This window comes from Schistocerca serialis, chromosome 2, assembly GCF_023864345.2.
Source record: "Schistocerca serialis cubense isolate TAMUIC-IGC-003099 chromosome 2, iqSchSeri2.2, whole genome shotgun sequence".
In the NCBI taxonomy this organism is placed as follows: domain Eukaryota; kingdom Metazoa; phylum Arthropoda; class Insecta; order Orthoptera; family Acrididae; genus Schistocerca; species Schistocerca serialis.
The window spans coordinates 1,128,837,828-1,129,126,185 of NC_064639.1; the positions used below are offsets into that span (position 1 = coordinate 1,128,837,828).

A 288,358-nucleotide genomic window follows, 5' to 3' on the forward strand; every position below is an offset into this window, starting at 1 on the left:
TCCGGAACTCTCGGAATCAAAGTGATGGGAAACTTTTTTTTATGTATTTTCGGAGTTAATAAGTACACTCAGTCTGATAGCTAGACATACACTTAGATCTCAAACTGATGTTTTCGACACACAGTCAGCACATGTATAGCAAACTATTAAAAGTGGTTTCATCACTCACAGATCAGGAACAATTGTAAGCGTAAGACAACTGCTCACACAATACACTTTCTTCTGTTAAAATTTTCTTCTTTGTATTAGTCTCTGTGGAAAGTATTCTGTATGCCAACAGTATTCCTGTGGCAAAAGGAAAGGAATATTTAATACATGGCTGTAACATATAGACCTGTCTTCTCAGTAATTTGCAACATTATTTGTATTAACATTGTACACTAAAAATGCATTATTCCAAAACTTTTGTGAATCATTATCACAAAGACGTGATGCATCCGGATATGGCCCTACATGTGGTAGTAATCAAGATTTGGCTTTTAGACTGGATAAATCTCATATTTTTAACTTCGCTGGGATGAAGATGTCAATGAACTATCTTTACCAGTGATACAGATGCCTAAAAATATGCCTGCCGAAGTGGCCGTGTGGTTAAAGGTGCTGCAGTCTGGAACCGCAAGACTGCTATGGTCGCCGGTTCGAATCCTGCCTCGGGCATGGATGTTTGTGATGTCCTTAGGTTAGTTAGGTTTAACTAGTTCTGAGTTCTAGGGGACTAATGACCTCAGCAGTTGAGTCCCATAGTGATCAGAGCCATTTTTGAACCTAAAAATATATATGAGAGTTTTGTATTATACACCACTGCTAACAGAGAAGTTAAAAGGTCATTTAAAATTTTTGTGGTAACATCTTCCAAAAATTGTAGAGTCCACTTGTAGCTGCTACAAGTGTACTCTACAATTTTTAGAAGATATTACTACAAAATTTACCTGAAGATCGTTTAACTATCCATAGATTAAGCTGAGGTTGCCAATATAAATAAACTTATATGTAACAGAAAAGTGTTTGTGAAATGTGGGTGTTGTTTACTTGATTTAGACAAACGACATTAAAGAAAGTTATTGGCACAGAGTAATAATTACACAAAAAATGTGTATATAAATATATTTAAAGTAATTCCCATTGTGCCAGTAGCATACTGGATGAGGTATTATTTTTGCGAGAAAAGATTTAATACTGTTTAAGTACAGTCGTTAATTTGCTTAACGCATATGTATAACTGAGGGATGAAATTTAGGTAATGTACACGGATTTTATAGCTAGGAATATAGAATCATATTTCACTCGAAAATAGAGTTCCAAGTCAGCTATTCATCTGTCGTAGCAGCCAGGCATGTACAGGAGCTAGACATGTGATGCCGTTGCTGGTCCGAAACGTAAACGCAGCCAGGAGTTTCACTGGCGCGAGACACTCCCACGAGTTTTAGTAGCAATTGTGATACAAAAATTCGGAGAGTAGTATCTGAATTGAGAAACAAACAACGATAAAGTTAATGACAAATGCAAACTTCATAACGCACGTTCTTAACCAATTTTATGAGTTAAAGTGCTGAGAAGTGAAACAATATTTCAAACAGCGACATTTATTTGCTAGCGAAAATATGTTCAAACACATCAAATAGTATTTACAAGACAATAAACAGAACCTCTACAATAAGGTTTTTCTTACATAACTTATAATGTTATGAATAACTGAATTTTTTATTTTATTAGAGCTGACTTTTTCTCTTGGAATGTTATTCAATGAAAACTGATTCGTCATGCTATGTTCTTATTTATACAGCGTGTGAACATCAGCTCTCTTCTGTTACTATAAAAACTTAGTTAATTTTATCGCTTTCAGGTATCGCACCCAGCTTGTGGAAAAATGTCCAAGTTCTCATGGAACATTTGCATTTTGCAAGGAAAACAAAACACAGCACTAAAATAAAAGTTAAGAGGACTTAGAAGTAGAAAATTCAGTACAGCAAGAGTAGTGAGCGCAGCGAAAATAGGTTGGCTTCCGATATTGGCAGACGACAAGATCGTCAGACTTTTCTTGCCAAGAAACCTTGCCGTGGCATGACGTGACGGTTCGTTAACAGCCTACGTGAATGCCGCCATTGGAAATTCATTGTGGAATGTTTTGACGACACATGACAGCCGTATGAATTGGTCTTAACATGAGTGAGCACAGAGAAAAATAGGTAAACTTACCTAGCAAACGACGAGACTGTCAGAACCTTTTTCCAGAGAAACCTGACCGTGACGTGACGGTCCATTGACGACCTGTGTGAATACCGCCGTTTGAAATGTATTGTCGAATGTCTTGGCGTGAAGTGACATGATTTGACCGCCAATCTGAATTGTGCTACTTAAGTACAGTTGTTTATAGTTACACAGAGATGAAGGGATTTGCACACGATAGACTAGCGTGCATAATTTCTTCAAGTGAACCTTAGAGCTGATGACAATAAAAGCAAAGCCGCTGCCTGATTTCCAGCTAAAGGTGAAGATGTAAGTTTTGTTTTGCGCAATCATTCGAGGTTTCCGATTTGCAGCTGTTACTTTTTGTTTTTGTGTTGGTAATATCTTTGCGTATCTGTCATTGAACTCTTTGGCTTGCTATGTTTACAATTGGAAGTCTAAATCATAATATTATGATCCTGTTACGCAGATTAATATTTTCGAATGAATCCCTATATATAATTGGCTGAAAATGGGATCTGTCCCGCCGAAAAATGGAATCACTGACACTGGGATCTCACAGGTGAATCTACAATAATTGGCTGATTTAAGTAAAACTCGTATGTAAACTAAATTTGACACAGTTCTTTTCTTTCAGGCTCGTCCATCTAGATTTTAAGGGAGCACCTCCGAAAGTGACATATTTGGAACAGGTTAACAATTTTTCCTTTTCTCTAATGTTTCATTTTTGGTTTAAAAGGTACATGTTTCTAAATAGTCGAGTTCACATTTCAGTTGTTCCCGTTATTCCGTGAATGGGGCGCCACAGGTATTTTAATAGAATGGGAAGATACTTTCCCATATGTCCGAGACCTTATATCAATAGGTTCTAAAGGACCCTTGTCACAATCAGGAGCATACACCGTTGAAGAAGCAAGGCTTTTACTTCATCTTGCTGGAGATGCTGGGCTTGCCGTTGTACCACTGGTTCAGACATTCGGTCATCTTGAGGTATGAATTTTTCTGTAACTCGGTTTCGAACTGACTCCTTTATTAAGAGTTCTACCAGCACAATCTACTGTACTTGTCTTCAAATCCCTACAGACTGAATAATTTTTGTCTGCCTTGATCTCTGTAGATGAGGTCTTAGCTTGTGTTTATAGAGTGGTCTGACAGGCCGAGCGAGGAATTTTATTTTATAAAAAGCAGTCATGAGATCTGCCTTGCTAAAACAGCCACCTCTTTTAAGACAAACTGTCTGACGATTTAAGAATCACATGTAAATGTAGTTACTGTGAAGCTGCATGACAATGAGCATTTAAGTTGGATGTAATCACAAATATTTAAAAAATAAACCATTCGTCAGTATTCCCTTGTTTGTTGGGGGAGGTGTGAGAGTCTGAAATGTCTGTAGCATGCTGTTTGGTAAAGGACAAGCAACTTGTGAAAAACAATGGAACAGAGATGTTTCAGTGGTCTTGGCAGAAAAGATCTTGCAAAATCTCAAAGTGATATATTTTGTTTTTCACACTGAGGTATGAAATCATTTTGGTTTTTCACCAGTGCAACATCTGTTGTTGCCATCTCGTGAAAGGCTAGCTTTAAACTTGAGTTCCTTGGTGAAGATGAAGGAACTAGGTGCACATTGTTACAGAAACGGACTTTAGGAAAATCATTTGTACTCAATGCTACAAACTCATTACCATTGAGATCTGAGTGACAAATTCTTCTCATGCCACAGCACATCTATAAGAAATATATTTCAGAATTAGTGTGTCTCTACCTAAATATGAACCTACATCTCCACTGATGGGCAAACATGAACTATAATTTCCAGAACCTGCAAATAACTATCTATTTTCGTATGAAGTAATTTTATGCATGTATCCATCGCTACAGATATCTGTTGACTACGAAACTTAATTAAAGCCTTCGATAGCACCAGTAGACTTTGACCAACAATGTTGTCAAATGGCAGACATAAACAACTTATCAAAATGAAATGTGTGTAACATGTGCACAATAATAAGAATTACAGTTGTTATGATGGAATCGTATTCGTTGGCCTTGCCCATTCACAACCAAAATTTCACCTTTCAATGTAACCTAGTCTTTCGACTACACTACAGATCAGTCTGTCACAATAATTTACATTCCAGAAACTATATACATGTGATATATATTGTCAGTATTCTGCTGTCTCTTGGTTTGTGCACATGTAACATCACATATCTCATCATCATTAAATCACCAATCAAAGCAGACATCAGGTATCAGTAGATTCAATTGATCAATAACTGTTGCTGCTGCTGCTACTACTACTACTACTACTACTACTGGTACAGCATAAGAACATGTTGAAATATGCTGAATTAAACAATATTATTCAGAAATGCCTATTAAGGATATGATAAAGTGCAATGAAAATTTGGTAAGAGGAACAACACAAGCAGCATGTGTAGAAGAAATAGATACAGAAATTAATGCTGGGTAGACATCACATTGCATCAGTCAAGATGACATATGACGCAGTAACTAACATCAGGGATAAACTATCCAAGCTTATCAAGATATTTTAAAGTGTACCTACAGTTCAAGAGTTGAATCAGGAACAGAGGTAAGATAATAATGAAAACAATGACAGCTACTCTGTAAGTCATCCTGGACAAGATGTATCAAACCATTTGAGGGATGAAGAATGGAAATGTACTTGGAGATTACTGATTACCGATAGCTGTTTTTCAAAACAACTTTTAATTGCTATTGCCAATCAGAATTTTATATCCTCTCTACTTCAGCCGTTGTCAGTTATTTTATTGCACAAATAGCTAAACTCATTTTACTTTAGTTAATATTCATCTCATGTGTTTGCATGTCCCATGCCATCTCGGACAGAATTAGAATGTCGTCGAAGTTTTTATTTATTCTCCCTGAGCTATAATTCCCTTTTCCAAACTTCTCCTTTGTTTGCTTTACTGCTTTCTAATGTACAGACTGAATAACACAGGATATAGGCTAGAACCCTGTTTCACTGCCTTCACAACTGTAGCTTCCCTTTCATGTCCTTTAGCTCTTGTAACTACAATCTGGTTTCTGTACAAGTTTTAGATGACGTTTTGCTCCCTACATTATGTCCCTGCTACCTTCAAAATTTAAAAGAACTTATTCAAATCAACATTATCAAAAGCTTCCTCTAAATAAATAAATAAATGCTATAAATGTAGGTTTGCCTTCCTTAGCCCATCTTATAAGATATGTTGTAGGTTTAGCATTACCTTGCATGTTCCTATGTTTCTCTAGCTAGCACTCCCTTTCTTGGGGTTGGTGTTAAAATTATTATATCCTTCATACCAGGCGGAACAGTTTTCTCATGATTGGTTCTCCCAATATTATTAATAATTCTAAAAGAATGTCATCTAGTGGCTAAATAGACTTACAGTGTTGGTGGCTCATGCATTGTATGCTGATGTAAGCAATTCATTGATAGTGGTTGTAGCCAATCAGGTGAGTGTATACACAGCCAGTGAGAATCACTGAATTTGATGACTTCTTTCAGCAGAAAGTGCAAATTGATGGCATTTGTTTTTTTATGGACAGTGTTGGAAAAACTGCTAGTGATCTGGCTTGCAGATAGGCGCTACAAAAAGCCTGATACAAACAAAAAGATACGAACCATTTCCTCCATCAACTCTCCACAGTTGCTGTCCTGCTGTCCCTTTACCACATGATGCCCTGCTTGTCTCTGTTGATGCCACCTTCCTTTACACTAACATCCCTAATGCCCATGGACTTACTGCTATTGAACACTACCTTTCCAGACGCCTGACAGATTCCAAACCAACAACCTCCTTCCTAGTCGCCATGACCAACTGTGTCCTCACCCACAATTACTTCTCCTTTGAAGGCATTACCTACAAGCAAATTTGGGGTACGTCTATGGACACCCACATGGCACAATCTTATGCCAATCTATTCATGGGCCATCTAGAGGAATCCTTCCTGAACACCCAGAATCCTAAACTCCTCGCCTGGTTCATATTCATAGATGACATCTTTGCGATCTGGATTGAGGGTGAGGACATCCTGTCCACATTCCTTCACAATGTCAACAGCCTCTCCCCATTTGCTTCACCTGGTCCTACTCAACCCAACAAGCCACCTTTGTAGATGTTGACCTCCACCTCAAAGATGGCTACATCAATACCTCTGTCCATATCAAACCTACTAATCACCAGCAATACTTCCACTTCGACAGCTGCCACCTCTTCGATACTAAGAAGTCCTCATATCTGCAGTGACGAGCGGTCCCTCTTGAAATAATCCTAGAGTCTCATTGAGGCCTTCACAGACTGTAATTATCTTCCCAGCCTTGTATAAAAACAAATCTCCCATGCGTTATCTTTCCAGTCTCCCACAACCTCCCAAAGTCTCACCGTCCGGCCACAGAAGAGCATTCCCCTCGTAACTCTGTGCCACCCAGGACTTGGGTAACTGAATTACATTCTCTGCCAGGGCTTCAGCTATCTCTCATCGTGCCCTGAAATGAGACATATCCTGCCCACTATCCTTCCCACCCCACCCACAGTACTATTCTGCTGTCCACCCAACCTATACAATATACCCATCCATCCCTACACAACCCCTGCCCCCAACCCCTTACCTCATGAATCATATCCCTGTAATAGACCTAGATGCAAGACCTTTCCCATATATCCTCCCACCACCACCACCACCACCACCACCTAATCCTGTCCAGTCACAAACATCACCTATCCCATCAAAGGCAGGTCTGCTAAGCTAAGCTGCAACCACTGTGCTGCATTCAGCATGGGCATGACAACCAACAAGGTGTCTGTTCGCTTGAACGGCCACCGATGAACTGTGGCCAAGAAACAAGTGGACCACCCTGTTGCTGAGCACCCTGACCAACACGACATTCTTAATTTCAGTGACTGCTTCACAGCCTGTGCCATATGGCTCCTTCCCACCAACGCCAGATTTTCTGAATTGCGCAGGTGGGAGCTTTCCCTGCGTTGTATCCTACGTTCCTGTAACCCTCCTAGTCTCAACCTTTGTTTGACATCGTCATCGCCCATCCAACCCCTTACCTGTTCCCATTCTAGCACTGCACAGCCCTCATCCCATCATCACACCCAGTCTTTTTACTCCTCTCCATTTCCGCTACTCCCCTCTTACCTCCTGACTGCACATAGCTGCCAGCACTTGACTGTCCCCCACCCCTAACTTACTATCCCTGCCCCTCCTGCTCTGACCTCCTCCTTGCCCTCATCCAGCCGCCACTCCCATCATTCATTGGTGCTGCTACAGTGTGGCTTCAGTTGCAGTCGTGTGTGTGTGTGTATGTGTGTTGCGTGTGTGTGTGTGTGTGTGTGTGTGTGTGTGTGTGTGTGTGTGTGTGTGTGTGTGTGCGTGTTCGTTCGTTCTATTTTTGACAAAAGCCTTGCTGGCTGAAAACTTATTTGTGACAGTCTTTTTATTGTGCCTGTCTGCAACTGAGTATCTCTGCTATATGGTGAGTGGCAACTTTCCTTGTCATAATCTTGTAACATTCCATCCTGGATTTTCCGTTGTTTGATTCTAGTGATCTGGTTATTATGAATGTTAAGGTTACTTACTGATTTCTTTGGTGACTGGGAAAAATTACATGTGCTGACAGACTGACTTGTAGTGAAGCCTGAGGCCTAAGTTAGGCTGGAATGCAACAATTTTATTGTGAGGTGACGAAGCCAATGGTTAGTGGAAGAAAACTAGATGTGCTAAGAGACTGCTCTGAAGCACAAGTGAGGTCTATGTTATGTTAGAATATGAAAATTGTCTTGTGACTTGGCAAAGCAGGTGCATCTTAATATGAAAATATGATAGTCATAACAGATTGATTTGTAATGCAGCCTGACTTATATACTCATCATTGCAGTAACATACTTGTATGTCTTATTTCTGATTTTGCTGAAAATTCCAACAAAGTTCTAACCTAAAAGGGCAAAATACCAACTAACTTTACTTATGAATGACTGAAAATTATGGATAAGAACCTCACTGGCTACCTACATCTGACTCACGATTCATTGTGCGAACCGTAACTAGCAGCAGCATGCAACGAAAAAGCCACCAATACCATAAGTGCACTTTTACCTATCTACCTCATGAGACTTATTCTGACCATCATATTCTTCTCACAGTATTGCACCACCCATCTTATATTCATCCACTTCCATCTCTCTTTGTACATGTTCATACAGCTGCTTCATTTTTTTTTTTTTGTTTTTTTGTTTTGTTTTTTGCTATGGTTTCTGTGATTTTCCTTTATGCATCATCTGTGGTGTCTTGTAATAAGCTTCTGTTTCTCCTCCAATCATTAAACAATGGAAACTGCAGGCTGGAGTATCAACAGCATAGGATAAGATAGATTGCTACTTACCATAAGCATGATGCACCAAGTTGTAGACCAGCAGTAATTAAAAGACACTCAGGCCTACACCTTTTTAGACATCTTTTAATTGTGCCTGTCTGCAACTTAGCGTTTCATCTTTACGGTAAGTAGCAGTATATCTTTTCCTACATTGTTGATGTTCCTCAAATCATTACTTTTTTGCCATTTTGCACTTGTGTCCAACTATTTTGTTTAGTTGTGTATTACTTTTTGCCTGGTTCCTTTTTTGAATTTTTAGTTCCTCTCCTTACACTAATTAAATTAATATTTCAAGTGTTATTCAAGGAGTCTTACTGGATCTTATCTTATTATCTAGTTCTTCCTCTGTTTTATTCAGTATTTTATCTTTCGAAGCTATTCATTTGTCTGCAGTTGTATTTGATTCACATATTTCAGCCTGTCATTGCTTATTGCTCCTTCTGAATCTGTTAACTCTTGTTGTTTCATCTTTTTCAGAATGTATCACCTTAATTTTCTACCTTTCTGCAATTTCTTCAGCTTTATTCTGCATTTCGTTTCTGATCAATTATATAATCTATATGAAACTTTCTGGTCTCTCGAGGTCTCTTACCGTGTATACAGTCCTCTTTCAATATTCTTAGACCGTGTGTTGGCAATAATTGAATCCTATGTCTATGCTCAGCAAACCACTATGAAATGCATGGCAGACTGTACGTCATGTTGTGCTAGATTTTAGGTCGTTTTACCATTTTGTTTATGTATGGAGCATGGGAAGAAAGTTTAAATGCCTTGTGCATGCTATTGGAGTGGTACATAGACAATTGTAGTATATTTCTGGAATCATCATTTATAACCAGTGACTTGTTTTGAGTTCTACAAAGTGGCTTTCCTAATTTTCCTTCTGTTGAATTCCTGTCTCACATCCCAGTTAAATTTTTGCATCACCTTATTTACTTAATAATTTCTTATAGTTTATTATATTTTTTTTCAGTGTATTCCTCATCTGTAAATTATTTCTATGTATATTTGTACTCTTGTGATCAGCTGCAGATTTGTGTCTATGTTGGGTCTATTTCTGTGTTTACGTGTGCTCCTAAGAATAGCTGTGACTTTGTGTCTGTCTTGGCTGTTATGATCTGTCCAGTGTGCTGTTCATAGTAATTAACATGCAGTCTTATGTTCTTCTTTTTTATTAGACCTACTCCTATATTATTGCTATTTGATTTTGTTTTTGTTAGTATATTAAAGAACATGTACATCAGTATTATAGATTCCGTTAAACTTCATTAGAGTTAGAAATTAAAAACTGAAAGATTAGTCAGGCAACGAGGTTATATATAATCAAAACTGTTTCCTTGAGCTTTAGCAAGAGTTTTCATGTCTCTAAAACGGGAAGATGAGAAGGAATATTTCTTAATGGACCATCTCTGAGCCACCTACATTTTGTAGATGGCAGGTACTGTGTGGCTCTAGTGTAGACAATTGTCGAGAGGCAGGAAAGGTGCCAGGATGTAACAGTATCAAATACCTTTGGGAAGTAAATACAAATGCCAGCAACATGGGAGCCACTACCTACTGACTTCTGAAAGTCAAGGGCGAATAGAGCAAACTAAGTTTCACAGAGTTGCTGTTTCCATGATCCATGCTGTTTCCTATGGGGGCAATTTTTGGTCTCCAAAAAGTTCATAATAAAAGAGCAAAGAATGTGTTTCATTGTTATGCAATAGATTGCCATCAGCAATATTAGACTATGGTTGCATATGGCATATCTGTGCTACAGTCCTTGAAAATGGGAATGACCTATGCCTTTTTCTAAATGCTTTGAATACTATGTTGCTCTTCACTCTAAGTGAATCTGTGACTTGAAGTAGATCGAGTTCTTTCACATAAGAATATTCTTCTATGTTTTATGCACATACATGTGGGAGTGTCATGAAGTTCATTCATTTCCAGTCATTTAATTTTTATAGATTTTCAGCTACCGGTGCTGTACATAGTCTTCATTTATATAATTTCAACATTTCATTGGGACCAAAAGGAATAGCCACAGCACAATGTTCAGTGTAACAATTTGGGAAGACAGACTTCAGTATTTTGTCTTTCTGCTCTTCTCCTCCTCCTCCTCCTCCAAGTGCCACTGTGTTCAGTGAGCTATGTGATGGATGACTTTGATCCGTAGACTAACTTTACACAAGATCAGAACTTCCACACCATTTTTCTGAATAGATTCATTGATTCTTGGTTGCATTGCTCATCTTGACACTCATTTTGACTTCATTTAGCTTTTGTTCATTAACAGGCTTTGACTTTTCAATAAAGTATAATGAATCTTTCTTTGATTTTTGTAGTGACTCCATGATTGGCCTTTACATGTCACAACCCTGTCTGCACATACCTGCCTAGTATGTGATGTACAGTAGACATATATTTCTCCAGTTCATTGTCCATATTATGAGTCCCAAAGATGAATATCTTCTGTTGGCTGGTCATCTAATCAACAATATGTTTCTTGCTGTACTTCCTAAGCTACATATTGCGTCATAATTTCATGAAAGATGGAGTATGAGTCATTATGTTTTGTATGTCCTTGATAATACACTTCTGGCCATCAAAATTGCTACACCAAGAAGAAATGCAGATGATAAACGGGTATTCATTGGACAAATATATTATACTAGAACTGGCATGTGATTACATTTTCATGCAGTTTGGGTGCATAGATCCTGAGAAATCAGTACCCAGAACCACCATCTCTGGCCGTAATAACAGCCTTGATACACCTGGGCATTGAGTCAAACAGAGCTTGGATGGCGTATGCCCATGGAGCTTCAACACGATACCACGGTTCATCAAGAGTAGTGACTGGCGTATTGTGATGAGCCAGTTGCTCAGCCACCATTGACCAGATGTTTTCAATTGGTGAGAGATCTGGAGAATGTGCTGGACAGGGCAGCAATCAAACATTTTCTGTATCCAGAAAGGCCCGTTCTGGACCTGCAACATGCGGTTGTGCATTATCCTGCCGAAATGTAGGGTTTTGCAGGGATCGAATGAAGGGTAGAGCCATGGGTCATAACACATCTGAAATATAATGTCCACTGTTCAAAGTGCCGCCAATGCGAAAAAGAGGTGGCCAAGACGTGTAACCAATGGCACCCCATACCATCACACCAGGTGATATGCCAGTATGGGGATGACGAATACATGCTTCCAATGTGCGTTCACCGCGATGTTGCCAAACATGGATGCAACCATCATGATGCTGTAAACAAAACCTGGATCCATCCGAAAAAATGACGTTTTTCCACTTATGCTCCCAGGTTCGTCGTTGAGTACACCATCGCAGGCGCTCCTGTCTGTGATGCAGCGTCAAGGGTAACCGCAGCCGTGGTCTCCGAGCTGATAGTCCATGCTGCTGCAAACATCGTCGAACTGTTCGTGCAGATGGTTGTTGTCTTGTAAATGTCCCTATCTGTTGACTCAGGGATCGAGACATGGCTGCACGATCCATTACAGCCATGCAGATAAGATGCCTGTCATCTCGACTGCTAGTGATATGAGGCCTTTGGGATCCAGCACGGCATTCCGTATTACCCTCCTGAACCCACTGATTCCATATTCTGCCATCAGTCATTGGATCTCGACCAACGTGAGCAGCAATGTCATGATACGATAAACCGCAATTGCGATAGGCTGCAATCCGACCTTTATCAAAGTCAGAAACATGATGGTACGCATTTCTCCTCCTTACATGAGGCATCACAACAACATTTCACCAGGCAACGCCGGTCAACTGCTGTTTGTGTATGAGAAATCGGTTGGAAACTTTCCTCAAGTCAGCATGTTGTAGGTGTCGGCACTGGTGCCAACCTTGTGTGAATGCTCTGAAAAGCTAATCATTCGCGTATCACAGCGTCTTCTTCCTGTCGGTTAAATTTCGCATCTGTAGCACATCATCTTCGTGATGTAGTAATTTTAAGGGCCAGTAGTGTATAATATGTTACCTTCCATTTTAATTCTATATAATGAAGTCAAAAAAATAATTTTAATACTGTGTGAGACAATAGAGAACTGCCCATGTACCAACTGCCATAACAGTGAGAACAGAAATCAGGTCTGATAAGAGCCCCCATGGTATTGCAGTAATTCCTCTGTCTGTCATTATAATCGAGATTTTTGTGTTTCAGACTAAAAAGAATTAGTAGTTGATTACAAATCAGCATAAAGAATAGTATGTATCAAAAACAAAAGTATCAAATGTGTCAGTCGCAGAAATAGGAGAAAGAGCTATATGTACAGTGCTGTCAATTTATATTTTCTGGTTACCACATACCATCGTGCAGGTCTGCCCCCAAATTTATATGATGACTTATTGCCAATATCTAGTCTGTGCTGAAGAAAAGCATAATATTGTCACATTATAACCAGCATCAACTCCAAATCAAAAAGCACAGTAAATTAAAATATTAACATTCGAAGAACTTTTATTATGAATACCAACATACAACCAGAACAGATCTGAAGTAATGGATGGAGAGTGTTACTATTTATACAGACATTAACTACTCAAAAAGTACACGAACATTACAAACATAAGATATTTAGAGAACCTTCCATAAATGACACATACTAAATAACAAATAATTGCTGGTGGTGAAGTTTCAACTAATGACCCACAGCACCTAGCCAGTGATGCTAACTGCTACACCACATCGAATGCAGCATAGCTTGCAGCATTGCTCTTCTCGTGGAGAAACATTGACCTGCTATTTCAGGAGTTTTCACTGGATCTGTCTACAGCACACTTGATCTAGCTCTTGTCAATGGTCCTCTGTATGGCATCGATGGTGGATCTTTGCATTCCGTTCATGTTGTCATGTCCTCTTCACTATGACAAGCACTGAAAGTAGCCCTCACATGATCTTCGTGATCATTGAATGTATTTTGAGTTTCCTTGAATGGGAAGCCCCCATCATCGGTCTGCGCTTCAGGACTGAAGTTGGACTTCATACAGGGGATATGGACAATGGCTCTGCACTTTTGTTTTCTTCATGAATGTTTGTAATACTCAGTTTCATATGTGATGTTGGACAAGCAGTGAAGGATACGATGCAGCCCAAAGTAGTGCTTTAGTAACTTTTACAGTATTCCACTTTCTGCCCAGTTGTAAAATCCGTACCAAGTCTCGGGGGGGGGGGGGGGGGGGGGGACTCACTGGCCAGTGCTTGGCATTATTGTGCTCTTGGGCATACAGGATCATTTGTAAGTGAGCTATCTTGCTTCTTTGATACTGGTGATGAGGCATTTCACATATGTTGTTGTTGTGGTCTTCAATCCTGAGACTGGTTTGATGCAGCTCTCCATGCTAATCTATCCTGTGCAAGCTGCTTCATCTCCCAGTACCTACTGCAACCTACATCCTTCTGAATCTGCTTGGTGTATTCATCTCTTGGTCTTCCTCTACGATTTTTACCCTCCACACTGCCCTCCAATGCTAAATTTGTGATCCCTTGATGCCTCAGGACATGTCCTACCAACCGATCCCTTCTTCTAGTCAAGTTGTGCCACAAACTTCTCTTCTCCCCAATCCTATTCAATACCTCCTCATTAGTTACATGATCTACCCACCTGATCTTCAACATTCTTCTGTAGCACAACATTTCAAAAGCTTCTATTCTCTTCTTGTCCAAACTATTTATTGTCCATGTTTCACTTCAATACATGGCTACACTCCATACAAATACTTTTAGAAACGACTTCCTGACACTTAAATCTACACTCGATGTTAACAAATTTCTCTTCTTCAGAAACGCTTTACTTGCCATTGCCAGTCTACATTTTATATCCTCTCTACTTCAGCCATCATCAGTTATTTTACTCCCCAAATAGCAAAACTCCTTTACTACTTTAAGTGTCTCATTTCCGAATGTAATTCCCTCAGCATCACCCGACTTAATTCGACTACATTCCATTATCCTCGTTTTGCTTTTGTTGATGTTCGTCTTATACCCTCCTTTCAAGACAGTGTCCATTCCGTTCAACTGCTCTTCCAAGCCCTTTGCTGTCTCTGACAGAATTACAATGTCATCAGTGAACCTCAAAGTTTTTATTTCTTCTCCCTGGATTTTAATACCTACTCCAAATTTTTATTTTGTTTCCTTTACTGCTTGCTCAATATACAGATTGAATAACATCTGGGAGAGGCTACAACCCTGTCTCACTCCCTTCCCAACCACTGCTTCCCTTTCATGCCCCTCGACTCTTATAACTGCCATCTGGTTTCTGTATAAATTGTAAATAGCCTTTTGCTCCCTGTATTTTACCCCTGCCACCTTTAGAATTTGAAAGAGAGTATTCCGGTCAACATTGTCAAAAGCTTTCTCTAAGTCTACAAATGCTAGAAATGTAGGTTTGCCTTTCCTTAATCTTCCTTCTAAGATAAGTCGTAAGGTCAGTATTGCCTCACATGTTCCAAAATTTCTACGGAGTCCATTTCACATAGTCGTCCTGAAAATCATCCAGTTGAAATGGGAACAGTGTATCCATTGTCATTTTGGCCTCATGAGTATGGAGCAGAAAGAATAGTGTTAAGACTTTAGTGACTTGCTTCACTATGTTATATGCAGATCACAGGATAGGCAGTATCGTTACCCAATCTCTTTGTTCAACATCAACATCCATCAGGATCTTATCTGCCAATGTCTTATTAAAGTGTCCTGTGAGGCCATCTGTGGGTTGCAGGCAGTTGTCCTATGGGCGATGTCGCTACATGAAATTACCGCTGAGACTATTCATGACTGGAAAAGCTTTTTCACAATCATAGATCATCAGAATGGTTGCTCCTAGCTTTAAAATGATGTATTCTAAAGGAACCTTGCAATTTCCAAAGATTCAGCAGTTTTGGCTTGATTTTGTGTGGCAGGTGATGTTTTCAGTGCAGAATATTATCCATTTGTTCCCGTTAGTTGACTTCAGGTACTTTCTCAAGAGGTAAAGGACGGTGGAGTGGCACAGCTGTAGGCGGAATTGATACGAGATGCTCAGGAAGTAACTGTAGCACATGCTTTCTTCACTGGAGTTCCTTACAGTGGCTCACATAGTGGTTTAACTGATGGGTAGAGACCTGGGCTGTGGTACCTGCATCTGATTCCATCTAGATTTTTCATGAATCCCACATGATCATATGCTGGAGCTTCATGGTAGCTGGCCATAGATGAGCTGTCATGATGGGCTGCCATTTCTGCCCCACCGGGTCATAGTTCCTTTTATACAGTGTTGCGTTTATTAATTGTAATTTTCCTTTGGTCAGTTACTCATTCTTTAAGGCTCCTATACTTTTCACCAATACTGAATCTCCCACTGTTCAGCACCTCTGTCATTCAATGCACCAATGACTGAGATTTCATCCACACTACTGTGTTCCTTGAAACACAGTTGGTATCTTGTTTATGTATACCACTTGTAGCAGTTCCACGTGTTTTATTTTCTTCATTTGTTGTCCTCGGTGACGACGCACTGCATTGCTACACTGGCTGAAAAGTGGATTGTGGATTCCGACACTAACTACTGTAAATAAAGTAGCCAACAGATGCATATTTGCATTTCACTGCCTTTTATTTCACTTTTCACAACCCCCTAAAACTACATAGTTATATGGCCAGTGCACTATTGTTTAGCTTTCGATAAGCCTCATTATTAGTTTGCAGGCAAACCTCCACCTAACCACAAACTTCACACTTCTTGAAGAATAATCAGGTACATATGGAGCAGACACTGTCACTATTTTTACACATGGCCTATTGGTGTAACACTTATTTCACTGTTAAAATGATGCATTGTTATCATTCTAAGCAACACAGATTCCTTGTCTGAAACTCGGCCATGGACTGACTGGCTCGTGACCAAAAACCGGGCCCTTATATATCATCACAATAATAGGTACTGAAACTTCAGAAATTGCAACTCAACCTTAACTCATTAAATTAACTGAATACATCGAAAAATTTGTTCCTTTTAACAGTTTCTTCCACTACAAGGTTTAGGCCAAATTATTTGTTTAAATCATGAAATTAACAAATATAGTTATGTAAACATTACTTTTGACAAAGCTGTTAATTACTTTGGACTTAATTAAGCTCTGGCTTTGCTAACATGTTTTCGAATCGAGCTAAATAGATACTGTAAGATTACTAGTATTTTGTCTTCCATATGTTTACAGTTATTACAGAATTTATATTTGTTTATATGTCAACAATAGCATTTACGTTATGAAACAATTACTGATTTCACCCTATAACAAATGATAATAACTATTAATAGTCAAAATAAATTAGAATCTCAATTACGTACATAAAACTAAGCACAAAATTAGATCTGTTGTTATTTACTTTAAAACTGAAGGCCAACCTTTCTCTATTATGAAAATGCTGGTTATATTCATATATGATAATGATAAATAGTTAAAAGTAACAAAACGAATCTAAGAAGGCAGATGGCAAAACAAGAGGAGAATCAAAAATTATCCCAGCTTCCTTCGTCACACACTGTGACGTTGTACTTCTTAAGCCTCAGTGCCTACCTCACAGATTGAGGCACTCTTTCACTGTATTAGAGTAGTTCCATTTAGATGTGGAGAATACATTGGAAGTGTGTAAGCTATCATCCTTTCAGCACTTTCCTGAACTCGTACTAGGACTGTTCCTATGTGAAAACCATTACCACCAGTGTGAAGTTCTGTCTCAGCATTCTTGTCATACAATACTAGGGCTGGAGAAGCTGCTAGTGCCTCCTTAAGGACAAGGAAAGACCTTCATTGCACTTTGTTCCAGGAAACTTTGGCATCTCCAAGCAAATAGTTCTTGCAAGGTACATGTCTAGGTATAGAAGACTTTTATGAATTGCTAGTAGTATGAGCACATTTTGAGAAAACTTCTCATATCATGAATCTTCTGAGAAGTCAGAAATTTGTGACTCCTCTTACTTTCTCTGGATTAGGGTAGACCTTAAATGCTCCAAGATTTGTATTTCTTGGGTGGCAAAGAAGCACTTTTTCAGATTTAGTTGGATGCCTATAGCCTGAATATACTTCAACATAGTTGTCATGCAGCTTAGATGTTCTTGAAACTTCTTTTTGACAATATCATCCAGATAGCAAAGATATGTTGTCCATTTAAGGTGTCAAAGCAGGTTATCCATCATATGCTAGAAGGTGGCTGGAGTGTTACATAGTCCAAACGGCATACCTTTGAACTCATTAAGGCCATCAGGAGTTATGAAGGCAGTCTTTTCCCATCAGCCTTGATTTGCCAGTTGCCTGTCTGTATGGCAGTGGTTGAGAAATACTTTGCTCCTTTCATGCAGTCTTGGGTTATATGTGGCAGTGACTAGACGTGTTTTTTCATGTGTTTGTTTGATTGCAGTGAATGCAGTTGTTGTGGTAGTTGACATCTTGATGGCATAGAAGTCATCGAAAACTCATCTTCTTTCAGTTCAGTGGTTAGCAGACTCAACTCCCATTTAGGAGAATGGCAGATTCAAATCTCAGATCCCTAGATTTAGATTTTTTGTGATTTCTCTAAACCACTTGAGGCAAATGCTGGGATGGTTCCTTTGATAAGGCCACAGCCAGTTTCTTCCCTCATCCTTTCTGAATCCAAGCATGTACTCATCACCAACGGAACATTAAACTGTAATCTTCCTTCTTTCCCTGCAGTAGTGTACAACTTGTCTGGCAACATACAGGTGTGTTGTCCTCTGTCTCCAAATGTCTGTTCTTCTGTGGGGTATTATACTTGGTTGAAAAGTTGGTTATATTTGCTTTGGTCAGGCGTTGCATTGTCATTTGATGGTTGTGCCATAGTTCTTAGATGACCAAGTCCATTCTTTTTGGCGCATTCACTGGTAGTGGAGATTATTGCTATGGATTGATACGTCTCTTCCTCAACAATCTTTATTGCCTCCTGATGTAGGAGATCAGCTTTGTCCAAAAGTTCTGGTTGCTATAAAATGTTGTATCTCTTCTCGTTGTACGTGACGTATGAGAGAAGTGAGATTGTGGTGGTGGTCTGCAACTGCCATAGTGCCCGCATTTTGGAATCGGTCACACTGTTTTTGTCAAACTCTTTTCTGTTTCATTTCCCCAATGTGCTAGTACCATTTGATGAATTCCTCAGTTTTTGTGACATCCTGTACAAGAAGAGTGTGGTACATGTCTTCTGCAACCCCTTTCATCAAGTTGTATTGGCTTCTGTCATATTTGTATTCAAAGTGAGTTGTAGGACCAAAACATTCTGTATGTAAGACCGTGTCGTCTCCCCATGACATTGGGTGCTGTTCTTTCATTAAGTGGAATTGCTGCTGATTTTCACCAAATGTTTTCTTCAGTTCTACCTGCATTTGCCCAGTTCTTGTTGTTGTTGTTCTTGGACCATTACTGAGTTGCGCCTTCTGAGTAAAGATACACTTTTGCCCAACACATCGTATCATCCCACCTGTTGTATTTGGTAACCCAGTTAGATCCTTTCAGCCATTTTGTCAGGTCCTGACCAGTGTCTCCAGGAAACACTGATGAATGCCTGATGTGCAATTGACATGTTGCTGTTTTGGAATCCATTGGCTTCCTGAATATACGGTCCTTGTCAATGCTGTACTGCTTGTATTCTGGTTCTTGTCTGTGTAGGTGATGGCTTTTATGTTGCCTAATTGGAGCCATGGTTGTGTAGATGTTATAAAGTTTCCACATCTCGACCAAACAATGTCTGATCATAGCCAGCTAATAATAATCAATTCCAAATCCATGATCAGGGTCATCAGTGAAGTACAACATGTAACACTGAAAGCCCATTCATTACAAACAGCAACATACGGCCAGAAAAGAAGTGAATGCCTGTATGGGAAGTGCTTCTGTTTATATAAACATAGCATATTACAGGATGTACAAACAGGACACAATTAAGAAATTTTGAGAACAGTACACAAAAGTTAAATAGTATTAACAAGTTGGGAATGAAATGGCAACCCACAGCACACCAACCTGTGATGGAACCACTATGCCTCAGTGCAGGTGAAGCAACTCGTGGCAATATGTTGGCAGTCCTAGTAGACTTAAGTCGTAATGACTGTTGGTAGAAGCCCAATCAACAAGTACAATTTGATGCTGCCTTGGTCCAATTGCAAATCAGTGACTGAAGATGGGAGGGAAGGAAGTAACAAGATGTTCAAATATTTATAGATTTAGGAGGTGCCTAGTGGTTTTTTTATACGAGAGTTTCAGAAAAATTTAAAAAAAAAATCATTGTCAGGATTGATTAATAATGAAACCTTTAGCTGTTAATATGATGAATATATTGTATGTGTGAACATGTGGTCTGTGTGGTTGTATGTGTAAATGTTGATGTGTGTACTTTTTCTAGAGAAAGAGCAAGAGTTCAAAAACTAGTGTAAATACTATATTCTGTTCAGTGTTTCTATGTGCCACCCATCAATCAGCTATAGAAGAGTGGTTGCCTTTTCTTTTTTTAACTCTCAGATATACATATTATTACATATTATTCCATTCAGAAATTTCCATTGTTGCTGAACGTATTATTTGGGTGTGACAGAAATGAGATGCTCATATTTGCAAATGTTTTTTATTCCTACACACAGTTAGAAATTAGATTACGAGTAAAAGCTTACAATGAGTTAAGAGTTTAAAGTAGTCAGAAGCTGTATATAAAAAAAAAGGAGATTAAAAATTGTAGAAACAGGTTGATGCAGAGCCAAGGAAAATTAGAAGAGGATAGCCCAAAAGATATTTATGGGTGTCATATACTGTAGCTCAACATTTATTTGTAGGCAACATTGTATATGAGAGAAAGAAGAAGAAGTAAATAATAATAATAATAATAATAATAATAATAATAATAATAATAATAAGAAGAAGAAGAAGAAGAAGAAGAAGAAGAAGCAAGATGGTTTCATGCAGTTAGCTGAAGTGGCAAAGACTGCCACTCACAATTGGAAAGCCCATGGAAATGATAAAATAGCAAATTTCTGGTTAAAGAAGTTCACCTCAACACATTCACATCTAACTAAATTATTTAACAGTTACATTGCAGACCCATACACATTCCCTGATACACTTACACACAGAATAACATATCTGAAACCTAAAGATCAAGCAGACACAGCAAACCCAGCTAAATATCGCCCCATAACATGCCTACCAACAATATACAAAATATTAACTTCAGTCATTAAACAGAAATTAATGACACATACAACACAGAACAAAATTATAAATGAAGAACAAAAAGGCTGTTGCAAAGGAGCACGAGGATGTAAAGAGCAACTGATAATAGATGCAGAGGTGACATATCAAGCTAAAACTAAACAAAGGTCGCTACACTACGCATACATTGATTACCAAAAAGCTTTTGATAGTGTACCCCACTCATGGTTACTACAAATATTGGAAATATACAAAGTAGATTTTAAATTGATACAGTTCCTAAACATAGTAATGAAAAATTGGAAAACCACACTTAATATCCAAACAAATTCAAATAATATCACATCACAACCAATACAGATTAAGCGTGGAATATACCAAGGAGACTCATTAAGTCCTTTCTGGTTCTGCCTTGCTCTGAGCCCACTATCCAACATGCTAAATAATACAAATTATGGATACAATATTACTGGAACATACCCACACAAAATCACACATTTGCTATACATGGATGATCTAAAACTACTGGCAGCAACAAATCAACAACTCAACCAATTACTAAAGATAACAGAAGGATTCAGCAATGATATAAGTATGGCTTTTGGAACAGACAAATGTAAGAAAAATAGCATAGTCAAGGGAAAACACACTAAACAAGAAGATTACATATTGGATAACCACAGCGACTGCATAGAAGCGATGGAAAAAACGGATGCCTATAAATATCTAGGATACAGGCAAAAAATAGGAATAGATAATACAAATATCAAAGAAGAACTAAAAGAAAAATATAGACAAAGACTAACAAAAATACTGAAAACAGAATTGACAGCAAGAAACAAGACAAAAGCTATAAATACCTACGCCATACCAATATTGACCTACTCATTTGGAGTAGTGAAATGGAGTAACACAGACCTAGAAGCACTCAATACACTTACACGATCACAATGCCACAAATATAGAATACATCACATACATTCAGCAACAGAAAGATTCACATTAAGCAGAAAGGAAGGAGGAAGGGGATTTATCGACATAAAAAACCTACATTATGGACAGGTAGACAATTTAAGAAAATTCTTTCTAGAACGAGCAGAAACTAGCAAAATACACAAGGCAATCACTCATATAAATACATCGGCTACACCACTGCAATTTCATAACCACTTCTACAACCCTTTAGATCACATAACATCAACAGACATGAAGAAAGTAAATTGGAAAAAGAAAACACTACATGGCAAGCACCCGTATCATCTAACACAGCCACACATCGATCAAGACGCATCCAACACATGGCTAAGAAAAGGCAATATATACAGTGAGACAGAAGGATTCATGATTGCAATACAGGATCAAACAATAAACACCAGGTATTACAGCAAGCATATTATTAATGATCCCAATACCACAACGGATAAATGCAGACTTTGTAAACAACAAATAGAAACAGTAGATCACATCACAAGCGGATGTACAATACTAGCAAATACAGAATACCCCAGAAGACATGACAATGTCGCAAAAATAATAATCAACAGCTTGCCTTACAACATAAACTTTTAAAACAACACATTCCTACATACAAGTATACACCACAAAATGTACTGGAGAATGATGAATACAAATTATACTGGAACAGAACCATTATAACAGATAAAACGCCACATAACAAACCTGACATCATACTCACCAATAAAAAGAAGAAATTAACACAACTAATCGAAATATCTATACCCAATACAACAAATATACAAAAGAAAACAGGAGAAAAAATTGAAAAATACATCCAACTGGCTGAGGAAGTCAAAGACATGTGGCATCAGGATAAAGTTGACATCATACCAATTATACTATCAACTACAGGAGTCATACCACACAATATCCACCAGTACATCAATGCAATACAGCTACATCCAAACATATATATACAGCTACAGAAATCCGTAATTATTGATACATGTTCAATTACCCGAAAGTTCCTAAATGCAATATAACACATACCGTACAGTTAAAAGGAAGTGACGCTTGATCAAGGTCCGTGTCACTCCATTTTTAACCGGACTTAACGTCTGAGAAAGTGAAGGAAATAATAATAATAATAATAATAATAATAATAAGAAGAAGAAGAAGCAAGATGGTTTCATGCAGTTAGCTGAAGTGGCAAAGACTGCCAGTCTTGCTTGCAAGATGGAGGCTGAACTCACCATCTGTAGCATCATTGACGGGACCATTGTGAATCTTTGATAGTGGAGGTTCTGAATGAGAGGCTCAGATGATCCTGTGACTGTTTCAGAAAGGATAGATCAAATGCAGTTGGTGGTACATTTCTGTTTCTGTTAGAAGTTGTTTACCTTGTAGTTAAACTAAAATAGATAGTCCCTGTGAGTTTGCAGAGGGTGGATGTTATTCTTAATAATCAGAATAAATTAGTAATTGGTTCCTTTTACTGACCCTCAACTTAGATGAATCAGCTGCTGAACTCTTCAAAGAAAACTTTAGGTTTATCACAAATAGGCAACCCACTCATACAGTTACAGTTGGTGGTTTCTTCAATCTACCCATGATAAGTTGGCGAAAATATGTCTTCAAGGCCAATGGTGAGTATAAAACATCATCAGAAATTGTACCAAATGCTTTCTCTCAGAATTATTTTGAGCAATTAGTTCAGAAGCTGATTTGAAGTGTAAATGGTTGTGAAAACGTACTTGACCTCTTAGCAGCAAATAATCTTGACCGAATAAGGAGCATCGTGATGATTACAAGGATTAGTGACCACAAGGGCATTGTAGTGAGATAGACCACTGTGTCCAAATCCACCAAAAGTAAATGCAAAATATATTTATTTAAAGAAGCAGATAAAAATTTACTTGACACCTTCATAAGAGACAGTCTCCACTCTCTCTCAACTATCTAAGTATAGACCAGATGAGGCTTAATTTAGAGAAATAATATCTCAGGCAATTGGGAAATTTATACCAAATATATTAATAAAAGATGGTTCTGATCCCTCATGGTACACAAAACAGGTCATAACGATGTTACAGAAACAGCGAAGAATGCATGCCAAATTGAAAAGAACGCAAAGTCTGTTGAGATTGATGATGTTTTACTGATGCTCGAAACTTAACGCTGACTTCAAGGGGAGATGCTTTTAATGGCATTCAGAACAAAACTCTGTCTCAAAATCTAATGAAAAATCCAAAGAGATTCTGATTGTATGTAAAGTACACCAGTACCAAGTCACAGTCAATAGCTTCACTGTGTCATACCAGCTGTAACATTACCAATGACAGCACCAGTAAGCAGCATTTTTAACTCAGTTTTGTGGAATTCCTTCACCAGTAAGTATTCGAGAATTCACATCAAGAACAACTGCCAACATGAGCAACTTAGAAGTAGGCATCCTCGATGTAGCAGAACAGCTTAAAGCTCTTAATAAAGGCAAATCTTGCAGTCCAGATGGCATACCGATAAGGTTCCTTTCAGAGTATGCTGATACTATAATCCTGATCATATACAACCACAAGCTTGACGAAACATACGTACCATAAAACTGGAAAGTAGCACAACCCACACCAATACTCAAGAAAGGAAATAGGAGTGATTTGCTGACTAACAGACCTATATCATTAATGTCAATGTACAGTGGGATTTTGGAACATGTACTATGTTTGAACATTATTAATTACTGCAAAGGTCTATTGACACACAGTCAACACAGATTCAGAAAATGCTGTTCCTGTGAAACACAACTAGCTCTTTATTCACTTGCACTAATGAATGCTATTGACAGGGGATCTCAAATTGATTCCATAATTTTAGATTTCCGGAAGGATTTTGACACCATTCCTCACAAGAAACATCTAATCAGATTACATGCCTATGGAGTGTCACTTCAGTCGTGCAACTGGATTCGCAGATTCCTGTAAGAAAGGCCACAGTACGTAGTAATTGATGGAAAATCATCAGTTAAAAAAGAGGTGATGTCCGGTGCTTCCTAAGGAAGAGTTATAGGCCCTCTGCTGTTCCTAACTTACATCAGCAACTCAGGAGACAATCTGTGCAGCCCTTTTAGATTATTTACAGATGATACTGTCATTTGCCATTTAGTAAAGTCATCAGAAGATCAAAACCAATTGCAAAATGACTTAGACACAATATCTGTGTTGGGCATTGGCAGAACACTTGGAAGATATGGTTTATTAACTAAAGAGACTGCCTGCACTACACTTGTTCATCGTCTGCTAGAGTGTAGTTGTACGGTGTAGGATCCTTATGAGATAGGATTGATGGAGGATTGAAAAAGGTAAAAGAGCTCTCAAGGGCTCAGCATTCATTTGCTGCGTACGGGCTTGTTGACCCTGGGGTTCCTGGGCGGGGGACTGATAAACACCACTAGTCCCCTGTCACCGTAAGCTCTGGGCATGCTTCAGTGACCACCGTGTAGTGCGGTGGTGGAATTGTCTCAGGGAAGGGGGATCTTGGCTCGACTGCCCAGGTCACTAGGATGCAATAAACCTCTATAAAAAAAAGCCCTCGGTCTCCATGTGTGCTGTGCCCTGATGGGATGCATTGGTGTTGAGGTGGAACAGTCATAAGTGGCAATCTCTGAGGAACCTGCTGCATCTCAGTTGTATATGGCTTATGCAGGCATGTGGGGCTCTGTCTGAGTGAACCCTTATTTCCCTAGCTGGTCATGGGACTGAGATGGATCATATGAAATTTTCTTTTTCCCCTCCCAGTGGAAAGGGTGGGCCACTGCCAGTCAGTTGTAACAGAATGCATGCTTTTTCACAGATGTGTTTTTTATAGTTAAAAGAAAAGAGGGTAGTTTTCAGAAAGTTTCACCATTTTACACACAGAAAGTTTAGAGGGCATTGCTAACAACTTAAAATCTGTTAAGCACTTGCGCAGTGGGACTCTATTGGTTGAAACATGTAGCTCCCAACAAGTCAATAACTTTCAGAAAGCTCATTGCCTCAGGGAGTATACAATAGAAACTGAATTGCACAAACTGTGAATGTTCTACAGAAAAGGTGTTGTGACTTGCAGGGATCTAGTTGGCATTCTCCGAGAAGAACTAAAAGCCAAATGGTCTGGAGAAGGCACTGTCAATGTGCAAAATGTTATGAAATGAGCAGGTGGTGATCTTGTAAAATCAGACTCTCTTATCCTTACTTTTAACAGCCCCAGATTACCAGAGCATGTCAAGGCAGGTTTCCTACGCATAAGTGTACAACCTTATTTCCCAAATTCAGTGCGGTATTTTAAATGCCTGCAATTTGGGCACACTACTCTTGGCTGTGAAGGAGAAGCCACTTGTGGGAAATGTGTTTAAGCCACCAATTATGGAATTGGTTGCTCCTTTCTGCCAAAGTTTGTCAACTGCTCCGGGGAACATCCTGTGTGGAGCACAGGTTACAGAGTTTTCCTACAGGAACATAAGAGCCAGGAAATCAAAATGACAAAGCATATCACATGTGGTGAAGCCAAGAAGTTATACAACTCCATGCAGCTGCCCACCTTTGCTGCTTCCTTTTCTTCTGCTCTGTGAAACAGCCAGTCCTGGAATCTGATGCTGCTACACAACTGATGCTGCTACACAAACAGAGGTTGCTGTTGTCAACACTAGCACCTGCATTTAACAATGCACTTGTGCTGCTACAGTTCCTTTGAAGCCTGCGACCCCCCCCCCCCCCCCCCCCCCCCACACACACCAGAACTTCAGAACAGATTATGGTTACAGACATTATGGAACTTCCTGCCCCTCCACAAGTCAAATCTTGTGCACCACCCAGCACTGCTACAACCATTACCACTTCTGAGGATGCGAATCCAAAGCCTCCTACAACCAAAAAATCAAAGTTGAAGGCGAATAATCGCCCACTGAAGGAGACAGGAGATACACGGTCTGACAATGTTGACACTATCCTATCTGACATCTCTCTCAAATCTTCTTCAGAGGCAGTGGAAGTTGATGTTGGACTGGAGCAATCATCTCACCCCAATACTGAGTCCCCACCCATTGTGGACTCCCCTCCCTGGCAGAAAGTCAGGATGAAAGTACTACCCCCATGATAATTGGCTCCCATTATACAGTGGAACATAAATGGGTTCAGGACACATGAGGAGGAAGTGAAACTTCTAGCACAGCAACATCCCCTGTGCTTGTGTTTGCAGGAAACACATTTTAAAGCATCTGATGCCCCTGTACTAATATGCTATATCGCAAGGATGACCTAATAGGGAAAGGGCCAAGGGAGGGGTTGCTGTGTTTGTCAATAACACACACCACTCCTCTGTTCTCCCCCTGGCTACTGACTTGCAAGTGGTTGCAGTTGAAATTCATGCATGTCGGAGGATTATAGTGTGCTCTATGTATTTACCTCCACTGGATGCAGTAGACTCTGAGACTCTCTCAGATCTTATGGAACAACTCCTCCTGGGAGTCTGTGGGTTTGGGTTCTGGAGAGCCTCCTGACATCTCAAGAGCTGTGCTTCCTAAACACTGGTACACCCACTCATTCTGTGCTGCTACTGGGTCATTCTTGTCCGTCAACCTATCTGTCTGCTCTCCAGCACTCGCTGACTCTGTTCACTGGGAGGTCATTGATGATCTTCATTCCAATGACCACTGCCCAATCCACATTCCCCTACTTGATGGCAGATTGCTGGAGCAGAAGCCATCAAGATGGATGAGTGGCAGGACTAACTGGGTGCTGTTCAACCAATTGGCTGTGTTTGAACACCATGACAACATCGAGGAATGGGTGAACCACATCATACGTGTGATTCATCATGCCACTGGCCTATCCTTACCAGAGTCTTTTGGTCCTCTTAGGAGGCGACCTGTACCTTGGTGGAAAGAAGAGTGCCATTTAGCCATCTGGACCAGGCAACAGTTTAAATTCTGCCCAACAGCGGACAACCTCACAGCCTTTCAAGTCGCAAGGGCCAAAGCTTGACGCGCCATTAGGGAGAGTAAGAAGATGTCACGGCAAGTGTTCCTGGACTCCATCAACCATTCCACATGTTCTACAGAAGTATGGGAAGCCATCCAGAGGATTTCCGGTAAACACTGTCGTTTACTGCTTCCAGCAGTAAATGACTCCAAACAACGGCCAGAGACATTGCTCAGATGCTGGCTGAACATTTTGCAAATACCACAGCCGATGCAAGCCAGCATCTGGCATTTCATCATGACTGTGCTACTGTTGAGAGGGGCACTATTCTGAGGCCTACTACTCTCCTTTCTCCATGTGGGAGCTTGAATCTCTACTGTCTGAGGCTCATCATACAGCACCCGATCATGACCTAATCCGTTATTGCATGCTTCAACGATTGCCAGTAGCGTCAAAGGGAATCCTCCTCAAATGTTTTAATCCTATATGGCAGACAGGCAACTTTTCCAACTCGTGAGGGCAGATGGTTCTGACACCTCTCTTGAAACCAGGAAAGTACCGTACATCTCCCAGTAGTCATAGAAGTATCACATTAACAAGCTGTGTAGGAAAGACCCTGGAACGAATGGTTAACTGTTATCTGGTCTGGTTTTTAGAGACCAGACAACTCCTTAGCCACCCTCAGTGTGGATTCTGATGATTTTGGTCCACTGTCGACAACCTGACCCTGCTAGACGTGGCTATTCAGCAGTCGTTCCTAAGCACCCATAACTGTGCTGGTATCTTCTTTGATATCAGTAATGCATATGACATTACTTGGAGACACTGTATTCTTGCACAACTGCATCAATGGGGCTTTTGTGACCACCTCCCCATCTTCATACGGTCTTTCCTGTCTCAATGGTTTTTTCGGACCTGAGTTAGTGACTTATGGTCAGATTGTTTTGATCAGGAGAATGGCGTCCCTCAGGGCAATGTTTTAAGGATTACCCTCTTCGCCATAGCCATAAATAGTATCATGTCTACAGTATCATGTCCTGTACATTGCTCCTTATTTGTGGACGATTTTTCTGTTTTCTATTCCTCTTCCAGAGATGCAACAGCAAGCCATCAGTTGCAACTAAGAGTGTGAAATTTACAGGAGTGGGTTGCAAAGACAGGTTATCAGTTTTCTGTGGATAAGTGTGTGCGTGTTCATTTGAATCATTCTCGTCGTACTTTTAATTTGCCTATCTTGCATGTGGGGGACATCATTCTACATTTTAATGACTCAGTGTGGTTTCTGGGCCTCATTTTTGGCTCGAAATTGTTGTGGTTTGCTCACCTGAAAGTCCTGAAAGCCAGAACCCTGAAGCACTGAATCTCTTAAAGTGCCGTAGCCACAGTTCTTGGGGAGGAGAAGGATGCATCTCCTCAAGTTTTATAGGAGGATTTTGTGTGTTCACGACTGGAGTATAGGTACATGTTGTATGGATCAGTGAGGCCTTCTTATTTGGAGATCATTGACACTATCCACCATGAGGGGATTCCGCTGGCCATGGGTGCTTATAGGACCAGTCCCATACTCAGCTTCTGTAATGAGAATGGGGAACTGCCACTTACCATCCAGTGGCAGCTCCTCATGATGCATCTGGTATGTAAGATCCTTGCAGCTCCGACTTCACCCGCACATCATACTGTTGCTCGTCTACCTCTGGAATGCCTTTTCTCCAACCGTCCACTAGCCCCAATGCCGTTTGGGATCCATGTGCAGTGTGTGCTGGAGTCACTCAGTGTTGAGCATATACAACCTCAAATCCAGGATTTTAGCTGTCTGTTGCCCTGGTTACTGCAGAGGTCCAGCCTAATTTTAGATTTAGTGCTGTAGAAGAGAGACTGCATGCCTGCTTCTGTTTTTAATTCCACATTTTCAGACATTTTATTTGAGCACCTTATCTATGTAGCTGTCTTTGTGGCTGGGTCTACACTGGGGGACTCCATTGGTTACTTGGAAATACAGAAGCGTACGATTCCACCCGTCTTCTTTGACCCATGACGTCATAAATATGGCGGAAACGACCAAACACTACGACTCCAATACAGCGCCTATGATGTCATTATGTAAACATGACCACAAACACGAAAATACATTGAAAAACCAACACACACACGTTCCACAAAAAACCTAATGAAACTAATGGGACAAGCGTGGGAAATTCGGGTTTTTGGGTGGGGATAAAGTAAATATAAACAAATTTAGGCACACACCACCATACCAAACCACACAAAACGATGGAAAAAACCAACAACACAAAACTCCCCAAATTTTGCTAAACACAATATCGTCTGGAATAGGACACTTCCCTTGACCTATATAGCTCAACAGCAGCTCCCGATCCCACAAATTGGAGTTGAACACTTCCCTTGACGTATATAGCTCAACAGCAACTCCTGATACCGGAACACCCACAGCCACAACCAAAAATTTGAATCAAATACTTCCCTTGACCTATATAGGTCAACAGGAACTACCGATGTCAAATCATAAAACCCAAAACTGCAACCACGTCCACAATCATCACTACCTCAAAAAACACAACAAAACTGGAATCAAACACTTCACTTGACCTGTTATCCTTACGACATCTCCACATATAGCAGCCCTGGTCCAAGATGCCGGAACTTCAGTAAGCCTCATTTCTTCATGACACACTGAACACTTCACGACTTCATCCAAAAATCTGAATAGTTGAAGAAATTTTATTGGAGACAACGCAATGTCCCCCATCATCGCCGACAATCGAAAACTGTTGACCTTTTCAGTCATACTCGTACCTACCAAAGACATAAAAAAAGCAGTCTACCAAAATTCACACACGACGAACAGAAAAAAACTACAATAACATCGGCATAACAAAACCAAAATCGTTAACTCACTGAAAAATATTCCGCTGAAAGCACAGTCACTACCGATACCACACACGTGCAATGCTACCATGCAAATGAACCCCATACGCCACGAAACACGCTACACATAAACACACCACTAGAGAGAACCACCGACCGCAACAATACGCCACCTATAAACACACCACACATGCAAACTAAACCAAAAACGTCACCTAACATACAACACATAAACACACCACCAGAGAGTGTTGTGTCGGTATCTGGGCCGACACCGTGAAGTTGAGATGGCTGAAAAGGCAAGCTAGACTAACGCTGTAGCCGATAGGGCACGCAAGGCTAACGCAGACGGGCGTGAAGTCTGGAACATGAGAACTTATAAATGAATAAGAAGAAAAGTATGTAGATGCTTATTACTTATCTTTTAATTAGTCCTTGGAATACATCTCTCTTGAATACTCGTAAGCTATAGGCAGTGATACAAATGGCGCCTTGCTAGTTAGTAGCCATTAACTTAGCTGATGGCTATTCTGTCTCTCGGCTAATGAGAGCGAAAGGCTTCGTACATCTGGTCGGTAGCTAGGTTCTCGTACAACTGGGCGGTAGCTAGGTTCTCGTACAACTGGGCTCTCTCGTATCACGAGACCTGCCTTGGTGGTGGCGCTAGGTCTGCGATTACACAGTGGCGACACGCGGGTCCGACATGTACTACATGGACCGCGGCCGATTTAAGCTACCACCTAGCAAGTGTGGTGTCTGGCGGTGACACCACATTCCTCCCCCGCAAATCGGCGAACGGTCGTGAGATAAGGCTTCCGCCCGCCGTGGGGAGGACCACATGTTGACGTATGCGATGAGGTGGGGAGCCTAACAACAGGCGAGGCTGTGCCACCCGCACCCGGCCATTCGGTCCGAGGGGAGCTAGGAAACGCCTGCAAAACTAGTCCAGGGTGCACGTCAACATGCGGTGTATGCGCCCGTAAAGAGACAGGAGGGACCGAAGGGTCAACCTCCATAGCGTCGGGGTAGCCGACGCGCGATGACGTCATGTGGTCCGGAGCGGGCGGGAGTTCCATGGCGTAGGACAGCTGGTCACGGGAAGCGATCGGCGGCGCGTGACCCTGGGAGGCGCTTGGCGGCTGCAACGAAGCGTCGAATGCGGGCGGCGCCGGCGGGAGAACAAGCGGCGGCGGCGGCGGCTGCTGCTGCTGCGGCGGCGGCGGCGCGTCGCCATGGGGCAAAATGGAAGGCATCGTCGGTAACACCTGGGGATGAGGCGAGCCAGTAGATGGGCCCCCAGGGCGCTGACCGGACGGCACCGTCGCTGAAAGCAGACGGGGAGCGGCAGAACCCGAGCGACGACAGAGGCGCAGCTGATTGAGATGCCGACGCACCTCACCAGAGGCCCCCAAAACCAAATACATCGCGCGGCCGAGGCAGCGAAGAATGCGCCCTGCGAGCCAACGCCGTGAACCTCGATAGTTGCGATAAAATACAACGTCGCCTGGAGCAAAAGCAGGAGTCTGCCGCTGCACAGGAACCTGATGCGGCGGATGCAGCAAAGACATCAAGGTGCGATGAGGACGACCGTGGAGCAACTCAGCCGGCGAGCGACCATCTCGGGGCTGAGAGCGATACGAAGACAAAAAGAGCAACAATGCGTCCTCCCGAGAATGCGACTCTTTCAATTTCAACATCTGTGACTTGAAAGTCCGGACCAATCGTTCAGCGGCACCGTTGGACTGAGGCGAAAACGGCGCGGATGTCAGATGTTGAATACCATTGGCCTGGCAGAATGACTGAAATTCTGCGGACATGAATTGTGGGCCATTGTCGGAAACAATAGTCTGCGGAAGACCTTCAATGCAAAAGATAGCAGACAACGCTTGGATGGTGGCGGAGGACGTCGTGAAAGACATCCGGACAACAAAAGGAAAATTACTGAAGGCGTCGACCAGAACCAACCATCGAGCATTCCAGAATGGACCAGCAAAATCAATGTGCAAGCGTTGCCAAGGAGAAGTGGCTTTTGGCCACGCAAAGACTTTCCGCGGCGGTGCGGACTGTTGTTCGGCACACGCCGGGCACGAAGAACACATATTCGTAATCGCAGCATCGATTCCGAACCAAGTACAGTGCTGACGAGCAAGTTGTTTCGTTCGCACTATACCCCAATGTCCTTGGTGAAGAAGCCGTAAAACAGAGGACTGTAACGAACGTGGGACCACGACTCTGGACTGATCATTATCAGAACGCAACAACAAAACACCACGTCGAACAAAAAGCCTCTCCTTGTGAGCAAAAAATCGGCGAACCAACGGATCCTCGATCCGAGACTTTGACAAAGGCCATTGCGTAGCAACAAAACGTAAAACAGTAGCAAGGACAGGGTCAGCAGCTGTGGCTGTGGCGACACGACAAAAATCAATCGGAAACGATTCAACCACTTCATCGGTTTCCGAATCAATGAACATGCAAGCAAGTTTGGAAGAATCGAATGCTTTATCCTCAGCAACAGGCAAACGGGACAACGCATCGGCGTTTCCGTGCTTAGCAGTGGACCGATACAAGATATCGTAGCGGTACTGCGAGAGGAAAATAGACCAGCGAATGAATTTCTGCGCTGTACGTGGAGGTACAGGCTTGGTCGGATGAAAAAGCGATGTCAAAGGTTTGTGGTCTGTGATGATGGTAAAGTGACGACCATACAAGAAATCATGGAACTTAGTAACACCAAACACGAGAGCCAAAGCTTCTTTCTCTATCTGTGAATAATTTCTTTGCGCAGACGAGAGCAATTTGGACGCAAAGGCAATAGGGCGATCATGGGAGCCAACTTTGTGCGCAAGCACAGCACCGATCCCGAAATCCGATGCATCCCATCCTCGTCGCCAATGTTGTGTCGGTATCTGGGCCGACACCGTGAAGTTGAGATGGCTGAAAAGGCAAGCTAGACTAACGCTGTAGCCGATAGGGCACGCAAGGCTAACGCAGACAGGCGTGAAGTCTGGAACATGAGAACTTATAAATGAATAAGAAGAAAAGTATGTAGATGCTTATTACTTATCTTTTAATTAGTCCTTGGAATACATCTCTCTTGAATACTCGTAAGCTATAGGCAGTGATACAAATGGCGCCTTGCTAGTTAGTAGCCATTAACTTAGCTGATGGCTATTCTGTCTCTCGGCTAATGAGAGCGAAAGGCTTCGTACATCTGGTCGGTAGCTAGGTTCTCGTACAACTGGGCGGTAGCTAGGTTCTCGTACAACTGGGCGAGTGCTCTCTCGTATCACGAGACCTGCCTTGGTGGTGGCGCTAGGTCTGCGATTACACAGTGGCGACACGCGGGTCCGACATGTACTACATGGACCGCGGCCGATTTAAGCTACCACCTAGCAAGTGTGGTGTCTGGCGGTGACACCACAGAGAGCACCACTGATCACATCAAAACGACACCTACAAACACGCCACTCTCACAAACTAAATTCTGCGTTGTCGTGATGTCACAAACCACAACAGCCTTACGTCATGGGTCACAGCCGATAGGAGCGATCGGACGCTTCGGTCGACCTGGTTGCTCTGTTGTTTTCACTCAAGAATTTACTATCTTTGATGCAGAATTATATGCAATTATTATATGAGATTCTCTTCCAGTGCTAAATTTCTTGTCTGTTCAGATTCTCTGAGTGCTCTTTACTCTCGACAGTGTTTGTACCCACCTGATAAAGTCATCTAGAATATCCAGGATGCCCTCCTCCAATGACAACGACTGGGGAAGGTGATGTCTTTCTGCTAGGTACCAAGTCACATGGGAATTGCTGGGAACAAAAGGCCTGATTGAGCGGCCAAGAAGGCATGTGTCAAGATTCTCACGTATTTCAGTGTGCCATCCCCCTGCATGCTATCACCTCGCTGTTGAGCTGTTGCATCGGTGGGAAGATGGGTGGCTGGAAGTGACTGACACCAAGCTCCGTGTAGTAAAGCCCACAACTCAGCCGTGGTGTTGATGGGATGAGGTCCTCATTATTTACCTTCACATAGGCCACAGCCCCATGACATATGGATTCTCATTCCGGCAAGAGGACTCTCAAATGTGTGGTGCTTGTGGCGAGCAGATCACTGAGTGTCACATTTTATTGAACTGCATTTTATTTGTCGACCAGCAGACTGTGGCAGATTTGTCAGTGGATCTGCCCTGTAGTTAAAGCAATGTTCAAATGAATGTGGTTCAAGTTTTAAAGTTTCGTGAATTGTCCATCATTTTTCACAAGATATTAGGGAGATGTTTTTAAGGCGTCAACAGGGTGACTGGCTCACCCAAGTTTTTTGTAAGTGGTTAGCAACTCACAGTTCTCTGTGCTTTTCTTTTAGCTCTTCTGTGTTTATTTTTCTCTGTGTTTTAATTTCATGTATAGATACTTTTGCTCCTAATTGGTTTTAGTGCAAGTGCGATAGAGTGACTGTGATCATTTAGAGTGCATGAGTGTACAACAATTTTAGTCTACCTTCACATTTTTTTGTTTTGTGATAAGTGTAAGAGTGCTGATGACCTCATTGTTGAGTGCCCATAGGATCCAAGCGCGCGCGCGCGCGCACACACACACACACACACACACACACACACACACACACACACACACACACACACACAGTGTTCAAAGGAGGGCACCTCGTTTTATATGATCACATAATAGTGGAGAGAGTATCACAGATATGACAAGCGAATTGGGATGGCAGTTATCAAAAGAAAGGCATTTTTTGTTGTGGCAAGATCTTTTCCCAAAATTTCAATCACCATCTTTCTCCTCTGAATGTGAAAGTATTTTATTGTCACTAATCTACATGGTACCCCATGTAGATTAGTGACAATAAAATATGGTCATCATAATAAAATAAGAGAAATCTTAGCTCATACAGAAAGATTTAAATGTCCATATTTTCCACGCACTGTTAGAGTGTAACAGTAGAGAAGTAGTCTGAAGGTTGTTTGAAGAACTCATTGCCAGGAGCGTAAGAGTGACTTGCAAGGTAGTCATGTAGATGTAGGCTTGATTTCTGTCATATGCTGTCATGTGGCAGGAGGCAATTTTAAGAAGGTAGGTAGAAAATAAACTTCGTGTATGTTTGTTATGTCCTCAATTGTCAGTGGAGCACACCCTGGGTTTGATATATTCTGACTTGTCTGGTTTAGCCAGATATTTATCCATAATATGCTTCATTTGACAGTCTTGACATTGCTTAAACTTGCACAAACCTTGGCATACATTATATGGCATATATGTTGTTGGCAACTGTCTAGTCTTTTCCCCAAGTTCTTGTTTGCTCTTGTTTTCTTAGTTAGTAGGATAATCCAGGTCTTGCTAATTTTTGGAATTATCCCCATGCACATTATTGCTATACTTCATACACAAGCACTTGAATAGCATAAAGCTCAAGGGTTAGTGTTGCTAAATATAAGTATTATAAGTTCAGAGTGACAGCCCCCCCCCCCCCCCCTCCCCGAACTTCAATGCTCCATTCTAAAGTGCATCTGCCAATCTTAAAGTGAAGATAAATGTTATACATTCTTAAGAATGAAAATCTATGAAAATCATTTATGGATGTATGACATTCAGGCTCTTGAACAGAAGCTAAATGCTGCTTTCTTTATCATAAGAATAGTGTCCTGTCTGCCAATGGAACTTGAAAGCTTGTTTACTTTGCATTCTTTCACTCTGTTATATTTTAAGGTATAAATCTTGTCTTCAACCGAAAGTAATATTCTCTTCCCACACCATCCACTCAACAATTTCCACCTCCTCTATCTTGTTACCTCCTCTCTATTCTCGTCCCCTCATCTGCTTTGTGTGCCTCCCTCTGCCAATGCATCACCCATCTTTTCCCTTCCCTGCTCCTCTCCCTTTTGCTTTCTATTCCATCCTCCCCCCCCCCCCCCTCCCCCTCCACATATTCCTGCCTCACAGCCTCCTGACGCTGTGCCTCTTGGCAGTCTAGTCCCGGCAAGCTCTGCCAGATAGTGGTCTTCTCTCCCCTTACAAGTACCCTACTATCTCCTCCCCTTCCCCATCATCTCCACATTGCTGCTTTAATTCTGTATGACAATTGCATTTCAGTCCGAGCGGGCCTGAAATGATGGGCATGTGTGCGTGAGGTGTGCTTGTTTGTGTGAATGAAAGTGTGTGTGGTGAAGTATAAGGTATAAGTGTCTTCACTGTGCCAGTCTGCAACTCAATGTGTCAGTTTTATGGTGAATAGCAACCTATCTTTTCGTATAACGTTGATATTCCAACTTGGAGTGTCCGTAGTTTGGTAAACAAAAATTACTTATTTGATGTATTGATGACAAATTTCAGAACAAAGAAGCACATGTCAAATAACATGGTATATGTGACCATCATTAAAACCAAATTAAATCCATTAAAAAACATTCCCATTGGAGTTGGACTAAGGATAAAAGTCTTCAAATTAAAATGTACATGGAATTAAAAGGTAATGAAATAGCCTGTATGTGACTGACAGAGTAGTTGTAGTGCACAAAATAGCAAACATCGGTAGGTGGCATACCTGTGTGAAAACATATGTGCAGAGCAGCCATGTAAAGTACAAGGTGTACAACTTTGCTTCCACCGGCTGATAGGTAGCGACAATGGCAAGTAGCGGTCGAAAGAAACAGATCACAGACGTCAGGCAGTTAGCTTGGACCTCAGTCAACGTAACCTCATTCAAACATTAGTCAATTTGTGTCAGCATCGTAAAGTTGTTCTTGATTGAAAATGTCAGTTTACGAGCCTAATTTTTGTAACTTGCGAGAGGTGTTACGGTTTTGTTTCAGTATGAAGAAAACAGCGGCTGAGTCTCATTGAATGCTCTCAGGTATGTATGGTAAGGACACTATTAGTGAAAGAACATGTCATGAGTGGTTTCAACACTTCAAGAAGGTGATTTTCACATTGTAGACCGGCATAGTGGTGGAAGAGAGAATGTTTTCGAAGATGCAGAATTGGAGACATTGCTGAGTGAAGACTCACATCAAACTCAAGAAGAATTGGCACGATTAGTGGGAGTGACACAGCAAGCCATTTCAAAATGTCTCAAGGCTATGAGCATGATTCAGAAAGAAGGAACTTGTGTCCCATGTGAGCTGAAACCAAGAGACATTGAATGGTGTTTGTGTGCTGGTGAACAGTTGCTTCAGAGGCAAAAATGGAAGGGATTTCTGCATTGCATTGTGACCAGGGACGAAAAATGGGTTCATTACAATAGCCCTAAATGCCAAAAATCGTGGGGATATCCCGGCCATGCTTCCACGTTGACGGCCATACCGAATATTCACAACTCCCAAGATCATGCTCTGCATTTGGTGCGACCGGCTCAGCGTCGTGTACTATGAGGTGTTAAACCAAGTGAAACAATCACAGGTGCTCATTATCAAATACAATTAATGTGTTGGAGCAGAGCATTAAAAGAAAAACGGCTGCAATATAGTGAGAGGCACTATAAAGTGGTTTTGCAGCATGACAATGATTGAACCCACATTGCAAAATAAGTCAAAACATACTTGGAAACGTTAAAATGGGAAGTCCTACCCCATCTGCCATATTCTCCAGACATTGCTCCCTCTGACTATCACCTGTTTAGATCAGTGGTGATTGACCTGGCTGACCAATACTTCCAATCTCATGAAGAAGTCACAAATTGGATCGATTCGTGGATCACTCCAAAAGATGAACAATTTTTTCAACGCGGGATTCGTGCACTGCCCGAAACGTGGGAGAAAGTAGTGGCCAGCAATGGAAAATACTTTGAATGATACATGTGTAACCAATTTGTTTCATTAAAGCCTCAAATGTTGGGGAAAAAACAGCGGAAGCAAAGTTGTACACCTTGTATAAACTATAAATTAGAGAAGGAAAGTTGCTACTCACCATGTAGTGGAGACACTGAGTCGTAATAGGTACAACAAAAAGATTCACACAATTATAGATTTCGGCCATTAAGACCTTTGTCAGCTACACACACACACACACACACACACACACACACACACACACACACACACACACATGCAACTTACACACATGTCTGCAGTCCCAGACAACTGAAACCACACTGTGAGCAGCAGCACCAGTGCATGATGGGAGTGGCGACTGGGTAGGGGGTAATGAGGAGGCTGGGGTGGGAGGGGGAGGGATAGTATGGTGGGGATGCCCGCCCAGTTGGCCATGCGGTCCAACACACTGCTTTCCAGGCGGGAAGGAGCGCCAGTCCCCGGCTCGAATCCGCCCGGCGGATTTGCGGATTTGTGCCGAGGTCCGGTGAGCTGGCCAGTATGTGGATGGTTTTTAGGCGATTTTCCATCTGCTTCAGCGAATGCTTGCTGGTTCCCCTTATTCCACCTCAGCTACACTATGCCGGCGATTGCTGTGCAAACAAGTTCTCCACGTACGCGTACACCACCATTACTCTACCACGCAAACATAGGGGTTACACTCGTCTGGTGTGAGAAGTTCCCTGGGGGATCCACCAAGGGCCGAACCACACAATAACCCTGGGTTCCGTGTGGGGCGGCAGAGGGGTGAAGTGGACTGCGATAGTCATCGTGGGGTTGCGGACCACTGTGGCTGCGGCGGGGATGGAGCCTTTCCGTCGTTTCTAGGTCCCCAGTTAACATAACACAACAACATAACATGGCGGGGGTGGCGGACAGTGAAGTGCTACAGTTTAGACGGAGGTCCGGAGACAAGGTGTGGTGGGGGGGCAGTTAGTAGCAGAAAGGAGAGAAGTAAACAGATATTAAAAGATTAGGTGTGGCGGTGAAATGACGGCTATGTAGTGCTGGAATGGGAACAGGGAGGGGGCTGGATGGTTGAGGACAGTGACTAATGGAGGTTGAGGCCGGAAGGGTTACAGGAACATAGGATGTATTGCAGGGAAAGTTCCCACCTGCACAATTCAGAAAAGCTGATGTTGGTGGGAAGTATCCATATGGCTGAGGCTGTGGAGCAGTCATTGAGATGAGGGATATCATGTTTGGCAGTGTGTTCAGCAACAGGGTGGTCCACTTGTTTTTTGGAATGTAGAAGGTGCTTCCTAAAGTCCATAAACCCAACCACCCAGGATGACCCATTCTGGCCGGTTACTGTGTCCCCACTGAGAGAATCTCTGCTCTCATAGACCAACACCGTCAACCTATTAGCCGGAACCTATCCTCCTATATAAAAGATACCAACCATTTCCCCCACCGACTCTCCACAGTTCCTGTCCCTTTACCACATGGAGCCCTGCTCGTCACTATTGATGCCACCTCCCTGTATACTAACATTCCTAATGCCCATGGCCTAACTGCTATTGAACACTACCTTTCCAGACGCCCCATGGATTCCAAACCAACAGCCTCCTTCCTAGACGCCATGACCAACTATATCCTCACCCACAATTGCTTCTCCTTTGAAGGCATTACCTACAAACAAATCCGGGGTATGGCTACGGGCACCCACATGGCACCATCCTATGCCAACCTATTCATGGGCCATCTAGAGGAATCCTTCCTAAAAACCTAGAATCCTAAACCTCTCATCTGGTTCAGATTCATTGATGACATCTTTGCTATCTGGATTGAAGGTGAGGACACCCTATCCACATTCCTCCAGGACCTCAACGACTTCTTCCCCATTTGCTTCACCTGGTCCACTCAACCCAACAAGCCCCCTTCCTAGACATAGACCTCCACCTCAGAGATGGCTACATCAGTACCTCCGTCCATATCAAACCTGCTAACCACCAGCAATACCTCCATTTCGACAGCTGCCACCCATTCCATACTAAGAAGTCTCTTCCGAATAGCCTAGCCACCATGGTCATTGCATCTGCAGTGACGAGCAGTCCCTCTCAAAATATACCGAGGATCTCTCTGAAGCCTTCACTGACCATAATTATCCTCCCAACCTTGTACAAAAACAAGTCTCCTATGCGTTATCTTTCCAGTCTCCCACTACCCCACAAAGTCCCATAGTCCAGCCACAGAGGAGCATTCCCCTCGTAACTCAGTACCATCCAGGACTGGAGCAACTGAATTACATTCTCTGCCAGAGTTTTGATTACTTCTCATCATGTCCTGAAATGAGAAATGTCCTGCCCACTATTCTTCCCACTCCTCCCACAGTGGTATCCTACCGTCCACCTAACGTACACAATATACTTGTCCATCCATACACAACCCTTGCTCCCAGTCCCTTACCTCATGGCTCATACCCTTGTAATAGACCTAGATGCAAGACCTGTCCCATACATCTTCTTACCACCACCTACTCCAGTCCAGTCATTAACCTAACCTATCCCATCAAAGGCAGGGCTACCTGTGAAACCAGTCAAGTGATTTACAAGCTAAGCTGCAATCACTGTGCTGCATTCTGTGTAGGCATGGCAACCAACAAGCTGTCTGTCCACATGAACGGCCACAGACAAACTGTGGCCAAAAAACAAGTGGACCACCCTGTTGCTAAACACGCTGCCAAACATGATACCCCTCATCTCAATGACTGCTTCACAGCCTCTGCCATATGGACCCTTCCCATTAACACCAGCTTTTCTGAATTGTGCAGGTGGGAACTTTCCCTACAATACATCCTACATTCCCGTAACCCTCCTGGCCTCAACCTTAGTTAGTCACTGTCCTCACCCATCCAGCCTCCTCCCTGTTCCCATTCCAGCACCAGACAGCCATCATTTCACAACCACACCTAGTCTTTTAATTTCTGTTTCTTTCTCTCCTTTCCACTACTTACACCCCCCGCCCCTCCCCATCTCCCCTCCTGCCCTCTGTCTAAACTGGAACAATTCACAGTCTGCCACCCCCACCATACTATCCCTCCCCCTCCCCACCCCAGCCTCCTCCTTACACTCACATAGTCACCACTCTCATCATGCACTGGTGCTGTTGCTCGCAGTGTGGTTTCAGTTGTCTGAGACTGCAGACGTGTGTGCAAGTTGCGTTTGCGTGAGTGTGTGTGCATGTTTGTATGTGTGACTATTGCTAACAAAGACCCTAATGGCCAAAAGATATAATTGGGTGAATCTTTTTGTTGTGCCTATTGCGACACAGCATCTCTGATGCAAGATCTGGCAGATAGCCCGGCAGCGGAAAGCCCCCACCAGAAAGAACAGGCCACTTCACAGCAAGAACAGTCTAATGTATGAAGAACAAGATAAGGCAGAAGTAATGGCACAGTCATTAGAGTCACAATTCCGAACTCACATCATTGATGATGACAAGAGTGATAGGCAGGAAAGAATAGTCATTGGACGAGTGACTCAAATAAGAAATACGCACCCAAACATAGAATTCATGCCCGTTAATGAGCCGACAATAAGTGCACTTATCAAGCGACAAGGAAACTACAAGGCTCCTGGCCCTAACTGCATCCACACCCCACTCCTAAAGCACCTTCCAGCTCCCGCCATAACATTTCTGGCAAGCGTCTTCAATCCTTGCCTAAAACTCATCTACTTCCCCTCAGCGTGGAAAACTGCTAAGGTAATCACCCTCCCCAAACCTAATAAAAACCTGCTCCTACCAGAAAGTTACAGACCAATTTGCCTACTCACTGGAATGAGTAAAATCCTCAACTTGCTCATCCTCTCACCCCTCCAACAATTCCTTACCGAGAACAGCATCCTGATGCCTGAACAGTTTGGATTCTGCGCTGAGCACTCCACATCCAGCAATGCCTGCCCTTGGTATAGCACATTTGTCTGGCCATGGCAAAGAGAGAATCTGCAGGAGCAGTGTTCCTGGATATAGAGAAGGCATTCGACTGCATCTGGCACGATGGCGTAATAATACAAGCTGGATCAAATAGGGTGTTCAGAAGATCTCATAAAGATCATTGATTCATTTCTTGCGTAGTGTCAATTCTTCGTAAGAAGTGGATCAAGATCGAGCCAGATGCGACCGATTGCAGCTGGAGTTCCGCAAGGTTCAGTTTTAGGTCTCGTCCTGTACTCAATCTACATGAACAACATGCCTAAGCAGGTCAGTGGGGAGATCGCTCTCTACGCTGATCACACAGCAATCTACAGGAGTTGCCGCGACCTTGAATTCATACACCAAAAGCTACAAGGACACCTACATTCCATAACACAGTGGTGTAATCTATGGAAAATTAAAATCAACTAACTAATAGCCAAGCAGCATACTTTACAACCGGACTAAAACTCCCAGACTAGCAACTAACCATTGGTGGTTGGGATCTAGCCTGACGTAACTGTATTACTTATCTTGGACTGGAGATTGGTAGGCGCCTCACATGGTGACAACATATTATTAAAGCAGCAAAGAAAAGTTGCGCACTCCTCTCACAGCTATACACCCATCTGAAGGGTGAAGGACTCACTCTAAACTGCAAAATTCTTCTCTGGCGCCAACTCATGCTCCTGGTCATAGTATATGGCTCAGAAGTGTGGTCAATGGCGTCAGACACCACCCTCATTCGTCTGCAACAGTTGCAGAACAAGACATTCTGTGTCATCACAGGTGCTGACAAATACATCCGCAACACAGAAATGAGAGAATTTTTAGGACAACCCACCATCTATTCCCTCATGAAGGAAAAATTTGTCAAACTTTATGAAAAGACACTAAACATCACACCACCTCCCCATCCAAAACTTAGGCTGTGAACCCCCATAATTTCAGCATAAATGCCCAAAATTAACACTTACACACCACTATAGGGACATTTAGAAAACACAAACACTGACACACAACAAGCATCTACTCAAAAACATGCACACAATCCAAACCCCCACTTTCATGAACCCCCCAAGCGCATTTCTTTGAAGTCAGACCATTTTATCCTATAGGATACATTTCCTAGGAAAGGAAAAGGATTTTTATGTACTATTTTTTGCTTTGTTGGCTCTGGGTTTATTTCTCTGTAATGTGGTACATCTTTTTTAGAGATTTTCTTGTTGATGATGTGATCAAGTAAATTTTGATCACATCCATTGTTAATAGCAATAAATTTTATAACGGCAATTTCATTCTGTAGAGTAATCGGGGAAGGGGTGCCCCCTACTTTAAATGCCTCGTTTCGTAACCTAATTTCCACAGCATCACCCGATTTAATTAGACTACATTCCATTATCCTTGTTTTGATTTTGGTGATGTTCATCATATATACTCATTTCAGGACACTGTTCATTCCATTCAACTGCCCTTCCGAGTCCTTTACTGTCTGACAGAAATACAAAATTGTTGACAGACCGGAAAGCTTTTATTTCTTCTCCCTGAACTTTAATTCCTACTCCAAATTTTTCTTTGGTTCCCTTTGCTGCTTGCTTAGGGTACAGATTGAATAACGTCAGGGATAGGCTACAACTCTGTCCCAATGCCTTCTCAACCACAGCTTCCCTTTCATGCCCTTCAACTCTTATAATTGTCGTCTGGTTTCTGCATAAGTTTTAAATAGCCTTTAAGTACCTGTATTCTGCCCCAGCTACCTTCAGAATTTCAAAGAGAGTATTCCAATCAATGATGTCAAAAGCTTTCTCCAAGTCTGCAAATGCTATAAATTCGTGTTTGCCTTTCATTAACTATCTTCTAAGATAATTTATAGGATCAGTATTGCCTTAGGTGTACCTACATTTCTGTGGAATCCAAACTGATCTTCAGGTAGATCAGCTTTCACCAGTTTTTCCATTTTTCTGAAAATAGTTCCTGTCAGTATTTTGCAGCCATGACTTGTTAAACTGATAGTTTGGTAGTATACACACCTGTCAGCATCTGCTATCTTTGAAATTGGAATTGATACATTCTTCATGAAGTCCGAGGGTATTTTGCCTGTCTCATATAACTCGCACACTAGATGAAATAATTTTGTAGGGGTGGTTCTCCAAAGAATATCAGTAGTTCTGACAGGATGTCATGTACTTTAGAGGCCTTGTCTCGACTTGGGTCTTTCAGTGCTCTGTGAAATTCTTCTCACAGTATCATATCTCCCATCTCATGTTCATCTCTGTCCGCTTCCCACTTTCAAAATATTACCTTCGAGTTCATCTTCCTTGTGTAGGCTCTCCATATACTCTTTGCACCTTTCAGCTCTCCCTTCTTTGCTTATTACTAATTTTCCACCTGAGTTCTCGATATTCAAGCTGTGTCTCTTTTCTCCAGATGCATCTTTAACAGCTGTGACTGCTATCCAGAAATGCATGGCATGGAAAACCTGCAAAAATAAATAAATAAATAAATAAATAAAAATAAAAAGGAGGTTTGGGAGGGTGGCCCAAGTGACAGAAAAAAACGTTGTTGGGTATGCCATGTACAAGAGAACAAGGCAAGGGTAGCACCAAGAGTACAACTACCGAAAAGAGAGGCAGCACAATGTCCAGGCACCCAGAAAGATATGTGGGCTGGAAATACAAACAGGCTTCCTGCAAAAGTGGGAAATGACGAGGCAGTGTTGGCAGGACATTGAGAAAGCTTTGTTGACCAGTGGAAGGCAGAAGCTCGACCAACTGCAGCCACGCAAGGCACAAGAATGGCAATGGGCCAAAGAAGCATTGAAGGGTCACCATTGGCTGCTGGGAGGCATGAACTTGACCATCAATGGTCGCTGGAGACAAGAAGATACCAGCAGGACATTGACCCAGCAGTGAGTCGTGCAACAAGGTGCTGGGAGCTCAGACGGATGCTGACGAATCAGTGTGACACTGACGGGGGTGCCGACGGGCACTGCCTAGATGCTGGGAATGCTGGAAGTGCCTTGTTGCCTGTCCTAGCTCCCCTGCATTATAACAAGAGCACAGAACTGCAGGGTAGTTGAGGTGATGTGTGTGGTGTAGCTTCACCAGCTTTTGACCATAGGCAGACAAGCTGCCAGGAGCGACTACAAGGACACTGGCAGCCCCGGGGCAGCAGGCTGCAGCAGCCAATCGAAGCAAGGCTCAACCTGCAGTGGCCACAGGAAGACACGGGTTCTGAGATGGTGGGCTTCAGCAGTTGAGGGGAGCTTAGCTTGAACCATAGCAGCACTGGTGGGACAACTCGGTCTCCAGAAACTTTGGGATCAGTGGCCAAGTAGGACACGGTGCAATCTACAGTGAGAAAGTTGCAACACCTGAAAAGCGGGCAGGGGCAGCTGACGATAGCGACATACCACCCGTGGCAGCAGCCAGAGTGGCGGTGGGTGTCAAGTCTGAGGGGGGTAATGGTGGCAAGTGAGGTGAGACGAGGTATGTGGAATTGGAGTCAAAAGCCATCCCCAAAACCAATGGATTGCAGTGGTGTTGGAACATCTCATCAACAGCTGGTACACAAAAGACTGCATGAGGTGCTTGGATCCATAGACGGACTTGTTGTCAGCTTTTACGTCCTTGCATTGTGACAAAGACACAGGAAGCAAACAAAAGTTCCCAGGATGATATCTGCAAGAGTTTATTGCACAGTGGTTAACAATACATAATGTCTGGTATTACAGTAGACTGAACCTCGCTCTGTAGGACGTGGCAGGCACCTGGTGATTTGACCTCCGGGTGGAGGGTCTGAATCAGAGGCTCAGACGGTTTTGCGACTGTGTTGGCTGCAGATTCCTTGACTTGCGCCATAGGGTGGTGGGGTTTCGGGTTCCGCTGAATAGGTCAGGAGTTCACTACACTCAGCTGGCGGCTACACGGGTAGTGGAGGCTGTGTGGCGTGGACGGGGCGGTTTTTTAGGTTATAAGGCCTCGGGAGAGTACGGGGTGGGCTGCAATCTCAAAGGGTGCATGGCAAATACAGGACGTGCTTGAATCAAGGAACAGTCGGAATTGTAGTTGTAAATTGTTATAGTTGTGCTGGGAAAATCCCTGAGCTTCAAGTGCTAATAGAAAGCACAGAAGCTGAAATGATCATAGGTACAGAAAGCTGACTAAAGCCTGTAATAAGTTCTGCAGAAATTTTTACGAAGCCTCAGACGGTGTTCAGGAAAGATAGATTAGGCAGAATTGGTGGTGGAGTGTTTGTGTCTGTCAGTAGTGGTTTATCTTGTAGTGAAGTCGAAGTAGATACTCCATGCGAATTGGTATGGGTGGAGGTTATACTTAACAGCTGAACTAAGTTAATAATTGGCTCCTTCTACCGACCCCCAGACTCTGATGATATAGTTGCTGAACAGTTCAGAGAAAATTTGAGTCTCGTAACAAATAAATACCCCACTCATACGGTTATAGTTGGTGGGGACTTCAACCGTCCCTCGATATGTTGGCAAAAATACTTGTTCAAAACCAGTGGTAGGCAGAAAACATCTTCCGAGATTGTCCTAAATGCTTTCTCCGAAAATTATTTCGAACAGTTAGTCCACGAACCCACACGAATTGTAAATGGTTGCGAAAACACACGTGACCTCTTAGCCACAAACAATCCAGAGCTAATAGAGAGCATCATGACTGATACAGGGATTAGTAATCACAAGGTCATTGTAGCTAGGCTCAATACCGTTTCTTCCAAATCCACCAGAAACAAACGCAAAATAATTTTATTTAAAAAAGCGGATAAAGTGTCACTAGAAGCCTTCCTAAGAGACAATCTCCATTCCTTCCGAACTGACTATGCAAATGTAGATGAGATGTGGCTCAAATTCAAAGATATAGTAGCAACAGCAATTGAGAGATTCATACCTCATAAATTGGTAAGAGATGGAACTGATTCCCCATGGTACACAAAACAGGTCCGAACGCTGTTGCAGAGGCAACGGAAAAGCATGCGAAGTTCAGAAGAATGTGAAATCCCGAAGATTGGCTAAAATTTACAGGCGTGCGAAATTTGGCACGCACTTCAATGCTATATGCCTTTAATAGGTTCCACAACGAAACATTGTCTCGAAATTTGGTGGAAAATCCAAAGAAATTCTGGTCGTATGTAAAGTACACAAGCGGCAAGATGCGGTCAATACCTTTGCTGCACAGTGCCGATGGTACTGTTATCGACGACTGTTATGCTAAAGCGGAGTTATTGAACGCAGTTTTCCGAAATTCCTTCACCAGGGGAGATGAATGGAATATTCCAGAATTTGAAACACGAACAGCTGCTAGCATGAGTTTCTTAGAAGTAGATACCTTAGGGGTTGCGAAGCAACTCAAATCGCTTGATACGGGCAAGTCTTCAGGGTCAGATTGTATACCAATTAGGTTCCTTTCAGATTATGCTGATACAATAGCTCCCTACTTAGCAATCGTATACAACTGCTCACTCACCAATATATCTGTACCTACAGATTGGAAAATTGCGCAGGTCGCACCAGTGTTTAAGAAGGGTAGTAGGAGTAATCCATCGAATTACAGACCTATATCATTGACGTCGGTTTGCAGTAGGGTTTTGGAGCATATACTGTATTCAAACATTATGAATCACCTTGAAGGGAACGATCTATTGATACGTAATCAGCATGGTTTCAGAAAACATCGTTCTTGTGCAACACAGCTAGCTCTTTATTCGCACGAAGTAGTGGCCACTATCGACAGGGGATCTCAAGTTGATTCCGTATTTCTAGATTTCCGGAAAGCTTTTGACACCGTTCCTCACAAGCGACTTCTAATCATGCTGCGGACCTATGGGGTATTGTCTCAGTTGTGCGACTGGATTCGCGATTTTCTGTCAGGAAGGTCGCAGTTCGTAGTAATATACGGCAAATCACCGAGTAAAACTGAAGTGATATCAGGTGTTCCCCAGGGAAGCGTCCTGGGACCTCTGTTGTTCCTGATCTATATAAATGACCTGGGTGACAATCTGAGCAGCTCTTAGGTTGTTCGCAGATGATGCTGTAATTTACCGTCTAGTAAGGTCATCCGAAGACCAGTATCAGTTGCAAAGCAATTTAGAAAAGATTACTGTATGGTGTGGCAGGTGGCAGTTGACGCTAAATAACGAAAAGTGTGAGGTGATCCACATGAGTTCCAAAAGAAATCCGTTGGAATTCGATTACTCGATAAATAGTACAATTCTCAAGGCTGGCAATTCTACTAAGTACCTGGGTGTTAAAATTACAAACAACTTCAGTTGGAAAGACCACATAGATAATATTGTGGCAAAGGTGAGCCAAAGGTTGCGTTTCATTGGCAGGACACTTAGAAGATGCAACAAGTCCACTAAAGAGACAGCTTACACTACACTCGTTTGTCCTCTGTTAGAATATTGCTGCGCGGTGTGGGATCCTTACCAGGTGGGATTGACGGAGGACATCGAAAGGGTGCAAAAAAGGGCAGCTCGTTTTGTATTATCACGTAATAGGGGAGAGAGTGTGGCAGATATGATACGCGAGTTGGGATGGAAGTCATTAAAGCAAAGACGTTTTTTGTCGCGGCGAGATCTATTTACAAAATTTCAGTCACCAACTTTCTCTTCCGAATGCGAAAATATTTTGTTGAGCCCAACCTACATAGGTAGGAATGATCATCAAAATAAAATAAGAGAAATAAGAGCTCAAACAGAAAGGTTTAGGTGTTTGTATTTCCCGCGCGCTGTTCGGGAGTGGAATGGTAGAGAGATAGTATGATTTTGGTTCGATGAACCCTCTGCCAAACACTTAAATGTGAATTGAAGGGTAATCATGTAGATGTAGATGTACATGCAGACATTGTGATAAGATGGGTACGATTGACACCCAGCGAAGCTGGCAGCATCAATAGCTTGATGAGCCAGCAGCAGCATTGATTGGTGATGGTGGTGTGGCTTTGGGGAAAGGTGGCAGTGGTAGATGTCTGGCGATTGATGCTGGAACAAGAGAAGTGTGACTGGTGCCCAGCGAGAGTGGCAGCGTTTGTAGCTCGAAGAGTCGTCAGCGCTGCAGGCAGCTGTCAACAGGGGCAGTGACAGCTGCTGGCGAGGCAGCTCTGGATCCACAGCAACCACCTGGATGCAGTGAGGCCAATGGGCCAGAGTGTGGCATCGGCAGCAGCTGGTAGGAAGGCATTTGACCAGTAGGGCTGCCTGATATATGGCAGCTTGCACAGCGCCCTGTTGACAACTTCAGTCCTTAGCTTCGTGGAGTCTGCGCCACACTCGAGCCCTACCATCAGTGCTTACCAACTGAAATTGGGACTCATCTGAACAGGCCATGGTTTTCCATTCATCTAGGGTCCAACCAGTATGGTCAAGCGCCCAGGAGAGGCGCTGCAGGTAGTGTCGTGGCGTTAGCAAAGGCACTCGTGTCGGTCGTCTGCTACCATAGCCCATTAATGCCAAATGTTGCTACACTGTCCTGATGGATACATTCATTGTACATCCTAATGAAAAGTACATTTTCTACTCACGATATAGTGGAGATGCTGAGTTGCAGTCTGGCTCCAGCTGCCAGAACTGTGGTTGTATGTATGAGTTGTGTTTGCGAGAGTATATGTTGTCTGTTTTCGACAAAGTCCTTGTTAACTGAAAGCTAACTTTCCTACATTCTTTTTTTGTGCCTTTCTGCAATTCAGCACCTCCACTATGTGGTGAGTAGCAACTATCCTCTTCATTGTATTGTTACTTCCATCTAGGATTTTCCATTGCTTCATTATATATCCTACATTGATTTCTGTGGTTATTTCATGCACTGTTGCTTGTCTGTTAGCACTGAAAATTCTACGTAAACTCCTCCGCTCTTGGTCATTAAGTAAAGGCTGTCGGCCACTGCGTTGTCCATGATGAGAGGTGATGCCTGAAATTTGATATTCTCGGCACACTCTTAACACTGTGAATATCGGAATATTGAATTCCTTAATGATTTCCGAAATAGAATGTTCCGTGCTTCTAGCTCCAACTAACATTCTGTGTTGAAAGTCTGGTTATTTCCTTTGTGCAGCTGTAATCAAGTTGAAAACCTTTTCACATGAATCATCATAGCGCAAATGTCAGCTCCACCAATGCACTGCTGTTTTATATGTTGTGTACATGATACTGCCGCCATCTGTGTGTGTGCAAATCGCTATCCCATGACTTTTGTCGTCTCAGTGTATAATATATACTACCTCACAGAATATGTGGTCAATGATTTGGACTAATTCAAAAAGAGTGGCCACACTCACTTGGTGAGCCATAGACAGAAAAATGATTTGCACTTTGTCAACATTACTTTAAATGTAATATGGAGAGATATGGGCTTCATTCAGTTGGTTTAATTTTCACTGTTCCTAAAGCAGAACTGTAAAATTTCAGTTATGAACCGCAGATTTTCAAATATAACAACGTCATGCTAATGCCATGTGTAATGTTGCATCTGGCATTGACAATGGAATCAGTTTGAGAGGAAGAAAGTTTATAAGTTCCTTCTGGTAAGCTGTATCTAACTGAAGCAATTCATTGATTATTAAACCTAACATATAGTGGAGATATTTTTTGCTGTTTATCAGGCCAGTCAAAGTACTATAGCGTGCCCAAGTGTTCACCAAACCAGCTATGTGTGCATGCAGTCCTGTCGACTCTGTTGTTATCATGTTGGGAGACAGAAACATCTGTAGCATGCTCATCATAAAGGTGTGGAAGAAGGTGCAACATTTGGTCACTAAGAATACTGAAATAAACACCCTGGTTCATGAATGAGGGAGCCCAAATCAGGGTTCAAAACACTTTCCCAAAACATCCAGCCTGAAAATCGTTTTCCTCACACTGCAAGTGGAATGCTTCTTCGGGCTGTTGGTAAACTTAGTGCCTTGCATCATTTGAAAAGAGGTAAAATAGTTACCTGTTGGACAACACTACATGCCTCCAATTAGCTACTGTCTATTTTCTGTGCCATTTGGCCCATTGAAAACATGCAGTTCTGTGTGCTGCCTTCCGCAATTGCCTTTTGCGAGATGACTCCAAATGTTCCATGCATGCAGTTGTCTGCAGTGTTTGCTTGGAAAATGGTTGAGATGGACCTTCATTGACTGGCAACAGCAATTCCTGCCAAATTCAAAACTCTTAGTCTCTGACGAAGTGTGACAGTAGTTTTCAATCTCTGTGGATTAGGATCTTTTTATGATCACTGTGATTATGCTGAGTCACATGTCTGTGAGTGGTACACCATTTCTTGTAAACACATCTTACAATCCGCATTGATAAATCATCAAATTGGGCAACTTTATTCACAGTGTGGTTACAGCCATGACTAAAAGTTGTAGCTCCTTTTCGTTATTTTCTCAAGTCTCAATGTCAATCCACATTATTGTACTGATTCCATACAACTGACTAGCCCATACGCACCACTCACTGCCATGACTTATATTATTGGTGGTGGAGTTTACAGGACCACCTGGTATCAGTTCTAGAACATCTACAGCACTTAATAGTGATGAATGTGCTCTCTTAAGGACACTAGTTGAGTCTTATTTGCCTGTACAGTATTGTAAATCTTTTACTTTTTTCAATTTTTATAAGTTTTTTTGCTTTTTAAATTTGCTTATTGGTTTAATTACCAATTTTGTGTGTGCACCACTTCATAGTGTGTGTGTGTGAAGTTTGTGCTTGATTTGCCACTAAAGGCCTGTTAGTTGTGCCCTCTGCTGGAACTAATGAATATATAGGTTGGAGTGCAAGGCTCTGCCTGCCACCTGTGTATTGCCGATTGGATTGTATCTTGTCTTCCATGTGTGTATGTACAGGGTGTTTCAAAAATGACCGGGATATTTGAAACGGCAATAAAAACTAAACGAGCAGCGATAGAAATACACCGTTTGTTGCAATATGCTTGGGACAACAGTACATTTTCAGGCGGACAAACTTTTGAAATTACAGTAGTTACAATTTTCAACAACAGATGGCGCTGCAAGTGATGTGAAAGATATAGAAGACAACGCAGTCTGTGGGTGCGCCATTCTGTACGTCGTCTTTCTGCTGTAAGCGTGTGCTGTTCACAACGTGCAAGTGTGCTGTAGACAACATGGTTTATTCCTTAGAACAGAGGGTTTTTCTGGTGTTGGAATTCCACCGCCTAGTACACAGTGTTGTTGCAACAAGACGAAGTTTTCAACGGAGGTTTAATGTAACCAAAGGACCGAAAAGCGATACAATAAAGGATCTGTTTGAAAAATTTCAACGGACTGGGAATGTGACGGATGAACGTGCTGGAAAGGTAGGGCGACCGCGTACGGCAACCACAGAGGGCAACGCGCAGCTAGTGCAGCAGGTGATCCAACAGCGGCCTCGGGTTTCCGTTCGCCATGTTGCAGCTGCAGTCCAAATGACGCCAATGTCCACGTATCGTCTCATGCACCAGAGTTTACACCTCTATCCATACAAAATTCAAACGCGGCAACCCCTCAGCGCCGCTACGATTGCTGCACGAGAGACATTCGCTAACGATATAGTGCACAGGATTGATGACGGCGATATGCATGTGGGCAGCATTTGGTTTACTGACGAAGCTTATTTTTACCTGGACGGCTTCGTCAATAAACAGAACTGGCGCATATGGGGAACTGAAAAGCCCCATGTTGCAGTCCCATCGTCCCTGCATCCTCAAAAAGTACTGGTCTGGGCCGCCATTTCTTCCAAAGGAATCATTGGCCCATTTTTCAGATCCAAAACGATTACTGCATCACGCTATCTGGACGTTCTTCGTGAATTTGTGGCGGTACAAACTGCCTTAGACGACACTGCGAACACCTCGTGGTTTATGCAAGATGGTGCCCGGCCACATCGCACGGCCGACGTCTTTAATTTCCTGAATGAATATTTCGATGATCGTGTGATTGCTTTGGGCTATCCGAAACATACAGGAGGCGGCGTGGATTGGCCTCCCTATTCGCCAGACATGAACCCCTGTGACTTCTTTCTATGGGGACACTTGAAAGACCAGGTGTACCGCCAGAATCCAGAAACAATTGAACAGCTGAAGCAGTACATCTCATCTGCATGTGAAGCCATTCCGCCAGACACGTTGTCAAAGGTTTCGGGTAATTTCATTCAGAGACTACGCCATATTATTGCTACGCATGGTGGATATGTGGAAAATATCGTACTATAGTGTTTCCCAGACCGCAGCGCCATCTGTTGTTGAAAATTGTAACTACTGTAATTTCGAAAGTTTGTCTGCCTGAAAATGTACTGTTGTCCCAAGCATATTGCAACAAACGGAGTATTTCTATCGCTGCTCGTTTAGTTTTTATTGCCGTTTCAAATATACCGGTCATTTTTGAAACACCCTGTACCATCTGAGCAGTAAGCCACAGTGTTCGTGGGTTAGAACTCCTTTTGGGGATGAGTATGGTATTTGATTCCATGTGTTCCAAATCAGTCATTAGTCCTTTGACTCTGATTGCCATGGAGGCAGTGCTTAAATCTCTTCTCAAACAGCATCAGGTGCTGATGTTGCTATGGACAATTTAATGTGACTACATTTGCACAACCTGTGGCCCTGACAACAACATATCCACTGACATACCCTGCATATGGCAATGCAGCAAAAGACTGGGATGATTACAAAAAAACACCTGTGTCAACATTTCCAGGAATTTGGGATAACAGACGTATACTTGTGCATGGCCCTCTTTTTGTTGTGGATATCACCTTGCAGGTATCAGTTGATGTATCAGCTCACCCCTTACATGAACCTTAACTTTTTTTTAATCACATGTGTGAGGTTTGTTCTACCTATTGCTGTAAACATACTCACATTAACGCTGCTCATTTGGAGTTTTACTGCTGCCAAGAGCGGCCAAAACAGTGATACAGGGCATGGACAGCAGAACTACATGGACTTAGCTGTCATTGCAATTTTGTGACAAATGTACATAAGTAATCCTATGCTGATCAGATGGTTCATGATGCAATTAAACATTTTGCTCCAGATAGGGAAGTTCAAGAGCAAGCTCTACAGTGGGAAAATCTTAGACTTACAGAAGTATCGAACATAGCTCAGTCGTTTGAATTTCCAAGGGCTGCAGGTTGTCAGATTGCCACATCCCGTGTCTGTCAAAGAATTACACGCTCTTTTAGGCAAAATCATGTACCACCACAAATTCATACCAGACATTGCTACTGTGTCACAACCACCCCATGCATTATTATGTAAAGATGTTCTGTTCCAGTGGTCCCCTGCAAGTGACCCGGGCATTCAAGTTGTTGAAATCTAAGTTGCAGTCGGCCCCTTCTTTGGTCACTTTTCAGCCAGGCCAGCACCTTGTGATAGCCATGGACATATTTCAGTTTGGCCTTATCACCATCCTTGCTCATAAATGTGTGGATGGATCAGAATGCCGTATTGCATCTGCCCCTTAAACCCAAAATTTAGCACAACAGCATTATTATTAGATAGAAAAAGAAGCTTTAGCATTCGTGTATGCTGTAAAAAAATTGCATGTTTTTCTGTAAGGGTCTAAGTTTCACCTGATGACAGACTAAAACCCACTGGCATCTCTTTTTTATCTCTTTAACACCCTTGCCAGACAAAGCAACACATTGCTTACAGGGGTGGGCTCTTTTCTTGTCGCGATACAATTACGAGATACACTTTTAACCAACAGTGCAACATGCAAATCCTGATGCCTTATTGTATTTGCTGATTGGTTTGGATCCAGAGTTTGATAAAGATTAATTGCTTTGTTTTCATTTAGACACAGAGGTTCAAAATGTTGTTGGTGGTGTTTCTACTACTAGCACTAATATTGAAGTTGCAGTAGCTGTGGATCATGTTTGAAGTAAAGTTGTTTCTTTCATACAACCTCCACTCTATGCTTCTGATCCTTTAAATAATTATTTTGCTTTACGTAATCATCTTTCCGTTTGGGATGGAATGCTGCTGTTAACTACAGAGGACACTGCTCCTTGGATTGTAGTCCCGTCTACCCTTTGGCATGAGGTTATGCGTTTATTACCTGTGGACCACAAGGGTGTATCATGTACAAAAGCATTAGTGCATAGACATATTTTTCGGCCAGGCATTGATGGGGAAATAGCACAAGCTGTTGCAGCCTGTCCACAGCGTGCCATCTATCAGGAAGCTCCCTGTGCTTATTTGTCACTGTGGCCATATCCACAACAGCCTTGGGAATTAATTCATGTAGATTTTGTGGGACCTTTTTTGAATTTCTACTGGTTTATTGTAATTCATGCTTATTCTAAATTTCTGAATGTGGTCAGCTTTGTTAAAAATTTTTGCAATGGAAGTTTTTTTGTATATGTTAGTTACCAGCAATGGCCCTCAGTTCATATCTCAGGAATTTGTTGATTTTTGTAAAAATGTGGTGTTCACCATGTCATGGCTCCTCCTATCCACCCCCCCAGTCAAATCGGGAAGCAGAATGACTAGTACAAATGTTTGAGACTCAGATGAAAAAACGCATTTTAGATGTGTCACTGGAAGTAGTTCATGACCAGTTCCTCAGTTCATATAGTTCACCTCTGTTGGTGACAAGAGTCCGGCAGAGTTGTTGCACGGTCTCAGCCCTGGACTCCGCTGCATCTTCTTCAGTCGATACCAGGCTGTCAGCCGGCAAAAGTGCCACAATGCTTCCAGTCTGCTACAGCTGTTTGGACTCACAAGTTTGACTGCTGGCCAAAATGGGTGCTGGCAGACACTGAGAGTACTCATGGCTAATGTGTTTGCATTGTCTGCATGGCTTAGGGGAGGGCATCGTGAAATGTTGATGAGCTATGACCTCACATGGGCAGCTGCACACAGGGTGTGTCTCCACTGCGAAAATGGACACTGTGCCAGCATCGCCTATCCTACCATATGGACTCTCACAGGGGGCAGGCAGCACACCTGTCTGCACTTGTGCCACTTCCGACCCTTCACACTGGTGATAGTGCATCACATGACTCAACACCCTATGTTGGCCACAGAAAAAATCAACGTGAGCATGGCACTCACTTCTTCTTGAAGGAAGAGGAGTGCTGTAATTACCAATTTTGTGTGTCCGCCACTTCATGGTTTCCAAGTGAAGTTTGTGCTTGATTCATCCAATAGAGGCCTGCTAATATAACAGCAGCTGTGGGAATGCAAGGCTTTGCTGACCCCCCTTGTATTATTGATTGTATTGTATCTTATCTTCCACGTGTGTGTACTATTCTAGTAATAAGTTACAGTTTTCTTGGGTTATAATGTACATAGCTTTTAATTATGTAGGGACCAAGTAGCTTTAGTTCAAATAGTCCCACAGAACTTGACTGATTAAAATTAAAATTGGCACAGTTGTTATTTTTTCTACAATGACAATGCCTATGATGATGGCCCCTAAAATCTTGAACAGTTCTTCTTACATATTCTCTTTAATTAGTAAAAATAAAAGTATGTTGTGCAGACAGTGTGGGAGAGGATATGCAGTACACACTCAGGTAGCCACATGCTAACATGGCCGCCTCCAGGATGGGTTGGTATGCTGTCCTCTGATCGAATCCACCTGGTGTATTAATGACAAGAGTCTTGATGTGGTTTCAGGTGGTTGCTCACATCCTGCTAGGTGTATAGCAGGCTGGCTCCCACATTCTGTCTCAGATACACATTACACAAACATTTCGAACACTTAATCACACTTGCACACAGATTTTGCTCTGTACGCAGACAGATTGAGTACACTGCTTCTGTCCTGCATGTGTGGGGAAAGCGGGGGGGGGGGGGGGGGGGGTGAATAGGAGATGGATCACCTCTTAGCTGTTTGGTGTTTGGTCTCATTAAACACTTACTCAACATCAGCAGGATACACACTTAGTCCAATGTGTAGGGTGAATGTTCAGAGACAGTGGTTCCTGTCCAGAAGCAAAAACACTAACTGACAGTTACGGCCATGTGGGAGAATGTATTGTTGTAGTGAAGCACTGACAACTTCTCTTGCCACAGATCACACTCCTTTCTGTGAAATGTTTCACATGTGTTTACAATGTCCAAGACTGTAAAGTTAACATGGACAAATAAACATTATTATTATTATTATTATTATTATTATTACTCATTGCCTTTAGGTCATACACTGAAATGACTGACCTATGGAAAAACCTAAATGGCACTGAATTTATATTTTAGCATTCTAACTTTTCTGTTGGTGACTTTTTTCTGCTCCATACTTTGCCTGTTTATCTTAGGGTCATACTAACATATTCAAGTTTTTTATCATGTTGTTCTGCTTGAGAATTTGGTTACGTTCTCTATACCTACTCCTAAATTTTCAGAAGTGACATTACAGTGTGTGGAAAATACTACATATACTATGACCAACTCCCCATTTCTTTTGTTCCATTCATGAATGGTGTGTGGGGATATGACTATCTCTAAGTGAACTTAAATTTGTCTAATTTTACTGTCTTGGTCATTTCTTTTCAATTCACATGCAATTTTCCCTTTATTCACTTTAAAAGTATTTTGGAATAATCTTTGTGCAAAGTTTGACATCACCAACTCTCTTGTTCTCTCTCAATTAACACTGATGTCTTCAGTGACATCTCTAACCTGAGTCAGCAATTTGAGTTCAACTTCTGCTCAGTGATGGGACTGGCTGCTTACTACATGGTTGCTCCACATTTTAAGTGACTGACAGCGTATTCATAGAATCATGTAAGAGTATATCTCAATCATTCCACTCTTGAATAACACATGGGAAAAATAACACCTAAATCTTTCTGTGTGAACTTTGAATTCTCTTATTAATACCTACATAGGGGGGAAATTACCATTGTAATAATGGTCATTTCTCCCTATACAGGAGAAATGACCATTATTACAATGTCATTTCCCCCTATGCAGGAGGGCACCAGCAAAATATTTTGGCATTTGGAGGAAAAAGTCAGTGATTGAAATTGCATGAAAAGATATCACTGCTATGAAAAATTTAATTTTAATGATTTCCACTCCAACTCATGTTTCATATACATGACACTCTCTCTCCTGTTTCAAGATAATACAAAACAGCTGCCCTTCTTTGAACCTTTTTGATGTCCCCTGTAATAAATGGTAAAGAAATAATGAATAATGCATGTGCTGACTTAATTATACAAGTACCTGATTTTATTGTATTGCAGGAAAGAGCAAGGAGAGGCACATTTTGTAATTAATAAATGTAAACAACCACCATTGTCTAAAAGTTACTGAAACTAATTCAGTACACAAATGGCCAATGTCAGTGCTAGAGAATTTTACATAGCACAGATAATAGCATTTGTAATCATATTTATTAGTATCCAATAAGAAATTACAGAATAAAATATTAACCGTATTTTGTCTAACTTCAATGCTCAATTCCCACAAATAAGATTTCTGACCATTGGTTGTTCTTTCATTAAGCCCCCCCCCCCCCCTTCCACCCCTCCCCCCCTCCCCCCCCCCCCCCCCCCCCCCCCCCCCACACACACACACAAAAAGCATCATGTGCGTATGTATGTCCAGCATCTCCTCCCAAAATTTTGGAGCAATTTCAACCAAATTTGGCACAGAAACAGTGCACTTCACGAGTATCAGGACTGTGTGGTTAGAAACTCCCAGCTCCCAGAGGAGGGAGACAAAAAAAGTATTTCAACACATGCTGTGTAGGCTGCCATATATGAAAGGGATGTTGCGTGGCAATAGTATCGGCCTGCCTTATTGACCTGCTGTGCAGGACAACCAACACGTCAGGTGTAACAAACAGTTTTCCAGCACCCGACATGTAGGCTGTCCTCCAAGACAGGTGTGTTGTTGGAGTGGTCACTGCCTGCTTTATCAACCTGATTTGCAGGACAGCCTACAGCCCAGGAGCAGAAAAGCGCTTCTCAAGCCCTTAATGTGTAGGCTGCACTGCACAACAGGAATGTTATGGAAGTGATATCGGGCTGCTTTATCAATCTGTTTTGCAGGGGCTACACAGGCAGATGGGCTTGTCTGAGCAGAGATTGTGCAGGAAGAGATGGATAGTGAGAGACAGAGAAGGATGAGGTAGGTAGAGGAAGGGAGAGAAGGACATGCACAGAGAGAGTGTTAAGGAGGATGAGATGGACAGAGAGAGAGGGAGGAGATGGACAGAGAGGGGGAGGAGGAGATGACCAGAAGGGGAGAAGAAACACGTTGTGCAGTTAGTATTAGTATGCCTCGCAGAGGCCACACATGCTGATGGGTACAACTGAGCAGAGAAGGGGCGGGTGGAAGTAGATCGATAATGTCAACTTTAATCTGTTCCATCGTAAATTTGTGTCAATATTTGAAAATTGCTTTCCTTAAAACTTATCCACAAGATGTATTTTTAAAAAAGTAAACTCTGGGTAACCTAGGGAATTAAAATGACATGTAAGAGGAAAAGGGAAGTTTATATAAAGACCAAAATAAGTCAAGATCTGACATTACTTGCATACTATAAAAAATAAAGCAATATTTTAAGGAAAGTCATTAAAATGCCAAGTATGTACATCCTGACGGAAATTGTTAATGCAGATAATAAGACTAAAACTATATGGGATACTGTCAGATGGAAGACAGGACAACCAGTCAGTCTTCAAGATACCATAACAATTAAACTAAACTGATAATTTACAACTTAAGGTTACTTTTGCCAATCACTTTCTAAAGGTTTAAATGGTTCAGTTAAAGAAGCAAAAGAGTATATTTAAAATGTTATTCTGCAAAATGTTAAGCAATTTGAAGCAGCACCAACATCCTTCAGTGGAATTAATAGAATTCAGAATTCTGTAAACTTTACCTAACTTAATAAGTAATGTCCTAAGTGATATATGTAATGCATCACCTGCACAGAGAATTTTTCCAGACTAGTTAAACTGTGCATTAAACCACTTCATAAGAAGTGTGACAAGACAAACAAGTATCATTCAGTTTTCTTACTGACACATTTTTCCAAAATGTTTGAAAAAGTAGTGCATTCAAGAGCAGTTGCACACTTAAGTGGAAAAAGTTTAATTAGCGTGTCACAGTTTGGATTTCAGAAAGGTTACTTCACGAAGAATGCTATTTATACATTCACTCATCAAATAGCATGAGCCTTATATAATAATGTATCATCTGTTGGTATTTTTTGTGATATCTCCAAGGGCTTTAATTGCGTAGATCATGACACTCTATTAGAAAAACCCAAGTTGTATGAAACTGATGGCTTTATTCACAGCTGGTTTGAATCATATTTGACCATCAGAGTGCAAAAAGGTTGTGCTGAATAATTCAGACTGTATTGGAAAGGTATAAAATTTCAGAGACTGGGGTGAAATAACAAAGGGAGTCCCACGGGTTCAATTTTGGGTCCACTCCTGTTCTGTATGTATGTGAATGACCTTCCAGGTAATATTCGACAAGCATATTTATTACTATTTGCAGATAATACTAGTGTTATAATAAATCCTATCAAAGAGAAAGCAACAGAAGAGATTGTTAATGATGTTTTTTAAAGAATTATTTAATGATACTCCAAAAATTGACCGTACCTAATTTCGAAAAAATAATCTATATTCAATTCTGTGCAACAAATAGAGTCATAAAGACAGCTGGTATAGGACATGGGCGGCAGTCAGTAAATAGGATAGAATGCCCCAAATTTAAGGGTGTACTAACTGATGAAAACTTGAAGTGGAAGAAGCATATTAATGAGCTTCTCAGACAGTTTAGTTCAGCTACAAAGAAAGTATTGATTGCTCAAAAGGAAGCAGTAAGAATAGTATGTGGTGTTCACACACTGACAAGACCTATGGAAGGTGCTAAGCATTTTAACTACAGTGCCACAGTACATGTATTCACTAATGAAATTCATCATAAATAATCCTTCACAATTTTTGAAGAATGCTGATGTCCATACCTACAGTACTAGTGGGAAAACATTACATAGAGAGGGTTTCAGTATGTAGAAACAAAAATTTGTGATCATTTGCCCAATAACATAAAAGTTTGACAGGTAGCAAAGCAAGTTTTGAAGTTTATGTGAAATCATTTCTCCTGGACAACTGCTTCTGTACCATGGACAAATTTCTGTTTTAAAACCCTTTCTTTTTAAGTATAGTTGCATGAGTAAGAGTAAGAGTAAAAACATAATGTGTCCAGTAATGTTAAAACTAGTCATGTAATTATGTGTATGTATCCTATAAACTGTCTCGTTGCACATAATTTGGATAAAAGAATTATTCAAATGATCTATGATATTAATCTGACTAATTAACTGAGGGAGGAGGAGGAGGAGGAGGACGTGGACAGAGCGAGTGTGAAGGAGGATGGGATGGGCAGAGAGAGGGGAACACGGGAGATGGACAAAGAGGTGGGCAAGAAGGAGGTGGACAAGTAGAGGTGGGAGGATGAGTTGCACAGAGAGACGGGGAGGCAGAGGTTAGCAAAGAGAGGGACAAGGAGGAGATGTGTGCAATATGCATGTCAAATGTGGACGTGAGGAAAGCTGTGGGGAGAAGGCGAGTCTAGAAGTACGGAGTCAGCTTCAGGTCCCCTGTCAATAACACTCATTACTCCATGTGAATGAAGAGCCAGTTGTGTTTCAAAAGAATGATATTTTTTGAATCCATGTGTCAGTCAATGTTTCATTTTAGTTATTTCATAATATCTGAAATCTATTGCAAAATGATATCAGTAGTAAATGGATTTATAATTCAGCAGATTACTTCTATTTCCTTTCTTTGGAATTTTTGAGACAAGTGTAACTTTCCAGTCAAGCAAGCAGGTGTACGTAATTGCTAAAAGTGGAGCCATTTCATCAGTACACTCTGAAAGGAACCTAATTGGTGCACCTCTTAACTGAAATACTTGTCTTTATGAAGTGACATCAGATGCTTCATTACTCCATGGTATCTATTTCCAAATTACTCATGCTGACAGCTGTTCTTAATTCAAATTCTGGAATATTTACTGCATCGTCTGTGGTAGAGGAATATCAGAAAACCATGTTTGGCAATTCTACTTTAGTGGCACTGTTATTGGTAACACTACAATTGCTTTCATGCAGTGAAGATATGCTTTACATACGGCCAGAATCCCTTTGGATTACCTGCCTTTTTTTGAGAAGGAGCATCATTGTGCAAATTGTGAAAAGCATCTTGCATTGAAGTCCACACCAAATTTCAAGGTTCTGTAAAAGAGCACCAGTCTTGGAGATTTTGCATTCTTCCATACTGTGTGTGTGTGTGTGTGTGTGTGTGTGTGTGTGTGGGTTTTTTTCTTCTTTTTTTTCAGCAGGTTCCTGATCTGTTTTATGTATCATGGGAGATTTGTCCCAGCTCTTATTAATTTACATGAAACTTTCAATTGCTATCAGTACTGTTTCTTTGAAATCACACTGCACCTGGTCTACTTGTACATAGTTTGGAAGGAATATGTGAAGCAAATTTTTATCTGCTTTTTAACATAGACATACACTGCCAGAAAATAAAAATGTAGCACCCTCAAGGACAAGGTCATTTTATTGACAAGTGAGCTGACAGGTAGTTCCTCATAGTGGGTGTATATGATAGCAAATTCAGACCAAGTCAAACACTCATTTCACAGCAAAGGGCGCCCAGACAGTTGCATCAGTACATAATGTATGCATTCAGGTGGTAATAAAGGTGTACGTTTATATCTAATAGAGAGCGTCGTGACAGATACAGGGATTAGTGAACACAAGGTCGTTGTAGCGAGGCTCAAAACCATATCAACCAAAACCACTATAAATTATATATAAAAACAAAGATGAGGTGACTTACCGAACAAAAGCGCTGGCAGGTCGATAGATACACAAACAAACACAAACAAACACACAAAATTCAAGCTTTCGCAACAAACTGTTGCCTCCTCAGGAAAGAGGGAAGGAGAGGGGAAGACGAAAGGAAGTGGGTTTTAAGGGAGAGGGTAAGGAGTCATTCCAATCCCGGGAGCGGAAAGACTTACCTTAGGGGGAAAAAAGGACAGGTATACACTAGCACACACGCACATATCCATCCACACACAGACACAGACACAGAAATATGTCTGCTTGTGTCTGTGTGTGGATGGATATGTGCGTGTGTGCTAGTGTATACCTGTCCTTTTTTCCCCCTAAGGTAAGTCTTTCCGCTCCCGGGATTGGAATGACTCCTTACCCTCTCCCTTAAAACCCACTTCCTTTCGTCTTCCCCTCTCCTTCCCTCTTTCCTGAGGAGGCAACAGTTTGTTGCGAAAGCTTGAATTTTGTGTGTATGTTTGTGTGTCTATCGACCTGCCAGCGCTTTTGTTCGGTAAGTCACCTCATCTTTGTTTTTATATATAATTTTTCCCACGTGGAATGTTTCCTTCCATTATATTAAAACCACTATAAATAAACGCAAATAATATCTATTTAAAACAGCAGATAAAAATTTGCTTGATGCCTTCATAAGAGAGAGTCTCCATTCCTTCCAAGCTAATTGTGTAAGTGTAGACCAGATATGCTCAAGAATTATGGCTTTTTTGGAAAATGAACGTTTCCTCTATATAAATCAACATGGATTTCACAAACAGAGATCCTGCGAAACTCAGCTCACTCTGTTCCTCCATGAGGAGCTCAATGGACAACAACGCTCAGGTTGATGCTGTGTTCCTTGATTTCAGTAAAGCTTATTTAGTATCGGAGCAGACTTGCGATTGGATTCAAGACTTTCTTGCTGATAGAACTCAACACATTGCTCTTAATGGAACAAAATTGACAGATGTAAAAGTAATGTCTGGAGTACCACAGGGAAGTGTGATACAGTATATATAAATGAATAAATGATATAGTAGAAAGCTTCTGATGCTCTTTAAGGCTATTCGCAGATGATGTAGTTGTCTATACCAAAGTAGCAATGCCAGAAGATAGTAAGGATTTGCAGAACGACCTGCAGAGAACTGATGAGTGGTGCAGGCTCTGGCAGTTGACCCTGAACATAAATAGATGTAACATATTGCACATACATAGGAAAAGAAATCCACTACTGTACATTTACACTATCGATGACAAACAGTTGGAGACAGCGTCTGCCGCAAATATCTAGGCATAACTATCCAGAACGACTGCAATTGTAATGACCACCTAAAACAGATAGTGGGAAAAGCAGATACCAGATCCAGAATCTCAAGGGAATGTAACTCGTCCACAAAAGAAGTGGCTTATAAGGCACTTGTTTGGCCGATTCTTGAGTATTGTTCATCTATCTGGGATCCCTCTCAGGTAGGACTGATAAAAGAGATAGAAAAGATCCAATGAAGAGCGGTGTGTTTCGTCACAGGATCATTTAGCTGGCGAGAGAGTGTTACTGAGATGCTAAGCAATCTTCACTGGCAGACATTACAAGAGAGGCGATGTGCATCACAGAGAGATTTACTATTGAAATTTCAGGACAGCACTTTTCAGGAGGAGTCGAACAACATATTACGTACCCACACATACATCTCGCGTATTGACCACAAGGAGAAAATTCGAGAAATCAGAGCCAATACAGAGGTTTATCGACAATCATTCTTTCCACGAGCTATTTGCGAGTGGAGCAGGGATTGAGGGATCAGACAGTGGTTCCGAAAGTACCCTCTGTCACACACCATTAGGTGGCTTGCAGAGTGTGATGTAGATGTAGATGTACATGAGATTGTAAAGGTGGTAGGTGGTGCATTGTGACAGACTGCCTAGTCATCTTGTGCCATTTGTTGCAACTTGGCAACGGTTCTTACAGGCCCTGGAGAATGAGTAGGTTCCTGCTGCATCATGTCTCATATGTGTTCAATTGGTGAGATATGTGGTTATCTTGGTGGCCAGGGCAGTTGTTGTACACCACAAAGAGTATGTTGTATCACATCAGCTGCATGTGGATGTGCACTGTCTTGCTGAAAAAGCACATCACCTTCCTGTTGAAAAATTACCATAGCAAGGTGGTACCAGTCTGTCCAATGTACCAGGCAGTGGTTACTTTACCTTGTAGAAATGCCAAATGTGACCATGAGTTGTAATTGATGCCCCTCCTCTCCCCACACTGACAATCCTGGGGTAGAACCTTCGTGTCATGGGTGAATGAAATCCAGAATAGGCTGCTCAACACATCTACACTATACACTTGTGCGTCCAGAATAGCCATCCAGACAGAACCTACTTTCATCACTGCAAACAACAGAATGCCATTCCATTCCCCAGACGACTCCCACTACCAATAGATTGCTCCCAGCACGTGCAGCAGTCTGTCGACACATGTATCTGGTGTCCTGCAGGCCTCAGTGGGACCCTGTTCCAATGGTTGGGTGGTTGTTTTTGGGGAAGGAGACCAGACAGCGTGGTCATCGGTCTCATCGGATTAGGGAAGGATGGGGAAGGAAGTCGGCCGTGCTCTTTCAGAGGAACCATCCCGGCATTTGCCTGGAGTGATTTAGGGAAATCACGGAAAACCTAAATCAGGATGGCCGGACGCGGGATTGATCCGTCGTCCTCCCGAATGCGAGTCCAGTGTGCTAACCACTGCGCCACCTCGCTCGGTCCTGTTCCAATGGCTGAAGTTGTTTAACAGGAATACATACTTATCAGTGTAGAATGATCGTACCCTAGACTGACTGCTGCAAACATTCTTCATCTCTAATCTCAGCACACTTACTGCCTTCATAATCAGAACAGAGAGTGCAGAGACAGGGCTCCTGAGCACCATCTGCAGAGTGGGAAGTGGACACTGGTCTGCACTCATATATCCACTTCCCTATCTGGATACACTTCCTAGACAGAAGCCACCAAAATGGATGCTCAGCTGAATGAACTGGCACTGTATAATTAGTTAGCTAGAAAGACAGTATGCAAGACTAGGTGGGCTATGCTACACATATGATCCATCATGCGGCTGAGACATCCACACTGAAGTCTTGAAATGTCTTAAGAGACCACCTGTTCCCAGGTATAATAACAAATTCTGCACTGTCATATGAGACATGCTAACAGCACTGCAATGGTTTGAAACCAGATACTCAGGAAATCACATAGCAAGATCATCAATTTTGTACATGGCAGAATTAATAGTATTAAAAGTTGATCCAGCAGCCATAGGATCCTCTGTATGTTAGTGAGTTGTTGAAAGATATATGTGCAGTTTACTGGCCTTTGTGGTTTGCATTTCAAATGGTGTCACTATCGTTAATCTTAGTACACCAAATTGCAATCTGCGGATCAACTGAAGCTCTGTTCAGACTTAATTTGGACAGTGGTCAACCTGTTTAGGAGGAATTTTATCCTTAGGAATCATTGAATATGAGAATTGAGGTATGGATTTATAATGAAATTTCTTTGGAATTGCATTAAAAGCATTTTAGTCACACTAAACATGCATGGCTAAGAAAGTTTTTTTGCGTTTGTGGCATTGTACTGTGTTACAGTCAGTTGAGTACCAAACTGAAAGAGATAACATTGACCCTCTCCTTCTAAAAAAGAAAAGACAGATAGATAAGAGAGAGAGAGAGAGAGATAGGGGGGGGGGGGGGGGGGGGGGAGATTGGTTGAAAAGAGAGTACAATTTCAGCACCATGGAAAGTAGTTTTTGTGGACTGTTGCTTCAAATTGTGTTTCTGTAAAGTGCAACTACATCAAACATTTATGCACAGAAACAGAATATATTCAACTCATTCACTGTACTGTAGAAAAAGAGCCACTTACCACAAACATTGTAATATTGTACTGGAAAGGTTTACCTCACATCTTTACCACAGTTAACAGTGACATTTTGACCTTTCTAACTCTTGCTTCCTTTCAGTTAATTCTGGCATCCTCAGTGTGTATAATATGAGACAGCAACTTCTGCACAGTGATGGTATTGCACTTGATAATGTGGTGGAATTGCACTTGATGATGGCGTATGCTGCTTGCTGATCATTTTATGTCAAACTCCTCTGAGCTTCCATACCCATGTATAGAACAAACTTCTAGCCACAAGACACCTGGACTGCTACACGGACTGTCACGTTTTTATAACATCAGCTTGTTTTGCCATTTTTATTGTTCATGTTTTACAGTCTACACAGGTGAAGAAGTTCCAATATGCAGTAATATTAAGTGTAGTGTAGTAACTGTCTTAGCGGTGTTACATTTGGTGCATACTACGGTGTGCATGCTTGTACAAGTGGGATAGTACAAATGCCTCAAGTGTATGGTGAGCAGTTACCTTTACTCTTTGCATTATTTTATTTCACTCAGGATTTCCAATTTCGTATTAATATTGGGGGGGAGAGATTGAAAAGTAATGCCTCTTTTGTCATAAAAATTCCAATAATGAACATATAACAGCAGAGTTAGTACAAATCATAGCCTTAACTGTCCTCTACATAACACTAAAAACCTAAACTAAACTAAACTCTGTCCTAACAGCACTGTCCGACCGCTTTGTTTTCATCAGCCCACAGGCATCACTGGATGCGGATACGGCAGGGCTTGTGGTCAACACACTCCTCTCCCAGCCGTTGTCAGTTTTCATGACCAGAGCGCTACTTCCCCATCAAGTAGTGCATCAGTTGCATCCTGCTAGCCAACAGTGCTCGGCAGACCGAACGGTCACCCATCCAAGTGCTAGCCAACCTTACTGTGCTTAACTTCGATGATCTGACGGGAACCAGTGTTATCACTGTGTCAAGGCGATTGGCTCTATACAACACTACCATTTAAAATAGTTACTGTACATTTGTAAACATTTGCGCCATCATTAAACCCAGGTGTCAAAAACAGTTTGGAAAAATTCAGGGTTTGGTTTTTTTATCCAAGATTTTGACCTTGTCCATAAAGAAAGCATATGGGGATGCTGTAATGGACATCAGCAATGTGCAAGGTTGCGTGAAGAAGTTTGGTAACAGATAAAACAAACATGCAGGTGAGCTGCACAACAGACAGCCAACGACCTCTGCCACAGACACCAGTCAAGGTGATTTGAAGAGGCAGATGGTTCATAATTCACAGTCAACAGCTTTAAAATTATTCTGAGAAAAATGAGTTAAGAAGCAAAACCCTAAATTTTCCCAAACTGGTTTTTACACCTGGGTTCAGCAGAGGTGCAAATGTGTAGAAATGCATGGTGACTATGTTGAACAGTAATGTCTTATAGAGGGCAGTGCAGGCTATGATTTTTATTAATTTTGCTGTTGTATGTTCATTATTAAATTTTTAAGATACAGGGGAAATTACTTTTTGATCCACCCTGATACAATCAACAGATGTACGTAGAAAAGGGCAAATCATTTTTGTGTATGGGCTAAAGTACATACAACAAAAAAGATGGACCAAGACACCAAATCTGCTGTAAATTCTATAAGTAGAAAGTTAGCTGAATCATCAGGTGAATATGGTGACGTTTCATTGTAGTACGCAAGATTAAGCCCTTAGAGATTGTTGGGACTTCCATAATAATGAAATTGGCTTTCACAATTTTGTAAGTATTTTAGAAATTCATGAAGGTATATTTGGCTGTGGATCAAAGTATTTCAATAAATGATGTATTACAAAATATGTATTTGTGTAGTAGTATCATAGAGATTTAACATTTAATGTGTGTGTAACTCGTAAATAAATGCAGACCAAATTGACTACATATACATGGTGAGCATGCATTTTCATCATGTTAGATTTATATTGATCGAGATTAGACATTTATATTGATGTAGGTTGCATACACCATTTATTTGGTACATAGGTTCATCAATTCTAAAACAGTAGTGAATTAAAGTGCCATCACTATAATAATAACTATGATGGCTTTTTCTACATTTTTGTCTAAATGGTTGTGATGACAACATAACATTTACTGGTTCAGTAACTGGTGAATTATTTTTTAATTGATTTAAGCATGTTATGTTTCTTTGTGACAATTATTATCATGCTGAAATCAACAACTGTGTGTCATTTTACAGTTTGTTCTAAAACACAAAGAATGGGTATCTCTGCGAGAAGTGGCTGCTTACCCAAGCTCAATGTGTCCATCTCATCCAGGAGCACTGAAACTTGTTACATCTTTGATTAAACAAATTGTTGAATTTCACCCTGACATTCAATACATACATATTGGTGCCGATGAGGTATGTTTGGTTTTATCTGTTTGTTATATGCTTTTTATATCCTTTCATACATAGTGTAAGAACATCGTTACTCATACCTGTATAATTTCAGGTTTGGCACCTAGGCATATGTCCAACATGCATTCGAAGAACAGAAACAAGTAAACATGGAAAAGCACAGTTATTCCTGGAACACATTCTGGGAGTTGCCCAGTTTGTTCGAGATACCTACCCCACATTACGTGTCATAATGTGGGATGACATGCTTCGTAGTATTGATTCTTCTGTTATGAATGGTAAGTGTGGTTTTAGTTGTTTTTCTCAATCCTTTTTTTTTTTAATTTTTAAACTAAAAGACAGAAAATTTTAAAGGATCTGTCAAAGTAGTCAAATTAAAAATCCATCTATTGCACCAGTTATTTCATTCTTTATTTCACTTTACTATTTAAAAACATAGTTCTTATTAAGAAGTAATATGCTGATAGGCTACTGATATATCCAGAACAAATGTTACCTATGTAACAAAATCATCAAGCTGGTTATCGATATAAATTAATAATAATTTTTTCTTTCAGATATTACTTGATTTTCTTCCAGAGAAAATAATGACAGCTGTGACCGCTCGTTGCTAATCTTTCTTGTGGATGAATTACATGCTCATATTGGTTGGAATTGAGGTCTTTCCTCACCTTAATACATGTAATATGACAGTGATCAACCCAAAAACATATCGACAATAGCCCTGCTCACTCATTCATATTAAGTATTTCAGTATTAAATATGCCTCAAGTAATTTCAGTAGAAATTACTCATCTTGTGCAACAATGAGCATATCAATTCTCTCTCTCTCTCTCTCTCTCTCTCTCTCTCTCTCTCTCTCTCTGTGTGTGTGTGTGTGTGTGTGTGTGTGTGTGTGTGTGTGTGTGTGTGTGTGTGTTTGTTTGTTTGTTTGTTTGTGTGTGCCTGTGTATGTAGACATATATAACACACACAATGGAAAACCCAGGACGGAGTGTAACGATATAATGAAAAGGATAGCTGCTACTCACCAAATAGCGGAGATGTTGAATCACTGAAAGGCACAATGAAAAAGTAGTCTTTCTGTTGTGCCTTTCTGTGACTCGGCATCCCACACACACACACACACACACACACACACACACACACACACACAAACACGGACACAGTGCCTGATAGTCACGTATTTTACTCTCGTCTTTGCATGGACATATCTGTATCTGCCAACAACCACATGGGGCTAGGGATGTATGGTGAATTATGTCTGCAGTGGACATAAAAAAATTAAATATTAATTTCATTATTAATTGTTGGCTTTGATGCACCAAATACTTTTTAAAGTGATATTGATGTATAAGTAGGGTCCTGAATGTGAAAATCTAGAATACTTGCCATATAGTGGAGATGCTGAGTTGCAGATAGACACAACAAAAAGACTTTCACAAATAAAGCTTTTAGCCAGTAAGGTTGTCATCAACAATAGATGACACACACACACACACACACACACACACACACACACACACACATGCAGCTCTCACACACAACTGCAGTCTCAGGCAACTGAAACCACACTGCGAGCAGGAGCACCAGTGCATGATGGGAGTGGTGACTGGGTGGGGATAAGGAGGTGGCTGGGGTGGGGAGGGTGAGGGATAGTATGGTATGGGTGGCAGACTGTGAAGTGCTGCAGATTAGACGGAGTGCAGGGGGGGGGGGGGGGGGGTAGCGGAAAAAGAGAGAAGTAAAAATACTGGGTGTGATAGTGGAATGACGGCTGTGTAATGCTGGAATGGTAACAGGGAAGGGACTGGATGGATGAGGACAGTGACTATAGGAGGTTGAGGCCAGGAGGATTATGGGAACATAGGATGTATTGTAGGGAAAGTTCCCACCTGCACAATTCAGAAAAGCTGATGTCAGTCGGAAGGATCCATATGGCACAAGCTGTGAAGCAGTCATTGAAATGAAGGATGTCATGTTTGGCAGCATGCCCAGCAACAGGGTGGTCCATTTTTTCCTTGGCCACAGTTTGTTGGAGGCAGTTCATGCGGACAGATAGCTTGTTGGTTGTCATGCCCACATAGAATGCAGTACAGTGGTTGCAGCTTAACTTGTAGATCACAAGACTGGTTTCACAGGTAGTCCCATCAGAGGAGCATTCCCCTCATAACCCAGGACTGGAGCAACTGAATTACATTCTCTGCCAGGGTTTCGACTACCTCTCGTTGTGCCCTGAAATGTGAAATGTCCTACCCACTATCCTTTCCACCCCTCTCACAGTGGTATTCTATTGTCCACTGAACCTACACAATAGACTCATCCATCCTTACACAACCCCTGCTCTGAACCCCATACCTCATTACTCATACCTGGGTTATAGACCTAGATGCAAGACCTGCCCCATACATCCTCCCACCACAGCCTACTGCAGTCTGGTTACAAACATCACCTATCCTGTCAAGGGCAGGGCTATATGTGAAACCAGTCATGTGATCTTTTCTGAATTGCGCAGGTGGGAACTTTCCCTGCAATACATCATATGTTTCCATAACTCTCCTAGCCTCAACCTTCATTAGTCACTGTCCTCACCCATCCAGTCCCTTCCCTGTCCCCATTCCAGCACCACACAGCCATCATTCCACCTTCACACCTAGTCTTTTCACTTCTCTCCTTTTCCCCTACCCCGCCCCCCACCTCTCCCCTGCCCACTGTCTAACCTGCGTAATCTGCAGCAATTCACTATCTGCCACCCCTACCATACTCTCTCTTCCCAGCCTCCTCCTTACCGCCACCCAGTCGCCTCTCCCATCATGCACTGGTGCTGCCTGAGACTGCAGTTGCGTGTGCGTGTGTGTGTGTGTGTGTGTGTGTGTGTGTGTGAGAGAGAGAGAGAGAGAGAGAGAGAGAGAGAGAGAGAGAGAGAGAGAGATCTCTATTGTTGAAGAAGGCCTTACTGGCTGAAAGCTTTTTGTTGTGCCTATCCGCTACTCAGCATCCCTGCTATATGGTGAGTAGCAACTTTCCTTTTCATAATACTGTTACATTCCATCCTGGATTTTCCATTGTTTGAAAATATTGAATATGGCATTCATTGTGAAAAGTCACATCTACTACTGAGACTTAAATTTATGGGTTAAGTTTAACTGGATAATTTAAAATATTTATGGAATCTTGTAGAAGACTTCATTAAAAACAATAAATATTTTTTTCAGTATTTTAAAATATAAAGTTCCTGAGTATATTACAATATTTTCATAAGGTGTGTGCAACATACTCCCCCCTCCTTGATATTGCAAGGGTTAGTTAACATTTCAATTGAATTTTTTCTGTCTTGCCCTGATATCTAACTGCATTGTTATGGCAGGTGCCTTACTTGGCGGTGCATTACACGACTCCAGCCTGGGCTATTGGCTCAAGAAGGATACACTAAGCTCACACAGATACTGCATCTCATTGTAGGATTGTGATCACCTACTCACCTCAAAGACTAGAAGCATCCATACGTACATACAGCAATTGTAAAGCAGACAACAGAAACGTCTACATAGCTTTTTATTCTTAACCACTAAACTATTATATGGTTTTCATTCACAACTATCATTCGTTCAGTAGGTACATATAGGTTACACACCACTCTCCTGTAGGGATATGTCATCATCCTCATCAGCCAATTCAATCATTAAATGATGTGGCCTCTTCGAGTCGTGGATTCAGGAAGGCTTTCAGCAGTCTTCTCCAAGTGGGACGGTCTTGGGCAGTTCTCTGCCAGGTGTTACCAGCGATCTTCTTGATGTCTTTGTCCCATCTGTCTGATGGTCTTCCTCTAGGCCTCCGGTGCTCCCTCGGACTCCACTCCAGTACTAGCTTCGTCCATCTGTTGTCTTTTCTTCTTGCGACATGGCCAGCCCACTGCCATTTCGAGGAACCTACTGTCTCTAAGATGTCATTAACCTTCGTCACAGACCGGATGTCATCTGCCCTTTTCCTATCCTTTCTTGTATAGCCCAGCATTGATCTCTCCATGGCTCTCTGTGCTGTCCTAAGTTTCCCTTTTGTAAATGAGTTCAGTGTCCATGTCTCACAGCCATACGTCATCACAGGAAGAATGCATTGATCAAATACTGCTTTCTTCAAATTTACTGACATTTTTGATCTGAATACTTTTGAATTCTTCCCAAATGCTTGCCAGCCAAGCTTGATGCGTCGATAGATTTTTGGCCTTATGTCTCTCTTCATATTTATAATCTGGCCAAGGTAGACATATTCACTGACCTCTTCTAGTAGACTGTCCTTGACTTTCACATCTCCAGCTGGGACCCATTTGTTGGACATTACTTTTGTTTTGGAAAGGTTCATGTTCAAGCCAACCAGCTGACATTCCAATGCAAGATCTGTAACTAAGTTTTGGAGCTCTGCGAAGTCTTTGGTCAGTAAGGCAATATCATCAGCAAATCTCAAGTTGGTAAGCCTTCTTCCATTAACTCTAATTCCCTTACCTTCCCAGCTGACTTTGACATAGCCATTTCCAATACAGCAGAGAACAGTTTTGGGGAGATGAAATCGCCTTGCTGGACACCCCTCATGATGCGGAATTCTTTAGTTGATTCGCCGATGTTAACATAAGCTGAAGAATTCTCGTAGATTTTCCTGAGCACTTCAGTGTATGCTGCTCCCACTCCTTGCTCACTCAAAGCTTGGAGGACAGCTACATGGCTAATGGAGTCAAATGCCTTTTCAAACTCAACAAAGGCAATGCAGAGAGGCAGTTGGTATTCATTCGCTCTGCTTATCACTTCACTAACGGTCCGAATGTGGTCAATAGTGCTAAAATTGCTTCGGAATCCTGCTTGTTCTATAGGTTGGGCTGAGTCTAGGGCAGAACTAATTCGGTTTAACAAGATCTTTGTGAAAATTTTGTACAAAATTGAGAGCAAGCTGACAGGACGGTAGTTTTTAATATTGTGAATATTTCCTTTCTTGTGTATCAATATAATCTTAGCCTTGTTCCACGATAATGGGATTGAAGCATAGTGCAGGCAGGAAGTAAATACTTTTGCCAAGTGATTTATTGTTACCTCTCCTGCCAGTTTGACGATGTCAACGCTGAGCTCATCATCACCCGGCACTGTTCCCTTCTTCATGGTATCTAGAGCACACTTGACTTCCGAAGGGAGTATATCTGGAACACTAGGTACATCATTTAATTTAAATACACTCAAATTTTCCCTCGGATTGCTATACAATTTGCTATAAAAGCTTCTGATGAACTTCAAAACCTCCTCCTTTTCAGTGATTCGACTGTCATTTCCATCGAGTGTGATAATCTGCTTTTTACCGATTGTGAGTTTGCATTTGGCTGACTTTAAATTTGTCTTGTTCTCCAAGCTTGCTCGTAAGGTGTCTTCAGTGAATTTCTGTATCTCAGTTTTCATTTCTCTTCGCACTGCCTTACATAGTTCAGAATACGCTACCATGTCACGATCGGTTTGGATTTTCATTTCTCTCCTCTGTTGTAAAAGGGTTTCAGTTTTGGCACTGAATTTCTTTGGTTGTTTATTTTTTTTGGCATAGGCCACCGACTTCTTGTGCGCTTGAAACAATCATTTCCTCCAAATCACCATCTTTAGTTACGTGGAACTTGCTTTGGAGGACTTCTTGGAATTTCGAGGAACGTTCTTCCAGATTTTTGAGGTTGATTACCCTTCTCTTCCCTTTCATTAGTTTATTCCTTTCATTTCTTACATTGAGTTCGACCCTTGCTCTCACAAGACGGTGATCACTGCCAGTGTTGAACTGATTTAGCACTGATACATCTTTTACAATCTGCGGAATGTTTGACAGAATAAAGTCTATCTCATTTTTGACACTGAAATTTGGGCTCCTCCAAGTCCATTTTCGGACAGGGTGCTTCTTAAAGAACGTGTTCATGATGGACATACTGGTGTACTCAGCGAACTGGACTAATCTCTCACCTCTATCGTTTCGGTCGTCAATCCCATAGTTGCCCACCACTGTGTCACCTTGTTTCTTGGTGCCAGCTTTTGCATTGAAATCGCCAATGACCCTCTGGAAGTGACAATCGCTACCTTTTTTACAGGTGCTATCCAGACTTTCATAAAAGGATTCAATTTCTTTGTCAGGGTGGCTTGAGGTGGGAGCGTACACCTGAACAATCTGTATTTTATACCTATTCGACACCTTCAGGACCATTCGAACTGTCCTGCTGGAAGTTCCTTCTAAGACAGATACTCTATCAGCAATATTCTTGTTGATTAAGAACCCAACTCCATTGAGTTTTCCTTCTGGGTCACCACAAAAGTAAAACAAGTTGCCAGAGTGCAAACGGAGACAGTCTTCCCCTTTTCGGCGTACTTCGCTTAAACCAACAATACTCCAGTTGATTTTTGTAAGCTCTTTCTCGATCTCTTCTAGTCTGTCGTTGCCTATTAGAGAGCGACAGTTATATGTACAGACTTGAAGAGTCTGTATCTTCTTCTCAGCACCACTTGGTGTTTGGGACATCAAAGTTGCTCCCATCCGGAGATTCGACTGTGGGGCTATTACTCCGGAAAATTTAACATTAATGTCACACAACATAACTCGAAGGTGAGAAGCATAATCGCCACGCTTGCTTCAGAACGGATTGGCGATATAATTTCCAGGCCGCCCCCGACATGGGGTACAGACGCCTTTGGTAGGCCGCTCCATTAGAGTACGGACGCCACCACGCTGCTAGTTTTGGTCCACCCCGGGTATTTCATTTCCCCAGTGCCACCCATATCTGAGAGGCTTTCCTCTATCCGCCACCTGGGGAGGCACCCGATGGGGGACTAGCAACCCCACATGGGGTAGGGATATGTAACACCACAAATTTCCCCACTCAGATGAATGATGCTGCTGTTATTACATAAACTTAAGCAATTAAGTGTCTGTTATGAGATACCACAGAACCCTTTCACAGTTATTTATTGTATCATGCATAACATCTCTGCTCAGTTTCCAAGGCAATGTTGTTAGATTTTCTATATTAATCTTATAGTTAACACCATATTCACAGATTTCAACTGCTTATATCAGTATTGGAAACAAAAGAAAAATTTGGAGTAGGTAGTAAAATCCATGGAGAAGAAATAAAGACTTTGAGGTTAGCCGATGACATTGTAATTCTGTCAGAGACAGCAAAGGACTTCGAAGAGCAGTTGAACGGAATGGACAGTGTCTTGAAAGGATGCTATAAGGTGAACATCAACAAAAGCAAAACGAGGATAATGGAATGTAGTCGAATTAAGTCGGGTGATGCTGAGGGAATTAGATTAGGAAATGAGACACTTAAAGTAGTAAAGGAGTTTTGCTATTTGGGGAGCAAAATAACTGATGATGTTCGAAGTAGAGAGGATATAAAATGTAGACTGGCAATGGCAAGGAAAGCGTTTCTGAAGAAGAGAAATTTGTTGACATCGAGTTTAGATTTAAGTGTCAGGAAGTCGTTTCTGAAAGTATTTGTATGGAGTGTAGCCATGTATGGAAGTGAAACATGGACGATAAATAGTTTAGACAAGAAGAGAATAGAAGCTTTCGAAATGTGGTACTACAGAAGAATGCCAAAGATTAGATGGGTAGATCACATAACTAATGAGGAGGTATTGAATAGAATTGGGGAGACGAGGAGTTTGTGGCACAACTTGACAAGAAGAAGGGACCGGTTGGTAGGACATGTTCTGAGGCATCAGGGGATCACAAATTTAGCATTGGAGGGCAGTGTGGAGGGTAAAAATTGTGGAGGGAGACCAAGAGATGAATACACTAAGCAGATTCAGAAGGATGTAGGTTGCAGTAACTACTGGGAGATGAAGAAGCTTGCACAGGATAGAGTAGCATGGAGAGCTGCATCAAACCAGTCGTAGGACTGAAGACCATGATGATGACGACGACGACGACAATCAGTATTGGACCCTCTTGACGTCTCACAAGTTTTCACCCTCAGTTAAATTTTACAATTTACCCTCAACATTAGGGTATATTGTTTTGTGAGTACATAATGTGGGCTGTGTCTCATACCGAGAGTATATCCCTAGACATCAAAAGTTACTTAATATTTGTTTGCTCTGTATATTTTTCTTTGATCAGAATTACAACATTTTCAGTAAGTCTCTTTTTCAGCTCTAAATATAACAAGTTTATCCCTTTGTGGTAACTGCAGCCATGCAGATGGAGCTACATTTTGAGTACTTAGTAACTTTTGAGTTTTGCATAGCAGAAGTCTTTAATCTGTTGAACTGTGATTGTGGTCTGCATGCAGAGATCGGACTCTGGTGCCATTCTTCATAATTTCTTAAGTACTAGACCAGCAATATATGGCCTTAGAGTAAGGCTCAAAATCTTCAGTATTCCATCTGTCACGAAACTATATTCACACAGCATGTCTTTGTTAATAAAGACTTCTCGCACATCATTTTACATTTCTCTCAGTGATGGTATTCCTATATTATTTCTCCCTTTCCTCTCTACAGATGTAGGTCCCCCATCCATGGTATATCTACGCTATTCACCCGATACTTCATATATAAGGGCGCAGTATCCTGCTTACCAATTTACACCTCTGTTCTCTCCTCCCTAATCATGTGTTTAAGATGAACTTGCCCATATCTGATTGTTTGACTTTCCTTCTTTGTGGTTCTCAAATACTTCTCTGTCCTCCTCTGCAGTCAGTTATTTAACTTAGCAGTACCTTGTTATTTTTAACATTTATTGACTTTCAGTTATTTATTCGACACTTATATTAGGTTAGTCAAAACTTATGGCAACTTTTTCTGCTATGGATGTTCATGATACCTTTTGGCTCTAAGCTGGATGTTAGCATATTAGCAAATATAAAGTAAATAAATACAATTTCCCTCTCCAGCGTGACATTGCTAACATCTGCGCATTATTTTGCAGGGTACATTTGTGAAAGTAATAAAGTTATTCTTCTGACATATAATTAATCATATTTAGGTCTTCTCTGAGTGTGTGCATGATGGTATATCACTGTAGTGCAAAAATCCCATTTGTCCCTGTGAACATGTCTATCTGTGAAATTGTAATCCTGGTAAATTTGTCCAAAAGAATAAATTCACTGGGAGTCAAACTAGCAGAAAAGTTAAGGGTCCTGCTATCAGAACTAGTGAACATTGAAAGAGGGAGGATAGAACTGGTATCTGTTGAGGGAAGCGTAAAAGGAAATAAAACATGAGGTATGTTGAGGGGAGGAACGAAAGGCGACAGCCGAAAACAGATACCCTTCGCACATCCCATCTCGTGTTCCCTTACTGGTGGTGCATCACTGGTGGCTCAGAGGATAATGGTGGCTCTCTGTTCTACAGAACAGTCATTACCAGCTTCACCCTCAAAGGCCCCCAAAAATGGCCTCAACATCCTGCTATTTCATATTAATGAAGATTACATGACCTTCAAAAATATGTTTTTGCTAAAAAAATTAATGGATTGTATTGCACAACCAACCTTTCTTTCATGGTTTTGGATATCATATCAATATAATATTTATCTTCTAGGACATTTTCTGTGTGTTAATAACTCAATAGAGAATCCATTTCTGGTGTGATTGGTACCTCCAGCTGCATACCATCTCATCCAATAAGCACAACCATCTTTAGAACCTAAATCTGAGTCACAAATCTTTATAACTCTTTAATATTTATTTTCATTCACCATTGCATGTAACATAGGTGTATTAGCTCCACATTTACCTCAAAATCATTCTTTAACTATTGAGAAATAAGGAGTCAAGTGTGAAATATATCCTTAAATTAGTGCATCGCTTCTGCTCATCTCTCAGTTAAATCAAGATTTGTTCCTCATCTGTTTTTGGTATCATAACAGTGCATGATTTCTGTAAACCATCATTCATGATGTCAAATCATTGTGAGTTTCATTAATGATGTATGTGAGCTCCGTTCATCCCGGGTAATAGAATAGCGAATGACTTCAGCCAGATATCACAAGTGCCGTATTTGATCTTCAATTACTATAGGTATCATAAAAATGAGAGTTTTTTTTATATAAAACTATTCATGAGCGACATGTGCGACTGTGAATCATCATAGATAGCTCTCAGTGAATGATTTTGGATAAATCATCATAATTGTTTTACATTATACAAATTCAATGTGATCTGAATTCATCAAAGGTAGCGAAACGCTGAATGAAGTATATAAAGTACCATAATGTCCTTCAGTGGTGGATGAAATATGCAAAGAAACATAAGTGTTATACATGATTTTAATTCATCACACATATTTTATAGGTTAATGAAGTGCATAAAGATAGTTTATCTCCTCTTGTACGGAGGATTACATAAACCATCATCAAAAGGCAAACGTGTAGCCTCTACAGAGATATATCATCTCCTGGTCTGATAGTAAATCATCCTAAGCGTTTCTTTATTTACCTTGCTTTTAATTTTTTGTATGTAGTCTCCCGTCCATTTTAAAAAAATCAAGTAATGAATAGTGAGTATAACAAATGGGAAATAACCCAAGCTTCACAATTGCTGAGACACCTATTTACATGGGTACCAGCTTCCTATCTTGTAATTAAATATTATCAATAAGTTACAAACAATATATGTAACCTATGTGACGCAAATCCTTCAGTAATAGCATATTAGTAATGAAATGATAAGAGTAAATATGAAGACAAATGGAATGTAGAACATATTTTTCACACATAGGTGGACTGTTGTATTCAGATATCGTTGTGGATGCATTACTTCTAAGAAAACACAATACTGTTTAATGTCTCCAAAGGTATGCCATATTGTACTCCTATTCTTAAACTTCCTAAGTCATCTTTGACTATGAATGACAGTTCAGGTGAATGTCTTTCTAGATGTGTTGTAATCATATTATAGGTAGTTCTAATGCTTTGGACGATGATTTAAGTGTGAAGTAGATATACTAACTTTCACTACTTTTTCGAGATGACTTACTTGTTTTCCACAGCCAATCTTCTTCGCTCGCTTCTGGAATCTCTTCAAACTTCTTCTCCGAAGAGTGATGCTAGATACAGGAATATTTAAAATTCTCCCTCTACTTGTGAAATAAGTAGATACTCAAAGGTTACTTTTCATCAACTAACGATATATTAAAATGTCCTACAGAACGAACTTCTCCCTTCTCACATAAACATCTGACTTCTTGTAAGTCACCTGTATCACCTCATGTCAGAAACAAATCTAATTACATCCATGAAATAGTTGGCTTAATAACCATAACTCTATATCACAGGATTCATGAAATACATCGTTCCTCTAGCAAGGCTGGAATAAGAGTTTTTTAAGAGTTCTGTTTTCACTAACAATAGCCACTGACACTATTATCACAGAGTTACATAAATACTCCATGGTCCTCTTATGCACTCACTAAACATTCATGGACTGCCCGACAGGTACTTGTCGCTGCCGTTCAACTGCCGCGTCTACATTCTTCCTGCGACTGAATTTAAATCTGCACACACACAGACATGTGACGTGCCGTAGGTAGGATTCCGCTCTCTCACACTCATATCTAAATTATTGTGTGTTGGAGATGGTAGAAGGATGAGTGGTTCTAGAATTTACGCAGGAATTCTCGAAACACTACAGTGTATAATAATAAAATAAGTATCAGTGTATGATTTTCTAGGAAGATTCATTTTACAGAAGCCCCATATGAATGTTCTCTAATTATATGATATTTAGTGTGAAAATAAATGATTTTGTATCTTATTCATGACCAAATAAATATAATATTACATAATGTTAGCAAGTATTCCCTGTGTAGTATTATTACCATGCTGTGCCAAGCAGCCCACCAACCCTATGAATCTTGAACTTTCCCTTGGTGGGGTGGCTTGTGCGCCCCAGTGATACAGACAGTGACACTGTAGGTGCAAGCATAACTGAAGAGTATCTGCTGAGAGGTTCCTGAAGAAAGGCAGTATCCTGTTCAGTAGTTGCAGGGGCAACAGTCTGGATGATTGACTGACATGCCGTTGTAACATCAGCCAGCATGGTGTTGCTGTGCTGGTACTGTAAATGGCTGAAAGCAAGGGCAAACTAGAGCCACCATTTTTTCCCAGGGGCATCCAGCTCTGCTGTATGATTAAATGCTGATGGTATGCGCTTGGGTAAAATATTCTGGATGTAGAATAGTCCCCATTCGGACCTCCCAGCAGGGACCGCTAAGGAGGATGTCAACATTGAGAGAAACAAAACTGGCATTCTACAGGTTTGAGCATGCAATGTTAGAGCCCTTAACTGGGCATGTAGGCCAGAAAATTAAAAAAAAAGGCAAATAGATAGGTTGATATTAGGTATAGTGGGAATTAGTGGAATTTGGTGGCTGGAGGAACAGGACTTCTGGTCAGAAGGTTATAAATACAGAATCAAATATGGGTATTGCAGGAGTAGTTTCAATAATGAGTAATGAAATAGGAATGCATGTAAGCTACTATGAACAGCACAGTGAATGCATTATCATAGTCAAAATGACGAGATTGTAAAAATGTATGGTGAGATAAAAGAAATTATTGAGGTAGTTAAGAGAGAGGAAAATTTAACTGTGTTGGGGAACTGAAATTTGATAGTAGGAAAAGAAAGAGAATAAAAAATAGTGGGTGAATGTGGACTAAGGAAAAGGAGTGAAAGAGGAAGCTATCACCGTAGAACTTTGCAAAGAGTGTCTGCTAGAACTTTGCAAAGAGTGTAATTTTATCATTGCTAACATTTGGTTTAAGAGTCTATCGAGGGCCAGATGTGGACTCTGTTGGTTATGAACTGTAGATCAAAACTGAAGAAATTGAAAAAAAAAAGTGTGAAATTGAGGAGATGGAACCTTGATAAGCTGAAAGGACCAGAGGTTGTTGGGAGTTTCGGAGGGAGCATTAGGCAACAATTGATTGGAACAGGCGAAAAGAATACAATAGAAGACAAATTAACCTTGAGATATGAAATAGTGAAGGCAGCAGAGGATCAGATAGGTACAAAGACGAGGCCTAGTAGAAATTCATGGATATCACATGAGATACTGGATTTAATTGATGAAAGGGGAAATATAAAAATCCAACAAGTGAAGAAGATGAAAGGGAATACAAAGTGAGAAAGATGAGATTGACAGGAAGTGCAAATTGCGCAAGCAGGAATGGCTAAAGGACTAATCTAGGGATGTAGAAGCACATACAAACAAGGGAAAGATAGATACCACTTATAGGAAAATTAAAAACTTATTTGGAGAAAACAGAAGCAGTTGTATGAATATCAAGAGCTCAGATGGAAAACCAGTAACAAGCAGAGAAGGGGGGGGGGGGGGGGGGGTAGAAAGCTTGAAGGAGTATATGGATGGCCTATTCGAGGGAGACGAACTTGAAGGTAATATTATGAATGGGGGGAGAGGATGTAGATGAAGAAGATGAGATGGGATACATGATACTGCTAGAAGAATTTGTCAGAGCACTAGAAAAGCCAAGTTGAAACATGGCCTCTAAAGTAAACAATAAACTGTCAGAACTACTCATATCCTTGGGAGGCCACCCCTGACAAAATTATTCCATGTGGCATGCAAGATCTTTGAAACAGCAAAATACACTCAGACTTCAAGAAGATTGTATTGATTCAAATTCCAAAGATAACATCTACCTCTACATGGATACTCCGCAAGTCACACTTAAGTGCCTGGCAGAGGGTTCATTGACTACTTTCACAATAATTATCTATTATTCCACCCGCAAATGGCATGCAAAAAAAAGAGCACCTATATCTTTCCGCACAAGCTCTGTTTTCCCTTATGTTATTATGATGATTGTTTCTCCCTATGTATGTTGGTGTCAACAAAATATTTTTGCATTTGGAGGAGAAAGTTGGTGCTTGAAATCTCATGAGAAGATCCTGCCACAATGAGAAACGCCTTTGTTTTAATAACATCAAACTCCATAACCTGTATCATGTCCCTGACACTCACTCCCCTGTTTCTTGATAATATAGACTGTCTTGCTCTTCTTTGAACTTTCGTGAAATACTCCATTAATCCTATCTGCTCAGGATCCCACACCACACAGAATTACTCCAAAAGAGGATGGACAAGCATAGTGTAGGCAGTCTCTTTAGTAGATCTGTTGCATCTTATAAGTGTTCTGCCAGTAAATTGCAATCTTTGGTTCACTTTTCCATCAGCATTTTCTGTGAGTTCTTTCCAAATTAAGTTGCTCATAATTGTAATTCCTAGGTATTTAATTGAATTTATAGTCTTCAGATTTGCTTGATTTGTTGTATTCCTGTTAGCATTCATGTGGATGATGTCACGCTTTTCATTACTTAGGGTCAATTGTCAATTTCCAAATCATACAGATATCTCTTCTAAATCGTTTTGCAATTTTTTCTGTTCTTTTGATGACTTTAGTAGACAGCCCAAGACAGCTCCTCCGATTGTCTCCTAAATTGTTTATGTCGATAAGGAACAGCAGAGGGCCTATAACACTACCTTGGGGAATACCAGAAATCACTATTGTTTTACTTGATGGCTTTCCATCAATTACTATGAATTGTGACCCCTCTGACAGGATGAAACCAGTCACATAACTGAGACAATATTTCATAAGCATGAAATTCAATTACAAGCCGCTTTTAAGGTACAGTGTCAAAAGCCTTCTGGAAATCTAGAAATACAGAATCAATTTGAAAACCCATGTCAATAGTACTCAGTACTTCATGTGAATAAAGAGCTAGTTGTGCTTCACAAGAACGATGTTTTCTGAATCCATGTTGACTTTGTGTCAATAGACTGTTCTCTTAGATGTAATTCAGGCTGTTCGAACACATTATGTGTTTCAAAATCGAGTTGCATATTGACATTAATGATGTGGGGATGTAATTTAGTGGATTACTCCTATTTCCTTTGTGGAATATTGGTGTGACCACTGCAACTTTCCAGTCTTTGGGTACAGATGTTTCATTGAGCGAGCGATTGTATATTATTGTTAAGCGTGGTGCTACTGCATCAGTGTACTGTGAAAGGAACCTAATTGGTTTACAATCTGGAACAGAAGACTTGCTTTTACTAAGTGATTTAAGTTGTGTCACTACTCTGAGGATATCTACTTCCAAGTTAATCATGTTTGCAGCTGTTCTAGATTTGAATTCTTTAATATTTACTTCATCGTATTTAGTGAAGGAATTTTGGAAGGCTGTGTTTAGTAACTCTGCTTTAGGAGCACTCTCATCAAAGTATTTCCATTGCTATCGTGCAAAAAAGGCATTGATTGTGTCTTGCCACTAGCATGTTTTACATACAACCAGAATCTCTTCAGATTTTCTGCCAGGTTTTGAGACAAAGTTTTGTTGTGCAAACTATTATAAGCATCTTGCATTCAAGTCCGTGCTAAATTTTGAGCCTCTGTAAAAGATCACCAATCTTGGGGATTTTGCAGTCATTTAAATTTGGCATGCTTTTTTGTTGTTTCTGCAACAGTGTCCTGACCCATTTTATGATCCAAGGGAGACCAGCTTCATTGTTTGTTAATTTGTTTGGTAGGAATGTCTCAGTTGCTGTCGATGCTATTTCTTTGAATTCAAGCCACATCTGGTAATTTGGAAGGAGCGGAGATTGTCTCTCAGGAAGGCACCAAGAAAATTTTTATCTGCTTTTTTGAATAGGTGTATTTTTCGCTTAGTTCTGGAGGATTCGGTGGTTATGGTATTCATTCTCTCTATGACAACCCTGTGTTTAGTAATCCCTGTATCCGTTTTGATGCTAGTTATTGGCTGAGCAGCAGCAGATGCAGACAGGTGTGAATATTACCAAACTACCAGTTTAATAAGTCATGGTTGCAAAATACTGAGATGAATTATTTTCAGAAGGAAAAACTTATAAAAGTCAACCTACCAGAAGATCGGGTCTTCCCATAGAAGATTGGTTAAGGAAAGGTAAATCTACATTTGTAGCATTTATAGACTTATAGAAAGCTTTTGACAGTGTTGACTGGAATACTCTTTTTGAAACTCTGAAGGTAGTGGGAGTAAAATACAGGGAACAAAATGCTAATTACAACTTCTACAGAAACAAGACAGCAGTTATACAAGGGAAAGGCCATGAAAGGTGTAGGGAGCTGGGGTTGCTTTGTGTGCAGTAGGTCAAGCACAGGGTGTGGAGAGTGGTCCAGAGTAACACCCACAGGTGTGAGAGAGATAGCAGTATCTGTGATTACATTTATTTGCCAGGATGAGTGTACAGAGTTTGAACTGGCTCAGTGTGTTGTATGGTAGCCAGGCATCAGAGCATGCCATGAAGAATTGCTGATGCGCCCCATCAGTGAGTCTTTATGTTGAAACCACAGGTCAGTGTGTTGCAGCCACGTATTGTAATACAGGCAGCAGCATGGAGCTGGGTAGGCATTGCTTGCCCTTGAGGTTCTGCAGTACAGTGCGGCCCTACATCTCACCACTCTCATAGATAACCTGTATTGCAGTTAGGTGAGGATGGCTGGCTGTGTGGTCCAGGATGTAAGTTGTCATGAAGGTCAGGCATCTACCATGGATAACCAAGACTGGAGCAGGTGTTCACGACTCCGCCAGGGGGCTGCAGGAGTGTGCCACACGTAGATAGTGTGGAGATGAGAGCTTGCAGATCCTCTTTTATTGGTTCCGTCAGCTCTCCCTGTCTAACTTTTATGGTTCAATAATTATTCTCAGTTGTGGAGCTTGGGTCTTCTGCAAGATTTTTCTATTGCAATGGCACTCTCATGCTTGAAGTTATGGAGAGTTATTTCATACTGTCCTATTATGTCGTTTTGTGGTATTTGCTCTTTTACTTCCCTCACTTAGAGGTTGTGTGATAATGTTTGCATGGTGCGCTGTCTTCCGCTCTATTGGTGGTATGCCGTGTTGACATTCCAATTGGCACCCAAGCTGGCCACCTCGGCTCTGAGCTCACCACGTACAACTTTCAAAAAAATTTAGACATGTACACAAAATTATTCTGCAGTGTAGTACTGCTTCCTTATGCAAAAAAAAAAGGTCATCCCAAATTTTGCCTCTGATATCCTCTGCAACAGTCTTGACATGTACATATATAATTGTACACTGTACTCATTGCACCAACTTTTTTGATCATGTAAGCTGACCCATATTGGTCTTTCTTTTGTCCCTTTAATTTGCTGCTATTATTCTTAAGCTTTTGTGTACTGAACCCTTTTCAAAATTATGCTATATTGTTCCCATGCCTCTCATTACAAGCTATCACAGATTTATAAATTTTCTTAGTCTATGCTTTCCAGGTTATGTCCGTTAATCACTTGATGGGCATCTGGTGAGTCAATAGGTCCGGAGAATGGATATCTCTACATCAGAAACAAAAGTAAAGTACACAAACTGCTGCCATGAACATGGCAAGTCTGGTGTTTTTGTAATGCTTATAGTTATCATATTCCAATGTCAGTTCTCTTGACATGTTGTCGCTGAATGTATTGAAACATTTGAGTCATGGAAATTTTTCCATGCTGAGATGTTATTAGTGTATCTAAAGAATGTATGAGGTCAGAATTTAGGGTGTTGCTAAGTTGGGTTAGATTTTGTGTGGGCTGTACTTGCAGCAGTTTCTGTGGCCAAGACAAAGCAAAATCAATCAGTTGGAGTACAGTAATTCCTGTGAGTGTAGCTGAGAGGCAGAATTTCATCCCGGCTATTCACAAGTTGTGCCGTTCACCAAATTACTGCTGTTACACAACTCTAATTTTACCATGCCTGTAGGTTTCCCATTCTACAGCAATTCATCATCACAGTTTCTTGTGCAAAAGCTGAGCAGCTCCAGTATGCTCCAACCTTCTTAAAATGATGTTCTGTGGCCAATATTTCCTTCTGGAATTTCGTTGCCTCTGCTTTCACTAGAAACAGTTGCACTCCACATGTCTGCATGTCAGTCTTCACTTCTCTGGCTGGACAAATTGGGATGGTTTCCTTTAGACACTCCTATAGGTCCTCTCCATCATGTGTTGTAGTTTCTGCTAGTCTCAACCATTTGAGAAACTGGTGTGGCAGTAGTAATACTGAACCCAGTTATCTGATTACCACATAGTAAACTGCATCTTATAAAGGTTCTACTTCTAGTCTTGCATAATTGAGTCCATCTGTTGTCTGCAGTAGTCTGGCTACTGCAATTTTACTGTGTAGTAAGCTCAATTGGTTCTGTATTTCTCCCAAATCACTGTTTAAATGCTATGGTTTTGGTAGCACTTGTCATCAGTTGCACTTGTCCAGTTGTGTCATTCAACTCCTGAATATCTTCATTATCCACCGTTCAAAACACTGTCGTTTAATTTTTTTCTCATATGCCCAACCACCCTCTTTCCCTGCAAAATAGTGCCAATGGTACAGTGTCAGCGACTTGCATCAATCAAGTTCTCAGTCTGCCAGATAATAACCTCAATTCCTTGTACTTACCCTGCACCATGATGAGAATTTTGTTCGATTGCACTTCCCTATGTAATTCTATGAATGCATCTTGCAACCTGTGACCTTCATTCCTTATCTCTCTCACATCAACCATCAACCACAGCCTGGTTAGTAGCACTTCTGGGTGACTAGCAAACACACCTGACTCTGAGAGTTGAATGTGAACTGTATGCATTAATTGCTCCTCTGTTGGTCTTCAGGACTACCGCTACCCATCCAGTTGTCCATCCTGATCTGTCAACTGATAAAAGGAACTTCCATCTACATCCACATCTTTGTACATACTCTGCAAGCCACCATGTGGTACATGGCAAAAGTTACATTGTACTACTACTAGTCATTTCCCTCCCTGTTCCACTCACAAATAGAGATAAAAGAAAACGACCATCTGTATGCCTCCGCACGAGACCAAATTTCTCATATCTTTTGTTTGTGGTCCTCACACAAAATGTATGTTGGGAGCAGTAGGATTCTGCAGTCAACTGCAAATGCTAGTGATACGCCTGCTAACCCGCTCAGCAGAACAGTTAATTAGGAGTGTGGAAAGGGCCAAATAAGGTTGGGGTCAGTTTCACCTGCTAATTGTAATTTAATAACACATTTACAACCAAAGTGGCACATAGCCAAACCTTTACCAAATGCAACTGTTCCATGGATGAAGGCCTGCAAACAAAAAATCTGAACAAATCAACAAGATAAAAATCCAACTAAAATAGCAATAAAATAATTAAAAAAATCATGTCACAGCTAGGTGAAAAGTCTCAAGACAAAGTAGATAGAACAAACATTTGCAAGGTGCAATACAAATGGCTGAAGGTCACAATTAAGTTTCAAAGTTTTAAAATAATCTTTTAAAGGCAGAAGCCCGCAATGTTTAACCTTGAAAGATAATTTTAAAAATAAGGTTGCAAGACAAAGCCCACAATTAATTTTGCAAAATTTTTAAGAAAAAAAGAAAAAAATAACCATAAGCCTTAAATTTTCAGTAGCTGAAAACAGATAATTAAACACCAGTGGGAGAGACAATAAAGACAACAGATAATTAAACACCAGTGGTAGAGACAATAAAGACAACGGCACTCAGAAGCCTCCAGGGATGTCGGTCTGCTCTCGTTCACTTAGGCGAGATAGGTGGTGAGCCCAACTACACCTGATCCGTCAGGACCCAACCAGGGGACAGCCACGGACCGACCGACACAATGACTTGCTTCCCGTCAATCAGTACATGAGAACTCAAACAGAAAAGGTTACAAACATGATAATCCACAATGTAGTATGTATTAGCTGTCAAAATTACACACCATGTTGGACAGCGACAATGGGTGAGGAAAGGACTCTGCCTGAAATTACATTAGTGGCCAGGGCAGGTAACCGGAACACGAACGGCCACTAGGCAGAAAATTCTGCTGGTACACTTGAATTTGAAACACAGTAATATAGTTAACTTCACCCAAAAGAACACTGCCTGAATTTACGTCAGTGCCCAGGACAGGTAACCAGAACACTAATGGCCACAAGGCAGAAAATTCCACTGGCGCACTCAAATTGTAGACAACCAAAATAGTTAATTGCACTGCATGGCGACTAAAATTCAGCAGTAGAAATGCTCGGTGTTGCTCATAGGAAAACTTCGCCAACAGCAAACCACCGAAATGAATGGACGTGGCTTGGGTAGTTGAAACCACTACTCAACTTTGACGTCCTGGGCCGGTGAACCACGAAGCCCATAATGATCGGACAGCTCCACACACGCTCCAACACTGTGCGGGGACTGCCAGTTGACCCAGTCGACTGTGCCACGAGGAGATAACTTCCCTCGTCTGCAACAACCGACCGACTACCTGCAGACCCCCTAGCCGGAAACTGTATGCACCAAACCAAAGATGGTACACAGCCCAAATATCGATACACATCACTGCTGCCACACGTAGAAGGAAGAAGAACCATGACGTAACCGCAACAAGGGCAGGAAAACAAACACAGATAGAAAGCGAAGTTCACAAAAACGCATAGTTGGGAGGGAGCACGGCTCAGCTAGTTCTTTAAATTTTCTCAGCAGTCTTCCTCAAAAAGAACATCTTCTTCCCACCATGGATTCCCATTTCAATTCCTGAAGCATCTCCATAATATTTATGTGCTGATCAGACCTACCAGTAATAAATTTAGCAGTCTGCCTCTGATTTGCTCTGATGTTTTCCTTTAATCCAGCCTAGTAGGGATTGCAAACACTCAAGCAGTACTCAAGAATGGACAGCACTAGTCTCCTGTATGTGATCTCCTTTACATGTGATCCACTCAGGTAGAATGTTATACCTAGATATTTAATCGATCTGACTGTGTTCTGTAGCACACTACTGATGCTGTATTTGAACATTATGGGATTGTTTTACTTAATCATCTGCATTAACTTACATTTTTCTTAATTTAGAGCTAGCTGCCATATGTCACATCAACTAGAAATTTTCTCCAAGTCATCTTGTAGCCTCCAACAGTCACACTACTTTGACACCTTCCCATACAATACAGCATCATTAGCAAACAACCTCAGATTCCTGCCCACCATGTCCACCAAATCATTTTCATACAGCATCATTAGCAAACAACCTCAGATTGCTGCCCACCATGTCCTTCAAATCATTTTCATATAAAGGAAATGTAGTGGTCCTTTACACTTCTCTGGAGCACTCCTGTTTTCCAGAAATCTAGAAATACGGAATCTGCCTATTGCCCTTCATCCATAGTTCACAGTAAATTATATGAGAAAAGGGCAAGCTGACTTTCGCACGGACAATGTTTTCTAAAACCATGCTGACTCATAGGTGTAAGTGTCTTCGTCTCAAGACATTTTATTGTATTTGAACAGAGAATATATTCAAGGATTGTGCAGAAAACTGTTATTAGGGATATTGGCCTGCAAATTTGTGGGTCTGTTCTTTTAACCTTCCCATGTATACTAGTCACCTGCACTTATTTCCATTCACTTGGGACTTTGGACTGGGTGAGAGACTCACAATAAATGCAAGCTAAGTAAGGGCTCAGTGCCATAGAGTACTCTTTCTAAAACCAAATTGGGATTCCATACGTACCTTGTGACTTATTTGTTTTCAACTCAGTTGCTTCTCTATGCAGGGATGCCTGTTAGTGTGTTCTCCCTACAGGAATCTGTGTGGTGTTCAGACGATAGTATGCTTGTACGATCCTCCTGTGTGAATGATTTCTTCAGTGTCAAATTTAAAACTTCAGCTTTCCTTTTGCTGTCTTCAGCCACCTTACGAGATTGGTCAACAAGTGACTTGATAGAAACCTTCGACCATCTTAGTAGCAATTTTACAAAGGGCCAGAATTTTCTTGGGGTCTCAACTAGATACTTTGCTGTTGTATGATGATGGTAGTTGCTGTATGCTTGATGCATTGATCTTTTTACAGATCGACAAATCCCCACCAACTTTTGCCTGTTGTCATTTGCATGTTCTCTTAACCATGGGTTTAACAGTCTTTGCGTCCTCAGAATTTTCCAAATTTTGTTTTTAAACCACAGTGGGTCTTTTCTGCCCTTAATCCATGTACTCATCACATACTTCTCTAGAGCACAGCTTACAATCCATTTAAACTTTTCCCATAATTCCTCTACTTCCATCATACCAATGTCCATTCATTGTCTAAGTGGATGCTAGCAACTGCTTATCAGCTCTTTCTAGCAAAAATACTGTCCTAGCCTTCTTTATTGTTTTGATAACTTTAGTAACCATCATGGCTATGATGATGTCAGTATCGCTAATCCCTGTCTTTATACTGACACTATTGATAAGTCAGGCCTGTTTGTAACTACAAGCTCTAAAATATTTCCATTACACATGGACTTTCTAACTAGCTGCTCAAGACAGTTTTTGGAAAATATATTCAAAATTTGCTTCGCAAGACTGTCTGTCGGCACCCTCTGCAATGGGTTCATAGACATCCCAGTCTATACTCGATATGTTAAAGTTGCCTCCAACTAGTATTTCATGACCTGGGTATTTCCACACTACTTGAATGACTCTAAAGCAATTAACTTGATTTCACATAGCCCAGTTGTTTGTGACCAAATAACTTCACTGTCAGGCTCAAATTCAACCTCAACAGAGAGAATATATTTGTTATCTACAATGAACACTCCCCCTCCTATGATGTCTAATCTGTCTTCTCAATATATGCTCCATGAATTGCTAAATACCTCGGAGCTTTATACTTCATTATTCACCCAGCTCTCAGTCCCAGGAATAATCTAAACGTGAGAAATTTCCTGGAGTGCAGTAAATTCAGGAACTTGGTATGAATGCTTTGACAATGTACTTATAACATTTTGACAGTTGAATTGATTTTGCTATCTGCGTGTCAGTTGGTGAGTGACATCAGAGTACCTCAGACTACCTCCTAGCCTAAAAAGCACTCCACTAGTACTCAGTTTCCCGTTAACTATTTCCTTTGTGACCCATTATAGGGAGTCCTACAACTGTCCACCCGATAATGTCGGTCCAGAAATCTACAGCCAAGACCGTCACAGAGTTGATGAAACCTTTGGTTGAGACCCTCCACTCAGCTCCAAACCAAAGGATACTGATAAATTCTGGGAACAAAGGTGCAGATTGCAAGCTCTGCTTGCATCCTGAGTGTGAGGCCAGCAGCCTTCACCACTTCCACCAGCCACCCGTGTGAACTGAGGATGGCCTCAGAACCCAAGGCAAGGCCTCCTCCACACCTCAGATGAGGCCTCCCAGCAGATGTACCTAGTGCACATTGGCTTTATTCCTGGCATGGAATGCTATTTTCCTAATAGGCTCCATAATGTGCTTAACATTGGAGCTCCTGATAACCAGCAGACCCTTCCCCTCATGTGCCTGTTTGGACCCTGCTGAAGGAGCGGCCACCTGTCCACTCACAGGGTGAATGGGCAAGGCCCGATGGCAGGCCTAAAGATAGCTGACCATAGCCAAAAGTGCCTTCAGCTGTTCAAGAGCTACTACCAGCTCCTCTTGCATCCTCACACAGGATACTAACATCCTACCCGCCCCGCAACACTAATAACACAGAAAAAGATAAATATGTAACTTGCTGCTCTGCAGGTCATAGCAGGTGACAGTTGGAACACGATGGAAATGAACGAATGCTGGCTCTTCAAAACAAACATATGAATAACAACTATGCTACAGACTGCCTGTATTTGCACTTTCAAGCTACAAAATGCAAATTTACATTTCTTAAATAGAAAAACACACATGACATTTAAGAAATACATTACTAAGGAAACACAGAAAAAGCTCAATATGTAACTCGCTGCTCTGCAGGTGTGTAGCAGGCAACGATTGGAACCTGAATCTCTTCCTCCCTCCCTCAAAAATGCATATACAAAACAAAACAAGTAAGAAACAACTCACAACCAAAATACAGCTGTAATGACTTGTGGTAACTAATACAAATTCAGAAGACACTCAAACAAGAATAGAAAAATAACTCATGCATGGATCAAATAGCTCTTAGAATAATGCAACGAAAGCTGAAAATTGCTATTTGTCACATGAGCTCATTGTATGTGGTACTCTGGTACATGCTTCTTGACTATCTGAGTTGTGTACATGTGCCCTGACTCTGTTGTCAGGATTTGTGGTAATGCAGCCACCATTCCTGTAAAATGTTTAACCACACTGACATGGACAGTAGATGTTTCAGTCATAAACTGCACTTAAACGTTCTCTGGAGAAGTCATATCAATAACTTGACGAGGACCCTGATACATAGTCAAGAACTTCTTTGCCTTTCCATTAAGTGTGTAATTATTAGTGACTAACAGCTATTGAACCACAGCTATTATACAGGGAAGGCCCACAATTTAACCCCTTTCAAACTCGGGCACTTGGCTGTCGGAAGCACAAGTGTATCTCTGAGGCGTAGTTGCCTGATTGCTTCACACATTTGCGCCACACTAAGACTTCTGGCTGTGAGCATTCCTATTAAAGGGTAAACAGAGATGATTCTCTGGCAGCTTTGCCACTGCACTGTCTGTTGTCGGACAATGTTGAAACCATTATCAGTACTTCTGCTGTCCCCCAGGGGGCATATTCCATCATCGGATCAAACTTGACAGTGTCTTTTCAGCTGCACTATTTTTTTCTGGGAGTTCATAAGTATCCAGGTGTTAACTAGCTACTGTACTAGCCTGCTGATTGGGAATCACCACCATTGCCGTGAACCTTGAAAAAATGATCTATAATTTTAGTGGTCCCAAGATATCAAGTCCAATCATCTTAAGAGGTGTTGATGCCTCTGACAGTATATGCAAAGGAATTTTTTGATGACTGAGATTGGCTATTTGTTCACAAGGTACACAGTGTTTTGTGTAAAGCTCAATGTCATGCATTCTGGTTCTCCACCAGAACCTTTCTGTGACTTGACTGGCCATCATTCTGTGTCCTCTGTGTTGGTACTACTAAGCATGGTCCATATTTTGTCATTGTGCAAAGTAAGCCCTTATGCATCATGAACTGTAGTTGTGAAGTGAATATGAAAATGTTTTATTGTCACAAGCCTATGTATAGAGAAATGATCATCATCATAATATAAGAGAAGTCTGAGCTTTTACAGAAAGTTTTAAGTATTCATTTTTCCCATGCGCTGTTAGGGTCTGGAATAATCTGAAGGCTGTTCAGTTGTCTGCCAGCATGTAAGTGTGAATTGCAGAGTATTCATGCACATGTAGCTGTAGCTGAATGCCTGACAGGTCTTTTTTGGTCCCCTGTGCTCTCTGCCACATTGTTACATTTTTCCTCAGTTTGTTCAACAGTGCAACCTTTCTGCCCAATGTATCCTACCCAGTTTATGGATCAACCCATAATCAAACTTACTGAGTTTGAGTGCCCACCTCATTAACCACCTGAAATGGTTTTTAAGTCCCAATGACATTTTAACGATGCATAGTCTTTTACAGCCTTGAACTTCCAGTCATATAAAAATGAAAGTACGTGATCCCCTATTAACTGCTAGTATTTTCTTTTCTGTAGTGAAGTAATTACATTCGGTTTTGTTCAGTTGCCTTGATGCAAATACTGCTGGATGTTGCTGCCCAATGATATTCTGGCTCAGAATACAACCAGCCATTCCGTTGCCGGCATCACAAGAGAGGATAAATTCCTTCTCAAAATTGGGGAAGATCAGTACTGGATGAGAAAGTAATGTTGTCTTCAGTGTTTAAAATGCTGTTTGACATTCTACTGACCACTGGAATTTCACACTCATTCTTATCAATCAATTCAAAGGTTCTGCGACCTGTGCAAAATTCTTCAAATTGCATAAACCCAGGAATGGCTGTAGTTGTTTCACAGTGTGTGACATTGCAAAGTTACAGATTGCCTGTATTAGGTGAGGATCAGTCTGAACACGGTTCCCACTAATCAGAAGCCTGAGGTAGTTCACCTGCATCTCAACAGAATGGCACTCGTCTAAGCTAAGCACGAAACACGCTGATCGTAGCCTGGTGAATATGTCTTCCAAGTGCTTCACATGCTCTGTCTTCAAGAAGACAGAAATATTGTACAGATATACCATACATGTTTTCAGCTTTAAATCATGCAGGACCCCATCTAATAACCAATGGAGCACGGTTGGTGATTTTTTTCAGCCTGAATGGCATCCTTTTATGCTGGTAATGTCTCCAATCTTCATTCTATCTTCTGGGACTGCTTCTAGCTGATGACACTCATCTCTTAGATCCAGTGTTGTAAAGTACTGACACTGTCCTAGGTTTTCTAATATTTCCATAATATTGTGAATGGGATAAGTATACGTCATAGTTTTCACATTCAGGTAGTGGTAATTGCAACAGAATTATCTGATAACTTTTTCAGAACAATGATGATGTTTGCCTCTCATCACTGTGCTGTATTATGCTCTTTGTCAGCTGTTGATCTGTAAACTACTCCATTATGGGTTGGAGTAGCTTTGCTTTCTGTATACTGGTGCAGTATTACTTGAAGGTAGTGGTGCAGGGTAACAGTTGTTGCTGGTAAAGGACCCTTCACGTTAAATAAATTTGTAAACCATAGTAGCAAAACTTCCATTGCCTGCAAGTCTCTGCCTTGCTAGTGACCCACTTTTTCATGTAACGCTGCTGTATTGGTGATTTTCTACCTCTAAAGTGACAATCATTAAGCCTTTCGAAAGACTAAATGCGCCCTCACCAGAGTTATCTAAGTTTACAGGAATCATAACTTCACCATTCACCAGTAGTACTACTTGCACACACTACGCTTCTGCGCACAAACCATTGCGCTATGTCTAACTTTTCATTTTATCTTACATGTTCGCAGTTTAGTCGGCGACACCATCGTGACAGATGTGCCTTGTGACATTGACTCACTTGCAGCTATATCCTCCATTGGGAATGAAGTCCCACTGAATTCTACTATATACTGTGAAAGATTGATTTTGGCATGTTGTTTGCTGAGAAAATCTAAACCAAAAATCGCTGAATACCCGTAACCCACGTATAATAACACTTCCGTATGCTAAATTAAATTTTTAGTTCTGATACAGATACTGAGCAGTGTCATACCTAATGACTCTATGCTATCGCCCCAGTTGCATGCAATTTGTAATGTGGAGACCCGAGACTCTGCCTGCCTCCGAGGACAACTGACACGTGCGCACCCTTGTCTACCAGAAATTTATGTTCCTAGCTTCACACAAAGCCTGCAGCTTGTAGTATATCATGTATGCATTTATCTATGCAGTGTTATGACCAGTTGAGTGGATGCCTACACACTTATGTTTGCAATGGCTGTTTCGACTGACGTTGTTTTCCCTGCCTTTGATTCCCACAATCCTGTGCTTGGTGTCAAACTTGTCTGCACTTGTAGCATTCAGGTTGCTGACATGGCTTCTGTATGTGACCTTGATGCCCACGTCTATAACACTTCACCTCTGAAGCAAAAACAAGGCAGTCCATATGTACTCCTGTCGCAGTGTCAGTTTCTTATAACTGTGTAGTGATCTTAAGAGCTGCTGCCAAGTTACCAGGACTTTCCTCCCTCATACTAAGTGACATCTTGGCAGAGATACCACATAGGAAAACATCCAAAGCCCTATTTTCAGCTTCCCACAACAAGATTCTATTTGCTTCTGCATTTGCATCAGTTGCTGAGTCTGTGCATTGATCTTCTAGTTCCAGTCTGAAAAAGCCTCCACTTATTCATTATGCTGCTGCATTAAGATGATCTATTTTTCTCAGAATAAACTTGTGCTATTTTGCTTTAGGTAAGGCTGTCATAAGCTGTCGGCTAACTGTTGGAATGTCTGAGCCTTACTGAGAACTTTTTGGTGCTGCAGGAATATTTTAGCTTTGCCTATCAGTTATAAATTAGAAAACGACATTATCAAGGCAGCTGCTGATTGTTCTGGAGGGGGAGAAGAAGGTACACTCACTACTGCCTTAGCTTCCTTTGATCCCGATTGCAATTGCTGAACCACAGCCTGTAATACTTCAGCCTGCCTATGTAGCTCCTGTTTTTCCTGCTGTTGCTGAAAAATTATACCTGATGATACCTGTCAGCGAGCGAGAGGCAGGTGGACCATCATAGATCAGCTTATTGTGGTTTCACTGAATCTCAATAGACAGTGATTCTCCACAGTTGGAGTGTATCCCTGTATGGAACTAAAACATGGACAATAAACAGTTCAGACAAGAAGAGAATAGAAGCTTCTGAAATGTGGTGCTACTGAAGAAAGCTGAAAGTTAGAAGGGCAGTTCTTGAAACTAATGAGGAGGTACTGAATGAAATTGAGGAGAAAAGATGTTTGTTGAATAACTTGACTAAAAGAAGGGACCAGTTGATAGGACACATTCTCAGACCTCAAATTACTATTAGAAAGAACTGTCAGGAGTAAAAATTATAAAGAGAGACCAAGATGAGTACAGGAAGCAGGTTCAGAATGATGTAGGTTGCAGTAGTTTTACAGAGATGAAGAAGCTTGCACTGGATAGAGTGTTGTGGAGACCTGCATCAAATCAGTCTTTGGAATGAAGGCCACAGCAATAGCATACCAATCAGTGGTGGGAAAGTCATAGGTGATATATGCAACATTAATTCATCACAGGTAGCAGACATTCAACAAAAAATATGAAGTTACAGTTATTTGGTATCTATTATTTGTACTGAAATATGGTGAATAATGCCTGCAAGAGAAAGCTAATCTCTCTGTTGTAACTGAAGTCTCTATAACCAGTTGAACTGTTCTCTTAACACAAATGCCAGTGACTCGTAGGTCCAGCCTAATGAAGAAGGGTAGTAGTAGCAAATATAGTTTAAAACTGATAGAATAGTAAAAGGGTAAGGTCGCTGTACAGAAACTAAGATATGAAGGAATCAGCTCAGGTTCTCACTCCACAAATTTACGGAGAATGTGAATTCCCAGAGGACGTGTGACACATCTGTAAGGAATGCCTGCGACATTGAAAAGTGTATCCCAATTCGTTTTTTTTGATACCCTTATCTACCCACGTACCTCAGCTTGCTGAATCTGGGCATGAGGCCACACAAATCTGCTTTTTCATTTCTTTTTGATTTTCTTGAGATATTTTAAGTCCTCATTGTACCTAGCATAAAGTTCAAACTTAAAGATACTACTAAATCTCACTTTGTACTAATAATAAGTAATTTCTTCAGTTAATGTTAACACTGAGTCATTTGTACATATTCTTACATAAACATGAGACATGTTAGACAAGTAGAAATGAAATGCTACTGGACAGAAAAAACCTAAGCAGTTATATGTGAACTGTCGACTTTAATCTGTCACATAAATGTTCCATCTATTCAGCTGAAGCTGCGTATTAAAATTAAATACTTTCTCCCAAATAGATTCACAGCAGACATCATCTGGTGAAAGACATTTGTCAATGTGTAGCACAATATTTTGCATAAACTTTTGTTCAAACAAATCAATACTATACCCCTTAAAGATTGTAAAAGGGGAAAATGAATAGTCTACCTATCATCTAATTCACAGTATTTACTCGAATCTAAGCCGCACCTGAAAAATGAGACTCGAAATCAAGGAAAAAAAATTTTCCTTAATCTAAGCCGCACCTGAAATTTGAGACTCGAAATTCAAGGGGAGAGAAAAGTTTTAGGCCGCACCTCCAAATCGAAACAAAGTTGGTCCATTTTAATATGAGACACAATTTAGGTCGAATGAATGACGATACAGCTACAGTAGTTTGGTTCGAGTCGTAAGCTTAGCAGTTAAGCTTTACCAGGTAGCCATTGCTATGCGTCAGACGCTCCATCCGTATTTATTCGGGTACCCTTCCTTTTTCACGTGCTTCGTCTGATTTGAATTGATTGCTTATTTTACTTTGATCTCATAAGTGCCGTTCTCTTCGTTATAGGTGTTAACGTGTGCCGTTCTCTTCGTTATAGGTGTTAACGTCACTCTAAGCTGAAAATGCGTTACTGTACTGTGTCATGCATTGTTTGTCGCATTCTGATAATGAGTGTTTACGGCCTGTCGCCGCTCGCGGCATGGTTTGCTTTTGTGCGCGCTACCGCCGCTTACAATGGAAAAAAAAAAAAATGGCAAAGAGACTGCTATTTGTTGTTACTTACACTGCTGCTTTCTTTGATAATGATCAACAAGAACCAAATAACAGACTGCGTATGATAGAAGATGTTCTGAACAAGAGTTTAGCGAAAATTTTTCTCCGTTTGAAAATCTTTGCAGACGCCTCTTTAGCACATTACTTTCCGCACATAAATTAGTCATCTTAGATTTAAAAATCTAGTCAATTGCCGTGCTTCATTTCTGACTGTATCACTATTAGGCATAAGAATAATACAAATATAAACATGACATGATATGTATATTCTTCCGCGTTTGCTGTTGTCTCACTCTAGTTTCGTAGTTTATTAGGCAGACAGGATTTAAATGAGGTAGCAGCAAACACGAAAGAATACATGGCAAAATGTTTATATTCGTATTATTCTTGTGGTGAAGAGAATACTGCATGTGATTCACAATTCATAAAAGTTCCTATTAGCAACCATCTCTTCTCACAGGTAGGAAAAAATTCAGAATGTAGAGTTGGCCATATTGACAAAAACCCCAAACAGTCTTGCCAGTCGGATATTCGTAGTACATTGAAATGCTGCTAAATTCGAAGATGAACAATACTTAATTTGTATTTACTTCGTTGGATAATGTATGAAAATGCAGTGGTCGAAACTCGGGGCGGAGAAAAAAGCTCGTCTTCCACCTTTTTTTAAAAAAATTTATTTACTGACGCAGAGGTTTTGGCGCCAGTATTTATCTATGTGCCTGCAAAGCAAGCCTGTGTAGCACTACGTATATTCGACGGCAGAAGTTAGTTGTGGTTGCACCTACCAACATTTTTCAGAACTTCCACTTACTTTGCACTCGATTCTAAGCCGCAGGCAGTTTTTTGGATTACAAAAACCGGAAAAAATGCGGCTTAGATTAGAGTAAATGCGGTACGTGTCGACATATTCTATGCCAAACATTATTGTAAACATATTTAAACATCTTTATCTCTGTGCAGACCAAGATGTACATAAATTTGTAAATAAAAACATGAACAACTTAGATCTTAGGCTTCTAAACCCCCACGTTGTTTTTGTTTGCATGTATTTACAACTTATCTGTCAAACACAACAAACAAATAAAATCGAAATTAAAATTCTGTGTTCACAGTATCATCATCAAATTACTTAAAATTCTCTATGTATTATATTTTTCTTTTTGTATTAGCTTATCAGTTTGGTCATTTGTATCATTACACTTTCTGTTTTTTATTATTTTTTATTTTATTTTATGTTTTTAGCACATACAAAACACTGATCACAACACCTTTCCTGTCTTCTTACGTGCCTCCCAGGCTCATTAAAATGATGCAGCTTTGATCATTGGTGCTGTTTTCAGACTCTCCTGTCAGCCAGCTGACATGGCATTAGCAAGAAACAAAAATCACTTAATGTGTCACCTATTATTTACATGCATCTGAATACCAAGGACCGGTTGAAATGAAATAGTAGTGTTAGCAAGGAACGCTTGCTAAGTACAGCCTTTTCGTTTCAGTAACAGCGACTTGTTCTGTTCAAAGTCAGAATGGCCCATAGTAGCTGTAACTGTACTGCATTGAAACAAAGGTTCTCCAACCAATATGAAATCAAGATGTAGTGTAAATAATGCTCAGAATGTTAAGTAAATGGCTGGTGTTCTGAACAAGCGCCAGCAAACAAAATAATTGTTCTGTTAAACAAACAGAATTGACTGGAGTAGTTTACCACAAGCTTAAAGATGAGAATTAGAAATGTATTAAAGCATATTGAACAGGACACTAATCATACCCCAAAGAATAAATAACCCCACAAAACTGACCAAAAGCTGTGACAGCTTATGTTACAATCTCAGACCACATTAATTCCATTTACTCATAATCAGCTCACCTTTTGTAGCTAATACCTGGACCATCACACATCAAAAATATGCTTGGTGTGTGGCCAAAACAAAATCAGCACTTATGCAACAACAGTAGGTAAAATTACATGTCTCTTACTCCCTTTTCATATCAAATTATGAACATGTAGATGCTGTGCAATAATTTCACCTGTTGCAGCTTGTTGGATTACAATTTTACTTTCTTTGTCATCAGTAATTCATAATTTATCACCCCACAGTTATGCAAGATACACCTCGTTAACTCATCCAGAAAAACGTAAATTTAACAGCCCACAATAAATGTACCTCCAGAATATACGCAATGCCACAGCAAAATGCCCCTTCAAAAATTTTGAACTAAACATAATATATTTACAACAAATTGAAGCCCTGAAACCTTATCCCAACATATATACCCCATGACAAAATAATCCCCAAAGTATTATACAACACACATTTAATTGTACACTTCACGTATACCATCGTAATTCACCACCATATTGACTGTTAACATCTGCTGCTTGCATGATCCTTCACTTTTATGGCATCATTAAAAGCTGTAAATAAACTTATCACTTCCATTCAATTACTGCCTAATTTACTGCACTACCCACAACTGTCTGTTGCTCACCATTAACTGAGTGTAAAAATTTATATCTCATTATCAACATTACTACTTTCACCGTATTAAAACTAGCACTTGCATTGTTCATTTCACTATCCATGTAAAAAGTTTTTTCATCAACTCATCTGTCTCTCCCCCTTTCCACAAAAAAAGATTAAAATCATTATCCCTGAAAATATTTCATCATCACACCTAAATGCTGGGCACTATCAATAAAAGAAAATATCTGTATAACCTCTCCACTCATACAATTATGAACACAATTTCACTTCAGTAGCATTCAGTGTAGCCTTCTCAGGTTCCAACAGTGAAACATTATCTGCACAAACAGGAACACCATAAGTTAATACTCCCGATACAGGAACCATTGCCCTCTCGTGATTACCTTCAACCACATTAATCATAGGCCTTCCTACCTACACACAAGTAACCTCAGTAACTGGAGTAGGTCCATGTATATCTCCAGCCATTAAAACATCGACCATACGCCCTGCTACATGTACACAAAAACAACATAATCATAACTGGAATGTATATCTCCATCTACGTATATTCCCATCCACAAAGTAACTTCAACCACAGGCCTTGCTGCATGCACATAAATAACATCAACCTCCTCATAGCTGGATTTCACTTCACCTAAATTAACTTATTAATGCTGTCATTCACACTTACATATATCTTATCACACCATGCACTTATTCTCCCACGTACCACAGCTGAATTCTGATTCTGACCTACAACTGTGTATTAATAGTGTCAAATCCACACACTCTTGTCAACACTTTCAATCCCACTATTATGTTCATCAAATGAACCCCCAATATTAATTTCTTCCCATCACTATCTGTTCCATTCAAAATATCCTGTTTCTTAACTACTTCCTAGCATTATTCTGCCTACAATTATTCCAACTTTTGATCCTATTTCTTTGCTGAGTTAATGTTAAATTACATGCCAGATGGAACAGATTTCAGTTTTTCAAATTTTCTACCTGCTGTGCGTCCCTGTTCATTTTGTACTTACATAGCCTTTTTAGATGTGCAGATTTTCTCACTTCTTCCTGCTGAAAACCCCCTTGTTGTGAATCTTTCTTCCCTATACACTAGTACATTTAGAACTTGGTTTTGAAACCTGATTTATTTAGGATGCCAGCAGTCTCTAGCCACAAACACTTTCCCATTTTTTTAAAAAAAAATGATCTACACTTTTATTTTCCAAGATATTTGGAACCCTTTATTAATTGTCAAAAACTTCATTTTTTACTGCCCATTCATACCTTGCACAAAACAATCGATATATGCATCATGAAAATTTACTGCATGGCATTCACTTACCCCTGCAAAGGTTTTTCTATTGGCTGTCTGCATCACAGGCTACCTCATTTCCAGAAACACAGCACAATTTTAAATTACTTTGTGTGTGTGTGTGTGTGTGTGTGTGTGTGTGTGTGTGTGTGTGTGTGTCTGGCCAACTTCACTGTTATTTGCAACAGAATTTACTTCTTTAATATTTAATATACCACTGACAGTTTCTGCAACAAACACATCATTCACTGCAGCTGTATTCTGCACATCACAACAATCACCACCAAAAAATCTGATACATGAATCACTGCCTGCTCACAGCTACATCACTGGAGCATGTGCCTTTTAAATATCTCCACCCACAAAAACACTGGATGCCGGCTCCCTTGCCTGCACATAATTATGGTAATGCTGACTCCCACTGATTTTGTATCTATATCCCTAGTTTTTTCTTTGAACCGCTTTCCAATTGGACTCTACAATTACTGCTTTACTTGCACACCCATAATTTCGTGTTTCAATTCCTCTACATAAGTCTTTAAAGTGGCATCAAATTGGCTCAAAAATGAAAGTTAGTCATTCTTCCTGATTTTGCCTACTTTTACAACCCTCTGGGATGTAACAGACTGACTCCCGCTAGCCATGCACCCACAAGCACTGAGTGGCCTCTTAATTTCATGCTCCAACACTCCACCTTACAAGAGAGCTGAAAATCACAAAATAATGTGCCTGCTGCCAACACTTGACTTTGGCTGTTGTGACTCTGCTGCTGCTGCTGCTGTTGTTGCTGCTGTATCAGGCTGCTCTGCTGCAGTGTTATGTAACTCCTGTACATGTGGAGCAGCTGTGGATTGGAGCACTGTTTGTCATGTGCCAGCAAAGTGTGATGTGCATGGCAGTGGTAACTCCTGGTTGGCTGGTTGGTGATGGGACGATCATCAAGCATTTAACTGCTGGCTTCTCCGTCTTATTTCTCACAGATTGTTGAAATCTTCCACAATTCTGCACTACCTACAGAGTCAGTTCACTGTGAGCTACCCTGGATGAGCCCCCCTTACGCTACATGGCGATACCACAAAAATTTAGCTTATAATCCCCCACATTCACCTGCACAAATAATGAACTGAAATTCAAATTAAAGTCACTCTTCATAAGGCTTCTCTCTGAATAGATGGTTGGATTTCTAAGAGTTGACTGTACTGAAGTCTATGGGCCAACCAATGCATTTGCTGCATTTATCCTAAAACTATGGTCACAAAGTTTGAAATGTATGCAGGCTGGAATTTGCTGTCCAAAATAATGTTAATTAGTCATGATATTTGTAAGATTTATCAGAATGGTGTTTAGTCACTTTTTTTACATATAACACAGTTTAATAATTGTTTATGACTGAATTAATAAATGTTTGAGTGAGAGCTTAAACCAGACTGGGGCAGTATCTCATGTTACGGTTCGCAAAACCTTTCTCCAAAAAAAAAGTTTGTTTAGCACTTGTATAAAGTTAAAGTGCCACAATTGTAACCTAGTTAAATTATGACTGCAGATCATGTACAAATAACTGCAGTGAAGTTTTAGAGTTCAGACTAGTTTGCTTCAGTCCAGAACCATGCTGCTGCTACGATTGCAGTTTCAAATCCTGCCTCGGGCATGGATGTGTGTGATGTCCTTAGGTTAGTTAGATTTAAATAGTTCTAAGTCTAGGGGACTGATGACCTCAGATGTTAAGTCCCATAGTGTTTAGAGCCATTTGAACCATTTGAACTAGTTTGCCTAATGCGAAATATTCTAAGCTCACAAGTTGAAAATATTTCAGAGAATTTGGTAGCTCCTCATGTAAATATTACAAGTCTGCATTTAGCACTTGGAAAAGTTTTGACACAGCCTACGCTGTTCATACCTACTGCCTCACCTAAATCTCAAAGCCAACTACTCTTTGAAAGCCTGAAATGCACTGCGCAAGATGGCTTCGACATGTTTAAACCCTCACTTTGACATGAGTCAAGCGCATACACTCTCGAATGTCAAGACATATTTATAAACTATAAATTTAATCTATAAATATTGCTTCTAATTCAGAAGTGTGTGCACTTGACTCATTTCAGAGTTCGGGCTTAAATATGTGGAAGCCATCTTGTGCAGTGCATTTTGGACATTCAAGGAATAGTTGGCACTGAGATCTAGGAGGGACAGTATGCATGAACAGTGTTAGGTCTCATCTTGAGTGTGTCAAAAATATAAATTTAATGTAATACACATCATATATCTCTTTGTTTGTAAATTTCCTAAGCTTTCTGGAGCCGTTCTTGAGTTTTCTCTGAGTTAAATAGTTTATTGAGAAACATCAATTTTGTTAAAGCAAACACTACTTTATGCTGTTTTGTTTCTAATAAATATAAATAGTTAAAAGTAAGTACATTGAATCCCTGGAGCATTGCTACAATTTCATCTTCATACCACTGAAAAGGTGAGTAAAATAAATATTAGTGTCAGTGGTGTTGAGAAACATCTGAAATCATTAAAACTGAATAAAACTCCGGGGCCTGATGGAATCTCTGTCAAATTCTATACTGAATTTGTGGCTGAGTTAGCCCCTCTTCTATCTATAATCTATTGTAGATTCCTCAAACAACGAACAATGCCCAGTAGTTGGAAGAAAGCACTGGTTACACCCGACTATAAGAAGTGATCCACAAAACTGCCATCCAATATCATTGACATCAATTTGTTGTAGAATCTTAGAACATATTCAGAGCTCAGACATTATGAAGTATGACCATCTCCAAGCCAACCGGCATGGATTCCGGAAACGTCAAATGTGAAACCCAGCTCACACTTTTATCACATGACATACTGAAAGCTTTGGATCAAGGCAGTCAAATAAATGCGGTGTTCTTGATTTCCTAAATGTGTTTGACTCAGTAGCAGAGCTATGCTTATTGTCAAAAGTATGATCATATGGTGTATCAAGTGACATTTGTGACTGGATTGAGGACTTTTCAGTAGAGAGGACATGGCATGTTATCTTGGATGGTGAGTCATTGTCAGATGTAGAAGTAACATCAGGTGTGCCCAGGAAAGTGTGTTGGGACGTATGCAGTTCATGCCGTATATTAATGATCCTGTGGACAATATGAATAGTAACATCACACTTACTGTAGATTATGCAGCTATCTATAATGAAGTAGTGTCAGAAAGAAATTGCATAAATATTCAGTCAGCTCGTGATAAGATTTCAATGTGGTGCAAAGATTGGCAACTTGCTTGAGATGTTCAGAAATGTAAAATTGCGCACTTCACAAAACAAAAAAAATGTTGTACCCTATGACTGTAATATCAGTGAGTCACAGTTGGAATTAGCAGACTCATACAATTTGTGGGTTACCACTTTGTAGGGATGTGATATGTAATGATCACATAGTCTCAGTCAGGGGTAAAGCAGGTGGTAGACTTCAGTTTATTGATAGAGTACTGGGGGAGTGCAATCAGTCTAGAAAATAGGTTGCTTACAAATCACTCATGCGACCCATTCTAGACTATTGCTCAAGTGTGTGGGACCCGTACCAGATAGTACTAACAGAAGATATTGAACGTATACAGAGAAGGGCGGTTTGAATGGTTGCAGGTTTGTGTGACTCGTGGGAGAGTCTCACAGAGGTGCTGAAGAAATTAAACTGAAAGGCTCTTGAAGATAGACGTAAACTATTCTGAGAAAGCCTACTAATAAAGTTTCATGAATCAGCTTTCAATGATGACCCTAGGAGTATACTACAACCCTCTACGTATCACTTGCATAGGAATCATGAGGACAAGAGGAGAATAATTACAGCACCCCCAGAGGCATTCAGACAATCATTCTTCCTGCGCTTCTTACATGAATGGAATGTGAAGAAACCCTAGTAACTGGTACAATGGGATATAATCTGTGCCATGCATGTCACACTTGTTTGCAAAGTATAGGTGTATATGTAGATTTAGAGATACATCCCTCTGTGTGTTTACTTCATAATGCTGTCGCTAATTTCAGTGTTTCATTTATTATTTAGGTAAACATCCAGCCTTTATTTTAAAATATATGTAAAAAGTCTCCTAATAGTGCTCATTGAGACTTATCCATAGTCATTTTGTTTGTGAAAATGATTTAAGGCATTGTCAAGATATTAATTTTCAAAATTCATTTTATACACAAAACATTTAACAATAAATAACTTAAGAACCACTATTCCAAATGACAGGGTGTATTTACCCATGCACTCACCTCAATTTTGTCTTTATTAGCATGTTACTGGCTCTTTAGTAACTAGTCAGGTTCAGTTTTTATTGAATTTAGTCTTATTTAACATTTATGCTAGTCTTTCAGTTTAGCCACGACAGTCTCCCTCTCGCGTTTCTCGCCAGTAGCCTGGATGCACGGGTTTTCTTAATCGTGCATCCAGAGCGTGTGTTCACCTGGCTGCTATCTTGCAGACAAGATAATTCTCATACTTGCAGTGTAAGGATGCCCCCCACCTGTTGGTGATACCATCAGGCTCATGCAGTTCTTTGAGTTCAGCTAAGCATGGCCTCCATACATCAGCTGTCAAAAACACACCAGTCTGGCTGTGCATGCTCATAATGTCCCAACAGGAATCAAATGTATGGCCACATCTGCCTTTTTGACAGCATGCAATATTTCTTACAGGGTTGTGCCCTCTGAATATATTTTCCTTATGTTGATGTATTAGAACTGACATTAATGACTGGAATTTGTGTAAATTTAATATTTGCTTAGACAGAATATGTCTCTAACAAAATTCAGGTGTTCAGATACTCCAAAATATAACTCTCATTTTATATTGGACAAATGTGTGGTTCCTGAAGAAGGGCAGCAGCCTTTTCAGTAGTTGCAGGGGCAACAGTCTGGGTGATTGACTGATCTGGCCTTGTAACACTAACCAAAACGGCCTTGCTGTTGTGGTACTGTGAATGGCTGAAAGCAAGGGGAAACTACAGCCGTAATTTTTCCCGAGGGCATGCAGCTTTACTGTATGGTTAAATGATGATGGCGTCCTCTTGGATAAAATATTCTGGAGGTAAAATAGTCCCCCATTCGGATCTCCGGGCGAGGACTACTCAAAAGGACGTCGTTATCAGGAGAAAGAAAAACTGGCATTCTACGGATCGGATTGTGGAATGTCAGATCCCTTAATCAGGCAGGTAGGTTAGAAAATTTAAAAAGGGAAATGCATAGGTTAAAGTTAGATATAGTGGGAATTAGTGAAGTTTGGTGCCAGGAGGAACAAGACTTTTGGTCAGGTGAATACAGGGTTATAAATACAAAATCAAATAGGGGTAATGCAGGAGTATGTTTAATAATGAATAAAAAAATAGGAGTGCGGGTAAGCTACTACAAACAGCATAGTGAATGTATTATAGTGGCCAAGATAGACACAAAGCCCATGCCTGCTACAGTAGTACAAGTTTACAAGCCAACTAGCTCTGCAGATGACGAAGTAATTGAAGAAATATATGATGAGATAAAAGAAATTATTGAGGTAGTGAAGGGAGACGAAAATTTAATAGTCATGGGTGACTGGAATTCGACAGTGGGAAAAGGGAGAGAAGGAAACGTAGTAGGTGAATATGGATTGGGGCTAAAAAATAAAAGAGGAAGCCGTCTGGTAGAATTTTGCACAGAGCATAACTTAATCATAGCTAACACTTGGTTCAAGAAACATAGAAGAAGGTTGTATACATGGAAGAATCCTGGAGATACTAAAAGGTATCAGATAGATTATATAATGGTAAGACAGAGATTTAGGAACCAGGTTTTAAATTGTAGGACATTTCCAGGGGCAGATGTGGACTCTGACCACAATCTGTTGGTTATGAACTGTAGATTAAAACTGAAGAAATTGCAAAAAGGTGGGAGTTTAAGGAGATGGGACCTGGATAAACTGAAAGAACCAGAGGTTGTACAGAGTTTCAGGGACAGCATAAGGGAACAATTGACAGGAATGGGGGAAAGAAATACAGTAAAAGACGAATGGGTAGCTCTGAGGGATGAAGTAGTGAAGGCAGCAGAGGATCAACTAGGTAAAAAGACGAGGGCTAGTAGAAATCCTTGGGTAACAGAAGAAATATTGAATTTAATTGATGAAAGGAGAAAATATAAAAATGCAGTAAATGAAGCAGGCAAAAAGGAATACAAACGCCTCAAAAATGAGATTGACAGGAAGTGCAAAATGGCTAAGCAGGCATGGCTAGAGGACAAATGTAAGGGTGTAGAGGCTTATCTCACTAGGGGTAAGATAGATACTGCCTACAGGAAAATTAAAGAGACCTTTGGAGAAAAGAGAGCCACTTGTATGAATATCAAGAGCTCAGATGGAAACCCAGTTCTAAGCAAAGAAGGGAAAGCAGAAAGGTGGAAGGAGTATATAGAAGGTCTATACAAGGGCGATGTACTTGAGGACAATATTATGGAAATGGAAGAGGATGTAGATGAAGATGAGATGGGAGACACGATACTGCGTGAAGAGTTTGACAGAGCACTGAAAGACCTGAGTCGAAACAAGGCCCCCGGAGTAGACATCATTCTGTTAGAACTACTGGCGGCCTTGGGAGAGCCAGTCCTGACAAAACTCTACCATCTGGTGAGCAAGATGTATGAGACAGGCGAAATACCCTCAGACTTCAAGAAGAATATAATAATTCCAATCCCAAAGAAAGCAGGTGTTGGCAGATGTGAAAATTACCGAACTATCAGTTTAATAAGTCACAGCTGCAAAATACTAACGCGAATTATTTACAGACAAATGGAAAAACTGGTAGAAGCGACCTCGGGGAAGATCAGTTTGGATTCCGTAGATATGTTGGAACACGTGAGGCAATACTGACCTTATGACTTATCTTAGAAGAAAGATCAAGGAAAGGCAAACCTACGTTTCTAGCATTTGTAGACTTAGAGAAAGCTTTTGACAATGTTGACTGGAATACTCTTTTTCAAATTCTTAAGGTGTCAGGGCTAAAATACTGGGAGCGAAAAGCTATTTACAATTTGTACAGAAACCAGATGGCAGTTATAAGAGTCGAGGGGCATGAAAGGGAAGCAGTGGTTGGGAAGGGAGTGAGACAGGGTTGTAGCCTCTTCCCTATGTTATTCAATCTGTATATTGAGCAAGCAGTAAAGGAAACAAAAGAAAAATTTGGAGTAGGTATTAAAATCCAGGGAGAAGAAATAAAAACTTTGAGGTTCGCCGATGACATTGTAATTCTGCCAGAGACAGCAAAGGGCTTGGAAGAGTTGTTGAACGGAATGGACAGTGTCTTGAAAGGAGGCTATAAGATGAACATCAACAAAAGCAAAACGAGGATATTGGAATGTAGTCGAATTAAGTCGGGTGATGTTTAGGGAATTAGATTAGGAAATGAGACGCTTAAAGTAGTAAAGGAGTTCTGCTATTTGGGGAGCAAAATAACTGATGATGGTCGAAGTAGAGAGGATATAAAATGTAGACTGGCAATGGCAAGGAAAGCGTTTCTGAAGAAGAGAAATTTGTTAACATCGAGTATAGATTTAAGTGTCAGGAAGTCGTTTCTGAAAGTATTTGTATGGAGTGTAGCCATATATGGAAGTGAAACATGGACAATAAATAGTTCGGACAAGAAGAGAATAGAAGCTTTCGAAATGTGGTGCTACAGAAGAATGTTGAAGATTAGGTGGGTAGATCATGTAACTAATGAGGAGGTATTGAGTAGGATTGGGGAGAAGAGAAGTTTGTGGCACAACTTGATTAGAAGAAGGGATCGATTGGTAGGACATGTCCTGAGGCATCAGGGGATCACAAATTTAGCATTGGAGGGCAGCGTGGAGGGTAAAAATCTTAGAGGGAGACCAAGAGATGAATACACTAAGCAGATTCAGAAGGCTGTAGGTTGTAGTAGGTACTGGGAGATGAAGGAGCTTGCACAGGATAGATTAGCATGGAGAGCTGCATCAAACCAGTCTCAGGACTGAAGACCATAGCAACAACATTTTATATTTATGATATTTGATCTGATTGTTACATTTTATTTTTTATTTCTGTATTTTGTTGCTGGAATGAATAATATGCTCATTTAATTTCTGGTTAGTTGGTTGTAATTCAGATTTGAAACCATCACTTTGACTCTTTAAATCTGCTTTTAATTCTGTTAGTAAGCCAGCATCTGTGCTGTAAATCATTTAATGCAGTGATCATTTGAGGATTTGTCTCAGCAAGAGCTTTTTTTAATCTGACAACTTGAGTATGTTTGCGTTCAGTCTAAAATTGTGAGCATTCAGTTGTTCTTTTGATTCCACAAAAATCTTCAAAACCTCTTCCATATTTTGAGTCAATATGGCAATATGGACCTGTTGTTGAAGCAGTATTCAGCTTGAAATTAATCTTCTACTAACAACCATCAAAGTGTTCGAGATAAATCTGTATTTTAAAAAAAATCATCTTTTGAACTCAAATGCACCTTACCTACTGCAAAACACATTTAAAAAACCATCTTATTTAGCTTCAAGACAACTCGCCAGAGGTCACCTGCATGTCTCACTGCATTGTGATGCTAATGAGAAACCTTATCACTGTACTCAATGAACCAGGACTGCCACTGCTTGGTGAGCAGCTGGTGTGGACACCACTGATCACTGTGGGATAGTTCTAGACGTGATGAAACCAGTCGTAGCTCTTATTAGTCCCAGCCGTTGATCTTGCGACTCATGGATTTTATAAATTCCTCTGAGACATAATTATTTTCAGTTAATGTAATTATTATTCATTGACAAATTATTGATTCTCAAATTTCTATATGCATGTAATTACTTATTCACTTCACCACAGTGTTGTGTTGATGACCTGGTTGGTAATGACTACAGTGATAATCTTTGATAAAACTTAAGCTAAAATGTTAATTTCTTCTTAACTTTCATGTAATATAAGACTGTTTTCTTAGCTTTTATCGATTTCCAGCAGAAATTATTCTGGAACCTGTTCACAGGGCACCAGAATGCAGTGTCCCCTTATATGAATATACATGCGTCCAGAGTTTAGCTTGTTACTTTTTGTATCTTTGAACTTCTCCACCTAAAATCGAATCGTCTTTGAACAGTGCTGGTACAGATTTGATGGACTTCTTCACCAATGCGGTCAACTCATGCTGGAATCGAAAACGCTTCAACAAACATTCATCTTTATTTAAATGAATACAAAGTGTTTCTTGTGTAACCAACTTCATATATAGTTTGTCCCAGTGTACAATAAATTCTTGCATTCTAAACATTACAGAACAGGGGACATTGCTTGTCCACTCATAACAAGCTCAAACATAAGAATGACATTAGTTAACATTTCAGTCGATATCTTCTGGCTTGCCCTGAAGATATGTCGCATTGTTACAGCATTTACTTTTACTCGATGGTGCACCATGCTACTCCAATCTAGGACAATGAGTCAAGGAGAATACATAAAGACCACACAGGTACTACAACTCTTGGTAATACTGTGATTGCCATCCCACCTTGAAGACACACGATGTCAAACTGTACATTTATCACATGCAAAACAGATAACAAAAACCTCCAAACAGCTTCCAGTGCTTCTTTTATGGTTAGAAAAATGCAGCCATCGTCTGTTGGCTATGTAGATGTAGGTTCACACACTGCTCTGCTTGGACTTCGTCACCAAAGTGTTAAACATTTTGTTTGTAGTTGATGAATTGATAGGTGACACATTAAACAATAAGCCTGTTGTGAAATCCAAATAGTTTCTCACTTGTTCAGCAATGCCCAGCCATTAAGTACATTTCTTCTTCCCAACCTTTGAAGAAAAATATTTTTACTTTAACTGGTCGATGAGTATTAATATACCTCTAAATATCTTTCTGGTAGAGGAGTGTAACAATAGCTTATGTAGCCTGCCTGGAGATAGATGTTGTGAAAGTGAATGTTACAAATGTGACACGGTGTAACAGTTATGAGAGGAGAGGCTTTTGATATTTTACTTGAAACATCATTAACTTTGCATGAATTCTGTTTGAAATATTTTGCTCTCTTTTTGTTACAGGTGGAGGAAGGTAAAATATAAATGTTGTAGGAAAGGTCTTGTAGAATATAAATACCTTATTATTAAAGATAACTCACCAAAAAGCAGAAGCATTGAGTGGTCAATAGGCATGCAAGAAAACTGAAAACTTGTTAGATTTCAGAGTTATCCTTTGATGAGGTAGAGTAAAATGAAATGGGTGTGTGTGCACATGCACGACCCCCCCCCCCCCCCCCCCCCCCACACACACACAAATACACACATTCATATGCCCCTACATCTGCTTCAGCTGGTACTCCTCTACCCAACTAGCCATCTTCCCGGATGCTGACTTCCATCTCTTGGATGACTCTGTCCACATTGCTCTCCACATTAACCCCACTAAAGGATGTCGTATCAGCAGTGACAAGGACTCCTTTGCCCAGTATGCCGAAGGTCTCACAAAGGCATTCACAGACTGGCAGTACCCTGCAAATCTAGTCCACAAATGGATTTCCCATCCATATACTTACACATTCCAATCCTCCCACCACCTCCCAAGAATCAGCTACAAAGAAGTGCCCCCTTCCATCATCCAGTATTACCCTGGACTGGAAGAACTGAACCACATCCCTCGCCAGGGCTTTGATTATCTCTCATCCTGCCCTGAGATGAGGGACAACCTACCCAAGATCCTTCTCGCCCCCTCCTAAACTAGTTTTCCGTTGTCCACCAAACCTCTACAACATCATCCCTATGCCACTTCCATTCCCAACTCCTTGCCAGAGGGATCATATCCCTGTGGCAGACCAAGGTGTGAGGCCTACCCAGCACTTTCTACTCTAGCCCTGTCAGAAGCTTATGCAACCCCATCAGAGACCGGGCCACATGTGAAAGCAGCCACATCGTTGCCAACTCTGCTGCAAACTCTGCACAGCCTTTAATATTGGTATGGTGCGGGTAAGCTACTACAAACAGCACAGTGAACGCATTATTGTGGCCAAGATAGACATGAAGCCCATGCCTACTACAGTAGTACAAGTTTATATGCCCATTGGCTCTTCAGATATTGAAGAAATTGATGAAATATATGATGAGATAAAAGAAATTATTCAGGTAGTGAAGGGAGATGAAAATTTAATAGTCATGGGTGACTGGAATTCGAGAGTGGGAAAAGGGAGAGAAGGAAACATAGTGGGTGAATATGGACTGGGGGAGAGAAATGAAAGAGGAAGCCATCTGGTAGAATTTTGCACAGACCATAACTTAATCATAGCTAACACTTGGTTCAAGAATCATAAAAGAAGGTTATATACATGGAAAAATCCTGGAGATACTAGAAGGTATCAGATAGATTATATAATGGTAAGACAGAGATTTAGGAACCAAGTTTTAAATTGTAAGACATTTCCAGGGGCAGATGTGGACTCTGACCACAATCTATTGGTTATGGACTGTAGATTAAAACTGAAGAAGCTGCAAAAAGGTGGAAATTAAAGGAGATGGGACCTGGATAAACTGAAAGAACCAGAGGTTGTACAGAGTTTCAGGGACAGCATAAGGGAACAATTGACAGGAATGGGAGAAAGAAATACAGTAGAAGACGAATGGGTAGCTCTGAGGGATGAAGTAGTGAAGGCAGCAGAGGATCAACTAGGTAAAAAGACGAGGGCTAGTAGAAATCCTTGGGTAACAGAAGAAATATTGAATTTAATTGATGAAAGGAGAAAATATAAAAATGCAGTAAATGAAGCAGGCAAAAAGGAATACAAACGCCTCAAAAATGAGATTGACAGGAAGTGCAAAATGGCTAAGCAGGCATGGCTAGAGGACAAATGTAAGGGTGTAGAGGCTTATCTCACCAGGGCTAAGATAGATACTGCCTACAGGAAAATTAAAGAGACCTTTGGAGAAAAGAGAGCCACTTGTATGAATATCAAGAGCTCAGATGGAAACCCAGTTCTAAGCAAAGAAGGGAAAGCAGAAAGGTGGAAGGAGTATATAGAGGGTCTATACAAGGGCGATGTACTTGAGGACAATGTTATGGAAATGGAAGAGGATTTAGATGAAGATGAAATGGGAGACACGATACTGCATGAAGAGTTTGACAGAGCACTGAAAAACCTGAGTCGAAACAAGGCCCCGGGAGTAGACAACATTCCATTAGAACTACTGACGGCCTTGGGAGAGCCAGTCCTGACAAAACTCTACCATCTGGTGAGCAAGATGTATGAGACAGGTGAAATACCCTCAGACTTCAAGAAGAATATAATAATTCCAATCCCAAAGAAAGCAGGTGTTGACAGATGTGAAAATTACCGAACTATCAGTTTAATAATTCACAGCTGCAAAATACTAACACGAATTCTTTACAGACAAATGGAAAAACTGGTAGAAGCCGACCTCGGGGAAGATCAGTTTGGATTCCGCAGAAATGTTGGAACACGTTGTAACATTACGAGTCAAGACAGCTGTAACGGAACTTGAATAGCATAAAGTTATCGTTAAAAACGCACGCCGCGCGATTTGTTACGATTTGGTCGGTCATAATAGTAGTAACATGCTTTTGAATACAATTAAAGTATAACGGCGATACCTGTTTAGCGTTATTGGAAATAATATGTAATAAATTAATGAGTAAGGTAGCCGATCCTATAAGAAGAGGTAAAATTGGGCATATTAAGGTGTTTTGCTTTATATCGACTAAGCCGATGATACGGCATCTTTTTTTTTCCGTTTACTCTTAGAAAAAAAAAAAAAAAAGAAAAGAAAAGAAAATAAGTAACGAAGTGCTAATTGTGCGTTGTGAAAAATATAGGGCCGAATTTTAAATAGCTACAGTGTATAATCAGACTAACAAATGGACATTCAGTTACGCGAAATAGCGGACAGTGAAGTGTGGTCATTAAACTGAGTACAACTACAGGGCAGTCAATTCCGGGATAAGTCTATTCGCATCTCACGAGGGACGCGGTATTGAGACCGTTTTTAATTTTAAATTATATCGCAGAGAGCGGGCTTCAATTTATAAAAAGGAGAAAAGCTGTATCATTATCATTGACTGTTGGTGTCAAGCAACCAAAACTGTTCATCAAAGGGTTTCGGTGAATGAGTGGTGAATGCGAAATGAAACTGTGAACGAAGTTATGTTAAATAAAGCAGAAGAGACAAGACAGTTTGGTTGTATCTGTTATTATTCCATAAACTGTAACATTTCTTCTCGTTGTACGAAGCCTTTATAGACGATCGTTATGACAATTTGCTTTGAAGGGATCTCGTTACGAGTTAAGTTTTGGGGACCTGGTCAACAGGGGATAGTTCGTAGATCTTAACTACTGCAGCTATTCTGGAATCAGGTGCTACTGTGACCGTTGTGTTTTGTCAATGGCTTAAGGTCATCATATCTCATGCTCTAAGATCGACGCGCCTTTCCTCTTGGTATAACGGTGTCTCACGGTAACCACGACAACGCCGACAGCGAAGGAAGATACGGTAGAAGTGGCGCCCAACGTGGGGCTCGATCGAGGAGGATTGCTGCATCGAGTTTCATCCGGATTCACGAACCCTAGAGTTGGAAAATATTGTAGCAGCCAGTGAGTCTGTCCAATGAAAGAGGTATTCTTCAATAATCGCTAAAAGTGAGCGATACTACCAGGTATGATTAAAATAACTGTATAATTATTAAAAAAAAAGGGAAGTTGAGACTTGTGATTTCGGTAGATAAATATATATAAATACATAGTGAAAATAAGTGTATGTCTTGGTAGTGAATAATCATGTCAAAATGAACGAAAAGAATACGTGATAATGTGCAGTTGAGTAGAGTAATGAGTAGAGAGAGAGAGGAAAGTGAAGAGGATAGGGATGATGCATCCCATGAGCTCAATGTGGGACAGGAGACATGTACAGATAATAATACGGTTATTGATTTAGAGCCGTTAGGAGATTCAAATACAATGATAAGTAAGGTAAGCAGTGTGGGAGAACATAAAGATCTTGAGGTTTCGGAAGTAGATCAGCAAGTTGATCCTCAAAATGGAAATATTAATCAAAAAATGTTTGATATGCTGGTATCAATAAATACTCAAATGGGTGTAATGAATGGAAGACTTGGTTCACTAGAAAAAGATAATAAGCAATTAAAAGAGGACGATCAAAAGTTAAATGAAAAATTTGAGGCCAAATTTGGTTCATTAGAAGTTAAAATGGATTCTTTGGAAAGCAAACTGAACACCTTTGATTATAAACTGGAAAATACTAAGAAAGAATTAAAGGCGGACTGGGAGACTCAGTTAAATGCGAAATTTGGAGAACTAGATGTAGAGTTTTCTAACACCTTAGAAAGGCAATATAATAATTTAATGGGAAAACTTCATGACGTAGAAAAGAAATATGAGGTAGTTTCAAAGAGTTATGATGGCCTGTCCAATAGGATGGTTAAGTGTGAAAGCAGCTGTTTCAATGCTAACGCACAGATAGAAGAGCTTTCGAAACAAATAGTCGAGTTTGAGTCTGATGCTCGTAAGGAGATTGACAAGTATTTAGTAGATCAAACTAAAAGACTTGACGAAGATCTAACTGAATGGATAGAAATAAAAGGAAATGAAATTGTAGACAAGGTTAAGACTACTATTGGATCCCAGCCAAATGAGAATATCAATGAGCACCTAAGTAGAAATGATGAATTAATTAAGCTCTTCACTAGCGAAATTCAAAAAATAAAAGAGAAAATAGTTGATGAGTTACCTAAATGGCAAAAGGAAACCAATCATAAATTGGCAGAGTTAGAACGAAAGTCATCACAAAATTTGTTGACAGAGGACGAACGTTCGGAGAATAGGTCGAAAAACAACCGAACATGTGATAATACGAAGTACAATTGTGGTGAAAATTTGCATTGGGAAGTTGATGATTCGGTTGGTAAAGATGATGATTCTTTTGGTCACCGAGGATATTTGTCTTCTTTAAAGGTGGAGAACAGCATTTTTAAAAGTAGACAATTCCCAACATTCTCCATTGAAAAGAACAACCTGCATCCGAAAATCTTTATCAATAATTTCAAAAGAATATTTCTGCGTAGCTGGTCAGAACACGACCGACTTCAATTTATAGTATCCAAAATTACCGGAGAAGCTGCATTATGGGCCGCCGAAGTAAGTGAAAGTTGCCATACTTGCGCTGAGTTTGAACAACTTTTTTTGGCTAAATACTGGTCGTCGAGTAAACAAGAGAAATTAAGAAAAGAGGTTTACCAACCTGAGTATTTTAACAGTAAAAGGAGTACTTTAAGGCAATATTTTGAAAAGTACATAAATAAGACACGTTATTGGAGTGATCCAATTTCTCACAAGGAAGTGATCAGAATTTTGAAGGGAAGGTTGCCCATAAATATACGTGAAAAGTTAATAAATGTTCCTGACCACGATGTAGAACAATTCTTGTCGGTGATTGACTCTATAGATATGATTATGGAAGACGCAAGACAAATGAGTAGTAATCAAATGTCGACTCACACTCATAGTAATACGAATAATTATAATAATAATTTAACGTATGATAATAATAATACCGAAAACCAGGTCAAACCCGCATCACAGGAGCGTGGACAATCTTCATCCTATGGTTGCAATAAAAACAATGATTATAATAAATATAGAAGAGATACTTACTGTGCTAGAAGTAAACCTCGATATGGTGATGCGAATGTGCATAGTAGTGATATTAATAAGAGTAACAGGTACCCAAGTGATGAACCCAATTGCATTCGACCTTGGGAAGATAATTCGAAGCATAATGTTCATCGGCAGGATGGAACAAATGCCTCAAGTCCTCATCCAGCACAAGGAGTTATACCAATGGGCGAAGGAGCCTCCAATGTGCGACGGGGTGAATACCATAACTCGGATCATACTGTACAGATTGTGGAAGTTCATGAACCCCCACCGATGACTCAACGAGATAGATTAAACTAATACCAGTCACCAAATGCCTTCCTAGGATGACTGGAAAGGAGAAGGAAGGCAGGCATCAATTTGAAGTGAGAGTATTAAGGTACAATAATGATCAGGATATAAGGAATGAGTTAATTGAAGAAAAACCTGAAGTTTCTAATAAATGCAGACAAATTTTACAGGCAATAATTCCAACAAGTATAAATAATGTTGATGTTGAAATATTAATTGATACTGGAGCAACTATTAGTGTCATGACGTTGGACTGTTTAAAACAGATAAGTCGAGGGGTAAAAATGCCCACTTTTCCTATCACAGGATGTACCGTGTCTGGCGCGTTCAGCACAAAAATGCAAAAAGTTGTGAAACAGGTACGTGTTGACGTTACAATACAGGGGGCTCAAATAGAAAGTGCATTCCTGGTTGTTCCTAAAATGACAGTACCATGTATCTGGGGTTTGGATTTTTTATGTGAGACCGGTGCAATCATTAATTTAGAGAAAGGTGAGTGTATATTTAATTCCAATGGTAATGTTTTGACAACCACCCTGAGAAAGGGCCGAGTAATTCCAAATCAATTGTGTATGAATCTAATGGTAAAATATGTCAGTATTGATGATGAAAATGTGTATGATAAATGCCTTATTGAATGTTCTGAAGAAATGATGGATAAAATGTCATTGCAGGAAAAGGTGTTAGAATCAGAATATTTATCTGTTATCCAAAGGGATGAACTGTAGTACTTGTTGGAAGCATATCAGTCAATTTTTAGTAAACGTCCGGGTATACTTTGAATACCATATAAAGACGTATGCACATAAACCCTTTTGTCGTACTTCCTATTCTATCCCATGGACAAAGAAAGAAGTAGTCAGAAAGGAAATCAATAAAATGTTAGAATGGGGTATTATTGAGCCCTCAGATTCTGAATATTGTAACCCTCTTGTGGCGGTAATTAAACCCAATGGTGACATCAGATTGGTGTTGGATGCCAGAGAGATCAATAAGATCATTATACCTGTACAAACGCGACCTGAGAACCTAGAAGAGTTAGTACAAAAGTTTTATGGTGCCCGCTTCTTAACTTCTTTAGATATGCGTAGTTCATATTGGCAAACTAGAATATCGAAAGAATCTAGAAAATATACTGCATTCGTTTTTCTGGGCCGAAGTTACCAGTTTACTGTCATGCCATTTGGGTTGAAAATAAGCGGTGGTGTTTTCATATCGGCATTAGATACCGTACTGGGCAGAGACCTTTTGAATGAAGTTACTTTATATGTGGATGATTTGCTAATTGCTTCTGAAACTTGGGAGGAACATTTAGACTTATTAAGAAGAGTTTTTGCGAAATTTTTGGAATACGGAGTTACTGTAAATTTGAGCAAATCCAAGTTTGCTCATAACCAATTGAAATTTCTTGGACATATAATCACTCCTGAAGGGATAAAACCAAATCCTAAAAAGATGGATGCGATTAACAGATGTGCGTATCCAAAGAATAGAACTGAATTAAAGTCATTTATCGGCTTAGTTTCATTTTTCCGACGATTTTTACCCAATCAGTTAGGAAGCCAAGACTGTTTGTTACGGCTGTTAAGAAAAAATGTCATGTGGGAGTGGAATTCCGAATGCACGCAAGCTTTTGATAACATCCGCAATGCTTTGACTAATGCTCCACTGTTACATCATCCGAGACTTGATCAAGATTTTTATATTGCTGCGGATGCTTCTGAAACAGGATTGGGTGCCACTCTTTTCCAGATGGACAATCGAGAAGATATCAGTACCATCAAGATAATTGGGTTTGCCAGCAGAACACTCTCTAGCTGTGAACGTGCATATTGTACTACTGAATTGGAAGTACTGGCCGTGGTCTGGTCACTTAGAAAGTTTCGCTATTTTGTATATGGAAAGAAGATCATTGTATTCTGTGACCACAAAGCTTTATCTTTTATTTTAACAGGAAGGATGTTCCATTCACGTTTAACCCGGTGGGCCTTGCTACTGCAAGAATATGATATTACGCTCAAATACATCAGAGGGAAAGACAACATCATAGCCGATGCTCTTTCAAGACTACCGAAAAGAAAGAATGACGACAAGTGTGAAGAACGGACTATTGACTTTAAAGTCATGAATTTATCAAGGCAATATTGTGAGAGGCAGATTTCACAGCTATCTCGAAGTCTTCCACAACTGCAAGAAGATGATAAGTTGTGGAAAGCCATTAGGCATGCTGTTGAAAGCAAAACGCTAAGTCACTCTCAAGAACAGTATCAATTAAAATCCGGAATACTGTATCGGAGGAAGGATGAAGAAGATGTTTGGAAAGTTTGTGTTCCAAATAAATATTTAGAATCACTAGTATGGTACACTCACTTGAATTGGGGTCATTTTGGTTCCGCTAAATGTACAGCCAAAATAGCACAATACTGCTATCATCCAAATTTGGGACGTATAGCTACAAATATTATTAAGAAGTGCAAAATATGTCAGAAGGCTAAACCCATAAACTATTGTCTGAAGATAGAATTACATCCTATCATCCCACAACAACCTTTAATGTTGGTGTCATGTGATGTCTGTGGGCCATGTCCCATGACACGTGGATGGTTCAAATATGTATTGGCTTTCTATTATCTCTTTTCAAAATATGTGAAATTATATCCTTTGAAAAATCTCCACGTTCGACCCATGTTACGTGAATTTATCAACAACTATATAACTGAGCTTGGCAAACCTATAATGATCTTGACAGACAACGGTGCTTATTATACAAGCAAAGTATGGAGAGACACTATGAAAGAACAAGGAATCCAGCACATTTACATCTCAAGATTTTACCCTTGTGGAAATCCGGTTAAAAGAATCTTCCGAGAGTTGAACCGATTTTTACGGACGTACATACCCAAACAACATTATAAATGGATCGATTGGATTTATGAATTTGAGAAAGTGTATAATGACTTACTTATCGACAGGTTATTCACCTAACCAAATAGTATTTGGTGAAAGTATTGTGCCAGAATGGATGAAGAAATTACCTGCGATAGAACAAAAGATTACCAAGAAAGAAGATATGGTGAAGAAGGTCTACGAAAACCTGAAGCATCAAGCACAATTGAGAAAAACCCGTTTTGATAAAAATGTGAAGAAAGTAGTCACATATGATGTAGGTGAAGAAATTTTATTGAGAAATCACCCAAAAGCATCAACCAGGAAAAGACTGAATAAAAAATGGCAATATTTATATACAGGTCCATATAAAATAATGAAAATACCTCATGAAGGGAGCTACCTCCTGGCAGATTGTGATACTGATGTAATTAAAGGCTTGTTCTCTCACATAGACCTGAAGAAGTATTATCAATAATGAGCAAAATATAGATTCAAGAAACACTGAATCATACCAAGACTACACTCAGTGGACTAAATAAAAGCACCAATGGATAAATACGTACTTATACTAACTTACAAAGAAAATTAAAGAATGTGCCGACGATTTCCATGAAATACCTTCCTGGTATCAGCAACAATGACGATGCTGAAATATGATTTATCCTCTCACCGAACAGCGAGGATGGATGATTTAAAAGTGGAATTAAGAGGAAAAGAAAAGGACCAAATCCTCTCTGGTTAAACAAGTGGCCTGATAAGGGTTTTGGCCTAGGATGCCAATCGTCGAACCCGGCTGTGATCCCTGCCTTGCACAGACGGTTGAAGAACTGAAGGCTTCATCCAAGAAAAAACAATGTGGTGTGAATATGAAGTGATTAGTGCGAAGTGTTTCTAAGACAACCTATAAACAAATGTGGAATTTAGTTAAGGGCATTTAGTCTAGGCCCATTAACTCAACTTAAATATTGTAGAATGTATGTACTGACTTGTTGAGTGAATCTGAGAGTGAGTGTATTCGCCGAAACAAATACCCTCTCCTGTCACAGTACACAAAAAAAAAATAAGCCTGTTCTGTCTGGAACCCTCTTCAAGACATCACAGTCTGGGGGGCCGTGTAACATTACGAGTCAAGACAGCTGTAACGGAAATTGAATAGCGTAAAGTTATCGTTAAAAACGGACGCCGCGCGATTTGTTACGATTTGGTCGGTCATAATAGTAGTAACATGCTTTTGAATACAATTAAAATATAACGGCGATACCTATTTAGCGTTATTGGAAATAATATGTAATAAATTAATGAGTAAGGTAGCCGATCCTATAAGAAGAGGTAAAATTGGGCATATTAAGGTGTTTTGCTTTATATCGACTAAGCCGATGATACGGCGTCTTTTTTTTTTCCGTTTACTCTTAGGAAAAAAAAAAAAAGAAAAGAAAAGAAAATAAGTAACGAAGTGCTAATTGTGCGTTGTGAAAAATATAGGGCCGAATTTTAAATAGCTACAGTGTATAATCAGACTAACAAATGGACATTCAGTTACGCGAAATAGCGGACAGTGAAGTGTGGTCATTAAACTGAGTACAACTACAGGGCAGTCAATTCCGGGATAAGTCTATTCGCATCTCACGAGGGACGCGGTATTGAGACCATTTTTTATTTTAAATTATATCGCGGAGAGCGGGCTTCAATCTATAAAAAGGAGAAAAGCTGTATCATTATCATTGACTGTTGGTGTCAAGCAACCAAAACTGTTCATCAAAGGGTTTCGGTGAATGAGTGGTAAATGCGAAATGAAACTGTGAACGAAGTTATGTTAAATAAAGCAGAAGAGACAAGACAGTTTGGTCGTATCTGTTATTATTCCATAAACTGTAACATTTCTTCTCGTTGTACGAAGCCTTTATAGACGATCATTATGACAATTTGCTTTGAAGGGATCTCGTTACGAGTTAAGTTTTGGGGACCTGGTCAACAGGGGATAGTTCATAGATCTTAACTACTGCAGCTATTCTGGAATCAGGTGCTACCGTGACCGTTGTGTGTTGTCAATGGCTTAAGGTCATCATATCTCATGCTCTAAGATCGACGCGCCTTTCCTCTTGGTATAACGGTGTCTCACGGTAACCACGACAACGCCGACGGCGAAGGAAGATACGGTAGAACGTGAGGCAATACTGACCCTATGACTTATCTTAGAAGCTAGATTAAGGAAAGGCAAACCTACGTTTATAGCATTTGTGGACTTAGAGAAAGCTTTCGACAATGTTGACTGGAATACTCTCTTTCAAATTCTAAAGATGGCAAGGATAAAATACAGGGAGCGAAAGGCTATTTACAATTTGTACAGAAACCAGATGGCAGTTATAAGAGTCGAGGGACATGAAAGGGAAGCAGTGGTTGGGAAGGGAGTGAGACAGGGTTGTAGCCTGTCCCTGATGTTATTCAATCTGTATATTGAGCAAGCAGTAAAGGAAACAAAAGAAAAATTTGGAGTAGGTATTAAAATCCATGGAGAAGAAATAAAAACTTTGAGGTTCGCCGATGACATTGTAATTCTGTCAGAGACAGCAAAGGACTTGGAAGAGCAGTTGAACGGAATGTACAGTGTCTTGAAAGGAGGCTATAAGATGAACATCAACAAAAGCAAAACAAGGATAATGGAATGTAGTCAAATCAAGTCGGGTGATGCTGAGGGAATTAGATTAGGAAATGAGACGCTTAAAGTAGTAAAGGAGTTCTGCTATTTGGGGAGCAAAATAACTGATGATGGTCGAAGTAGAGAGGATATAAAATGTAGACTGGCAATGGCAAGGAAAGCGTTTCTGAAGAAGAGAAATTTGTTAACATCGAGTATAGATTTTAGTGTCAGGAAGTCGTTTCCGAAAGTATTTGTATGGAGTGTAGCCATGTATGGAAGTGAAACATGGACGATAAATAGTTTGGACAAGAAGAGAATAGAAGCTTTTGAAATGTGGTGCTACAGAAGAATGCTGGAGATTAGATGGGTAGATCACGTAACTAATGAGGAGGTATTGAATAGAATTGGGGAGAAGAGGAGTTTGTGGCACAACATGACAAGAAGAAGGGACCGGTTGGTAGGACATTTTCTGAGGCATCAAGGGATCACAAATTTAGCATTGGAGGGCAGCATGGAGGGCAAAAATCTTAGAGGGATACCAAGAGATGAATAGACTAAGCAGATTCAGAAGGATGTAGGTTGCAGTAAGTACTGGGAGATGAAGAAGCTTGCACAGGATAGGGTAGCATGGAGAGCTGCATCAAACCAGTCTCAGGGCTGAAAAGACAACAACAACAACAACAACAACAACAATGACTACCAACCAGCTGTCCACCAGAATGAATGAACACTGTAAAACTGTTGTCAAGAACAAACTTGGCCACTTGATTGCACAACATGCAGCTGAGCATAACATGCACAATTTCAATGACTGGTTCACAATCTGAGCCATTTGGATCCGTCCCTCCACCACCAGCTTCTCTGAACTATGCAGATGGGAGTTATCCTTACAGCACACTCTACACTCTTGTAATTGTCCTGGAGTCAGTCTTGGGTAACCCACTGTCCCCGCATCCTCCACCAAACAGTTTCCACTTCCTCTGCCCTGTCATTCCCAATTCACATTGTATTCAGCATGTGCTGCTTGCAATCAGCCACTACAATTGGGCCAGCCCATGTACCTCCCACCCTCCCTCCTGCACTCCCAGCTGGCAAACTGGCTACTCCCTCAGCTGTTAACCACCCATCTCCAGTCCTTCTCCATGCCTCCCCCACCCTCTGCCTGCCCCACCCAATAATAACCCCACCATAACCAGTCCTCCGGTTGTAAAATGGCTTTGTACTGTTAGTCTAGCTGACACCATGTAAGGGCACAGGTGTGTGTATGCGTGTATGTGTGTGTGTCTGCTAGCTCAACAAAGGATAACTCCAAAATCTAGCTAGTTTCCTTTGTTTTGTGTATGCCTATTGACAGCTTAACACTCCTGCTTTTTGGTCAGTGGTTTCTTTTAATCATAAGTTATGGAGATAAAATATGGTTCACTGGTGACAGGTTATAACACACAATTGCATGATATGACATCAAATCTAAAGCTCAGTAAACTTAGATTTTCAGTAGGGCATAGTGATTGATACTGCATAATTTTCTGCAATGGGGCTTGCTGTCATCTTCAGGTGAGTACTAAGGAGTTGTCCTCAATAGGCATCTGAAGACAGCAGCAGGTTTTGTTGGTGAGAACTCAAATAGTGTCAATGATTATACCCAGCTAAATACACAAAGAAACCGAAACTACATATTCACTGAGCAAAACCTCACATAGCAAAAACTTAAACAATCTGAAAACCAGAAAAACTTGTAAAGTTTGGAACATCATTGCCATGATGCTGGCAATATACAGTATTTTTTTCATAGTTATTCTATTAGTTAGCCTACTGTAAATTTTTTGAGGCATTTTTCAATTATTATTATTGTCTGAAAATATTTAAATAAATCTCTGATATCTGTTGATAGTAACAACTTTGGGTGCTCTCATGATTACTAAAATCTTTTCCACAAAGCAAACAATGACTGTTGCTATACACCCACAGCATATTTCTGCCTTAGCTATATTGACTTTTGTGTCTTGTGAATATAAATTATTACACAAACTTAAAAACTGAACATAAATTAGTGCTGCAACTTTTGGTAATTGCCTGAAGGTATATTTAAGGACTGTCTCCAATAGGTGAAACAACATTACAAGGAAACTGAGAACAGTCTGAAAAAAGTTGTGGGATTGTTGAATAGGTTTCCTTGTAAAATAAATACCTTTTATTTCCATCTTTCCATAAAAAATTCATTATGTCATTAGTTTTAATTAGTTTCAGACACCACTGAGAGAAAATCAGCTGTGTTTTTACATTAAAATCAAACAGATTCATTCTTCTCTAGAGATTGTCTTAAGCATTGTGCATAGTTTCCAATTTCCTAATGATTTTCAATGTTACAGCATTTTGTGTTTTTTAGCACCTTCAGAAATTGTAATTTAAATCTCCCATGGAGTGACTTGTATATATGTAGTGTCTTAACCTGCCACAGTGTTGCACAGTAGTAATGCAACCTTAAAGTTGGAACATGGCTTTTCTCTACCTAATTTCTTGACTTGTTAAGAGTTTGCAGTGATTGTTATTTCCATTCAGAATATATGTATGTACTTATTACTTCTTACCACATCCTGTCATTCACTTTCATTTGAATTTCTGAATTGCAGTAAACAGAAGATCAGATATGTTGTTAAAATGTATGTGTGTCTATGAGCCGTGATCCAGTTGCCTCTATTTTGGCAACTAGAATTTATAAGCTCCTCTTCTGTCATATATTTTGTTAATAGTTCTTGTTATTGTGTTTGACAGCAACAATAAAAATTTTATGCCTTTTAGAAATTCATAAATTGCAAGTGTTACTTATACTTAAATCTAAATTGTTTGTATACTCCAGTTCGTTCATTAAACAGTGGTCAAAACAATTAAGAAGTATCTACAGATTTTCACATAATCATACACAGGCAGATATGATTTAAGGACATTGCACTACACTGTAATTATTGCCCGTGTGACCTAAGGTATGTGAGGGTAGTTTTTAGCACCACTGGAATAGTTCAGAAACATCTGAAATAAATACTGATACTAATATGACATATTGTTGTCATAAAAACATGGTTTCAATGAAATTATTACGTAGTTCTTGTGGGGCATTATGCTACTACTAAAGAAGCTGTCTTCTGCTCAGGTACAGTCTGGAGTGAATGATCTGGCTTATATGTAAAGTACACTATGTGATCAAAAGTATCCGGACACCCCCAAAAACATACGTTTTTCATATTGGGTGCATTGTGCTGCCACCTACTGCCAGGTACTCCATATCAGTGACCTCAGTAGTCTTTAGACATTGTGAGAGAGCAGAATGGGGCATTCTGCAGAACTCACAGACTTCAAATGTGGTCAGGGGATTGCGTGTCACTTGTGGCATACATCTGTAAGTGAGACTTCCATGCTCCTAAACATCCCTACGTCCACTGTTTCTGATGTGATAGTGAAGTGGAAATGTGAAGGGACACATACAGCACAAAAGCGTACAGACCGACCTCGTCTGTTGACTGACAGAGACTGCCCACAGTTGAAGAGAGTCATAATGTGTAATAGGCAGACATCTACCCATACCATCACACAGGAATTCCAAACTGCATCAGTATCCACTGCAAGTACTATGACAGTTAGGTAGGAGGTGAGAAAACTTGGATTTCATGGTCGAGTGGCTGCTCATAAGCCACACATCATGCCAGTAAATGCCAAATAACACCTCACTTGGTGAAAGGAGTGTAAACATTGGATGATTAAACAATGGAGAAACGTTGTGTAGAGTGACGAATCACAGTTCACAATGTGGCGACGTGATGTCAGGGTGTGAGTATGGCAAATGCCCGGTGAATGTCATCTGCCACCATGTGTAGTGCCAACAGTAAAATTCGGAGGCGGTGGTACCATGGTGTGGTCATGTTTTTCATGGAAGGGGCTTGCACCCCTTGTTGTTTTGCATGGGACTATCACAGTTGATATTTTAAGCACCTTCTTGCTTCCCACTGTTGAAGAGCAATTTGGGGATGGTGATTGCATCTTTCAACACGATAAAGCTCCTGTTCATAATGTACTGCCTGTGACAGAGTAGTTACACGACAGTAACATCCCTGTAATGGACTGGCCTGCACAGAGTCCTGACCTGAATCCTACAGAACACCTTTGGGATGTTTTGGAACGCCGACTTCATGCCAGACCTCACCGACCGACATCGATACCTCTCATCAGTGCAGCACTCTGTGAAGAATGGACTGCCATTCCCCAAGAAACCTCCCAGCACCTGATTGAACGTATGTCTGCAAGAGTGGAAGCTGTCATTAAGGCTAAGGGTGGCCCTACACTATATTGAATTCCAGCATTACTGTTGGAGGACGCCATGAACTTATAAGTCATTTTCAGTCGGGTGTCCGGATACTTTTGATCACATACTGTATCTCTTCTTTGTGCAGTTCAGACATGAGAACATTCAGTCCTGAGGACTATGATTGCAGTGTTCTGAATTTTTAGCTTACAATGAGTGAATGCTAAGGGGATGAACGTTGATGTGCCAAAAAGGTACAAGCAGCACCAGCATACAACAGAAAAAGAATCTGGAGCTTTTTGTCCCTATACCTTTGAGCTCTGAAAGGACAATTTTAGGCAATATGTCCAGTAATGCTGAATCTTGCCCACACCATCAGTTGGTTCTACATCTACATCTACATTTATACTCCGCAAGCCACCCAACGGTGTGTGGCGGAGGGCACTTTACGTGCCACTGTCATTACCTCCCTTTCCTGTTCCAGTCGCGTATGGTTCGCGGGAAGAACGACTGTCTGAAAGCCTCCGTGCGCGCTCTAATCTCTCTAATTTTACATTCGTGATCTCCTCGGGAGGTATAAGTAGGGGGAAGCAATATATTCGATACCTCATCCAGAAACGCACCCTCTCGAAACCTGGCGAGCAAGCTACACCGCGATGCAGAGCGCCTCTCTTGCAGAGTCTGCCACTTGAGTTTGTTAAACATCTCCGTAACGCTATCACGGTTACCAAATAACCCTGTGACGAAACGCGCCGCTCTTCTTTGGATCTTCTCTATCTCCTCCGTCAACCCGATCTGGTACGGATCCCACATTGATGAGCAATACTCAAGTATAGGTCGAACGAGTGTTTTGTAAGCCACCTCCTTTGTTGATGGACTACATTTTCTAAGGACTCTCCCAATGAATCTCAACCTGGTACGCGCCTTACCAACAATTAATTTTATATGATCGTTCCACTTCAAATCGTTCCGCACGCATACTCCCAAATATTTTACAGAAGTAACTGCTACCAGTGTTTGTTCTGCTATCAAATAGTCATACAATAAAGGATCCTTCTTTCTATGTATTCGCAATACATTACATTTGTCTATGTTAAGGGTCAGTTGCCACTCCCTGCACCAAGTGCCTATCCGCTGCAGATCTTCCTGCATTTCGCTACAATTTTCTAATGCTGCAGCTTCTCTGTATACTACAGCATCATCCGCGAAAAGCCGCATGGGACTTCCGACACTATCTACTAGGTCATTTATATACACTCCTGGAAATGGAAAAAAGAACACATTGACACCGGTGTGTCAGACCCACCATACTTGCTCTGGACACTGCGAGAGGGCTGTACAAGCAATGATCACACGCACGGCACAGCGGACACACCAGGAACCGCGGTGTTGGCCGTCGAATTGCGCTAGCTGCGCAGCATTTGTGCACCGCCGCCGTTAGTGTCAGCCAGTTTGCCGTGGCATACGGAGCTCCATCGCAGTCTTTAACACTGGTAGCATGCCGCGACAGCGTGGACGTGAACCGTATGTGCAGTTGACCGACTTTGAGCGAGGGCGTATAGTGGGCATGCGGGAGGCCGGGTGGACCTACCGCCGAATTGCTCAACACGTGGGGCGTGAGGTCTCCACAGTACATCGATGTTGTCGCCAGTGGTCGGCGGAAGGTGCACGTGCCCGTCGACCTGGTACCGGACCGCAGCGACGCACGGATGCACGCCAAGACCGTAGGATCCTACGCAGTGCCGTAGGGGACCGCACCGCCACTTCCCAGCAAATTAGGGACACTGTTGCTCCTGGGGTATCGGCGAGGACCATTCGCAACCATCTCCATGAAGCTGGGCTACAGTCCCGCACACCGTTAGGCCGTCTTCCGCTCACGCCCCAACATCGTGCAGCTCGCCTCCAGTGGTGTCGCGACAGGCGTGAATGGAGGGACGAATGGAGACGTGTCGTCTTCAGCGATGAGAGTCGCTTCTGCCTTGGTGCCAATGATGGTCGTATGCGTGTTTGGCGCCGTGCAGGTGAGCGCCACAATCAGGACTGCATATGACCGAGGCACACAGGGCCAACACCCGGCATCATGGTGTGGGGAGCGATCTCCTACACTGGCCGTACACCACTGGTGATCGTCGAGGGGACACTGAATAGTGCACGGTACATCCAAACCGTCATCGAACCCATCGTTCTACCATTCCTAGACCGGCAAGGGAACTTGCTGTTCCAACAGGACAATGCACGTCCGCATGTATCCCATGCCACCCAACGTGCTCTAGAAGGTGTAAGTCAACTACCCTGGCCAGCAAGATCTCCGGATCTGTCCCCCATTGAGCATGTTTGGGACTGGATGAAGCGTCGTCTCACGCGGTCTGCACGTCCAGCACGAACGCTGGTCCAACTGAGGCGCCAGGTGGAAATGGCATGGCAAGCCGTTCCACAGGACTACATCCAGCATCTCTACGATCGTCTCCATGGGAGAATAGCAGCCTGCATTGCTGCGAAACGTGGATATACACTGTACTAGTGCCGACATTGTGCATGCTCTGTTGCCTGTGTCTATGTGCCTGTGGTTCTGTCAGTGTGATCATGTGATGTATCTGACCCCAGGAATGTGTCAATACAGTTTCCCCTTCCTGGGACAATGAATTCACGATGTTCTTATTTCAATTTCCAGGAGTGTATATTGTGAAAAGCAATGGTCCCATAACACTCCCCTGTGGCATGTCAGAGGTTACTTTAACATCTGTAGACGTCTCTCCATTGATAACAACATGCTGTGTTCTGTTTGCTAAAAACTCTTCAATCCAGCCACACAGCTGGTCTGATATTCCGTAGGCTCTTACTTTGTTTATCAGGCGACAGTGTACATAGTAGATTCTGGGTTTCCAAAAACGACATGATACTCGAGCAAAAAATATGTTCTAAAATTCAACAACAGATCGACATCAGAGATATAGGTCTATAGTTTTGCGCATCTGCTCGACGACCCTTCCTGAAGACTGGGACTACCTGTGCTCTTTTCCGATCATTTGGAACCTCTAGTTCTTGCGGTACATGGCTGTTAGAAGGGGGGCAAGTTCTTTCGCGTACTCTGTGTAGAATCGAATTGGTATCCTGTCAGGTCCAGTGGACTTTCCTCTGTTGAGTGATTCCAGTTGCTTTTCTATTCCCTGGACACTTATTTCGATGTCAGCCATTTTTTCGTTTGTGCGAGGATTTAGAGAAGGAATTGCAGTGCGGTCTTCCTCTGTGAAACAGCTTTGGAAAAAGGTGTTTAGTATTTCAGCTTTACGCATGTCATCCTCTGTTTCAATGCCATCATCATCCCGGAGTGTCTGGATATGCTGTTTCGAGCCACTTACTGATTTAACGTAAGACCAGAAATTCCTAGGATTTTCTGTCAAGTCGGTACATAGAATTTTACTTTCGAATTCACTGAACACTTCACGCATAGCCCTCCTTACGCTAACTTTGACATCGTTTAGCTTCTGTTTGTCTGAGAGGTTTTGGCTGCGTTTAAACTTAGAGTGAAGCTCTCTTTGCTTTCGCAGTAGTTTCCTAACTTTGTTGTTGTACCACGGTGGGTTTTTCCCGTCCATCACAGTTTTACTCAGCACGTACCTGTCTAAAATGAATTTCACGATTGCCTTGAACTTTTTCCATAAACACTCAACATTGTCAGTGTCGGAACAGAAATTTTCGTTTTGATCTGTTAGGTAGTCTGAAATCTGCCTTCTATTACGCTTGCTAAACAGATAAACCTTCCTCCCTTTTTTTACATTCCTACTAACTTCCATATTCAGGGATGCTGCAACGGCCTTATGATCACTGATTCCCTGTTCTGCACATACAGAGTCGAAAAGTTCGGGTCTGTTTGTTATCAGTAGGTCCAAGATGTTATCTCCACGAGTCGGTTCTCTGTTTAAGAGCTCGAGGTAATTTTCGGATAGTGCACTCAGTATAGTGTCACTCGATGCTCTGTCCCTACCACCCGTCCTAAACATCTGAGCGTCCCAGTCTATATCTGGTAAATTGAAATCTCCACCTAAGACTATAACATGCTGAGAAAATTTATGTGAAATGTATTCCAAATTTTCTCTCAGTTGTTCTGCCACTAATGCTGCTGAGTCGGGAGGTCGGTAAAAGGAGCCAAGCTCGGTTGTTGAGTGTAACCTCCACCCATAATAATTCACAGGAACTATCCACTTATATTTCACTACAGGATAAACTACTACTAACAGCGACGTACACTCCACCACCGGTTGCATGCAATCTATCCTTTCTAAACACCGTTTGTACCTTTGTAAAAATTTCGGCAGAATTTATCTCTGGCTTCAACCAGCTTTCTGTACCTATAACGATCTCGGCTTCGGTGCTTTCTATCAGCGCTTGAAGTTCCGGTACTTTACCAATGCAGCTTCGACAGTTTACAATTACAATACCGATTGCTGCTTGGTCCCCACATGTTCTGACTTTGCCCTGCACCCGTTGAGGCTGTTGCCCTTTCTGTACTTGCCCAAGGCCATCTAACCTAAAAAACTGCCCAGCCCACGCCACACAACCCCTGCTACCCGTGTAGCCGCTTGTTGGGTGTAGTGGACTCCTGACCTATCCAGTGAAACCCCACCACCCTATGGCGCAAGTCGAGGAATCTGCAGCCCACACGGTCGCAGAACCGTCTCAGCCTCTGATTCAGACCCTCCACTCGGCTCTGTACCAAAGGTCCGCAGTCAGTCCTGTCGACGATGCTGCAGATGGTGAGCTCTGCTTTCATCCCGCTAGCAAGACTAGCAGTCTTCACCAAATCAGATAGCCGCCGGAAGCCAGAGAGGATTTCCTCGGATCCATAGCGACACACATCATTGGTGCCGACATGAGCGACCACCTGCAGATGGGTGCACCCTGTACCCTTCATGGCATCCGGAAGGACCCTTTCCACATCTGGAATGACTCCCCCCGGTATGCACACGGAGTGCACATTGGTTTTCTTCCCCTCTCTTGCTGCCATATCCCTAAGGGGCCCCATTACGCGCCTGACGTTGGAGCTCCCAACTACCAGTAAGCCCACCCTCTGCGACCGCCTGGATCTTGCAGACTGAGGGGCAACCTCTGGAACAGGACAAGCAGCCATGTCAGGCCGAAGATCAGTATCAGCCTGAGACAGAGCCTGAAACCGGTTCGTCAGACAAACTGGAGAGGCCTTCCGTTCAGCCCTCCGGAATGTCTTTCGCCCCCTGCCACACCTTGAGACGACCTCCCACTCTACCACAGGTGAGGGATCAGCCTCAATGCGGGCAGTATCCCGGGCAACCACAGTCGTAATCCGATCGGGGGATGCGTGGGACGAGCTGGCCGTCCCCAACAAACCCCCATCCGGAACCCCACAGTGATGCCCATTGGCAACAGCCTCAAGCTGTGTGACCGAAGCCAACACTGCCTGAAGCTGGGAGCGAAGGGATGCCAACTCAGCCTGCATCCGAACACAGCAGTCGCAGGCCCTATCCATGCTAAAAACTGTTGTGCAAAGAACGTCTGAACTAATCTACAGAGAGCGCAAACAAATCGATACAAAATTTAAACGGTTATTAAACTACAAGATTGCCTAGTAAATGCAGTAATGCTGCTACTTGCGCACTGCTGACACACTGCTCGGCGGCGGAAGGAAACTACGCGATTTTACACTATTCAGGTACTAAAACGCGATGCTACAACTCTCAAATACTATAATACGCCCGAAATTTATGAATTAAACAATGCAAGTACCAAAAACACGCAAAGAAATTAAGAATTAAACTATGTAACAAGTGAGTGAGCTAGGAGTATAAGACTTGCTGCTGCAGCTGCTTATCCAATGATGGCAGGGACGTAGTATTAGGATATTAGGATATTTCCCCCACAGATAATCATCCATGTTCCATGCTGTTTCCAGCCGTAAACGTGTTCACGTCAGGGCATCAGAAATATGTAAAACAAGGGAAAGGCAGCCACTCACCTACAGCTTATTGATCCATAACACATAACAGAAAACAGCTTTCACACTAGTGTTTGAGCATTAGCTTTTTTTCTGCAATAGTACACATATTAACACACACAACCACACAGACACCCAAAGGCTCTACAGAAGTGTGTCTTTGGGTGTCTGTGTGTGTGAATGTGTGTTCTGTTGTCAGTAAAGACTCTAATGTGTGAAAGATGGTGTGTATGCTGTTTTCTATTATGTGTTACTGTGCTCCATGCATTGATTCACTGTAAATGAGTAGGTGTTTTCCCCTTGTTTTACGTATTGTTGCATCCAGGAATTTTTGTTATTGTTAGTCATCAGAAAGTGAAACCTGGCTCCATTCATGTTCCTCCATCCCTAATGTCCAGTGTCTACATACATTGTGATACCACATTATTAATGCAATATACACCATGCAAAAAGTCCACGCTTTCAGAGTTAAATGCAGGCAGTTTGCATTTTCATTCTTTGACTTGTTGCGGTTTACAATACTCACAGCCAATAGTTGCATTGTATCACCTTTTCCATTGTACTGTAATTGATGGGGAATAATTGTCTCTAGCTGTACGTCCTTACAGATGCTCCTACCCTAATCTTTTTCAAACATATCTCACTGTTCACAGTTGTGAAAACTACATTTTCGACTACTCTGTCTGTATTTACCACAAAAAATTCATCAAATTCCATCTTATCAATGGCATTTCAAGCAGAAAATTCCACTAAATCATGTTTTTGAGACATCACACTGCTTCTTTAAGGGGAACAAAAAATGAACATTAACACTAAATCTTGGGGTTCAGTTAATGAGTGATTCCCATTTAAATATCATGTATCCAAGTGATTAGGTTGTTTTTTTCTGCTTCCTGTAATAGTAAAGAGACATTGCACTCTTACGTATCTCTTATACAGCGTTAGTACCAGGAAATAATTGAATACTTTCAATGATCCCGTAATTGTTTTTATTTTGGAAATGTTGGAAGGGTGTGCCTTCAAACACAGGTACAGCCATCCTGATTTAGGTTTTTTGTGGGTTTCTTAGACCACTTAAAGCAAATACTGGAACAGTTCATTTGAAAAGACACAGCTGATTTGACCTTAGTGTCATCAGAACATTAAATCCTAATACTTCTCACATCCTAATCATTTTAACCATTGTATGTTTTTCATTTGTAAATTTTGTGGTTTCTAATGTGTACCCATTCATTTTTTACAGAATACAATCTTGGAAAATTTGTGGAGCCAATGGTATGGCATTACCTTCCAGCTGAAGCTTTTCAGCTTTCAACAGGTAGGATTTTAACTATATATGTACTTTTGGTATAAACTTATTGAACTAATTTTAAATGCTTGGGTCTTACATCAGAGTGATAAATCTAACAGTGGAACCTCCAGGTCGGAATATCAACAGTTATCGAAAGGATGGTTGCTACTTGCAGTAAAGACGACATGTTGATTGGCAGACAGGCATAACAAAAGAAGCTTTCGCTCAAAGCCTGCATCAGAAAAGAGAAACTCACATGCATTCACACAAGCAAGCACACGAGGCCAGACTGAAACTGAAACATGTTGAATGAGAGCAAGAATCCATAATGGAGCAGGGAAGAGGGAGGGATGGCAGGGTATGATTTGGGGAAGAGGAAACAGTGCTTCCTGGTGGAGATTTGTAATCTTAACCTCCCACACATCACTATTAAATTCTCATTCTTTGCACTAATTTTGAAAGCTTCGAGAAGTGTAAGATATACAAAAGAATAACTTTTTACTGATCTTCATTTTCTCATTTTTGTTATCAATGGCTCAAAGTCTTGTCTATGGGTACATTCGTGCAGCTGAAATTTCAGTTTTGTAGGTTCTTGATGACTAAATAACTGATGAAGATTTGCCTATATTATTCTTGAATTTTATTCGTTGTCACATCTGTCAATATCACACCATTTTTACATTTTCCACATTAAAAAAAAAGAAAAAATAATAACATTTTTGGTGACAAACTTAGAAAACGTCTACTCCGATCAGAAGCATGCCCATCACTACTTACATTCTGCGGTACTCACATTATTCCAAAGAGCTTACAAACTTTCTTTACCAAAGAAGAATCTTCGCTAAAATATATAATTATTTTGTAAATCAATGGATAAATAAATTTAATAATTAGTGTTAGATTGTGCAATCAATAATATGAATTTTAAGTATACCACAAATTTTGTAATTTCAATTATTTTTAAAAGAATAGTAATTTTAACTGTTAGTACGTATCAATTGTAACACATTAATTCCTTTTTTATACATTTTAGCCTGAAATATAATACATTGTATACAAATCATATGAAATCTTTTAATGAAACAGCTGAGATAATTTTAACCTACACAAGAATCGATAGTATACATGGTATTGGTTATCTCTATAAAAAAAAAGGTAATCTAAAAACAAAGATGATGTGACTTACCAAATGAAAGTGCTGGCAGGTCGACAGACACACAAACATACACACAAAATTCAAGCTTTCGCAACAAACTGTTGCCTCATCAGGAAAGAAGGAAGGAGAGGGAAAGACGAAAGGATGTGGGTTTTAAGGGAGAGGGTAAGGAGTCATTCCAATCCCGGGAGCGGAAAGACTTACCTTAGGGGGAAAAAAGGACGGGTATACACTCGCACACACACACATATCCATCCACACATATACAGCTTTTTTGGTTATGGTTTGGAAGTGGGTTACGTATTATTGAGTATATATAGGCGGGATAAAATTGTATTACGGTAAAAAGGGGAAGGTGAATACAAAGTGAGGCTACTGGTAAAAACAGAAAGAGAAAATAAAGAGAAAATAAGACGACAGGAAAGATTTCGAAATGCAACAGCGACAATAACAAACGTAATTGTTGGGTTCAAATTAATGATATGGTTATAATAGAGGGAAACATTCCACGTAGGAAAAATATATCTAAAAACAAAGATGATGTGACTTACCAAATGAAAGTGCTGGCAGGTCGACAGACACACAAACAAACACAAACATACACGCAAAATTCAAGCTTTCACAACAAACTGTTGCCTCATCAGGAAAGAAGGAAGGAGAGGGAAAGATGAAAGGATGTGGGTTTTAAGGGAGAGGGTAAGGAGTCATTCCAATCCCGGGAGCGGAAAGACTTACTGCTGTATATGTGTGGATGGATATGTGTGTGTGTGCGAGTGTATACCCGTCCTTTTTTCCCCCTAAGGTAATGAATGCTATAAAGAAAAGTACGTAGCTTTTGGAATACTTAACTTTAATCCATCCTTGTTGTATACATCGTTGCTATGTAAGGCTAATGGTGCCTTGCTAGGTCGTAGCCATGGACTTAGCTGAAGGCTATTCTAACTATCTGCTCGGCAAAGGAGTGAGGCTTCGTCAGTGTAGTCGCTACCAAAGTCGTCCGTACAACTGGGGCGAGTGCTAGTCCGTCTCTCGAGACCTGCCGTGTGGTGGCGCTCGGTCTGCGATCACTAACAGTGGCGACACGCGGGTCCGACATGTACTAATGGACCGCGGCCGATTTAAAGCTACCACCTAGCAAGTGTGGTGTCTGGCGGTGACACCACATTCCTCCCCCGCAAATCGGCGAACGGTCGTGTTATAAGGCTTCCGCCCGCCGTGGGGAGGACCCCATGTTGACGTATGCGATGAGGTGGGGAGCTTAACAACAGGCGAGGCTGTGCCACCCGCACCCGGCCATTCGGTCCGAGGGGAGCTAGGAAACGCCTGAAAACCTAGTCCAGGGTGCACGTCAACATGCGGTGTATGCGCCCGTAAAGAGACAGGAGGGGCCGAAGGGTCGACCTCCATTGCGTCGGGGTACCAGACGCGCGAAGACGCCATGTGGTCCGGAGCGGGCAAGAGTTCCGTGGCGGAGGACAGCTGGTCACGGGAAGCGATGTGCGGCGCGTGACCCAGGGAGGCGCTTGGCGGCTGCAGCGAAGCGTCCACTGCGGGCGGCGTTGGCGGGAGACCAAGCGGCGGCGGCGGCGTCGCGTCGCCATGGGGCAAAATGGAAGGCAGCGTAGGTAACACCTGGGGATGAGGCGAGCCAGTAGATGGGTCCCCAGGGCGCTGACCGGATGGCACCGTCGCTGAAAGCAGACGGGGAGCGGCAGAACCCGTGCGACGACAGAGGCGCAGCTGATTGAGATGCCGACGCACCTCGCCAGAGGTCCCCAAAACCAAATACATCGCGCGGCCGAGGCAGCGAAGAATGCGCCCTGCGAGCCAACGCCGTGAACCGCGATAGTTGCGATAGTATACAACGTCGCCTGGAGCAAAAGCAGAAGTCTGCCGCTGCACAGGAACCTGATGCGGCGGATGCAGCAAAGACATCAAGGTTCGATGAGGACGACTGTGCAACAACTCAGCCGGCGAGCGACGATCTCGGGGCTGAGAGCGATACGAAGACAAAAAGAGCAACAACGCGTCCTCCCGAGAATGCGACTTTTTCAACTTCCACATCTGTGACTTGAAAGTCCGGACCAGTTGTTCAGCGGCACCGTTTGACTGAGGCGAAAACGGCGCGGATGTCAGATGTTGAATACCATTGGCCTTGCAGAAAGACTGAAATTCTGCGGACATGAATTGTGGGCCATTGTCGGAAACAATAGTCTGTGGAATACCTTCTATGCAAAAGATAGCAGATAACGCTGGGATGGTGGCAGATGATGTCGTGGAAGACATCCGGACAACAAAAGGAAAATTACTGAAAGCATCGACCACAACCAACCATCGATCATTCCAGAATGGACCAGCAAAATCGATGTGCAAGCGTTGCCAAGGGGAAGTGACTTTCGGCCATGCAAAGAATTTCTGCAGCGGTGCGGATTGTTGTTCGGCACACGCTACAGGATCTTTGCAATTCAGAAAAGCTGGTAGTGGAGGGAGGGATCCAGATGACTTGGGTTGCAAAGCAATCATTGAAATCAAGCATGGTATGTTCGGCTGTTAAGTGGTGCAACTGGTGGTCCACTTTGCTCTTGGTCACAGTTTGGCCTTGGCCATTCAACCTCACGGATAGCTGGTTGGTAATCATACCAATATAAAAAGGTGATCAGCGATAGCAGCAGACGTGGAATATGACGTGGCTGCTTTCACTGGTGGCTCATTTTCTGATAGGGTGGGATAAGTCAGTGGCAGGACTGGAATAGGAAGTGCCGGATGGGTGAATTGGGCAGGACTTGCACCTGCATCTTCCACAGGAATATGATCCCATTTGCAAGTGGTTGGGATTGGGAGTGGCATAGGGATGAACTAGGATGTTGTGGAGGCTGAGTGGATGATGGAACATCACTTTAGGAGGGGTCAGAAGGATATTGGGTATCAGATGTGATGGAAGCTTCCTTTCCCAATATGCTGAAGGTCTCGCAAAGGCCTTCAGTCCATAAACAGACTTCCCATGCCATATCTCCACACACCCCGAATCCTTCAATCACCCCCAAGAACCAGCTATGAAGGAGTACCCCTCTCGTGACCCGGTACCACCTTGAAGTGGAACAACTGAACCACATCCTTTGTCAGGGCTTTCATTATCTATCACCTTGCTCTGTTTTGATGTATATCAGACCTGAGATCCTTCCAATCCCTCCTAAAGTGGTGTTCCATCACCCACCTAACCTCCAAAACATCCTGGTCCATCCATATGCCACTCTCAAACCCAACCACTTGCCACAGGAATCATATCCCTGTGGAAGACCCAGGTTCAAGACCAGCCCATTCCACCCACGCAGCCCTTCCTTTTCCATTCTTGGCACAGGCTTATCCTACCATGTCACAGGCCAGGCCACCTGTAAAAGCAGCCATGTCATGTACCAGCTCTGCTGCAATCATTGCTCAGATTTTTGTATTGGTATGACTACCAACCTGCTATCCACCAGGATGAATAGCCACTGCCAAACTGTCACCAAGAGCAAAGTGGACCACCCTGTCACACAAGATGCAGCTGTACATAACATGTCTGCTTAAGTGACTGCTTCACAACCTGGGACATCTGGACCCTACCCTAAACCAACAGCTTTTCTGAACTGAGCAAATGGCAATTATCCTAACAACACATACTCCGCTCCTGAAATCATCCTGGCCTCAACCTGTGGTAACCTATTTTCCCCACACTCTCCACCCAACACTTTCTGCCTCCTCTGTCCTATCACCTCCACCCACCTCATGTCTCCTCATCTACATTGTGCACTCCTCTTTGTTGATGCTCCCATTGATATTTTCCCTTCTCTGATCCTCTCCCTTCTGCTCCCTTTTTCCCTTCCCTCCCTTCCCCACAGCCTCCTGACCCTGCAGTGGGTAGCCTTGTCTGAAACCTTTAGTCCTCGCATTCTCTGTCAGTAAGCATTGTTTCCTCTTCCCCCACCCATACCCTGCTATCTCTCCCTCTTCTCCAGTCCATTATGGATTGTTACTCTCGTTTGATATGTTTTAGCTTTATTCTGGCCTGGGAGCCAGAGATAACTGTCATTTATGTGTGAGGCATGCTTGCTTGTGTGAATGAATGTACGTTTTTCTTTTCATGCAGGCTTTGAGTGAAGGCTTAATGAGTAACAATATTTTTATTGTGTCTGTGTGCAACTCAACATTTCATCTTTACTGTGAATAGCAATCTATCCTTTCCGTAAGAGTGATAAATCTGTTAGTTTCAGATTTTTTCTGCATTTACATATTCACATGAGTGATTGAATGATAGATTTGATATTTCAGTTTTGAGTACATTTGTATCAATTAAGCAAAGTTTATTGTAAAGGTATGGTACTGTGGTGAAAATACCAAGAAGTGGTATGTCATGTCCTTTCATCCAAAGAATGGATTTGTTAAATGTGGTGCATAGAGAACAATTTTTCTATTGACTCATTGTATTGTCATATGAATAATGCTACGTTACCAGCTTTTTACCTCCCTGTTTGCCTTAAAATATATTTGAGTCTTTTTGGCATGTTTTAATATTCCATCAGCAGTCTGGATAAAATATTGAAGAATGAAGTGATGAAGAGACTACAAGTCTTCTGTTATTGCTAAAAATTCAGCTTCCTTTAAGAAGGTGGTGTTAATGTATCTCTGTGGACTCCATATCAATGTCACCTGTCCATCAGCAGCTATAAACATCTCCATTTTTATTGTGCTGCTTGTCAGGATTATAAAAGGTGCTCTGTTTAAAATAACTATAAAATTGATAACTTAAAAAAAATATGACTCTCATGTTGCATGCATCTCCTTTTATGGCTGATCATGAAAGTAATTTATTGTTTTTTTCTCAACTAGTGTGAGAACGAGCAGCCATGACTTCATGCATTGCAGTACCAAAATTAACTTCTTAACAAGCAGCTCATGGATTTTGCATTGTTTTATGTTAAGAAACCATGCCCGCAGGTCTTAGCTACTGATATTCTCCACAGCATCCTCTCACTTTGAAAGCTGGGAGAGGGAAAGGAAGGAGGGGGTAGCCAAGAAATTGTATTGGTGGACCTCTCCAGAATTTTGAAAGCGGGATGGAGCTATTGCATAACTAAAATAGTGAGGCACGTCATGGGGTGATGCATAGATTCCCATTTGGTAAGAGCATTGTAGATAAAAGACAGAGGTCAGGGCATGAGTCTGGATCCTGCACACAGTTTTAGACTGCCGTAAGTTCCTTAAGAACCCTCTTATACAGTGAAAATACATGCAATTTTTGTAGCATTTTTTCATGAGCCAATGCTGGCAGTGTAATGTGATTTCACTGTGTCTGCCTTTGTTAATCCTTTTTCCTCTGAGAACCACCAGAGCAGTACATTTAAAAACTGGTATTGTCATGAGGGGCCGGCTGGTGTGGCCGAGTGGTTCTAGGCGCTTCAGTCTGGAACCGCGCGACCACTGCGGTCGCAGGTTCAAATCTTGCCTTGGGCATGGATGTGTGTGGTGTCCTTAGGTTAGTTAGGTTTAAGTAGTTCTAAGTTCTAGGGGACTGATGACCTCAGCTGTTAAGTCCCATAGTGCTAAGAGCAATTTGAACCATTTTTTTGTCATGAGGGGGAGGGGGTGGAGGGTGGGAGGGAGAGGACCACCTTACACAGCACTTTTAAAATACCATTTTATTTCATATATTCTTATGTCCAGGAACAAATACTTGTTGATATATGGGCCATTCTGTCCTGTGATAGACATCTTCTGTTGACACTATGGGAAGTGCTTGATGCGGTTGCCATTTATTTTTATTCATCCTTCCTCCATGTTGAAGAATCACAGACTTGTGAGAGCAAACTTTCCTGCTCTAATTTTGTTACATGCAAGACACACATGCTTCTGTAATGTGTGTGCATTGTCAATGGATGTGGAATACACCAATGCTGTAAAATGTTGCCTTAGCCAGAAATCTAAGGGATTAAAATGTAGTGAAGAGGGAGGCCACACAACTGGACCTTGCCGAGCAATCCATTGCTCACTAACTGTCATAAATGTCTGTGTTAGGTATTGTCATATGAGTGGTAGAAAATTTGTTGATACCCATTGTACATAAACTAAATTCTTTGTATTTCTACAAGGATTGTATTCTCCAGTAGTGCAGGTAATTTGTCATGCAGATATTGATAATACACAGAACCTGTTACTTATCCAGTACATTGTGTGGACCTGCGAGACTGTTACCTATTATTCTGACCCCACATTAATAGTAAAGTAAATCCAAAGCCTTGCTTCCATGATCACTCAAGTATTTGCATCTGCCTAGGTGTGGTTATTGTGGTAATTTGGCCTCTCACTCAATGCAAACCATGGCTCATACATAATAGAAATGCAAGCTGTGACCTTTGGATCTTCAGTACTGTATTGTAGAATCCAGTGGCAGGACTGTAACCTGACATAGTGGTCTTTTGGCGTGAAAGATTGCATGGCTGTAAGTGATGTGGATAAAGTTACTACTCATGCAGAACTAACCATGTAAGAATGTGGCTTATGCCTCCAGCAGCTCCAGTAAATCTTCGCAGATCCGTATTTCCTGAGCAGCCATCTTGGTGTTGCTCACAACATGAGGCCAGTTGTGTTGGGTAACTTCTCAGTAGCTTCTCTTGTCAGCATTTCCACCTATTTGAGGATAAACTTTGTATTGTTTCCTGCCATGTTACTTTTCTCCTGGGCCCAAGTTCAATCTAATTGGACTGAGCATGGTACAGGAAAAACATTATTAAGATATCCCTTGTCACCATAGCCAGTTAATTGATACCAGAGCTTTATATTTCCCATTAATCCCACCTTATTCATGTCAGGTTTTTCTGAAGATCATTTTTCTTCACCCAGAAAGTATATCCACCTTCCTCCACTACATTGTCAGAGCTTTATATACCACAACATAGTGATATGTCACATTGTCCATTACTATCAGTGAATTTAAAGGAAATTTTTGGAACAGAAAATCAGGAAAACAATTTGTGAAAACTGTGTCACTTTTTTGTAGTAATAATTACCTTGCTTTCTGTAACTGAGTGGCAATAAATAGTTTGGAATGAAGCCACAAGCCAAGTCATCATGAAGGATGATAAGTGTGCTAGCCTTTGCTATTACTGCTGTTGTCACTTCAGCTGTGCAGTTTGTTCAGTTTTCAGTCAGTCTGTGACATGCATTAACATGCAATGTCTTCAAAGGAAATGAACTTCACAGCACACAAAAACTGGTATCTCTTTGGCACTATGTCACTTCTGAGATGAAAAATGATTGTGCCAAAAACCAATCTCATGAAGACTGTTTCAAAGATAAGCTAAAAATAAATTTTTAATGGACTTTTCCTTGCTTTGATAATAACCATACACATGCGCATATTGTTTCTACAGCAATATGTGCCTCCTTTCCAATTCTCAGCATCATAGATCTACGACTGATAAGTGCAGTGACTGTTTTGTCCTCGACTTTTGAATCGTCTAAGATCGAACTACGACTATTGTACACCAGTTGAAAGTACTTATGCTAACAGAACAGCATTTTACAGTGTGTGATGCCCTTCCCTGATCTGCCAACCTAATGAAAAAGGAAGTGTTTTTAAGCAAAGTAAATTACTGTGCTAAATTTATACTATTGACTTAACAAACTTCACTGAAACAGTGTATCATATATGTGGCCAGATTATTGTGAACATACTTTTTAAACACCAAAACACAAGTTCCTGTGAGCAACCAGTCTGGTGACTTCTTTACCAGGTCATCTTCTTATTGTGGCAGTTGACACTTTGCACTATTTTCTGCAACAGTTCTCATGCACAGGCACACAGTAATTCATAGCAAGAAATATCCTACAATTCAATGACTATCAGAGCTGATCAGTAGAGTTATTCAGATTGTAAAAGAGGCTCTGACAATCACCCTGGAAAATGTGCTAACATACACATGGTATCACATTTACCAATTAGGCAAGTCTTGGGTTTAGACAAAACTGAGTCATGGGTTTTCATCTGGATGAGGACCTGCAGAACACCATAGACGGGTTCCCTATCATCACTTGAACCATGGCCCAAACCACTCATACCAACAGCCCTCTTTCACAGGTCATCATACCTGTCTTAGACAGGCTGACCAAGAAAAGCACTGAAAACACTGAACTATGGGCATGTTACACATAACAGCACATGCTTTTGCCATGGCACACTAATGTTGGCATGATATTTTGAGAAAGATACCCCTTGGATGCTCACCATCCTGGAAACAACCCATTGTCACCTGATGTATACAGAGGGCATCCATGGTATTGATAGCAATCAGTAGCCAGAGATGCCTATGTTATAAGTGGTGCTGTCTTGCCAGGAGGCAGTGCAGAGCAGAGCTTGCCTCATTTGCCAGTCACATGGTATTCTACGGGTCACCTGAGCAGAGTTCCTCATCCACTGCAGTTGTAAATTAACAGCTGCAGAGCTGCACCAAGTGTCATTCGTATCTACTGGTAACCTTCTGCTCTAATTATTTCCACAAACTCTCTACTACAATGACCTGTGCATGAATAAGGAACAATCTGACAAAATACTTTGCTGTGGACTTGAACTCAAGTAGATGATTTTCACTTTGGACATACGTATCACCACTATGTGTTGCTCAGAGTTGGTGGGTTTCTACTACCTATGTACAGGGTTATTCTAAATGATGGACCCATTTTCAAAAATTCAAGTACAAATTCAAAATGAACAAGCTTCATACCAATGAAAAGAGGAAGTTTCAAAGTTTTTAGTGAGTATTGGCGGGCGAGCGGTGATGGTTTCAGAAGCGGGCAGTGGAGTTTGTGCAGCAGTAGGGCTGGGCATTCTGTTTCACTGTCAGTTGTGAGGGAGATGGTGACTGTGGAGCATAAGGTTTTTTGCTTTCTTGAGTTTGTGAAAAGTGAGTCACAAATTGCAGTGCAGCAGGCATTTCGTACCCGATTCGGTATTCAACCACCTACTTGCAAAAGCAGTAGTCGTTGGTTTAAACAATTTAAATAAACTGGGAGTGTGTGCAAAAGAAAAAGCACAGGCCAACCGTTTGTGTTAGATGATGATGTCCAATGGATTCAAGAAAGTTTTGTGCGCAGTCCCAGTAAGTCTACCAATAGAGCCAGTCGAAAACTTGGAATACCCCAACCAACTTTATGGAAAGTTCTGAGATGGTGTTTGCTGTACAAGACACATCAACTACAACTTGTGCAGGCTGTCAACCCCATTGACAAACAGAAGCATCTCACATTTTGTGGTTATGTGCTAGCAAAGAAAGAGCATGACACATTTTTACAGCATGTAATTTTTAGCGATAAAGCGACGTTCCTCCTTAGTGGAAAAGTCAACATATGCATTGTTCACATATGTGGTTTGGAAAATCCACATTCACCATTGCAACATGAAAGAGACTCACTGAAGATCAATGTGTTCTGTACTGTATCCCATGGACCATTTTTCTTTGCAGAAAGAACTGTAACGGGGATCACGTACCTGGACATGTTGGAACAATGGCTGTTTCTTCAAGTTATGGACAATTCCCAGGACTTCATTTTCCAACAGGATGGAGCTCCGCCTCATTGACACTGTGACATACAAGGCTTTATGAATGACTTCTTTCCTCAGTGCTGGATTAGTCGCAGGGGACGTGAGGACCTGCCTCTGCACTTCTGCCCACCAAGATCTCTGGATCTCACACTCTGCAACTATTTCTTATGGGATTATGTAAAGGAAGCTGTTTACATCCCACCTCTACCGACCACTCTGAATGATCTTCAGAACCAGATCACTGCTGCTGTGCACTCAGTAACAGCAGATATGCTTTCGCGCATGTGGGACGAGTTTGGTTAAAACGTTGATATTTGCTGTGCAGCCAATGGTGGCTACATTGAACATTTATAACATTTATCACATTTCTTATCATGAAATAATTATTAAAACTAGGTAATTACAAATTTTTACATCTATTAAATTGATATCAAACACTAAGAAAAAAAACTTTGAAACTTCCACTTTTCATCGGTATAAAGCTAGTTCATTGTGGATTTGTACTTGAATAAATACAAAGTTTTGAAAATGGGTCCATCATTTAGAATAACCCTGTATTATCTTTGAGTTCAATTAACATCAGAGTTACACTGATAGAATATAATAGATGGAAATTATTTGTAAAAAAGTGCAATAGGTTCCAATTTCAATCCACTTCAACTTACACTTATCAACAGGAAGACTAGAACGAATGGGCATACTACACTACAATACTCAGCAGATAACTAAAGTTTTACAAGTGGTAACTGTCTTCAAAATTTGTTATAATGTAGCTCGTTACTTATGAACTGCATTCTGTTTAATAAGTATTGTATACCAAAGGCCTATCTTCAGTGAAAAAAGGATTATAGGGAGGGGAGATAGTAACATTTTATAACTTTTGATGTATTATAAAACATAGTACTACATTCCACAAAAAAATCTATATCTGCAGAGTATTATCTGCAACTTTAATAAGTCGTCAACTAATGTCCATTATCAGCTGCTAGACCAGTATAAATACTATTGTTCCATGAGCTGACAATAAGTTATCTGCAGACAACAAGAGACAGTATCTTAATAATTTTGCAACATGGACTGTGTATCTAACTAAGCATTTAATATTTATGGGCTAGCCGCAGTACCAAGGTAAGATGCAAGTTAATGAAGAAAAGATAATAAACACTTGTGATCTTTAAGAAAGAGTGAAAGCCTGCCTGGAGGAAGCTCTGATTTCACTCTTTCATGGTTCTGCTTTTTCTTTCTTCATTGTGTGAAATTCCAAATAATGTGCCTGCTTTATTCATTGACATTTGCTTTACTCTCAGACAACATAGAAGTATGTTCTGCTGGCAGCACTCTTCCCCCTCCCCCACCCCCCAAGTAATGAAGGGAATTATGGTTTTCAACAATTTGTGTACAAAGAGAAATGTTGGAAGAAAAAAGAATGCAATGGAGTGGCTGTATGTTGGTTTATAATAACAAGGGTGATTGATTTAAGTGCATGAATCCCAGTGTTAAGTAAAATATTGTGTAATTTGTTTGCAACTATAGCACCCAGAAAAATTTATTTCAGATATGTGGGAAAGATACGCAAGTGTCTTCAACACGTTATGGGTAGCAACAGCTTTCAAAGGAGCAACAGGTAGCTCACAAAATCTGCCAGTCATACAGCACCATATCAGCAATCACGAACAGTGGCTTACTGTGCTCAGCCAGGTTGTCAACAAATTTCCCAACTTTCGTGGTGTTGCTCTCACGGGCTGGTCTAGGTATGTTTACATTTTACATACATTTGTGAATGGTTACATATATTCGTTGTTCCACAAAGATTCTGGTTATATGAATGTAGTTAATTAGGATTTTTAAAAATACACAAAATAGCTTAATTAAGAAAGTAATGCGCAAAATCCTACATCTATTCTGCCAGTTATTTTTGTTACTTTGAATGAATGCATTGTACCGTATCATCTTCCAGACCATTAAGGAAATTGTTACCAGAGGATAATGTATCAGTCAACCATCGGCAAATCATCACTTGGGCTTCATCATAGAGTTATTATTGTATCACTAACAAATTACTCTCCTTTGTCCGGTTAGGTATTTCTGCCCCTCCTCCACCCCCTATCACTCATTTTCCTTTTCCTGACTCCTTCAATTTTTTTTTTTTAATTCTAGTATTTTTATTTATATGCATATGATTTATCAGGAAACTGAGACAGAGGGAAATGACTTCTTGCAAGTTAAGGTTTTCCGTGAAGGTTCCACAAAATTCTATTGATTCGTTAAGGTTTCCAGACAGTTCTCCTTTGTTCTATTTATTTTATCCAATCAAACGTAGGCTTAATGTCATTGGGAACTTCATCAACTGGCCTAGGAACTCCAAAACTTACCTTATGGGTTATACATTAATACCACTAAATTTAGACTATTTTGACATCTCCTTCCCACCATACCACTGCAGGTGATCACAGCAAATCACAGATGTGCAATGGATTACCCTAACACTGCACGACCATCCTGTAGCACACAGTGTACAGCCCTTTTGCATTTTCATTGCACAAACACATTCCTAGATAATGTACAGTCATCACACATGTATATTTTTCTCTGCTTCATGCTTCAAGTTATTTCATGTGTTTGCATTGAGTTTTTCCTCATAGTGTATTTGTTCCAGCTCCTTATTCCTTATACACCACCTCATTCCTGTTACGGCTCAACAACTTATCTATAACTATTTCTCTTTCAAGTCAAATATGTAGAAACAAATCCACATAATGGCTGTGATCACTCACATGACATTCTTTTATGCCAATCTTTTTATGGACATGTAGAGGAAACTATATGTTACCCACATCTGTTACACAAGCTGAATAGTAGTATATTAATTCCTTTCTTTTCACAGCTGATGGACGTGACGATATTGTCAATCACAACATTCCATTCCACACTGAACCCAATCACTTGTGCGAATGGATCTGTACTACCCTGTGTACTCTCTTGCCAGCTGTGTGCAACATTGTTGATCGAGACAGCAACTTCTATCCTCTGCACAGCACTGTGAAGTGCATGACAGTTTTTTTCCCATGTATGAAGTGTAAGAAAAATTATTGTTATGCCTCGATGAAAGCTGCAATTAATCTAATCTTGTCCTCAGAATCCCTACAGAAGCAATATGTAAGGTTTTGCAGTACATTTGTAGCCATAATTTAAAGCTGGTTCTTGAAACTTTATAAGTAGTTTAGCAGTCACCTCACAGTTTCTGGACTTTAGTGGCCAAGCAGGCTAAATAGGTGAGGTGGTGACACTACAGCTGCAGGATGTCAAGCTCATGGAACCAGTGGGGATGACTGTCATATGCCCAAAGGCATCAGCTAAACAGCATTGTCTGGAAGCATATTTATTGTTTACAACATGAGTTGTCTTCTCCGATGCAGTGAAAAGAACACTGAGTCGTGTGTCTGTGCATGGTGAGGAATGTGAATGCAGCACTATGGAGGCTGTTGGTAATACTGCAGGTCATGACCCACCAACAATGCTGGGCTGGTAACTGGGCCAGGAGTTTGCAGGTGCAAGCCTACAACAGCTGACCAAGAGTGACTGCGACATGCCACATTGCTCTCAAAGACAGATGAGGGCCCAGCACGTACTAACGGCGTAACACAGATGGCGGGTGTTGAGAAGGTGGAAGCCCAGGACCCCAATCGGCAGCATAACGTACAGCCACGGAGGCTGTACCGCATACAACTACAGAGGCGGTAGTCAGGTGCCTCGTCCAATGCATTGCGAATGGCGTCCTGCCTTCTGCTACAATGGCACTCATTGTGTGCTTCAAATTCCGTTTATCACACACGGTATGAGCTGGACTTGGTTCTCTGCCCAAAGCAAACATGGGTTTTAACAAGTTCCCTCCTGTGTTGATCCATTCCCTCTTTCTCCATATAGATGAATGCAGTACTACATCTGTTATGTGCATCAATTGTGCCCATAGTTTCTCATAAGACAGTTTCAATTCCTGATACTCATAACTAATATCTGAGAAAATGGCTTCTTTCTGTGTCTCCCTGTGTAACTCTACGAATGTGTCATGTAGGCTGTGAATTTCATTCCTAACTTAACATACTGTGAAAGTTTGCCCCAGTGTCCAATGGTGACTGGTGAACAGTGCACCTAGTTGCTTGGAAAACAATGCCCTGGAGTTCAGTGGTTGGTTTAGGATTGCACCACCTATTCCTGCTTCGATGAAAGCAGTAGTGTCAAGACTACAATTATACTTTGGGGTATCCACGCTACAATTATACTTTGGGGTATCCACGCCATTATGCCACACGAGGGAAAAGAACATCCATCAACTCTCTGTCTTCTTTGAAAAAAGAAGAGTTCCCACGCAACACAAATGAGCAAATGACTTGCTGAAATTTCATACTAATAAGTGTAAATGTAATAATATGAAACAAAGAGAGAAAAAAATACAATGTGGAAAATACGCTGCAATAATACATAATTATAAACTGCTAGTTTCATTACCTTAATGTATACGGTGTCTTGTGCTTAACATGAGTATTGGGCAGCTCATTTTTCCTAGTTCTCCATAGTTTTTTGGCTCTGCTGTGGCAGTGGTACTGGAATTTGTTGTAAGGCTTTATCTGCACCATCAAACAGCTTTACTCTACTGATACATACAGTAGAAGTTTTGGTTGGTAACTAGATATGAAAATTGGCTGGGTAGATCATTTCTATGACTTGATATGGACCATCATATTTCCCTTTTCCTCTGTAAGAATTGGTAACCAACACACAGTGTCCAACTTTGCAAGGTGGAAGTTGATGTACATGTTGTCCCAAATGTTCTTGTATTTCCAGAACTTTTGTGTTACTCTTTGCCAAACCTCATTTTCCTTCCATAGACAAAGTCATATGGTGAAAGACCATTACTAGTACGTGTCTTGGAACTATATGAGCAGACCATATATTAGAGATGTGTATCCCAACCTGTATGTTGGCTGTCAACATAATGAATCATCATTTTCAGGATCATTCAATTAATGCGTTCTGTTTGCCCGTTTGCTTGCAAATCGAAGGGACTTGTCTGTAATTGAGAACGCAAAGCACATGGCACAGGTGTTTCATCAGATCATATAAAAAATTTGTACTCTGATAAGTCAGAAAAGTTTCTGCTGTGTCAAATTTAAGAATCCAGTCATTAACCCGTGCTGAAGCAAATGCAGCCAGCTGATGAAGAATTGCTGTTGTAGATATGAACTGTGAAAAATGGCCAATAATCATTAATGTCAGTCTTTCCTTCTCATCCCATCTGGTAAGACTCCCCTGACCCGGGGTTCTGGGTGACTTTTCTGAACTTTACCCCTTTCCCTAACGCTCTCCAGTCATTTTCCTTCATCCCTCTTCCTTCCCCTTCAACTCTTCCGCCAGAAAAAAAAGACGCTGGCTCTGAAAGCTTGTAAAAGTTAATCCTTTTGTGTGTGTGTTCCCCTGCTGCCGCTTAGTGAGTAGATTTTTTTATATTTACATTTATATTATATTATCAATAATTGATCGTTTCTGTAAAAGCGTAGTTGTGCATAATGGGATACAGCTATGTAGAAAAACACTTCTAAAATGGTTGTTGCAATGAGACAAAGTTTTTAAAATCATCTTGCTTTGTTGATATAATTGTGGCACTGAACATCACTTCTAGTTATCTAGGGGATGGTCAAAGCTCCAGCTGTCTAAATGTAAGTGAAGATATTTATTCACATTTTTATGATATTTTGGTTTATTTCTCATTCACACATGGCAACCTATGGAACCTATATATCAGCTTTCTGCACTAAAGGGTCTTCTTGCAAGCTTCCAAAGGTTTTGACATATTCATTGTCCTCAATTGACAATTTTATTAAACATATGAGGTCATTTTCAATTACAAATCACAGTTTCCAACATAAAAGACATACATGGCACACTTTTTCTGCATGGCACAAGGACCAGTCTCCTATGAGGCATCTAGACAAAGACTGTCCTACTCAATACTGAAACAAAATCTGACTGACTTTTAGCCTGTGTGACAAAACATATATTACAGCTTGAAGTTCTAGATTTCTCCTGAATTTGTAGTGAGTCAAATTAACGTTTGTACACATTCGTCATGTACATGAGTAAACAATTACAAAGAAAATATGCTTCTTGATGTTAGCAAAATTTATGATGATAAAAATAATTATATATTAATATGATGATTTTGAAACAGAATATTTGAAAAGTTTGTGGACTATGTCTCATTGCCAAAATAATAAACGTTTGCATTTTCTTTCATTTGACTGATTTTTATGAAAAATAGAGCTTGTCTTTGAAAAATTATAACAGTTCTTAGTTTAATAGACAATGAAATGTTTGAGAAAATTTTGTAACAAAAATATTGTAAAATCAAAATGTATGTCAATTATGGTCAGTTGAAACAAATGGAATTTATAGGACAATTATGTTCCCTAAAATCAAAGAGAAAAAGTAGTGTTCCAAAGTATTACAGAAAAACTTGGAAAAAGAGTGAAAATTAAATGAATATATCCATTCAATACACAGTTCCCATTGCCTCTCCTTTTGAACTTGAGACTTTCAATTTTAGATTATACATAGCTGAAAAATGAGTGGAATCACAAATTTTGTAAAACTGGCTTAGTTTTGTATTGTACAGTTGATTGAAGGTCTCTGTAGTTCTGCTTCGTTAAAGTATGCCACAGGTTACTCTGTTGGTATTCTGACTGAGAATACAACCAAGTGCACTACTGCTAGCATTACAGGAAAGGATAAATTATTTATAAAAATCAGGAAACACCAATACTGTGTCTTCGATTAAAGCTTTTTTCAATGCCTGAAAGGCACACTCACATCTGTTGACTACTCAAGTTCAATACCTTTTTTCAGCAAATGATTTAATGGTTGAGCAATTTGCACAAAGTTTTTGACAAATTTTTGCTAATAGTTACAGAGGTCTGTTTTGTTGTTTGAAGGGTTGAAAACTCAGAGACTACAGATACTAAATGTGGATCTTGTTACTAATAACCTGGCCCAAGTGCTTGACTTGAGTTTGTGCAGAATTACATTTTTCAATATTTAGCATAAGATGCTCTTCCCGTAGTCTGCTGGATATTTCCTCCAACAGTTTTACATATTAATTCATGGTTTTCAAAAAACTATAATATCATCAAGAAATACCATACATTTTCTATGATTTAGGCCATGCAAAACCTCATCTGACAATCTTTGAAAGTGGCTGGTGTATTTTTAAACCTGAATGGCATTCTGCAGTATTGAAAATGCCATCATGGGACCGTAAAAGCTGTTTTAGGTCTGTCCTCTGGTACTACCTCCATCTGGTGGCAGCCACCCCACAAATCCATTGTGAAGACATATTTGCCTCTGCCTAAGTTATCCAAGCGTTGTAGTGCCTCGAGAATTTCGGGGTAAATTCTAGAGACACACGGTCTTCCACTGTCTCGAACACTCGATATTTTGATTATGACTGTGGGAGAGAGGAGATGTGTCTACCGCGACACCGGTTTTTGTGTGTACAGGATGGACATGTATCGGGTGAATACTGCAATTGTGGCAGTCAGTCGGCACAGACAAGTGTTTGCTGCTCGCACCATAAAAGCTGTATGTGGTGTACAAGGAGCTAGCACACGTTATTCTTTGACGGTGTAATGGTCATAATTGTTATGAACAAATGAAATATGATTTGTCTAGAGACTCTTTCTTAATCTTGGTGTTAGATTTGCGAGAAGCAAGACCTGCTTTTTGAATTTCCGAGTGGTTCTAAAACCAAACTCATTTGTAAGTGATAATTAAGCATGTTTCTAAAGCTCGAAGTACGTGTGAAATACAAGAAGACGAAAATATTTACATGTGAAATGCGAGAATGTTATTCTGCATAATCCAATACATTGTTAATTGGTGAAAACATAAAGTTTGTGTATTTACTCCACATACTCTATCGTCAGAAACCTTTAGAACGTGGCGACCTAAGTGACAGGACCCGAAGAAAACTGGAATTTTAAGATGGAAAAGGGAGGAAGATATTATGAGTTGCCATAGCAACCAGGCATAACAAGATACGAGAACTGTTTCAAGTAATTGGGTTGAGTCCAAGAAACTAAATGGAAGAAAGTTGCAAATGCAACAAAGTAAAAGATATAAGAAAGTACTAACGTCAAAAGAACAGAGAGAAGACCTCAATCTTTAGACTGAGAAGAGCTATGCCGAGAATACCTCATCTAAGGAGATTTGGAGAGTACAAAGCTCTCACACACATCACAGCCGATGCCAACACTGAAGCTAACATTCGACATTGCCAGCGCCCGTGCTGTTCACCGGTGCTGACTCCAAATCCACCCGCCGATGCTGAAACCAACATTTGACATCGCCGGTGCCCATGCTGTTCACCGATGCTGATTCCACACCTGCTCACTGACACAGCATGAAACCCTACGCCGGGTGAGCGAGAGAGAATAATTGTTTGAATAGAAAGTTACAGAAACTATTCAAAGACTGCAGTAATGTAGTTAGTATATTTAGAAGTGTTTTTTTAATGATAACTCGATCTAAAAGTAGAAATAATATGGATCAAGAACAGCAACTAGCAGAACCAGCCACAGCTATTAAAGTGACTAGGGAAATGCCAGACTGGTTTGAAATAGCAAATTTAGTTATTAAATATGTAACCAAATAACAGAGTCAAATGCCCAAATTACTACTTTAAGTAAACATTTAGAAGCACAGAGCGCAGTTTTAAATGCTCAGAGTCTTAAATTAGATTCAGTGACTACCCAATTAAATATTAAATTAGATGCTCAGAGTGAAGTTTTAAGTAACCAGAGTGGAACCTTGAACAGTCAAGCAACAAATATATCTTTATTAAAGACTGAATTTGACACTCTAAATAATAAAGTCAAAACTCTGAAGTTAGATTTAAAGAGTGAAATAACTAGTTCTTTGAATACTCATGACTCATGTAAATTAACTGTTTACTGACTTTGACCAGAGGCAGAATGAGGAATTTCAGAATTTAGCTAGAAAACTAGGATTTGATATTGAAGATAAATGTAATAATGTAGAAACTGAACTTAGCATAAAGTCAGAATCATTTCAAAGCGTAAGCAATGTTACATTCGATGCTGTGAAGCAGCGGTTGCGCAACGCAAGAGAGGGTTTGGAAAAACAGGATAAATTACTACCTATGGTCCAGTCGCAAATTGCAGGCATTAACACTCGAGTTGATAACATGGAAAGGAATTTTAAAGAGAAGCCAGTCACTTCAGATTTAATAAATATAAGTAATCTGGAGGAACAGGTAGAGGAAATAATCGATGGAAACATTGCCGTGAGGATAATCTCCGGAAACTTTCGACTGTTGCTTTTTCCAAACTTAATGATAACAGCAGTGTTATAGATGACTTGTGCAAAGAATTCAGAATTGTCCATGACAGAGTAGAAAATAGAATAACTGTACTTAATGTTGTGTTTCCTAGTAAAGTGGTAATTGTTTTGTTGTGGGCAGGCTTTCACACAAAATTTAATGAGAAGTATTGGTCCATAAATGGCGGGGTCACATCTGTCTCCCAGGGATGTTACTGTTCTTTGTTAATGGGCAGAGTAACGACCGTTGGATCCCTAGTTGTTTTCGGTGTTTATTCTGTGCTATTTTTTCTTGCGCCAAATTCCCTTCAAATCTTAAACTATTCTTAATCTATTCTTGAATTCTTAAACTATCCTGTAATTTTAGTACGTAGAAAATTGGATATGATGGTAAAGTAGAAAACTTAAGAGAATCGCAGATGAACAGTGATCTCTAGACAGGAAATGAAACGAATAAAATATTATTTGAGTGAAAAGTATAATATGATGATACTGTTTAAACCGAGTGATGTCTAGATGACATAAACTGAACAGAGTATTTTATGTATGTATAAAATATAGTGTAAAGTGATTAACTAAATAACTATTTGATTGTAATGTATAATTGTGTATTTAGTATAGAATATTTTATACACTTTATGAAATGTGATGTAGATGGGAAGGTTTATATTAGCAACCATTTCTACTTTTTCCTTTCTTACTTCTCATCTTAGTAGCAGTCTATTTTTCCCTCTTTACATATTCATATACTTCTATCGCTGAAGTCCTTCTTATTTTCTATGGTTTCCAATAACCTTCAACTTATTTCATATAAGTAGTGTAATTACAAACATGGCTAACACAGAACACACACCACACCTTTCAAACAATCCTTGCAAACAAGTGTGACTGGTTCTTCACCATTTCCCATTCCATAGGGGTTGCTAAGATTTTCTCCGGGGACTTCAAAGGCAAAGGTGAGGATGTCCATTCTGTAGGAGACGTTTAACACCATACCTCCTCCAGCTTCTCACTCAAGTACCACTGAGGTAGGGATCCTGGGGAAGGGCTATCTTCTTTCTCTTCCTCAATCTTAGCAACCATTTCTACTTTTTCCTTTCTTACTTCTCATCTTAGTAGCAGTCTATTTTTCCCTCTTTACATATTCATATACTTCTATCGCTGAAGTCCTTCTTATTTTCTATGGTTTCCAATAACTTTCAACTTATTTCATATAAGTAGGTCAAAGAATCAGGATACACAGACACACTTATGCATACACACAACGAAACATGAAGACGCAAATAATGAAAGTACAGATAAAAATGATGTAAGAACTGTCAAGTGTTGTAGGGGGAAAGAATGTGCACATGGAGAAATATGTACACATGGCTGTATATTGTGACGGTTCTACATCGCCCAGTTACTTGAGAAAACTATCAAGTAGATATTTATTAATATGTATATATAGGAAATATATGTATAAGAACAATGACGATTCTATATTGCATATGTACATAAGGATATAAAAACTATGATAATTTCACATCAGGGCTACATAAAAAGGAAGTGTGAGTAAATACATAAGAAGGTAGTGTGAGTAGTTAAGGAGAGCACAAGCCAAGGAGGAACTAATGAGCATAAGCCAAGGAGGAACTAATGAGCATAAGCCAGGGAGGAACTAATTGTGATAATTACTCAGGAATATCACTCAAACATTGTAGTGCCCTCAGAATTTTATGAAAGTCTGGAGACACTTGTGTTCCAGCCATTTCGAACACGCGTTATTTTAAAGCAGGGCATAAGGATGAGCATGGGATACTGCACCCATTTATTGTTTGTGCAGGCGAAACTGGAAGGGAGATAATTCGTCGGCGCTGGCAAGTGTTCAGTGCGACCTGCCAAGAATAAGCAAATACGGCCCGGAAGCTCCGTGGCCAGCTGCAAAGAGTAAATTAGCATTGTATTGTTAAAAAACAAATGGAGAGACTCAAAATAGTGACTGTTTATTAGACGGTGAACTGCTGTTGAAAGCACATGGAGTGGACGTGGATAGTCAGCCACAACAAAAGCTTATGTATTAATTGTGTTCAAAAATGTGTAATTAACTGATTCTGGGTGCCCGGTAATGTGTGGTCTTACATCATAAAGTTTAGTTGTTTTTTTGTACAAAGTGGAGATAAATATGTTCTGGTGCACTGAATGATATTCCAAGAGTAGTGTATTTTTTAAATAAGAAGAGAGAGAGTGAGAGAAAGTGGAAATTTCCCCTTCCTAGCAGTGAAATCTTCGGAGAAGCGTCCGGTGCTAGCAGAACACATCGGCGCTGCAAGAAAGCAGAACCAGCATTCTTCAACAAGTAAGTCCACGGAAAATGCATAAGCTGTATAGAGAGAGCTTAACACTACACCGGGCCACCGCAACATTTGTTCTGACGATTTGTAGGATAGTGGGACAGGTATAGCATAAGTAAAGGTATTATATATTGAATAATATATATGTGGTGTATACTGGAAACATAGGAGTGGAAATGTAATGGAGGACTCTAGAGGATTAAATGAAGTATTAAGAAGTGAGTGTTTAGTGTGAAACAGATTTAGTTTCCAGACAATATTTAATTATAGTGTACATAAAGATGTATACTAGCGAGATGAACCATGATACCTATTCGGGAAGGATAAGGAAGGCGCACCCAGCATGTATTGGATATAAAGGGGCAGGTAGGCAGGCCTAAGAAAGCCTGGCCTATACTGTGCAGACAGTATAGGTCAGACCTGTTCCATAGGAAAATAGGAATCAAAAGGGACATACCTACTGAAACAGAAGGTGGGAGTGCACTCATAGGGTCAACCCATATGTAACGTATAGGTACTGTTCCTAGAGGGGAAAGGGCAGTATCGTGACAAAAGTCACAAAATTTTGTGGAGATTATTCTGGTAAGTTTGGATTCTATATACCACTAGCATTATTATGTTTTATGAGTGTCGGAAAGAACATGTTCATTTTCCCAGAGTTCCTCCAGACCCTATGGTAGATAATGAAACTAGTACCTACTAAAGAAAAAACAGTAAAGAGAAGTAGAGTTAGGAATGACATAATTAAGTGTCTGTGACACCTGGAGTTTGTGATTGGAAATCAAGAATGTTGTTCACACGATTCCTAGATGTAAAAGTACTAACTCCAATAGTAGGTGAAATGCTCAGATAGTTATTATCAAAATGAAGAAAGAAGAGCTAGATATTAAGTACACGAGTACTAGAAGAAATATAATGTATACTGATTGAAATGTGAATTAGCATTGTGGGATAATGTATATAATGAATATGTATAAAATATCGTAAAATTCTAGAGACACTCCATCTTCCACCATCTCGAACACTCGATATTTTAAGTATGAGTATGGAAGAGCGGAGATACGTCTACTGCGCCACTGGTTTTTGTGTGTGCAGGATTGACATGTATTGGGAGAATACTGCAATCGTGGCAGTCGATCGGCGCAGACAAGTGTTTACTGCTAGCACCACAGAAGCTGTATGTGACGTACAAGGGGCAAGCAAATGTTATTCTTTGACGGTGTAATGATTGTAATTGTTATGAACAAATGAAATATGATTCGTCTAGAGACTCTTTCTTAATCTTGGTGTTAGACTTGCAAGTAGCAAGACCTGGTTTTGAATTTCTGGTGGTTATGAAACCCACCAGAATGTAATTATAGTTAATAGTATGTAATGGGTATCATCGTAGTTGACTTGCAAGAATATGTATGTTTATGTAAAACTTGTGGAGATGAAAATATACCTGAACTTAACTGAAAGTATGAGGGTACCGAGTTATTTCTGGTGAGAGAGAGAGAGAGAGAGAGAGAGAGAGAGAGAGAGAGAGAGAGAGTATTTGTTAGTTCCTTTAATCAGCATTATTTCTTCGGAGACAAAGTTGTGGAGATTGACGTGGCCGTATATTCAGAGAAGAAGATTGGCTAAATGTTTCAAGTAAGTCAACTGTAGTAAGAAAAGTGTGAAGTTCACAATCCAGTTTTGCACCGCTTCTCTTGTCATCGAAACTGTTAGAGCGTCTCCATGATATTTGGTATCTGATAGGTGTTGTTGGTGGTTGAGCATTCAAGCATCTATTGTCACAACAAAAGTGACAATTTTTGATGCCATTGGTCAGTTTTGTTAGGACCATGACCATGGGTGCCCCAAGGACCATAACTAAATTCTATGGAACCCTCTACCAGCACTCTTCTATGAGTGGTTGCAAAAGCTTTGGTATGCAGTATGGCTTTCTATAACTGGAGCATTATTATAATGTAATGTCGGATAACAGGAGTGATGGGTAATAGACTCTGGGCATTAAAGAAATCTGTAATGTCTTAACAGTACTGCTTCCATAGCTTGCCGGCCACTGCCCTGCAGACGACCCAATTTGTCATGCAGTGCAGACTCAGTGACAGCATGCTTGTGGCTAACCGGAACCATATATTCACCATTCACAATAGTTATGCCTGCTATGCTTCTGCATACAAAATGGTGCACTAAATGAAAATGTCATTATTTTCAATTGGCCCAGCCAAACATAACATTTCTTGTGATAAATGTGTACCTACAGAAACCCGAACTAATATCCGTATACGTGACAGTACATTATCGTGAAAACCCACCTTTAGTATGCATGTACACAGTGCAGTTGGCAACATGTTCATGATCAGTGCACCTTTTGACATTGCCTCTGTGGCAGTAGTGTCACCCAGTGGAAACAAAGTCCCTCCAACCTCAACTTTATACTGCGACGGATTGATTTTAGACTGAGAGTTGCAGAATGTCTGTAACAAACCTAGTGCCACAACTCCATATGCTCAGAAAAAGTCTTAGCCCCAATGCTAAACTTGACCAGTGTTGTCCCCAATGAACTTTACCAGTGCTGGGACCATATGTTGTAGAAACCAGAACTTGTCTGAAAAGTTGATATGATACTGCTGCTGTGTCCAGAATTGTCAGTGGATGTTCCACTGTCAGCTCTGCTTTCTCTCTACTCTCATGTCAAAGGAAGCTGATACAGTGGTCACTATCTTGACAGTTTGTGATGCTCCAGACATTGTTGCACTATGTTTGTGTGTAGATACTTGTATCATTGTAAATAATCCCATTTCCTGACTCGAGATATGTCACCTGGCTGTACAATGTTGTGCAGACGAGTGAACAGTATGGTTTGCCTCTTGGGTACTAGTAACATGGGTCCTTTGAGAGCTCATATTCGCATGACAGTCATGAGTGCTGACAACACAAGCACCCATATTGTGGGGAAAAAATCTTCCGTCTCAACAGCTCGTGGTCCTGCTGCTGTTGCAAAAGTTGCTGACAGGCGTTTGTCATTCTTACATGAAGCATAACGTGACCTCTCAAGCAAACAACATTAAAATGTGATTTTTAATGAGATACCTGCTGTGTAATTGTTCCTTATATACAGTATATAAATGGCATTACTCCTACCTATTGCGTGCAATTGCATTGAAATGCTAATCAGATATATGTAGTACACTTCATGGCAATTTGGTGGTCATGTATACCGTCGCCGTGATACTGCAATTCTAATGGCCAGCAGTATGGATGTATTATAGAGCTGAATTACACTTTACATCACCAATCTAAAGTATGCAGCTTTTAGCACACATTTGTTCCACTTTAAACTAAGTAGTTCAATGTGAAAAAATAGAAGTCTTGGGACTAATGTGTAAATGTATTAATAGGGTCATATTTGAATTTTTGCAAGGAAAGGAGGAGCTGTTCTGGATGTGGCAAATATTTTTACAAAAGTTCAACAGTTCAGTGGGGAGGATGGTGTTTCTGACTGAAAAAGGAAAAAGAATCATATAAAGGTATATCTGAAAAGCCTTCATATTTGAGATTTTATCAAAAGAACATATTTCTAATTTCACAAGTGGGAAATAGTTTTGAAGACTTTCATTACTTTTTAATTAATCATTTCCACATGAAGAATGTCTGTTCCATAAACCAATTGACTTGGGTGTCCGCCCCCGGTAGCTGAGTGATCAGCGCGACAGAATGTCAATCCTCAGGGCCCGCGTTCGATTCCTGGCTGGGTCGTACATTTTCTCCGCTCAGGGACTGGGTGTTATGTTGTCCCAATCATCATTTCATCCCCATCAATGTGCAAGTCGCCGAAATTGGCGTCCAATCGAAAGACATGCACCTGGCGAACGGTCTACCCGATGGAAGGCCCTAGTCACACGACATTGACCTGGGTGGTTCCACAGCTCACATGACAAAGGACTGAACTTTTGGGAATGCCCTGACCGTGGAACTGGCCCTCCCATTCTATCCATCTGTCTTCAGTAATACCATACAGTGCATCACGAGCAGTATGATTGAAATGCGGATGAGTCCCATTATTAGGGACAGAAAATGTAGCCTCTGTTCTTAGCAAAATTCACATTTATCTGTTCGCATCTGCTTTTGGCAAAATTCGCATCTTTTTTGTGTTTGTAAGTGATTAGATGTGCTAATATAAAATGTTATCATGCTACTTGAGTGAAGACGAACAAAGTCTTAGTTGTTTGAAACTGACTGTTGAAAAAAGTGGAGATTGGGAAAATTTTGTTTGGATTGTTTGCTTTTGCAAAAACTTCAATGCCTTTTGTGCCGAAATGGCCTTTGTTTTCTTGGTTTGGCAGTATTTCAGATTTCAGTAATGTTTGTTCTGTCGAAAAGCAGCAGCATTTTCCCGTCAGTGAACTGAAGCATCGCAAAATTAAGGTGTTTCTGGACTTTACTTGTCTTTCTCCCCACCCCAGATTTGATGTTACTAAATCTGCAGACTATTAATTTAGACCTTCCGTGGGCATTCATAGCTTTGCGACCCATGCTTGACAACGCTATAAATTGAACTGAGAAGGTACGTAATTAGCATAGGTGTAGAGCCGAACTTACGGTGATTCGATTTTTACATTAGGGGAAGAATTTCAACGCAGTCAAAAAAAGTTACAGATTCGCTTTCCAGTCACTATAGCGCAGAGTGCGGGCACTATTGGTAATAGTGGTAGATAGCCGCGAGTGTAAACAAACTAGAATTTTGACCGCCAGACAGCACAGTAGAGGTGCACGGAAACAAGCCCCACTTCACTATAGCAGAGCAGCGGACTACAGCGGGACTGACGCAGATCTCTTCTGGTGTTGTAAGGGTGGTGTTCGAAATCCGTGATAGACCAGAATTCGCTTCACTTCTTTTTAAAATGCGGAAAGAAAACAACGAGCAACACACTACACAAGGCATTCGGGTACGGCTACAGCGCAATTGCGTGTTGAAGTTAAAAGAGTGTTGTTAACGACATAGTTCAGGCTCAATTTCTAGCCGTATTCAATGCGACCACAATTCAAAACATTCACCACATAATTTGCCACGTTAAAAGTTTTCGCATGATATCATCATTCGAATTTTGGCTAATAAAAAAACGTTCTCGTTCCTTAGTTGTAAAATGCTAGGTCCCGCGCTGAGTACTACTACGTTGCATTACATGGCGTGTATCTTAACTACACCATTCAACCGCTCACAGGTGGCATGGCGCCAAATCATTCTGCGTATTGATACATCGTTGTGTTCGTAGTTCGTACACTTTTTATTCGACAAACAGGTTCTTGTCTACATTATCTTTTCCAGCTAGGCTTCGCCAGATGATGTGCAATATTAGTAACTGAAAATTGGTTACATTTTTGATATTTATAGGCAGAAAAACCTTAATCCTATTCCCAACGTCACCACAGCTGAAGCCCAGGCTATCCGTGATCTGAAGGCTGACCGATCCACCGTCATTCTTCCGGCAGACAAGGGTTCCACGACCGTGGTACTTGATAGTCAGGAGTATGTGGCTGAGGGACTGCGCCAGCTTTCAGACAACACTACATACAAAGTTTGCCAAGGTAATCCCATTCCTGATGTCCAGGCGGAGCTTCAAGGAATCCTCAGAACCTTAGGCCCCCTACAAAACCTTTCACCTGACTCCATCAACCTCCCGACCCCACCAACACCCCTCACCCCTACCTTCTACCTACTTCCTAAAATTCACAAACCCAATCATCCCGGCCGCCCCATTGTAGCTGGTTACCAAGCCCCCACAGAACGTATCTCTGCCTATGTAGATCAACACCTTCAACCCATTACATGCAGTCTCCCATCCTTCATCAATGACACCAACCACTTTCTCGAATGCCTGGAATCCTTACCCAATCTGTTACCCCCGGAAACCATCCTTGTAACCATTGATGCCACTTCCTTGTACACAAATATCCCGCACATCCAGGGCCTCACTGCGATGGAGCACTTCCTTTCACGCCGATCACCTGCCATCCTACCTAAAATCTCTTTCCTCATTACCTTAGCCAGCTTCATCCTAACTCACAACTGCTTCACTTTCGAAGGCCAGACATACCAACAATTAAAGGGAACAGCCATGGTTACAAGGATGGCCCCCTCGTACGCCAACTTATTTATGGGTCGCTTAGAGGAAGGCTTCTTGGTTACCCAGGCCTGACAACCCAAAGTTTGGTACAGATTTATTGATGACATCTTCATGATCTGGACTCACAGTGATGAAGAACTCCAGAATTTCCTCTCCAACCTCAACTCCTTTGGTTCCATCAGATTCACCTGGTCCTACTCCAAATCCCATGCCACTTTCCTCGACGTTGACCTCCATCTGTCCAATGGCCAGCTTCACACATCCGTCCACATCAAACCCACCAACAAGCAACAGTTCCTCCATTATGACAGCTGCCACCCATTCCATATCAAGCGGTCCCTTCCCTGCAGCGTACGTCTTCGTGGCAAACAAATCTGCTCCAGTCCCGAATCCCTGAACCATTACACCAACAACCTGAAAGAGCTTTCACATCCCGCAACTACCCTCCCGACCTGGTACAGAAGCAAATAAGCAGAGCCACTTCCTCATCCCCCCAAACCCAGAACCTCCCACAGAAGAATCCCAAAAGTGCCCCACTTGTGACAGGATACTTTCCGGGACTGGATCAGACTCTGAATGTGGCTCTCCAGCAGGGATACGACTTCCTCAAATCCTGCCCTGAAATGAGATCCATCCTTCACGAAATCCTCCCCACTCCACCAAGAGTGTCTTTCCACCGTCCACCTAACCTTCATAACCTCTTGGTTCATCCCTATGAAATCCCCAAACCACCTTCCCTACCCTCTGGCTCCTACCCTTGTAACCGCCCCTGGTGTAAAACCTGTCTCATGCACCCTCCCACCATCACCTACTCCAGTCCTGTAACCCGGAAGGTGTACACGATCAAAGGCAGAGCCACATGTGACAGTACCCATGTGATTTACCAACTGACGTGCCTACACTGTGAAGCTTTCTATGTGGGAATGACCAGCAACAAACCGTCCATTCGCATGAACGGACACAGGCAGACAGTGTTTGTTGGTAATGAGGATCATCCTGTGGCTAAACATGCCTTGGTGCACGGCCAGCACATCTTGGCACAGTGTTACACTGTCCGGGTTATCTGGATACTTCCCACTGACAACAACCTATCAGAACTCCTTCCCGTTACCCACCAGGCCTCAACCTCCGCTAATTTCAAGTTGCCGCCGCCCATACCTCACCTGTCATTCAATAACATTGTTGCTTCTGTACTTCCGCCTCGACTGACGTCTATACCCTAACTCTTTGCCTTTACATATGTCTGCTTGTGTCTGTTATGTGCGGATGGATATGTGTGTGTGTGCGCGAGTGTATACCTGTCCCTTTTTCCCCCCCAAGGTAAGTCTTTCCGCTCCCGGGATTGGAATGACTCCTTACCCTCTCCCTTAAAACCCACATCCTTTCGTCTTTCCCTCTCCTTCCCTCTTTCCTGATGAAGCAACCGTGGGTTGCGAAAGCTTGAAATTTGTGTGTGTGTTTGTGTTTGTTATTGTTTCTATCAACATACCAATGCTTTCATTTGGTAAGTTACAGAATCTCTGTTTATATAAGATGATGTAACTTACCAAACGAAAGCGTTGGTATGTCGATAGAGACACAAACAAACACGAACACGCACACAAAAATCAAGCTTTCACAACCCAGGAAAGAGGGATGAAGCAACCGTGGGTTGCGAAAGCTTGAATTTTGTGTGTGTATTAGTGTTTGTTTGTGTCTCTATCAACATACCAACGCTTTTGTTTGGAGTGCACACAGGTCAGTCTTGATATACTTGAGAGCTGTCTTCAGGTTTATTGGTTTTGCCCTTAGACACAACTCGAGATCACCAGCATACATGTGGTATTAGTAGGTAGTAGGTAAAAACTAATGACACATCATTTACGTACAGTGAAAAGGGCGTAGGACCTAATACCTAGCCCGAAGGGATGTCCTCCACTGTGACTTTCTGATGCCAGATGTGACACATTGGTCATAGTTGACAGTATCAAAGGCTTTGTTGAAGTCTAAGAAGCACATTGTAGTTGCCTCTTGTGCATCAGCAGCAAGCTTCAAGCCATCTGTTACCTTTATTAAGGCAGATGTTCTGCTGTTATGTTTATGGAAGCATGATCAGTATTCGTCTAGTAGGTCATTTGTAGTTTGGTAGTTTGTTACTGATCATTAGCTATATATTCTGAGGCCTTGGACAGTGCTGGTAAAATGCAAGTAAGTTGGTAATCAGAGGGTGCAGTGGTTACATCCTTTTTGGTAATGGATTAACTAGTCCCTGTTTGAGAGCCTCAGGGGAAATGCTTGCAGTTAAGGAGTGGGTAAACATATCTGTTATAGCGGGTCAGTAATAAGCTTCATAATTTGAACTGTGATACTCCTGTGTCCAGTAGTTACTGATCTGATATGCTTGATAGATTTTTTGATGGTATTGCATGTAACATGGTTTAGATAGAATTTTTGTTGTACAGTCATTTATCCCCATGTATCTACATCTATACTCTGCAAACTACCATGAAGTGCTTGATGCAGGGTACATTCTATTGTACCAGTTAGTAGGGTTTCTTCCCATTCCATTCATATATGGGGTGTGGAAAGAATGAGTGATGAAGTGCGGAAAGAATGATTGTTTGAATGTCTCTGTGCATGCTGTAATTAATCTAATCTTTTCATCATGATCCACGTGTGATTAATGTTTACAGGGTTGTAATATATTCCTAGAGTCATCATTTAGAGGTGGTTCTTGAAAATTTGTTAGTAGACTTTCTCATGATAGTTTAAGTCTTTCTTCAAGAGTCTACCAGTTCAGTTTCTTTAGTGCCTCTGTGACACTGTCCCACAGGTCAAACAAATCTGGAACAATTTGCACTGCCCTTCTCTGTATATGTCCAATATCCCCTCTTAGTCCTTTTTGGTTCTGGTCCCACACACTTGAGCAGTAGTCTTGAATGGGTCACACAAGTGATTTGTAAGTAATATACTCTGTAGACTTATTGCACTTCCCCAGTATTCTACCAATAAGCTGAAGTCTACCAGCTACTTTACCCACAACAGAGTCTATGTGAATCATTCCATTTCATATCCATCCAAAGTGTTACTCCCAGGTATTTTTACATGTTGGCTGATTTTGACTGGGACTCATTGACATTATAGTCATAGGACACTACATTTTTTTCCTTTCTGTGAAGTGAACAATTTTACATTTCTGAACATTTAAAGCAGTTTGCCAGTCTTTGCACCCTGTACAAATCTTATCATGATCTTACTGAATATTTTGCAGCTTCTTTCAGACATTACTTCATTATAGATAACTGCATCATATGCAAAAAGTCTAGGGTTACTATTAGTATTGTCTGCAAGATGACTAATATACTACATGAATAGTAAGGGTCCAAATACACCTCCCTGTGGCACACCTTAAGTTTCTTCTAGATCTGACAGTGATTCTCCATCCAAGATAACAAGCTGCATCCTCCCTACCAAAAAGTTCTCAATCCAGTTACAAATTTCAGTTATCCTGTATGATCGTACTTTTGTCTGTAAGCATGTAGGTGGTACTGAGTCAAACGTGTTTAACGGAAATCAAAAAATACTGTATCTACCTGACTACAGATGAAGTAATCAAAGAGTCTCTGTTTCATTTGTGGTTCAGGTGTGGTTGTAGGTAGTGTGAAGTACCAGTTCAGTTTGTTGGCAGGGACAATAGAATAAGCTGCAGCTTTTACTTCACCTACACCAAGACCATGCAGGTTTTTCCATAGGGCAGCCGGTTTATTTCTGTTGCCAGTTAATGTATGGCCATGTTTGAGTTTTGCATTGAGAGTCATGAGATGTTATAGTTCCTCAGTTAGCCAAGGTGCAGGTTTCTTTCTTACTTTTCCAGTGTTTAGGGAGGGAGGGGATATATTTGTGATATATTTGTTGTATAGTTGAGTAACAAATACTAACAAAGAGATAGAGGGGCTGGCCAGTACTTACCTCAGCTCAGTACAGCCGATAGATACACATAAAACAGAACTGAAAATTTACATTCCTAGCTTTCGGAACTTTGTTCCTTCATCAGGGAGGAGAGAGGGGAAAAAAGGGGAAGAAGGGAAAGTGGATTCAGTTACTCACAACCCAGGTTATGAAGCAACAGGGAAAGGTAAACAGGGAGGGTAGCAAGGATGGAGGCATGGTTATGCCTCCATCCTTGCTACCCTCCCTGTTTACCTTTCCCTGTTGCTTCATAACCTGGGTTGTGAGTAACTGAATCCACTTTCCCTTCTTCCCCTTTTTTCCCCTCTCTCCTCCCTGATGAAGGAACAAAGTTCCGAAAGCTAGGAATGTAAATTTTCAGTTCTGTTTTATGTGTATCTATCGGCTGTACTGAGCTGAGGTAAGTACTGGCCAGCCCCTCTATCTCTTTGTTAGTATTTGTTTCACATCTTATATGAGATTTTCCATTAATCGTATAGTTGAGTAAGTTTGTTAGTAAATCGATTAAGTTTTTCTTTTACATATGAGAATGGAATACTGTATTGGGAGAAAAATGGAAATATTAATTAGTGTAAATGAATTGTTTCCACTTGTTTTGGACTTTGGCTCAATGAAATGGAGCAACTTCACTGAGTAAAGAGCGGAAACTTTTGAATCACTTGCTATATATCAGAACATTTACTCTGATTCTAAACAGCTATTACTATTGACTTGTGCTATATTTTTATGATAGTTTCTTTTTAGTATCTTGAAAAATGCAGTTTTCATCGTAGTGTGTTTCAGTTTCTGAACCTGTCGCTGGAAACATCATCATCAACATACGCTTAAAATTATAGCGTTGTTACAGGAAAAATACAAAGTTGTTTGGTGCACAAACAGACACAACCGTACATTTACAAAATTCATATTTTACAACAATTGAAATCACGTGATTATGAACAACCAGAATCTCTCATGACCTTGCTGTTGAATGGGCATTATACTCTCTCCAATCTCTGAACAATGACAAGAATTTACAAATACCATATTATTCCATATCAAAGCGAATGATTTTTTTAATGAAAGATAGCAGTTCCAGTGAAGCAACATTTCATTTAATTCTCCCAGGAAATATATGTTATTGGTTGCTGTTAACTTGGATATTCTTCAGAAGTATGCGATACCCTAATTCCAGAAGATGCAGCCCCATTAATATTTCAGCTAGATGAAGCACCACCACATGGGGCAACATGTATCCAAGAGTTATTGGGTTAAGAATATCTGATTTGGTCGATTGGAAGGGACGGCTCAATACCATGGCCATTGAGATCACCAGACACCACCCTGATGGATTCTTTCCTTTTCGGATATGTTATGACCTAGGTGTATGCTGCACCGAACGGGATATTTGCACATTGTATGAAAGAACCATTCAAAATGTTGAATGCATCATCCCTCAAATGCTGCAAAATGTGTGGCTTGTGACAGAGTAGTGTTTGGATATTTTTTTGTGTCACCAGCGGTGATCACATTGAGAGCATGAAATGAAATTATATGTGAATGAAAACCTTGGTTGTATGTGCATAAGTCTAATATTATGTATAAGTCAGTTTTAATTATAGAATTGTGATCACTTAAAATCTGAGTAAGCATTCTGGGACACATTGTATGTAAATGTCTTTTTCCTCTTTCCCTTGCTTATATCATGCCCTCTTTTTTTTTTTTTTTTTTTTTTTCCAGGTACGATCACTATGCGATAATGTGTGAACTGTTGGCAACCTCTCTACCAAGTCTCGCTGTGTGTCTGAGAATCTGGATGGCAGGCACTTACAGCAGTGATATACATACAACTGTAGCCAAAGCTCTTGGCTACTATGACACACCACTTTTCCTCAACCCTTTCCCAAGGTGAGCAATTTGTTTTCATTCATTGGTATCAGGATGTATTAATAGTCAGTGGTGGTGGTCGGTTAATATTTATTTTTAAGAACAGTAATTTTGCAAGCAGGTAATGCCATGTTCAGATGTGGAATTTGACATATCTGGCTCGGAGCTGTCTGTACTTCCTACTTTCCACTAACCGCTCCCCCTCCCAGCCCTGGTCCTCCTCATATTTTAATCTTTGTCTGCCTCCACAATTTTTTTCCTCTACTGTACATATCAGTTTCATGTTAGCTGTTTTAACAAACTCTTTATCTCCTTTTCTTGTAGTATTTTGTCTGGAGTTAACCATGAAATTGGACTTGCTTTATCATATTAAATATAAAAACCAGGAAAAGGGGAATGAGTTCAGGTGTTACAGATTTTTTTTACAGTATAGAAGAAATGTAGTTTATTAACAACAGTATCATATATAGGGATGAGTAATTAATATACAAATGAGTCTTATATTCAGTACATGCTTCACAGTTTGTGGGTTGCAGATGAACGAAAAGGAGAAGGCCGGGTCAGAGTGAGTTGTGAAACGTAAGTGTTGGCAGATCTGCTAGTCACAAAATGTGGTACATTGTTCAGTCCATGATATATGTGACACACAAGGCTTAATAAATCTTTGGAAAAAAGAGTTCAGAGTTGAAATCATACAAATTGAAAATATAAATTACCAGTCAGTCACAGTTATTGTTCCTCTCACTGTGCATTATGGAGGATGATGCGTCCACCATCAGGTGGCTTTCTTTCAGTTAATAAGGCATAGACAGTTTGTATTTATGCCTTTTTGACAGCACCTAGTGGTACTGTCTGGAAAAGGAACACAAAAAGATTGTGTATTGTAGGCCCAAATATTTGCGATTGCTTTATTGTGGAAATGAATAGTAATTTTAACGCAGATGTCTATATCTTTGAATGGACAGGCTGCTTTTCTAGTTGCATTTACATCACACGAACTTTCCCTAAACTGAAATAATTATGGTGCACTAGATGCTAGCAAGTGCAAAGAGCATATAAAGTAATAACACTGCCAAGAGTGGGAAGTGTTATATAACATGTTATTTATTAGAAAAAGATGATGTGACTTACCAAACGAAAGCGCTGGCAGGTCGACAGACACACAAACATACACACAAAATTCTAGCTTTCGCAACCAACGGTTGCTTCATCAGGAAAGAGGGAAGGAGAGGGAAAGACGAAAGGATGTGGGTTTTAAGGGAGAGGGTAAGGAGTCATTCCAATCCCGGGAGCGGGAGGACTTACCTTAGGGGGAAAAAAGGACGGGTATACACTCGTACACACACACATCCATCCACACATATACAGACACAAGCAGACATATTCAAAGGCCTTTGAATATACACTCGTACACACACACATCCATCCACACATATACAGACACAAGCAGACATATTCAAAGGCCTTTGAATATGTCTGCTTGTGTCTGTATATGTGTGGTTGGATGTGTGTGTGTACGAGTGTATACCCGTCCTTTTTTCCCCCTAAGGTAAGTCCTCCCGCTCCCGGGATTGGAATGACTCCTTACCCTCTCCCTTAAAACCCACATCCTTTTGTCTTTCCCTCTCCTTCCCTCTTTCCTGACGAAGCGACCGTTGGTTGCGGAAGCTAGAATTTTGTGTGTATGTTTGTGTTTGTTTGTGTGTCTATCGACCTGCCAGCGCTTTCGTTTGGTAAGTCACATCATCTTTGTTTTTAGATATATTTTTCCCACGTGGAATGTTTCCCTGTATTATATTTTATTTATTAGTATATAATTTCGCTTCCTTTCACTGTAGATACTTGGTGAAACATTTGTGTATGAAGAACCACTCTGTCATTAATTAATGAGTGAAAAACTGGCATATAAGCGTATTTTTCCATATTATCCACATCATCATCATCATCATCATCATCATCATCATCATCATTATTATTATTGTTATTATAGTAGTTGTTACATTTCCCAAGGACATGGTTTAGGTCCTCTCTATTCCTAACCTATCTAAATGGTTTAGGAGATAAACTGAGCAGCCCTCAGAAATTTTTGAAGATGATGCTGTCATGTACCATCTAGTAAAGTTATCAGAAGATTAAAAACAATTGTAAAATGATTTGACAAGATATCAGTGTGGTGTGATTAGTGGCAATTGACACAAAACAACGAATAGTTAAGGTCTTGCACATGAGTATTAAAAGGGATCTGCCAAATTTCAGTTACATGATAAATTGTACAAATTTAAAGGCCTCCAGTTCAACTAAATACCTAGCAATTATAATTACAAACAAACTAAACTGGTACTGTCAAATAGAAAATATTGTAGTAAAGGCAAACCAAAGACTGTGTTGTTTGCATGATATGTGATCCTTACCATATGGGATGAATGAGGGGCATCAGAAAAGTTCAAAGATCAACTTATTTTGTATTGTTGTGATAAAGGGGAGACAGTGTCACCAAATGTTATTAAACTTCCACAAGAGCAATATTATTAAAATTCCATGAGAGCACTTTAGGTGAGATTGTCGTACTATTCCTGGAAGCTCATTTCCCATTTCCGTAAGTTCTTTCTTCACTTATCCTTTATGATATGTTTTTGTGTTGTATTATATCTGTTCATTTAATTTTTAGCTTCCTTCTGAGTAGCACATTTAAAATGTTTCAAATTTCTTGTTTTTCAGTCTTCTCTTCCATACAATGTGACCCTACATACCAAAATTTTTTTTCGATACAGGTCAATATTTGATAGCAGCAAATCTCTTTTTGTACATTCTTTTTAAAAATAATTTGTTTTATTTTACATCTACTTAAAGTAATTCTGTATCTCTGTACTTTATTCCTATGCCTTTCAAATTTTGTACATCTTATTCCTTCTTATACTTCTTACAAAGGCATTCAATTAGATTTAATCTAGACTTTGGCATTTTTGAAGCTTTCCAGCATGTAGGGCAGATGTTAATGCCACTGTTATATAGTTTCAGCACAGGGATAGTGAAGCTAGTGCTGGCAGTTTCTGCTCATGCAGCATATGGCAAGTGAAATATTCAGATATTTAATTTTCCATCATGATAACGGTTTCCCCACAACACAAATGAATAAAAGACTTACTTTAATAGTTTACAACAAAACTTATTTCAATAGAATAAAAGGTGATTTGAAATCAACTTGCTTGCCCCAAACGTCATCAAACAGTAAGATATCAAACACTTTGCATATTAGAATCAACTTTGTGTGTGTGTGTGTGTGTGTGTCTGTGTTTGTTTGGTTGTTTGCATGCAGGTGCAGGCTTATGCTGCATAGATTTAGAATTTCATGGGTATGATGAGAATGCAGGAGTATGTTGGCAGATATGAAAGCAAGAAGAAACACAGTTAACTAATTATTTGATGCCATGCAGTAATCAATTCATTTCATGCTCGAACAGTCCACGGGTATACTGCCGGTTCATAGTGTCCAACGGGCACAATATTTCGGCGATCCCATCGTCAGGTGCGCAGACGAACTGAGCTCCTGAGGGCGGGCGGCCGATTTAAATCCCCTCCCCCCGCGGGCGGCTCTCTTCGCTGCTTGCACCCTTGTGCCGGCGGTCGTGAAGACGTGGGTGTCGGAATCTGTCGTAGTGTCGATGTGCTTGCTATGTCCGCCCTGGTCGCCAGTTTGTACTTCTTGTCCGTGGGGGGAGAGTATTTAAATCGGCCGGCCGCCCTCAGGAGCTCAGTTCGTCTGCGCACCTGACAATGGCGACATGTCTGATCGCCGAAATATTGTGCCCGTTGGACACTATGAACCGGCAGTATACCCGTGGACTGTTCGAGCAACAAATACGCCGGGAGAAACTGAAGAATCACAATTCATTTCATGATTCAGAAGATAAGAAACTGAAAATTACATTCATTAACACAGAAATGAAATGTGTGCTATGTGTAATTCTGTGCCTTCGTATGTTTTTCACTTTACATACAGGGTGTCCCAGGAGGAATGGTCAATATTTAGGGATATGACATCAACAATCATTTAAAGCAAAAAGTCTAGTAAACAAAGGCCCAAAAATGGATACTTTAATAAGACTTATGACCACTTCTTCATCTTCAATATTGTGAAACGAATCTCTTCTACTGCATGCTCTTTGCTTTCCATATTTTGGGAGGCGGTAGTATACACCAAAGCAAGAAAAAATGTCTTAGTAAAAGTGGGTTCTAAAATGCGTGCCTTAAGAGCAATGACCAGTCTTTCAATATACAAGTTGTGTTTCACAGTAGTGAAGATCAATAAATGCTCATAGCTCTTAAGGTATGCACCTTAGAGCCAACATTTCCTGGACATTATTTCCTTGTTTTGGTCCATACTACCACATTTCAGAACATGCAAAGCAAAGAGTTTGCAGTAGAAGAGATTTGTCTCACAGTACTGAAGATGAAGAAGTGCTCATAGCTCTTCATCTACATCTACATCTACATCACTATTCTGCAATTCATACTTCATTGCCTGACTGTGAGGGTTCTTCAAAACACTTTCTAACTATTTCTCTACTAGTCCTCTCTCTAACAGCATGTGGGTGAAATAAACACTTAACTCTTCCTGTATGATCTCTGATTTCTGTTATTTTGTTACAATGATCATTTCTCCCTATGTAGGTTGATAATAGTAAAATATTTTTACATTCAGAAGAGAAAGCTAGTCACTGAAATTTCATGAGAAGAGCTCGGTGCAACAAAAAACACCTCTTAATGTATGTATTTTATAGCCTTTTTTGCTTCAAATGATTGTTCCAGCCATATCCCTGTGTACTGATCATTCCTCTTTGGCCACCCTGTATAATGTTGTTGTTGTTGTTGTGGTCTTCAGTCCTGAGACTGGTTTGATGCAGCTCTCCATGCTACTCTATCCTGTGCAAGCTTTTTCATCTCCCAGTACCTACTGCAACCTACATCCTTCTGAATCTGCTTAGTGTATTCATCTCTTGGTCTCCCTCTACGATTTTTACCCTCCACGCTGCCCTCCAATACTAAATTGGTGATCCCTTGATGCCTCAGAACATGTCCTACCAACCGATCCCTTCTTCTGGTCAAGTTGTGCCACAAACTTCTCTTCTCCCCAATCCTATTCAATACTTCCTCATTAGTTATGTGATCTACCCATCTAATCTTCAGCATTCTTCTGTAGCACCACATTTCAAAAGCTTCTATTCTCTTCTTGTCCAAACTATTTATCGTCCATGTTTCACTTCCATACATGGCTACACTCCATACGAATACTTTCAGAAATGACTTCCTGACACTTAAATCAATACTGGATGTTAACAAATTTCTCTTCTTCAGAAACGCTTTCCTTGCCATTGCCAGTCTACATTTTATATCCTCTCTACTTCGACCATCATCAGTTATTTTGCTCCCCAAATAGCAAAACTCCTTTACTACTTTAAGTGCCTCATTTCCTAATCTAATTCCCTCAGCATCACCCGACTTAATTAGACTACATTCCATTATCCTTGTTTTGCTTTTGTTGATGTTCATCTTATATCCTCCTTTCAAGACACTGTCCATTCCATTCAACTGCTCTTCCAAGTCCTTTGCTGTCTCTGACAGAATTACAATGTCATCGGCGAACCTCAGAGTTTTTATTTCTTCTCCATGAATTTTAATACCTACTCCGAATTTTTCTTTTGTTTCCTTTACTGCTTGCTCAATATACAGATTGAACAACATCGGGGAGAGGCTACAACCCTGTCTTACTCCCTTCCCAACCACTGCTTCCCTTTCATGTCCCTCGACTCTTATAACTGCCATCTGGTTTCTGTACAAATTGTAAATAGCCTTTCGCTCCCTGTATTTTACCCCTGCCACCTTTAGAATTTGAAAGAGAGTATTCCAGTCAACATTGTCAAAAGCTTTCTCTAAGTCTACAAATGCTAGAAACGTAGGTTTGCCTTCCTTAATCTTTCTTCTAAGATAAGTCGTAAGGTCAGTATTGCCTCACGTGTTCCAGTGTTTCTACGGAATCCAAACTGATCTTCCCCGAGGTCGGCTTCTACTAGTTTTTCCATTCGTCTGTAAAGAATTCGTGTTAGTATTTTGCAGCTGTGACTTATTAAGCTGATAGTTCGGTAATTTTCACATCTGTCAACACCTGCTTTCTTTGGGATTGGAATTATTATATTCTTCTTGAAGTCTGAGGGTATTTCGCCTGTTTCATACATCTTGCTCACCAGATGGTAGAGTTTTGTCAGGACTGGCTCTCCCACGGCCGTAAGTAGTTCCAATGGAATATTGTCTACTCCGGGGGCCTTGTTTCGACTCAGGTCTCTCAGTGCTCTGTCAAACTCTTCATGCAGTATCTTATCTCCCATTTCATCTTCATCTACATCCTCTTCCATTTCCATAATATTATCCTCAAGTACATCGCCCTTGTATAGACTCTCTATATACTCCTTCCACCTTTCTGCTTTCCCTTCTTTGCTTAGAACTGGGTTTCCATCTGAGCTCTTGATATTCATACAAGTCGTTCTCTTATCTCCAAAGGTCTCTTTAATTTTCCTGTAGGCAGTATCTATCTTACCCCTAGTGAGATAGGCCTCTACATCCTTACATTTGTCCTCAAGCCATCCCTGCTTAGCCATTTTGCACTTCCTGTCGATCTCATTTTTGAGACGTTTGTATTCCTTTTTGCCTGTTTCATTTGGTGCATTTTTATATTTTCTCCTTTCATCAATTAAATTCAATATTTCTTCTGTTACCCAAGGATTTCTACTAGCCCTCGTCTTTTTACCTACTTGATCCTCTGCTGCCTTCACTACTTCATCCCTCAAAGCTACCCATTCTTCTTCTACTGTATTTATTTCCCTCATTCCTGTCAATTGCTCCCTTATGCTCTCCCTGAATCTCTGTACAACCTCTGGTTCTTTTAGTTTATCCAGGTCCCATCTCCTTAAATTCCCACCTTTTTGCAGTTTCTTCAGTTTTAATCTACAGGTCATAACCCTGTATAATGTTGTTGTTAAATATTTGTAATGTAGACCACTATGCCTGCTCTTTGAGGGATTAGGTCGAGATTGCCAGAAGACTTATGAACTATATTCGAAATCGAATGTTACAAGTGAAATACACACTTGACTACCCAGAACTTCCATGTTAGTTTACGTAGCTGTGTAAACAAAAGCAAGAAGAAACTCTAAAGAACAAAACTATCAAATGTAATGTTCCATTTATGGTTGTAACACTAGAACCAATGGCAGACTCCATATTACATATTCAATTGTTGAGTAATATACTGTGACACAAATTTATCTGTCATCATGTTATTAAATCAACTGAAATTATTGCAAAGTTTTACTTGCATCCCTAGCCTCATATTGTCATTTTTTTTTTCTTTTGGCCTTTTCCTATTGCTCTGGAGATGAGACACCGAGGTAAATGCATGTATTCTGCATGGCAAAACATCCAGGATTCCATTCTTCCAGACTCATTGGTCCTGAATAAATGCCAATAATAATACCAACAATAAAAAAATTATTGAATGTAATTTATTGTATTACAGAAGTAGGTTGACAATTTAAATATAAAAATAGACTGATCGTTCAGATGGTGCAGTGAAAGTGTTTTCTTAGCATTTTGTTACTGAATTCTGTCTTGACTGTTTCCAGAGAAAAAAGAAAGAGGCAAAGCAATACACACTAGTAGTCAGAGATCCAAACCAGCAACAGTACTTGTGGTATACACACATATTTACAGACTTCTAGTTAGACATAATCATTAGATTTACTCCTGGTATACAATACTTTTTTTTACAAATAACTTATTAAAATAATGTAATGCCACACTGTACACTCATATCTCACTTTCGGTCACTACACACACTACACACACATGGTTTCATCTCTGGGCCATTTTCTGTACCGCAACTTCCCATTCACTATCCTGAAAAACTGAGTCAGCATCCCTCCATAATGAGTAAGATGTTGAGCTCAGAAAGAGGAAGAGGTGTTAGTATTGTGCTATGCATAGACTGGGGGTAAGTATTTCTAGAAAAGAAAAAAGGAGGGAAAAAACATAAAGTGAAGGTGTTATGTGTTATGTTGGATGTTTTATAATAATAATAATTGTTATTATTTATTTGTACAACATTTTTTATCAAACCCGTACTCTGTTTTATCTAAGTAATCTTTCAATGTATAAAATATATTGCATAACAAGTACTTTTTAGTGCCATTTTACATAAGTGTATTTTTGCAATTTCTTTAATCTCTTTTTGTAATTTATTGTACAGTTTTATTCCGTGGTAGAAAATGCTGTTTTGAGTTTTATGTTTATTTTTTCTTAGTAAATGTAAGTTGAGTCTATCTCTTGTTGCATGGTCATAGACAGAGCTGTATGTGCAGTAATTGCCAATGTTATTTTTGATGTGTATAACTGACTGGTAGATGTATTCAGGTGGAGCAGTTAAAATCCCCAGTGTTTTGAACAGATTTTTACAATGAGCTCGACTAGTATTTTTGGTTATTATTCTTATGGCTCATTTCTGGAGTTTGAAAATTGTGTTCATATTTTGTGCGTTTGTTCCCCAAAAAAGAATGCCATAGCTAAGAATTGAGTGTACATATGAAAAATATGTAACTAAAAGACACTGCATGTTACACACTGATGATAGGATTCCAAGGGCATAACATGCTGATGGCATTCTGTTTGCAACTACCTTTGTATGTTCACACCACTTCAGCTGAGAATCAATATTCATTCATAGAAATTTTGCGTTTGTTACACAGTCTATAGAGGTGCCATCTACATTTAATTTAACAGTCATTTTTGCTCGTCAAACTGAAATTCATGGCATTAGTTTTCTTTATGTTCAATGTCACTTTATTGCTTATTGACCAGTCATAAACTTCCTCGAGAGTTTCATTTGCTTTCTCGGCAAGGAGTTCTCTTCTTTTCTCAATGACTATAATATTGCTGTCATAAGCGAAGGGAATTTTTTCCCTATGAGTAACACTAGTGGAAAAGTCATTGATGTATATCAGGAATAGTATTGGTCCTAATATGCTACCTTGCGGAACCCCTATATTAATGTATTTTGGTTCTGATAAGTGTTTTACTAAATGTTTAGATCTATTTGAAGTATGTGTTATCTCTACTCTTTGTACTCTATCTGCTAGGTATGATCGAAACCAGTCATGAGCTACCCCTCTTATTCCTAATGCTTCTGATTTATTTAATAGAATCTTGTGGTCGACTGTATCAGACACCTTAGAAAGATCCAAAAATATGCCTGTGACACACTCATCTATATCAAGAGCATCAAGTACAACTTTTGTGAATTCTACTATGGCCGACTCCGTATTTTTGCCACTTCAGAAACCAAACTGTGATTTGCTTAAAAGATTGTATTTATTCAGGTAATTCATTAACCTGTCTTTCATAATCACTTCTATTATTTTTGAGAATAAGTTTGGTAGTTAATGATGCCAGTTCACACCAAGAAATACAAAACCAGTTGAAATTTTAGGGTGAAATGACCTTCCAAGGGTTGAAAAATTAAATTTTCAATTTTGATGTCATATAAACCTGATGACTATTCAGATTCATTCATCAATATGGAAAGAAAATATTACGAGAATTTAGCAGGATCAATCAGCAGCAATGCCGAAAGTGAGTGAATGATTATTAGGTGCCAAAAATCATCAGCAGTATTGCCAAATGTCAACTGAACTAGCAACAAGAAGAACTCCATGGACAGTTTGCAATGCCCTCACTGTTATCCACATCCTGCTCCAGCCAGCCCTTAGCGTAGCTGTGCTACCAGCTGCTGATCTGAGGGACGGCTTCAAACCAACAGCAGATTACACTATTGAAAAATACAAATGAATTGCACATTTTATACTCTTCTGCTTGTGTTGAAGCTTATTTTAACAGAATTAAAATTTCATACAAACACCCATGTCCAAAATGTCAAGGAACAATAAGATACTATGCACTGTTGAACTCAAAGAGACTGTATCTGCATCCGGTATGGTGTCGTATGCAACTATGATATCAGGAGTACCAACAGAAAGTTGAGGTATTATCGATATGTTACTGGCATTGTGTGAAATGCTGGTGTTCTATAGAGCGCCTAGGTAAAGTATAGAATGCCTAATAGATTTGGGCAAAATGTGAAATATAAGTTTTTTTGTGAAAATGGCCTGTACCATTTACACAAAATATTGAAAGGGCACGAGATGAGAAGCCTTTATAAATTAATACGAATTTGAAACTGAAAAAACAAAAGTACAAAATAATGCACAAGATATTCTTTCCAGAAAACAATGAAAGCAGAACTGAGATTGAAGTACTTGTTGCAGTAAGTATTACTTTTCTTCTTCACAAAAAACCACTTTACATTTTGGCAATTTGATCATGTACATACATTTCAAGATTTAAAAAAGAATGCAAACAGAATATTGTTACCGGTAAAACACTAACTGAGTTAGATAACTCACAACCTGAAAGATGAGAGTATGGATACCTTAGCCACCTATCTGGAATCAAAAATGTTTACCATATTAACTCAGTGTGATGCCTTAAGTGTGAATTATTCAGAATATGTCATTGAGATGACAAGAAAAAGTCAAAAGAATGTAGCTGGATCACTCAGTCCCACATCCGCAAACCACTGTTATGATAATAGAGTTGCCAATCAGTGCCTACTGTGTTGCAAAGTCTTGACCCTGCTAGTGTCAAGAAAAATGTGTTTTCCTAGCTGGAATCACGCAAGCGCAGATCCAGTCATCCAGTCTACCGTGAGACACTGTACTCTTCAAATTTCAGATGTCACTGATTTCAAAACGCTGTGACGAACAACTAGCAACTTTAATGATGTGCTGGTATACAACAATGAAGGGCTTTCTGCATAAAGTTCCGGCTGCCTGATGAATTAAAACTAGTACTGTCCTGACCAGGATTCCTATTCTTTTTATTGCCACAATTAACTAATTCCACTACATCAAATTTCAACCTAACCATTTTCTCTGTTTAAATTCTTTAACCTACCTAGCCAACTAAGAGATCTGAGATTCTACAATCTGACCTGTAGAAAACCAGTTTTGCTTTTCTTGATGATGACATCCTTCTGAGTAGATCCTACCTGACGATCCAGACAGAGGACTATTTTATCTCTGAAATTAAAGTGTAGATGCTTGCACAGGACAGACTAGCATGGAAAGCTGCACCAAACCAGTCTCGGGACTGAAGACCACAACAATAACAATAAAAACAACAATAATTTATTTTCTGTTCTACATTACTTGTCTCAATATCTGCCATTTTTTCATTCATGGTGTGACTGAAAGCAGAAACTGTGTTACAATCTTCCACAAGGAAACTATTTTGGAAGAGGTAATTCAGTATTTCAACCACAGTTTGGTGGATGCTATTCATCGAAGATGAGTGTTGGTTCATGGTAATGTGCCTAAGTCAATATGTTACATGAATGGTTTCACACTATCTAGTGGGATAGTGGTAGAGTATAATAGTAGGAGTGCAATCAATGAATATGACATCACTGCACCCTTCTTTTTCCACAGGATGACGATCTGTGATTCACTTGGAACGTGAGTGTCATTGGTGTGGACACAGACATTGCTCAGGTTGGGAGAAATGGTGGAAAATCACTTTAGGAGTTGTGGGAATTATATTTGGTAGGAAATTTCTCATTTCAGGTCACATTGAGAGGTAGTAAAACCTCTACTGGAGGGTATGGCTCAGCTGTTGTGGTGTCAGATGATATTGACTGACCAGAGAAGAAAGAGGTTGCTGGGAAGGGGGGAAGTGAATTCTTATGGAAAATTTTGACAGGTTTGTCATGAACAAAGGTTCTTACAGAGTCAGCAGTGAAGCAGAGGTCAATTTCAAAGAACTGTGGTTTACTGAGTCAAAGAGGCACGCGTAGAACAAATGGAGATAAGGTTTTGAGATTTGAAGCAGTGGTAGACTGTGTTCCTGGCCAGATTCCAGATCAAAAATGTTGTCAATGATCTGGAACAAATTATTATTATTATTATTATTATTATCATATGCATCAATTACAGTAATACTCATTTATGTATAGTACACAATTATGTATAGTACACAATTTTTAAAACGGTTCAGACTACACTCGAATGTTGATGGACTCGATCCAGCGGAGTGCCTCATGGGATGCTTGATGGATCTTCTCAATGCCACCAGGGAAGTGTCTGATTGAACAGTTTAAGAATTTAGTATTCTGGGTTGCTAGAAATAATTACTCAAGAGGACCCTAGAAAACTTTGGCATGGGGTTATGCTATTCACATGCCCACGACAATACCATAGATATGTTTATGGATAAAACTAACACAGGGGAATTAGTCCCCCCCCCCATGAACCATGGACCTTGCCATTGGTGGGGAGGCTTGCGTGCCTCAGTGATACAGATGGCCGTACCGTAGGTGCAACCACAACGGAGGGGTATCTGTTGAGAGGCCAGACAAACATGTGGTTCCTGAAGAGGGGCAGCAGCCTTTTCAGTAGTTGCAGGGGCAACAGTCTGGATGATTGACTGATCTGGCCTTGTAACATTAACCAAAACGGCCTTGCTGTGCTGGTACTGCGAACGGCTGAAAGCAAGGGGAAACTACAGCCGTAATTTCTCCCGAGGACATGCAGCTTTACTGTATGATTAAATGATGATGGCGTCCTCTTGGGTAAAATATTCCGGAGGTAAAATAGTCCCCCATTCGGATCTCCGGGCGGGGACTACTCAAGAGGACGTCGTTATCAGGAGAAAGAAAACTGGCATTCTACAGATCGGAGCGTGGAATGTCAGATCCCTTAATCGGGCAGGTAGGTTAGAAAATTTAAAAAGGGAAATGGATAGGTTAAAGTTAGATATAGTGGGAATTAGTGAAGTTCGGTGGCTGGAGGAACAAGACTTTTGGTCAGGTGAATACAGGGTTATAAATACAAAATCAAATAGGGGTAATGCAGGAGTAGGTTTAATAATGAATAAAAAAAATAGGAGTGCGGGTTAGCTACTACAAACAGCATAGTGAACGCATTATTGTGGCCAAGATAGACACAAAGCCCATGCCTACTACAGTAGTACAAGTTTATATGCCAACTAGCTCTGCAGATGATGAAGAAATTGATGAAATGTATGACGAGATAAAAGAAATTATTCAGGTAGTGAAGGGAGACGAAAATTTAATAGTCATGGGTGACTGGAATTCGTCAGTAGGAAAAGGGAGAGAAGGAAAAAAAGTAGGTGAATATGGATTGGGGGGAAGAAATGAAAGAGGAAGCCGCCTTCTAGAATTTTGCACAGAGCATAACTTAATCATAGCTAACACTTGGTTCAAGAATCATGAAAGAAGGTTGTATACCTGGAAGAATCCTGGAGATATTAAAAGGTATCAGATAGATTACATAATGGTAAGACAGAGATTTAGGAACCAGGTTTTAAATTGTAAGACATTTCCAGGGGCAGATGTGGATTCTGACCACAATCTATTGGTTATGAACTGCAGATGAACTGCAGATTGAAACTGAAGAAACTGCAAAAAGGCAGGAATTTAAGGAGATGGGACCTGGATAAACTGAAAGAACCAGAGGTTGTACAGAGTTTCAGGGAGAGCATAAGGGAACAATTGACAGGAATGGGGGAAAGAAATACAGTAGAAGAAGAATGGGTAGCTCTGAGGGATGAAGTAGTGAAGGCAGCAGAGGATCAAGTAGGTAAAAAGACGAGGGCTAATAGAAATCCTTGGGTAACAGAAGAAATATTGAATTTAATTGATGAAAGGAGAAAATATAAAAATGCAGTAAATGAAGCAGGCAAAAAGGAATACAAACGTCTCAAAAATGAGATCGAGAGGAAGTGCAAAATGTCCAAGCAGGGATGGCTAGAGGACAAATGTAAGGATGTAGAGGCTTGTCTCACTAGGGGTAAGATAGATACTGCCTACAGGAAAATTAAAGAGGCCTTTGGAGAGAAGAGAACCACTTGTATGAATATCAAGAGCTCAGATGGCAACCCAGTTCTCAGCAAAGAAGGGAAGGCAGAAAGGTGGAAGGAGTATATAGAGGGTTTATACAAGGGCGATGTACTTGAGGACAATATTATGGAAATGGAAGAGGATGTAGATCAAGATGAAATGGGAGATAAGATACTGCGTGAAGAGTTTGACAGAGCACTGAAAGACCTGAGTCGAAACAAGGCCCCGGGAGTAGACAACATTCCATTAGAACTACTGATGGCCTTGGGAGAGCCAGTCATGACAAAACTCTACCAACTGGTGAGCAAGATGTATGAGACAGGCGAAATACCCATAGACTTCAAGAAGAATATCATAATTCCAATCCCAAAGAAAGCAGGTGTTGACAGATGTGAAAATTACCGAACTATCAGTTTAATAAGTCACAGCTGCAAAATACTAACGCGAATTCTTTACAGGCGAATGGAAAAACTGGTAGAAGCGGACCTCGGGGAAGATCAGTTTGGATTCCGTAGAAATGTTGGAACACGTGAGGCAATACTAACCTTACGACTTATCTTAGAAGAAAGATTAAGAAAAGGCAAACCTACGTTTCTAGCATTTGTAGACTTAGAGAAAGCATTTGACAACGTTAACTGGAATACTCTCTTTCAAATTCTGAAGGTGGCAGGGGTAAAATACAGGGAGTGAAAGGCTATTTACAATTTGTACAGAAACCAGATGGCAGTTATAAGAGTCGAGGGGCATGAAAGGGAAGCAGTGGTTGGGAAAGGAGTGAGACAGGGTTGTAGCCTCTCCCCGATGTTATTCAATCTGTATATTGAGCAAGCAGTAAAGGAAACAAAAGAAAAATTCGGAGTAGGTATTAAAATTCATGGAGAAGAAGTAAAAACTTTGAGGTTCGCCGATGACATTGTAATTCTGTCAGAGACAGCAAAAGACTTGGAAGAGCAGTTGAACGGAATGGACAGTGTCTTGAAAGGAGGATATAAGATGAACATCAACAAAAGCAAAACGAGGATAATGGAATGTAGTCAAATTAAATCGGGTGATGCTGAGGGTATTAGATTAGGAAATGAGACACTTAAAGTAGTAAAGGAGTTTTGCTATTTGGGGAGTAAAATAACTGATGATGGTCGAAGTAGAGAGGATATAAAATGTAGACTGGCAATGGCAAGGAAATCGTTTCTGAAGAAGAGAAATTTGTTAACATCGAGTATAGATTTAAGTGTCAGGAAGTCGTTTCTGAAAGTATTTGTATGGAGTGTAGCCATGTATGGAAGTGAAACATGGACGATAACTAGTTTGGACAAGAAGAGAATAGAAGCTTTCGAAATGTGGTGCTACAGAAGAATGCTGAAGATAAGGTGGGTAGATCACGTAACTAATGAGGAGGTATTGAATAGGATTGGGGAGAAGAGAAGTTTGTGGCACAACTTGAATAGAAGAAGGGATCGGTTGGTAGGACATGTTTTGAGGCATCAAGGGATCACAAATTTAGCATTGGAGGGCAGCGTGGAGGGTAAAAATCGTAGAGGGAGACCAAGAGATCAATACACTAAGCAGATTCAGAAGGATGTTGGTTGCAGTAGGTACTGGGAGATGAAGAAGCTTGCACAGAATAGAGTAGCATGGAGAGCTGCATCAAACCAGTCTCAGGACTGAAGACCACAACAACAACAACAACAGTGCTATAGTTGTTAATCATTAACAGGAAGTTAATTATGGATTTATAATCAAACTGACATTGTGAGAAGTAATGTTCAACAGTGACAAGACCATGGGCATTGGGGATTTTGGCATAGTCAGAGCAGCAGTTATTAAAGGGTCAGGAGCTGTAGAGAGCAAATGGAGGAATTCATTGATGTCTCTGATGTGCGAGAGGAGATTGGAGGAAATAAGTTGAAGGTCTTCATCGGCAAGGGTAAAGCTTTTCTTAATGAGGGTACAGTAAACGATCACAATAGGGGTGCCATAGATGTTTGGGCTGTGGACTTATTTATTTGTTTATTTACATTTTCTTTCCATTGAGTCAGAACAATCATGTTCAAATGTGTGAGAAATACTATGGGACTTAACTGCTAAGGTTATGAGTCCCTAAGCTTACACACTATTTAACCTAAATTATCATAAAGACAAACACACACACCCATGCCCGAGGGAGGACTCGAACCTCCGCCAGGACCAGCCGCACAGTCCATGACTGCAGCGCCTTAGACCGCACGGCCAGAACAATCATGGCTTTTGCAGATTTCAGACATAATAATATGACAAAAAATTGTATAAACAAAATATGTTACACTCCACAATAGTTGCATGTTACATCTATTTTATACATTTATTATTTTATGGGTAAAATGCACTGGTTGATATTACAACTAGTGTATCATAAGTCATTGAATGAATATAAACATTTACCTATTATAAAAATCTAGGAGTGTTCAAAAAGTTATGCAATGCATTTTTGTCTCAGGGAATTCTGTAGAAAAAAATGTGGAATTTGTTATGGGACATCATGGAATATTCCCACTTCAATTCTGATAGTTTCAAGAAGTTCTTATAGGTGGCGGTGCTATACATAACTTTCAAAAAATGGTGTCTGTAAAGGAGGTGCATTTCAAGCAGAGGGCTGTTATTAAGTTTCTTTTTGCATAAAATCAGAGCATTACAGATATTCTTAGGCCCTTGCAGAATATCCACGGAGACCTGGCAGTGAACAAAAGCATGATGAGTTGTTGGGCGAGGCATCTGTCATTATTTCAACAAGGTCACACAATCGTGACCAATCTTCAGTGTGCCACCTGGCCAAACACAGCTGCGACTCTTGCAATGTTCTGCTCTGAAGAAAAAGTTCCAAGCCACACCTTCAGCTGGTAATGTCACAGTGATGATCTTCTGGGACTCTGAAGGTGTTCTTCTGTGTGATCTTCTCCCTCATGGTGCAGCGATCAGCTCTGAAGTGTATTGTGCTACCCTCAGGAAATTGAAGAAATGACTCCAGTGTGTTCACCACCACAAAAATCCAGACAAATTTCTCCTTCTCCATGACAACAAAGGGCCTTACACAAGTCTGCGCACCCAAGAGGAGCTCACAAAAATTTGTTGGCTGTTCTTCCTCATCCACCCTACAACTTGGGTCCTGCACATTCCTACTTCCACCTCTTTGACCTAATGATGAATCCACTCAGCGAGAAGCAGTACATTGATGGTGGGGAGATTGTTAATGCAGCAGGACATTGGCTCTGACATCAGACAGTACGAGTGGTACCTAGCAGCCATACAGGCCCTCCCAGTAAGGTGGCATAAGACCATCACATTTAATGGAAATTGTGTTGAAAAATAGGATTCTGCAGCTAAAAGAGTGGGGAATAATGTGGCTTATTCAAATCTCCAATGAAACCAAATGCTTTCAGAAAAAAAGTGTTGCATTAGTTACTGAACGCCCCTCGTAACCTACTGTTAAAATCAGTCCCCTTATATGTTCTTAAATTGTTTGGTAATTCATTAAACCAAATCAAACCATTGATGTATGGGCTCCTGTATGACATTTTTAATTTTGTTCTTTCCCCAAAGTAGTTAAATTTTATTCTGGTGTTGTGTTGTTGTCCGTCACTGCACTAGATAACTTCCATTGGGTGACTCATAAAAAATGTAAGTAATTTAAATATGTGTAAAGAATATATTGTGATTGTAGAGTGGGACAACTTTGTCAAGCAGGGCAACTTTGCCACTTTTTGAATAAGAATTCCTCTGGCATCCTACCGAGGTCCTGGATCATTGAATAGAGGCAAAAATGCTCTCACTGCGCTAGCCAACAGTGAACGACATATTTGGCACACGTTTTACATTTATTCATTGTTTCCTGGTTTTTGTCAGTGCTTTTTCTTTTGGCTTGAACACACATTTTTGATCTACAAAAGTCTCACACCCTGTCCGCTCATTCTAATGTAAGTGAAAACTGTTTCTTTTGCTCGATGCTGTAAATTTCTTTTCAAGAATTTTTGGGTCTCTGTGCAGATTGTTAAAATGCTGAGGCTCATTACAATCATACAGGGAGCACACAGGTATCACTGTGTTACAGATACACTCTGCAGTGATTAATAAGCAAATGAGCAGTGGAAAAGCAGCAAAAGAGTTCAATATTCCTCAGAGAACAACTGAGAACAAAGTGAAGACTCTCTGTTTAAAGATACCATGCTGTCAGACTGCACTGATCAGTGAAGAGGAAGGAGAAGAAGAAGAACAAGAAGAAGAAGAAAAGGAGATTCTCGAACAAGCCCTTGTTTGTGCAGATTGTGGAATGCCTCTTGATGCCCTTGATTCAGGGGCGATTGTGAAGAATTTCTTGGATTCAGTGGGGAAGCAGATTTCACAATTCAAAAATAACTTACCTGGTAATGACTGGTACTGTTCTTTTGTGAAACGACATAAACAAACACTTTCTTCACATAAGTGCCAAAATATTTCCTAAACTATGATACGACAAATTTGACTGATGATCCAGGGTAAAAAAAAGTTATTTCATAGGGGATGCAAAGGACTATAAATTCTACCAAAACAAGTGTTTCTTTAATGTTAGCACTTTCATTCATCATGAGAACTGCTTCCCCCTTTTGGGGTCTTTATCGTCCAAAGCAGTTATGGGACATGTGGATTTTAGGAGGACCGAAAGAAACAAAATATGTCAATACAGCAAGTGGATTGTTTGATACTCTGCGGGCAAGAAATCTATCTGACCCTAAATGTTTAATAGGAGATAATCTTAGTAGCCAAGTGAATGTAAGAGATATCAAGGCATGCAAAAACTCACAACATTCGCTTTATGGTCTTGCCCCCAGCCACTCATCTGTGTCAACCTCTGGATGTTTCAGTCTTTGCTCCTGTAACAGGAAATGGAGAGCCATACTTACAGATTATAAGCTGAGAAACTCATCTAGTTCCAAACATTTCCCAGACTGTTGGTAAAACTTCTCATTGCTTTGGATGAAGGGAAGAAAATCAAATTGAACATCATATCAAGGTTCAAGAAATGTGGCATTGTGCCACTAAATCCTGAAGAAGTTTATTCAATCCTGAAGAAGTTTATTCTACAATCCCAGATGCAGAGAGAGCTGATGATAATGGCACACCTACAAGAATTAGTGATTCACTCGTTAATTACCTTCAAGCCTGTCTCAGACATAATAGTCAGAATCCACTGAAGAGGAGAAGAAGGAAAATTGGTGTGGCACCCGGAGTAGCTGGTGATGAATTGCCAGTCTTTTCCAAGTACCTGTGTAATGAAACAAATTGAGGGGACTGGTAAAAGGAAGAACACTCAGAGGAATAACCATCACATCAATCAAGAATCTGACTGTGTGTTTTCTTTACATGAACATCTGACTCCGAACCTGAAGATGATGCAAAACCTATGGAAGAACTAGGTAGTTGGAAATGATCTGTTGATCTCACTTTTTGCTGTGAAGGGGATTGTAGTTCAGCCATTTGTGAACATATTGAAGTTAGTACCAGAATGGCCCAGGATCTTACAAAACTAAAGCTTGGAATTTTTGTTGTAAAAAAATTCCTGACAAAAAAAGTGTCAAGCATTTTGATGGTAAACTCATTCAGTTCTATGGAGATGGGGAGTTCGAGATGTTGTATCTTTGTAAAATAGACAGGGGGGAAATTTTTGCTTCCCAGATGTGTGAGATGAAGCATCCCTGAATGTAAAAGACATTGTGTACATAATTAATAACCCTTATAATCAAAACCAAGGCAAATTTTTCTTTTCTAAAGAATACGTTAAACTATTCTTTTAACTTTTAATATTTGAATTTTGTGTTTACGTTTTTGTATCACTTTCTCTTTGCATTAAAGTTTTGACATTATAATGCCACTGGATTAAAGTGTTTAATACTACTGTGTAAATTGTTTTCAATGCTCTGAACTTCTTTTTTGGTATTTTTGTTTTTGATTTCCATCAATTTTAACACAGCTGGCAAGGTTACCTGGCAAACCAGGTCTGGTTTGCCAGCTAACTTTGCCAAACGTGTTTTTATTTTTTTAATATATAAATAACGAAAGTAAGTTGTCATCTGTCCATGAATTATGAAACTAGAGATCAGCACTGAAGTTTTAGGATGGTTTCAAAACCCTTTCTACATTATTAGGCAACAAATCAGGCTGAAGGAAAAAAAAATGTGGCAAAGTTGTCTCAGTTTACAGTAACTGTTTGCGCTGCACAAATACTTCACGGCATGATTCTCTACAGCCTATCCTAAATGTAAGTCTTATTCCTCATTTCTGTAAAAGCAGTAATCTTTCTAAATGGACTCAGCTGCATAGCCCCATAATAGTTTAGAAAGGGGTAAATCGTTCCATAGTAAACTATTTTTAATGTTTTTCTAGGAACTATCAGTCTAAGGTGGGTAGGGGTATATAAACTACCCCTGACTTTTCCACATACAGAATTAATGTGGTTTGTAGTCTAGCGGCTCAGGCGCTCAGTTCGGAACCGCGGGACTGCTACGGTCGCAGGTTTGAATCCTGCCTCGGGCATGGATGTGTGTGATGTCCTTAGGTTAGTTAGGTTTAAGTAGTTCTAAGTTCTAGGGGACTGATGACCACAGATGTTAAGTCCCATAGTGCTCAGAGCCATTTGAACCATTTTGTGGTTTGTACACCACAGATTTTCATCGACATGCACACCCAAAAGGTACAACTGTCTGTTTCTGTTGCTAAGATGTTACATACATTACTTACATTTATGTGGTGAGAACTGTCTATTTTAAATGCCAATAACTGAGATTTGGTGACATTCACTTTGAGGCCCTGGTCATTGAAGTATTTAATACTTTTATACCACTAGTAGCAAAAGAGTCTAACTTCGTATATTATCTACTAGAGAATAAAATTGAGGTGTTATCTGTGTAGCATATAATATGAGAGTTATTAAGTTGTGCAATGTCGTTAGTAAATATCAGGAAGAGAAAGGGACCAAGGATTGAGGTGTGAGGAACACCTTGTGTAACTGTTCCACTGGTGGAGATGTTACATACATTACTTACATTGATGTGGTGAGAACTTCAGTGTTTTTAGAAGTAAGATATGGTTTACTGTGTTTAATGCTTTTGTCAGGTGTAAAAATATACCTGCAGTTTGCATCCTCTTGTCCAACAGACAGTACACTTCATGGAAGAACTGTGCAACTGCTGTGGTCATGCTTACCCCTTTTTGTGCCGGGACTCTATAAGAAGTTTGTGTTTTGTGTAAGAGGCACTAAGCTGGGACAGGCGAATATCTTACTAAAGGCTGTAATTAATGTATGGTCTATAGTTAGAAACATCTTCCTTACTTCCCTCTATATGTACTGGTTTCACAACATTCATTTTTAGAACAGCTGGATACATGTTTTCTCTATTGCTGCAATTAACAAGGTAGGTAATAGGTTCTGATATTTCTTTTAAGCAACCCTTAGTAATTGCACTGAATATGCCATCCCATACAGATGAAAACTTTTTCTTTAGAATGTGTATTACCTTTGCCAACTTCCTACTCATTTACCTCCATAAACTCAAAGTTAGACGGCCTGAGGTCTCAACTTTTGCCTTTACAATAGGGGTTGGTTGGCCAGTAGTTGCAGTATTACCGTCATGTCTTACGCCGAAAGGTTCCATATTCATTATGGTATTTATCAATTAACTCCCAGGATGTTTTACTTATATTATCAGAGTGCGCTATTCATTTTCTATTAGTCTGATTCTTAAGGTTTGTAACTTCAGTTTAATGTTTTATTTTTTTCTTTGAACGATTGTATTTTCCCTTAAAGATCTTCGATTAGTAGCTTCATAAAGCAGGTTTAGATTGTATATAATTGGCATGAGCCTAATCAGATTTGGTAGGAGCTTCAGTCTAGGATTACTTCCATTTTGGCGATGCTTAACTACCTTTCGGATTTCCCTGACAGGGTAGCAACAGTCATAATGTCTCAAAAGGGTTGTATGGAATCTATTCCAATTGTTGTCAGGCCCTTTCACCTAAATCATCGACTCTCACTTCTCCTCTGCCAGTTTATATTTAAAGCCATTAATATTTGATCTATTCAGAGTTTGCTTCTGCAGAATGATCTTTATTGTTTGTGGTGCAGCTAAATTTATGTGTGTAAATCATATGTCATCACCTGACAAAAGTGGAGAGTGATGAAAATCTAGGCTACTGTGATTTATTTTATCTATAATATGTTGCTGATATTAGAATATCTACTATAGCGGAGCATGTGTCCATTACTGTAGTGTCTGAGCTTACTATATTTACAAGATTATATGAGCTTAATACTTCAATGAGCTTCAGATTTACTGTACTATTATAATTTGCATGTATATGAAATTGCCAAATATACCAAGGTCATTAGGGCCAGCCTGGCCAACTACCCTAGAAAGTCTGTCCGTAAAACTCTTTACATCTGCATTTGGTGGGTGATACATCCCAGTCACTTTATGCTTAGCTAACTTCAGATCATTACCGTGGAGCACACCTGCCATTTCAAATTAACCTTCTTCGGTATGGTGTTCAACAAAAAGTATTTTTTCAACTGCTGTTTGTTTATTAACATAAACTGCCCCACCACCACCTTTATGGCAATGCCTGCAATAACTATTTATTAATAGGTAACATTGTAATCTGTGATATATTATTTCGTTCAATTTTAGTCCGTATGTCCACATGTGGTTAGTGTTCCTCTATGAGTATCTGCAATAAACCTACTTTGTGTCTGAGATATTGAACATTTAAATGCATCATCTGTAATTGTGCGTCTTGTAGATTTAACACTTTTCACGCATCACATTTATTTACGTTACAGTTTTTACAATAATCTGCAGCTTTAACTGGGTCTTTAGAACTGTTTTGCAATGGCTGGTCACTTATTTTATAGTATGGATTTTCTTCAAGTGAAATGGATTCAGACACATCTGAACTACACCCCTGGATACTAGTGTGGTGATCCTTTATCCTAAAACAGCCTCATGCTTGTAATCTAAAGCAATAGGATCCTCCTCTTTAATAGATTTGTCCCACAGTTCACTTAACTGGGAAACTGGCTTGGAGGTTCCTTTCGTGTTTAAGTGCAGTCCATGGCTTGTGTATTCAGCACAGTTCTTTTTGCTTAGTTCTAACAAATCATACAATCTTTTTAGCTAAAGAATTGCAGAATTATATTTCCTTACTAACACACGACCATTGTGACAGATCATGTCACACCGGCACAGCGTTGAGGTTTTATTAATACCTCCGCTAAATTTTCATGGAAGTGTTTGTATTGGTAACTAATTTAGGAAGCTGATCCATTTCACTTGCAACTGCTGCTTTTAACATTTGCATGGAATATTCTTGACCACGAGGGTGACCATTGCATCAGTTCACTCAATAATTTTTGGTTCTTGTTGGTATGTCATTTCCTTTTCCCATCCCCAAAGGAAATCATCATTGAACATCAGATCTAGGCTGTTGTTTCACATCAAACTGGCCTACCTGTATGACCACTTCGCAAATCCATTGACTTGAAAAATAATTATGTAACCTTTCATGAATGCAATTTTGCGGATAAAAGATTCTCTCATTGAGCTGTTAGTGGTCAAATACAAACCTACAGTATTTCCAGATATATTTCATCACTCATAGCTGTATGGAAAAGGAGTGAACCAGCAAATGGAATATGCAGTAGGCCCATGCCAATCTGTTACCCTTTGACACCCATGCAACTCTCCAACAAAAACATTCTTCCTCATGCAGTAATGATAATTATGTCTGTTGACAAAGTTGACAGTTTGAAAGGCAGCATCATCTGACCACAATACATAGTTAAGCAGTCCTGATTTTCATCATGCCAGAGCCAAAGTAGAGTCAGCAATCTCCATTCCACAGTTATAATATTCAGGGAAAAATCATTAAATATAATATGGCTTCCGTTCATTGGAGAAAAGGTCATTTTTCAAAATGGTTCTAATCATATAAATATTTAGGTCACATTTGTGATAACCTTGACACAGTGACTTGTGTAGGCTCTGTGTATGGTGTGTATGGGTCTTGCTAACAGTAACAGCATTGCCATCTCTTCTGAACAAGTCATGATCTCCTTGTATCTGTAACACTGCCTATTGTTAGCATCTCTCAGTGATACTGTGTAGTTGTTTTTTGCATCTAACATGAACTGCATATTCAGCTCTCCTCCACATATTATAAGTACCACAGATCCCCAAATCTCAGAGACTGCAAAAAACTGTAGTGATTGTGCATGTCTCATTCGATTAGAGGCAATATGAATGAACAGATAAAGTTTCTGACTGATACAGCGACAATACCGGTACAAATCACATGTTATCAGCCCATAATGATATGAAACAGATCTTATGCTATCTACACACTTATACTTTGGTATTTTGAAAAGGACTGCAAAAGTCTAGGAATAGAGATCACTGACAGGCTAAGAATGTCATGAGGAATGGAGCAGTGTAAGTACATTATTTCTGGAGCATATTTCAAAATTAACTGCCATCTAGAAATGATGAACATGTGATCTAAGATGGAATAGTGTTATCAATTGGCTAAATCGAACAATGGAAAATCCAGGATGGAATATAACAATATAATGAAAAGGATAGTTGCTACTTACCATACAACAGAGATGCTGAGTCACAGAAAGGCTCAACAAAAAGACTGTCAGAAAGACTTTCCAACAGCCTTTTTGTTGTGACATGTGATTTGGTACCGGTATTGTCGCTGTACTAGTCGGAGACTTATTTGTTCATTCATATTGCTTTTAATCAAATGAGACATGCACGATCACTGCAGTTTTTTGCAGTCTCCTCAAGCTGATGGAGTGTAACAATATAATGAAAAGGGAAGTTGCTACTCACCATATAGCAGAAATGCTGAGTCACAGAAAGGAACAACAAAAAGACTGCGAGAAAAAATTCCGACAGTCTTTTTGTTGTGCCTTTCTGCGACTCAGCATTTCCGCTGTATGATGAGTAGCAGCTATCATTTTCATTATATTATTATAAATTGGCTTAAGTACATTATAGTAGTTATAGTCAAATATAATTACCATTCTCACGAAAGTAACAAATTATAACACAAAGGTTTGTCAATGGTTCTGTGCTAGAAGCTGAGGTGCAAGAGAACATTGGATAGTACCTACTGTAGTTCCAACAAAATATTATGTTCATATCCATATCCTTTGGGTGTTAACAGTGTAGGACAGATTGCTACTTACCATAATAAAGAAATGTGAAGTTGCAGACAGGCACAGATTAGATTAATACTAGTTCCATGGATCATGAATACGATATTTCGTAATGATGTGGAACGAGTCAAATTTTCCAATACATGACATAATTAAGTTAATTTAACAACATACTTAAGTTAGTATAACAACTTTATTTTTTTGTGTGTTTTTTGTTTTTCTTTATTTTTTATTTTTTATTTTTTTTCCTTTTTCTTTTTTTTCTTAATTTATATCTAAAAATTCCTCTATGGAGTAGAAGGAGTTGTCATTCAGAAGTTCTTTTAATTTCTTCTTAAATACTTGTTGGTTATCTGTCAGACTTTTGATTCTATTTGGTAAGTGACCAAAGACTTTAGTGCCAGTATAATTCACCCCTTTCTGTGCCAAAGTTAGATTTAATCTTGAATAGTGAAGATCATCCTTTCTCCTAGTGTTGTAGTTATGCACACTGCTATTACTTTTGAATTGGGTTTGGTTGTTAATAACAAATTTCATAAGAGAGTATATATACTGAGAAGCTACTGTGAATATCCCTAGATCCTTAAATAAATGTCTGCAGGATGATCTTGGGTGGACTCCAGCTATTATTCTGATTACACGCTTTTGTGCAATAAATACTTTTTTCCTCAGTGATGAATTACCCCAGAATATGATGCCATATGAAAGCAATGAGTGAAAATAGGCGTAGTAAGCTAATTTACTAAGATGTTTATCACCAAAATTTGCAATGACCCTTATTGCATAAGTAGCTGAACTCAAACATTTCAGCAGATCATCAATGTGTTTCTTCCAATTTAATCTCTCATCAATGGACACACCTAAAAATTTGGAATATTCTACCTTAGCTATATGCTTCTGATTAAGGTCTATATTTATTAATGGCATCATACCATTCACTGTACGGAACTGTATGTACTGTGTCTTATCAAAATTCAGTGAGAGTCCGTTTACAAGGAACCACTTAGTAATTTTCTGAAAGACAGTATTGACAATTTCATCGGTTAATTCTTGTTTGTCAGGTGTGATTACTATACTTGTATCATCAGCAAAGAGAACTAACTTTGCCTCTTCATGAATATAGAATGGCAAGTCATTAATATATATTAAGAACAACAAAGGACCCAAGACTGACCCTTGTGGAACCCCATTCTTGATAGTTCCCCAGTTTGAGGAATGTACTGATCTTTGCATGTTATGAGAACTACTTATTTCAACTTTCTGCACTCTTCCAGTTAGGTACGAATTAAACCATTTGTGCACTGTCCCACTCATGCCACAATACTTGAGCTTGTCTAGCAGAATTTCATGATTTACACAATCAAAAGCCTTTAAGTGATCACAAAAAATCCCAGTGGGTGGTGTTCGGTTATTCAGATCATTCAAAATTTGATTGGTGAAAGCATATATGGCATTTTCTGTTGAAAAACCTTTCTGGAAACCAAACTGACATTTTGTTAGTACTTCATTTTTACAGATATGTGAAGCTACTCTTGAATACATTACTTTCTCAAAAATTTTGGATAATGCTGTTAGAAGGGAGATTGGACGGTAATTGTTGACATCAGATCTATCCCCCTTTTTATGCAAAGGTATAACAATAGCATATTTCAGTCTATCAGGGAAAATGCCCTGTTCCAGAGAGCTATTACACAGGTGGCTGAGAATCTTACTTATCTGTTGAGAACAAGCTTTTAGTATTTTGCTGGAAATGCCATCAATTCCATGTGAGTTTTTGCTTTTAAGCAAGTTTATTATTTTCCTAATTTCAGAGGGAGAAGTGGGTGAGATTTCAATTGTATCAAATTGCATAGGTATGGCTTCTTCCATTAACAGCATAGCATCTTCTAATGAACACCTGGACCCGACTATATCCACAACATTTAGAAAATGATTATTAAAAATATTTTCAACTTCTGACTTTTTGTTCGTAAAGTTTTCATTCAATTTGATGGTAATACTGTCTTCCTCTGCTCTTGGTTGACCTGTTTCTCTTTTAATAATATTCCAAATTGTTTTAATTTTATTATCAGAGTTGCTGATTTCAGACATGATACACATACTCCTGGATTTTTTAATAACTTTTCTTAATATAACACAGTAGTTTTTATAATGTATGATAGTTTCTGGGTCACTACTCTTTCTTGCTGTCAGATACATTTCCCTTTCCGGTTACAAGATATTTTTATACCCTTAGTAAGCCATGGTTTGTTACAAGGTTTCTTACGAGTATATTTAACTATTTTCTTGGGGAAGCAGTTTTCAAATGCATTTACAAAAATGTCATGAAATAAATTATATTTTAAATTGGTATCAGGTTCACAGTACACCTCATCCCAGTCTAACTGCTGTAGGCTTTCCCTGAAATTTGCAATTGTTAAATCGTTGACTGAACGTACTACTTTGGAGGACTGTTTAGTATTGCTGAATGGAGCTATGTCATATATTGTAACTAGCTGTGCACCATGATCAGAAAGACCATTCTCAACAGGCTGAGCATTTATCTGGTTAAACTTATCTTGATCTATAAAGAAGTTATCTATCAGTGAGCTGCTATCCTTTACCACCCGAGTAGGAAAATCAATAACGGGTGTCAAATTGAAAGAACCGAGTAATACTTCAAGGTCATTTTTCCTATTACCCTCGTTCAGAGAATCTACACTGAAGTCCCCACAAATAATAATTTGCTTCCCCCTGTCTCACAGATAGCACAACAAGGAGTCCAAATTTTTCAGAAATAGATGAAAATTTCCTGATGGGGACCTATATACAGTTACAATTATAAATGTGCCTTTATTTAATTTAAGCTCACAGGCACATGCTTCTATATGTTTCTGTACACAAAACTTTTTTGTTTCTATACTTTTTGCACAATGATAACTTTTGACATATATGGCAACTCCTCCTTTCTCCATATTTTCTCTCGTTACATATGCAGAGAGCTTATATCCACTTACATTTACCTTATCCATATCAGTAACAATGTGATGCTCAGACAGGCGTAGTATATCTATTTCATCCTCAGCTTCTAAATCTTCTAAAAAAACCAGAAGCTCATCTATTTTATTCTTTAAACTCCCAATATTTTGATGAAATATACTCACATTATTTTAATTATACTTTTATGAGAACCTTTCCTTATTCTAACATTTACAGTACTCTCCTGTCTGAGTTTCTCATTGTGCTTAGGCCTAGTTCCTATACCAGTGGTCACATGGTGTTCAGAGAGGCAGATTATGTCAGTTGGGTTGGGTGACTTTAATTCATCAATGCAATTACCTAGGACTGAGATACAACTTGGTGGAGATAAAATTTCTGGTGATTGGTGAAAATTTATAATTGACAGCTGTGATTGGTGATCCAATGTGCTAGAATTGTGCTGTTTAATTTCTTTCCTAAACTGAAGATTTGATTCAATCCTGACCTCTCGTAGAACTTGACATCTTTCTGTCTTGCCTATTCTAAAAAAGGTGCTGCTCCAACACCCATAACCACTGGTATTTTACCATTCATGGCAGTGCCTCCACCCCTTAAATTTCCTGCTATTACCCCAGCCAGTTTCCCCTTCCCTTTCCTGTTGAGATGTAGGCCGTGCCTGGTATAGTCCCACCTACTGAGTGAATCAACAGGAACCACACCAATATGAGCCCCCGCACCCGACCCAAGCAGCTGTTCCAACTCCAAATTAACTCTCCCAACAGAAGAGTTCAAATGAGGCCGGTCATGGCGTCTCAGGACAGATACAAATTCAACATTGGTGTGTCTCGATGCCGACGCAATCTTTACCAGGTCACACTCTATACTGTACCCAGGACGTCTGTCGATGCTGTTCCCTGGCCCTCCCACAATAACCACGGTGTCTTCCCTGGTAAATCCTTTACAGAGTGAACCTAAATCCTCTGTCACCTGATCCAGACTAGCACTTGGTTTGAAAAAATTTGTGACCTGGTGTTCTGGTCCTAATTCCTCCTGCAGAAGTTGGCCTACACCTCTGGCATGAGAACTGCCTAACAACAAAACCTTCTTCCTTTTCGATGACTTTCCTACATTCTTTTTCAATTTCCTATTGAAAGTTTGTTGTGTCCTGTCTACACCTACCTCTGCTTGAGGCCCATCAGTTTCTAACTGAAGCAACAGGTCAAACTTATTTTTGACATTCACCACAAAACTGTCAGACTTAGTTCTAGGCCTGTTCCTTCTGCTACCTGTTGCCACTTCCCACCTCTCTTTGCCCTTCTCTCTCCTTAACCTGCCCAGATCTTCCCTAGCCTGATCTAGCTCAGCCTGAAGGGCAGCAATTTTCCCCTCCTGTTCCACTATCTTCCTATCTCTGCTGCAAATCCTACATAACCACTGATGAGCCTGATCCACTTTCCCAACACCCACGCCACTGCAGTCCCCCCAGTGAAAAAAACTACTGCATCCATCACACCAAACCCCGGAACTAACAATTCTACGGCAAGTCAGGCACTTCTCTCTCATGGCAAAAATAATACTTTAGCTAGAATAAAGCAATTAAATTACCGAAAATCAAAAAAGACGTTACAAGAAATTAAGCCTATTCACAAATGTATATAAGCAAGTTTCTGATTTAAAATTCCGCTGTTTTTCTGAGATCTGTATTAAAACAATGAAGGTATACGCTATTTATTATATATTTCACTCGATGGAATGAAAAAAGGACAATTAAACGAGATACTTTAACTTTGATTCTCCAAAAATGTTACGAGAATTAGGCCTATAAACAAATGTATGTAAGCAAGTTTCTGATATAAAGTTACGCTGTTTTTCTGAAATCTGTATTAAAACAATGAAGTTATATGCTATTTACAGTAGTTTACTTATTTGTTACCGAGAAACTAGTTAAATTACCGTGAAACAAGAAACAAACATGTTTACAAAATTTAAGCCTGAGCGCGACTTCACGAAGTTACGATCTTTTCGTGTTTTCTGAAAAAATACGCAAAGAAAAGTCAATCCTTTAACAGCAAGACTAAACGATACACTAATGCACGTATTTAATTTGTTGTCGGCGTTACACTAAATTATGTCCCTGTCTAAATCACTTAACTTTCTGGAAATGGTTTCTGGCGTCACTTACTCAGCGGCCATCTTGGAACATATCATGCTTCAGCTTGGACGTAGCTTTACACTCACATAAAGCTTTCGGCCACAGCCTTCATTGGTAACAAACACACGCGCGCCCACACAAACACAAGAGGAAGCACACCTCATGCACACACGACCGCCAACTCCAGTACCGCAGGCCGGAATGCAACTATCATGTGGGATGCAAGCAGCAATCTGGAGGGGGGGGGGCAGGGAAGGGGAAGGGATAGCAGTGTATGTGTAGAGAGAGAGAGAGAGGCAAACACTGTCTGGTGAAGTGTTGTGTGTGTTAGCAATTGTGATGCTTTGATCACAGATCACAACTCTTTATTATTTAATTAGTTAGTTATTTGTATGTGCAGTGGCCCATAATTGGAATGTTTCACTGTGGTAATGAAAGTGTCTTTATGTTTGCAAATATGACACACCTCCTCAGTGTTACATACATTTTCTCTTTGATGCTTGTAATTAGAAGACATTGGCTGGTCATATTGATCTTATCCCACAAATATTCCACCAGTAATGTAATGGCACTACAAGAATAGCAGTCTCTGCCCTAGTCATTCACAAGAGGAATGTGGTTGAGTGTTATCTTGTTAGGTTATTATTGAGCAGCCCAGTGAACATATGTGTATGATGACTATGAGGTACTGGTAGTTGTTGAAAGAATTCACAGTATGTAGCATCCGACAAGGATGCCCATACCCCCTCCCCCCCCCCCCCCCCCTTTCCCCAGCTCTGAGGAAAAGGAATAAATATATTTTAGCCAGGTTTTCTTCTTTCAGCAAAATTATTTAAAAATCAGTATTACATAGGTTTTTAATAGGTTCAGAAATGGAACTTTCTTATGGCTATTTACAAGTTGCCATTTATCTTCCAAAATATTAAAAATATTTCATTCCTATCCCTCAGTTGGGCCCCCACCCTCTCCCGCACAAACCATCATGTGGGCACCCAAGATTGATGTTATTAAAAAATGCACCATGCTATCACACCATCAGTCATCAAATATTACACTAAAATAAACATGATTTTGCCATTGTAATTGTAGTTAAAAGTATGGTTGTAAGTGTAGTGTCCTCATTGTAGTTTATGGCATCTATAATTCAGCATTAAATATCCACGCGCATTTTATTGAGTGACTACCAGGAGAGATCCAACATCATTGAATATCCAACACAGACCTGGCATTTGTGAGTCCTTCCAGCAGCAGTGGGTTCTATGAGAAAGAGATAGAGTAAATGTCCCACCCTTACTTCAATATATTCTTTGGTCTTTGTCCTTTCAAGACAATGCTTGATCACATATTGTCAGGAATGTACAGTGATTCTCCGCAACTTAAAGTAATATACTTAATTTCATGGCTAACGTGTCTATAACCACATTGCTGGTTGAAGATGTAAGAGATTCTGGCCTGCCATAATGCCTCAAGAATCTATGAATTGAAATTGTAATAGACTTACAGACGGTATCCTGAGAACACATTCAGTGACTTGTAGCTCTTACTGGAGCTCATCATGCCACTTCAAAATACCGTTCACATAGCTTTTTGTCTGTCAGTCTGCATAGCTTGCAATAAGTGTGTGTGTGTGTGTGTGTGTGTGTGTGTGTGTGTGTGTGTGTGTGTGTGTGTGTGTGTGTGTGGAAAGGAGGGGGGGGGGTCATTTTAATATTAATAGTTATTTTATTTGTTTCAGACCGCAACCAGTACCACAACAATTGTCATTTCCTGGATGGAAGGTTCGTGTTGGCGTTGAGTGGTTCATGAACCTTCGTGTCAAGTACCGGAACATTGTTGATAGTGAACAGTTAGTATATATTCATATGAACCTTCCAAGTACTACATTAATTATTTGCATGCCCCTGCACCATATCTTTTATCCTTCACTGTGATGTGGTATGTGTCAGTCAATTAACAACTGTAATACATTTTCTCAATGAAAAGTGTGGTACCAAGGTGATAATTTACAAGACTGACTTTTGCATTAATCTTTATTGACTCTTTTAATTAGATGTAATTCCATCTGCAAAAACACATACTCGCAAAATTGTCATTCTACCACATGTTCAGAAATTCCTCTAGGGAGAAGGAAGAGATATAGTAATGGAACTTGCTTCACAGAAATATGGTAATGGAAAGTAATTGGCAGGATATGAATGAAGTAAAAGTAACAATTCACCATGTACTTTTGAGGCACTAGGTCAATGAAAAACATGGGAACAAGGCTGAGAATGTTACTGAACTTTTGGGTGAATCCTCCTTCACAGCTGACAGAATCATATACACCTGCATAACTATATTGTGCCGGCTCTGCAGCTCAACTGGGTTGAAGGGTTGTAACGGGTGGACTGGGCAAGAGGAGAAATGAGGTGGGAAGTAGGAGGGAGAATTAAAGGGAATGGGGTCTAACAGCTGGATTTCACTGTGGCGCAGGGACGGGAAGTTGTGCATAGTGCACAATAATATGGAGAACTGGATTAGGTGTGGGATATAGAAGAGATAAAGCGGAAGGCTGCAGAGAGGAGGCTGTAAATGCAAATGAGTGAAGTGGGAGGTCAGGGAAACTCATGGCGAGAATATAGTAAAGTTGCCCCAATTCAGCATGATGATAGAGGTGGGTGGCCCTTAGCATCTAGTTCATGGGAGTAGTCAGAGGAATGGGAGCATGTGCAGATACGCCATTAGAAACAGTGTTTGCATGACAAGTAACACTTTAGGACCCATAGAAAGAATTGTGTGTAGTATGCCCCTCGCTTATGGACATCACGATAGATAGCCATAGTCCAGTCAAAGGATATGATTAGTTGTTGCACTCTGAGCTGATACTGTGTAATGCGGAGGAAGCGGGAGGAGGGTGCTTTCTCCTTTCAGCTGGTATGTGGGTGTGGATAAGGTGTAGGAGATCTGATTGCAGATTAGGTTTAGAATGTGGAACCTTTCCATAGAAGCCGATGGATTGCTGGGCAGGGGATTGCTCATCACTGCTTGCTACCTCTCCATCCAATCCCTGTCATCAGCCACCCTTCCGTCCACCCCTCCATCCCCACTCCCCACCTCCTTTCTCCCTACATCCACTCTGCTTGACATTTTTCTGTCTTGTTATGTGGCTGCTGACTACTCAACATTTCACCTATCCAGTGACTTGTTTACTTCATTCCTTCCATATTGATTTTATCTTAATTTTCATTTGAAGATTTTGTTATTATCTTCTAGACTTTGTACTTCATTGGGTTAGTGTTAAAAAGAGTTTTACAAATGAATACTTCATTTTTTTGTGTCTCACACTGAATAGTGTGAATCATTTTTCTTTTTGGCGTTACATATTGCTGAGAGGAGTTTTTGTTGTGTACCCAGCAAGAGGTACACAACAAATACCACAAGAGGCCGCCACCACAGGCACGACCACTTGCCTTCTGTCTTGCAGCACTGTGCTGCAGCCTTTAGATGGCAGTGCTGCAGCCTTTAGATGGCGCTCACAAACTCAGACATCTTTCAGCTTCCACACCACTTTCTCCGGCACGTTGTGTATGTCCACCAATATTGTGAACAGCCAATAAGGATTGCTGTCAACCATGATACACTTTGTCTCCACCCTGTATGGCTGGACATAGGTATTCTTCCACCAACAGGCTCAAAACATCATGTGCCACAAACACTAAGAAAGTTCTGCATCAGCAGTAGACCGTTCTGCAAAAGCAATTAGACAATATCATTCAGTGCCTGCAGTCATCTCAGACAGTACTCCAAAGGCTGTCTTCTAATGTAGCATTCACTGTTTACAGAGAATGTGAATCATTTACAGAGTGATTGTAAACATTGCCTCAGTGACACTTAAAATATCACAGACTGCCAGGAGACAGAAAAGGTCGTTAGATATCACTATACTAGGTTTAGGACATCAAGTAACATGCATCTGTACCAAAGTCAATTACCAGTTTGTAACGCACTCTTAATACACTGTCTGGTCACAATAATGTGACCACCTGTCAAACACCTGTATATCCACTTTTGCAGTGCCTGCAGGAAGAGACTCATTGAGGCTCTGGAAGGTACTGACAGGGATGTGGAGCCAAGGCAACTTCAGTGTCGCGGCCAACTGCACTAGGTTTCTCGGGTGAGGGTCCATATCGTTACCCAAGGTAGTATTACAGGCCCTTTGCTATTCCGTATCTATATACACAATGTGGGAGACAATCTGACCAGCCGTCTTAGGTCGTTTGCAGATGACGCTGTCGTTTATTGACTAGTAAAGTCATCAGAAGATCAGAACAAATTGCAAAATGATTTAGAAAAGATATCAGTATGGTGCAAAAATTGGCAATTGACCCTAAATAAAGAAAAGTGTGAGGTCATCCACATGAGTGCTAAAAGGAATCCGTTAAACTTCGGTTACGCAATAAATCAGTCAAATCTGAAGGTCATAAATTCAACTAAATACCCGGGAATTACAGTTGTGAACAACTTAAATTGGAAGGAACACAGAAAATGTTGTGGGGAAGGCTAACCAAAGACTGCATTTTATTGGCAGGACACTTAGAAAATGTAGCAGTTCTACTAAGGAGACTGCCTACACTATGCTTGTTCATCTTCTTTTAGAATACTGCTGCACGGTGTGTAATCTTTACCAGATAGGATTGACAGAATACATAGAAAAAGTTCTAAGAAGGGCAGCAAGTTTTGTATTATTGCAAAACGGGGGAGAGAGTGTCGCTGAAATGATACAGGATTTGGGGAGGACATCGTTAAAACAAAGGCATTTTTTGTTGCAGCGGAATCTTCTCATGAAATTTCAATCACCAACTTTCTCCTCTGAATGCAGAAATATTTTGTTGATTACAACCTACATAGGGAGAAACAATCACCACGATAAAATAAGGGAAATCGGAACTCGTATGGAAAGGTATAGGTGTTCGCTCTTTCCGTGTGCTACACAAGATTGGAATAATAGCAAATTGTGAAGGTGGTTTGATGAACCCTCTGCCAGGCACTTAAATGTGATTTACAGAGTATTGATGTAGATGCCATGAACAGCCCAATTGAGGTGGTCCTACAGATTCTCAGTTGGGGTTAAATCTATGGAGTTTGGTGGCCAGTGGAGTATTAGAAATCATCCTGGTGCTCTTCAAACCACGCACATACACTGCGATCTGTGTGACACATTATGTCCTGGTGGTAGATGTCATTGTACCTAGGAAAAACAAACTGCATGTATGGGAGATCAAGATCCCCAAGCATAGATGAATACTTGTTGTGTAGATGCACTGTGTTTTCCAGAACAACAAGATCACCCAGGGATCGCCACAAAAACATTCTTGAAACCATTACTCTCTCTCCTCCAGGCTGGAAACTTCCAATAATTGTTACAGGGTGTTTGCTTTCGGATGTTTCACTTTGGTGGAATATAAAATGTGATTCACCTGAGAGGGTCATCTGTCACCACTCAATGGACGTTCAGTTGCAGTACTAGCTGGTAGAGACCAACCTTCCTCATCAATGAACAGCGCTCATTGTGGGTTCTTGAACCAGGTGCCAGTTGTGGAGGCCCACACGCACCAGTGTTCACTGAATACTTGGCATATATTGAGGAGACACTGTTGGTAGCCTCGTGGTTCACCTGGGTGGTCAGCTGCTCAACAGTTGCTTGTCTATTTGCTTGTACACATCTCCACAGCCATCTTTCAACCTGTCATCTATGGCCCGTGGTGCACCACAGTTGCCTCAGAACCAGATTTGGATAGTGCCATTTTCCATGATAGTATAGTTTAACTGTGGTGGCACGTAAACATGTTGCAAACTTATCTGTTCTGACCCGCAAGCCAATGGTCATGCCCTTTTGGACGTCAAGATAAATCGCTCTGTTTCTACATTATAACAATGATATCACTGTTTTCTGCATCCCTCTCACATGCTTTATATACCCTCCACTGCTGGTACCACTACCTAGCGTCTGTGAGTGGTTATTGCACGGTTGTCGAACACATGCAGTGTTCACATTTATGTGACTGGACCGTGTAAATGTTGTTTGTTAATTGTTATTGTGTGCCATGTCTTTGCTATAGTGCCATCCTATCAGAAAAGTGATTAACAATCATAGCATACAGTGACTACTGATAAAGAACTGTATCAGGGCAATGTTTTTATGTTACCATGGGTGTTTGGACTGAATTAATAGTTGCATTCAGTCACTACATTCACAACAGTTGTCCACCACATGCACATCTGTCAACGTGTATGAATGTAGATTCAAGGGAACGTTGCTGTTGTTGATGTCTCCCTTCCCCCCCAACCTGTCCATCCACCACACTTCCCCCCCCCCCCCCCCCTCTATCTCCCTTCCCCCCTCTATCCCCCCCCCCTTCCTCCCTCCTCCTTTCCTCTTTGTAAGTTGCTTCATTCCTTATTCCTTAGAATGCTGTCCTTGATGCTCAAGGCCAGCCCTCACTTTAGACAGCAGCCCTTCTAAGGTTACCACAGGCCGTTCCATCCAACTGATTCCTGCCTCCTGGAGAAAGTTGTTCATGAGATTTGAAATTGGAAGATTGTACCTCAGTAGTGCAAAACCATCAAATCACCATTAATAATGATATGAGGTATCTGACATGTGCACATGATACCAGCCCAAAACATGACTGACCCAACTTTCTGCTGAAGCCATAGCACTGCCTGCCGTACATGTGCATTCGAACCTGGCCACCTCCACGCTCTTCTGTGATGTTCATCAGGTGCCAAACGATGTCACTGGTCCCAGTTCCATTCCAGGTGTTCTTTTGCTCTTCTTCTTCACACACCTTGGTGCTGGGAGTTTTGTACTGTTGATTGTAAGGGGTGCTGTGGGCCAAAGTGATAATGAAGAAACAGTTGTGTACTCTCTGGGTTGACAGAGCTCTCCTAGTTACATACAAACATGTCATGTGCAATTCTGTTACAGTCTGACTGGGGTATCTGGAAACCATAATTTGTAGGCAACCATCATCAGCTGTTGCTGTTGACTGCAAATAACTAGTACAAGGCACATCTTCAAAGTTGTGTGTCTCACAACTTTTCAGTTCTTTTTTGAATTGTGATTGCTTCTTAACAACAAACTTCATAGCTGAGTGAATGCCTAATGATCTGTGTGGCTTTAATCAGTCTGCACAATGCTGTCTCAAAAGCATTCTAAAATGAACACTACATATTTCCTTACTACACACTTCAACACAATGAATTCTTTCTTCTCCAGTTATGAGTTATCTCAAAATCTGGTAGAGAGTGATGTCAGTGAGTGAAAAAAAGAACAGTAAGTGAACTTTTTGATAGTTTCATTAATAATGTTGGCTATTACTCAGTGTGCAAAAATGCTGAAATTAGCTGTAAAGATGATCTATAGAATGAGACTTTCAATTCAGTTTCTTATCAATTTAACACCCATGAATTTTGAAAATTCTGTTTCGTTGATATTCTTTCGTGCAGTATTATATTCGTAAGGGTCATTAGACCTTGTGCAGTATATAATCCATGTTCTATGTATCATCTCAGTCTAGAAACAAACTATTTGCTGAGAACCAGTTAATAATTTTCAAGAGAATTTCAACTACCTTTTCTGGCATTAAGTGTCTCCATTACACTTAATCACAATACTTGCACCATCTGCAAGAGAACTAATTCATGTTCTTGGATATCCTATGATAGATTGTGTGTATCAGGGTTATTCAGAAAGTAGGGTTCAACTGATCATGAAGTGGAATGACAGTGAAAATTCGATGAAGATATACAGAGACGTGTTGGGTAGTGCCTCTAGTATGCACATTGATCGTGTCACATCCCTCTTTTCAGTTTTGAGTGCACAGTGAGCAGGTAAAGATGCCTAGAAAATAATGTCTCCCGCCAAGTATGGTTGCCTGCTGAGAGATTCCACCTGATTTCTTCAGCTCCACATAATGTAACTCTGATGCATTTCCTCCTTCATGACAATTCTCGACTGCACACTGCAGGGGTAATGAGGATGCACCTGCAACATTTTCAGTGAGAAGTGTTTGATCACCCACCATGCAGCCCAGACTAGGCTCCCACTGATTTTCATCTGTGCTCAGCGAACTGCTGTCTATGAAGACGACATTTTGGCACATACAATGAGCTGCACACTGGCGTAGGGAATTGTTGGAAAGCACAGGTGGCTACCTTCTATGACAAGGTATTTGAATGTTGGTGGAATGCTGCAACAGATGTCTAATTCTGAGCAGCGACTATGTAGAGAAGTAGATGGAAGGTGTAACTAATTGTTTCAAATAAAACATTTTTGATGTTCATTGTGGTTTCCATTCTGCAACTAATTGGACCTTGCTTTCTGAATTATTCTCATATATAACAACAACAACAACAACAACAAGAACAGGCCCAATATCAGTTCCTGTGGTGCACTTCAGACACTGATGCATTATGTACACTTTCCAAGTTCCATAATAAGACTTTCTGCATTCATTTTACATAGGAAGGATGAGAAATGGATACTGCCAAGATTCCTAATATCTTAAAATTTGAGTTGCTCTTAAATAGGGCCAGCCACTGCAAGTCAAACTTCACGTGGGCCTTGTATGTCAGCCGCATGCAGGCCAAGGCCCGACCTGTCACTCAGCTTTGCTTGTTCCTTCCTGCAAGTACCTGGAACAGTTGACAATGAAAGAGCAAACAATTACAATGATCAACAGATGGGATTCATTGTTCAGTACATCAAGAAGCACTTAGTTCTAAATTTCCAGGCAATTAGCATGTCAAGCAATTGGTGGTATGAATAGTAAAATTTATGACGTTGCATGCATTATTCATCTGTCATTTGCAGCTGTTTTTGATGGAACTGAATGAAGAGTATGGAACCTTTATATATTACTGCAAAGTATGTTGGTTAAGTCAAGGACCGAGCGAGGTGGCGCAGTGGTTAGCACACTGGACTCGCATTCGGGAGGACAACGGTTCAATCCCGTCTCCAGCCATCCTGATTTAGGTTTTCCGTGATTTCCCTAAATCGTTTCAGGCAAATGCCGGGATGGTTCCTTTGAAAGGGCACGGCCGATTTCCTTCCCAATCCTTCCCTAACCCGAGCTTGCGCTCCGTCTCTAATGACCTCGTTGTCGACGGGACGTTAAACACTAACCACCACCACCACCATTAAGTCAAGGTGCAGGTCTGGAGTGATTTTCGATTTAAAACCTGCTATTGTTGAAGTATGTATGACAAACGAGTGCAGGAACGAAAACTAGAACATCCAGAATGTATTGGAGACCTCACATTTTAAGTGGACTTAACTACTCACTGTCCACAGTCCGACATTACAAGATGAGAAACGACTTCTTTCTGATTTGATGGAGATCCATTTAAAAAGAAAACACATTACAGAAGGGACACATTCTGACAAATGCATTCCAGTTCCATAAGCTCACTGCCATTAAAGAAAATGTGATGTTTGAACAATTCACTGTGGCCTTGGGAGAATTACATGAATAGTTTTCTAAAGGTTTCATGGGCACTATAAATCTTAAATCTCTTTTTGAGCTCTTTCTGACACCATTTTGCGTTTCAATTGAAAGTGCCCTGTGCATGTGCAGATGCAACTGACTTGCACAATAGTTCCAGTTTTAATGGCAAATCGTTTTACTTTAGAACTGCCCAGGGTGTATACATTGCTTTCCTCAGTCAGAATTTCCATGGCTAAATAATGAGGTTGCAAAAGCGCTACAATATTTCAAGTGACACATTTGTGTTAGAGACCTTTTTTCATTTATGAAGCTAAATAAGTGGTGATTACATGGCAGGTTGAGTCAAAAAATCTGTTAAATTTTCTGTGTCTGTCTGTATGCCAATAGTTTGTACCAGATAAAAAGTGTATTAAGTATTCAGTGTGCTAAAAATAATTACATAATACTGAAAATTTGTGAGAAATGTGAAATATAAAACCAAGTTCTATGCAGTGTGACTGCACTGCCATTTAAATGTGGCTCATTTGTAGTTTTCCCTTCTTCCCCCTCCTTGCACTCAGACGGTGTCAGGGAATGTGCTATGAAGCTGAGCACTTCGGCACTCAGGCCCAGGCATGGCCCTGCTCTAAAGTAACATTTTGAATCACTTTAAACAAATAACAGAAAGTACCTACTGGCAATATTTTGTCATTTAAACTTCATATAATGGAAAATCCAGGATGGAATAATGACCCAGCAGCCAGAGACAGTAATTTTAATTTTATTGTGTGTGTGTGTGTGTGTGTGTGTGTGTGTTGTTTATTTTAGAAGAAGACCTACTGGCCGAAAGCTTACATATTTAGTACTCTTTTTGTTGTGCCTGTCTGTTATTCATCATCTATACTAAATTGTCAGACTGTTTATAAACTAATTAAAAATTACTTGTACAATGAATAGATCATTTTGTAACTCAAAACTGAGACTAAGTATCTCATTTTAAGAGAAATTTTTTATTTGTTCTTAACTACATAGTTTTCCAGTACTTGTGAAAAGCAAGCAAGCAGTGAAACTGGTTTATAAGTACTAATATCTGTCTTATTACTTTTCTTGTAAAAGTTTATAACAATACTGTACTAAAAACCAACTGGAAACAAATCTTTTTGATAATAATGTTTCGCAGTTTTGATTGAATATACTGATTGCATGTGAAGAACAGGTTTTAAGGGAGTGATTTGAGATATTTTCAACACATTAGGGTTTTTAGTTTTGAGACAGTTAATTACGTTCTTAATGTCCATTGTAGAGCATGGATTTACTGATTTGGCTGAATGTGTATTCTTTAATTGATTTTCTAGTCCTTTTTGAGCTATTGCCCCTATTGTTCTAATTTTATTTGGGTTGTTAGTTTCAGGTATTGTGTAAAGGTTTTGCTTTAACTGACATGCCTTTCGTTTTGGGGAAACATTGTAAATAAGGACACAAAAAACACAGTTTCTTGCATACGTTTCACAAAGAATTATTTTATGTGAACAAGGATTTGGGTTACAGACCCATTTTCTGATGTGAATGTTCAAATATGTTTTTTGCATCTCCTGATGTGGTCTGGACCAATCATCAGAAAATGATTGAGTGCCAAGTTAAAATACATTAAGATCTTCAGTATACAACAGAGGAGGTAATTCTTACTGGAGAGCAAAACTAGGAAACAGGTACTGATTGAGATATGGGTAATTCTGTTCTATGATACCGATCTGCCTACTATATCACAGAAGGTACCCATTTTTGTTGCCATTCATTATTACATTTCCTTCAGCCCTCCTTCTCAAAGAATCACAAACCCATGAATACACATCTGGTTGCTATCAGATTTGAACACATGTGTGAACACATGCTCCTGTAATATGTCAATGCATGTGAAATACACTAATTCATTTAAAAGTCTTACAGTCAAAAATATAAGGGATTAAGGTCAGATGAACTGGGATACCACGTTACTGTATGTCCTCAACTGCTCTTCTTGTTTTATTTCAGATGTAATGCAACACTGAGGACTGTGTTTGCATACTCTGTGAGTGGTTGTTGATTAATGCTGTTGGCAGAGGCATGACAGGGTACATGTCTGCTATTTCCTTATGAAAAAATATGATTGTATATCACTGAGTACATTGTTCATACTCCATGGAATCACTAATTGTCAACTGATGCCAGCACAACATCAAAATAAGACAATGTCTGATGGCTGATTCAGGAGACTGTTGTGAATGTCTGACAACATCATAACAGTGAAGGCTAAACACAGAGACTAACACAACCAATAAAAATTAGCAGTGAACATCAACTGTCAGAAAACATACACTAGTGAGTACTGACTATTCGTAATACAAATAAAGTGATCCATGTATCAACAGGTATTTGTTTCTGGACATTTTTTTCTAGTTTTGATCAGTACTGTTTCCTGTAAGAACACAGAACAATTTTTTTTAATCATCCTGTATAGTCTCTCACTACAAGATATTGACAATTAGTTAAATACACTCCTGGAAATGGAAAAAAGAACACATTGACACCGGTGTGTCAGACCCACCATACTTGCTCCGGACACTGCGAGAGGGCTGTACAAGCAATGATCACACGCACGGCACAGCGGACACACCAGGAACCGCAGTGTTGGCCGTCGAATGGCACTAGCTGCGCAGCATTTGTGCACCGCCGCCGTCAGTGTCAGCCAGTTTGCCGCGGCATACGGAGCTCCATCGCAGTCTTTAACACTGGTAGCATGCCGCGACAGCGTGGACGTGAACCGTATGTGCAGTTGACAGACTTTGAGCGAGGGCATATAGTGGGCATGCGGGAGGCCGGGTGGACGTACCGCTGAATTGCTCAACACGTGGGGCGTGAGGTCTCCACAGTACATCGATGTTGTCGCCAGTGGTCGGCGGAAGGTGCATGTGCCCGTCGACCTGGGACCGGACCGCAGCGACGCACGGATGCACGCCAAGACCGTAGGATCCTACGCAGTGCCGTGGGGGACCGCACCGCCACTTCCCAGCAAATTAGGGACACTGTTGCTCCTGGGGTATCGGCGAGGACCATTCGCAACCGTCTCCATGAAGCTGGGCTACGGTCCCGCACACCGTTAGGCCGTCTTCCACTCACGCCCCAACATCGTGCAGCCCGCCTCCAGTGGTGTCGTGACAGGCGTGAATGGAGGGACGAATGGAGACATGTCGTCTTCAGCGATGAGAGTCGCTTGTGCCTTGGTGCCAATGATGGTCGTATGCGTGTTTGGCGCCGTGCAGGTGAGCGCCACAATCAGGACTGCATACGACCGAGGCACACAGGGCCAACACCCGGCATCATGGTGTGGGGAGCGATCTCCTACACTGGCCGTACACCACTGGTGATCATCGAGGGGACACTGAATAGTGCACGGTACATCCAAACCGTCATCGAACCCATCGTTCTACCATTCCTAGACCGGCAAGGGAACTTGCTGTTCCAACAGGACAATGCACGTCTGCATGTATCCTGTGCCACCCAACGTGCTCTAGAAGGTGTAAGTCAACTACCCTGGCCAGCAAGATCTCCAGATCTGTCCCCCATTGAGCATGTTTGGGACTGGATGAAGCGTCGTCTCACGCGGTCTGCACGTCCGGCACGAACGCTGGTCCAACTGAGGCGCCAGGTGGAAATGGCATGGCAAGCCGTTCCACAGGACTACATCCAGCATCTCTACGATCGTCTCCATGGGAGAATAGCAGCCTGCATTGCTGCGAAAGGTGGATATACACTGTACTAGTGCCGACATTGTGCATGCTCTGTTGCCTGTGTCTATGTGCCTGTGGTTCTGTCAGTGTGATCATGTGATGTATCTGACCCCAGGAATGTGTCAATAAAGTTTCCCCTTCCTGGGACAATGAATTCACGGTGTTCTTATTTCAATTTCCAGGAGTGTAGATTAAAGGTTAAATAAAGACTTTCTCATAATATAACACAGTATAACACAAAACACAATATTGACAACAAGGCAGTGGTTATTACATGCTAGTCAAACTTGTTTCATTAAGTTTCACTATATTTAAGAATGGAATTTTTGGTGCAAGGTATATAACTGAAATATACGGGGCATTTGGGGGAGCAGAAGAAATCAACACTTTAGCTGTTTTGACGGTATCCAGAAGTGATGAGAAAGAAAATTCCATTTGGTCATTCAGTAGCAGTTCTGGGTGGCTCTTCCATTTTTGTACTTCTTTGGTTGACGACCATTATTTCATAATTCAAATTTATATTTGTTTTTCGTTTCTCAAAAAAGATGCAAAACGTGAGTATAGTACTAGGATAAAAAAAGTGTATAATATAAATAATATTAATACAGGACTTCAATATTGGAATCTCCCTCACCCCCACCTCCCTCCCCAATCCCCCCATCCCCACCCCACCATACTCTTCAAATTGATCACTCTCCCTGCGTCACTCTCATGTATTTTTGCATGTTATTTCCCACACCTTTCCGGTGCCACATGATCTTGTATCTCATCCTAAAAACCCCTCCCCATCCCCTTCCCCCACTCTTTCACAGGAGAACGGGTGCAGTTGGTGTGTTAGCTGCTTTTGCCATGAACCCACACACAATAATCGAGTGAATTTCTGTCAATGGACATTAACAGAGAATACTTTGCAGTTCTACCTGTTTTCTGATAATGCAGGTTTCACAAACTGCGAGGCAGTGAATCTACGAAACATGCATTACTGGTCCGTGGACGATCCTCGCTGGCTTCGAGAGGTAGAGTGACAGCCACTGTGAAATGTAAATGTATGATGCAGAGTAATTGGTGACCATCTCATTCGTTCTCACTTCATTGAAGACACCCAAACAGCTGCAAAATACATCGAGTTTGTACAAAATGATCTGCCAACATTGCTAGAAAATGTCCCGCTGGAAATGCATAGATGTATGTGGTGATCAACATGATGGTGCTGCTGCACATTCTGCATTGAGCACTAGGCTGACCCTTGACAGAATGTTCGACGGGCATCTCATAGGACATGGTGGACGCATAAATTGGCCAGCCCGTTGTCCTGATCTTACATCTTTAGACTTCTTTTGGTGGAGTACGTTAAAGGAGAATGTGTACTGTGATGTTCCTACAACCCCAGAGGATATGAAACATTGTATTGAGGCAGCCTGTGGCAACAGTACACCAGATGTACTGTGCCATATAAGACATTCATTATGCAATAGATTGCAAATGTGTGCAGCAAATGATGGACACCACTTTGAACATTTATTGGCCTGAAATGTCAGACACAATCTTTTACATTCTGTAACTGAAAACAAAAAACAAATTTGTAAGTTTAACGACATTCTCATGTTAATGTATATTTTCTTCTAACAAATCAGTACTGTACGGTATTCTTCAGAGAAAAAGACTAATAAAAATGTTAGCAAGTGGACGTAACGTGCTGTTCATGTCTCTTCTGTACCTACATTACATCACTGTTCTTTTTGTATCCCTAATTAATTTGGTTCTCTCTGATACACATAATTGAACTGCTTCCGATTTACTCAAGTGTCAGTTTTATGTTAAAAATTACTCTGGATGTAATTAACATTTTACAGTGTAAGAAATGACATTGATTAAGTATTTTTTTCTATTTTCAGTTGTGCTAAAAATAATAACAGGTTTCCATTTAAAGAAACATAAGTATGTGTTAAAAGTCGTACTTCCATGCATTTCTCAATGGTTTGTGTTAATCAGTTACACAAGCCCTTCTCCTCACTTTCGGTCTGCGGAATTGGTTATTCAGTGTTTGTTGTGGTTTGTGAGGTGTTTCCAGTGGTAATTTTAGGTGACTCACCCTGTATGTATAATTATAACTTTTATATCTAAAAACAAAGATGATGTGACTTACCAAACGAAAGTGCTGACAGGTCGATAGACACACAAACAAACACAAACATACACACAAAATTCAAGTTTTCGCAACCAACAGTTGCTTTATCAGGAAAGAGGGAAGGAGAGGGAAAGACGAAAGGATGTGGGTTTTAAGGGAGAGGGTAAGGAGTCATTCCAATCCCGGGAGCGGAAAGACTTACCTTAGGGGGAAAAAAGGACAGGTATACACTCGCACACACACACATATCCATCCGCTTGTGTCTGTGTATGTGCGGGGGAAAAAAGGACAGGTATACACCCACACACACACACATATCCATCCGCACATACACAGACACAAGCAGACAGAGAATGTCTGCTTGTGTCTGTGTATGTGCGGATGGATATGTGTGTATGTGCGAGTGTATACCTGTCCTTTTTTCCCGCTAAGGTAAGTCTTTCCGCTCTCGGGATTGGAATGACTCCTTACCCTCTCCCTTAAAACCCACATCCTTTCGTCTTTGCCTCTCCTTCCCTCTTCCCTGATGAAGCAACCGTTGGTTGCGAAAGCTTGAATTTTGTGTGTATGTTTGTGTTTGTTTGTGTGTCTATCAACCTGCCAGCGCTTTTGTTTGGTAAGTCACATCATCTTTGTTTTTAGATATATTTTTCCCACGTGGAATGTTTCCCTCTATTATAATTATAACTTTTCTTTGATCTCTTCGTGACTTCACGCCAATTTTACTGATTTTTTGCCTTTTGCTATCTCTGACTCCCTCAGATTTAATATTGTTTCTCCCTTTTGCATCTGTTTCATCCTTCTCATGATTTTTCACATGTATTTGGGTTTATTTTTACAAATTTTTTGGGTGTATTCTACTTTATTTATGTAATGTTTACTTTTTTTCCACCATCATGGATCCTTGCTCCTTCCATTGTGTCAATACAGAAGATTTTCCTAATACGTAGCCAGAACCCAGTCCCACATACTGTTCCTGTACTGTTGCTTGAATCATGGAATCCCCCCAAATGGCCTTACCATCAAATTACACATCTCTGGCTGCCACCCCACTTTCCACAATGGCGTCCTCCTGTTCAGATTCCACCAATCCTTAGCCCTCACCAAAATAGTCTTGCAAAACCATATCAACCAAGCCCAAACCTACTTGCATGATCTTCTCTCCATCTGCAAAATTCACCTGGTATGGAATCCCAAATTCCTGGAACACATAACACACATTGAAACTCTTGTGCTCCAGGAACTAGAGCAACATGCACAACACCACCTCAAAGACCTCTCCATCCTGCTCACTTCCTACTCCCACCTTCAAGTACCATTGTCCACCACCTCTACAACAACCTCCAAACCTCTCCCACATCCCCTCATGGCTGACAAGCCCTGTCTGGCAGACCTACTACACTTACTCTGCCCTCCAAAACTCCCTTCCACCAACACACAGAATCCAGAACCTAAACAGACCCATAACACAGTCATGAACCTTTCCTCCAGAGGCCTTAGCCCCACAGAAATATCAATCCCTTCCAAAGGCCTCACATTTTACCCCACTCCCAAATTCAGTCATGCAGGACTTGTTAAAGACCTTCTCTCCTTCTCCCGGTCCCTACAGTGGAAACACTTTTTCACCACGAACCCTACCAATCAGACTCAACCAACGACCAATGTTGAACCCTGCCCAACTCAGTTCAGTCCTCCATCCAACCATGATCCTCCCCCACTGCCCCCAAATCACCCCCTGTTAATTTTCCAGAATTTCTTAACCTCGAACCTTGCCTCACCATCATTCCCCAAATACCTCAACATGCAAACTAACCTTACATCCGCAGAAAGAATCACAGTCTACCATCGTATCTGCATACAAAGGCTACACCACTGTTGTTTTGAACCGCAAGGATTACCTGGCAGAACGACTCTGCCAACTGTCAGATACTTCCACCTACAAACCTTGCCACAGTGGCCCCATTCCAGAAATCCAGCAGGAACTCCAGTCACTTTTCAAATCCTTAGGCCCATCCCAGAAACTCACCTCAGAGTCCATCTCTCTGCTCACCCCTATGATTCCCCACACTCCTCCCTTCTACATGCTTCCTAAAGTCCATAAATCCAACCACCCAGGACACCCCATTGTGGCCGGTTACTGTGCCCTCACTGAGAAAAACTCTGCTCTCATAGACCAATACCTCAACCTATTACCCGGAACCCACCCTCCTATATAAAAGATACCAACATTTCCTTCACCAACTCTCCACAGTTCCTGTCCCTTTACCACATGGTGCCCCGCTTGTCACTATTGATGCCATCACCCTTTATACTAACATCCCTAATGCCCATGGCCTTACCGCTATTGAACACTACCTTTCCCAACACTCAACAGATTCCAAACCAACAACCTCCTTCCGAATCACCATGACCAACTATATCCTCACCCACAATTACTTCTCCTTTGAAAGCATTAACTATGAACAAACCCAGGGTATATCTTTGGGCACCCCTTGGCACCATCTTATGCCAACATATTCATGGGCCATCTAGAGGAATGCTTCCTGAACACCCAGAATCCTAAACCCCTCACCTGGTTCAGATTCATCAATCACATCTTTGTGATTTGGATTGAGGGTGAGGACACCCTATTCACATTCCTCCAGAACCTCAACAACTTCTCCCCTGTTTTCTTCACCTGGTTCCACTCAACCGAACAAGCCACCTTCCTAGATGTTGACCTCCACCTCAGAGATGGCTACATCATTATCACTGTCCATATCAAACCTACTAACCAGCAAAAATACCTCCACTTTGACAGCTGCCACCCATTCCATACCAAGAAATTCCTTCACAGTCTACCTTCTATACAGCCTAGCCACCAGTGGTCATAGCATCTGCAGTGAGTAGCGGTCTCTCTCGAAATATACTGAGACCTTCACAGACCATAATTATTCTCCCAACTTTGTACAAAAACAAATCTCCTGTGCCCCATGTTTCTAGTCTCGCACAACCTCCTGAAGTCTCACTGTCTGGCCACAGAGGAGCATTCCCCTCGTAACTCAGTACCACCCAGGAATGGAGCAACTAAATTACATTCTCTGCCAGGGTGTCAACTATCTCTCATTGTGCCCTGAAATGAGAAATGTCCTGCTCACTATCCTTCCAACCCCAGCCATAGTGGTATTCCGCTGTCCACCGAACCTACACAATATATTTCCATTCCTACACAACCCCTGCTCCCAACCCCTTATCTCGTGGCTCATACCCTTGTAATAGACCTGGATGCAACACCAGTCCCAAATCCTCCCACCACCACCTACTCCAGTCCAGTCACTTATATCACCTATCTCATGAAAGGAAGGGTTACCTGTGAAATCAGTCATGTGATCTAGAAGCTAAGCTGCAACCACTGTGCTGCATTCTATGTGGGCATGACAACCAATGAGCTGTCTGTCCACTTCCTCCCATGCCCCCTCCCCTCCCCCTCTCCACTGCCCTCCATTTAACCTGCAGCACTTCACTGTCTGCTACCCCTACCCTACTATCCCTCCCACTCCCCACCCCAGCCTCCTCCTTACCCCCACCCAGTCATCACTCCCATCATGCACTTGTGCTGCTGCTCGCAATGTGGTTTCAGTTGCCTGAGACAGCTATCATATGTGTGAGTTGCATTTGTGTGGTGTGTGTGTGTGTGTGTGTGTGTGTGTGTGTGTGTGTGTGTGTGTGTGTGTGTGTGTGTGTCAGTGCAGATTGAAAGTCTTATTCCAGCATTTAAGGATGAGAATCTTTAGTTGGGTGCTACATATGAGATTTAACAGTATCTAAATGGAAGGTCACTGTCATTGTTGCCAATACCTTTGCGTTTTCTTATACAACGGTGAAAGGCCTTACATCAGATTACACATGTAAGTTTATTTATTTTATATGTAAATGAAAGGGTGATTACTGCTGTCAGCTGCAGTGAGACATAAACAGAATCAGCGGTGACATCTGTTTTTGACGAACACCTTGCTGGCCAAAAGCTTTATTTGTGACAAGTCTTTTTGTTGTGCCTATCTGCTATTCAGCATCTCCGCTATAAGGTGAGTAGCGACTTTCCTTTTCATAGTAATCTGAATTAATATTTTACTGTAGCAGATTATGACTTTTGCCATGAAAATCATCATACCTACTGAAAAAATAATTATTTGTATTTAAAATAAATGTCATTTGACTCACAATCTGGTGCAACCATTTTCCTTTGACATGACTTTGCATGTCTATTTTGCTACTCATTTTATCAAACTTTTCTGATTTTGCCTCATGAAGTTCAGTGGACCCCATTCCCTGATTGTTCACTCTGAACTGAATCTGTGACCGTGCATCAGTAGCTAGCTACTGTAACCAATAAGCCACAGATATATAATTTGATTTTCATCAATAACCAGTCATTCAAAAAGTACTTCTATTTTTGTTTCAGAGTTGAAACCTGGCTAAACCCATGGCAGATCCAGCATGGACTCACCAATCCAATGCAGGTTGAAAGTCTCATTCCAGCATTTACAGAGTGAGTATTAGGTATGAGATTTAACAGTATCTAAATGAAAGATGACTGTCATTTTTGCCAATACCTTTGCATTTTCTTATACAACAGTGACTGGACTTACATCAGATTACACATGTAAGTTTAATTTTTTTATATATGTAAATGAAAGGGTGATCACTGCTTTCTGCTGCAGTGGGACATTAAGTGGAATCAGCAGTGACGAGTGAAAATTTATACCAGGGTGTGATTCGAACCCAGGATCTCCTTCTTATTAGGCAGGTGTGGTAAACACTGTGCCATCTGGGACACAGCGACATCACACCTACACGGGCTGTCTTGGTACGCCTCACAGTCGATCCACACTCCCACTGAGCACCACCTATCCGCACTTATCCACATTCACATAATTTATTTATTTTATGAATTCTCTCATTTGCAATCACTACATGTATGATAACTACTGATATTCATGAATCTGATCAGGGCCACTCATAGATTTCATGGGTCCCCAGAGAAATTTTTGTGAGGGCCACGAAGCCTTCTCACCCCACAGGAATTAAATATCAAAAATATTGATTCTTCAGTACATTGTTTTATACATGAAATGTTAATAAATGCTGCCTGCACAGTGAACTGCCAATAATTTTTTTTTAATGAATGTCCTGTATTTGAATACATACAAATATTAGTACACACACTGTCGCGCGGGATTAGCCGAGCGCTCTAAGGTGCTGCAGTCATAGGCTGTGCGGCTGGTCCCAGTGGAGGTTCGAGTCCTCCCTCGGGCATGGGTGTGTGTGTTTGTCCTTAGGATAATTTTGGTTAAGTAGTGTGTAAGCTTAGGGACTGATGACCTTAGCAGTTAAGTCCCATAAGATTTCACACACACTAATAATAATAATAATAATAATAATAGCAGCTAAAAGAAACAAACCTAATATTTAGTGAGAAACCGTTGCACGCATGGTTGCCTGAAGGATATTCCAGAGTACGTCAAACCAACACAAGCACTGCAATATGGTATTTCATGCCTATAAACATGTTCGAAACTTTAATCACACTTCTCTCCCTGTATGAGATTCACAGTATCTGTGCGAGTATAGGAGGTGGGCAAAACTATGACATATGCAAGTTTGGGTCTGTGCGGGGAGCATGCTCGGATAGCCAAACGGTTAAGGCAACTGCTCGAGTAAAGTGTAAATCTGGCTATGAGCCCGGTCTGCTACAAAGTTTCATTGTCACCAATACATTGTATAGCTGGAGTTTCACCATATTCATGAATGTGAATATTGTTAGAGCATTTGGAATACAAGTGATAATAGGTTAATTTTCTACTTTACTTGTCTACAACTGTCTAAATGTTCTAAGATCAGTATTTGAAACGCCTATTCTAACAATTCTGCCTCTATCACCATTATGTAACAGATATGGCTATTGCCCAGGATCACTTGGATTCCAGTCACAGTCACTACATCCATCAGGCTCAGACTTTTGTTAGCTTACCTCTCCTTCATCAGGCGGCAAAATACCTACATCAGGAATAGTTAGTTTAGGTTTTTGCTCAGAACGAGTTTACACTTCTACTGACATTGAAGGCCTACTTACATATGGCAGTGGATTATCTTTTTTATTTTCTCCAGCTCTTTCACAAAATTTTCCCCACTTTTATGTTTTTCTAATTGCTTGTGCACAGTAGCTTTATGTGCATATTCTGGAATAAATTATTAAAATACCTACTAATATATGTTTACATGAATAAGGGAAGCTTTATATAACAGTGAAAGTAGTAGCACTAAATTATTTTTACAGTTTTGCAACTTATCTCAGATTAAAAAGAATATAAGGAGAATTCCCTGATAGATTCACACATGCCTGCAGTATCTGCACAAGCAAAGAAGCCTAATTTTCACGACGACAACTTGCACACTGCCGTCACTCCTAATGTTAATTGAATAAATTAAAATAAGAACAGCACAGCACATAAATATGAAACACACTGTATGTAAAACATACCACGTGGACAACAGAGCCAAGCTCAGAAACAGTGGTCATCAATATTGTTGCCAAAATGTTTTTCACGAAAATAGCAAAGTCACAATGCTGGAGTTTCTAAATTCCTGTAGACATTTTATCAAGGGAATAAACACTATTCTTGTCACCAAAATTATTTTAGAAAGTTGTTCAATCCACATATACATATATTGAATCTCTAGAAAAGTTATCATTATTTGATAATGCCAAATTCTGGATGGGGAGATTGATTTTCATTTAATTTGGTGATAGGGGTGTTCAGTCACTGCCACAATTGATCATCAGTATGTATTGTAACGTTGATTTCAACAGTTAGAAGGCTATGGCTTTTCTAACTTTTCTTGAGTTGTGTCAGAGGTTAGCTCAGTGAATGAAGGAGTAAGCATTGTGGTGGCCATGGGGTGAGGAATGTTTTGTTGGGAGTATTTCCAGCAGTGCCACATTCTGACCACTTGCTGTAAAAGAAATGAGGCATAAAAATAACTAGGTTTCATGAGTGCATGTTAAAGCAACATTAATGTTCACACATGATACTTGTAGCAATGAAATTGATATGAAATTAAATGAAGGCCACAGCTCAGGGTCAAACAGTTAGTAGAGTACTGTGTAATACCAACTGCAGTGACACACAGTGTCAGCTTGCATAGTTTGGCAGCAGTTACAAGCATCGAGAAAACTTACAAAATCTGTGGACAAGTGCCAAGCAGTACTAGGGGCCATTGCCCCAAAGAAAGTTTGAGTAGCTATAAAGAATTTTTGTTGCATCAATTTAGTTTCTGTTATTTTAAATTTATAAACTAACAAAAGCATCATTAGCAACATTGACCATACATACTTGTACAATCAACAGGCCCAGACAATTCAGCAAAAATTTCAATCTTGACACGATTGAATCAAGAACCAAAATCACCTTCCCTTATGAGCACGTCTGCTCTGATTTCCGGTGATGTACATCTTGTTCCCTTATTTCTACAAAATAATTTTTGTGGAATTATGTAGTGAACAATTACCCTTACATTTTTATATAGCATATTTTGTTGTGCTTCATGTTTATATCAGCAAAAACTATGGTTATCAGTTCTGCAGGTCAAAGTATTTAATTATTCCTGTGAGAAGTGCTAGTTTGCGACATTAGTAATTATTTCTTTTTACTCAGAGATGTTACCATTTTTTATATATTCTTCCTTTGTGCTCATTATTGAATAAGGCATGGTGTTTGCACTAAAAGACCAGTCACATTGAACTGAGTGTACACATAGTCTGAAGGTAAAATACTCCCCCATTAAAATTTCCAAGTGGGGACCATTTCAGTAGATATAAACTGAATAAAAATAAATCATCATCATCTTGGACAGTTTCCAGCCTCCGGCCGGGTCTGTATGGAACATAGGCCTCTCCGTCATCTTCTGTCTTGCCACCATCTCTCCGTCTTTATCTTAGTCCAGTCTTCTCGTTTCTTCTGGACGCATTCCTCTACTCCTTTCAGCCATCTGTCTCTCGGTCTTCCTCTTGGTCTGTTTCCTTCCAGTTTCATGTCATGTATCCTCCTGGGTATCCTCTTCTCCTCCATTCTCTTAACATGTCCATACCACGTCAGCCTTGATTTCCCTATCTCCTCCTGTAATGGTTCCACCTTCATTAACTCTCTGATCCTCTCATTTCTTAACCTGTCTATCTTTGTCACTCCAATACTGTTTCTCAAGAGTTTCACCTCATTAGCTTGTACTTTGCTTTTCTCTCTTCCTTTCAGAATCCAGGTTTCTGACACATATGTCAGGATTGGGACATAGTATGACCGGTATATAATCTTTTTACTGATTTGGGGTACATCCTTGCTCCATATCAGGCTTCTGACACTCTTCCGAAATGCTTCTGCTTTTCTCCCCCACTCATTTATTTCTCTGTCATTTTTTCCATCTTCCTGTATCGGGCTTCCTATGTCTTGAAACTCTCCACTCTCCTCAATCGTTCCCCACCAATTGTTATTCCAGTTGTTCCTCTCTCCTTCTTTCTTGTTGTGATAATCGTCTCACTCTTACTTATACTAAATTTCATCCCATATTCTTATACTGTTCATTCCCATATGTCCAACTGCTCTTGTACTTCCTCATCCTTTTCCTCCAAATCATCAGATCATCTGCAAACACCATAGCTTCCATCTTCCTTTCACCAATTACTTGTGCTACTGTACTCATTATATCATCCATCATTACAATGAAGAGTAATGGTGAAAGTGCACTTCCCTGCCTCAAGCCTTTCTTCTGTTCAATCCAGGCTGATCTCTCTCCTCCCACTTTCACACAGCTCACACTTCCATGGTACGTTTCCCTTATGCTCCAAATAATCTGTTTTGCTATACCTCTGTTCTCTAGGGCTTTCCACACTTTGCTTCTACGTGCAATATTATAGGCTTTTTCAACGTCCAGGAAGGTCATTAGTAGAGCTATTCCGTATTCATAGTGCTGTTCCTGCAGTTGTCTTACAGCAAAAATTAGATCCACCATGGACCTACTTTTCTGAAACCATGTTGCTCTTCTCTCATTCTTTCTTCTAATTTTGCCCGAAGTCGTGCTTCCAAAATTTTCTAAAAAATCTTTGCACAATGACTCATCAGTGTTATCCCCCCGATAGTTCTTGTACTCTTTTCGATTTTCCTTCTTAAAGATCATGACAGTTATTCTCTTCTTCCAGTCTTCTGGGATCATCTTCTGTCTCCAAACAATTTTCATTACTCGATATAGCCATTTTATCTCCACCTCTACTGCTGCTCTCACCAACTCTACTCTTAGCTTATCCAGACCTGGTGACTTCCCTCCCTTCATCTTGCCCAATGCCTCTTCCACTTCTCCCCATGTAAGGTATTTTCCTATTTGCTGTTCCTCCTCTTTTTTTCTCCTGGGCGTGTTCCTCCTCATCCAGGTCTCCATTTGGGTTCAGGAGTTCTTCAAAATACTCCTTCCACATATTATTGAGTTCCTCCTTATTCTCTACATCATGTCCACTTGTGTTCACCATTCGAGCATAATCTGAATAAAAATAAATCGGGTGACATAAATATAGTAGGAAAGTTCTGATAGAATGTAAGTATGTTAAGAGTAAAGGAGATCCCTCACAAAATAGCAAAAGCATTGAGTAATTGAGAGGCACACAAAAAAGAATGAAACCTTTGTAAAAAAAAGTGATTGCTTTATGATTTTGCATGTCATTTTGCACAGGGTCCATGCTACTTTTCTCTGTATTGTTTCAGTTTTAGCATACATAACATCTAAGTGATTTGGCTGGCATTGTCGAAGATTCACCCTCTGTTGCTGGTGGGACCACTCACACTGGTAAAATGTCAGAAAAACTGTCAAACAAATGTTGGCCGATGAACCAGAGACAGAAGCCAAAAGGCAATATGTCAACAAGTGAGCACAAAGGCCTCATCAATTATGTGGTGCATCCATTATTGTGTCAACCCCATGACCATGGAGCAGAAAGAATGGTGTGAAACCTGTAGTGTCTTTCTTCATTATGTTATACACAAATATTATGAAAGACACTGTTGTATTTTATCTCTCTGTTTGACATCAAAATATGTAGAGAGCATCTTATTAAAGTGTTCTGTGAGGTCATTTGTGTCTGTGTGGTAAGCAGTTGTCACCATGTGTGTGATGTCACAATGTGAAATTACCCTAATACTAGGCTTCACTGGAAAACTTGTCCATAATCAGGTATCATCATAGGAGGTGCTGGGTGTTTCAAACTGATGTCTTTTACAATAAACTTTACAATTGCTGTAGGTTCGGGAACTCTTACGTCTTTGGTGACAGCATAGCAGGTGAGTTAGCCAGTGGAGACTCTTATTCATTGGATTTCCGTTTGTCAACTTCAGGAACCTCCACAGGAGGTCAATTCCAGTCCGGCGGAATAGCACTGCTGCAAGCAAAATTAGCACCAGGTGACCTAGATGAAACTGTGACAGAGGCTTCCATTGCTGGAATTCCTCACAGCAACTACCAAGTGAGATGGCGCAGTGGTTAGCACACTGGACTCGCATTCGGGAGGACGACGGTTCAATTCCATGACCGGCCATCCCGATTTAGGTTTTCCGTGATTTCCCTAAATCGCTTGGGCAAATGCCGGGATGGTTCCTTTGATGGTGCATGGCCAACTTCCTTCCCCATCTTTCCCTCTTATACAATATTTTATTTATTAATTGGAATCCTCCTTTGGTTCCTCTTTCTTCAAAGCTTCTGTGGTTATCCGCAATGCTGGATCTTCCCTCTGTCTAGCAGCAATGCTATGTAATGCATCAGTGACTTAGATTTTGTCGACACTGCTGTGTTCTGCCAAAGGATTTCTTCTTGAAAGGCAGTCTGTGTCCTTGTGGTTTTGTCCATTTTTGTATATCACTGTGATGATGTACACCTGAAGCCTCAGTGTCCAGTTCACCAGTAGGCCTGACAGATCCCTCAGCCTAGTCAGCTAGTGTAGAGAATGGTGGTCTGTCACAATGGTGAAAGGCTTGCCAAGTAAATATGGCTGGAACTTGTATGTGGTCCAAACAACTGCATAGCACAAATAGTTGATCTCAGATTTTGAGAGTACTCGGGAAGCATAAGCTGTGTCCCCACAGTCTTGTGACTGCTTGTGATGCCTGCAAGAAGTATCATCTGAGAACATCATAATGACAACATTCTGTTAAAATGACAAATTTGAAAGGTTGTGTTCTGTTATTGATAGTTATTCTTACAATACATGATCTTGTCATCTGGCCATATTTCCCATTAGCAACTTTCAGCACAGTTGCTTTCATATCACGGAACATAGTCTTCTTTAGCTGCAATGATAAGCATTCGACATTGCAGAAAAGAAACCTATGAGTTGACTAGTTCCTGGACTGGTTGGCCATTAATGATGATAGCAGCGAAGTTTCTTGCCATTTTGGTAACTGCTTTTAATGGCGGATTTTCATCTGTGGCAGCCTCACCTCCATAGATAGCCACTTTACTTATTTTTTGTGAATTCAGCAGCTATGCAAGCTGCTAATACCTCAGCATGGTGACAGGCCACATGATGGGAAGAGAGCTCAGTCAGAGTACTATGCTCCATGATATGAAACTGATTGTGCTGAAGGTTGCAAACTGAAATTACGTCCAGCCAGCAGGAACATGTATTGAAAGAATAACTGTCAATAACAGAACACAACCCTTTGAATTTGTCAGATGCGCTTCATCCTGAAGGTTGACTGCAGCCATTTGCAGTTGACAGGAATGAATAATACTGTTGTAACAATGTCTTGTGGCTTAGTAGTCGTTGAATACTCATTTCCTTTCTCTGCAGCATCGTACAGTGTTTCCAGGACATCCACAGTGGAAACATACCAGCATGTTGTCCTCTGTCTTCCAAATGTCTATTCAGCTTCAGGGCATTGTACTTGGCTTAGGAGTTGGTCGTAACTTTTTTGGCTGAATACTAAGTTGTCTTTCATAGGCTGCACTGTAAGTCCAAGTTGGTCGAGTCTGCTCTTCCTGGCACTTTTGACTGGTGGTGGAGATTGGTAAAGATCAATACACTTTTTCTTCAACATTCTGTTATCTCCTGGGACTTGATGTCATCATTCATGGGTGCCATCTCTTGCTTCCACAGTTCTGGCTCCCATAAACTGCAGTATCTGCTCTCTTACTACCTGGCATATGAGAGACGGACAAGGTCATGGTGGTCTCTCACAATTGCCATAGGGACCACATTTGTGAGTTACTCATAGTTCTTCTGCTTGACTCTTTTTCTGTTGCATTTCCTCATTGGTTGTGGTATCATTTACTAGAAGAGCTTGGTGTAATAAGTAAAGTAATGCTAAGCTGTATGGAATGAATGGCTGGAAGACCCTGAATGGCAGTTTCAGGCACCTAATTGAAAAGATTTTCCCTATCTTCCACTCCCACAGGCACTTTTTCTTTACAGAGTATTAGAATTGTATGGATAAGTAGAACTGTTAGGTTTAGTTGACTATGTGTGTGAGAGAGAGAGAGAAAGAGAGAGAGAGAGAGAGATAGTTAGTCTAGTGTTGTGTTCATGTTGGAGATGATAAGAAAAGGGAGAGGGTGAAATAAGCTTACTCCTCACAGAGAGCCACAAGGGGGCTGCCAAGATTAACATCCCCACCTGACAGACGAATCATCAACAACAATGTCACATGCCCTCACTGCAGAGAGGTTTGGAATTTAATCCAGGACACCTGTTCAGTGACTGGTGATCAGAAACTTTATGCCACCACCTTGTCTACCCTAATACTGGCAGCGAAAATTTCATTCACCGTCAGGATTTGAACCAGGTCACCTTCAAGCTGAGCATCACTGCACAGGCATGCGTTAGCCACCTTGGCTATGGAAGTGGGTAGCTTGGTACATATATTTTGTGACTCGTTTCATCGAGTGACATATTTGGATTTACAATATATGGCATATGGCCAAAACATTCTGTATGTAGGTCCATGTCATTTTCCTATGATGTTTGACCTGTTCTTCAGTTGTTCTTCCACTAAGCAGACTTACTACTGATTGTCACCAAATGTTTTCTTCAATTCACTCTGTAATTTCTCTTTGTTGTTCTTGAACCACTGTTGAGCTGTGCCACACAAATAAAACTACACATTTGTCAAACACGTTGTGTCATCTCACCTGTTGATTTTGGTGAGGTGACTTTAGTCGAATCCTTTCAGCCATTTCATCGAGTCCTGATCAGCATCTCCAGAAAACATGGATGGAAGCCTGATTTGCAGCTCGCTAGTGCTGCTTATATTCTGGTTCCCGTCTGTAGGTAACTGCTGTTACATCGACTAATTTGAGCCCCACTGATGTAGATGTTTTGAACTATCCAGCATCTCCATTAAACAATGACATATTGTAACCACAATCAAGTCCAATTTTGAAGTACAACACTTAGCACTGAAAGCACATTTATTATGAACAACAATGTACAGACAGAAAGAAATGAACTGAACTCCTGGAAAGTAGCTGTTACTATTCATACAAGCATTGAAAAATCCAGAATGAACAAACACCACAAACATAGGAAATTTTGAGAACCTTCTGTACATTATAAATACTAAATTAGAAATAATTTCTGATAGTTGGGTTTGAACTGATGAACTGCAGTATGCCACAGAGCAATGCTGACCACTGTGCCACAGTGCATGCTGCACAACCTACTGAAGCACTGACATGATCATAAAAAATTGGCTTAAAACATTAAATGGCATAATTAACAATGTACATTTTACATGTTTACTATTTTCTGTAAGGTCATAATTGGAAATGCTGAAAATGAAATCGAGAGAGCAGCTCATACATAAATCGAGTCAAGTTACTGATACATATGGTATTACAGTTCCCAGAAGTAAAACTGAAGTGGTGGCATTTTGAGAATTGGAATCAATAAGAACAAACATTATAATAAATGGATAAAAATCAAACAAATAAGTGAATTTAAATATCTGTGATTTAATCTTAAAATACAAAAATCAGACAATATGTAAATGAAGCTTCAAGGATCTTGGCATTTCTGTTGCACATTTTGATGAACTTTAGACTATAACATTCAAAAGGAAATGTTACTTAAACTATACCTTTGTTACTGTTTTTACAGATGCAACAGATGGATTCTTAATTTCTAACCAAATAGGACAAACTGAACTCTCTCAAATAAAGTTACTGTACTATTCAGGAGGATACTTTCTTGTAGAGTGTAAGAACAGTGTTGCTGTCATAAGAAGTAAGTTACAAATGTTATAAAAATACAGAAGAAAGTGGAGGGGATACGTTCAATGTATGAAAGACACTAAAATTGCTTTGCAATACAATCCAAAAGGAAAACAAAATATTAGCTAGCCTTCAAAATGATGCCATGAACAGTTCTACGACAGAACAGACCAATAAGTCTAATCCTGTATGTCTGTGATGATAACAGTGAGATTTGTGAGGTCACTGTTGCTGCATCTCAATATGTTCAGTGATATATGATGGATACAGTAACAGCAGCAACCGCTGTGAGTTGTGACAGTGAGTGATTCAACATCTCTGGGCTCAAAACTAAGTTTCAGTGGTGCTAAGTTTTGAGTGTACACTAATGCGGCAGTCAAGTGATGCTGTGTAATAATCAACAGCAGATTGAATACTTGTATTTACAGTCATGTTTTGGGTGAAATGATTCTGCCTCATGCCATTAATTGTAACAAATTGTGATCCACAAGTAGGAAGTTTTGCCCAAGACTGAAGTACTCTGAAAGTTAAAAGTTTCATTGAAGCATAGCATAGCATAGCATAATTTTGTTGAAAGAATTTCCAATTCAGTTTCAATGGAGGATACAACAAAAGAATATTTTAACTTCACCCAACTGTGCTCGACAAAGGATACAATAAAAAAATCTGAACTTCACCAAATCATGCTCATAATTTAAATTAGTTTTTATTACCTGCTAGGTATGTGGATTTTGGCAAAATAGGATTCAGATGGTCTTTTTTGTAGTACCATAACACATTACTCCTGTGCCTCTTTTCCTTCACACACCATCATCTTAAGGACCTACTTAGTAAAAACATCACAAACAGCTTCATGCCATTCTATTCTGACTTGTTTTTATCATAGATGTGAAACTGTATTCATCCTCAAAAGCCACACGTAGTGTCATCAGCCATCAGATATAAATATCCATTGGAAACAACTGAAGAACTTATAGAATTCAAATGATAAAGTAAATGAGTATATCTGAAAAAGTGAGTTGGGATTGGCCTCGATATGAGGAATATATTTATCATTGTTGAGTAGCAGATTGAACAAAATTGCAGCCCACTTTTGTGGTTTAATGTTGGCTTTAAATTTTTTCTGTGCTTGATTATTTTTGTCCCAGAATTAAAATTAGTCTGAATTTCTGTTTTTATTATTGTAACTGGAATTAACAATGATAAATGATCAGCTTTTGTGAAAGAGTTGTGAAAAAAATGAGAGTAGATTGAGTATTTCATGATAGGCTTGTTATCTGGGATGAAGAGTTGTCGACAAAAGTAGGAGTAACTTCAGGTATACTCCAGGAACCTTTGTTGCTCAAACAGCTGAAACAGTTAAAAATGAACAAAGCTCCAGTGCCCCATGTGTTCCCTATGAGATTCTATACTGAATTTCTGGCTGAGCTAGCCACTCTTTTATCTATAATGTACCACAGATATCTTGAACAAAAAACATGCCCAGTAGTTGGTTGAAAGTGGAGGTCACTCCCATCTACAAGATGGGTAACATAAATCCTTTAAAGGCTATTATCAAATATCCTTGACATAGATTTATTGTAGAGTCTTAGAACATATTCTGAGCTGAAACATAACGAAGTATCAGAATAACCTTCTGCATGCCAACCAACATGGATTCCGAGAACACTGATCATGTGAAACCAACTCTCTCATGTCATACTGAAAGCCTTGATTCAAGGCAGTCAGGTAGATGCAGTATTTCTCGATTTCTGAAAATCATTTGACTCATTACCACATCTATGATAATTATCAAAAGTACAATCACTTGGGGTATCAAGCACAATTTGTGATTAGGTTGGGGATTTTTGGTAGGAAGGGTGCAACAAGTCATCTTGGATGGAGACCGGCAGATGTAGAAGTAACTTGAGGTGTGCCACTGGGAAGTGTCTTAGGACTCTTGCTGTTCACTTTCTGTATTAATGACCTTCAGACAATATTAATAGTGACCTCAGAATTTTTGCAGATGATGCAATTATCTGTAATGAAGTACTGTCTGAAAGATGCTACATAAATATTCTGTCGGATCATGATAAGATTTCAGGGTGGTCCAAAATTTGCTATCTTGCTTTAGATGCTCATAAATATAAAATTTACCACTTCACAAAATGAAAAAAAAAACAACATAGTATTGTATAATATCAGTGAGTCACATTAGTAATTGGCCAACTCATTCAAATATGAAATGAAATGATCACATTGGCTCAGTTGTAGTTAAAGCTGGCTGCAGACTTTGGTTTATTGGCAGGATCCGGGGAAAATGCAGTCAGTCTTCAAAGAAGACATCTTGTAAAACACTTGTGTGTCTCATCTTAGAATATTGCTCAAGAGTGTGGAGCTTATATCGGGTATATGTAACGGGGAACATCGAACATTCACAAAGAAGGGCAGCCCAAATGGTCACAGGTTTGTTTGTCTCAGGGAGAGTGTCACTGAAATGTTTAAAAGCCTGAATAGGCAGACATGAAGATATGGTGTCAGTTATCTCACAAAAGCCTACTTAAGAAGTTTCAAGTATTAAGTGAAGAATCCATCCATACATATTATAAAAATGGATGTACACATATGTACATCCGTATGTTCCTCATACCCTCCTAAAGCACTGAATCAGTTTCAACCAAACTTGTACACATCACCTACCTGTTATAGTTCAGGAGATGTGATGTCATAAAGACTGAGATGTGTGAAAACTGCTGCATTGTGCGTGATGTTTAAATTTATTACTTATTTGCCAGTAACTCTATTCACAACATATTTGCAGACAGTATCCACATATGATGCTAAATGTATCTACACAAACATGTCATTGTGTGACATATAGTGCAAGAGATGTGTTGTCATAAACACTGAGATGCTTGGAAAAAATACCACATCACGCATGACACTTTAATTTATTATGTCTTTAACACTAATACCACTCACAACAAATTTTGCAGTCATTACCCAATATGCAACTGAATGTACTTGCAAAATTATATCTTTGTACAATACATTGTTCAGAAGATATGTCATAAAGATTGAGCTGTGTGAAAATGAAACTGCAGGGTGAAATTCGCTACAAGTAATGTTTGTACAAGTATTTGTGAAATATGATAAATATATGCCACATATGCACACTCGGGCAAAGCTGTGGCTCCTGCTAAATCACTGAATCAATTTCAACTGAACTTGGTAGACATATTACTTACTATACTTAGAAATACTGTGGAGGTGAGAACCACCAGATGATAATTTGGAGAGAAAAGGTGAGGAGGAGGAGATGGACAAAGAGGGGGAAGGAGGAGGTTGATCCAAATAGGAAGAGGAGAAGATGCATGGAGAGAGGGGGAGCAGGAAATGGACAGAGACGGGGATAAGGAAATGGAAAAAGACGGGGGGGGGGATTGGAATACATACCTGGGCAGCACTGGGTATTCATTTAGTACAGATTATAGAAATTTACGAGGGTGAGTCAAATCAAAACATTAAATATTTTTGCAAATATTATTTATTGTGCTGAAGTGGTACAAAGCTGTATCACTTTTCAACATAATCTCCCCTACGCTCAATGCAAGTCATCCAGCACTTACAAAGTGCATAAATTCCTTTAGAAGAAAGTTCTTTTGGTAGTCTGTGCAACCACTCGTGCACCACGTGGTGTACCTCTTCATCAGAACGGAACTTCTTTCCTCCCATTGCGTCTTTGAGTGGTCCAAACATATGGAAATCACTTGGGGCAAGGTCTGGTATGGTGGATGAGAAAGACACTCAAAATGCAGGTCTGTGATTGTTGCAACTGTTGTACGGGCAGTGTGGGGCCTTGCATTGTCATGTTGCAAAAGGACACCTGCTGACAGCAATCCATGTCACTTTGATTTGATTGCAGGTCGCAGATGATTTATTAGAAGATCTGAGTATGATACACTGGTGACAGTGGTCCCTTTAGGCATGTAATGCTCCAAAATGAAGCCTTTTTCGTCCCAAAAGAGAGTCAGCATAACCTTCCCTGCTGATGGTTCTGTTCGAAACTTCTTTGGTTTGGTGATGAGGAATGGCGCCATTCCTTGCTCGCTCTCTTCATTTCCGGTTGGTGGAAATAAACCCAGGTTTTATCCCCAGTAACGATTCTTGCAAGGAAGCCATCACCTTCTCGTTCAAAGCGCCAAAGAAGTTCTTCACAAGCATCAACATGTCATTCTCTCATTTCAGGAGTCAGCTGCCATGGAACCCATCTTGCAGACACTTTGTGAAACTGGAGCACATCATGCACAATGTGGTGTGCTGACCCATGACTAATCTGTAAACATGCTGCAATGTCATTCAGTGTCACTCGGCGGTTTTCCTTCACTGTGGCTTCAACTGCCGCAATGTTCTGCGGAGTCACAACACGTTGTGCCTCACCTGCACATGGAGCATCTTCCACTGAAGACATTCCTACTCCATTCATAGACTTACTACTGTGACAAACATGCATCACCATACTGAACCTTCATTCATTGATGAATTTCAGTAGGTTCCACACCTTCACTACACAATAATCGAATAACAGAACGCTGTTCTTCCCTGGAGCAAGTCGCAAGTGAGGTGGCCATCTTTATACTGATACTGCGCCGGTATGTGTGCATCTGCACTATGCTGCCACCTTCAGGCCATTCTGCTTGCTGTTTGTAGCACGCTTACCAAATTACAGGATAACGGCGCAAAATTTTGATTGGTTATTACAAATTTAAGGTTTTCATTTGACTCACCATTGTATGAATGTGTGTATGTTACACATTTCCTCCTCAACCTCTGGACTGATTTCAACTAAACTTGGTAATTATAGCCATATAGTCAGGCAACAATCGCTATAAGGGTTAAAACCACATACCTATCATAGTTTGGGAGATACGACACCATAAACAATGACATGCATGAAAAACTGCTGCATCATGCATGATGTTTCAATTAAGTACTTCTTGCTACTAACTCTGTCCACAATGTATTTCACGGATAGTATCCACATTGCTGCTGAATGACCTACACAAATATATCATTGTACGACACACAGCTTAAGAGATATGACATCATAAACACTGAGGTGTATGAAAAAAATGTCACATCATGCATGAAGTTTTAATACATTTACTCTTTACTATTAAGACACTGCTGCAGTCGAGTCTATTTAAGGAAATCCCTAACACCTGGCAGTGTATTTGACAGCTTTCAAGTATGAAGCTCAAGCAGTTGTAGGCAAAAACAATAACCATCTGTAGAGCTATGAAAAGGCATTGCCATAGAGACGTTTACAAAATCACATTGCAGACATGTGAAGCAGCTGCGCCCCTTTCACTTCAATCTACTTCAAGAGACTGCAATTTCCAGTGAGACTTGTGTTTGCCATTACACTTAATAAGTCACGGGGTCAGTTTATTAAATACTGCAGAGTGAATTTGACATCTCCATGTTTTTGTCATGGATGCATTATGCCATTTGCTCAAGGATGGGCCAGCCCAAGAATTTATTCATCATAGCTTCTGGACATGCAACTAGAAATATTGTTTATAATGATGTTTTGAATTAAATAAACATTACAGTGAATTTAGATTTTGCATACTGTGTTTCTTAATTTGGATACTGTACTTAGACATTTGTATATTATGCATATTTCTTTCTACAATTGTTTCATAATTTCAAAAGTGCTTTCACAAATACGTGGAAATGAAATTTATTCAGTATTACCCTACAAACACAGTTCATTTTTTGTTTTCATGTCCAATAGAAAATAAATGAATACCTGGGCGATGCTAGGTTTGTCAGCTAGTCTAGAGATATTTTTCTTCACTCTATACATCACTTTCGTAGGAACCACGATGAAAAGATTAAACTAATTGTGGCTCACACAAGACATTCCAGTCAATTCATTTTTCCCATTTCAAATATCTTACGGGTTTGCTGCCAGGTGACGTCATCGACCACCACTGATATTTCGACAGGAGCACACCCTGCCATTCTCAAGGCACAACTGCAAGGAGGAAGCAATGTGCAAGGGAATTCAATACCTTGGTTCACAGAGGAGAAACAAGGAAGATACCACACACACAACAAGTAACCGCAGAGTCAACACACAACCACAGATAACCAACATCAGAAATATCAATAGTGACTATTAATCAGCAGGTGAGGTAGCACTAATTCTGTCACTCTGTTTTTTGATGAGAGACAGAGCCAGATTCCAAGCAGCATTTAAACAAAATCCACCATCTCTGTTTATGAGGTTGCTTGATAGTTTTATTTCAACAGCTTCCTTAATAACACTATCCCAATAGCTGGACATGCAAGCCAGAATCTCCATGTTGTTGTATTCCATAGGATGACCGATGTCAAGGCAATGTTCTGCAATAGCGGATTTGCTCGGCTGTTGTAAGCGTATGTGACACTTGTGTTCAGTACACCGGTCTTCCACAGTCCTGATTGTCTGGCCAATATATGACATGCCACAACTGCAAGGAATATGATAGAAACCAGCCTTACACAAACAAAGATCATATTTTACAGACGCCAACAGGACCTTAATCGTAGAAGGTGCTCGAAAAACACATTTCGCATCACATTTCCACAAAATACGGCCAATCCTGTTGGAAATGCTTCCTGCAAAAAGGCCGTACACTTAGGTGCCACTTCGTTGCTATCGTCACTCACCCATTGCACAGAAGGCTGATAGCACAACGAGCATTTGATCTGCCTCTCACTATAACCATTCTGATGAAAGGTGACTTCGAGATGTGATAGCTCAGCTGCCAAACTTTCAGGGTCTGAGATAACATGGACCCTGTGAACCAAGGTACGAAGTACTCCTTCACGCTGAGCTGGATTGTGACAACTATCAGCTCGCAGATACAAGTCAGTGTGAGTGGGCTTCCTATAAACAGAATGTCCCAACGTACCATCAATCTTCCTTCTGACCAACACATCAAGGAAGGGAAGGCAATCCATTCTTTTCCATCTCCATAGTGAACTGAATATTCGGGTGGATTGAATTCAGGTGTTCCAAAAACCGGTTTAAATTTTCACTGCCATGAGGCCAAACAACAAAATTATTGTCTACATATCTGAAAAAACACGCAGGTTTCAAGGTCGCTGACTCCAATGCGCGTTCCTCAAAGTCCTCCATAAACAAATTGGCCACAGTATGTGACAACGGGCCTCCCATTGCAATTCCATCAGTCTGTTCGTAGTACTGACCATTGAATAAAAAGTAAGTGGAAGTCAGCACTTGTTGAAACAAATTTGTTAACTCGAAACCAAGCTTAACCTCAATTAGCTGCAATGAATCAGAGAGAGGAACGTGAGTGAAAAGAGAAACCACATCAAAACTGACTAAAGGATCCACCATACACAGGGATGAGGGTACTTGCACATTGATAGACTGGAGTGGAGAGCTGCATCAAGCCAGTTTTCCAACTGAAGACCACAACAACAGTGATAAAGTGTAGCCAGTGTTTTAGTGTCTAAATAATAGTATACATTCCTCTTCACTGCAAGTCAATGTGTCTTCATTCCTTCCCTGCATATGAAATACTAGTCTTTTTTTCACAAATCCCAATTTTGAAATATTAAGCTCTTAATTTATAAGTATTTTAAGTTTTCATAGCTCCATTTTGAAAAACAGCACTTACGTTTAATTTATTTTATATAATGGTTCCATGTTTATTAGAATATCTCAAAGATTGTAAATTGTTTCAGTTTGATGTTTGAACTGACATCTCTTGAGAGCTACTTACGTGCACACTTAGAAGACATACTGCATACAGCAACAGTGGATGAATGGATTGGAACAAATGTTGAGCCTTTAAAGGTTAGGCTTAGACAACTGAAAAAAGACGCAGAAGCACAAATGCCAATGAGAATACCAATGCAGAGTTTTCCAGATGTAATTTGAAATTGTGATGTCAAGACTATGTGTTTAAATGGAAAAACCATTGGGGTGTTTCATGAAATGTAGCGTTCTCTGTGGCATTGACTTGTTAAGTACTTTGTGCTATAAAAAAAGCCAGACAGATAATTTTGCCATGTTACAGAATGTTTATAGCTCCCATTTGACTCTTTTTGAGTTGAAAGACTGAATGATGTGATATGTGAAATAAACAAGTTGTTCACACACTGCCTCATTTTTCCATTAATGAAGCTGTGAAATATTTTGTATATATACATATACATGATTTTAACTCTTGTTAGTAATTTTAATGTGCTCTAGTCACCTATCACTGTAAATATTTCTCCAATAAAAAATGTAAGAGCTATTGCAGATTTCATAGTTTGTACAGTATGAAATAGTACCACTATTAGACAGAGGTGTGTTAGTTGTTATTTAACCTGTTCTGTTGTATGTTAACTTGTGACACAGTCCCTGATTCATATGCTTGAATTGTTACCATTGTTCTAATGAACTGTAAAGCCTGGATGTTATTTTCATGTGCTTGCTCACACACATTTAGCAGAATCAATGGCTGATTCTCCTCACCCACTTCATACATACAAATGTTAAGCAGCAAAACATCCTGAAAAGAGCTTACATAATTTGCAGACTGCATACATGATATTTCTTCACGTAAATTAAGGTAACATTGTGGTACCAAAAAAGCATTCAGGGGCAGAAACAAATATGGCATTACTAAGACTTTTCATTTGCAGACCCTGCAAAGTGAAATAATATCTTAGAGAAGCAAAAAAAGTTATTGGTCATTATTATACTGTGTAAATAAAAGGGAAAAAGTATATTAACAGTATTTGCTACAGTAGAGTAGAGTCTACTTACCAACCACTAGACATCAACAGGTAGAAGGACAGAAAAGACTAAGATGATGAATTTTTTTCAAAACCAAAAAATCTTCATTTTCCCTCTAGCACCTGTACAGCTTACTATTTCTTTCTCTGTATCTTGGTTAATTCTTCTTAATGGAGGAACTGACAAAATATTCTTAGAACTATGGGTTCAAATTGTGCTTTAGAATGTGTAAGGTTATTATCACTTTATTCTCATTTAGCAGTTTAAAAGTTACAATTCTGTCATCCCACAAATATTGTTGATATTTGATCAGTCATACATTTTAAGCATGTTTGAAGCATGTAAAGGAGCCATACTTTATGTCTGTCCTATGTACATGTGTGTATGAAAACTTCTAAATACAGTAGCATCTCTGTTTGATCTCTCAGGTTTTCTGTGTGTGGTTCATTAACAGAGAGCTTTCAGGTGTTCTGCTGAATTATTATTTCTGTTTTATGTACAATATTTCGATGACCAAACCAGGCATCTTTGGGTGCCGCGAGTTTTATTGTTATGTGAACTCACTGCCTGGACTCAAACCAGACTGTGAACTTCTGTTGGTCTCATGCTGCCATTTATAGCTGTGTTTGATTCATGACATCCACTTTGCCCTTTGACCCCTTTTGGTTTTCAGACCTAGCACTCATATTCTATGAAAGGAAAATTGTCTAAGCATGTCCTTACTCTGGTGAGATTTTAATAACTTGAGTGTCTGACCCAGTATATTTCACTCCTATCATCTAAGATAAAAGTATTTTTTATGATGTTAAAGATGATCTAAGTCTTCCAAAGCCAGATGTATCTCATGTTCAATGTGAAAGTGCCACATCTTACATGACACAGACACAGACTATAAGAAAAGTTGGGGAGAGATGCAAGAAACACCAACAACATACCCAACTAAAACAACCAAGAAATCAGCTGTTGTGGAGCACTGTCTCAAATATAATCATGAAATTAAATATGATGAGACCAGTATTGTGGTGCAAACATCAAGTTTGTGGGACAGCGTAATTAATGAGTATCTGCAGTTGAGAAGTCAGGAAACCTAATAAACAGGGACGGTGGTTTCAATTTAAATAAATGCTTTGGGCTTGGTACTCAATTTATTAAAAATCTTATTATCATAGCCAAGATAGACATGAAGCCTACACCACCATGCTAGTAAAAGTTTATATGTCAGAGATAAAAGAAATTATTCAGATAGTTATTGGAGGCAAAAAATTCAGTGTGATGGGGGGCTGGAATTCAGTAGTAGGAAAAGGAAGAGAAGAAAAACTTATATGAGAACATGGACAGGATGAAAGGAAAGAAGAGGAAGTTGCCTGGAAGAATTTTGTGTAGAGCATAATTTAATCAACGCTAGCACTTTGTTTAAGAATCATGTAAGTAGGATGTATTTGTGAAAAAGACCTGGGAGCACTAGAAGGTTTTCTGGTTGATTGTATAATGGTAACACAATGATTTCAAAACCAAATTTTAAACTATGAGACATTTTCAGGGGCAGATATGGACTCAGTTTAATGGTAATGAACTGCAGATTAAAACCGAAGAAATTGCAACGACAAGAAATTAACATGAAAGAATATGGGTAAAACGAGGAAGACAGTCATTGAGAGTTTCAGAAGTAGCATTAGGCAACATTAGATTGAAACAGGGGAAAGGAACGCTACAGAACATGAGGAACGCAGTAGGCAAGAAGGGAGTGAGACAAGGTTTTAGCCTGTCCCCAAGTTTGTGGGACAGCGTAATTAATGAGTATCTGCTGTTGAGAAGTCAGTACATCGAGCAAGTAGTAAGTATGCCAAGAAGAAAATAGGAAAGAGAACTAAACGTCATGGAGAGAAAGACAGAGAAAAAAGGAACTTTGAGGTCTTTCAGAGACAGCAAAGTATGTGGAAGAATAGTGGCATGGCAAGGATAGTATCTTGAAAAGAGGTTGTAATGTCAGTCCTCCATAACCAAAAATAATTAGTGCATTCATTTATAATTTTTTTCTGTCTGTGACGCCAGACCCATCAATTCTCCAAGAGTCTCAATATTATGATTCTACATATAAACTCCCATGTAAACTCACTCCAAAACCTCCTTAGAATGATTTTGCAGCTGCTCTGTCTGCTGTAAAACACATTTCTCTGGATGGTCTACTTTTGCTTCTCCCGCCCTTCACGGTTAGAGATGAGCCCAACCACTGATGTTAAGGTCTGTATCGCCACAAAAATTGGGATTTACTTAGTTATTAATTAAAGTATTCATGCACTAAGCTCCAAGAATATTTCCACCACCCTCACTTCTACGCCACCTGGAGGTATCGTGTCTCTGTCTACCATGCCGACACAACTTGCATTACAACGGTTGAACCAGATGCTATGCACCTCCATGAATCTTAGTGTGCTACTCAATTAATATTCAAATAACTCATGATCCAGCTGACATATTTTGAAGTGGTCTACACCAATCAATTGCAGGTTAAACAAGATCATGTTTAGGATATGTTCCACCATAAATTATTCTCTTGTGTCACTTACTGGATTACATACTGTTCCTTCTGAATTGAGTGTGGTGTGTGAAATAACAGGGCACTGCCACATCTCACACTGCCTCGATTGGTTTTAAAACTCCAGGAGGTTTGAAAATCAATACATATGTAATAAATGTATGTACCACCTTAAATGTTTATTACCACCAGCAAATCTTATCCTTAAGTCAGCCTTTCATAATCTAATGATGTTTCATTTTGCCTTACTTTTGAATCTGTAATTATACAAGATCTCTTGGACCATCAGATCTCTATTATCCTATTACTGTAACCACCTGCCTGAATAGCCATGTGTGTCAGCATGCCACTAATTGGATTTGGATAGATGCATCAGCACCGGATTAAACCTGACTGTTGAATTAAAGATGAGAGCCAGTGTGCCGGCCAGCCTGGATGTGATGTTTAGTCAGTTTCCCACCTCTGACAGGGTGAATACTGGGCTGGTACCCTTGTGGTGACTCAGTTACATGATTCACAAATATTTCATAAATGTTCTCACACCTTCACATGGCTAACACTAGAAGCAAACAGATGGAGTGCAAAAATTTCTATTCCAGGAGGGGGAGGGGGGGGGGGGGGGAGGCGAAGGGGGCTCTGGAATGCCACCTTATATCACTCATATGACAAATCAAGATTTAACAGGCCAACCTGTATACAAGAGTAAGTCAACAAGTTTAAGCAATTTTGCTCTAGTTATCTTTAGCTTGGCTCTATGGCTTTGTGTGCTCACCACCCACAAGACTGCGCTGTTGTTTTTGTCTGAGGTAGGCTGCAACATTATCACATCAATACATTTAGCACTGTTGTGATGTAAAGATGGCTGTGACACTCTTTGTTTGCACCATAGAACAACAGAGTTCTGTAATCCATTTTTTGTGAGCAGAAGGTGAACCTGGCATGGCAATTAATAGAAGACTTTCAGCAAAATGCAGGGACAATGTTTAGTTAAAGATAAATGTTTACCAATGGATTGAACAGTTCAAAGTGATCAAATGAGTGTGAATGCTGAAGAAAGAGTGGGGCTTCCAACTACAGCTGACACTAATATTGAACAATTCCGTGAATTGATTCTGAATAACAGACAAATGAATATTTATGATGTGGCAAACCATTTGCAGATTTCGCCCACTTAAATTTTCTTTAAGAGGCCACTGATTCAGTTCCAATCAACAGGTGAAGGAAATGGTACATACCCTTCACCTGGTGCACAGCAAGCCACATATGGTAAATACATGGCTTGCTGTGCAACCAAAACCCTTTTTTTTTTTAGTGTGTATCAGAAAGCTTGTGCAACAGTGGACCAAGTGCATTGAAAAGCAGGTTGACTATGTTGAAAAATGATATCAATAAAACTGTGCACTCTTTTTGTAATACATTATAAAAATTGATTGCAGATACTTATTGACTTACTCTCGTATATACAGAATAAGAGGCTGAAGAAAACAAAAGGAAGAAAAAGATAATATTACAATATCTATACCCCAAAAATATACAGAATGTTTATATACTAGCAACTAACAACAAAAGCAACTCATTTATAAATTTTTCAGATACTGTACATTGACAGCCTACTATATCACTTTTTGCCTCACTGCACTTGCCATCTCACTTTTTTAAAACTTCCATGTACCTATAACATGTTACTAAAAGTTTTTCTGCGATATGTGGCTTTGGTCATCATATGTAGAGGTGTTGCTGCTGGGAATATAGCCTCTCTCTAATTAGGTTTCTTCCTTCATTATCAAGAACCACCAAAATATAGTTGACAGGGGGAACTCTTCCCTAGACCGCTGTGAAACAGTGCCACCACCTGCATTGTTGCAGCTTCCGTCTGTGATCTCTTATATCTATTGCCTCTTGGCAACTGTGGGTTATGTTTACGAATCTTAGAAATTGACCATACAATACCGATCTGCATGACAGTAATTAGTTGTCATCTATACCTAGTGTACATTCAATTGCTTATCTTCCCTGGTATTGTCTCAGTTTTATTCCCCCTCATTCTGATAAACTAGGAAGCCTTTCCACTTTTCTTGCAAGCTTCATGACCAATGGCCGTAAACAGAACCCAGTTAACCTGGGTATTTCACAATTTTTAATTAAAGCTTTTGAATTAATGAAAATGACACTTTCTTGTTACACACACACACACACACACACACACACACATATATACACACACACTCATTCAAACACAACTCACATGCACATGACTGCAGTCTCTGGCAGCTGAAGCCATACAGAGTCTGGCAACTGGCAACTATCCTTTTCATAATATTGTTACATGTGATACTGCATTTTCCATTGATTAATACTTAATTACATGTACATAAAATTTTGTTGTTATACACTAGCATACCTGGCTGCTCTGCGCATTTGAATTGAGCATCACTATGCTGATTTTAACCTACATAAACATGAAATGCAAATGTAATTCTATCCACAGCCACTAAAAGGCCCATTGGTACCAACCGTCTGCCGTGTCATCATCTGCCATTGGCATCATTGGATGCAATATGGTGGGGCATGTGGTCACCACACAATTTCCTGGCTTGTAAACTTAACACTTGTGTACATATATCACTATTCTTCAAGGCTGCTTGGTCGTTTTTCTGTCTGTCCTTTCCTAAACTTGACACTCATGTACATTTGACAGTGGCACTCATGCATGACTCCTTAGTCCGTTTTCCTGCATATATAAACTTAACACTAACACATGTGTGCCTCTAATGCTCATAGTCTCCTTAGTTACTTTTCTTATATTTCATCTTTAGATTTGTCATTTATCAAGTTGTTCAGTAAGGAAGGCTTTATGTTATTGAAGATTTTTTTATAACTAAACATAACATTCTACCTTTGCCTCAGTTTCTCGCCTCATTTATTTTTCAACTGAACCACTTTGCACTAATCTCTAATGATTATATTTCCAACCTTGTTCATACCAATGGTTGCTTGACATCACAGCCTTCATCTTTAAACCAGTCCGGAATCTATCAACTTACCACTTAGGTTGTCTGACCTACTGACAGTATTCAAAACCTTACATACCACCACTTTTTTTACTGTGCTTATAAATATTCCACAAAAATTGTACTAATACAATATTTATTCATTAAATTTATCGCACCTTCAGCTATATTTTCAACAGTAGAGCTCAACCTCAAACTTGCTACTATACAGATAAAAGAAAAGAAAATAGACCATGGAAGAGAATAGAACAAAAAAGGAAGAATTGCTCTACACAGCTTGAGTGTGGACACTCACTCAACTGTGAAGATGCCCAAAGCCAAGGACGGCCTGCATGCTTTTTCATTAAGGAACCTCTTCCTCCAAAGGTATCCTTTCTCCTACCTTTAAATCAATTGTTGCCTGTTTATTCTCTAAAGGATAACTTATAATTACTCTATTACCATATCACTCAGTTCTAAGTCCATACAAACTGCTCCCACTTACCTTGTTCTTGCTGTTCAGTTCTTCAATGCAGTGAACTCTCGCAACACCCAAACATTTTTCATGTCATTTTACAAAAGGCACCACTAGGTGACACTTATCAAAATCCAGTTTACAACAACAATGATTTAGGAAACATACACATACATTCATATTTAACCTAAGCTGCAGAATAATCCAGAATCAATGTACTGTAATGATGTTATGAGATTGCAAAGGCAGCATCACTTCCTGCCTGATGGCTTTATACTATTTCCCTGTTGCTTCAAATATTTTGACGCTTGACACTGGCTTAATTACCATTCCTGTTTTGCTTGGCAGTGCTTTAAGATATTCCAGTGAAATTTCAGAAATTTCCAAATCACTGTGTTGCAATTACAAAAGGACTGATGTTACTACTAGTTGGCACTAGATCCTCTTTTTATAACAAATCTTCAATCATTGCTTCATGGTCAAGATCTGATTTAACAAGTTAATTTTTGGGTTTTGCTCTTCTCAAGAGCAACAGTGGAACTCCTTAAGCTTCCTGCTGTGAAGTGACAAGTCACATATGTGCTGTGCTTTGCACCACTCTTCCTATGTGCCTAAAAGAAATGCAACAGTATTATCTAGTCTGAACCGAGCGTGGTGGCGCAGTGGTTAGACACTGGACTCGCATTCGGGAGGACGACGGTTCAATCCCGCGTCTGGCCATCCTGATTTAGGTTTTCCGTGATTTCCCTAAATCGCTCCAGGTAAGTGCCAGGATGGTTCCTTTGAAAGGGCACAGCCAACTTCCTTCCCCATCTTTCCCTAATCCGATGAGACCGATGACCTCGCTGTCTGGTCTCCTTCCCCAAACAACCCAACCTATCTAGTCTGAAGGGCAGTTCTTATTCAGATTTACCATTACATATAAGTCTGTAGGTGCTATCACTTTCCTCCATAGGCACTTCTGCACTTTTTAATTGTTCTGCTTTATCAAGTTCAAAGTCCACCAAAGATCCCATTCTTACCAACTAAATGTTTGTTCATTTCCTTCTTTCCCTACAACATGATGTTTTTGCTCATTAAATAACCACACAGTTCCTGGAGTATCAGCCACTCGGCTATTGTCTAAAATGTCAGGGTGTCTAGAACTGCTAAAACAGATGTCGCGTGGTGCTATGCACACGTCATTCTTCACCTGAGCTTCCAACCTCTGCTTATCAAGTTTAACCATGGCACCACCAGGCCAGGGTCACTGGAATGCTCCACAAGCTGACCTGCCACAACACTGAGTGGACGACTTGTATCCATATATCCTGTCTCACATCGCCATGATTAAGCATGGCATCACCAAACTGGTGTTCTCTTCTTCTAAATCAAACAGAAGTGTTAGTACCTCAGACCTTGATCCCTCTAGCCAATCGTGTAGCAAGGCAGTACTTAGTTTAACAGCTCATGAGGAATATGCTGATTGCCATATTCTGCCTCTTCCAAATGGCTCCTACTCTGTTGCTCATTGTGTGTTTTACCTCCCCACTGTGGCAGTGCATCATATGCGCAGGCCTACTGCCACTTTGTCTTGCCTGTGTGCCATCATAGCCCTGTAAGAATTCCATCCTTTCCAAGAATCTCATGTAATTATCATGATTGTGTCACGGTGCTGCAATCAACTATTCACTAATGTAGAATGGCAACATCTGTTCAATATCAGCAACAAATAACTTGTTGGCCATTCCAACATCAAGACACTTAATGAATTTCCACCAGTAATAGCAGAAAACTTTCATTGTGCTGTGGTCTACCTGGTATCTATCATGACTTCAAAAATCAAGCAACTCCCTCTGAATTTCTGATGACGAATATTCCTTCAGAAAATTGTGCAAGACCTGCACCCCTTTCAGATGTCTGACTATAAAAGAAAATTGTTCCTGTGCCAGCGAAGATACTGGCAATATATCTGCAAATTCTTGTGTACACATTACCTTGTGAATCAAAATAATTAAACCTGTGACTTCTAATAATGGGAGCTTTTGCTGAGGTAACAAGTGAATGCTGTACTACACTTTGAGACAACTTTAGAATTTCTTAGACAATTTTTACTATTTTTTTTGTCAACTACTTTATTATGCTCTAGCTGTACACTTTAAAATGACTCACACGCTTTTCATTGTTTCCAGTGTGCAATTATTCTCTGTTACATGATTGTTAAAATATCACTATGATGACCTTGCACTTTTATTAGACAATTCTTTACCCTTAGCTTGTTTTAACTCTGCCTGTTCAGTGAAAATGTAATTGGTATTTTCATTCATTTAGAACTTTTATGCGATCTGTATCCTGGCTAGCATGGTGCATATTTCACTTACTTTGCTCACAGAATTGAGGTATGCCCACCTAAGAAGTAAGGGTTTCCAATTTAGAGTAATGGTGCTCATCCAATTGTGCTCAATATTGGTCAGACATGTTTGACTCTATTATCTTATTTCTGATTTCAAGATAGAAATTTCTTTCAAAATGTAGGTTTTCACACTATCAATCTCATTCTGCACTTTCTCAGTCTCAGTTTTTACAGTGGAATTTACCTTATCCACCTCAGTTTTTAGGCTGGACCTTTGATTGACAATGCACTTTTGCAATTCAGACTTTAAATTGCTAGCTGTCTCAATTAAAGACAATATTAAAAAACATTTTACCCATTGAGTTTGACATCTGGAGACCATTTCTCTGCTGTTGATTCTGTCATTAAGTGAATGTCATCGGTGCTCAGCTCGAGCACCACCATTTCCCTTTTAACTTGAACTGCTGATATAACATCAGGAGATTCTGCAGCAGTTTCATTGCCATACTGTACACAAGTAGAATACATATCTGCACTAAACATACTAGTATCATTGACTTCTATTTTAATTCTGTTCTCATCAGCATTATCTTCTGCATCACTCTGTGTTGTAGAACCCACTATATCATTAGCCTCAGCCATATTGGTCTGAGAGCACCCAGCAGTTACAGTAAGACGTGACAACTTGGCTTTTGATGTGTCAGATGTAATGTGATTTGGATACTTGTCGTCAGTAAGTGTAGATGGTACGGATGGTCATTGAGCGTGTCCCTGAAGTTGTGCCACACCACCAGCTCTCCCTGCCCTCTTGTTATAGAAGCTAACTGGGTCACCCACTCAGCCAATTTATGGACAGCCAGTATCTTTACTTCTCTGTGGTCAAGAGGGCTGCTACTTGCTCCACCTAGAGTCACTTATAGTGTCTCAGCAATGAGTTGATGGATGTTGTAGGTCTCACTCTTTAGCTTCAAAAGAATAGGCTACCAACAAATTGTGCCCACTTAGTGTTGCTTTCTAAACAATACCTCTGCTTGGAGAATTCTCTCCAGAAATTTATTATCCTTTATTCCTCTACAGCAACATTTAATATCATTTCCCAGTAACAGGATGCACATCTTTGTAATATAAGTCCTCCATATACATTAATCATTAGTGCATTTCTTTGGAACTCGTATAACAAAGACAACAAAAACAATCCTGGAACTTCTTTTAGGATGAACTGTCTGTAACCTATCTGCTCTTGACCTGGCCTGCCTTCATTTTCAAACTGGGGGGACGTACTTTTTGCATGACCAAAAACAACTTACAGAATGTTTGTACACCATCAAATTAATAACAACATAGATCTGGTAAAAACAGAATATATTGCCAGGGCCAAATATCCTGTTATTAGACTGTTGTACACTAGCAACAATATAAACAGAAAGAGAAAAGATCCATGCCCCAGAATTCGTACTAGCTACTCTGCCCAGGAAATTTAAGAAGATGGGACCTGGATAAACTGACTAAACCAGAGGTTGTACAGAGTTTCAGGGATAGCATAAGGGAACAATTGACAGGAATGGGGGAAAGAAATACAGTAGCAGAAGAATGGGTAGCTCTTAGGGATGAAGTAGTGAAGGCGGCAGAGGATAAAGTACGTAAAAAGACAAGGGCTACTAGAAATCCTTGGGTAACAGAAGAAATATTGAACTTTATTGATGAAAAGAGAAAATATAAAAATGCAGTAAATGAAGCAGGCAAAGAGGAATACAAACATCTCAAAAATGAGATCGACAGGAAGTGCAAAATGGCTAAGCAGAGATGGCTAGAGGACAAATGTAAGGATGTAGAGGCTTATCTTACTAGGGGTAAGACAGATACTGCCTACAGGAAAATTAAAGAGACCTTTGGAGAGAGGAGAACCACTTATATGAATATCAAGAGCTCAGATGGAAAACCCAGTTCTAAGCAAAGAAGGGAAAGTAGAAAGGTGGAAGGAGTATATAGAGGGTCTATACAAGGGCGATGTACTTGAGGACAATATTATGGAAATGGAAGAGGATGTAAATGAAGATGAAATGGGAGATAGGATACTGCGTGAAGAATTTGACAGAGCACTGAAAGACCTGAGTTGAAACAAGGCCCCAGGCGTAGACAACATTCCATTAGAACTACTGACAGCCTGGGGAGAGCCAGTCCCGACAAAACTCTACCATCTGGTGAGCAAGATATATGAGACAGGTGTTGACAGATGCGAAAATTACCGAACTATCAGTTTAATAAGTCACGGATGCAAAATACTAACGCGAATTCTTTACAGACAAATGGAAAAACTAGTAGAAACCAACCTCGGGGAAGATCAGTTTGGATTCTGTAGAAATATTGGAACACGTGAGGCAATACTGACCTTACGACTTATCTTAGAAGGAAGATTAAGGAAAAGCAAACCTACGTTTCTAGCATTTGTAAACTTAGAGAAAGCTTTTGACAATATTGACTGGAATACCCTCTTCCAAATTCTAAAGGTGGCAGGGGTAAAATACAGGGAGCGAAAAGCTATTTACAATTTGTACAGAAACCAGATGGCAGTTATAAGAGTCGAGAGACATGAAAGGGAAGCAGTGGTTGTGAAGGGAGTGAGACAGGGTTGTAGCCTATCCCTAATGTTATTCAATCTGTATATTGAGCAAACAGTAAAGGAAACAAAAGAAAAATTCGGAGTAGGTATTAAAATCCATGGAGAAGAAATAAAAACTTTGAGGTTTGCCGATGACATTGTAATTCTGTCAGAGACAGCAATGGACTTGGAAGAGCAGTTGAACGGAATGGATGGTGTCTTGAAAGGAGGATATAAGATGAACATTAACAAAAGCAAAATGAGGATAATGGAATGTAGTCTAATTAAGTCAGGTGATGCTCAGGGAATTAGATTAGGAAATGAGACACTTAAAGTAGTAAAGGAGTTTTGCTATTTGGGGAGCAAAATAACTGATGATGGTCAAAATAGAGAGGATATAAAATGTAGACTGGCAATGGCAAGAAAGGCGTTTCTGAAGAAGAGAAATTTGTTAACATCGATTATAGATTTAAGTGTCAGGAAGTTGTTTCTGAAAGTATTTGTATGGAGTGTAGCCATGTATGAAAGTGAAACATGGATGATAAATAGTTTGGACAAGGAGAGAATTGAAGCTTTTGAGATGTGGTGCTATAGAAGAATGCTGAAGATTAGGTGGGTAGATCACATAACTAATGAGGAGGTACTGAATAGGATTGGGGAGAAGAGAAGTTTGTGGTACAACTTGACTAGAAGGGATTGGTTGGTAGGACATGTTCTGAGGCATCAAGGGATCACCAATTTAGTATTGGAGGGCACCATGGAGGGTAAAAATCGAAGAGGGAGTCCAAGAGTTGAATACACTAAGCAGATTCACAGGGATGTAGACTGCAGTAGTTACTGGGAGATGAAGAAGCTTGTATAGGATAGAGTAGCATGGAGAGCTGCATCAAACCAGTCTCAGGACTGAAGCCCACAACAACACTCTGCCCAGGTTGCTTAATCTTGGGCTGCTAATTTGTACTAATACTAATCTCCTGTAAATTTGCCTATCTAGTGAGTCCAGTCTGAGATCAAAGAATGATACTGTTGCCATGCAGGACCTTATAATTTAAATGCCAGGATAGTTCTGAAACTGCTTTGCATCAAAACACACAATATTCTCCATGACAATAAAACTGACACCAACAATCATGACCAAAAGGCCATCTGCAATTATTTTAACACAACACTGAGAAAGTACACAGCAAGATAAGATGCTTTGTCCTAATTTCCAGCTTCATTGTGAGAAATACCATAATAGTGGAACATAAGCTTTGTTTTCATCTAATTGTTCAGTAGTTGTTGCAGCGAAATATACAACTTTGAAACACAATTTAAAGTCACTTCCTACGTGACTGTTCGTATTTTGACTTTGCAAACATCAGGTGGACTACTAAAAAGGTTATTGCATCACTGAGGTGTAAATGGATATCAGCCACAGGTCCATCCTCAGTCAACACCTGTTGTAACCTGCCTTGAACAAGTGATTCTGACCCTTATTTATAAGTTTTAGCTAACTATGATGTCAGACCAGACACTTATTCAATGATATATACATATTCCCCCTATGTAAAGTCTCTGCAAAAACTTCTTAGAATAATTTTGTGGCCACTCTATCTACTGTAAAATGTATTTTTGTAAATGAATGGCTTTTGCTTCTCCCACTGTTCAGTGCCAGGGATGAGTCCAACCTCTCTTGCTAAGTGCTGTTTGCCCACAAAATCAGTGTCTTACTTTTACTTTTTTACCAGGGTATTCCTGCTCCAAGCTTAAAGAATGTTCACAGTGCCCTCGCTTCCACCCCACCTGGAGGCCTCCCATCTTCAGTGCCCTCCAACTTCCATTATAATAGCTGAACCTGACTGCCACATCTTTCCAGCAGTCTTGATGTGCTACACAATTAAAATTCAAATAATTCATAATCAACTTGATGCAGTCTGCACCAAGCAGTTGCAAATTAAACAAAGACCATATTTAGGAAATGTTCCATCGTAAATTATTCTCTAATGCTACTTACTAGATTAATTACTTGTTCTTTCTGAATTGTGCATGATTAGTGAAATGATATGGCACTGTCATGGCCCGAGGTTATAAGATAAACAAGGCTAATGGAATGGTAGAAAATCAGGTGAAGCTGAGGGTATAAATTGGGTAATGAGACACTAAAAGTTGTAAGTGAGTTTTTTGATTTGGGCAGTAAAAAACTGATGATGGCCAATGTAGAGAAAACACACACACACACACACACACACACACACACACACACAACACACTGTTCACACTCATGCACACGTGACCACTATCTCTTGCTGAGGCCAGACTTGACAACTAGAGACAGAGGTCAGGTCTGTGTGAGCTGCATTTGCATGAATATGTGTGTGGGGGGGGGGGGGGGGGTCTATTACAGGTGAAGGCCTTCTGGCCAAAAGCTTATTTGTTTAGTAGTCCTTTTGTTTGCCTGAAATTCCCATTATTCCACATTATCTATTTATTTTACTTTCATCTGTTCATAAGTTTTTGTAGTGATATTGGATACTACAGGATATACATGGATGGGCTATAAGGTATGTGCTTAAAAAAAGTAGATATACACAAGTTTTCAGGCATTTCTAAAAGTGATTAAGAGTTTACACCATATAAAGTTTACTCACATACTACACAACACATTATCAGACAGAGTTAAGAAAATATATACAATTATTCATAGGCCTGCATATGCTGCCTAGCACAGCGTCTTTATATTATTTACATGAAGTTTGCAGAAAAATCTCTTATTTAAGAATTTTCTGTACTTGCATCTAATAACTACTTTACACTGTTGTACTTGCATCTAAGAACTTCTTCGCACTGTAGCAACAGGCCGCAACCAGATGACATCTTAGTTTTTGTTTGAAAGCAGACAGTGTTTTTAGGTTCTTTATACTGCTTGGAATTTTGTTATCAAATATGCATGTAGTTATTTAAGGTTCTTTGTCACTTAAGTCTTTTTGTATACATGTGGTAGTTTTATGCACATTTACTTTTGTAATTATCCTACCCCCATGAACCATGGACCTTACAGTTGGTGGGGAGGCTTGCGTGCCTCAGCGATACAGATAGCCGTACCATAGGTGCAACCACAACAGATGGGCATCTGTTGAGAGGCCAGACAAACGGGTGGTTCCTGAAGAGGGGCAGCAGCCTTTTCAGTAGTTGCAGGGTCAACAGTCTGGATGATTGACTGATCTGGCCTTGCAACACTAACCAAAACGGCCTTGCTGTGCTGGTACTGCGAACGGCTGAAAGCAAGGGGAAACTACAGCCGTAATTTTTCCCGAGGGCATGCAGCTTCATTGTATGGTTCAATGATGATGGCGTCCTCTTGGGTAAAATATTCTGGAGGTAAAATAGTCCCCCATTCGGATCTCCGGGCGGGGACTACTCAAGAGGATGTCGTTATCACGAGAAAGAAAACTGGCATTCTACAGATCGGAGCGTGGAATGTCAGATCCCTTAATCGGGCAGGTAGGTTAGAAAATTTAAAAAGGGGAATGGATAGGTTGAAGTTAGATATAGTGGGAATTAGTGAAGTTCGGTGGCAGGAGGAACAAGACTTCTGGTCAGGTGAATACAGGGTTATAAATACAAAATCAAATAGGGGTAATGCAGGAGTAGGTTTAAAAATGAATAAAAAAATAGTAGTGCGGGTAAGCTACTACAAACAGCATAGTGAACGCATTATTGTGACCAAGATAGACACGAAGCCCGTGTCTACTACAGTAGTACAAGTTTATAAGCCAACTAGCTCTGCAGATGATGAAGAAATTGATGAATTGTATGATGAGATAAAAGAAATTATCCAGGTAGTGAAGGGAGATGAAAATTTAATAGTCATGGGTGACTGGAATTCGAGAGTAGGAAAAGGGAGAGAAGGAAACGTAGTGGGTGAATATGGATTGGGGGAGAGAAATGAAAGAGGAAGCCGCCTGGTAGAATTTTGCACAGCGCATAACTTAATCATAGCTAACACTTGGTTCAAGAATCATAAAAGAAGGTTGTATGCATGGAAGAATCCTGGAGATACTAGAAGGTATCAGGTAGATTATATAATGGTAAGACAGAGATTTAGGAACCAGGTTTTAAATTGTAAGACATTTCCAGGGGCAGATGTGGACTCTGACCACAATCTATTGGTTATGAACTGTAAATTAAAACTGAAGAAACTGCAAAAAGGTGGAAATTTAAGGAGATGGGACCTGGATAAACTGACTAAACCAGAGGTTGTAGAGAGTTTCAGGGAGAGCATAAGGGAACAATTGACAGGAATGGGGACAGAAATACAGTAGAAGAAGAATGGGTAGCTCTTAGGGATGAAGTAGTGAAGGCAGCAGAGGATCAAGTAGGTAAAAAGACGAAGGCTAGTAGAAATCCTTGGGTACCAGAAGAAATATTGAATTTAAATGATGAAAGGAGAAAATATAAAAACACAGTAAATGAAGCAGGCAAAAAGGAATACAAACGTCTCAAAAACGAGATTGACAGGAAGTGCAAAATGGCTAAGCAGGGATGGCTAGAGGACAAATGTAAGGATGTAGAGGCTTATCTCACTACGGGTAAGATAGATACTGCCTACAGGAAAATTAAAGAGACCTTTGGAGAAAAGAGAGCCACTTGTATGAATATCAAGAGCTCAGATGGAAACCCAGTTCTAAGCAAAGAAGGGAAAGCAGAAAGATGGAAGGAGTATATAGAGGGTCTATACAAGGGCGATGTACTTGAGGACAATATTATGGAAATGGAAGAGGATGTAGATGAAGATGAAATGGGAGATACGATACTGCGTGAAGAGTTTGACAGAGCACCGAAAGACCTGAGTCGAAACGAGGCCCCGGGAGTAGACAACATTCCATTGGAACTACTGACGGCCTTGGGAGAGCCAGTCCTGACAAAACTGTACCATCTGGTGAGCAAGATGTATGAGACAGGCAAAATACCCTCAGACTTCAAGAAGAATATAATAATTCCAATCCCAGAAAAAGCAGGTGTTGACAGATGTGAAAATTACCGAACTATCAGTTTAATAATTCACAGCTGCAAAATACTAACGCGAATTCTTTACAGACGAATGGAAAAATTGGTAGAAGCCGACCTTGGTGAAGATCAGTTTGGATTCCGCAGAAATGTTGGAACACGTGAGGCAATACTGACCCTACGACTTATCTTAGAAAATAGATTAAGGAAAGGCAAACCTACATTTCTAGCATTTGTAGACTTAGAGAAAGCTTTTGACAATATTGACTGGAATACTCTCTTTCAAATTCTAAAGGTGGCAGGGGTAAAATACAGGGAGCAAAAAGCTATTTACAATTTGTACAGAAACCAGATGGCAGTTATAAGAGTCGAGGGAAATGAAAGGGAAGCAGTGGTTGGGAAGGGAGTGAGACAGGGTTGTAGCCTATCCCCGGTGTTATTCAATCTTTATATTGAGCAAGTAGTGAAGGAAACAAAAAATGGTTCAAATGGCTCTGAGCACTATGGGACTCAACTGCTGTGGTCATCAGTCCCCTAGAACTTAGAACTACTTAAACCTAACTAACCTAAGGACATCACACACAGCCATGCCCGAGGCAGGATTCGAACCTGCGACCGTAGCAGTCGCACGGTTCCGGACTGCACGCCTAGAACCGCGAGACCACCGCGGCCGGCTGAAGGAAACAAAAGAAATATTCGGAGTAGGTATTAAAGTCCATGGAGCAGAAATATAAATGTTGAGGTTCGCCGATGACATCGTAATTCTGTCAGAGACAGCAAAGGACTTGGAAGAGTTGAACGGAATGGACAGTGTCTTGAAAGGAGGATATAAGATGAACATCAACAAAAGCAAATCAAGGATAATGGAATGTAGTCGAATTAAGTCGGGTGATGCACAGGGAATTAGATTATTTATTTATTTATTTATTTATTATATATAAAAACAAAGATGAGGTGACTTACCGAACGAAAGCGCTGGCAGGTCGATAGACACACAAACAAACACAAACATACACACATAATTCAAGCTTTCGCAACAAACTGTTGCCTCATCAGGAAAGAGGGAAGGAGAGGGGAAGACGAAAGGAAGTGGGTTTTAAGGGAGAGGGTAAGGAGTCATTCCAATCCCGGGAGCGGAAAGACTTACCTTTGGGGGAAAAAAGGACAGGTATACACTCGCACACACGCACATATCCATCCACACATACAGACACAAGCAGACATATATATGTTGAGGTATGTTGATATATGTCTGCTTGTGTGACATGTCCATATATATGTTGAGGTATGTTGATATATGTCTGCTTGTGTCTGTATGTGTGGATGGATATGTGCGTGTGTGCGAGTGTATACCTGCCCTTTTTTCCCCCAAAGGTAAGTCTTTCCGCTCCCAGGATTGGAATGACTCCTTACCCTCTCCCTTAAAACCCACTTCCTTTCGTCTTCCCCTCTCCTTCCCTCTTTCCTGATGAGGCAACAGTTTGTTGCGAAAGCTTGAATTTTGTGTGTATGTTTGTGTTTGTTTGTGTGTCTATCGACCTGCCAGCGCTTTCGTTCGGTAAGTCACCTCATCTTTGTTTTTATATATAATTTTTCCCACGTGGAATGTTTCCTTCTATTATATTTATTTATTTATTTATTTCTTGTTCCGTATATCCAGTTAGTGAGTCAATCACAAGGATATGGAACGTGTCAAATTGTACAGGTTTCAATTTAAACTTACAATAAATACAAGGGCAATTCAATGGCAAATTGTACATAGTTTAAGTAAGACATACTATAAATACAGTAACAGATACAATGTCAGCTAGATAACATAACTACCATTTGACAGAAAAAGGAGTTTCAAATAAAGGTTAAAGATAAGAGCACAAAGTTAAATCAGATATTAGGCCTACAAGAGTAGGAAATGAGACACATAAAGTAGTAAAGGAGTTTTGCTATTTGGGGAGCAAAATAACTGATGATGGTCAAAATAGAGAGGATATAACATGTAGACTGGCAATGGCAAGAAAGGCGTTTCTGAAGACGAGAAATTTGTTAACATCGAGTATAGATTTAAGTGTCAGGAAGTCGTTTCTGAAAGTATTTGTATGGAGTGTAGCCATGTATGGAAGTGAAACATGGACAATAAATAGTTTAGACAAGAAGAGAATAGAAGCTTTTGAAATGTGGTGCTACAGAAGAATGCTGAAGATTAGATGGGTAGATCACATAACTAATGAGGAGGTATTGAACAGAATTGGGGAAAAGATGAGTTTGTGGCACAACTTGACAAGAAGAAGGGACCGGTTGGTAGGACATATTCTGAGGCATCAAGGGATCACAAATTTAGCATTGGAGGGCAGTGTGGAGGGTAAAAATCATAGAGGGAGACCAAGAGATGAATACACTAAGCAGATTCAGAAGGATGTGGGTTGCAATAAGTACTGGGAGATGAAGAAGCTTGCACAGGATGGAGTAGCATGGAGAGCTGCATCAAACCAGTCTCAGGACTGAAGACAACAACAACAACAACATTGTAATTATGTATATTTTTGTTCATCAAACCTGCACAGTTCATTTTTAAGAACATATTAGTTTCACATATGTATAGGGCAAGCATTGTCAGTGTTTCTAATTTTTTGAATCAATACCAGAGAAGAAAAGTTGCTACTCACCATATAGTGGAAATGCTGAGTCGCGATAGGAACAACAAAAAGATTCAGTTCTCTGAGACTGCAGACATGTGCAAGTTGCATTTGCGTGAGCATGTGTGTGTGTGTGTGTGTCTACTGCTGACAAAGGCCTTAATGGCCGAAAGCTATGATTGTGTGAATCTTTTTATTACGCCTATCGCGACTCAGCATCTCCGCTTTATGGTGAGTAGCACCTTTCCTTCTCTGGTATTGTTACATTCCATCCTGGATTTCCCGTTTTTTGATTTCTAATTTTTTGAATTTATTTTTGCAGGAGTGCCTTGGTGATAGTTTTACAATGTACTTAATCACTTTCTTTCCCAGTTTAAGTAATCTGCCTATGTGTATACTAGCTACACTCTTCCACATGAGTATACAATAGGGAATGCGTATATAAATTAGACCATAATGCATTTTTAGTATTGTGTTGATCAACAGTTTGTGACCTTTTCTCATCAAAAATATATTTGTGCTAATTTTTGAGCATATTTTATTTATATGAGTCTCTCATGTCATGAAACTGTCCACCATCACTCTCAAAAACTTTGTGCAGTTAGCTTCTGAAATACTTGAGATCCCAAGCTTGATATTAAAATGATCTCCTTTGTCTGTCCTATTTGGTTGTATTCTCATAAAACTTGTTTTCCTTCCATTTGTAATATGTAATAGTAGGCACACAGTATTAAGCCATCAGACAAAATGTATCATAAGTTTTGATTTCTGTTATTTCTGATACGCATCAATGATGTTCCACTTGCAGCTTCAGAAGATGCAAATTTTTTGTACTTTTTGAGGATGATACAAGTGTAGGAATAAAAAATAGTACTAATTCCCTGCTGAAAAGGCAGCAGATGATGAATATTCGAAAACATCAACAGATGGTACAAGGCAAATGGATTACTAGCCTATTTAATTTTGACAATGCTCAGTACCTACAATTTAGAACTTCTCACAGAACTCCACAAGCTATAAAAATAAGTTTCTCAAACAATTAAATACAAGAAGTAGAAAGGATTAAATTTTTGGGACTACAGAGAGAGCACGGCCTCAGTTGGAAAACCCACTGCCTAGAATTAATTAAATGCCTTGGTTAAGCTATGTTCGCAGTGCAGATCACTTCTTCTATAGATGATTTAGAAATGAAGAAACTAATTTAATTTGCATATTTCCATTCAATAATGGGTTATAGGATCATTTCCTAGGCAAATGCAAGTTACAGTCTTCAGAATGCAGAAGCATTTTTCCACAACTACTTGAAATATAGAATTCTGTTATCGGGCAATTCCTCTGGTGAAAAAATCTTCTTTCACAAAAAAGGGAATCAAAACCATCAGCGCAGCAAAAAATAAGGTCTTCTAGACAATATTTCAGAAGTAAAAGCACACACTGTTATGTTCCACTATATTCAATACATGCAACATGACATGTCCAAAAACTGCCTATTGTATCCCACCATATTTATCTCACAAAGTGCGTACAGTGTCATTCAGTTTCCCCCACCAATTGGTTTTATGCAATCTGTGCTACACACAAGATTTTCATATTCTCTCGCTTACTAAGTGCGAACTATTGGTTGTGCAAAAAATGAACACAACCATTTTGTAGGAAATTTAATGTAGTTAAATTTTGTACTGGGATAAGTTTCTGCTAAAGGTCATAGTTTTTGAATTATTCAAGCAAAATGTACGAAAGTGCCCTCCAAAGCATTTTTCTTGAATAACTGTGGTGTCCAGTGAAAACTTATCCCAGTACATAATGTAACTAGTTTAAATGCCCTACAAAAATGTCCTGTTCATTTTTTCTGGAGGACTAATAGTCTGAGCATAGCGAGTGAGAGAATGTAAAAACCTCACACGTCATTTTTGAAAGTGTTGTGGGGTGCATGGAACTTCATAGGTAGGGGAGCTGAATCACTGTGTATATATTTATAAATGTATGTGTATATGTAAAAAAAGTGATGACATCAGCTGCATTTATGTGCTTAAAGATAGATAAATAATAATAATAATAATATCTAGTGTTAATTTAAGAACATCCAGCAGTAAAAAACTTTGTAAAGAATTGGGTAGTTGAAGAACACATTACAAAATATATAGTGGCTATTAATTAACGATGTTTGTCATTACCAGCGTTTCTCTAATCACAAAAAATAGTGAAAAGTATGACTGTAACACTAGAAACAAAAACAACCTCTCCAAAGACTTCAAGGAGTCACACTGATACCAAAAGGAGTGAGATGACATACCAGAGCATATTAAAAGACAGTAGATAAGGTAGTGGAGTTTAAAACTGACTGTCTATTGGACAACACCTTCTACTACATTGCAGGATATCTTCAAAAAATTCTTAAATTTAATGTTTAGGATAATGCATAACTGTCAATGGCCTTGCTGGAGTAGAACCCCAGTTCCTGTTGGATCACTGTAGTTAAATGCTACTGGGCTTGTCTAGCACTGGATGGACGACTGTCTGGGTCTGCTGAGCGCTGTTGGCTGGTGGTGTGCACTCAGCCCTTGTGAGGTCGATTGAGGAGCTACTTGACTGACAAATACTGGCTCCGGTCTCACAAACTGGCAATGGCCGGGAGCGCTGTGTGTTGACCACGTGCCCCTCCATATCTACACCCAGTGACGCCTGCCGACTGAGGGTGATATGGTGGTCAGTCGGTACTGTTGAGCCTTCCAAGGCCTGTTTGGAGGAGTTTAGTTTTTAATGTATAATTGTAATTAACACTGTATTGCAGGTGTGTACTCTCATTACACTGTTTTGTATTTAAATTAATTACCATTTGTTACCGTGGCTACATCATTTGCCAGTCATGACTGGATAGACTGTGCCAATGTTACAAGTTTAAGATTACACAAGCATTATAATAGAAGAACAAATTAGCATAAATGTAGAATTACAGTTAATGGTGTATAGAGTGTGATTTTTTAACAAGTACACATTCACTAAACACTAACGATTTCATGTAGTATTGCATTACTTAGGCAGTCCAATTTGCTCTTTCACTATCAACGAATTCAATCAAACTGTACAACGGCTTACGGCATTTAAAGACCAAGGAAGCGATGGGAGGATGAACTGCAGAAGGACCTTCAGCAGCCAGCTGTCCATAAGGATAGGATACAAAGTGCAGAAGATCACCATTTATGGAGGAAAATTGTAAGGTTGCCACATGATCTTAGGGACCGTGATCACCAATATGTATAATGTGAATTTTTTAATAGGCCCTTCCTGGAAAACTTGGCATATCTACGTTTTCCTTATTTCTTTTTTTTGTAATTGTGGATATCATTGCTGTTGCTGACTGCTTCATCATTTTCCTTCACATGTATGAGGCAGATAAAGATATATTGACTGAAAACTGTCACCACTCCTAGTCGTGTGATGATGGCTTTGCTGTTCCAGTTTTCTACCTGTTACGGCATAAAATCAAGCGCAGGCATGCCAGGCGGGAACGACAAGGAAGAGAAGGCAGTGGGAAGAAGTCAGCCAATCGCACAGTGACCGGACCTCCCTCCAGGATGACAACACAACTGCAGTGGCTCCTAAGTGAGGAGGGCATATAAGCGCCGCGATCGACTGCCGATGGGCCAGTTCAGTAGCAGCTTCAAGTTTAGCGACTTGGATAGAAGCATCAACTCTAGTCACTTTGTTTGTACTCCATATTTAGCACAGACTTGGGATTGTTTATACTAGAGAAAATCAATTATTTTGCTTGTCGCCCTTTGCTTACGACACATCTGTGTAATTGCAAAAGTTAAGTATTGTAGTTTTCTTATTGTAATAAAACTCAGTAATACGACTATTTGATTGTTTGTCTGGCGAACCGAGTATGCAGGCTTCCAATAGACACTACACTGCCCGATTGCAAACGACTCTGTGCCCGAGGTGTCTGCAGCGGTGGTAGCACATTTTACAAGAAGAGCCACGTAAACAGCTGCGTCTTGTACGAATTTTATTAAGGCACGAATTTATTAAGGCGCGTTTCTTAATGGAATTGGTTTAAGTTGCAGCTGTCCATTTATGTCAAATATTTTGATACTTGCAAACAGAATCTATATGGTTCCCGTTGATGTAGCATCATGAAATTTGGCAAAGGGCAAGGTTAACGGTACAAGTAAAGGAAAGAAATCCGAAAAGTGTTAATTTGTAATTATATCATAGGGAAAAATACTTCTATTTTAATTTGTTGTTCAAATTCCTGTCTGTCCATCTGTTAAAACCCTGTTTGTCGGGAACGGGTACACACAACACGTTGACATCTCGCATAATTAGGCCTAGGGTCGGTTGGCGGTGAAAAAACTTAAGCTATTAAGTTAATGCAATCAAAAGATACGGTCATCTATGTCACATATTTTAGCGTACGTCCCATAGACGTAAAAACATTAAGAAACAAGGTTTCACAGTACAAGTAAAGGAAGAAAACCTGGAGTTGTAAATGTGTGGTAGCATCTCACGAAAAAAATTTCTTTTGTCATTTGTCAATCGACTTCAAACTTAAAATTAAAACATTGTCGAAAGCCTTGGACTTACTGGGACCGATATCTTACCCGTATCCCGTATCAGTGTCGATAATAGGTAAAAATCGTCGATTCTCAGAGTGGATGAACTGTGACATATCAGTTTGTACGGAGCTCTCAGTTCGTGAGTCCTACCTGCACCTCGACCCTTTTTTTCCGGAGTGGTAGTACTTTCTTGCAGCCTGTAGAGTGACCTCATAGTAACAAGCCATAGCTGACACGATTGTGAAACAGTGAACAACGCCGTTAAGCAATTAATACTGATCAATCATCACATGTTTTAGTTTTCTGAGGAGGCGTATGAATCGTGACACTTTGTCACACAGATCTGCGATGTGTTCTTGCCTAGTGAGCTTGCTGTCCACTTTGGACCCCAGAAGTGTCACTGACCGTATACAGTTAGCATATCTTTCCGCGTCCCTGGGACCACTACCTGTGGAATCCATGGAATATGACTAATGTAAGGTAATACAATGCCCAATTATCTGCCAGACGGCAGTTTAACTAGCAATGTATCAAAAAATACCAGTAACCTATTGATTTCAGGATCAATATTTATTAGACGTTACCATTTTGTAATGGCAAAAGGGTCGCTGTTTGGAACATGCGACAATTTTATATTGCTAAGAGCATTTTCGCTGTTGAATGAACAAGTAGAGGAACACGATACCGCTGCTCATTTTCGTAATGCTGAATACAAGGTGAGAATCTAAGAACAAGATGCTTGTCTACATGTGAACAAAACGGCAACAGCAACAAAGTTAGCTTCGCACCAGGCGCTTTGGAAGCAACACCAGTTTATCTCGCGCCAAGTGAAGACGCCCGCAGGCTTACCACGCGCTGAATCCAGCCATAAATATTCTCCTGCAGGCAGGTGCGTGGGAAATGGGACGCGCCGCTGGATGATGCAACGCTGACGTGGGGCCTCATCTGTCTGCCCAGACTTCCGCGACTGCTGCTCAAATTACACAGTTACGAGACGCTGCAGTTCTTGTCCGTGGCTCAGACTGCACTTCAGATAGTGTGTATCAAGCTTTATCTGTAATTTTCTGCATTGATATTTCACTATTACAGAAAAAAATGTCCTTCCACTATGTATATCAAGAGTGCAGCCGGATGACACATTAAAAACTGGAATTCTTGTATTGTATAGCATAGTCTTTGTATTCGTGTTGCATAAAATTGAGAAGAGTGTATTTTTTTGCGACCTCCTCTGTCAATACCGTCGCGAACGCAACTCTATGTACCGATATTTCGCGCTATAGTGTCGCCATCACTATCGCTTGGACACATTCTACCCTACTACATCAGGGGAGAGTAACTGCACAACTCCTCCACTGAATCCTTAAAACGTGCGTTTACTGACGCCATAGATGAGGCAGCTTGCCAACAACATACCCCAGCAACATTACGTGATAATATTACAGCTACAACAGTATGTACAGCATGATTGTCGGACATTATTGCCAGGCAATATTTGCGGCAATACATTTCCCGGCCAGAAGGGCTACACGGGCAATTGTATCGCTGTGCAATTGACGAAAGGGAGTTAGTGATAGTGTGGGTCTCCTGTTTTTGCTTTCCACAAAGAAAAAAGAAAAGATACGATACTAGAAAAAGAGAAACTGGACATCGCCGATGCGTTCTTTTTTAAGCAGCGCAGAAGGTGTGTCCGCACGATGCCTTTTCTCTGATCAACTTCGCATGCATAAATTTCCGATAGCGCCACTACGCAACCATATTTGTGCATGCGTAATTTCCTGGAAATGTAGGCCGTGCGTAAAGCGCACTGCTTCCCACCTTCGGTCGGAATCTTTGCGCCTAGGATCCATGTCTGTTTCATTGTGTAGTGTGTTGAGGTGATGCTGTGAAACAATTTATGTGCAATAATGTCTTGATTCTAAAGGAAGAACGCTCGAATTTATAGTTGATTACAGACAAAGATATGTCGCATGGAATGCTGCTTCTAAAGGTAATTCGAATAAAAATTTGTGATGTGATGCCTTGAGAGTCAAGTATTGGATAAAAAATGCCCGATCGTATTACTGTAAAGAAAAGACACCCAGTATCGTAAATTTCGAAATAGAAGAATAAGCCAGAAATTTTTGAAAAATGTATATGAAAACTATGAACGAATATTCACGTTATGACGACTTAAAAGCACAAGTGAGGAGCCAGGCATGAGTGGGGTTTGAGTAGCTCCTCAACAAACATCTAGAAATAGAGATGAAGGACACTGATGGCGCAAAAACTACAAAACTGGAAAACACAACATGCGCCCTAGTGGATACTGGCATCTATGAAAATCCCAAATCTATCCAATCCGAGGATGTTAATCTGCATATACACTACTGGCCATTAAAGTTGCTACACCAAGAAGAAATGCAGATGATAAACGGGTACTCATTGACAAATATATTATACTAGAACTTACATGTGATTACATTTTTAGGCAATTTGGGTGCATAGATTCTGAGAAATCAGTACTCAGAGCAACCACCTCTGCCGTAATAACGGCCTCGATACGCCTGGGCAATGAGTCAAACAGAGCTTGGATGGCGTGTACAGGTACAGCTGCCCATGCAGCTTCAACACGATACCACAGTTCATCAAGAGTAGTGACTGGCGTATTGTGACGAGCCAGTTCCTCGGCCACGGTTGCCCAGACGTTTTCAATTGGTGAGAGATCTGGAGAATGTGCTGGCCAGGGCAGCAGTCGAACATTTTCTGTATCCAAAAAGGCCCGGATAGGACCTGTAACATGCGGTCGTGTATTATTCTGCTGGAATGTAGGATTTAGCAGGGATCGAATGCAGGGTAGAGGCACGAGTCGTAACACATCTGAAATGTAACGTCCACTGTTCAAAGTGCCGTCAATGCGAACAAGAGGTGACCGAGACGCGTATCCAGTGGCACCCCATACCATCACGGCGGGTGATACGCCAGTATGGCGATGACGAGTAAACGCTTCCAATGTGCGTTCACCGCGATGTCGCCAAACACGGATGCGACCATCATGATGCTGTAAACAGAACCTGGATTCATCCGAAAAAATGACGTTCTGCCATTCGTGCACACAGGTTCGTCGTTGAGTAAGCTCCTATCTGTGATGCAGCGTCGAGGGTAACCGCAGCCGTGGTCTCCGAGCTGATAGTTCGTGCTGCTGCAAACGTCGTCAAACTGTTCGTGCAGATGGTTGTTGTCTTGTAAACGTCCTCGTTGACTCAGCGATCGAGACGTGGCTGCACGTTCCGTTACAGCCATGCGGATAAGATGCCTTTCATCTCGACTGCTAGTGATACGAGGCCGTTGGGATTCAGCACGGCGTTCCGTATTACCCTACTGAACCCACCGATTCCATATTCTGCTAACAGTCATTCGATCTCGACCAACGCGAGCAGCAATGTCGCGATACGATAAACCGCAATCGCGATAGGCTACAATCCGATCTTTATCAAAGTCGGAAACGTAATGGTACGCATTTCTCCTCCTTACACGGGGCATCACAACAATGTTTCACCAGGCAACGCCGGTCAACTGCTGTTTGTGTATGAGAAATCGGTTGGAAACTTCCCTCATGTCAGCACGTTGTAGGTGTCGCCACCGGCGCCAACGTTGTGTGAATGCTCTGAAAAGCTAATCATTTGCATATCACAGCATCTTTTTCCTGTCGGTTAAATTTCGCGTCTGTAGCACGTCATCTTCGTGGTGTTGCAATTTTAATGGCCAGTAGTGTAATCTTCCGTGACTGAAGTTGTGCAAACAACTTTTCTTATAAAATAAAATACAAATGTTTTGTTTTGAAATTCGAAGTACATAGTTCAAACTGGTAAGTAAATCGCCGGTTACTAACTAACGAATTGTTATTACCAGCCCTTTCGGTGCAATTTCCCAAGCAGAAAATCTAAAATCTCCTCCTGAAATTTGTAAACAAAACGCTATCGTCACTTTGTGTTCTTCGTACATTTGTTTTTTAGATACTTTACAGCTACAGTCGCTTTTACGTGTCATTTTTCTGTTGACTTTTCGTCACAAGAAACACAGCACAAGATCCCAAGCAAAGGAGCGGATCCATAGCAGACTGCTCGCGCAACGAGGCAACGTGTGGGCACGACAACGCCCATGTGTGCATGCGTTCTTTTCGCAAATGTGTGTGCATGCCCGTTATTCCTGTGCATCTGCGATTGCTGACGGAGAAAGAGGTATCGTGCGGACATGCTTTACGCGAACTGCTTTCGAAGCTTTAATTTGTGAACTGATGCTGTGTACATACATTTAATTTCACCATAATGTCGAAGCATTGTACTGAAATCTCGGAAAATCGAATAGTCTGAGAATTAGTAAGACCGATACCAATACGGGAGACTGTACACCAACTAGACTGGCCCTCATCCTTCGGTATTTGGCAATTAGCAATTGATATGAATGTTTGACATAACTTTTTAGAGTGCACTCCTCATCAATTTGCTTCTTGATAGCATAAATTCGCAACATTTTTATAGAAGGACCGAAGAATTCATTACGGTAAGTTAGAAATAATACCCATATGATTCTACTGATAATTTATTACGGTTCAACTAAATGTAAATGTCGTGTGACTAGGGCCTCCAGTCGGGTAGACCGTTCGCCGGGTGCAAGTCTTTCGATTTGACGCCACTTCGGTGACTTGCGCGTCGATGGGGATGAAATGACGATGATTAGGACAACACAACACCCAGTCCCTGAGCGGAGAAAATCTCCGACCCCGGGAATCGAACCCTGGCGCTTATGAGTGACATTCTGTTGCGCTGACCACTCAGCTACCGGGGGCGGACACGGTTCACCTGTACCGATACTATAAGAGAACTATGGATTTTATACATGAGATACAGCAGCGATCAGAGCAATGGGACGTAGAAAGTAGTGTATAAAAGAGCGTAATCATTCTGCAAAGGTTCGAAAACTTCAAAATTGTTAGCTTCACCCATATTTCCGAGCTCGTCAGCAGCCGCTTGCCAACTGTCTTTTTACATATTGCTGTTTTCGTGTAGATTAGCTTGTACGTCCCATAGTTCTGGCCATACATGCACCACAAATATGAATTTCATACAAGTTCACCTGCGGTCATTCATGAACAGCTACAGAAGAGATCATCTCTCGTCAAATGGTTGATCGCTGACGTTGCATGTTCAGAGAAGGAAGACAGAGTGCGAAAGGTGATGTTCAAAGTAGGCATCGCTCCACATCCTCGTATATAAACAACACTACTACAGCACAGGACGTGGAGCTGGCTGTGCGACAATTCTTTGCATCGCAGGGCACCTAGTTTTAGCAGAGTGGCTTCTTCAGACTGGTTGCTCACTACGACAAGTGTCTCAACGTCATTGGCTACTATGTTGAAAATAGTGCAAGGTGTATTGTTCATGCTACCATGGTGTATGCTATTTGTTTCGGGCAATAAACTTTCCATGTGAAAAACAGTGCTGAAACTTACTTTCGGAAATCCCTTGTATATGTCTGGGTAAGACGCAACACCTCTACCATTTTGGTAGATTCCAGCGCTACTTTATTTTTATACTTGAGCATAGTTTCCATAGCTCTGGAAACTCGTGATACAGTGAGATAAATTGTAAAAAGTCATTTTCACTGAACGTATGTGATGAACATCAGCATAAACAATGTCCACCATCTTGCCAAACTCTGCGTCAGTCAAAATATCTTTCAAACACGTCAAACACGTTGTATACACTCCTGGAAATTGAAATAAGAACACCGTGAATTCATTGTCCCAGGAAGGGGAAACTTTATTGACACATTCCTGGGGTCAGATACATCACATGATCACACTGACAGAACCACAGGCACATAGACACAGGCAACAGAGCATGCACAATGTCGGCACTAGTACAGTGTATATCCACCTTTCGCAGCAATGCAGGCTGCTATTCTCCCATGGAGACGATCGTAGAGATGCTGGATGTAGTCCTGTGGTACGGCTTGCCATGCCATTTCCACCTGGCGCCTCAGTTGGACCAGCGTTCGTGCTGGACGTGCAGACCGCGTGAGACGACGCTTCATCCAGTCCCAAACATGCTCAATGGGGGACAGAACCGGAGATCTTGCTGGCCAGGGTAGTTGACTTACACCTTCTAGAGCACGTTGGGTGGCACGGGATACATGCGGACGTACATTGTCCTGTTGGAACAGCAAGTTCCCTTGCCGGTCTAGGAATGGTAGAACGATGGGTTCGATGACGGTTTGGATGTACCGTGCACTATTCAGTGTCCCCTCGACGATCACCAGTGGTGTACGGCCAGTGTAGGAGATCGCTCCCCACACCATGATGCCGGGTGTTGGCCCTGTGTGCCTCGGTCGTATGCAGTCCTGATTGTGGCGCTCACCTGCACGGCGCCAAACACGCATACGACCATCATTGGCACCAAGGCAGAAGCGACTCTCATCGCTGAAGACGACACGTCTCCATTCGTCCCTGCATTCACGCCTGTCGCGACACCACTGGAGGCGGGCTGCACGATGTTGGGGCGTGAGCGGAAGACGGCCTAACGGTGTGCGGGACCGTAGCCCAGCTTCATGGAGACGGTTGCGAATGGTCCTCGCCGATACCCCAGGAGCAACAGTGTCCCTAATTTGCTGGGAAGTGGCGGTGCGGTCCCCTACGGTACTGCGTAGGATCCTACGGTCTTGGCGTGCATCCGTGCGTCGCTGCGGTCCGGTCCCAGGTCGACGGGAAAGTGCACCTTCCGCCGACCACTGGCGACAACATCGATGTACTGTGGAGACCTCACGCCCCACGTGTTGAGCAATTCGGCGGTACGTCCACCCGGCCTCCCGCATGCCCACTATACGCCCTCGCTCAAAGTTCGTCAACTGCACATACGGTTCACGTCCATGCTGTCGCGGCATGCTACCAGTGTTAAAGACTGCAATGGAGCTCCGTATGCCACGGCAAACTGGCTGACACTGACGGCGGCGGTGCACAAATGCTGCGCAGCTAGCGCCATTCGACGGCCAACACCGCGGTTCCTGGTGTGTCCGCTGTGCCGTGCGTGTGATCATTGCTTGTACAGCCCTCTCGCAGTGTCCGGAGCAAGTATGGTGGGTCTGACACACCGGTGTCAATGTGTTCTTTTTTCCATTTCCAGGAGTGTATTAACAAAAGGTCAAACAGTACCGCACAAGTTAAATATTTGGCAGTCATACTAAAGTTTTGACGTATGGTTTGATGGCCTATTTGGGGCCTTTTGTGGTGTGCTAGGTTACTGTTGCGCACGGCTTTCAGTGGGCACCAGAACAGCATATGTATACTTGCAAACAACAAAAAAGTAAGAATGTAACTTTTTTATAGGTTATAGTTAAAGTTTATTATTACCTTTCATATCAAAACTTAGGTATTTTCTGAGCTGAATCATGAAAATTCTTGCGTTAATATACCTGTAGATTTACAAAGTCTTAAATGTGCGTGCAGGCAATTAATCGAAAAATTCCCGTTTCAGTTCTCTGTACATCACAGTAGTTAACTTGACATTAGAATCAATATTATTAATATAAACTGCTAAAGGTGTGTAATGTTACGAAGTCAGTTACCCTTGACATTAGGGTAAATATTATTCATATGAACGGCTAAAGGCGTATAGTGTTACTATGTCAAATCACGAAGGTGTCATAATGGAAAGGACATTCAATTATGTGTGTCGGAGGCCGATTGCAAGACAGGTTCTGACTACGAGAGGAGGCACCAGTAGTCGTTCCGACAGAACGCCGCTCTCTGATGACTGTGGTCAAGGTCGGTCAAAACTGGATGAGTTACTCTGATCTGGCGCTACTTATTTACAAGGAATACGAGTGAAAGGCGACATGTTCCCCGTCTGAGACGAAGATAATGGAGAAGAGAGAGTTTTTTTATTACTTTGCTGCATGCTTGCTATTAGCGCAAGTCAAGCTTGTTTGTGACCCGAGGCATATTTCTGTATTAATTTCTTCCAGAGTAGTTGTATTTTGTGCTAATCAAGTACACGGATAAACTGGAACCCCATGCAACCACAAAAGTTTCGGTTGAGGCTGTTGATGACCAGTAGAAAGTTATCCTAATTTAGTCGAAGCTGATAAGGCGTCTGCTCCTCTATTTTTAACAAGTAAGAAATGCTTAACGTAACTCAGACGCAGGTGCGATGATGATCCACGTAAAGGGCGTTGGGAAACGACCACCTTAAGTGAAGACGTCGGGAGTACTCACAATGTGATAGGTCTATCTGACGATTGACAATTGAAGGTATTGGAAATAACGAATGTCATAGGTACAACAGAAAAAGAGTACACTTTACGTGAGAAGTTAACTATGAGAAAACTCTGTGCAAGGGGGAAGCTGCATTTGTCGAATGCTGACCAAAAACTAGTGGGAAAACGGATTTCTCGACAGTTTTTTGGACTGTTTTCAAGAGAATCGGATTGATTTTGTGCAGCGAATGGTTACCATGGATGAGAAGCGAGTGCGCAACTCCATGCCAGAAACGAAAAAGCAATCAAGGCAGTGAGTGTGTCTGCAAGTCGATTTTATCTCTTGGTAAAGCTATGGAAAATGCGTTCTCGGATGCAGAGAGGCTCTTCTTGGTAGTTATCTAGCTAAGAGCTGAAAGTCTAGTCTGACTGAACGAAAATAAAATACGTGGGAAAAGACCTGGACTGCAAAAGGAAAAAAGAATCCGAACAGTACACTTGCTCACAAAGATGCTATGGAATTTGGAAAACAGAAAGATTTGAAGTACGAGTTGTTAAACATGTACTCTGCTCACGCGTTTTCATAGCCTCTGACTTTCAACTGTGTCATTATTTTTTGGATGTAAAACCTTTTGAGTCGAACGAAGAGATTGTGGCAGCCATTGGCGGACATTTCACAAAAGTTCTCGGGTGGAATCTGTGGTGTCACCGCCAGACACCACACTTGCTAGGTGGTAGCTTTAAATCGGCCGCGGTCCATTAGTACATGTCGGACCCGCGTGTCGCCACTGTCAGGGATCGCAGACCGAGCGCCACCACAAGGCAGGTCTCGAGATATGGACTAGCACTCGCCCCAGTTGTACGGACAACGTAGCTAGCGATGCACACTGACGAAGCCTCGCTCATTTGCAGAGCAGATAGTTAGAATAGCCTTCAGCTAAGTCAATGGCTACGACCTAGCAAGGCGCCATTAGCAACATTGCATGTATCTAAAGAGTCTCACTTGTATCGCCACAATCTCCAGATGTACCAAAAGGATGGATTAAAGTTAAGTATTCCAGAAGCTACGTACTTTTCTTTATAGCATTCATTACGTATCCTGTTTCAGACCTCACGCCATCCTGCTTTAGCTTAGCGCGTGCCTTTCGGCTTCCTCTCATTGTGTCTAGGCTGTCTTGTCTAGACACAACATTTTTGGCGACAAGGCTTAAAAGAGGATTTCGCGTTCGTATTGCTCTAATTTACTTGTGTCATGGCTTCGCCAGATGTACTGTCCGAATTTTATCGCTTGCAGAATCAGCAGACGCAGGCGTTATTGGATGCCCTTGGACAGCTCGTCCAGGGTCAACGTGCACTGCACACCGATGCGGCCGCCGCCGCTTCACCGCTACCGCAGCCACAACATGCAGTTGCAACCCCATTTCGTCCCTATGAACCAGCTAAGGAAACATAGACGGAGTGGTCACGCCAGTTTGGATTTCATCTCAGCGCCTACAGAATTCAAGGTAACGAGCGGCAGCCTCATTTATTGTTGTGTGTAGGGGTGCAAACGTACCGTGTGATAGTGAAATTATTTCCCCGACGCGACGTAGCAACTCTGTCCTACGAAGAAATTTTGTCTGCTTTAGATGCCTATTTCAAGGAAACAGTCAATATCATTGCAAAAAGGTATACTTTCTTTCGTACAAAACGTACGGCCGGTCAAACTAATAGGGAGTGGGTTGCAACATTGCAAGGCCTTACAAGGGATTGTGCTTTTGAGTGTGAATCTGGACTCCCTTATTCAGATACTATGGTACGTGATGCAATAGCACAGAACGTTTCTGATGTTCGCATACGGGAACAGATTTTGAAACTCGTCAATCCCTCCCTTCAACAAGTGATAGACAAGCAACTTCGCCAGCCGTGTGTCACATTAACCGGCCCGCCGGGCGCACTGCACGGCCCGGTAAACTGCCCTCGCACACGTCCGCGCAGCTGCCGCCACGCTCTAAACCAGGTGTGCCGCGACAGCATACAAATGCAGTAAAATCATGCCCGCGGTGTGCTACTAGACATTCGCGTGAAAATTGCCCGTCACGCCAAGCTATTTGCTTTTTCTGTAATAAGAAAGGACATGTTCGAAGTGTTTGCCAGAAAAAGCTCAGATCAGACAATCACAACCATTCCAGGCCCTTTGCTTCGCGCCGGAATCGAACCAAGAACACTCAGGCTCGTGAACCTTCGCCCATGGACATTCATGTAGTTAATTCCACTTCGTCCAGTGCCACTGTCTCTAACAGTGACTGTGTTCATCCCACCAATAGTGTGCGTCGACGTCGCCGGAAATTACGTCACTTAGCAAGTGATGCCGTACCTGTATCAGTTCAAATTGCACGAGACAGTCGCTCTTGTCGTCAGCAGGACAATAAACTTTTTGTAGATTTGGACTTTAATGGCAAGGTCATACCATTCCAGCTCGATATCAGAGCTGCAGTTTCATTGATCAATCACGACACGTACAAACAACTGGGCAAACCTCCGTTGCGTGCCACAAATGTTAAGTTACATAGTTATTCAGGTCAGAATATCCCTGTGTTAGGACAGTGCACTCTGCTTGCAACATACAAGGAACAAACAAAACTTGTGTCATTTTACGTTCTTCGTTCTTCTACTGCAGTGAACTTGTTTGGTTTAGATTTATTTCAGTTGTTTAACTTGTCTATAGTCAATCAGGTAATATCGGTGAACGAGACTGTGCCTTCAGCCAGCGTTTCTAGTCTATGTGAAGAATTTGCAGACATTTTTGCACCGGGCTTAGGTTGCACTCAGAACTATGAAGCACATTTGGAACTGAAAGTCAACGCGCAACCGAAATTTTTCAGAGCGCGCAATGTTCCTCACGCATTGCGTGATGGGGTCGCAAGAACATTACACGATTTAGAATCACAAGGTGTGAGTGAATGTGCGCAATGCCTCTTCCATTTCAGCTCCGCTTCATCGCTTACGCCGTACAGGTGTTCCGTTCGTCTGGACGACGGAATGCGACCGCGCTTTTCGCCAGTTGAAATCGGCGTTGCTTTCTAATACTTGCCTTACGCCATTCGATCCCCAGAAACCCCTTTTGTTGATGGTAGATGCATCGGATTTCGGGATCGGTGCGTTGCTTGCACACAAAGATGGATCGCATGATCGCCCTATTGCCTTTGCGTCCAAATTGCTCTCGTCTGCGCAAAGAAATTATTCACAGATAGAGAAAGAAGCTTTGGCTCTCGTGTTTGGTGTTACTAAGTTCCATGATTTCTTGTATGGTCGTCTGGAATGCTCGATGGTTGGTTCTGGTAGATGCCTTCAGTAATTTTCCTTTTGTTGTCCGGATGTCTTCCACGACGTCATCTGCCACCATCCAAGCGTTGTCTGCTATCTTTTGCATCGAAGGTCTTCTGCAGACTATTGTTTCCGACAATGGCCCACAATTCATATCCGCAGAATTTCAGTCATTCTGCTAGGCCAATGGTATTCAACATCTGACATCCGCGCCGTTTTCGCCTCAGTCAAACGGTGCCACTGAACGATTGGTCCGGACTTTCAAGTCACAGATGTTGAAGTTGAAAGCATCGCATTCTCGGGAGGACGTGTTGTTGCTCTTTTTGTCATCGTATCGCTCTCAGCCCCGAGATGGTCGCTCGCCGGCTGAGTTGCTCCACAGTCGTCCTCATCGAACCTTGATGTCTTCGCTGCACCCGCCGCATCAGGTTCCTGTGCAGCGGCAGACTTCTGCTTTTGCTCCAGGCGACGTTGTATTCTATCGCAACTATCGAGGTTCACGGCGTTGGCTCGCAGGGTGCATTCTTCGCTGCCTCGGCCGCGCGATGTATTTGGTTTTGGGGGCCTCTGGTGAGGTGCGTCGGCATCTCAATCAGCTGCGCCTCTGTCGTCGCACGGGTTCTGCCGCTCCCCGTCTGCTTTCAGCGACGGTGCCATCCGGTCAGCGCCCTGGGGACCCATCTACTGGCTCGCCTCATCCCCAGGTGTTACCGACAATGCCTTCCATTTTGCTCCATGGCGACGAGCCGTTGCCGCCTCCGCCGCCGCCGCCTTTCCTCCAGCCGGCGCCGCCCGCAGTGGACGCTTCGCTGCAGCCGCCAAGCGCCTCCCTGGGTCACGCGCCGCCGATCGCTTCCCGTGACCAGCTGTCCTCCGCCATGGAACTTTTGCCCGCTCCGGACCACATGACGTCATCGCACGTCGGATACCCCGACGCAATGGAGGTCGACCCTTCGGCCCCTCCTGTCTCTTTACGGGCGCATACACCGCATGTTGACGTGCACCCTGGACTAGGTTTTCAGGTGTTTCCTAGATCCCCTCGGACCGAATGGCCGGGTGCGGGTGGCACAGCCTCGCCTGTTGTTAGGCTCCCCACCTCATCGCATACGTCAACATGGGGTCCTCCCCACGGTGGGGGGAAGCCTTATAACACGACCGTTCGCCGATTTGCGGGGGAGGAATGTGGTGTCACCCCCAGACACCACATTTGCTAGGTGGTAACTTTAAATCGGCCGCGGTCCATTAGTACATGTCGGACCCGCGTGTCGCCACTGTCAGGGATCGCAGACCGAGCGCCACCACAAGGCAGGTCTCGAGATACGGACTAGCACTCGCCCCAGTTGTACGGACGACGTAGCTAGCGATGCACACTGACGAAGCCTCGCTCATTTGCAGAGCAGATAGTTAGAATAGCCTTCAGCTAAGTCAATGGCTACGACCTAGCAAGGCGCCATTAGTAACATTGCATGTATCTAAAGAGTCTCACTTGTATCGCCACAATCTCCAGATGTACCAAAAGGATGGATTAAAGTTAAGTATTCCAGAAGCTACGTACTTTTCTTTATAGCATTCATTACGTATCCTGTTTCAGACCTCACGCCATCCTGCTTTAGCTTAGCGCATGCCTTTCGGCTTCCTCTCATTGTGTCTAGGCTGTCTTGTCTAGACACAACAGAATCTACTCGCTGGAAAAATGGAGGACAAAGTTCATTGAGCCAAAAGAGGACTAAGTCGAAAACTAAGTGCATTTGCGCATCTCTCGCCTCAAAACGCCTCCTTTACTGCCAGACCAATAACTTTTCACCTTGCGTTCATACTTTGACTAATACGTCTCCACAGAGGAGTTCATTCCCATATCACTTTTGAAATACACCAAGGTGGCGACAGCAGTTTGCAGTAGCGGACGACGAGCAGATCTTTGGAAATAATGGAACAGCGGAACGAGTTCCATAGTTTATGAACCCAATATAAACTGTAAATGTCGTATGGGATTGTTGACTGGTCTTTCCCACGAGGTGAGTTTAGCTGCCTGCATTCTGTTCATCATAAGAATAAACCTGTTGTAATCATGACTGCAGGTATTCTTCCGCGTTTGACTGAAACTCATTGGATTTCTATTCAGGTGGAGTGGAAGGCAAGCTATGTCCAGTACAGTCAAGTGCGATCATAAGGACTCGTTTTATGCTGTAAAAAGCGGTAATGCGGTACAACAGCTTTACCGGCGCATGTAACTTAACACAGCACTGCGCAGCCAGCGGTCCAACTAAACTAAAATGATGACAGCAGCTGCCGTTCAGATGTAAAAAAGAGACGAGCAGAGAAACAATATAGCTTCGAATGTCATTTAATTTTTAAAAAGAATGAAATAATATTCGGCAAAACTTCAGCAATACCACACGCTTCTTAGGCGACCAGACGAAAGGCACAAAATGCTCTCGTTCGCACCTAGCATTGTATTCTAATTACAAACAAGAGAGATAATTGAGATTTTCACTCTGCAGCGGAGTGTGCGCTGATATGAAACTTCCTGGCAGATTAAAACTGTGTGCCCGACCGAGACTCGAACTCGGGACCTTTGCCTTTCGCGGGCAAGTGCTCTACCAACTGAGCTACCGAAGCACGACTCACGCCCGGTACTCACAGCTTTACTTCTGCCAGTACCTCGTCTCCTATCTTCCAAACTTTACAGAAGCTCTCCTGCGAACCTTGCAGAACTAGCACTCCTGAAAGATAGGATTTTGCGGAGACATGGCTTAGCCACAGCCTGGGGGATGTTTCCAGAATGAGATTTTCACTCTGCAGCGGAGTGTGCGCTGATATGAAACTTCCTGGCAGATTAAAACTGTGTGCCCGACCGAGACTCGAACTCGGGACCTTTGCCTTTCGCGGGCAAGTGCTCTACCAACTGAGCTACCGAAGCACGATTCACGTCCGGTATTCACAGCTTTACTTCTGCCAGTACCTCGTCTCCTACCTTCCAATCTCATTCTGGAAACATCCCCCAGGCTGTGGCTAAGCCATGTCTCCGCAATATCCTTTCTTTCAGGAGTGCTAGTTCTGCAAGGTTCGCAGGAGAGCTTCTGTAAAGTTTGGAAGGTAGGAGACGAGGTACTGGCAGAAGTAAAGCTGTGAGTACCGGGCGTGAGTCATGCTTCGGTAGCTCAGTTGGTAGAGCACTTGCCCGCGAAAGGCAAAGGTCCCGAGTTCGAGTCTCGGTTGGGCACACAGTTTTAATCTGCCAGGAAGTTTCATATCAGCGCACACTCCGCTGCAGAGTGAAAATCTCATTCTGGAAACATCCCCCAGGCTGTGGCTAAGCCATGTCTCCGCAAAATCCTATCTTTCAGGAGTGCTAGTTCTGCAAGGTTCGCAGGAGAGCTTCTGTAAAGTTTGGAAGGTAGGAGACGAGGTACTGGCAGAAGTAAAGCTGTGGGTACCGGGCGTGAGTCGTGCTTCGGTAGCTCAGTTGGTAGAGCACTTGCCCGCGAAAGGCAAAGGTCCCGAGTTCGAGTCTCGGTCGGGCACACAGTTTTAATCTGCCAGGAAGTTTCAAGAGAGATAATTTCTTACTTAAACATATGGTAATTTTTCTGAGCGATATATGTCTGATGCAAAAGCATACTGCATAGATTTCACCGTATTATTGAATACTGAAGCCACTAAAGATATTATTTACAATCAGTCGTCCACTAATCTCTTAGTTCCTCCCTTAGCGGAAGCTGAAAATATATTTCAGTTCTGGAACTGTCATTTGCTACGTCGATACCAAGTTGATCAACAAGATAATTCACGAAGCCATCCAGGCGCCGCATTTTCAGCTCTTAATGACGAGCCGTTCTATGTCTCGCAATCGTTCGTCAGTGACATGTTTTTAAGCTGCGTGCGTTAGTTCCAGTAAGTCTGGCAGCTTAACAAGATGGCTCCACGTCAGTTCTGTTGGGTTCACTTTGTAATGGTACAGTGGCAACGCAAAAATACAGCATTTGTACAGTGTGCTCGAAGCTGTGAAAATTATTGTTTTTCATGTTTCTACCCGCTACCGATTAAACTATACATCGAATGTGTATTTGTATCTCAACTGTCCTTGGAAAACTTCAAAGCCGATTTTTTTCTGTAAATTTATGAAAAACATTTAGAACAACCTATTTTTTGGCATTTTTAACCGTGATTTACGAGCGTGTTTCACTATGGAGTAGAAAGTAGCCTCAGCCATTTTCATACGGCACCTTAACAGCGCAACAGTACAGAGACTGTGTCTGTACACGATTTTTTAAATAAAAAGTACATAGCTAAAGCGTGATTAAGAAAAATGTCGACGGTTGTGAATACATTAGAATATCTTTAAGTTTTATGTTACGCAACTTAATAATAAGGTACCTAATACATAAGTAGGACCTACTTCCAAGAGTGTAACAATGTTACGGCTTCTGACAAATCGTCGCGTTTGTGTTAGTTTATATAAGGTTTATTCTTATGATCAAGAGAGTATAGTCGGAAAGTTTCTTCCTCCTCCCACATAGGCTCCTGCGGAGTGTGAGTGTAGTGTTATATGTGTACTTGTGAAGTGTAGGTGAATGTAATGGATGCCTTTTAGTGTAGTGTTACGTTTGTGAGGATGTGACGATGTTGAGAGAAGGGAGATGACGAAACCCCGTGCCGGCACGTAGCCTACACCTTTCGAAGAGAAGCGAGGGGGCGGACGAGCTAAACGCACTCAACCGACGTACGGACCGCCATCGACAATCTCATGTTCCCTCACCTCATGAGGCACTGCGAACAAGAGGTGACCGAGACGTGTAACCAATGGCACCCCATACCATCACGCCGGGTGATACGCCAGTATGGCGATGACGAATACACGCTTCCAATGTGCGTTCAGCGCGATGTCGCCAAACACGGATGCGACCATCATGATGTTGTAAACAGAACCTGGATTCATCCGAAAAAATGACGTTTTACCATTCGTGCACCCAGGTTCGTCGTTGAGTACACCATCGCAGGCGCTCCTGTCTGTGATGCAGCGTCAAGGGTACCCGCAGCCACAGTCTCCGAGCTGATAGTCCATGCTGCTGCAAACGTCGTTGAACTGTTCGTGCAGATGGTTATTGTCTTGCAAACGTCCCCATCTGTTGACTCAGGGATCGAGACGTGGCTATACGATCCGTTACAGCCATGCGGATAAGATGCCTGTCATCTCGACTGCTAGTGATACGAGGCCGTTGGTATCCAGCACGGCGTTTCGTATTACCCTCCTGAACCCATCGATTCCATATTCAGCTAACAGTCATTGGATCTCGACCAACGCGAGCAGCAATGTCGCGATACGATAAACCGCAATCGCAATAGGTTACAATCCGACCTTTATCAGCGTCGGAAACGTGATGGTACGCATTTATCCTCCTTACACTAGGCATCACAACAACGTTTCACCAGGAAACGCCGGTCAACTGCTGTTTGTGTATGAGAAATCGGATTGAAAATTTCCTTATCTCAACACGTTGTAGGTGTCGCCACCGGCGCCAGCGTTGTGTGAATGCTCTGAAAAGCTAATCATTTGCATATCACAGCATCTTATTCCTGTTGGTTAAATTTGGCGTCTGTAGCATGTAGTCTTCGTGATGTAGCAATGGCCAGTAGTGTAATTGGGATTATAATTGCAGTGTGCACTCAAATAGACAACAGAAGCATGTAAAAAAACTTTCAAGAGTCTGACTCACCTGTGGTAAAAAAAAAACGGACAACACGAGTGGTAGGTGCAAGTACTTTCTAGAATAAGGAAGTCGTTTCATTCTTACCTGGTTTCACTTCGAAAACAAGCAGCTGTGGTCCGAGTGCCCCAGGAAAGTGTTCACCGAAGTGTTTTCAAATTTCGCTCGTCCAAGCAGCAGATTGCACAAAAACTTGAGAACGATGTCCAGCTGGTATTCGCATTCTGCCAGCAGTTGGAGACGAGCCTGAACGAGGACACTGTGTTTATAAAAGTCGTGATCCAAGCGGCCAGTGTGACTGACGGCCACGCTGGCGAAAGGTTTTCGATTCGCAGGACTTCTAAGGACTGTTCCTTTGTTGGAAGTCTTAAAACGGTAGGCACCTAGCTTCAAGAGAACACGAAGACGCTTGAAGGGGAAACAATGATAGTTCTGCAGGCCGTACAGTAACAGTGGGGAGACGCCTGTCCATATTAACGTCTAAATACACTCCTGGAAATTGAAATAAGAACACCGTGAATTCATTGTCCCAGGAAGGGGAAACTTTATTGACACATTCCTGGGGTCAGATACATCACATGATCACACTGACAGAACCACAGGCACATAGACACAGGCAACAGAGCATGCACAATGTCGGCACTAGTACAGTGTATATCCACCTTTCGCAGCAATGCAGGCTGCTATTCTCCCATGGAGACGATCGTAGAGATGCTGGATGTAGTCCTGTGGTACGGCTTGCCATGCCATTTCCACCTGGCGCCTCAGTTGGACCAGCGTTCGTGCTGGACGTGCAGACCGCGTGAGACGACGCTTCATCCAGTCCCAAACATGCTCAATGGGGGACAGAACCGGAGATCTTGCTGGCCAGGGTAGTTGACTTACACCTTCTAGAGCACGTTGGGTGGCACGGGATACATGCGGACGTACATTGTCCTGTTGGAACAGCAAGTTCCCTTGCCGGTCTAGGAATGGTAGAACGATGGGTTCGATGACGGTTTGGATGTACCGTGCACTATTCAGTGTCCCCTCGACGATCACCAGTGGTGTACGGCCAGTGTAGGAGATCGCTCCCCACACCATGATGCCGGGTGTTGGCCCTGTGTGCCTCGGTCGTATGCAGTCCTGATTGTGGCGCTCACCTGCACGGCGCCAAACACGCATACGACCATCATTGGCACCAAGGCAGAAGCGACTCTCATCGCTGAAGACGACACGTCTCCATTCGTCCCTGCATTCACGCCTGTCGCGACACCACTGGAGGCGGGCTGCACGATGTTGGGGCGTGAGCGGAAGACGGCCTAACGGTGTGCGGGACCGTAGCCCAGCTTCATGGAGACGGTTGCGAATGGTCCTCGCCGATACCCCAGGAGCAACAGTGTCCCTAATTTGCTGGGAAGTGGCGGTGCGGTCCCCTACGGTACTGCGTAGGATCCTACGGTCTTGGCGTGCATCCGTGCGTCGCTGCGGTCCGGTCCCAGGTCGACGGGAAAGTGCACCTTCCGCCGACCACTGGCGACAACATCGATGTACTGTGGAGACCTCACGCCCCACGTGTTGAGCAATTCGGCGGTACGTCCACCCGGCCTCCCGCATGCCCACTATACGCCCTCGCTCAAAGTCCGTCAACTGCACATACGGTTCACGTCCACGCTGTCGCGGCATGCTACCAGTGTTAAAGACTGCGATGGAGCTCCGTATGCCACGGCAAACTGGCTGACACTGACGGCGGCGGTGCACAAATGCTGCGCAGCTAGCGCCATTCGACGGCCAACACCGCGGTTCCTGGTGTGTCCGCTGTGCCGTGCGTGTGATCATTGCTTGTACAGCCCTCTCGCAGTGTCCGGAGCAAGTATGGTGGGTCTGACACACCGGTGTCAATGTGTTCTTTTTTCCATTTCCAGGAGTGTATATCGTATGTAGAGGATGACGCATCGGGCAGTCGGCATATTTTGGTCCTCTGGGTGTCTGCGGATTTTAGTTTTACTTTTTAAGTATATCAGAGGAGACCTAGTTTCACCTCATGGGTTAAGCAGAACCCTAATAGGTAGGCAGCAACACCAACGGAGTTAACCGACACCCTTTAGACCGTCGTAAGGTAAAGTTAAGGTGTGTAGTTTCGTAGCAAGCAACATCTGAACTCACTCCATCGAAAATTAAGATCAGATCACAACTGTCATTCGTTTCGGAATGTTGAGATAGTCCAATCTTTTATTGTACATGGAGTGCCCAATTTTCCACAATTTAATGACTTCTGGTTTCAAAAATATAATGCAAAATCATACACCACATGGTAGTCAATAGCTGCTAGTGAATGTGTATTTTAAAAACTGAATAACACTCCCTCACTTTCAAGCATACCGCATTTGGCCACTTTCGTACTTTTTCTCTGTACCTACCTTAAGAGTCGGATCTACACAAATCAGAGGATGGAAAAATTTTTAAAAAGTAATTTAAGTCGGAATTTGTGACATGTCTGAGAAACTGCAGCGAGCAACGGGGAACTTCGACTATAGACAGGACGAATGCATATGCGCAGGAGAACGCTAGGATGTAATTTTCAAGACTTGGTAAACTGATTTGCTACCATTTAAAAAGCGATTTGTCTGTCAATAAACGAGTTTAACAGATTTTATCTAGATTTGTTAGTGTTTCAAAAATTTGTGTATTTACGAATTGTCATCCACTCTCATTTCATAGGCGGTTCTTCCCTATTTTACTCGCCAAATAGTTTGGATAAATATAAATGAATGCTGTTCCTATGTTCTCAGAATGTTACAATGTTAGTTTTTCATGACCTATGTAATTGTTTATTCGGTGATGTCGTGTTGTCAATGTTACGCATCTCTTCCATCCGCCAGTTTCACAACCTCCGCCCTTACTACCCTTGAAAATTGCTCTTATAATTACGGGACAAGTCAAGTTTCCTGATACATCATACGAAGACCGCTATGTTGTGGAAAGTCTAGAGTAGCGCAACAACTTTGTATTTATTATTTTATTCATTGCTGTAATTTTCAGCAACTGTAGTGTGATATTTCAGAATAAAATTCACTCATCAGCTGCAAATATATTTTCAATTTCCCTTACCGCTTTCGACAAATTAATTTGTCAGGTTCAGAAGCCTACCTAATTAGGCACATGATAAATCGTTAGACCTTGGCTGTACATTTATGTAAATTATAAGAAGTATATTACAGAAACTTACTTAGTGGTGACTTGAGCAGATGTCAACTACTTCTTTATAGAAGAATAATGCCATGATATGTCCAAAAATATGCATATTGTACGTGATTATTGTAAACACTGATCGACAGATAGAAAATTTACAGTAACTGAATCGCATGCACTCAAACTGCTGTGCCAGCAGCAAGGAACATACATAAAAGCATATAAAAACTATAACTAAGGCATGTAAGAAGGTTATATATAATACATTTGAAAAAACGTGGTACATAACTGTAACACATAAAAGGAATGGAACATTTTATAAGAGATGCTATGTAATCAAAATAGTGTCTTTTTTTAGTGCAAGTTGATCATTCAACAATTTTTTCGAATTTAGTTGGGAATTTTTATATATTTCATATTATTCTAAGAGATTACTATGTAACCCTTGTCAACTATATGCAAATTTCCCCTGCTAGGCAAGGATGGGGGGCAATGCATCCCAGATATGCTCAATAATGTTTTTGTCGGGGGAGTCTGGTGGCCAGCGGAAGTGTTTAAACTCAGAAGAGAGTTCCCGGAGCCACTCTGTAGCATTTCTGGACGTTTGGGGTGTCGCATTGTCCTGCTGGAATTGCCCAAGTCAGTCGAAATGCACAATGGACGTGAATGGATGTAGGTGATCAGACAGGACGCTTACGTACGTGTATGGTCGTATCTAGACGTATCAGGGGTCCCATATCACTCCAGCTGCACACGACCCACACCGTTACAGAGCCTCCACCAGCTTGAGCAGACCCCTGTTGACATGCAGCGTCCATGGATTCATGAGGTTGTCTCCATACCCGTACACGCCCATCCGCTCGATACAGTTTGAAAAGAGACTCGTCCGACCAGGCAACATGTTTCCAGTCGTCAAGACTCCAATGTCGGTGTTGACGGGCCCGACCTAGGCGTAAAGCTTTGTGTCGTGCAATCATCAAGGGTACACGAGCGGAATTTCGGCTCCGAAAGCCCATATCGATGACGTTTCGTGCGACAGACACTTGTTGTCTTATAATCAGTAATAATAATATCGGGAACTAAAGTGACGACCCATAAATGATGTAGGCCACGTAGTTGCGATTCGGTTAGAATAATGTTTATTCAGAAAGTAAACTAATAGCGAACGTGACCGTATTTATAGAGTTACTGTTACGCTCGAGCGCATAGCTATTTGACACAGTTCGATCATTCTCAATAGTATCGCGGAACCCAAGTCCAACACTCCACCCCGTTATTCACACGAAAAGTTAAAAGAGTTCACACCAGGCGCGGTGCTACTCATCGCTCAGAGACTAAGTCCCGCGATACCACACAACGCGCAAGTTTCCAAGTCGTTTCACTTCCTAGATGCCTAAAGACCGACTGTCCGCTTTCGCGTCTCAATCCGAACTGTACCCTTTGGTGTCTCCAGCCGAACTGAACTCTTTGGTGTCTAGACCAGAACTGCCCTCTGACTGTCTTCGACCGAATTTCCCGCGCGCCGAATATCTTCGCTCAACTGATTAGCGCAGTTCCCTTTCGTGGAGTCGTCCATCTGATTGGCTTCAGCTTATTCTACATTATTTTACATTTTAACATATTTATATAATCAAAGCTTGACCACTTTCATGTCCGAAGTAAAGTAACAATGATATCCATTACATAATAAACGTTAAATTCTTTTACATAAAACCAATACAATTTCCTTCCTAACTTTGAATCTCATGGGCAGTAGCTTTGCACCAATGCGCTTTCTGATAAATAGCTAAAGAACAAAAGTAGCTATTATGCACTAAACTTTACAACAAATATTCTATTACCTAATGACTCAATAAGGTGTCATGCTGTCATCGTTCAGTGTGTTGTGTGTGGAGGAAATGATGTTCTGATACTTAACTCAAAATACTGATAATTTAAATTTACTATGTATTTTAAACAAATAAAGTTACAGAGTTGATATTTACAAAGTTTATCATTTTAATGATGCGCTTCTATATGAAATGTCGATCGTTAAGATCGACCAAAGCGTTCAGATTTTAGCATTCAGGTCTTTGTTACAAAACTTGTTAATTTCACTTTAACAGTAAATCCTAAACTACTACATATGTGAACAATACTCAAATTTTATTGGGATTACCATGAAAATTTATGAAGGATGGTAGATTAAAATTACTGTGCCTTCATTCCCTGATTTATTACAGAATTAAATAGTTTTCATAAATGTTTCCCTTGATGGCCGATCTTAGGTCCGCCATATTTAACACTGCTACGTGTCCCTGTCCACAAACAGGTTCTACGGGGTTTCCCTATGATGTAGGTTCTCATGTGTCTCACTCGCACACTGCAGTGCTTAGGCCTCGTTCAGCACAATAGACGCCTGTGAAATTTCCCCATCTCGTGGCGAATTTGCGCACTTTGTGGCACACGATCCTGGACGACAGGGTTTGTTTCACAATTCCTGTAGGCTGGCTCTTTTTTAAATGAGAGCGAAATGTTCATTAACTCACAGTGTGCTTATACCACTTTCTTTGGCGCTTCAGTGTATATACCCAAGATTTGAGAAATTTGTCACTAGGAGTTTTCTCATTAAATATAATGATCTTCTTGATGATATTATTGGTGGTAAAGGACACAGTAATGTCATATTTTTTTAAACAAAATGAATTTATATTGTTGTTGGTTTTACAAATATACGTAAGTGTATAGCCAAGACTCAAGAATTTGTAATATCCCTAGTTTTGTAGGCTTCTGAAGCTGACAAATTCATTTGTCGAAACCGGTAAGATAAAATAAAAATATATTTGCAACTGACGACAAAGTTTTTTCCTGAAACTATGTATTTCTACCGGAAGACCGAAAAGGCCCTTCCCGTCACCTAGAAACGTCTAATAAACACATAACTGATTCATTGGATAAATTGGGTATTGAACAATTATTAGAGTTTTCAGAAGTCCAACCCCTCGTCCAAGTCGTGGGAGATGGGCAACGGCACAAAGTAGGGGACTGCCTATAGGGGCGATGTACAGCGGGGACTTCGTGTGCCCCAGGACCGCTACGGTAGCTGGGAAGGCCCTATGGGAACCCTGAAACGTGACGGCTAACGGGGCTCTGGTGAAGCTGCGATAGGCCTAGCAAGCCAGTAGTGGATAAATCAACTGTTTTCAAAAAGGGAACATGCCTCGGATCACGGAACGGATTTAAAGGAAACCGACCAAGCAATGGAAAAGGATTACGAGATGGTTTACGACTGGGCACCTTAAACGTAAGGACTCTAACTGGGAAGTTAGAAGAAATTGTAGAAATGATGGAAAGGAGGAAATTGGACATCTTGGGACTTGCTGAGACTAGGTGGAGAGGAGTTGGTGAAAAACCACTAAGTAAAGGATGTAAACTGTACTGGATAGGGAATGAGAGGGGAAGAAATGGAGTGGCAATAGTGGTCAGAGAGGGTCTGCAGGAGGAGGTGGAAGGTATCAATGATCGAATGATAAAAGCCAGAGTACGATTGAAAGGAAAAAGCATTGAAATCATCCAAGCACATGCCCCACAGGTGGGGTGTACAAAAAAGGAGAAGGAGGAATTTGAAGATGACATGCAAAAGCAGCTAAATGGAGGTAATCAGATTATAATAGGGGACCTCAATGCACATGTTGGCACAGACAGGAAAGGATTCGAGGTGATAATGGGACCAGAGGGCTGGGGGAACCGAAATAGAGAAGGAAAATTGTTGCTGGAATTCTGCAAGAGGAATGGGCTGGCGATCGCAAATTCCTGGTACAAGAAGAGAAGTAGCCACAAAATAACTTGGTACAGTGGAGACTGGTCCCAAACTTCAGTAGTAGACTATGTACTAGTGGATAGGCAGATGATGAGCAGCCTCACAGATGTTAAGGTCATTCCATCTGAGGCCTTAGACAGTGACCATCGGCTGTTGGTAGCCACCCTGAGAGAGAAAAAAGATAGGAGGGCAACAGATATACAGGAGAAAAGGTTGAAGACATGGATGCTGAAAGAGGATGAACGGAGGACCCAGTACCAGACACTGATCAGGAAGAAGCTGCCAAAGGAAGATCAGAGAACAGTGGAAGAAGAATGGGGAGATTTTAAGAGGGCTCTAGTTGAGGCAGCTGAGACTGTGTGCAGAAGAACTAGCACAAAGAGGAGAAGTATGGAAACCCCATGGTGGAACAACATATGTAAAGAGGCAGTACTTCGAAAGAACAAAGCCTTCAGAGAATGGTTCCAGACCCGAACAGAGGAAGCTAGGGGAAAATATAAGGAAAGCAAGAAAGCGGCACAGACCGTAGTAAGGGCGGAGAAGAAGAAGTGGATGGAAAAATGGACAAGAATGTTAGAAGAGGACAGTGAAGGGAACAAAAAAGTACTTTACACCATGGTAAGAAATAAGAGGAACGACAGAAGCGAGTGCCTGAGGATCATGGATAATAATGGAAGAGTTGTGGAGGAAATGCATGAGCTCAAAAAGATTTGGAAGGAGTACTTTGAAGATCTGTTGAATGCCGCCAAGCGGGTAACTAACAGCGTTGGAGAGCCTAAGGCAGCAGATGATTATAATAGTGGGGAAATTGATGATCTAACTTGGAATGAAGTGGAAGAAGCCATAAAGAGGATGAAAGGGGGCAAGGCACCAGGTTGGGACGAAGTAACACTGGATATGATACGAGCACCAGGAGAAGTAGGAACCCAGTGGCTATACAGAGTGCTGAGGGTGGTGTGGAAGGAGAACAGAATTCCTGAGGATTGGAAGAAAGGAATTATAGTCCCAATCTTCAAGAAAGGGGATAAAAGGAGATGTGAGAACTACAGAGGAATCACCCTGCTATGCCACTGTGGAAAAATCTATGAAAAGATCCTGGAGAAGAGAATAAGAAGCAGTATTGAAAGTAGACTGCAAGAGGAGCAGTATGGTTTCAGACCGGGAAGATCAACAACGGACCTCATATTTGCGGTAAGGCAACTGCAGGAAAGGCACTATGAGTACGGGAGGGACTTAATCATGGCCTTTTTAGATATTGAGAAGGCGTATGACAGTATCTATAGGGACAAGCTCTGGGATGTGCTGAACGCAAAAGGTATAGATGAAGAGATAACACGAAAAGTCAGAAAAATGTATGAGGGAAGTGAGAGTTGTGTGAAAGTGGGGAGGGAACGTACTGCATGGTTCAAGCTGGAAAATGGGCTGCGACAG

General features: G+C 40.8%; 1 protein-coding gene and 1 non-coding gene across 2 annotated transcripts; one reads left to right on the plus strand and one right to left on the minus strand.

Moving 5' to 3' along the window:
• Positions 1-2,595: 2,595 nt before the first annotated feature.
• Positions 2,596-239,126, plus strand: LOC126458583 (hexosaminidase D-like). The gene is made up of 11 exons (XM_050095719.1): positions 2,596-2,749; positions 2,825-2,879; positions 2,962-3,177; positions 69,307-69,471; positions 69,563-69,746; positions 136,390-136,464; positions 148,723-148,918; positions 170,677-170,844; positions 202,913-203,023; positions 220,981-221,067; positions 238,563-239,126. Exons 1-11 carry the CDS (start codon positions 2,721-2,723, stop codon positions 238,756-238,758), a joined length of 1,482 nt encoding a protein of 493 aa, XP_049951676.1. The 5' UTR covers positions 2,596-2,720; the 3' UTR covers positions 238,759-239,126.
• On the minus strand, positions 226,249-226,351 carry LOC126458763 (U6 spliceosomal RNA). Its single transcript, XR_007585729.1, has one exon. It is a non-coding gene; the product is annotated as a U6 spliceosomal RNA (small nuclear RNA).
• Positions 239,127-288,358: the final 49,232 nt, after the last annotated feature.

Bases quoted from the DNA above. Each gene is read 5' to 3' on its own strand.
- LOC126458583 (XM_050095719.1), top strand. From the start codon at position 2,721: ATGGAATCACTGACACTGGGATCTCACAG. The intron at 2,750-2,824 runs GTGAATCTACAA...CTTTTCTTTCAG, and splicing joins CTGACACTGGGATCTCACAG to GCTCGTCCATCTAGATTTTA. The intron at 203,024-220,980 runs GTTAGTATATAT...TTTTTGTTTCAG, and splicing joins AACATTGTTGATAGTGAACA to AGTTGAAACCTGGCTAAACC.